Below are 256,181 nucleotides of genomic sequence, written 5' to 3'. Positions count from 1 at the left end.
AAATTATATTTCCTCTAGAGAAAGATTTCTCAACAACTAAATACACCCAAGATGCTAATATTCTATTTATATTTTATAATTATTTAACACTAATCTCAAACAGGAGATGAGTAGAGAAAACAAACAGTTGTTAATTACTGAAGAAAAAATGAAAGCATAGCTTTTACCGGATATTCTTTTGCCTGAAGCTCAATCTGAAATCTTACCATTCATTGGTAAAACATCTGTCCAGTGTAACAGGTAAACCGCTAATTGGTAAGTGGCCACTCTAGGGCCCCCTCCATCATCATCATCCCCAACTCCCCAGAAATCTCTCTCAAATCTTCCCCATTGCTTTTGCCTCCCTGTTCTAACTAATTTGCTACCCAAATTTCTGATTTTAGTACCAACTTCAGTGACTGTCCCCTTGGCTGTGATAGCATGACTTGCCACTCCTTGCTTCTATAATTTATCAAAAATAAGATCCCCATAATAAAAAAAAAAAAAAAAAAAAAGCAAAAATATCCCTCACATTTTTGACTGGTAGCCTTTCCACGTTGACTGGTATTTAAGCACTGAGTCAGTTATGACTTAATAGCTAATGAGCATGTGATTACTACCTGTTCCTATGGGTCTGAATTAAAGAATGCTTTGGCAAAGACATTGACTCACTTTCAAATGGTAGTGAGAAATCAAAGGAGCAAGAGCTTGGTTTGATTCCTTCAGGAAGAGACCAGTTTAACCCAGCACCAAAATTCATGGTGCGTGTAACTATTGACACCTCCACTTGCAGTCACCTGAAGACAGGGAGTCGCCTAAGCAGAATATCAGGTGTTTCTTGTGCCTAGAACAACGTCTATGGTTGGGACAATAATAACAGCCATAGTAGCTAACATTTAATGAACATTTACTGTTTTCTTGGAACTTTACAGATAATTTTATATACAGTCTCATTGAGACCTTCCAATGCTCTGCTCTGGAAGGTCCTATTCCTACCGTTTTACCGGGTGTGGGCCTTGATCATCTGAAGGCTAGTCAGTGAAGGTAGCATTGCTGGGAACCAGGGCTGTGTGCTTTCAGTGCTGCAATGGCCGGAGACCATCACATGTGGTTGACTAGTGGAAGGAGCTGGCCCCTCCTACCTTTTCCTATTTCTACTCCATGACCCCTGCCTTGGGGCTCTCACTCTTGCCTATTCTTAACATATATGCCTTTATTTCATCTTGTTTTGTTTTACATTAGGAACATTTTCTATAATTCAGCTAAATTTTCTACTTAATGCATTCAGATAGTGAGTACTTCCAAACAAAGTTACTCTCTCTGTATCTATGTAGTTAAGTTTGGCTAAAGAAGGACAAATTAAGCAAGTGATTTACTAGAAATGGGGTGGATGAGGGAAACGTCTCTTGATTTAAAGGTGACAAATAAGCAGAATTGTAAGCATGGAGGAAGACAGCGCATGCTGAACATGTTTGCATTTCTCCAGTGTCAATTGTGGAAAGGGGGTCGGAGCAATAGGGAACGTAGCTATCAGCTCCTTCAGGGGAAGAGATGTGTGGTTTAAGGAGACATGTTCTCTCCTTAATTCATGGTCCCAGGAATCAGTTGACGGCTGGTTAGTGGGAAATTAAGCCTTTGGGAGACAATAGACACTGAAGATTTTGGTATCCTCCTCCTCCACCCTGTATAATTAAAAACCAATACAACACCAGTCCATAGAACATAAATCTTATACATGTGCTAGAATTAATATAGTTTCTTTTCTAACTGGAAAATCTCTCTCTCTCTCATGTGCATGCATGCGTATTTTTCTGTGTGTGCATTTTGTTGGACTGAGCATTGCTTAGTTTTGCCTGCTGAGTAATCCAATACCGAGCAGTCAAAATGTAAGGTTCTAGAAGGCCAATGAACTGCAACAAGGAAAAAGTGGAGTTAGTCTAAAGTTCATCAGCTTCTAAATAGAACGACTAGCAATATTTCATTGAGACTAATCAAGCAATACATTCTACCAGAGGTCTTCAAACTGTTCTAGGAAAGGCTGAGGTCCCACACAGAGGCTCCTGGGAGCACCGGGGTGTGGGGAGCACAGGAATCGTGATGGGGAGGCCAAGTGTTCCTCATCCTCTTCCCACTCTAGAGTAGTTCCACTTGCATCTGTTTTATGTATTAAAGGCCTACATTAGATTTTGTTTGGAAGTGGGGTTCTGCTGCTAAAAAAAGTACAACATTGTACAATTGTCGTTTTACTGTGGTTACTGGTCTGGAAAACTTTTTTTTTTCCCCCTGATACTGGAACTAAACCCCATGAATCAATCTAATTTACAGCCCCCATGAGGACAGAGACTAGCTTCATCCTCTGTCTTCAGATGCCCAGGCAGCTAGCAGAGTCCTTCACATGACAGGGACGAGCAAAGTGTTGGCCGAGTACAGTTTGTTCCCAAATGTTTTATTAATACTACAAGTTATCAACTGCTTCCCAGGAAGTTCATGGCAGAAAACTAAACAGACTATTTTCACTGGAGTTGATAAAACTTGTGGTACATTTAGTCCAACACTTTCCTGGCTCTCTAAGCGTTTTATTTTATTAATTGATATGGGTTGAAAGTCTGAAATGACTAAGGTGAAATCAAATCTCTGGAGTTTTACTGAATTTAATTTCTTGGGCTGCTTTGATGCCTGACACAGCAAAGGTGTTAAGTATACCAGGCACACTACTGCAGTTTCCCAGAGAAACCCTCCGTGACTGATTTGGGGATAATGGCAGCTTTGTTCTCATAATTGACAATTTAAATAAACACTTTTTGCATCACAAATAACAGAAAAAGGAAAAAGAAAGGAAGAGCAGTTGAATTTCTCTCAGAGAGAACCTTGAATGATGGACTCCGCTGGAAGCCCTTGACCGCAGGTAAATGAGGTTTGCCCTGGGCCCCTGAAGTCTCCTCCCTTCAGTCTGTTCACCCCTCCGTGTCACCCTCCACAACCCCTCCGGCCTCTCTTTCCCTCTTGCTCCTGAAAAGAGAATTTGATAAACTCAGTCACGCTAAGATGTCGCAGGTGGGTGCAACTTAATGTGTCCTTCTCTCCTTGCAAAAAGGCTGGCAAGTAAGAAATCCCAGTCAATAGTGTCAATTAGTGACCTGGATATATATGAAAAGTTTTTTTTTTTTCCTGAAAATTTTTTATAAAGTTGGGAAAGCCTCGATCCTCTCAGCCTTAAAAAATGGTCCCTGCCCTCCGAGAGCTTAATACATAGTGGTGGCATGTCAGGCTGCTTTTATTCTTCTTCTAGTGACAATTTAATAATGAGCATGATCCCAGCACTATTTGTGGCTACCTCTGCCCTTACTAATCTAATAGAGAATCAGGCAAAGATGTGATCTGTATGTACTAAAGCATCTGCACGGCAGATTTCTTCAGGCTACCAAACTAAAGGCCAACACTAGCCTGACATTCAAGGCCTTCTGTGATCTGACCCAACTTGCCTAGTCAACCTTATTTCTCACTAATCCCTAACCATGGGTCTGTCCCAGGACTGTTTAAGTGTAGCTGCTGGCTTTCCCCAAAGTGAGCAATACAAGAGAGGGGACGGCAATGTGGGAGTTACCTTTGCACGACCTAGCCTCATGAGTCATGTGGTATCACTTCCACCATGTTCTATTTGTTAGAAGTGAATCACTAAGTCCAGCCCATATTCAAGGGTAGGGGAATCAGGCTCCATCTTTGAGGGGGGGAATCAAAGAATTTGTGGACATATTTTAAGCCACCATGATGTTCCTGCTGCTTTGCTCTCTCTTCCTTCTGCTCAGAATGCCCTTTCCCATGTCAGCATAGCCCAATCCCCCCCACACCTTTCAAGACCCGGTTCAATGGTTAATTCCTCCAAAAAGCCATCCCAAATGCCTTCTAGTAGCTTTCCTTTCTTTGTGTTCCCATTATGTTTTCTACAATTTTTACCACATTTGTTGCTTTTTATCGTAGGTGATAAGTATCCATGTATCCCAAACCGGGGCTTTCTCGGCACTACTGATGTTTTGGCTGGATAATTCTTTGCTGTGGGGAAGCGGTGCTGTGCATTGCAGGTTTGGCAGCGTCCAGATGCTAGTAGCACCTTCCACCCCCAGTTTTAACAATCAAAAATGTCTCCAGACATTATCAAATGTTCTGTGGTGGGCAAAAGTCACCCCTGGCTGAGATCCAAAATTGTAGGCAACAAAGTTCTGTGATTTGTTTTGTATTCCCAAGTCACTATTCTAAAAGACTATCCTAACAAACTAGAACAGACTTTATTATTTCAATCTTTCTGTTGCTGAGGACCCCTGAGTTGTTCCGTCAAACCTTTCCTAGGCATCTTTCAGTCCTCTGAGTGTTTCCAATAGTCTTTCAATAAATTATCCCCCCCTTTTTTTTCTTTTTGGCTTAGGTTAGCTTCTGTTGCTTTCTACCTAAAGAAATGTAATTGAGGGATAGGAAGACCAACTCATACTTCAAGGTGTGGCTCAACCACCACTTCTTCAAGTTTCCCCAGATGTCCTTGAGGGGAATTTATCTTTTCTTCCTCTCATGTTTCTGTTAAGGCTTTCCACAGCCTAGTAGTAGAGTCCGATTTACATATGCACAAATGTCCTTCAACCTAGGACCAGGCATCATGCCCATGATAGTGCAGGCCGGATCTAATTGTGAATGAAATGGATTTTCATTTGGGGCTTTAATGCAAAGGGATATACCAAGTGACCACATTAAGAAAGAGTTTGGGAAAAGAGAGTTTGGAAGTAGTCTGTCAAAACTTGCTCTCAAAGTTTTTTTGCTATTGCACATTTATTGGACGCTGTTAGTATATTTAGGAGGATGAGAACACTCACTCTGGATAATGACTGATTAGGTTCCAATCCTGTCTTTATCACTTACCATGAGACTTCAGGCAAGCTACTTAATTGTTCTGCGCTTCTAACTGCTCATTTTAAAAATGGGGATTATTATACCTCATGGGGCTAAAACATACAACAGATAAACTTAGAGCTGCTCTGGGTGAATTAGGAGAGGCCCGGGGGCTCACTCACTGGCATCACACCACTGGTTGCCACCTCCAAGGGCATCAACTCAGGAGCCTAGGGCTCTCTGAATCAGTTGGAAACAAACACCAAAGCCATCCCAGTTGTTTTACTGATAAGCAAGTTGAACAGGTGAATAAATAACTTGTGCAAGGCAACATGACTATTTAATGGTAACCAAGGACTAGAATCCAATTCCCTGAACTCAGAAGTTGAGTGCTCTTTGCATTAACTCTGCCAACTCTAGTTCTGATGTCAACTCTTCCTACTTAGTTGTAACCTGTCTTATTTTCCTGAACTGGCATTCAAGGTCCTGGATGTGGTCCGACCCCTATCGCCTCGTTTTCTTCAGTCACACCAACTCGTTTTAGCTACATCTTTATCCTTGCTTTAATGACATGCTCATTCCATTTCTGCCCAGCCAACTGCCCTACTCAACCCATTCCTTTCCACAGCTTCCATGTCTCCTAATCAAACGTCTCCAGGAACCCACTGGATGAACTGTTTTCTCTTTTACTTATCTCTCCCAGATTTGAAAAATCCTCTTATAACTAGTCCTCAAATCATTGCAAGATATAGCATATAATTTTGCACTGCTAAACTCATTATTTTACACTTATTGAAAACTTGCTTTTTAAAAGTTCTCATATCACTGATCTCTTATAGCACTAAAAATTAGATGCTTAATTGTATTATACTAACTACTCTTTTATATTGCCTATGTTGTTTTACATATTCTTTAATCTTTACAACTTGTTTCCTAAAAGTAGGTATTGTTTTACATGTCTGTATCCAGATATTTATACTAAATATGTGGGAGGCAGTTCAAACAGTAATGCTAATATTCTCTAATATAGTTGGTCCCACCCACTAGAATGTAAGCCTCTCAAAAATAGGTATTCTTTTAATTTATAAGTCCGAATAGTGCCAAATATAGGGTCAAAGACAGAATGGAGAATAAGTATTTGGACGTATTTTTAGGTATATCCTAAATTTTTATGCACTGTAAGCCCAATCTGTTCACATCAACGTGGGACAGGGTTTATAAGTAACTATGTCATTGTGTGTGCATGTATATCAACTGTATCCTCTCCCTTTTTTATGCTTGCTGCATACTATATGCCATGCTATAGAAATGAGGGAAGAACTTAAGTACCAGGCCCTGGGCTATTTGTTACATACATTACCTTATTTAGTAATCACAACTATCCTATGAGGTAAGTACTATTTATATCTTTAAGATTAAAAAACCAACCATACGAGGGAAAATAAACAAACAAACAAAAATCCGTCCCCAAATCACATGGCTAGGTCATGACAAGGATAGAATCTAGCCTCAGTTTAATTCCAGAATGCACATTCAACTACCATGCAGTATTACCCAGGGCAAGTCTTCTGCTCTTCTATATTTAAGGGGGCTAATAGGAGGCTATGCTAACAAAGAAGTTAATCCATGTAAAATATTTGGCACAATATCTTATATATAACAAACATCCAATGATCTGTACTCTCATTACAGTCTACTATGACAGGGTTGAGTTAAAAGGTCAATAAGACATGCTCCTTGCCCTTGAAAAATCTAATAGCGTGTGGTGAGCAGACTTCTAAAATGGCACCCCAAGATTTTCTGCCCCATGAATATGAGATATCACACCCATGATTACATTACATGCAAAAGGGATTTTCCAGATGTAATTAAGGTTACTAATCAGTGGACCTTGAATTAATCAAAGAGGAGATTATCCTGGTGGGCATCTCTCCTTTAATAAGGAGTCCTTTAAAAGTGAAGCATTTTCTCCAACTGGTGGCAGATGGTAAAGTCAGAGATTTGAAGCATGACCATTTGATGTACTGTTGCTGACTTGGAAGACTGAAGGGGCCACAGCAGGACTGAAGAGTGGCCTCTAGGAGCTAAGAGTGACCCCTAGCCAATAGCTGATTTCATAAGCATAAGGAACTGAATTCTGCCAACAACCTGAATAAGCACCTTGATTTTGGCTGGCCTTGTGAGATCCTAAGCTGAGAACCCATCTGAGCTCACCCTGATTTCTGATCTACAGACATTTGGCGTAACAAGTGGGTGTTGTTTTAAGTGACTAAGTTTATGGTAATTTGTTATGTAGGGACAAATCCGTAAAACTAATATATATGGGGGAATACAAAAATATAAACAAGGGCTTAAGAAATTAATAGAAGCATATGTAAAGTACAAAAGAAGGAATGCACCTCTTCCTAGGTGGAGGAGGGTGTGAAGTTTTGTGAATTTAGAGGTGCTACCATTTTGAAGAAGCACCAAAGTCAGCTGACTGTGGGTGAGGGGAAGTTGCGTGAAGACGGAAGAAAGGTATCCTAGACATACAGAGTTTAGCATAAGAAAACGATGAACATGCAAAAACTATAAAGATTGTGGAGGCCATGTCTAAAACATGAGAGCCCCACAAGTATGAAGTGCCTACTAGGGTGTGGCAGGTTGGAACTGAGTTGTAAGTTTCTGCAAACCGTGGAGAGTGGTCTGGACTTTTACCCTGCTACCACTGGCAGCACATTTTAAAAGAATCTTTTAAAACTAATTGGAAATACCTGGATTGAAGAATCTAACTGAGCATGTGTATAAGTATATATGTAATATCAATATTTTTATATATTTTATATATATATATATATATAACATAGATAAGGGGTCTTCAAAAAGTTCATGGAAAGATTTGTATTATCCTTCGATTCTATTTTCCACTTCAAACTTTTTGTAGTGCCCTTGTATGTTTTAGTATTTCAGGTAAGTGGATAATTCCTCTTAATACTTTTTCTCCTCTTTAAAATTGTAAAATTGCTACTATTAAGTTAAAATATACATTTATTAAAATAGTTAAGTTCAACAAAAATGTATCCATTCATAAAAACAAAAAGAAAATGTTTTCTTCTGAATAAAAAATATTTTGATACAAGACACAGAAAAGTACCTATTTTCAATAAAACAATTTATTTTGATATCTTGAAGCATGCTTATGACACAGCATAATTATGTACATACAAGATCCTTTCAATCTATCTTTCCTTTAGTAGTTACGTTAAGAGATTATCATGTCACTCAAAAGCAAACTGCTGCAATTTAAAACACGATTTTCAATAAGATTAGAAATGATCTTGCCTAATTACCAAACATGTCAAGATTGGTACATTTTCCTATACTCAGAAAAAGAAAAATGATTTTTAATATTTCTATAATAGTTAATTTTTTGGTTAACTGAAACTTCAGGTGCTTTGTTTAAGCACAATGATTAGTAGTCCTTTCTCCTTAAGAGTAATTTTTTCTTAAAAAAAAAAATTAAATACTTTTGATCACACTACAGATTTAGAAATAAAATGTTGAAATAATATAGTTGAGCTGGGCTTGGTCATTTCTCTCCCTCCCTGAGGTACCCATGGAGATAATTTAAGTACTGAGGGAGAAGCATTAAAATAAGGAGTCTCCTTGTGGCCCTCAGAGACTGAATATCCTAGCACCTAATATATTATCAGTGTCTCAAGCTCTGAGAAAATTCCAGATCACTAAAATAAAAGTAAGGTTATATCAATAGGTTTTTAAAAGAGTACACTATAAAAAGGATTATATGTAAACATCTTAATAAATGTTAATTATACCAAGCCTATCAGAATATTAGTCATAATAATTAGTACCAGCTACTGGGTACTTCTTCCTCTGATTAAACTGATTCCACCACACTGTCTGCTCCTATCAGTCTATCCCAGATGGAGGACCTAAGGAAAAAAGTTAGAAAATGTCTTCATGAATCAGTTCTTTTAATGTACAGAAATTTTAATCACAAACTTAGGCTTCTTTACCAAAATACCTTTGGTACTTAAAGAAATATATGTCCATGATATAATACTTTTTAATCCAGAAGTTTGCCTCATATTTAAGAAAAAAAATAAACAAACAATGCCAATTACACCAGCATGTCAGAAAATAACACGCCCTAGTATATTTTCAAACGAAATCTTGTCTTTTAAAAACTCAAAGTTAACATCTTCCTCAGGGTTAACCATGAATATGCATGATCCAGAATAAACAGTTTTCATATAACTAGCATTAGTGATGAAGCAGTTACATATAAACACGTAAACATTTAAAAAGTAGTAATGCCTTTGAAATATAAGTGCAAAATGTCAACTCTACTATATTATAGTTTAAGACTAATAGAACAGTGGGGACAATTACTAGAATTTAAATGGTCATCACTTAAAGTTTAATTACTGTTCAATAATTCACTCTTTAAAAAGACAATGAGTTTTTGTAAATTCTGACCACAAGGACAGATATTTTTTCCTGCAAAAGCATTTCTTTTCTTGGTCATGGTGCAGTAATTTACCTCTATCTAGTACGGTTGTTCTTCATTCATGGTTAACATAGGTGATTACATTCAAATGGCATTTAACATAAATTGCACCAAAATGCCCTATAATTTCATTTTGGACTGAATTAATTAACTTCTCAGTAGGTGGTTGAGGTGCTGAACATAAGCCTAAAGAAATACTTGACTGCTTAACCTACCTTACATGAGTTTTCTCTAAATCAAGGCAGCTTCCATTTTTAATAAACAGTACTAGGTAAAATACATTTAGTAGGATCTTAAAGGGTAAAGATAAGGCATTTATAATAAATGGATTTGGTTTTCCATATACATTCTTGTCCCTTTAATAGAAGTCACGGGCACTGCAAACAGTTAAGGAGGATTTAACAAGACTCAGCAAGAGTTGGCATGTCCTGATGTTTCTGAAAGACTTTACCTTAGGAGGTATGCATTTATAATTCAAAAAATGCCTTCTTTGTCCTTGCAAGATGTTAAAATAAAAAGCTTACCACTTTGTAGCAATTAAAAATAATACTATCTTAATGCTGTTGTAAGAAATTTATATCCCAGAGCTTGAAATATAAATGTAATTGTCTAAGACATTATCTTCAGATCATCAGAATCATATTATCATAAAATATCTATTTTTTCTATTATGTTTCTCCAATTACAATATTATCAAGATCTGACAGCTAACTCTTTGTTTCAAGTTTATAGTCTTTATATATCAAGAAACAAATTAAAAAGACAAACAAGGAATGTGAAAAGCTAGCTCATAAAAAGCTGAAACATCTTTCATATTACATAGCATATTTCCCTGTCATAAATTTCCAGTTTAGGAAATGAGAAAACAAATACTTCTGACGAACTCCTTGACATAGCTTCTAACTCAGTAATTTTAGATTTTTAAAAAATTGTTGAGGAAGGAAGGAAGGAAAGAAGGAGAAAAGAAATAAAGGGTGAGGAAGGGAAGCGGGAGGGGGGGTGAGAAAGATATAAAATATTAAAAAAACCCACAACTGCGTATTACAACCACCCTTTTTGGGGAGCGTGAACTAGCATTTCACGAGCACCATGGTCAAAGGAAGGCAGTGCAACTGAAGACTCCAGACCTATTTCAAAGGCTGGGAAACCTAACAGTCAGATGGGCCCCCAGAAACAGACTGAATAATTTTGGAGGGCTGATCCTTGGTCAGGCTTCACTTAAATGGTTCTAGGAAGAAGGGCTTCAGACCTGTTTCAAAGTTCCCCTCACAAGAGGGCACAACTGCTAGGTAATTTCTCTGTGAATAAATTCTCTTTCCTTTACAACTTAATTCTTGCCTGCTATAATTTGCATGAGGATATAATGGCAAGAATATAATTTGGAAGTTTTAATACTGGTTTGTAATAAAGGAAAGCATTAACTAGGAAAGAAAAAGTACACTTAGATGCCGGTTTCAGAAACAATTTGGCCTGCGGCATCTTCTAGCTCAATAATTTAGTGGCAATGATAGTCACAAATGCTGTCAAAAACAGCAGTGAGGTCTTTAAAATAAACAAAAAATTCAAACAATAATATCCTTTAGATTTTTAATGTGTCATTTACTGAAATGGCAATCACAACAGAAATTTATGAATGCCTTCTAGTTAGAAAAAATAAATTAATCTACGTTTTTTCAGGTTTTCATACATGTGATTGTCTCTAAATTCCATCAGGCAAGCATACAGCATTTTCTTCTCACCAAATACTACATCTTCTCACCAAATACTACATCTGTCGCCAGTCACAAGAGACCTTTTGTATCATTACTCCCTCGAGTTCCAATTCTTACTAGGAGTTGTGGGCAAACACAAAAGTAACCCGGGAGTTACATCATTCTCTATAAATGAGAAAAGACTCTGCTATCTAAAAATAATGAAAGGCTCCATTTAAATTAATGGTTTTTTGGGTCAAGTGTTCATTTTATTTTATAATAATGTAATTCTGATCCAAATAGAGTTCTAACTAACTTTAAAAAGATCTCTGGAGATTATATGCAGGGTAGTAATTTAATTCTTATATTTTTATTTCTTGCAATGACATTTAGGGTTCAGTGTGATTTGAGATTTTTAGTGCTGCTGCTGACACCTTATGGAAACTTTTATTTGGAAATTCTGATTAGATTTTTAAAACCATTCAGCTCTTGTTTGCAAGAAGCATTATTATAAAAAATGGATTTTTTGTTCCTTTAAGATGTTCATTCTCTTGCTATTTATTCCTCACTTGATTTCATAATCCTGTTTGGGTCACTATTATTAGTTGCTATGGAAATTACCTCCTATGGAAATGATTCCAATGTCATTACTTTAAGAGTATGACTTTTAATGAATAATATCAATAGCAGACATCAACCCTTACTAGAAAAAGGAAATCTAATTAAAAACTTTAAAAGGGATTAATTCTGAAAATTATTTCCATGGCCAACTTTTCTGATATTTTTAAATCTGCCATCTGCTTTTTAAATAAGTATTAAATGAATTTTAAGGTGTTAATCAGCTACTCACTTCCCCAAATTCTAAAGTCACAATGGAAATTAGCACCACACACAGAAAAGTAGATATAAAGAACATTTCATCTACCATTTCTATAAACTAATAAATGTTATGCTTCACTTATGAGAGCTAATGTCAACAGGATTCCACTGCTCATCAAGGAAACAACTTTGAATGCACATTACAAATTCCTTTTAAAGATGAAGAATTTAATATTCCAAAATTTATCCCAGGAATTTAAAAGGTCAGGCCTATAAACTGGTGAGTTAAACAATAGATGAGAGCCAGTGAACCATTAGATGAGAATTCCAGAATGCTAAGAAGAAAATTTTCTTGGGTGGATTCTATAATTTGTGGTTTGAATAAAACCTTTGAAACATTCCATTAGTATTAAAATTCTCACAATGAGAATATGGCTCATATATAACACATTTTAAATTACTAGACAGTCTCTCCCCAAAAGAAATTTTAATGCTTTCTTCTGCCTAGTTCTTATTCACTGCCCGGTACTCATTTAAGAATAAATTAACCCTTCCAACAATTAGGATATTGTCTAGAAACTGCTTCTTGTACTCTGCTAGGAAAATCACTTATATTCTAAAAATCAGAAATAAAAGAGAAACCCATTTCATTATAAAATGTTTTTCTACACCTAATAGCTTAATTATTTATGTAAATCACTATCATATTTACCTATATAATTACATATTACTACATTTATAATGCCTCTGAATTAAATCTCACCGTTACAGATTTTGTTAAATGTTTTCACAAAACATTTAAGGGTTTTCTATACTTGTGCCTGCAACCATGATCTAGGGTCCAAAATGTCTTTGATGGATTTCTGCCTTTGAGCTGGCACTGGCTTTGCTTCAAGATTGGTTTTAGTGTCTGTATGCTCACTATCAGTTAAACCATTTTTCCTGGCAGGGAGAAGTTTTCGAGGAGCAGCCATTGGTTTCTGTAAGTGATGCATTAAGGTTGAAAGTTTGGAATCCAAAGGCGAGGTCCGAGATCTGCTTGTTCTTCCCCAGTTGTCCTTAACCAATTGATCTGAGTTGCTCTGTGTTTTTAAGCTGAATGGAGTTTTATCAGAAGGAGGAAGGGGAGCTCGTCTCTTTTTCCTTTTCCCATCATGTAACTGTTCACTTGCAGGAGACAATACCTTTTTCTGGATGACCATTTGATGATTACAATCAAAAAATGTGGCCCAAGGAGGTGGTGAGGATTCTTCATGTTGACCAATAAGGAACTGTCCATTGGTCTCTTCAATTTTTTTTTGTATTATATCAGTTAAACTTTCAAGTTTCAAAGGTGAATCAATGCCTGTAATAATTTTAAAATATATATATAAGAAAAAATTCAAAAGCAGTATGCACTTTATCTGAATAAGTTATTATTTTCCAAACTAATATTCTGTTTATAATGGTTATCAAAACCTTAGACTAGGATAAGCAATAAAACATTTACTGTAAAAATAACCATACCAATACAACCAAAACATAAGGAGATTATGTACTGCACTACACAAACATATTATATATATGTATATACACATATATAAAATACATAGTGTATATATATATACATATAATACATAATACCCACACATACATGTATATTATTCCTAACTAAATCAGTAAAAGCCAATTTTCAAAAAAGTAAAGTTACATGAGCATGTTTCTAATTCTACAGATTGAGATTTTATTAGATAACTTTTCTTGGATTTAAAACCTTATTCTTACTATAAGAGTGGATTCCTTTTCTACAAAAGCTTAAAATAAAAAACAGGGGTGACTATAACTGGATTAGTATTCTTTCTCTGTTAAAAGGGAAAAAGCCCAAACCCCAAACCCCAGGGAAATAGAGTGAAGCCCTTGTACCACTTTGGTCATAAGGGTGCTGGGTGAAATTTACCTTGGAAGAAATAAGAGAACAGAGATAAATGTCTACTAAATTAACTACTGGTATTTCCAAATGTGTAAACCCAAATGTATCATTTTTAATATAACATTTTAAAGTATATGTAAGTGCAGGTACATTAGTGGCAAGTTAGAATAGAATTTAGCACTGACTTGTGCTTATTCACAGCACTGATTACTAAGGAAATCCCACAAGGATAAATAAACACCCTTTAAAGTTCGGAAAAATGGAATATTAATAAAACTAGAAATTTAAAATTTTCCAAAGTATTTAACGTTTTTTTTTTTTTTTTTTTTTGGCCAGAGATGAAAGCGTCCATTCATTAATATTCACTTATCAACATTACTTAAAAACAAATTTAATAAAATACAGAAAAAATTACTGAACATGATTATATTTCAGAATTTGCAGGTTTATGTTTTCATGATTTTCATCAGCTGCTTAGCTAATATTTACTTTCAGGGCACCTTTATTCATTCAAGCCTTAAAATTTTTGTTTGCTCTTAAGCATTCAAACTATAAAAAAATAAGTATTCATTAATTTTGTATTAATTCATCTATTAAACATGAATTCCTTAGTCTATATTCACATCCTTTTTCCACTCATTTTGATTGTGCCCTGAAGATTTTAGCATTTTAATGTCAATAGAATAAGCTGCTTGAGCATGGACAATGTTGTTTTTGTTACTCTGCAGCTTAGAAAAGACAAACCCCACTTACTCATATCATGGTAGACTGAGGTCGCCTCTTTTGTCAAGAACAAAGGTGGTTTCCGTGGTGACATAATCTCAATTTTCATAATTTCTTCACAACAATGCTTCCATTGGCCTAAGAAAGACAGAAAAAGGCAGGCTAGTTTAAAATATAAATGTGAAGATATATATTTCATTTTCAATAGAAATCAATACATTTCTTGCTTTGAAAAATAAGTGAATTTATAAATGAAGCATTGCCTTAAGGAAGCCTGCACGAAAACCTAGGACTATCCATAATTCCAAAGTCCAATTCTGTGTATAAAAGTAATCTATTGAAAAACTAAAGTTCTGTTCAGATATTACACTAAGCTCTCTAGGCGATTAAATACTACACTATTTCACTAAATGGTCAGTAACTACTTTAAAAGTTCTATTCATGGCAAAAGTTTGTACAGACTCTCTTTTCTTTTAAATATTAAAACAGTATTCAAGAAAATTGAAGGGTAAAAATCAATCAAAATATAGTTAGCTAGAAGGAAGTAGAAAAAAAATGTAAGGAGTAGTGATTCTCAAAAATAGTTTTAACTTTGAAAATTTTAATTAAGAAATAAGAATTGTTCATTTAACAATTCTCTCTTTATGATGATTATTATGCTTTTCAAATCATCCGATCTGGAAAAACACTGTATTTTCATTTAAGTAAAAGGTATATAAAAACCTATTACTATAAAGACATATCACTTGACAAAATACTAGTTGAGTCTAATTTGTTTTAGGAAGGACACATTAAATAAAGCTATTAGGCATAATAAGAAAAAAATACTCTTGAATAAGTTATTTCAACTATTAGGCTACAATTTAAAAGAGTGAACATTATTAATTTTTCTTTTAATTATTTTTCACAATTTTAATATTAAAATAGAATTTTCATATTTATTTCTCCTAAGTAGATATCAAAAAATTTAATCTTTTCATATTTATTGTACATCTGCATACCGGCTAGCAACTGTGTTAGAAAATGTGTCTATATATTAATATTATAAAAGTAAGTTATTGAGGTTCACCATTCTTACATCCTATCTCGCACCAGCAGAAAAGTAAAAGTAACACATCTAAGTGCTTTTTTAGACTGATTTATGATTTACATTTGTTTTTATTATATTCTTAATATCCATTTTCAATATCCAGCTTGTTTATTTTCCATGGCTTAAAAATGAAGATACTTGATGTTTAGTCAAATTATCTATTCATTTTTGTTGTATCTAGTTGAATATACCATCATGGTAATAAGGTACTATATGCCTGAATTTTAAATCCATCACCTTAAATAGTTAAGAAACATAAAAAAGCCTTTTAGTATGTTTTATTATGATATTAAGTATAGAATATGGTAAGAATTTCAAAATAATCCACATAGTAACTGATAAAGGGAATAACCTGCTGAGTACAAGTCTTCAAGGGTTGCTCTCCAGAATTTAAATCCAGCAGGATCTGACATCAGATAACTTATTCCTCCCTTCCACTTCCTTTTTTAGATAAATACATAAAAGCTAGCATTTTCTTCTTGGGAGCAGGAAAAAAAAGCCCTTATCTAATAGAAAAATGATGAAACACTTTAAAATGGCAAAGATTTCTGTCACATTCTTAAAAAAATTATTATAAACTACAGTATTTTCTCTTTGTTGACAGATGAAAGCATTTCCTTGTTAAACTAGTAGCAGAATACTAATCATGTTGAAAATTGGAATATAATGCCACATTATTCCATGTGTTACTGAAATCAGAAGTACAAATATGGTATGTTCACTGGTCAAGATTACAACTGAAACATTTATTTTACTAGTGAATACATCTGTATGCATAGTTATAAATGACAGTCAATAATGCTAACATGAAAACAAAGGCCCAATATGAAATATTAAATGGATATTTTTGTTCACATAACAATAACATATTGAAGATGATCCCCACAATACTATTTAATGTTATAATGTTCCCATCAAAATGATCTATTATGCTAAGCTGCTAATGTAACTCAATATTTATATTAGATATTTGAAAAAAAAACCCTAGTTCCAAATCTATTCTAACTTTCTGTATCTACAACCCACCATTCCTAGCTCCACCCTTATTGACCACCCAGAACAAGTGACATTCCTCTTTTACATGTTTGTTAGCTCTCAAATATTAAAAATAGCTATTACACACATCTTTGCCTCCCAACCTTCACCCCCACACTGTTCTTCTCCTGGCTAAACAGACCTACTTCCATCAATGTTTTCTCATAAATTCTAATTATCTTACCCTCCTAGTTTTCCACTCTGAAGTGAGGCCAAATAATTTACATTTGTTCCAAATATTAAACGATTCTTACTCTTTTCTGCTCTGAATATCTATTCTTTACTTTGTTATACATACCATACTTTAACCAAGATCACGATAGGCTATTCCTATCACTAGGAAAGTAAACATTTTAAAGTATAAGTCAATTTTTAGGATAGTATAAACACTTCTGTCTTTGCTTCATATCTCCATATACAATGACTTCTAAAATATAAATGCAATAGAATTTGTACTTTAAAAATTACATAGATTGGCAGTTTTTATCCAAAGAAAGCATTAAACACTAAAGAGGTAGCCAAACCTGAGGACCAAGTTGTCATCACTTTCTTATTACTTTGAAAGTACAAAAATGTTATGAGATTCTTATCCCTCCAACTCCCCATTTTAACATGATAAATTATTTCATATAATCTAGAGAATGAAAACATGAGATCATCATCTAATAGAAGCTGATATCCCGACTATAATATTCTGGCATTATTACCTTCATTTACTTTTCCTTCCTTTTTTATTCATGTAAAAATTACAAAATACTAAAATCATTTCTAAAAATAACACAGTCTTTGTTTGGTTAGACTCTCTAAATTGGAGCATCAAGAAATCAGTTAAAATTTTAGCTATGATCAGTGAAAGAAAGGAAATTGTTGTCTTTCAAGTTACATACCTAAGATCCGAAATTTTAAACTAAGGAAATGTAGTATAGTCAGTCGTCCCTTGGAATCTGCAGGGGAATGGTTTCAGGACCCTTTCCCCCCACCCACAGATACTAAAATCCACAGATACTCAAGTTTCTTATGTAAAATGGTATAATATTTGTATATAACCTACACACATCCTCCTTCAGATTATCTTTAGATTACTTATAATACCTACTACAATGTAAATGCTATGTAAATAGTTGCTATATTGTATTGTTTAGGAAATAATATTCCTAAACAATACAAAGGAAAAAAAAAAGTCTGTAAATGTTCAGTATAGATGCAGTGATTCATTTTTTTTTCCCCCTGAATATTTTCCATCTGCAGTTGGTTGAATCCCCGGATGTGGAATCCATGGATATGGTAGACTGACCAGACTTGCTGATAAGCATGAAACAAATATTTAAACATTTATTGAGTGTCTAGGGATTGTATTTAATAACAAGTTCTAAAGAATCCAAGAAGGCCATGGAGGGAATGCTCTAGTTCAATGCTGTGACTCAGAAACCTCTTCAGATCTTGGTTTTCTCATCTTTAGAGCAGAGAGAAGTAACTTCTACCTCACGGTAGTGTTACAAGAAATAAATGAAGCCATCTGGTTTATAGGAGGTAATCATTAAATTTAGTTCCTTCTCTTGCCTCCTCCTCACCAGCACTATAGTACTTGATGAGGCCATGGATCAGAGTAGGACTATAAAAATTAACCCGAGGACTGCAGGTATTAACTTTGTATAGTGTTCCAGAAAATACAATTCTTAAAATGTGTCTAATAGTACTTCTACCAGTTGCAGAAATAACTTTCCGTTGTTTGGAAATAGCTCTACTTTGTAATTCTATAGAATAGCATTCTACAGACACATATTACTGGCTGAATCTAACCGTAGGCTTAGTTTAATCAAAAATAGCCATCATCAACATTCTACATTATCATTATAAAATTGTAAATTATAAATATGCTATTAATTTAGTCAGTAAAAACAAAGAACTGCTACAATTTCAATATTTTTCTGTTGGTAAAATTCCTCCTTAAATTGAGAAATATTAAAACCCCCTATATTTTACACACTAGAACCCTATTATATTACTATCACATAATTTTTATAATCCATGCCATCGGACTGTTTTGTTAAGATGGAAAAACCGTATGTGTGGTTTTAAAAAAAAAAACCTCTCAGGAAGATGTCCAAGATGATGATACAACAAATCTGGAGTTAACAGAAGGTTATAAAAATGAGGCTCCTTCTGGACATTTCAATATTTTAGGATCATCATTATCCTGGAAAAACTTTTGCTCCTCAAATGGCTTCTTATCCCTCACATCAAACATATTGCCTTAAGGAGCTGAAATCTAATGTGTTGAGAAAATGTGGTACGGTTGTTTTAGGGACCAAAGGAACTTAATAGTATCAGGTAGGGATGCTAGGAATTCAAAGGTATACTATATGGTAGTCAAGTACTGGAAAGAGATTGAGAGAAAAAAGCATCAGTGCATTGATGATATATTACAATTTTTTTCAAGAGTATAAAAAATTCTTGCTACAAACTAAGATTATAATTTTAATATTTAAATTGCCATATGCATACTTTCAGTCTATATAAATTTACTGCTAGAAAATCCAAATATCTACTTACTAAAATCAAAAAAATGCTGCCAGAAGGCTTCCATCCACTTCTGAAGATCTTCTCTACTGTCAACTGAAAAAATCTGAGTAATAGCTTGTCCAGCAACAGGGTTAATGACAGAGAAATTATGGATTCTTTTCTTGGCATCTTTATCCATTGCCCGAATTCTGGTTTCCTGAAAATTAAGACAAAATTGGTGCTTTAAGAGAATATGTTTGTAACAAATAAACAAATGTTTTATTGCTTAGCTACTATATTTATACCAGATGTAATTATAATCTTATTGCTGATCATATGAAATTTAAAATATGTAATTTTGAGAATTTTCAACATTCAAACTCAAATTTAGGTTTTTTAAAAGGATGCTTTATATTAAAAAAAGTTTCAAAATATGCTATATATAGCACTTATGCTAAATAAAATAAGATTAAAACATAACCTCTGTTTTTTTTTTTCCTTTTATCGTGACTGGCACTCAGCCAGTGAGTGCACCGGCCATTCCTATATAGGATCCGAACCCGCGGCCGCTGGGAGCGTCACCGCGCTCCCAGCGCCGCACCCTCCCGAGTGCGCCACAGGCTCGGCCCCATAACCTCTGTTTTGATCTATCTCGGTTTGTGGGAATTTGCTGTCTTTTATATACATCTTAAAATTTGCAATAAAACAGGTACAGCATGTCATAACTGTAAAGTGATTATATGCTAACTGTATTTCTAACAGTAACAAAAGAATCAATAAAATATGTTTCTTATTCTAATATTCATGCATAATATATAATATTATCAGTTAACGCAGTAAAACCATAACTTAGTGTTTACTGCTGCAAAAGTTAGGTTTTCCTCATTAACATTTATTTCTACGTAACATTCATTTACAAAGCTCATAGCTAAAGATCCATAAAGTAATATAATGCTTATAATGCAACAAAGGCAATGGTTTCATTCATGTTGATGGTTTAAACCTTTTTTCTGAGTGGTACTAGGTATGACATTGGATGACATGCTAGCAACTACATATAGTCTAGACCAAGGAATCTTCGGGAATAAAGTCTGGGACAGAACTATCTACTATACAAAAATAGGAATTTGGCTGTCTGCATAATGAGTAGCTTTACATTATTCTAAGGCAGTGCCACCCAGTAGAAATACAATGTGAACCATATGTGTAATTTAAAAATTTCTAAAAACAACATTTTAAAAAGTTTTAAAAAGTAAAAAACTGGTGAAAAAGTTTTAATCATGTATTTTATATAACCTCACAGATCAGAAATATTATCATTTTAACATGTAATCAATGTAAAAAATCATTGAGACATTTTATTCTTTTTTCATTCAAAATCTTCAAAATCCTTTCACACTTACAGCACATCTCAATTTGGACCAGCCACATTTTAACTGCTGCACAGCCAATGGGGGCTTTTATGTACAGAGCAGTTCTAGAAGAACATGGTTAAACCTACTGTAATGTGTGCTGAAGAATATGTTGGCTGGCAGTTACAAAAACTGATTAAGAGTGGGAAGAAAATCTTCACTACATTAAGTCCAGGGTGAAGAGAGACTGTATATTCAATCATACGCCAAAATCTACATACACATACAATGATGTTTAAGTGAGTATTAGAGAAGTAGAACTATTTAGGAAAAAGCTATCCATTCCTGAAGAATGGGTAAATACAGTCGGGTAAATACCACATAATCTACACAAGGAGGCCCTTTCTGAAGGAATAAATTCTTATTAAAAAATCATACAGGGAAAAAAATGTATGATGTATAAAGTAGCAACATAACTTTGAACCTTTAGAGTATCACAAAATATAAGGATTGGTAACCATCTTAGAGATAGTCTATCCTGTCATCGTAGAAATCTAGGAATCTGAGTGTCTTTAGAGGACTGTAATGGGATTTATGGCCACCATCTTAATTTCATCATAAAAGGGTCTTCTGACACTCCTTATGCCTTCGTAATAAACTTTTTAAATTAATTTAATTTTTATACAATATTAAAAATGCTGCCCTAAAATGGCATCCTTGGAGCTAAAAGATGCATCTAATGACTTCTTGAAATATAAAGCTTATTATCACTAGCACAGAATGATTTAAGCTCTAGGAAGAATCTTTGATATGCTACTCTATCACTAATTGAAGGCTGAATCACAGCAGGGGAAAAAATCCTCCTGTATTGTCGTTAGTATTAAAAATAAATAAATAAAATAAAAAGTCTTCTTGCTACTAAAATTATACTTCCCTCCACCCAATTTTATTTTAATACAAATTTCTGACTGCTTTTTGTATATAGGATTAAGATGGATTCAACTTTTAAGTTAAGAAAAGTGTGATTTTTATAGGTAAATATGTACATTTTTACCAGAGAATGATTTCAAATAAAACTGCTATGTTGAAAATCTGGATGAACTAGATCATTTATATCCAAGAGAACATAACGCAATAATATATAGATAAATAGTATACACTCCATTAACTCTGATAACCATAAATACTACATTTTTAAAACATGAAAAGTTTACAAAGGTGCAAATAAAATGTATAATTTGAATTTACTTCTATATATTATCATCTTAAATAATTTAATGGGAAACTTTTTCAACTAAAAAATTGCATGTCAGAAAAAATGGTTAGCACAAGTAAAGTTTCTCAGCATCAGGAAAGTTCATGCAAGTTGTTTTTCAGTGTGGGCAAATTTCAAAAATAGTGCTCAGGTCTTCACTTCTCAGCAAAGGAAGCCATTAGAAACAATAAAGTGAATTTTAGGACTGCTTTCATTATGGGTTTACATAACGTATAGATGAGGGAAGTATCTCCTCTTAGCAGGGCATAAAAGCGAGGAACTTGGGAATTATCCCCCATTATTTTTACCACCTAAAATATAGCCTAGCACCCCAATCAGTGGCTGAAAAATATCTGATGAATAAACAAATGAGATAAGAAAAGAACAGCTCAGGTGATGATAAAAAGTCATGCATTGATAGATCAGATCCTAGAAATAAACTCTAATCCAATTCTTTAATTTATAGATAAGAAAACACATGTTCTGAGAGAGAAGTGTTCTATCCAAGGCCAGAGTACCCATTGTGCCTTTGCTAACTCCAAACTTTCTAGTTTATTTCGGAGACTTTATAGCTAAATTTTACTGATTTGTGGATGGATTTCAGATTATTCATAGTGAAATTTTAATCTGTAGCTGACGTTGCTTTTGTCAGTCAGCACACACTGAACTGCAACCTTACACTGCATGAGATGCTGGGCGTACCCAGAGAAGATGAGCAAAGTTAAAACAAACGAAAAAACAGTCTGAGAAGTCAATTTTGTAACAAAACATAATACACTCGGAAGTAAAAGGAAAATTTTTCTTTTAGGCTTTTCATTATTTTGAATTAAAACTGTACTTCAACCTCTCCATTTCTATGTAAACGGAAAATTACTAAATCAGTACTAGATTTGTAAATTGTTTATTTTACTTGTGACTATACGACCTTTAAAAAGTCTACTACTGGGCTGAGCCTGTGGCGCACTCGGGAGGGTGCGGCGCTGGGAGCGCCGCGACGCTCCCAGCGGCCGCGGGTTCGGATCCTATGTAGGAATGGCCAGTGCACTCACTGGCTGAGTGCCGGTCACGAAAAAGGAAAAAAAAAAAGTCTACTACTGTACCCAGATTATGATCCCTAAATACTCTTTTCTACAAAAAAAAGAGAGCTCTTTAGAGAAATGGCTGATTTCCTGTCTGGGTCAGGAAATGTATAAGATGATTCTGGAATGTCTTATTCTACCAAAAATCAAAGATTGCTAGGGTTGTGTTAAAAGGACTCAAGAGCCAACTTAATGAGGTTTCTACTAGTCAAATGTGTCAATTAGAACATTAAGAAGAAAAGATGGCAATAAATTGATATATAACATGTCTTTAAATCCATAAATTCATAATGATATTTAAAAACTAAATCACTGGTCCCCTATGAAGGATGCTATGCTAGGGAACCACCTCATTGTTTTGGTAGCTGATAAAACTAAAAAATCAAGCACTTATCTGTCTTCCCGATAAGAATTGTGCCTCAGGGTAACCAGATAGCTAATAAAGTAGAGGTATTCCAGCTAGTAAATGAGAAAGAATGTTAAAATATTACCAGTTTGCAACCCCTAATAAAATAAAGGATCTAAGTAATGCTCCTTAGTGGATATTATATGAACTGAAGACCTATACATATTATATGCCTCCTGATAAAAGTACACAACACTTTCTAAAATGTATTCTTACTAACCAGCGAACAAACCTGAATATGATCCAAAGTATAAGAAAAAAGACAACCCAAAGATGTAATCAGCAAAATCCAGACTATGGAAAAACTCAGTAGGAGAGAGAGAGAGAGAAAGAGAGAGAATAGAAAGCAACTGATTAAAAGAGACTTAAAAGACCTAATCAATCAACTACAATGCAGGCCCTTATATTATTGTAAAAACTGTTACAAAAATTATGAGATTAAGAAATTTGAACACTGCCTGGATTTTTGAGGGCATATTAGCTATTTATGACAATGACTACATACATATAAAACTAAATGTTCTTACATGTGACAACAGGAATATTTACAAGTAAAATAATATGGTCTCTAGGATTGCTACAAAATAATTCTAGGGTGGGGGGAATGTGTGAGGGTACAAACAGGTTCATTTATGCTATTTTCTGTATAAATTATCTTGAAACTTTCCCCCAAAAAACTTAAAAAAGAAAATACAAATACAAAAAACAAAGTAAGTCTATTAGTGACGCCTTCTTATCTGTAATGTAGATAATATTTCACCTTTCTCACAAACATGTAAGGATAAATGAGTTCTTTGAAAGGTGCTTGGTCTAACGGCCTGTTAGACAGGGATGAAGACAAATAAAATGTCGCTGCTAAAAATTAACTTTAGACCTTACACATAATCTAATTATCAAAAAAATCACAAAAAACAAAAAAATACCTTTGCAGTATGTGACAAAGAATGTTTGAAATGTGTAAAGCATAACCACAAACAAAACAAGTATTACGTATGATTAGCATCAGTTTGATATAATTATTTTCGGTGTATGCTAATAAAATCAGACGTAAACTACTAAAAACAGCCTATTTTAAAAGTTATTTTTGCTGAATTTAATAAAGGACAATCTGAATAGTTGATAGAGTTCAGTTATTAAGACTAACATAAAAAAATCCCATGTACTTCACAATAATTTTGCTTTCTAGGGTCCATGATAAATATAATAGTTAAAAGTAATTTTAAGAATTTAACAAAGGTCTATCACACCAAGTAGTGTTATTGACTTGTTTAACACAGATTTTATTATTAAAGTGAAGGATGTATAGTATTTAAATCAAGAAAAGACTATTGATCTTAAAGACCCACACATCTTTTCCATCCCACTCCCCACCTCATTGGCAATGGATAAAGCTTTGGTTAATAAATTGCTTTTCAGTTAAGTACCCGTTATTGAGAATGTCTTGCTCAACAACATTCATAGTGAAGTTTTTTTGAAGTAGAAGCAATGACTTTGAAGTAAATCACCCTTTCAAATTTGGATTGAAAAGGGGAGTGGAATAGCTTTTAGGCTTTTCTTCCCTTAATGTGACTACTTCCACAGATGGCTCTCTATGAAAATTAATGAACTGACTTAGCCTTACAGGAAATGCCATTTAGAAGGACAGGAATTATAGTTAGAGAACAGATCTTGTGATCAAAATAACAGAACTATTATTTATATACCTTAGCAGCTGCAAAATTTATGTTTTCACATAATTTTTAAAATAGCATTAAGCAAAATTACTATTTTCTAAATCATAAGAGAAGACAACAACCAATAGAGGAGAAACTCTGATTTGTACTTAATGTTTAACATCGTTAAGCTTAAAAAGATCTTAGAGATCTGGCATTAGAAATATAATAAAAACTAAAACAGAAACACTATTCTTAAAAGTTTTATTTGTTCCTTACCTGCTATACCAGAAAATATCAAAATGGCATTTATTAAAAATCCTTTGTTTATTTAAGAACACACTAATAGCATATGTCCCTTAGAAGTTTCCAATGTAAGAAAAACAATGAAAACATCTATCCTATATTTAAAAACCAAGTAATTTAAAATTGAATAGATAAAAACCTATAAGTTTATCATGATATGAGAGAGAGTGGGGGAGGTACGGTGAGAACTCTCCTGCTACCCCTGGAGCAGGTAATACTATCAACTCCAATACATATTACCAATACCAATACAATACCAATACATAGCACCAACACCTTACTCTGAAAACTGGTAATTAAGATATTAAATATTTACCCTGCCTTTTCAGGAAGGACTGTAATTCATCCCCAGGTGATAAGAAAAAGTGTTTCTTTACAAAAGAATGCCAGCCTAATATATGTAGAAGGAAGGACAGTATGAGCAAATCATGCAGAATCTCCAATGTAATCACCAGTTCAGGAAAAGGTAATCACAGGTTGCTAAAACCATTATAAGAAAAATTGTTAGACAACAAAGATAACCACACAGTGCCGAAGTATCACTTCACTGACTATTTGCTAACTGTACAGATTACTTTCATGCTGGAAGGATGGCATTACTAGTAGTGAGACAATCTGACATATGTGCCTCCTAACAGAATGCTTTATAAAGTATTTGTCATCATCCATAAAATATTCTAGTAAAAAATATTTAGACCTCATTTACAGTTTAGAAAAACTACAGAGGATGAATAGTCCTAGACTGAAAACACAAACTGAAAGGACGTTTTGGGGGCAACGAGGAAACTTAAATATAGACCATATATTTAATGATATAAGGGGATTATTGTTAATTTTCTTGGCTGTGATATATATATATGAGGGTACTTCAAAAAATTCATGGAGAGATCTGCATTATCTTTTAGCTATATTTTTCCACAAACTTTTTGAAGTACCCTTGTGTGTGTATACGGGTACTTCAGAAAGTTCGTGGAAAAATCTCTGTTATCTTTTGTATCTCTCTCTCTCTAAATATATATATATATACATATGTCCCCTATTTTTAAGATTTGCATGTTTAAGTATTTAGGGATGAAGTGTCATAATGTTGGAGTCTCATATTCAAAGGGGTCAGGAAAAGAAATATATATAAAGAAATAAGGCAAATATGACAAAATGTTAACTGTTGAATATAGGTAGTAGGTATATCAGTGATCAATATAGTACTTTTTAAACTTTTCTATACATCTGAGTCATCTTATTTATTTATTTATTTATTTTAAAGTTTTATTTTGTCGATGTACATTTTGGCTGATTATTGCTCCCCATCACCAAAACCTCCCTCCCTTCTCCCTCCCCCCTCCCCCCAACAATGTCCATTCTGTTTGCTTGTCGTTTTATAAGTTGAGAAAAAATAAAAATTACTTTTTAATTGAAGAAATAATTATACAATGGTTATGTTTTAAGAAGTAACAAATACATTTCTTAACTGGGATAAGCGTTTGATATATTTGAATAATGAGATCAGTGACATTTATTACTAAGTGGAACGTTTCCAAGAAAATGGAAGGGCTCAAAGGAAACCTGAGGTAGAAGCAGACACACTGCAAAGAAAAAAATTTCTGTGGAGAAAAGGACAGGAATTAGTGATGAAGAAAATTAAGATGGCAATACCACAAAGGTGGGAAATGCAAGGCTTTGTCATCGGTTTCATCTTTGAGATTGGCAATTAAATTATATTGATCTTCTCAACCTTAACTCCTCATGTATTAATTTTAAAATTCTCTTTTGTACTTTAGACAAAAGAAGATACTTAAGTCATCAGTCCTCAGGGTCAAATAGAGCCCATGTTCCCCTCAAGTCTATACAAATTACTAGATTAATAATTTTCCTGTGAATATGTAATGGTCAACTGTGAAACAACCACTGGAATTTGTGTTAAGTATGCTGATTTCAGTCATGTTAATAATGGCATTGATGGACTACAGAATCCCCTCAGCTGGCTAGCTAGCAGCCTTTATTACCACAAGGACAAATAAATCAATGAGAAAAGGTCAATTCAGTCAGGCCACGTAAACACTGTCACTACTTTTCTGGAATTATATACTTGTCATCAGACAGGAAATACAGATGCACTGGGTACAATAACAGGAGTTTTATTACAAATGCCCTCTTAAGTTTAAATGGTAAAGATTTGACACATGCCTAAGCATAGCCTATAGGTCTATTGTGGCTTCAAGCTCAGAACCTCATTTCAGAGCCTCTTTTTACTTTCAAAACTGATTCAAAGTGGGTATGGAGATAGGAAAAAGTCTAATTTTGCCTTTTAAATCTAGTGTAGCAGGAGGTCTGTGAGAAAAGAGAAACAGTCCATGAATTTTTACCTATTTTTTCCTACCCATTAGGAAAAGAGTAATCCATATAATTCTCCTTAGTAGTTTAGCATGTTCTACCTGATATCTGAGTCCATTTCTTCACTTGTAAACAGAAATAATGTACCTGTAAAACAGGGATAGCATACTAGCTCTACCTACCTTAAGGGGCTGAGATAAGGTGAGTTGAATAGCTTGAAGACTATCTTCAAATAAAACAAATGGCTTTACAATGACTTAAACATTTCAAAATAAAATATAAAAATATCACAGCTAGATAGAAGGATAAGTTCCATCTAGTGTTCTATAGTACTGTAGAGTGACTAAAGTTAACAGCAATTTATTGTATAATTTCAAATAGCTAGTAGAGAGGATTCTGAATGTTCCCAACACAAAGAAATGACAAATGTTTCCAATGACAAATGTTTCCAACAATGGATATACTATTTACCCTGATTTGATCATTACACACATTGTATACATGTATCCAAATACCACATTGTACTCCACAATTATGTCAATTAAATTTTTGTAATTAAAAACAAACAAAAAACCCCACACATTGCTTTAAAAATATCATGTTTAGAGTACATTTTAATTTGGTTTACGACTATCCATATTCTACAGAACAACATGTAAGAAAAGAAATTGGTAGGATTACATTCTTACTACCCAGCTATCTAGTAAAAACAAATTAGACATAATCACATATGTAGAACTCTTGCCAAAAATATTTAATCGAAGTCTAGTGAAATAATTTGTCATGTGCAGATTTGGGGACATTCTAAGAAAACTGTCCTGGACTTTCAAAAAATGTTAATGTAATGAAAGATGAACAAAGGCAGGAGGTGAAAGGCATAATTTATATGAAAGAAAACAAAAAGGCATGGTGACCAAATACAATTTGGATCCTTGAAGGGGTCCTGGATCAAATAATAAATAAAAATTAGAAAGAACACTTGAGGACATTTGGGGCAATCTGCTCTGCATATTAGACAATAGTGTATCAACAATAAATTTCTTGAGTGTGATAATAACAGTAAGGTTATGAAGAAAAATGTCCCTAGTTTTTGGAGAAATATGCTGAAATATTCAGGGAAGAAATGTTATAATGTTTGCAACTTATTTTCAAATGTTTCAGAAAAAATATTTAACTAGAGAAAGCAAATGTGGCAAAATGTTAACTATAGCTGAAGAATCTAGGTGAAGAGTATATAGGTTACCAACACCCTAGTTCAACTTTTCTGTACATTTGAAATTTTCAAAAGACTAAGGTGTGGAAGAGTGGCAGGAAAAATAACACTGCATAAACAAAACAAAAAGTTGGCAAGGAATAAAAAAATTATGTTAATTTTTCATTAATAAAGTTATACATTTCATAAACCTAATTTTCTAAACCAAACTAACTATATTATAATAGTGAGGAATTTAAAAAAAATATTATTTAAAAGTAGCACTAATCTTTCTAATAAACAAGACAGTTAAATTAGGTAGACTTAATCATATAAAAGGTCTTACTAAAAAATTTCCTTTAGGTAAAAAAGCAGTGTAATTTCTAAAAACAGGATAGTAATAGATAAAAATGTTAGTATTGGAAAAAATCATGAAAATAAACTCAAGTCCTTACAGATTAGCAGACTGGTACCCACATGTTTTCAAGAATACAACTATTATATAAAAGGACTTAACAACTTAACAATTTTCTTTAAGAGGAAATTTCAAAGACAAGTAGAACATGTGTAGTTAACAGATGTGATGGTTCATGTTTTATCACATACTTCAATTCAACCACTCCAAAGGCAAGCAAAAGTAAAACAACTAGAAATCATTAGATGCAGTCCATACGCAGATAACATGGTATTTTGTTCTAGAAATGCCATTAAAGTGTTCTAGAGCAGAAACGTTATAAAAGAGGGGAGGGGAGAGAAAAATCTTCTAAGAAACACTAGACTTGGACAATAGATGAAGATAAATTTAAGACAGTGAGGGAAAAGAAACTAAGGCTGCCTTATATCAAAAAGTTTTCCTACAGAATTTTAGGTGAAAAAATTGTAACTAAATTTTAAGTCTCCTTTGTATCAAACTAGTATATACATTCTTGATATATTCTCTAGATGGTGTAGTACTATTTTTTAAGTGCAGTATAAGCACTCAACTATTCTAAATGGACTATTAGGCTTTCCTATCTTCACAAAATGTTGGACAACTGCCCACTGATCCCACAAGAAATCAGAAATTATAATCGGAAATGTCTTTTTATGGGTTCATTTGAATATTAACTAGAAAGAGCACCACTGTAACATAACCTAATGATTTATATTTATATAATCTCAAATAAATTTGTAAAATTTTAAATATCCTATTAATGTAGAGTTACATGCTCTGCTTTAAAACCTATTTACTGGCATAGATCTCTATTACTATGTTTTCTTAGGAAATATACAGTATTTCTTTAAAAGATAAGCTCTGTAACGGAAAGGAAAATAAGAATAGATTAAGTTATCTATATGAACTAACCTGTTTTTAGTAGTCCTTCCCTTTTCTTGATAAGATGGCAACAATGTGAAATGCACAGACAAGAGCAAAATTCAAAAAATGTTGTATCTTTATTGCCAAAATACCACTTCATTTACCTTGTTAATGGGCACCACCAAAGTTGGTTCCACTTTCGCTTCAATTTCTTCTGGACTGTAAAAACAGTAGAGTTTACCCCCTCTCAAAACACAATACAGCCTTCTCCAGCTAATGAGTCCTTCTACCATCTGCTGGAGGGGGGGAAAAAGAAACTATCAACTTTTAAATCATTACCACCTTAACTCTAAATTCAACAAAATACTTAAATTAGTTTTTTAGAACTTCTAAAATGGGATAGGATTTGCCTATTAATTTGCTGTGCAGTAAGTCTAATTATCCAGAATTCAAGAGGAAGTTAATATCACAGAAGAAAAGTTTGGGATTCTAAAAAGCATTAAGCAAAATGGAGGTAACGATTATCACCATAACTTTTACACACATAAAATCATAAATCAATGCGGTTTTAGAAAAGCAAGTCAAATTAGTGCTTGGAATTCCACAGCAATTCATCAAATGACTCAGGGATATTGTAAAATTAACTCTCAATGTTCGAAATATAATTTCCCCTTACTGTTCTTAGAACATCAGAAAACGTTGACTATCCTGTAAGAATACAAATTTTCTTTCCTCCTAATGGAATCTTTTAGAAAAAGCTATTGATTCATTGAAGCCCACAATTAATTATTTACTGAATACAAATAACTATGTTTATAAATAAATCAGGAGTAGGTGGCACAGAGGCAGCTTTGGAAGCCCAGAGGCCTAAACTGTGCCAAAAGCTGTCTACCAGAAAGGCCATTATATGAAAGGTGCTGAGCAGCCCTCATCAGTTTCCACAGGAGTCCGCTGTTGCTGACTATCCTGTTACTGCTGTTAATGAAGCAGAGGAGCATGCAGAGGTAGCTCCTTAGCCATCAAAATGGCATTAGATCCCTCCCCTTGCCATCCTTCTCACCCCTCACCTCTCCATTCCCAGTTTATGTCTGATAAACATTTAGAAAATTAGCATTTACAAAAAGACTTAAAAAATACTTCTCAATATTAGAAGGCCAAACAACTGCTAGTATATTAAGATTTAAATTGGAGCTACAATTGTTGTAGGATATTTAACATCCTCTAACCTGCTGATTAAGGAATCCTGCAAATGCATCCTCAGTCATACAAGCTGGCTGGGCAACTAATCGGCAGCACATGTTGCCATATAGGGGAAGCCAAAATGAAGACTCCTCTATTTAAAGGAGAAAGAAAAAACATCAGGTTACAAATACACATTTATTTAAGATCATTATACATCTTGACTTTTTCTTTTACAATTTTTTTCCTTTAAATAAGAACATATTTTAAAATTCCTTTTATATAAAGATTCATCCTATTCAGAACCATATTTAATGACAAAATCAAATATGAGAAAATAGAAAGGACAATATGATATTAAACTCACAGTTTAAAGCATGCTATCACCTAGAATAAACATGAACCTTTTAGTCTCTCGATCTTGTTTGATCTTAAAGTAATTACTCAATGGAAGTTGTTCACAGAATATAAGTCACCTCATTTAATATAAAAAAATTCTAATAAGGTGATTTATGTTTGTCAAATTCTACTTTTCACTCTGATTTTCATTTTCATTATAATAATTAGCAAGGTGATCTGATGAATAAAACATTATTTCAGAGAACAACTTAAGATAATTTAATGAAATTTTTTGACCCTTCCTCTTCCCCTTTCCTTACTGAACAATTCAGTCATAAGCCATTACGTAGAGCCCCCAAGATGGGCCCCTGTGCCAGGGGCTGGGGAGGAAGCTGTGGTGTGCTCGAACTGCGTGAGAGAGCCAGGCAGGATGAGTATGGTGAGTGAGTAGGAAGGCTGCCCGCATGAGGTATCAGAGCCTGAATGAGCTGAGGTGATCACACAGGGGCACAGCCTAGATTGGGGAGTCTGTCCCAAGTAGGCAGGGTGAGGAGGGGGTGGAACACTAGAGCTTCATGGGGATCTCAACTCAGGGGATGGCCTGGTGTGGAGAGTCAGGGCCCAAGCAGAATGAGGGGGGCCTCTATGGGGTGGCTGCTTGATATGATGCTTCAGAACCAAAGCAGAAAAAGGAGAGTGTTTTGGGGGTACCCAGTCATGAAAGTCGGGGTCTGAGAGTAGTGAGGAAGGCATCCACACATGGAGTGACTCAGCACAGTGTGTAGGAGCCCTAAGTCAAGTGAGAAGGGCATCCACTGATCCTTGTAGAAAAGGCTAATTCCAGGGATGGCCCCATGGGAAATGCATATGATGAGCTGGAATATCTTGGTATGCCATAAAACAAGGAAGTCCTCAAAGAATGACAGGGACATGTCTGAAAGACACAGAAGCCATCTTGAATGGGCTCTCATTGGCCAAATGGGGACAATTTGAACCACAAAATAAATAATGATATTAACAGATTATGATACACTGAAAGAATAAAATAGAAAAAACATGAGTCCATACTGACATAAATAAAACAATGAATAAATTGAAAGTTCAATAAGAAATTGTATACATATATAGTTTCAAAGTACCCCCCCTTCCACTACAAAATAGGTATTAACCACAAAAAGGTAAACAGAAGAGTAACTTTACAATAGAGAAGCTTGGCAGACACTACCTTAATCAAGTGATCAAAGTGAACATCATTAGTAATGTGATGAATCAAAATTATATGCTACCTGACAGAATGCAATGAGAACGTAACATCACTTCTGTGACGGTTCTGCCAAAGATGCATATGCTGAATCTTATCCCAAGAAAACATCAGACAAACCCAAATTCAGAGACCCTTTAAAAAATAACTGACTATTATCTTTGAAGATATCAAGGTCATGAAAGTCAAAGAAAGACCGAGGAACTGGTCCAGATTGAAATAAAGAAGCATGATAACTGAATGCAATGCATGATTCTACACTCAATCCTTTTGCAATAAAGAACATTATTGGGAAAACGGGCAACACTTAAATGGAGTCTGAGGATTAGACGGTAGTAATGTTATTAATATTCATTTCCTGACTTTGATAGTTGTGGTGAGAGGCATCATGTAAGCAACTTGCTCTCATTATTTTTGTGGGGGAAAAAAGATCTTGGCATTCAACTTGAACTTTACTATAAGTTTGAGATTGTTTAAAATAGTTCTTTCAAAAAACACTAAGACACCCCTTTAATGTTGTGTGCAGGTATATAGCCTTCATATCTGTATAAAAAGAACACATTGAATAATTTATTCTGTTCATTAGGATATAAATAAAAACCTAGCACACAGCCCTTAGTCCACACTGGTCCAAACAAAAATGATTCTTAGGGTTTTTACTGCACCCCTATTTGCTAGTGCCTATAAAATGGCTAGCCATTGGCTGTTATATTATTTACCTAAAAGCCTTAGTAACTCTGGAAAAATTGTGTTTTTTTTGTTTTTTTTTGTTTTCTTTTTGGTAAAAATAGTTATTTAAGATACAGATGCAAGGTAGCCAACATTTGGTAAATCAGTTAAAGGCAAAAGAGCAGCCTAAATGAAGGGCACAAAGTAAAAAACAAAAAAGTTTGTAAGAATTTACTCAAGGGCCGGCCCGGTGGCGCACACGCGAGAGTGCAGCACTGGGAGCGCAGCACCGCTCCCGCAGCGGGTTCGGATCCTATATAGGGATGGCCCGTACGCTCACTGGCTGAGCGCGGTGTGGACGACACCACACCAAGGGTTGCGATCCCCTTACCGGTCACGAAAAAGACAAATAAAAAAAAAAAAAAAAGAAAGAAAGAATTTACTCAACATTCTACTATAGAATGGAACACAACAAATTTTCTGGGACTATTCAAATTTTTTTTATTAATACCTTGTTAAAGCTTCGATTTTTTAGAAATAAAGAACGTCACCTGGGAGAAATAAATGCATAGTAAAGACAGTACTTTGCAATGATTACAAAATGCAGACACAAATAAATAGTCTCCTTTCCTAAAATAGGTAGGAAATGAAATTCTACACAAGCATGCATCTGAGTAATACATCTGAAATCAGCTCTGTGATTTATAAATTTAAAGTAAGTTGGCTGTTTTTAAGTTACAATGCACTTCCTAAAGAAACAGAATCATAAACGATGATTACATTCTCAGACCAATCTGTACAGTCTGTGCAATCAGTAATGTATCTAGAACCTATATGCCACATTTAACAATGTGCTTGTCTGGTAAAATAAGTTCAGATTTCATGGCATGCCAAGAAAAGTAATTCTTTCCTGACTGCAGTCCTTGAAAAGGGATATTGGATGTAAAATTTCTTGCTCCACAGCCTCCTTGCCAAATACCCTGCAATTTACCTGTTACTTCTAACCTAGGTTTCTATACAGCTCAGGACCATTGTGGAAAAAAAATGTAGAGTCATAGCTTCTCTATATTCCTGAAGAAATATGACATCTAGGCTAATCACTTAACCTATCCAAGTATCAATTTCTCATCTTCAGAAATACCATTCTACCCTAAGCATGTGTGTGTGTGGGGGGGAGGATTATGAAAATCAAATAAGATGATGTGTATATGACATCTCTCATTGTGTCTAGCACATAATGTATGCTTCTTATAATTTCATATCCAGGACAGTCTCACTCCCTAAACCACACCCTTTCCATTTTTCAAATGTTGCCTCTCAGTCCCTGTGCAATAAATTAATCAAAATACTTACCTCCTCTTTTCTAATCAAGGGAGGTATTAGAACAAGATGAAATAAAACAGGACATAAAAGAGGAGTTTGACTTTTCATTACTTAAGGATTTTATCTAATTCATCCATAGTTTCAAATGTGGAACAAAAAGGAGTTTAAAAAAGATAATGAAAACAAAACATGGGCAGGAGAAAGAATCCATATGGATAACATTTCAGTTCTGTATGAGTCAACCTTCAAAAGGTAGTTTCATTATATTATAAAAAGTATAAAAATTTATTGATGACAAATATAAACATTAAGATACAATTTGTGCTGTTTCCTCCAACAAGCAAGAACAATAAAATTGAGTTATCATTTTCAAAAAGCTTCTATCTCTTCTTGATTTTAGAGTATTTGGTAGACATTGGCATAACCTTATTTAGGAAAACCACTATACTAACATATGGATTTATATTAATAAATAAGCTAGAGGGTGATTTTTTTCTATATAAAATTTTGTTTCTTTTTTAATAATAAGCGTGCTCCTTTTTCAAAACAATCAACTTACATAATTTTAATTTACATATACTTCCAGGAGTATACCTATTACATAAAAAGAGTTAGGCAAATAGTTTGGTGTTTCTTAAGATTTGTTCTGTGGAATCTACATGCTCCAATGTCAACAGTTTTGAGTTTTGCTGTTTTAAGTTTAGGTCTTTTCACAGTCTTGAATATTTATGTATTATGTTTCTCTAAGAGAAAGCTACACCACAGGGCTTCCATGCTTACTTGCCCATGAGTACTTTGGTTGAAGGAGAATCTAGTAACATCTTACAGAACCTTGAAGACAACTGAGGAGTCACTGCTAAAACTGATGCTCCCTTTGCGAACTTTATTCCTTTCCACTACTTTTCAGATGATTTGGTTAAAAGAATGGGGCCTTTCATCAATTCCGTTACCTTCACCATCATAATAATGTGGTCGCTGGGTACTTCAATGGTACCTATCAAGCCTGACAGTAAACCACAGAAGAAAGAGCACAGCCTGTTCTGATTGCTTGAAGTCTGGCTGGATCATATGCTAGCTACATGATCTAGCATGTTTCTTACATTCTCTAAGCTGTATTTTACTTATCTGTAAAATGTAATTGATAATAAAATGAGGAACTTGTGAAGGTCCCTGAGCTAGCCAGTGGTAGAACTAGAATATGAATCCATGACTGATGGCTCCAGAGTCTCTACTATTAAACAATTTATTGTAATGCTTCCTTATAACTACATCTCACAGAATTGGAGAGTAAAAACTGCTTTAAAAGTGTTTAGAACAGTTTCTAACACATTATAGGCATTCAACATATGGTGGCGATATTAAATAATTCTAGAGAACTGACAAATGAGACAACAACAAACTTTGTTTATCAGATTTTCTGATAAAATTGATAATGCAAATACCGTTGCAGACTTCAGATTTTAGGTGATGACAAGCTGGACTGTTCAGACCAATCCTCACACTAAAAACTACTAAAAATGCTGAATAAAATATATTGTAAAAAATTTTCCCAAAGCAACAAAGAGGTAACAAGACTATAAGAAATTATCAGAACAAACCTGAAGATAAATGAGAACCAGCAAGTTAAGTGAGCACAGAAGCTGTGTTTGTTCTTAGAACATTTACCAATCCCAGGAAATCTGAACTTATAATTTAAAGATCTTTCAAGATGAGGAAAGGAGAAGAGAAATCAAAGTCCTGAGCCTGGACAATGTAGGCAGTTTAATTAGAGATTCTTCTCATACTAAGCTGATATCCCAAAGGGATCACCAACAATACTGTGGTGAACTAGAACTAAACCAACCCTGCTACCCAGATTCCCACTGCCTGGGTCTGGGGATAGGGCTGGAAGGGGTCCAGAGAAACTCAGTGGGCCTGGACTGAGGGTCCCTCCAGGTGCCTGACAGAAGCATACACAAATACTAAGCATCAGTTTATTCCTGTATGTAAAATTGCAAATTGACAAGCACATAAAGATAACCAGACATGCAAAGAAGAAACATCATGAGTGAGAACTAGATAAAAAACAAAACAAAATAAAACAAACACCTAGAAAGACTTTAGATATATGGATTATTAGACAGACTATAAAACAACTATGCTTACTTACTCTTTTATTACAAACATAAAAGATAATATTAACAATGTATGCAGGGTACAAAAAGTAACAAAGAACATTTGAAAAAGTCAAATAGAACTACTAGAGCTAAAAAACACAACTGAAATGAAGAACCTGATATATGGGTTTAACAGCAAATCAGATTGAGCAGCAGAGAGAATAAGGGAAATGAAAGACGGGTCATAAAAACAACAAGAAAAACACCAAAGACAGACAAAAAGATGAAAAATACATCATAAAGGGTAAGAAACAGAATAAATGAAAAAGACTAATATGGGCTTAATAGACATGCTAGAAGGAGAAAAGCAAGGAAATGGAACAGAGGCCATCTGAATAAATAAGATTTTGTCTGAACGGATAAAACACAGTCAACAATTTAAAGAAGCTCAAGGAGTCCCAAGCAGCATAAATAAAAATAAATTCAATACCAAATTATATCACCATAAAACTTCAGAAAACCAAAGGCAAATAGAAAATAAAAAGAATGACTACATTCACAGAGGTGACATACTGACATGACATTCAACAAAGCCAGCCAGAACATAGTGAAATTATATCTTTAATATTAAAAAAAATTAAAACTGCCAAACTTCTATGTCCTGTTAAAAAAATCTTTCAAAAATGAAGCAAAATAAAGTCATCTTCAGATAAACAAAAAGAACCAAGAAGTCTGATACCAGCAGAACATGCTAAAATAAATTCTAAGGATTATAACTCAAGCAGAAGGAAAATGATCCCACATATAAGGCATAAAATACAAGTAGTGCATAAAATATGTAGGCAAATCTAAATAAATATTAAATGTATAAAACATCTTGTGAAACTTAAAAAAACAAATAGAATTTAATATATAATAGCACTGAGTTTAAAAAAATGGAGTTTATTCTAAAGTCTGAGTTTATTCATTGTCTGAGAAAAAGGTAAAACTATCTTTTAATTTTAGACTTTAATAAGTATAATTAATGAAATTTTAGGGGCAATTTCTAAAAGATGAGAAAAAGAATGTATAACTTTAATTAGAAAAAGGAAAAATTGGGCTGGCTGGTTACCTCAGTGGGTTAGAGCGCAGTGTTATAACACCAAGGTCAAGGGTTTGGATCCCCATACTGGCCAGCCACTGAAAAAATAAATAAATAAATAAATAAAGGAAGGGGGGAAAAACTAAAATAAAAGTAATCAATCCTTAAAACGGCAAGAGAAAAACATATAAATAACCATGGAATATGTTGGACAAATAGAAAACACAGGCTATTATGGTAGATTTAACCCCAAATATATAGCTATTTGATATTAAATACAAAAGGACTAAAAGCTCCATTAAAAAAACAAAACAACCCCCCCCAAAGACTGTAAAATCAAATAAAATATAATGTGGTTTGAAGCATGTTTATAACATATAAATAAGTAAAATTTGATGTAAAAGAATAAATGAAAATATACAATTTAAAAATTGTGTCCATCTGATATTAGAGGTAGGCTGTGAGGGGCCCGATAGTCAGCCTTAAACCATCCTGTCCTCTTACCAGGTTCTTGACTCCACTGCATGAAAGACTTCAAGAGCAAAGTCACAGTAAACAATCAGAACAGTTTAATATAATGAATACGAGATACAGATTTCACAGAGAGAGTATGGCATAGCTCCAGACACTGAGCAAGACCCTCACCAAATTTACTACAAAAGTAAGAAATACATAAAGTTCAGTACAGTGTGCAGGCTGGCTCAAGGGAACAAGCAGCTGCTTGCAGAGAGAAGTTTCATACAAAAAGAAAGAAATACGTACTCCATAGGCAGAGTGAAGGGTGGTTCCAGGAGAGTGAGCAACAACTTGCTGAAAATAAGTTTGATACAAAGTAAAGCCTACACATCTCAGCCCACAGTGCAGGCTGGCCTCAGGAAAACAAGTAGCAACCCCACCTACTACTGGGAATCGGCTTTCCTGGTTTTGCTATCTAACAAATATTCAATTAAGGGGGTGGTTCCCTGCTATGTAACATAGTCTTGCACATGCTCAGTTGGTCTCTTCCTGGATCATGTTCACTGGTCAAATTCTATTGAGGCACTGTATTTACCCAGTTGTGTCCCACCCAGCTGTGGCCGTTAGGCATCCATGCTGTGCCACGCTATGCTGTAACCAAGACCCCCACCCGGATATCATATAGACCCAGCTGCAGCTGCACCCCTGCCTTTTCTCACACTGCAATAACAGAATTTTCCCTTGTTCCTCCCCTGCTGTAATTTTCCACCCCGAGATAGAGTCATAACCACACAATCATAAGATCACCCTTCTTGCTCTGTTGCAAAAACCCGGAAATGTTATCATATAAATATAACAGCCCTGCTACATTTGGGGCTCAGACTTTGCAACTAGAGTCCACTGAGCCACTGCGGGCATCAATAAACTCTGTTTCCTGCCACAAGCCTCGGGTGTTTCCTGCCTCTCACTGTGAGTTCACAGTAGCCCACTGCAACACTATCACATGAACCAGACACATTCAAGAATATTCTGTGCTCCCTAACACCTCTAGTGGAAGATCATTCAAAGGATAAACTCTCTTTGAGCACGCTTGGCTTCCAGGGTTATGTAACCCCTCTCTACTGAGCATGCCCAGCCACTGGCTTTGCATAAGCCAGCCCCCTGTGGTCTCCATTTCCTCATGTTGGTGCTGAAAATAGGTCTAACTAGCAACAGTAATTTTCTTCTAGAGGAGAGGCTAGAGGAAGGGCCTGAGACTTTGGAGAATGGCTTGAAACCCAGAGGTGTAACCTGTAATCCAAGCCTAGGAAACTGAGCACCTCCTATCTCACATCAAATAACAAAGGCTCAAATTATATAAAGGAAAAGTAGACATAACTATGAGTACTAGAAAAATTCACAATCATAGCAGATTTTATCATATCTCTTGTAATAAAACAGAATGTGTAGACCATAATAATTATTCCTAACAAATAGCATATATAGAACACATCAGTGAATAATAAGACTGACAAACCTATTGGAAGAATGAGAATAAAAAACCCCAGATGGTACAAAAAGCCATATCAGGAATGAAAAGAGGAGGACAATGCTAAAGATGCTGCAAAAATTCAATAGACATAACAATATTATGGAGGATTTAACACTTATAAACCTCAAATTTTAGATCAAATGAATATATATTTATGAAAACATTCCTAAAACTGACTCAAGAAACAGAAAAGCTGAAGAACCCTGTAACTATTAAAAAATAACTGAATCATTATAAAAGATAACTACACAGTGATATAATCATGCAATGAAATGCTATAAGCAGTGAATGCATGTATATGAAATGATGAACAAAAAGCAAATCACTAAGACAATATGATTCCATCCACATAAAGTTCAAACCCTGCAACACTAAACTATATTATTTAGGGAAGCATACACAGGTGCTAAAAGCATAAAGAAAAGCAAGGAAACAAATACCATAAAAGTTGGGAAATATTTACACCTAGTGTAATTGAGGGAAAGTAGTGTTGGTAACGTTCTATTTCTTGACATGGAGGGGGTTATGCAGATATTTATCTCGTAATTATTTGTTAAATTGTACATTTACATTTCATGAACTTTCCTCTATTTTTCATGTAATTCTTTATTGTGAAACTTAAAAAAATATTATTGTAAGATCATCAATTTCATCAGTACAGAGCCAGCAATCTTTACAACAAGACAGTACATTTACCACATAATTTTGCTTCAGAAAATGCACAAAGTAAATAATCCATATCATATTTCCAAACTATTTTACCAACTCTGCTCTGTATTTTTCATCACAGGTAAAATAATCTGGGAGGGTAGAGAGTGCTCATGCTAAATTTTACAAACCTTCCTAAACTCTAACCCCCTTTCTTCACTTTGCTATATATTTCTTTTGAATACGCTGCAAATATCACTAAAAACCACTATCACCCAGAGAGAAAAGGGTTAAGATTAATTTAGCCCTACCTTATCTTTCTTATTTCCTCTGTTTCCTACCAACAGAAGGGTTGGCTTCCTTGATTTCAAATTTAAAAATAAGATAGGTCTCTGATTTACAGCTAGAAGACTGGTAAAGCTATCAATTTCAAGTCAAAGACAAAGATTCAGAATACTCAAAGTCTTTCTGTTCTCACTAAGTTAGCCTCACAAACAAATCTCAAGATAGAGAAAAAAAAAATTTTTTTTCTCCTTTAGGGAAAGGTGATAGACATATTTAAAAAAAATCAACAAAATCACTTGTGCCTACATCATTTAAGCCAATGTCCACTTCAGGAGAACATATTAAAATTAGAAATTATCACTGTCACCACATATGTATAAACAATATATGTAATAAATAAAATACATGATATACGTACCATTTCCATTAATAGACAGATTATGGGTCTTGAAACTATCTTCAGCACTTTCCAACGTTAGGGTAGTGTGAGCTAGCAAATTATACTTCACACCACTAATATTGAGAAAGAAGACAAGTTTTAAGTATTTTCATGTTTTCTATTACATAAAATATTTAAATGTTATATTTAAACATATATAAATTCTTATATAACATATAAATTATTAAACATCTATAAATTATTAAATCATTAACAACCTGATTAAATAATAGGCAAAGAACTCAGATAGACATTTCTGCAAAGAAGGCACACCAATGGATGATAAAAATATGAAAAGATGTTCAACATCACTAGTCATTAGGGAAATGCAAATCAAAACCTTAATGAATTACCACTTCACATCCATTAGCATGACTATAAGTAAACAAACCAAACCAAACAAAACCAAACAAAAGCAAACAAAAAATAATGACTACTGGCTAGGATGTGAAGAAAGTGAAACCTGTGCATTGCTGGTGGGAAAGTAAAATGGTGCAATCAGTATGGAAAACAGCATGGTAGTTCCTCAAAAAATTAAAAATAAAATTACCATATTACCCAGCAATTCTATTTATGGGCATATACACAATAAAACTAAAAGCAGGGGCTTGAATAGATATTTACACATCCAAATTCATAGCAGTATTACTCAAAAAAGCCAAAAGGTGAAAGAAACTGAAACATCCATCCAGGGACGATGGATAAACAAACTTGTGTGTGTGTGTGTGTGTGTGTGTGTAATGGAATATTATTTAGCCCTAAAAGGAAGGAAATTCTGATATGTGCTACAACTTAGATGAACATTGAAGACATTATACTAAGTGAAATAAGATAGTCACAAAAGGACAAATACTGTACAATTTTATTTATAGGAGGTACCTAGTGTAGACAAATTCTCAGAAATAGAAAATGGAATGGTGGTTGCCAGGAGCAAGGGGGAAGGGAGGATAGGGAATTAGTGTTTAATGGGTACAGAATTTCAGTTTGGAAGATGAAAAAGTTCTGGAGATGGATGGTGGTGAAGGATACAAAACAATGTGAACATACTTAATGCACACTCATAAATGGTTAAAATTGTAAATTTTGTTATGTATATTCTACCACAATAAAGAAATATAAATAATATAGATCGCAGGTCTATAGTCGATACAAATTATTAATCAATTTAGCATGCTTATCACATCATGATATTTTGTCAATAAAATCTGCCAATTTTTTTTTTTTAAACTCATACAAATGTTTTCCTGAAGGGGCTCCAGTCATTAAGTTTACTGAACACCTAAAATGTGTCAAGTCCTATGGTAGGTGAGGGGCATTTAATGGTAAACAAGATCCAGCATTGCTGATGCAGGCAGGAGAGAAATAAAAAATATACACAGGAACAAATCAAATATTGGCATTGCAAGTCGTAATGCAACTTTTTCTGAGAACAAAACAAGGGATGATAAAACTGAGGACTTATATTAGGTAGGTAAATTGGGGAAGGTTTCTCTGAAGAGGTAACAGCTATGTACTCATAAAAGGATGTAGACAAGCAAAGAATGCAGAAAAACATTCCAAGCAGAGAGACAGCACGTACAAAGAGAGCACAGACCTGAATGGCAGAAATGAGCCACGAGAAGAACAAAAGAAAGAGCGTTTCGGGCAGAGGACACTAAGTGTAAAGGCTAAGATAACCATATGCTAGCATGTTTCAAAAACAACAGGGAAGCCATGTGACTGGAGTACAGCAACGGACAGAAAGTAAAATATGAGATGTCCAAAAGGTAAGTAGGTGGCAGACGCTATACACTGTAGTCCTTGTAGGGCATAAGGACACTGGATTTTATTCTGAGTGAGATATGAAGCAAATGGTGGGTTCTGATTAGAAGCATGTGCTATGATCTGACCTGTATCATAATTAAATCATCCCTCCGGTTGCTATGTGGAGAACAGACAGCACGGCCCAAGTGTGAAAATGGAGACACCAACTTGGGAGCTGCTGCTACTGACCAGGCAAGAGCTGATGCAGGCCTTCAATAGGTTGGTAGAGGTGGGGTGGTGAAAAGTGATAAGATTCCTGATATATTCTTAAAGTTGACTCATTGTGAACATGGGATGTGAAAGAAAGGAAAGAGTCAAGGACATCTCCAAAGCTTTTGGCCCGGGCAACCAAATAAATGGAATTATTAACTGAAATGAGGCAGACTGAGAGAGAAATAGATATGGGAAGTAAAAATTAAGTTTTGGGCAAGTTTTAGATTGTTTTAGAAATATAGATGCATTAAAGGGTAGATACATGAGGCTGGAGTTCAGAGAGGAATAGGTATTAATGAGGAGTTACCAGCATATAGATGAAATTTAATAAAAGAAAGTTAAATGAAATCCAAGGACCAAATACTGGGACACAAGCACACCATAATTTCAGACCAAGTTGAAGATCAATGAACAAAGGAGACAGGCAAGGAAAAGTCACTGAGGTAGAAGAAAAGCCAAGAAAGTGGTATCCTAGAAGGCAAGTAAGATAAGTATTTCAAGGGGAGTGATCAACTGTGCTAATGCTGAAAGGTCAAGAATGAGGAACACCAATAAATGACCATCGGATGTTGACCTTGACAAGAGCAGTTTTTGTAGGATGGGATGGAGATAACAAGATGAAGCCAACTGAAATGGCCCAAGAGAGAATGGGAGACAGAAATATAAAAAATTATTTTCTGTAAAGAATAGCTATAAAATGGGAAGTCTTTCAGCATGTTCATATGTTTGTGGGAATGATAAATGCAGAAGAAAAGTTGATGATGTAGGAAACAGGGGAAATGTGCAGGAGCCTACCTCTGAGTACTTGAGAAGATGGGATCTAGTATACACACAGATGGGCCTTAGATGTGGCAATGGAAGGAAACAGCAAACAAACACAGATGCAGGTAGGCTGGTAAATTTGGTGGATGGAGGATATTCAAGTTCTCTTCTGATTACTTCAGCAATATCAATGATATATTAAACGAAGTCATCAACTACGAATGAGGAGTGTAAAGGGGATATTGAAGGTTAGAGAAGAGAGGATAACATGTGAAATACTCTGAAGAGAAGTAAAGTCGAAAGCTATGGAAACAGTAGAATTTCTCAGTCATACTGAGAACCCACATGAGGTTAGTAATCATGTCTCAAGGGAGACCAGAAAGTATGACTGTTGATCTCCAGCTTCTCCATCTATTCCTCATGAGTGTAGGTACAAAGCAGCTAAAAGGATTTAACCAAAGTTTTTCCAAGGTAAATATGACAAAAGGAGAGAGAAGCTAGGAAAGAATAAAATGGTCAACCATGGAGTCTAAGCCAATTTGGACTAAGAATACTGAAGGGAAGAACCTGGAAATGTGGGAGGTGGCAGAGAGTGGATACCTATTATAAAGATTTCAGAGGGTGTGCAATTACTAGTAATGACATGACCTAGGTACAGTCATGGGGCAGATGGCTGAAATGGATGAGAGGACAAGATTACTAGAGAGGCAAGGAGGTCATGAAACTGAGAAGTCAAGGTATTAGGTTGTCTACATGTATGTTAAGTCCATCAAGAAAAATATCTGGAATGATGGGAGAAGAGAGAGAAAGAATGAAGAAACTTTGGGGTTTTATTTTTAGGTGTGACATTGTAATTTATTCTCACTGACCACCAAAAACACATTAGTAGTCTTCACTTCAGAAATGGTCATTTCAATACAGTCGAATATGAAACATTGCTATTAGTGTGCAGAGGAAGAAACTATAATACAGACTGCATTTGTACTGGGTACACTGGAGAGGTGACGTTTAGAAAGCAATTTGTATGGCAGAATTTGACTAAAATTTTATTATAATCAAATTACATGCTTAATTTTTTTCTTAGGCGTTAAGAAATGATTGTGACTAAGACACCTTTTTCTTAACCATTTTAAGGTAAATATATAAGACATTTACCTCTATTTCCAATAAATGAATAATCTGAAAATAACAGAGAAAAGTTATCAATAACCTCCTCTAATAATGGTTAAATAGACTACAATACAGCCAACTAATAGATAACATAACATAGCCCTTAAAATAATTATGTAAAGACTCTGTAATAACTTCTGAGAAAAGCTGAACGTACAAAGTATAATTATGAATATCTAAATATCCCCCAAAGCTAGGTATTTAAAAACCTGGAAGGAAAATGTCAGCTCAAAGTGATACAAAGTATTTCGTTTAGAGTGGTTAAACTATGAGTAACATTTTTCCCCTTCTAGATTCTATTTCCCAAGTTTATACAATTTTTCTAATGAAATAATTAATGTGGTTAAGTGGTATTAGGATGAAAACCATCTCTAAAAATCAATTACACGCATTATAATACTACATCTACCTATGTGCAGTTTAAGGCACTTTGACAAGCAATGTCTTTTTAGAGGTTCAAACAACTACTTCAGATACGTAGGGCAGATATTTTGGTCCACGTTTTTACACAAAGAAACTTAAGTTCAGAGAATGTAACTGACTTGCCTGTAGCTAATAAGAGGTATATTAGAAAGAGAATTCCACTACACCATACTAAACAGGTACATAGTGACCACATTCTACTATACTGCAAAAATTTTGAGTGTAGTGACCATGACTTATTAACCTTGGGATCCAATGTACTACATGACATATAATCATTTCTAAGATGATTTAATTAGTTGATTAATTATACGTAGTAGTTGAGTAATTCCTTAGTTATGTTTAAAAATGTCTTTATCTTTCACAACACTAAATCTTTAACAACATTGTTCCTAAAAACATAAATAATCCATTTATTCTGGACAAGTGTTAGGATACTTGTTTTATAACTTTAAACTAATTTAAAATTTAGTGTGGTGGCTTATTTTTTAAAAAAAATTTTTGGCAGATGGATGATACAGTGATCCGAACTCTTGACCTTGGTTTTACATGGCCACGCTCTAACCAACTGAGTTATCTGGCCAGCCCTGTTTTTTCTTTTAATTTAATACATCTTTTTGTCAAGTAGATAATCACTCTCAATTTTACCAGTTTTCACAAGATGATTGTTTAGGATGATGTATGTTTATACAATGAAGAATAATGCTCTAAATAGTTCTCAAGGAGCATAAAATAGAATTCAGCTATTAGAGACACTGGGAAAATCTGGCCACAGGAATTTCAGTAAGCTAAAATGAATAAATGAATCATATCAGAGAGCATTAAATGAATCATATCAGAGAGCACACTGAAAATTACCAAAAATGTTCACTGTCTTCTTTCAGATCAAACAATACTTTATGATGATATTTCATGTTACTTCATTTTTAAACCATGACTAATTACAATGCCAATGCTTCCAAAACCAACAATGACCTCACTTTTAAAACATTCTTGTCAGGATAACATTTTCTTTCTAAAACATTACACTCATTCCTTTTAGCCAACCCTAATATTGAGTTCCCAAAAGTTTAATCAGCTACATTTTTCCTATCCAATAGGCCAACTGTTATAACATTTTTTGAGGGGGCAAAAATGTTATAAAAAATAAATGACTGCTTTAAATGGTAGTCTGAAAAAAATGCACTCTTGTCAGGAAGAACAGCTATATTTGGTCACATGTCATATTACTAGGGAAGATACATATTGTTTTATATGTGCCCATTTGGTTAAAAACTAAAAGCTCTATTAGAAATCTTCACATTGAACTATGACACTATTAAAGAAACAAAATTGACCCCCTTATGCATTCTGATTACTAATGCTATCCTCAAACTTATGACAATACTGAAGTGGTCAGTTAATGAAGTGGTCAGGTAAGAGTAGGTCCTGTGCTGTGAATTTAACTTAAGTATACTTTGGATTCACACCATACATCAATAGAATGATGGTATTGGGAGAACATAATTTGGTTAAATGTTACAAAAGGTTTTATCATATCTTTTGATAAACTTTAATGGTATAAAACAAGCAAAGATCATGCAAGTTTCATGGGAAATGTTCATGAAAAAAATTAAGTGTTTGGATTCAAGGATAAACCAAGTAGAATGACAAATCTGAATAGGAGAAGGAACATTTTAAGACAAATATGTACACCCTTTTAAAAAGAACTTAGTACACAATAATGTTATTCTCAAAAATTCCTTCAGGCTTCAAAGAGAAATATAGGTTAAATATAGGTTAAATATAACATCATTTAGATTATCTTATCCTATGAAATTATAAGCCTGGTTTTGAATGAAAAAATAATGTGGCTACATTTTGTAATCTTATGTCATGTTTCTAAACTGCAATGCTTCAGCATGAGTTTAAAAAAAGGCTTAGAAAAAGCACTGGTCTGGGAACAGTGATGGTAAGAGCTACATTTATTAAATGTTTACTCTATATCAAGTTCATGACTTATCTTATTGAATCTCATAATGATCCTACAGAGTTAAATATTATTCTATTATTATTATTATTTCCATTATACAGAGGGAAAAACAAAAACCCAGAGAGTTTTGTTTCACTGCCAAACAATGCTGTTTTAAACTGTTTGAGAAGTCCCTTCATTGTTTTTACATGCTTTAAAGGTATATGAAACCCTACCAATGTCTCTAAGGAGCTTTCTAAAAAGAAATGGTTTTGTCTAAGCATCTTTAACTTTCATATGAGAAAACTAAGTCCCAGGGAAAAATGTAACTTGTCCAACATATATTGTGTTTGGATAAGAGATGCTCTGTCATTTTTTTTAAATAAGGAATTTTGCTGCTTAATTAATTGGGGATTCATATCCATAATATACAAGGAACTCAAGCAATTACACAGTAAAAAACCAAATAACCCAATTTAAAAAATGGGCAAAGGAGCTGAATAGACATTTTTCAAAGGAAGACATATAAATGGCCAACAGGTACATGAAAAAATGCTCAACATCACTAGTCATCAGGGAAATGAAAATTACAACCACATTGAAATATCACCTCACCTCAGTTACAATGGCGATTATCAAAGATGGTGAATAACAAATGCTGGTGAGAGTGGAGAGAAGGGAACGTTCTTGCACTGTTGGTGGGACTGTAAGTTAGTGCGACCACTATAGAAAACAGTATGGTGGTTTCTCAAACAACTACAGATAGATCTTCCACATGATCCAGCAATCCCACTTCTGGGTATATACCCAGAGGAATGGAAATCATCATGTCCATGGGATACTTGCACTCCCATCTTCATTGCAGCTCTGCTTAGAATAGGCAAGATATGGAACCAACCTAAATGTCCATTGATCGGTGATTGGATAAAGAAACTGTGGTATATATCCATCATGGAGTACTACTCTGCCATAAAAAAGAATGAAATTTTCCCATTTGCAACAACATGGATGAGCTTGGAGAAACTTATGTTGAGTGAAATAAGAAAAGCACAGAGGGATAAATACCTCATGTACTCACTCATAAGTGGGATCTAAGAGAGAAAGAAGTAAGGAAAGAAAGACCACATTGGTGTGCTGGACATGCAGAGGGAAAGAACATACCTAGGACACAAAGTAGAGTGGGGGAAAGAGGGCGGGGGAGGAAGGTTGGGGATAACTGGGTGGGGAACATGGGGTACAATTGCAATTTGTGGTAATGGGCATGCTGCCAGTATGGAACTGGCCTTCATATCTAGGTCATGGTGGGGGACAACCAGCTCTGTATCTCATGAATATTCATAACCAAAGAAAAAAAATTAAAATTACTGAACTGGGTGATTATTTCTAAGGTCCCTTTCAGTTCTAAAATCTATTTTTCAACCCCGAAATAGAATTATCTAATCGTCAAAAGAATAGTTTCACTACTTTATGGTTAAATTAAAGCACCTTCCAGCAAATCTTTGACATAGTCTCAATGTAGAAAAGTTTTTAAGATGGTCTTAGGTCTAAAGAAAATTAAAGGTCTCCTGCCCCCTCTGAAATGACATTTATACTGGAGAGACTTACATCTTCTATGACTGTTTTTCAGACTGTGGATTGGTATCCATTCATGGATCATGAAATCAATTTAATAATTCAAAAACAGCATTGTTATAAAACTGAAAGTAGCTAGGACAAGGAAATGCCTGATAACTATATTGTAAACAGTAAGGGTTGTGTATTTCTTCATGACATCTATCTGCTTCTGTATCTGTGCACTCTCAGTCATGGTGTAAAATGTATTTCTTAGCATAAGCTCCAATCAAAATAGATTGAAAGCCATTATGCTAGAGTGCCAAGGCATATTTCACACGTAATATATCTGACATGAAAAGATTTATTTAATTATACTTTGATGATTGATATTTCTAGGATCTATACCTAAAATATTCACTTTTTGTAATTATAGTAAAATTATTGACAAGCTCAAGAGCCAACTCTACTAGACACATGAAGAAATTCTAGGAATGCAGCCTGATCAATGATTTTACAAAGAAACATAAACGCAAAACTATTTGTAAAGAAAGAAACACAACGTTTAAAGTAGGTTATCTGAAAGAAACCAGGGCTCCTTGAAGAAATGGTGATTCCACCAAGTTTGGGCAGAAAAATACAAAATGTACTGGGAACATCTTATTGTGTCAGAAAGCAAAGAAGCTATCAAAGATAAGATTGTGTCAAAAAGATACAAGAGTCACCTTGAAGCTTTCTGACCACAGATGGAAAAATTTGGGCATCAAAGAGACTAATAGCTATAATAGATTGAAACACAAATATATAAAAATTCAAGATTCAAATAAAATAACATTGACCACTCCATAGTTGTTAGGGTATCAACTTATTATTCTAAAATTTGGTAAATATAAAATCAAGTATTTTTTATTCCCTTTCCTCCACCAATTTTATTACAGTTGTATCCAGAGAGTTCATAAGGAAAAGTTCTTCTTTGTGAGAATTCCAGTTTAGAAGAAAACTGCAGGACAAATTTAGAAAGTCACCAAATTATAATCCCTGATGAAATAATGAATGATCAGCAATGGCTGCTAAACCCTTTAGATAAAAGATTGATAATGATCTTTACAACAGATAGATCTCGCTAGCAACACTGAATTCACTGATCAATTTTAACATTAGCAAAAGTGGGACAAGGCCTCCTAATGAGAGATAGGAGGTACATCCAATAATATAAAGTATTATTGCCCTAAAAAATAACCTAAATCTAATCAGGTTCTATCTACTAGGTTATAAGAAATACGAGGGCCAGAACAAAGAAAAGACCACAAAGATGAAACCAGCTAAATTCAAAATATGGGAAACTCTACAAGACCTGGTTTTTCAATAAATAATGGCCAAAAAAAAAAAAAAAAAAAAAAAAAAAAAGGTAGGGGGGGATGACAGGAAATTGTAATAGATTAAAAGAAACTTATGACTCACTTAAATGTAATGTTGTAGACCTTGTTTGGATTTTGATTTGAACAAACAAATCACAAGAGTACTTTTTCAGAATTGGGGCAATTTGAATATCAGATGATATTACGGACTTACTTTTTACTTTTTTAGTGATAATATGGTTTTGTTAGAGAAAAAATATTTTTAAAAATCTATTAACAATAAAGCATGACATACATGCAGAAATCCAATCAGTAGACTGATATGTAGTAAGTACTTTGACATATACATAGTCCCTTTCCAAGAAAAACATTTCATCTTTCTGGTACATATTGGAATTCCAAATCACTAAAAACACTGTCACCCAACTTCCTACCTTCAAAGAAAGGTATTAAAGACACCTCCACTGGATAAATGTTAGACAACCAAGTTCTGTTTCTGCCTCAGGATGTTTTCCCATTTAAAATATAAACATATACTCCCTAACACTTTAAAATATCACAAATGTTTAATTATATTATGTCACTTACTAAATAGAGGAACTGAAGAACAAGCACGTCTCATGATCCTCTTCTTGAATCACTGGATTTATTTTCTTTCCTGTAGCCTTGCTTATGGATGTCTTAAGTTTTTTAGCTAGCTTTTTTGGTGTATTGGTTATCGAAGAGTCTTCTGTACAGCAACTATATACTTCCACCTTTATCTGAAAGTCTGGCCCTGCTTCATTACTAAAAACGAGGGTATTCACAAAGTTAGGAATCTAACTCCACAGAAAATAAAACCATAACATCCTTTGATGTTTTCATAACATTTAAAATCAGCATTTGAAATAGGTTTATGTCAATTAATGTTAATAAAATAGAATCTCCCTATGTTTAGTATCTAAAAGGCCTGAGAAAGTTACTGCAACTTTTGGAGCTACGGGCTTCTAAACTAGGGCAATCTTAACTCAATTCAACTAATATATGCAGGCATATTACTTAAAGAAAAATAAAATACCCAGGTCATTTTGTTGCCAATGCTATTTCTCCTTGTCATTCCTTTAATACGGCTATTTTTAAGGTATTTACATGTGTAATTTCCTCCAAAGCAAAATCTCTTGAACCTTTAAATAAGACTCACTTATAGTCCACTCGCCACTGCACCCCCTCCCCACTTTACCTTTATACCTAATAACTATAAACATTTCACTATTTGGTTATATAGGGGAAAAAACAAAACAAAACAAAACACAAAAATGATACAAAGGCATATACTTCAAAGCATGAACTCCTTGAGGACTGGTATATCTTTGTATTCTTTATCTTTTTGTATTCATAACCTAGCATTGTGCCAGCAGTGTAGAAGTTACTCTGTACATATTTATTAAACCAATATGCAGAAATTCTGCAACTTTAGCAAATTCTGCGATTGGCTTTACCCCTTTTCAGACACAATGAAAGGTAGTTACCTTTAGCATAAAAGAATGTGGTGATATTACTAACAATGATATATACTAAGACTGCGAAAGAGATCTATCACCAGCAGATGTTGCCTGCAGATGGAAGATCCATCAGCCTCAGAGATTTTACAAATGCAGCATAGACTTTTTAAGATTTAAATGGCCAATCTACAGTTTGGATAAATCCAAGGAATAACTTCCAGATATTTTTATAGTTTATTATTTGGCAACTTGTAAATATACAGTATTCCTGGTAATGACTAACAAATGTCAATGTTTAGAGGAAAATCAGAGATTCATAAATATTGAATACTTATTAAAAACAATCATAACAAAAAAACATTTTTAAACATTTAGAACATTTGTCAACAGTTATTTTTAGAAGAATTTAAAATATTTACAGAATTATAAAAAAGTTATAAATCATATGTTGTTTTCCCAAGCAACTTGTTTTGTTCTTTCCCTGAAAAACTCTGATTTTTGTCTTTGCAAAAATAGCAAAGTGATATGAAGAAAAGAGCCCACTGACAAGATAATTTTGGCAGAAAAAAATTCACTAGCAATAGTTGACAATGGAAATAAATGTATTCAGATAACTAAGAAAAAATTAATTTTAAGCTTTAGTTATAAAAGCATTTGGGGATATTTTGTACCCTAAAACAGTTCCTTCAGTTCAATACAGCTTGTAAGAAAGCCTGCATTACTGCTAATAAGTCAGAACGCGTTTTATTTTTCCACACTGTATAGTTACTATGGGATACTCGAGCAGAAGCCACAAAATATGGTTTACTGTAGTTTCTTTTAACATTAGGATAGTGGAAAACTAGTCCTCTGAAATTTCAACAGGATAGCTCCATAGGTGAAAATGGCAAAAAACATATACATTGATTCTACCTTAATATCTAATTAACATTTAGATATGAAAACAGTGTCTTTGAAAGTTTGAAAGAAATACAAATCCCACACAGATTTAGGCCTATAGACCCTTTGAAAGAGGCCAGGAAAAACTTATGTTAGTTAAAAATGATTTCTGTGGCTACCTGAGGAGTTCTTTCTGGTTCTATATTATGACCACAATAAAATGAGCCTTTAAAAAGCCAGGAACAATAAAAACAACCCCGAGGATCACCTATTTTGTTTTTTTTTTTAATTGTTCTGGAGTACATGAAAGAAGTGCACCATAAGAAAAAGAACACCCCAAAATTTTACCAAAGTGCTTTTTCCATGGTACATACTTCAGAACTATCCTATAAATAAAATCATTACACTATTTTACTACTTCTGTAACTAAACCTCCTATATGAGCTAGAAGAACCTGTTTTATGCCCAAATTCACTTTACATCAAATAATGTTAATAGAAATTCTATTAGATCCATGGCTTAGTTAATGGAACTATAAATATTTTTTAAAAATTTTAAATTTATCATATCCAATGAGTCAAATATTTACTGCTAATTTTTATTAGATTTCCTTTTTATTTTACATCAGAAAATTGTAGAAATGAGATTCTTTTGGCCAAAGTAACTTTCAAAATCATTTTAAACAATGAAAGATCTTAATACTTCACAATTCCAAAGACTCAATAATTAGGTCTTCCTTTAATAAAAAAAAAAAAGTAGAATTTTAGATTATTTTCATTCTCTGAAGATTAAAAAAAATACTTACAATATGGTTACATTTTCAAAACATATATCTGTTATTGTTTTATCCACAAGTACCATGTCAGTATCAAAAACTTTAGCTCCCATTTTGAATAAACAAAAAATGGCATAGCGCTGTGATCCTAGAAAGAAAAAAAAAAAAAAACATTTTAAGCAGCAATCCATGTAACAAATTATGCCTTCATTATGTTAAAGTCTACTTGAAAATTAAAATTATTAGTTTAAATATTTGTTAATATATTCTTATTTAATATGTTGGATATTGTAACCCTTAATATCTCGTAGTGACTGTTCTGTCAGTATATAGTAACAGCTTACCCAACTAGAACACAATTAAACCAGGGAGTATCAAAAATAAATATATAGGCCTCTCAACAGCCTAAACTACCAAATTCACAAAATTTATTCCTAGAAAACTCTTTAAGCTTTAATTAATACCAAATTTATTATTTTATATATGTACCATTACCTCTGTTGTTTTGGTTTCCAAGTCTATTTAAGAAAGAGACGTTTTTTATTAGAAGTTAAGAGCAGGCACATTAGCAACAGCAAAACATTTCCCACCAAATTAACAGCAAGGGAGGAAACCGCACACACACAAAAATAATAAAGAGTAGACATGGGAACACAAAAAACATAGCTGCTGGGCCCTTCAATTTGGTGATGTTTTAAAAAGCATTAGGTGATTAAAGGGCTAAATCCTCATTACTGAGAAAATGTAGCTCTTCAGAAAAACTTATTCTCTGTAGTAATCAGAAAGATTTACTTAATTCCCACACATATTCCTCTGTAAAGTAAATTATATTTCCTAATTGAATAACAAACACTAAACTGATATTAAATTCTTCATATAAAACTAATTATGCTCAGTATGATTCAGTTTTTAAAGCATGAGGAATAAAGCTATCACAGTGACAAGAAAGATAAAGGATTATCGTATCTTTTCTGCTTTGCCTCTAACAACTAGAAATCATTTGAGGTTTAACTTCCATGACCTAAGCAATATATGGATTTGTGAAGACTACATATAAAGCCATAAAATGCTAAAGGAAAAAAAAAAATCTTCCCTTATTATATGCTGTTAAATAATCTGAAGTAACAAAATAAGGCAGAAAAGATCTCCCAGATTCTGGTCAAATAAAAGAAATGTTGCCTTTATCTTTAGTCTGTAAACACTTTCTTTTGTTCCATACTTCCCTCTTCCACTCTGCACCCTGAACCCGTTAGAAACTCCGTAAAACAACTAAAAGTACACTAGGTATACATTATCTTAATTAGTATCAAGCAATTGCAACATATTTATACTAAAAATCAGAAAACAGTTCAGCAAAATTCTGCTTATTCTGTCAAATGACATCAATTTATTTCAGTGTGGAAGATGTCCTTTTCCCTGAATAATCACAAACTTACTATAAAGAAAACATTTTGATTACAAATTAAAATCATACATACGTTCTTTATTGCTGAAGTGATCAGAGTCTTTCCACATTAGTGGTATACGAATATCTATAAAGGAAGGAAAAAGAAATGACAAGTAATCTGGTAAGTTTTACTTCCTACTCTAACATGAAACTCTAAATTCCATAATAGATTCTGACCATTAAAGCCAAAATAAAATTTATTATTTAACAGCACATTTTCTAGACATTATTCACAGTTTTTACTTTCAAGAGTTATTTAATCTACATGAAATTTTGGGGTATGTGAGGTGAAGATATAAATACTCTTCTTATAAAAATAATTGTTCTATCTGCATGTATATATCATTCTCTTCCTCAGTGATTTATGATGCCATCTTTATCATATTCACTATTCAGAGTAAATATCTGTTCCTTGGCTATATATTTTATAGATCTAATTCAATCATTTATCAGTTACTGTCTATCCTAATGCCTACACCATGCTATACAACTACTGTAGCTTTATAATACACTTTATTATCTATTAGAAACGGTTCCTTTTAAAAACATATTATACTTTTAGAATTATTTTGTTAAAATCCCCCCTCCCAAATGTTTTATTAGTATTCTATTATCCAAATTAATTTGGGAATAGATAACTTTAAAATATCTGTCTTTTTACAGAGTAGCATAATATATTTACCCTTACATTTTATTAAAGTTATTCTTGGGTATTTAATGTTTTGATTTTTTTGTTATTTTTATTGTGAAGGAGATCTTTTTGCCATTATATTTTCTAACTAGTTATTGCTGGTTTTGAGAGAAATGACCACTTTTGTATATTTATCTTGAATCCAGCCACTTTTACTAAATTTTTTTTATTAATTCATATACTATTTTAGTAAATTTCCTTAGGTTTTACAGATCTGCAATCTATTGTCTCCAAATAGTATTGAATTTGTGTATTCCTTTTCAATAGTGTCATCTTTTATTCTTATTATTTTAGCTAGAATTTCTAAAACAGTGTTAAATTAAACTGACATTATAGACATTATTATCTTGTTCTTATTTTAATGGGAATGCCTTTATTGTTTTATAATTATGACTTGGCTGATGTCCTGTCAAAGAGCCCATTTCTTCTTGCTTGACCACAGTTGCTGATTCATTTCATTCCACAACTGTTCTTGCTCACAGCTGTTCTGGCTTTGTTAGGGTGGCATTAACTATTTACACTATCATAGAAAGAAAGAACATGGACCCTGACTTCCTTTGCTGTACACCCACAGCCTGTGTGTCAGTCTTACTCCTTCCCATGCTTAGCTATCTCAGCTCCCCAAGAGGAGAAGGTGGATATTTCTTATATATTTCCCAGTTGGTCTGTACTGTTCAGATAGAAAAGGATGTGTAACCCATCAACTATGTTTCTTAATTCAGCTTCAAACGACAGAAGTTCCTTCCAGACTCTTGAAAACGGTTGACTCAGTTTTAGTTTACAGTACTCTTACTTTGTCTTTTTTTTATGTCTTTATTAACATTTTAATGGTAAACTGAGAGAGTCATAATAGGACAGCTAACGATGTTATCAAGTCCTAGAAGTGTATCATTCTCAAAAGTGAAAACTGAGGCACTTGGTGAAGTGGTTTGATTTGGTCATTGAATTAGGAGTCAGTGAATAAGCTAAGACAATTATTACAATGTATTATTTGGTGTTCAGCAGAAATAATCAGGATAAATCTCCATTATTCTTTTTACTTTTATAAATATCTGGCCAGTGAGTGGTAAAGCTAGAAATGGAAAACTTGGGTATGTCCTGGCTATCAATGTAATCTGGGAAATATTATGAAACTTCGTTGCAAATACTCATTTTTGTCTAAACATATGTCACATTTTCATACAAATGTCAAAAGAAAATGGATTTATAAAGGTGAATTTGTTTATTTATTTTCTCTGTTTTTACAGCTACATAGGCAAGATATAATTAAGTCTACGCAAAGCTGAAAAGACATTACATATGTGTCCCATCTTCTGAGAGTTTCAATTCCTCAATTTAATTTAAAATTATCTTTTGGAAAGAAGAAACACATGCAGAAATAAGTTCAATTTTTACACTTGAGTATTTGTGGTCAGGAAGATTCTTTTTATTTTACTTTAAAAGCTTTTACTTAAGGCCCTTTCTAAATATACAGTTAATTTTTAATACCATGTACTGCTGTAGTCTATAAACTGATTACTATGAAATAACAATAGATGTTGACTCTATCATGGCATTTGAGTCTTCAATAGCAATTTAACATCTCATTTGTATACTGAGAGGCACAGTATTAGAATGAAGAAATGGAGGATTATGTTTAAGTATTTTTAGAAAATCCTCTTTAAAGACCTATAATATTTTATTTATTCAAGTTAAGGAGTATTAAACTTAGTGAACAACTACTATGTGAAAGTACTATGTTTGGCAGCAAAAGGATACAAGGAGTGATAAAACATGTTTTATTTTAGTCATATAATTGGAAAGATGAAAACATGAATATAACTATGAAACAAGCAATGGATTTTTTATATAGTTCAGTTATTTTTCTGAAGAATTTTTTGTTTAGCTGAGGGCAATTTCTCTGATTTTGACCAATTATGCCCTATGTAAAATGCAGGTTTACTCTTCCTGTATGATCATTTTTGTTTATCCATAAAGACATTACTGAAAACAGTTCCTTGGGTGATGACCTGAAATGCAGCAGCAAGCTCCCTAGTACAAGGCTCTTGGCCAATGTAATAACCTAGCTATTACTTAAGGACTAATGGAGGTACATACTATTGTTTCCAAAATGTACTGATGAGACACTAATTGTAAAAGTGTACTACCTAGCTAATGTACCCACGAATCAGCTATGTATTCACTTTTCTCTGTGGCATCGCCAAGCTGTTGCCTTTAGCTTCCTTAACACTTTGGAGAAACTGAGACTACACAGCATAAGTGCCATCTAGTGGTAAACGGTCTCCTAACTGCATTAGGAATTCAGAGAAAGGAAATATCACTTCCAGCTGGGAAGATGACAGGGAAGGTTTTATAGATGAGCAAATAGATCTCAAATAAAATAGTTATTTTCTGAGCTAACTGGGTGCCAGAAGCATGGGATGTGTTGACAGGACAAAGAGAGAAATGTCTGCCTAAAGCAGACAGCTTATGTATAGGAGTAGTGGGAGATATGGCTAGAAAAAGAATTGGGTCAGAATGGAAAACTGGGGGGAAAAGGTTTGATCTTTATCCTACAGGCAGCAAAGAGAAGTCATCCATCTAGCAAATATTCACTGAGCAATTACTACGTGCCAAGCACTGTGCAAGCTTCTAGGTACAAAGTGATGAACAAAATAAACATGGTTCCAACCCTCATGGAACTTCTGGCCTAGTCAAACATTAAAAACATTATTAAAACTTCAGAGTGGAAAAGGAACGGAGAGCCAAAAGGCCTGGGTTTGCAGCCCAGCTCAGCCATTTACAAGTCACTAAACATCTGAGTCTGTAGAAAATGAGAACTATCCTACCTAATTTACCAGTATGCACTGAGGAGAAAACTGCATAATATGTGCAATGCATGAAATAGTTTCTCAAACTGTAAAGAGCTACACAAATATAGAGCACTATAATGAAAAGAAGGATACAGGTATGAAAAATAAAGAGAATGGAAGCAGGGAGAAAAACAAAACCTACCAACTCTAGTTACTTCATGGAATTTATTCAGCAATATAAAATGATCCATCTATAGTATACCTGATATGGCAATCTTTCCTTTACACGCTGTTCGTTCTTTACTTTCAAAATTCACATCACTGTCAAAAAACCAAAACAAAAAAACACCTTATTAAAAAAATAGATCTTACCTCATAAGCAATTATTTTAAGTCTTTCACAAATGCCTAAACATTAAAAACAAACATATACCTATGAATAATAATGACTTGCAATTAATGTAAACAGTTTGACTCAAACTTTAAGATGGTTAGTCAACAGCTAGCTAACTTTAGTAGAAACATACAGAGGCATTCTCTGATTTTTCATATAAACTTCATATTACCTGATGATTGTATACCAGTTACTCTACAATAAAAGCCTTTTGTGATCACTTGCATTTATAAATAAGATGTACAATATTTGCCAGGTCCCCAGAAGTATAATACCTTGGTTCACTATTTCATAAATTACATTTCTAGCTTACTATAGTAGCCTGAAAAAGTTAATAAACTTCCCAATCATGCAACTTGCTGTTCAGGAATACCTTATCCTTATAGAATCTGACAGATATCCAAAGAATTACTCTCTGCTATATATTTATATGCAGTTAATATCATATTTCATTTCCCCAAAATTCCAAAGAACTAAGCATATACTAAAACAATAAATTAACTAATTATGGTGGGAAAGGAAAGGAATGGCTCTGTAGAGAGAATAAAATGTGGAAAGGAAAATATTATTATGACAATAGGAAAAAGTTTCAAAGGAAATTCTGGGGATATAAGGCACTTCCAAGTCTGACTTTAGAATACACTGTTACCATTTAAAAAACTTTCAAAGTTATATCCTACTAGATCAAAACAATTCCATCCTTTAATATTTCCCCAGTATCCTATTTCCTAATAACCTGCATTTAGAGATTAGCATTCCATTTCTAGGGCAGTATTTTCAAGAATATTCTTTTTTGTATGTTTTTCATCCCTATTTAATTTGATTAACTAGTTAATTGCCACCAAATTTAATTAGGTGCTTCAAATATGTGAAAGATGTAAACTTTCCATTTGAATACTATTTAACTCTAAGAGGGCTTCTGGAGAAAGACTGGGTGGGAGTTTAAAGTGGGAAGTTATATAAATTAATTTTCAGAAGATAGCACCAACTCACTGCTTTCAGTAGGCTTGTTAAAAAGACTACCTATATATTCATTATCATGTGTCCAAATTTGAAAACAAAATATATCATCTTTTTTACCCCCTTACTGGAATAAATACATACATTTATAGGTGAAGTATATTCCAAATGAGCTAAAATAATTTACTGACATACTTAAGTTGGTAAGTTTATATGGGACATTTATGTGGTACTTATAGAATCACACGCTAGGTCTGAATAAAATAATGTAGTAGATTTAAAGACATATATTCTCAGAATCTTATCTAATTACTTTATGGTCATACCTGGTATTTAAGTAGGAAATTCACCAGTGAAAAATACAAGAACTAATTAATTATTTCAAAGTGTTTCATCAAATCATAAATTCAAAAAAGTCAAGTTCAACACTTTATATTCAGAACATTATCATGCTTTTTATTGTATCACAGAAAAGTTCAATTGAATAGTCATATATTTTGGTGAAAATACATATTGAAAGGACCACTAGAAATCAAACACAAATCTCAGTTTCTTCAAACTGGTACAAGAAATGCCATATAAATACAGTTGGTTGGCATTTGCAATATTTTAAAAGACACCTTCTACATGAGCAACACATAAATTCTTAAAATACTTACTTCAGTGAAAAAACACAAGGAAGTTCCTATATCACGAGTAACTTAAGTATCCTGGAATAGGTCATAGATTATAGTAAAGTTGAAATTCATTAGGTATTATTAAATCAGATTAAATTTGAAGCTTTGGCAGGCAAATGAAATTCTGAAATACTAGAACCACTAAAAGCAAACCTACTGAATATGTACCAAAACAGAACAAAAAATATCTTCTCCCTTCCAAACTATTCAATTGCTTGGCAAAGTACAGCTTTCCTCCCTGCAGTTTTAAACTATATGCATAGACATTTCCAAGACCAGGCAGCAAACTTATTACATATATACAAATATTATAAAGCTATAATAAAAATCCAATTAACAATGTAATCTTACAGAATAATTAAGTCTGTCTTTTAAAAAATGAGAGAAATAGAACTGAAGTCATTCAGCCTCAATTTTCTGAAGCCTGAATTATTTTCAATTTGAATAACTCCCAAAATTGTTATTTAGGGTGCTAAAATGTGATATTTTTCTAATTAATCCAAATTGACAATAAAATTGTTAAACATTATCTGTTTAATAATGTGCTACTGTAGCTAATAGTTTGCTACAGTTAAATAAATGCTTGTTTAAAAATCTGCAATGTTAATGCCAATTCTGAATGCTACAATTAGAAAGCCAGCCTGAGGAAAAAGCAAATAACCACAAAATTACCTAAACAAAACACAGCTAAAATAATAGTGCACCTTATTCTATGAACCTGGTTTAGAGCATTATTTTGGTGAGACTTATAAATGCTAATTTAAAAGACAGAGATAAACAAATAAAAGACAAACTTTTTACTACTTATATTTCTGCCTGTAGGTAAATAAACTGACCAACAGAGGGTGCCAATCTGCCACTCTGATGCTTAAAAATCAGTATTAAAATCGACTGCATAAATATAAATTATCCTTTTTATTATTCATATGGAAATTTAAAGTAGCACTTCTTTGCCAAAATTAACAAGTTATAATGAAAGTAGTACAATGATAAAAGTATTTTACATTTTCTTTATGAAGTACAAAAAAAAAATTCTAAATGGGATTCTATCATTTGAAAGCAGATTATAAAATCCTTCACCTCTTAAGCAAATAAGTGAAAACTAAGATACTCAGAAATGCTTAGCATGGAATTTTAAGCCATCATAAAACTATGTGGTATAAAATTATTAGCTTCATAAATATCTTATATTGGGAAGATGAGCTTTCTATTCCAAATGTGACATACTCTTTTCAACAGATACCAAACTATATGAAATTTAAGAAATAAAATCAGCAGTGTCTTTAAATACATGTTTTATTATATAATTACTAAAAGTACACAATTTTCACTTCCAACCTACACTTTTTCTTTTTTTAAGTTATGGTACATAAGCAATAAACTAGGAAACTGGAGTATAAGAAACTAGTATAGTAATCACATAAAACTCACAGTTATTTTGGCACTATTAAAAGTCACAATTATGTTGAATGGCATGCATAATTAAGTCCTATAAAATGGCTGTGACTAGTACTATTTCTACAAAGCTAAATTAAACATTTCAGAAGTTAAGTCAAGAAGAAATGGATTGGGTGGGGCACACAAGGGGAGGGATGGATGGAAGAAATCAAGAAAGCCCTTTTAGCAACCTCCCATACCCACTCCTAATCACTTGGCCCAGGAAAATCCCGCATATCTCATTAGGGACAAAAAAGGACCCCAATATCCATAGAAAGCTACTATAAATAGAGAATCAAAACTCTTCAGTTGATAAAATAATCTACCAATCCCACTTTCAAAACCATAAAGTAACAAAAAACTAACACAACACTCCAAAATGAATTGTCAGTTAGACAATTTATCGCAAATATGAAAGAAACCTGGAATCTGAAATCTAAAATCTAAAAGATAAACAATAGGGAGAGATATAAAGAGGGACAGAAAGAGAGGAAAGAATAAGTAAAGAAATTGGAAAAATATAAAACCATTTCTGAAATGTCAATTAAAATATAAGGTACCCAAAGATGAATAGGTAGAAATGAAAGTACACTAAGGGACAGAGTGGATGGAAATGAAAAGAACCAGCAGAACAAAAATGAAATAAAGTGCTAAAAAATATCAGAAGTGGTAGGCGTAGAAGACAGTCAAAGAAGATCCAATTTATGTGTAACTGGAATTCTTAAATAAGAAAAACAAATTAATGAGATAGAATTAATACTTTATAACCCAGGAAACTTTCTGAAAATAAAGAATGGAATCTAGATATTGATAGGACTCTAAATGAGCCAAATGGTCAGCCTTACACATATTCCAGTACAATGATCAGAGTTTAAGATAAAAAAAAAAAAAACCAAAAGCCACACACACACAAAAAAAAACCAAAAACACACACACACACACACACACAAAAAACCCCATCATAAAAACTTCTAATTTCTGTCAACTTGGCAGCCCTCAACCCATTAGTCAACTTAGAAACTTTTTTTCTTTTTTATTGTTATCTGGAATCTATTGAAACTTTTCTGTGCCATCAATTAGCAAATTAAAAAAAATATATATTTTCTTTGTAAATTGCAAAATGATGCAATTGTTATATACTGAGGTAGGTTGGCAAAAGACCAAGTTATTTACAAAGGAAAGAAAATTAAACATTTCTTGATAACAAGATTTCTTGATAACAAGACAACAATGGAGCAAAGTTTTCAAGAAACTCAAGGAAAGAAAGTGTTGGCTAAGGATTTTATAACTAGCCAAGCAGCCCTTTAAGTAGCAGCACTAAAGAAAAAAAACACTTGAAACATGGAAGAACATGAAGAAAACTGTACTCATGTTGGGCGATCTACTAGCTGATGAGCTTCTTCCAAAAGAGATGATTTTGGAAAGTACAACAAAAGGACAGGTAGTTAATATTATACATATTTAACTGCAGATCAAAGACTAATATATAGGTGAAGATATGAGTACACACTGGCCTGTAAATACTGTCCACTCCACCAAGGCAGTAATAACACACTTAAAAAAAAAAAAAGTAGAGAAGGGAGAAACAGGAAAATAGAATAAGGTCATTGATCTCAAGATAGATAAAAAGTAGAAATGAAATGATATCATTTAAAGCAGAAAAACAAAATAGTAGAAGTCTAAGAAAGGAAAGAACTGAGGGTATTATATAAACTTGTCAGTATGTGAAGTTTTAATATAAAGTTATAGTAACTATGATGACTTATAAAACTGTCCCCAAATTTAGAAAAACAGTAACAAAATAGATCACATAGTAAAAAACAGATTGTAATTATAATATACATAATTAACATAAAAGAATATGACTGGCTAAAATCAAATATATATCATACCAATAAATATAAATGGGCTTAATTTCTCCATTCAAAGGATTTTCAGATTGGCTGATAATTAAAAACCCGATTCTAGGATGAATACAAAAAACGTATCTTCAAAGGTGATTCTGAAAGGCTGAAAATAAAGAGATGAGCAAAGATACATTGATTAAATGCAAACAAGAAAGCAGGGGATGTGATCTGGTTATCAGGAAAGGTAGGATAAGGTCAAAAAGCATTACCTGAGACAACAATAACAACAAAAGGATACTTTTTAATGCTAAAGGCTGCAACTGACAATGCCTATATGACAAGTACCTAATGTACCAAATGTTACACAGCATCTTCATAAAGCAGAATGTACAGGAGATAAGGATAAAGACAGCAAAACCTTAATAACAAAAAATCTTAACCTATTTCTTTCAGTACAAGACAGTTTAAGTGGTCAAAAAATAACGATGGCTATCGAAGACCTTAAAAGACCTTTAAAACAAAAACAGTTATTAACACAGATCTTTTGAACACACATAGCAAACTTTGTATAACCATGTTTTAGCCAATGAAAATGATGAAAATGGACCATATTAAGTCATAAGGACATGCTCAAGATATTCCATAAAGCTGAATAAATAAAAATTTGTCTGATCAAGATGGAACTAAATGAATTCCTCTTTTGGTAATGGCAGAGTAATTCACGTTAGAGAAATTCTCCCACAGAAAACAATAGAAAATCTAGAAAAACTTTTTAAAAAACAACTACCTAAAGGGACTAGCAAGCAACCAAAAGTAGGCAGAAATTGGAAGAGTCAACAATGGAAAAAGGGAATGGCAACATGGTATTTGGCAGCATGGTATTTTCATACAGTTGAAAACTACAAAGAGGAAAAAATATCTGACACGTTATCACATAAAAAATCTCAAAAGTATTATGCTGAAAGAAAGAAACCTCTATCATACAATTCCATTAGTATTAGAGCCTAGAAACAGGCAAAATTAACCTATTGTGGAAAAAAATCAGAACAGTGGCTGCCTCTTGGGGTGGGGACAGAGACAAGAACTAATTGCGAATTGGGAAGGGGCACAAGGAAACATGATATATCCAAAAATGCGATTAATTCAAAGAGAAAAAAGTAAACACAGAAACAACCCTGTTTATGAAATTAATAACATAACAATTCAGAGAGAAAAAGATCATTTTAAGTAACTTTTGAACATGGTTCTCTGCTCTATATCCACTGAAATGTATGCATACGTGCATGTTTGTATACACACACACACACAGAACTGCATAACTTATTCTGAATTACATCATAAAAAATGAGTTGTTTATCATCACATTGTATATATGTATTAAAATATAACTCTGTACCCCATAAATACACACAATTAATACATGTCAATTGAAATAAATTTTTAAAAAACAAAAAAACCCGAATTAATGGGTAAACAGAAGTACAGATATAAGATAAAGCAAATACAATAAAACATAAATTGTAGAATCTAGGTGGTGGATATATGGGTCTTCACTGTACAATTCTTTCACCTTTTTTGTATGTTGGAAAATATGTTTCCATATGTTGGAATTTATTTTCATATGTTGGAAAAGAACTGCAAAGAAATCCTGAAATTGCCTAGGTAGGTTTACTGTTGGTAATAATATAGGTACTATAATTATAAAACTATTTTACATAATCATAGCATAAAACATAAGAAAACACATATACTACTATTATTTGAAATTAAGATTTTTTGTGTAAAAGAGATACAAATGTAAAATAAGAAAACAAAAATCCATAAATATCAATATAAACTCATTTTAAAAAAAGTCTTTTATAGCTATGTCCATTGAAAAGGCCTAAAAGCAGAGATACCCCAGTAACAATGAGCACACATAGGGCCCACTTGCTTTCAAAATACCACATTCACCATTTAAGGGAACCAGGACTCTGAGAAATGACCAACTCTAGGCCTGGGGCAGGGAAAATACAAGGCAAACCCAGGCTATCTTTTCATGTCAGAAAACAAGGAAGTTTTTAAAGACTTCAATAGAGGCATGTCAAAAGAATAAAGAAGCAAGATTGATAAAACTCCCACTGAACAAATTTGGGACAACTTGACAATCAGAAAGATTAATGACTGTAATTGATAAAAATACACTGATTAAATAAAAATCCATGAATACATGGAGAGAGGAAAGAGAGGAATGCTCTAACAGAACAATACCATCCAATAAATATAGAAAGAATAAAAGAATTAGATAATCACTGTTTTGCAAACTCCATTATAATAACTGATTTAGACAAGGATCATAAATGGATGATAAAGCCATTAAGTTAAAGTTTGCTAGATAACAGACAATTCACCCAGTCCCAGCACCCCCCAGATTACTTATGAACTGCAAAAGGAAAAATATTCTGTCACAAAGGAGAAAAGTAGCAAATGAAATCTAAACCAGGTATCAAACAGCATCACTTAGAGTGGTAAAACCAGATATCACATCGCATCAATGGGAAGAATACACAGCACCCAAACTCACCTAGAAAAATTCTTGTAAAAAATGCTTAAGCCAAGCCTGATCAAACCTTTAAACCTAACTTCTAGTTATAGCAAAAACAGAGAATACGAAAAAAAGTTTAATGATACCATAAGGAAATAAATGATCAGGCAAATGTAAAATGCGGGTTATTTTTAAAGGATGTCTTTTAAAAGTCTAGACTTTCAAAGCATTAATAACAAGGGGTTTTTAGAAAAGGTACAAATTAAAAGAAACTACACAAGTATAACCAAATGTATTGCATAAATCTTGACTGAATTCTGTTTTGGGAAAAAACTAGAAAGAATTTTCTTTTGATAACTGGGTAAAATTGAACATGGGCTGAGTATTAGATGATTCTTATGGGATTATCAAAAATATTTGGCATATGATAATATTTTGATTATTTAGAAGAATATTCTTGCTTTTAGAAGATACACATTGAGGTGTACATGCCATGTTGTTTATAACTTATTTTCAAATGGTTCAACAAAAAATGTGTATGTGTTATATGCATATATGTGTGTGCACACGTGTGTGTGTACGTAGAAAAAAGGGAGAGTGGATAAACATATGTGGATGAACTATTAGCTAGTCAATCCAGGTGGAATATAAATGATGGTCATTGTACTATTCTTACAACTATTTACATGAAAATTTCATAATAAAAAGTTGGTTAAAAAAAAGAGAGAGAGAGAATGAAATAGGGCGTAAATGCCAGTTTGGAAAATGAAAAGCACAGCGGCTTGGGCTAACAAGGAACAGTTAAGAACATGGAAGGAATTGACAAAAAAAAAAAAGAGTAATGACATATAAATAACTATTATTAAATTCTATGCCCTATTTGCTCATCATATACATGGAGGGGAGATGGGCAAACTTTATTTATAAAGCACACGTTAAACTTTTCTTAAGTATGCAGCACTGTTAGTTGTGCGGGGGATATGAAGGAGAGAGAGGAAAAGAAACAACATTAACTGAGTTGCCTCTGCTATGAGCTGCCTCTAAGCTCCAGGAACTAACTCCTCACAACATGAAGTCAGTGGTGAAATAATCTCTATCTCACTAAGAACCAGACATTGTACCTGTTTCCAAAAGTTTATAATTTAACTTTTAAACTATGTCTATAAATAGCTCTATTAGAATATAGTATGTTACAGTGAGATATTCACAGTTCAGATACTACTAAAACTCAGAGGAGGCAAATAATCACTGAGTCCTGACTATGGGCATAAAGAAAAGAACAATCATTTTCTGAACAGAATTACCAAGGAAACTTTGATGATGCAGATATGCTGTTGCAGAGCAAAGGGGTTTTGCCAAGTGGGAATGGAAAAGAGGGCACTTCAGTAAAAGCAAAGGCACTGGAGATTAGAACATCAAGAACTGTTTTGGAGATACAGATCAAGCATTTGATGCAATAAATTTGTAAAGTAGAAACTGAGAGAGAAGATTGCGAAAGTAGTCTGGGATCAGACCACAAAGGTCCTGGGTGCCCATCTAAGGAATTTTAGTAAAAAGAAACCTTTAACTGTTTTTCAAGAAGTGGACAGTTATAAGCAGTCTTTTAAGTAGATATTACTGGCTATTGCAAGCAGGAAAATGTGGGGAGATAGTCTAGTTTACTAGTCAAACACAACTAGCAAATTGACAGATTGCTGTAACCAAGCTATCCTACGCTCTAAACTAAGGCAGTAAGCAATCTGTGCCCCTTGCCCTGACTACCTACTGTCTACTCAACTTAGAAAATTTTCTGCATCCCACTTTTTTGGATCATCCTGACTCCATTGTGAATTGTATACAATCTGGTTATCTTTTGCTTATTTAAGCATAAAAAACAGACAGTGTACTAGAAGGTGTTTCATACATAAACACAATTTAGAAAAAAGTTTTTGTTACAAGAACATAATAATGGAACATTTAGCCAGTTACTGATATTCTCAGAAGAGTATGTGGTTTAAAGGGAAAAAATGACATCACTTATTTCTCAACTAGAATTCCTCATCTAAACCACAGAGTGACTATTTTCTCAATTCTTCCAAGGATGGCACAAAACTAGCACTATTCTAATATACATAAGTTAAAGGAGTCTGTTCAGCATCACATCACCAAGATGGTGGAACAGATGATCCTGGTGTTGCTTCCCCCCACCACCAGTCAACTTACAACTATTAAATCACAAAAACTGACATCTTCTAATCACTGGAACTTGGAGGAAGGGGAACAATCTGCTGAGTCCCTTAAGGCACAGAAATCTGTGGTGAGCGGGAGGAGAAATTACCCCATCAGATCCAGCTCCAGCTTCTCACAGAGCAGCTACCAGCCTACAGAGCAGCTGCCAAAAGACAGTAAAGCTGCAGTAGTGCCCTTTGGTGAAACTACTTGGAGAATGCAAGGGAGAAGGGTGCCCTGACCACTGGCAAAAAAAAAAAAAAAAGCACTTTAGAGTGCACCTATCCCATTTCCCAGGCCACCTAAGCTGCTTGCAAACATCTCCTGTGCCCACGTAGGAGGGAGGGGGCTTCAGCCAACAGGAGGAAGAAACCACCCAGAAGCCAGTGGGTCTTCTCAGAAGACTTATGCGGGGACTGCCCCACAGAAAATGTTTGCAGTGCGAAGAGGGGGAGGGCTGATCCACCAGAGGTCCCTCAGGGAGCAACATAATTAGCTGATCTGCCTTCTTATTGTCATGGTGCCAGACAGTGGAGACCAGGCAATGTAATAGAACTGCTAGGGGCACAATTTTCAGGAAAGACTCAGTCCATGGCCATAATTTCCACACAGCCCAGTGGTCTTTGTGGTAACCCTACAGGACCCAGAAGTGAATAAAAGGCCAACATATGAATTCAGCAAAGTGGAAGGAAACAAAATCAACACACACAAAAACAATAGCATTCCTATATGCCAATAACAAAATATCTGAAGAAGAAATACAGTAATCCCATTCACAATAGCTATGAAAAAAAAAAAAAAGAAAGACCTGGGAGTAAATTTAACAAAGGAGCTGAAAGACATCTACAATGAAAACTATAAAACATTGGTGAAAAAAACTGGAGAAGACATAAATAAATGGATATCCCATGTTCATGGGTTAGAAAAATTAATGTCATCAAAATGTTCATATTACTCAAAGCAATGTACAGATTCAGTGCAATCCCTATCAAAACACCAATGACATTCTTCACAGAAATAGAAAAAACCACTCGTTTCATCTAAAGAAAAGAAAAAAAGATTAATCTTCATAGAAGTAGAGAGCAGAATAATGATTACTAGAGGCTGGGATGGGAGGGGATTGGGGGTCATAGAGAAGTAGAGGACTAATGAGTACAAAACTATTCTACCTGCGCTAAGTGAATCATTGTGCAGTATATGTATGTATTAAAACAACACAGTGTATATTCCAAATATGAACAAGTAAATATTAAAATAAGAAAAAAAAAAGAAAGACAGCCTTAAAGTTTGTATGGAACCACAAAAGACTCCATATAGTAAAAGCAATCTTTAGCAAAAAGAACAATGTTGGAGGCATCACACTTCAAAATATACTATAAAGCTATAGTAAGCAAAACAGCGTGGTACTAGCATAAAAACAGATAAATTGACCAATGAAACAGAATAGAAAACCCAGAAATAAACCTGCGCATCTATAGCCAACTGATTTTCGACAAAGGGGCCAACAATATATGTCGGGTCCGCCGCCGGCCGACAACAGCCCTAGCCTCGTTCCTTTTGGTGGGCAAGCGAATGGCCCAGGATTACTCTTTCCCTTCTGTCCCCTTTGGAAGGAGGCAGGAGAAGAGAGCCATGAAGAGAGGTGAGCACAACCGCCGGCCCCAAACAGCCCCGTTTACAGGACACTCAGACACGGCGGGGGTTCTGTCGAGCAGTTCCGTTTATTATCAAACAAGCACTTGCTTTTAAAGGCAAATGGGGAAGGGAGGTTTTTTTACATAATCTTATCAGCCTAAAGGTCAAGAGAGCATGCATCCTGTCTCAATGCCTAGCTATTGCAACCTCAAGCGCGGAAGCACGTATTTGGCCAATAAGGGCTAAGGCAAGGTTCCCGCAGATACCCCAACCCTACTTCCTCCTGGCGCCGTCTTAGGCTGCCACATTAATACGCCTTTGTGGGCCCATAACGGCGCCGCTTGTAATGTCACTTAAGGTGGCATTAGTTTTTAAAGCCCAACAAATATACACTGGGGAAAAAGCCTCTTCAATAGGTGGTGCTGGGTAAACCAGATATCCACAAGCAGAAGATTGAAACTAGACCCCTATCTCTCACCATAAATAAAAATCAAATCAAAATGGATTAAAGATCTAAATTTATGACCTAAAACTATGAAACAACTAGAAGAAAACATAGGGGAAACACTACACGACGTGGGAGTTGGCAGCGCTTCTTTGAACAAGACTACAAAGGCATAGTAACTAAAGCAAAGATAGACAAATGCAACTACGACAAACTAAAAAGTTTCTGCACAGCAAAGGACACAATGAACAAAGTGAAGAGACAACTTATAGAATGGGAGAAAGTGTTTGCAAATTACACATCAGAGAAGGGGCTAATGTCCAGAATATATAGGGAATTCAAACAACTCAACAGCAAAAAAAACCCCAAACAACCCAATTAAAAACTGGGCAAAGGACCTAAATAGAGATTTCTCAAAAGACGACATACAAATGGCCAAGAGGCACATGAAAAAATGCTCAACAACCCTAATCATCAGGGAAATGCAAACTAAAACCACAATGAGATATCATCTCACTCCAGTTACAATGGCTATTATCAAAAAGACAAAATAAATGCTGGTGAAGATGCAGGGAAAAGGAAACTCTTCTGCATTGTTGGTAGGAATGTAAATTGGTGTGGCCATTGTGGAGAACAGTAAGGAGGTTCCTCAGAGAACTAAAAATTGAACTACGTTATGACCCAGCAATCCCATACTGGACATATACCCAAAGGAAATGAAATCAGTATATTGAAGAGAAACCTGCAATCCCATGTTCATTGTACTATTCACAATAGTCAAGACATAGAATCAACCTAAATGCCCATTAACAGATGAATGGATTTAAAAAACTGTAGCATATACATAATAGAATACTAACCAGCTATTAAAAAAAAAAGAAATCCTGTCATTTGCAGCAACTTAAGAAGAACTGGACACCATCATTTTAAGTGAAGTAACCAGGCACAGAAAGACAAATATCGCATGATCTCACTCACATGTGGAATCTAAAAAAAATAAAGTGGTTCTCATAGCAGTGAAGAATATAATAATGGTTACCAGGAAGAGAGAGAGAGGAAGTGGTGAATTAATGGGTACAAAGTTATGCTATCTACCCTAAGTGAATCGATGTTCATGTGTTGAAACAATACACATTAACCCACAAATACGTACAAATAAACATTAAAAAAAAAAAAAAAGTTCAGTCAATGCATATAATGAATGTCTTGGGGCATTAAGGCTTAATTCTTCCCTGTAATCCAAGTTTCTAAAGGCTGTAAAATGAAGTAAGATTATTTGATTGTGTTAATAAATTCATCAGATTGAGAAATAACTGAAAACTGTTTAAAGAACTGCTATATATGGAGAGCACCTTGAGTGAATATCAATCAGAAAAGCCCTAAATAAATGCATGCATTAGTTTTGATTACTTCTTTCTCTAAACAAAAGTTATTTTTATTATTATTTCACTTCTATGTCTGCCTATTCTTATTTTCCCTACAAATTGGTGTTTTTAATTATTTTGTCTCATCACCCTTTTAATACTCTGCTGCCAGAAAGCCTTTCTAAAACACCCATTTTACCATGTGTCTTTCTTGCTTAAAAGAGAATGATAAAGGATAAAAAATAAATAGAAAAAATAAATGTAAAGCCCTGTAATAACTCACCACGGCAGCTTGAAGTGCTAGAAAGCACATGAACTATATCTTGGAGCTGAGAGGGGGTACAGGGGCTTTTAAGTCATCGGGGTTCATGTCCCAGCCATATAAACATTGTGTGCCCTCGCACACATTTCTAAAATTTCTAAGTCCCAGTTTCCAGGTCTTTAATAAAGAGGTTTACACCTTTTTTTTTTTTTTTTAAATTTTATTTTGTCGATATACATTGTGGCTGATTATTGCTCCCCATCACCAAAACCTCCCTCCCTTCTCCCTCCCCCCCTCCCCCCCAACAATGTCCTTTCTGTTTGCTTGTCATATCAACTTCAAGTAATTGTAGTTGTTATATCTTCTTCCCGCCCCCCCGGTTGTGTGTGTGAATTTATATATTAATTTTTAGCTCCCACCAATAAGTGAGAACATGTGGTATTTCTCTTTCTGTGCCTGACTTGTTTCACTTAATATAGGTCCATCCATGTTGTTGCAAATGGCAGTATTTCATTCGTTTTTATAGCTGAGTAGTATTCCATTGTGTAGATGTACCACATTTTCCGTATCCACTCATCTGATGATGGGCATTTGGGCTGGTTCCAACTCTTGGCTATTGTAAAGAGTGCTGCGATGAACATTGGGGAACAGGTATACCTTCGACTTGATGATTTCCATTCCTCTGGGTATATTCCCAACAGTGGGATGGCTGGGTCGTATGGTAGATCTATTTGCAATTGTTTAAGGAACCTCCATACCATTTTCCATAGAGGCTGCACCATTTTGCAGTCCCACCAACAATGTATGAGAGTTCCTTTTTCTCCGCAGCCTCGCCAGCATTTATCGTTCATAGTCTTTTGGATTTTAGCCATCCTAACTGGGGTTAGATGGTATCTCAATGTGGTTTTGATTTGCATTTCCCGGATGCTGAGTGATGTTGAGCATTTTTTCATATGTCTGTTGGCCATTTGGATATCTTCCTTAGAGAAATGCCTACTTAGCTCTTTTGCCCATTTTTTAATTGGGTTGCTTGTTTTCTTCTTGTAAAGTTGTTTGAGTTCCTTATATATTCTGGATATTAATCCTTTGTCAGATGTATATTTTGCAAATATTTTCTCCCACTCTGTTGGTTGTCTTTTAACTCTTTTAATTGTTTCTTTTGCTGTGCAGAAGCTTTTTAGTTTGATATAATCCCATTTGTTTATTTCTCCTTTGGTTGCCCGTGCTTTTGGGGTCATATTCATGAAGTCTGTGTCCAGTCCTATTTCCTGAAGTGTTTCTCCTATGTTTTCTTTAAGAAGTTTTATTGTTTCAGGGGTATATTTAAATCCTTAATCCATTTTGAGTTGATTTTAGTATATGGTGAGAGGTATGGATCTAGTTTCATTCTCCTGCATATCGATATCCAGTTATCCCAGCACCACTTGCTGAAGAGGCAGTCCCTTCCCCAGTGAATAGGCTTGGTGCCTTTGTCAAAGATCAGATGGAAGTAAGTGTGTGGGTGGATTTCTGGATTCTCTATTCTATTCCATTGGTCAGTGTGTCTGTTTTTATGCCAGTACCATACTGTTTTGGTTATTATAGCTTTGTAGTATAGCTTAAAGTCAGGTAGTATTATGCCTCCAGCTTTATTTTTTTTGCTCAGCATTGCTTTGGCTATGCGTGGTCTTTTATTGTTCCATATAAATGACTGGATAGTTTTTTCCATTTCTGAGAAAAATGTCTTTGGAATTTTGATGGGGATTGTATTGAATTTGTATATCACTTTGGGTAGTATGGACATTTTCACTATGTTGATTCTTCCAATCCAAGAGCATGGGATATCTTTCCATCTTCTTGTATCCTCTCTAATTTCTCCCAGCAGTGGTTTGTAGTTCTCATTATAGAGATTTTTCACATCCTTGGTTAACTCAATTCCTAAGTATTTTATTTTTTTGGTGGCTATTGTAAATGGGCAGGCTTTCTTGATTTCTCGTTCTGCAGGTTCACTATTGGAGAAAAGAAATGCTACTGATTTTTGTGTGTTGATTTTGTATCCTGCTACTGTGCTGAAATCATTTATCAATTCCAGCAGTTTTTTTGTAGAGGTTTTAGGCTGTTCGATATATAAGATCATGTCATCTGCAAACAGGGACAGTTTGACTTCATCTTTTCCAATCTGGATGCCCTTTATTTCCTTCTCTTCTCTGATTGCTCTGGCTAGTACTTCCAACACTATGTTAAATAGGAGTGGTGAGAGTGGGCATCCTTGTCTAGTTCCGGTTCGTAAAGGAAAAGCTTTCAGCTTTTCCCCATTCAGGATGATACTGGCAGTGGGTTTGGCATATATGGCTTTAATTATGTTGAGATACTAGAGGTTTACACCTTTTAAGTGACACATAATAATTGCATATATTTATGGGTACACAGTGATATTTTGGTACATGTATACAATGCGTGATGTTCAAATCAAGGCAATTGGAATATCCATCATTACAAACATTTACTATTTCTTTGGATTGAGAACATCTGAACTCCTCTCTTCTGGCCATCTGAAAATATACCACAAATTATTAGCACTCCTATAGAACTAGAACTTTCTTTAATCTTGCGTTCCCCTTCCTTTTCAACTTTGGCTTAGTTTCAGCCTCAACTAAACACATCTCTTTACTGCTCTTGAATAACTCATAACTCATCTTTCAGCCTAAATTTTTTTTCCTATTTCTTTTTCTTAGAATGCTGCTTTCCTCCTACTCGCCCAAACGAACTCTATTCATCCTTCATGATCTAGAAGACCCAGACCCAATTCATCCATTAGACCTTCCTCAATTCAACCATTTCATACTGATTTAATTCTTCTTTGAAAAAGCCTAGATTTAATGTCATTTTTTGACATTTTTTTCATAAAATTTTTGAGTAGACTGGTGTTCTCATTGGCTATTTATTTTAACTCTGGCAGCAATATAAATAAAGCACTTTTCTACCTTAAAGACTATATCAAAACCAAACTAAGAAACAGACTGCTGAGTTTCTAAAGGCTAAATATACTTATATTCTCATATTCTGGCAATTTTTTTTTGATATGAACATGCTAGCAAAGTGCTTACTAAGTGTTCTGCAAATAGAAGATAATTGATAATATTTGACTGACAAACCAAATGGCATGACTTTCTTCAAGGAACTCAAAAAGCTATCCTAAGACTCTCAATTTTCAAATCATTTTTATGTAATAAGGCAAGTATTATAATTTCCAGTTATATTTGATCAGTGACCTCTGGTTGTATCTGCACACAGAAAATAAAGTTGTAAACGAAAAAATCCATACAGGATAGTCAAGATTTTTTTTAATTCCAGAAATAATTCAATAATTGAAGGAAACAATATTTTTATATGAATGATGAATATAAGTATGTGTATATAGCAGCAAAGATATTTTCATCTATCAAAGATAATCAGTAAAGAATCTGAAAATCATATACACTTTCAGTTAACAGTCCCAGATATGTTTCCCATCTTTGCTATATAAATGCAACAGGGATTAGAGTTATTTAAAATTTTTATATATCAGCAACTTCAGAAAAGTCATACTGCCAAATTAAGAAAATGGCCAATTCACAGTTCATCATAAATATTTAAAGAACATTAAATATGGAGACAGATTTGGGTACAGAATATTCCAGATAGTATGAGAGATAATATAATATTGGATGCTTAGTACCACACTTTTTAAACCAGTGTTCTCAAACACCTACGCTGAAGCAGCCTCCCCCTCCCCTGCACCCTCAGCATTGACAAAAGACCTTAAAGGCTGATGAGAAGAAACATATCTCCAGAAGTAAGAGATCATAACCCAAAACTATACCACAATTTTAACGTTCTTGTAAAAATGCACGCTCTCAGGGGACATGCCACATTTATTCTATAAATTTGCACATCTCTTGACACATAATTAGGTACTCTCAGTGATATGTGTGACCCAGTTTGAGAAGCATTGACTTAAAACAATATGACTATCTGAAAAATATTTTCCTAGATTAGATACCGCCAGAATTTCATTTTATAATGTCTAGGGCATGTAATAATAAAAACTATTTGACATTTGTTGAGTACTAAGTATGCAAAAGGCAATACATTTTTATATCTATAAAATCTCAATTTTCAAAATACAAATATCATACCTGTTGTAATGAAGGAACTGAGGTACAGAGAGATTAAAATAGCTATCCCATGGCCATACAGCTAATATATTTGGTTACTTTGTACCCAGGTGTCTATTACATTACAATCTCTTCAATATTTTATTTTTTACAAAGACCTCCTCTGACCTGTTTTTACCTTACTTTTCAAGAATTTAATGGAGGTACACTGTGACCAGTCAACAGCCACTAATGTCTAAAAAGAAACTTTTCACTTGTGCCAGAACTATAAGACCAATCAACAATGAAGGATGTAGGACTATTTATATTTTAAACAGACAGCAAGATCTAGTCACTAAATCGAGCCAATTCTTAGATCCAAGTAAGACTTGGCACTGTAAATATGATAAGATGTTAATTTCATACTCAAATCGTAGATCTAATGCAAAAGGGCAGCATGGGATGACGGAGAGAACACAGGACCAGAATTTACTTAGCTAGTACCTGTCCTTGAGTAAGTCACTTGCCTTTCTAGGACTTATGTTCAACACATGAAGGAGATGAGTTAGCCAACTTTTAAGTTCCCTTCTATTCATAGGTTTTATATCTTTATAATTTTGCTGCCCACTCATTTCAATTTCTATAGCTAAGTTTCTATTATTCCCAGCTAGTACTTTTTTATTAGCACATCTCTAAGCAATTAATTTTTTTAAATCTACATTTCTGTATACTCAACTTTCAGTCCTTTCTTCTTACCAACTTTCATTTTATAATTACAAATTGAACACATTAAAATTGCTTAAAGAAATGCTGCCTAATAGTAAGTTCACTCTGAGCTCTACTATCAAATGTTTATGATGTCAGCTGCCACTTCAGTATATTTTTCTTTTAAAGATTTGGTGATTTGACATTTGTACTTAAGCTTAAATTATACTGTGTTTTTAATTCAAATATTTAAGTACATTAAAAGCCATAAGTAAAATATGCTACTAACCATTTTCCAGTTTGATTTGCAATCTGCTCTTCTAATTTCTGTAGCTCCAATGTGTACGCCACTATTCGAGCATTGCACACCATGAGATTCTTAACTGCATGTAAAACCTGATCTTTTTGAGTGCTCAGAGAAAGGAGTTTCCATATTCCTTCTCGCATTCGAATTTCTAAGTCTATTTTTTCTTGAATGCTGCAGTCCTAAAAAAAAAAAAAAAAAAAAAAAGAGAAAAACATTTTTTAAAAAGTAGTAGAAATCCAAAATTGTAACATTTCTCTTTACCCCTATTAGATGGAAAAATGTACGAGATATCATTATACTTTTATACATTGGGAAAGAAATGAAGTTGTAATATATGATAGCATAAAAATATAGCTATTTTAAAATGCTTTTTGCAAGACCTTAATTTCTTAGAAATTAAGATAGTCTTTACAATCTAGTGGATGAATAGAACAGAAACAAAGGTGACAAACATTACATGTTCTTAATACAACTGTACTTAGTTCAGTAGTGTCCTCCTAAAATTCAGGTCCCTCTAGAATCTAAGAATGTTTATGTAAAGAAAAATATAACTTTAATATACGCAATTTGCTACTGTAACAAATGCTTGCTGAAAACATTTTAAGTAAAGCAGCTTCTAAGGGGCCATGTAGAGCTCAGGCAGGCCTGGGCACACTAAAAATTCCAAGAAGGGACTGACCCCCACCCGGTTCCAGGAACTGACTAGTTCCTTATCTAAAGGCCACCTGGCCAGACCCCAGGGAAGATAAACGATTGAGAAAGGCGCTGTTTCTTATCAGGGTACCAGCCTGTTAAAGCCTACCCATAAATCTAAAGGCGCCACAGATAACCAACAACTCATCCTGTCACAAAAATCTGTCTAGAAAAACTGTATAAAGAGTACTTGTGTTATGAGCTCAGGGTTGCTTTTGTCCAGGAGACTAAGTGACACCAGCATGCTGGAATAAACTCCTCTCGCTTGATTGCAACGGTCTCTGTCTCATGGTCTTTGTGAAGTGAGCCATTCTGGTGTGTGTGGGATTTGTGCATGGTGCACGGGTCTTACATTTAACCTTATTTGGATATAGGACTATGCAGACGTAATTAGCTAAAATGAGATGATACTGGATTAGAGTAGGCCCTAAATCCAGTAACATGTGTCCTTAGAAGAAGGCCATGTAAAGACAGAGACTGGAGAAGGAACACCAAGAACTGATGGCAACCACCAGAAGCTGTGTGCAAGGAAGTTTTCTTTCCTAAGACCTTCAGAGGGAGCACGGCCCTGCCAATACCTTGATTTCAGACTTCTGGTCCCTAGAACTATAAGAGAATAAATTTCTATTATTTTAAGCTACCCAGACTTAGTCATTTGTTATGGTAGCTTTGGAAAATATACAATAACTAATGTAAATATACCTCACATACATATTACATAAGTTGTATTATGGAATGGCAACATGTGGTTAGTAACACTGAATTAACCAAGGAAAAAGTTTCTGAAAGATCAGATGCTGAATAAAGAAGCCAAGGATTAGCAGCAGGGAGGTAACAAGCTGTTTGTCATGGTAAGCAGTGTAGATAAAATCTCAGAAGCAACAGAGTGAAATGAAAGCACTGTGCTTAGAAAATGTCAGAAAGCTTAGCTACCTGTAAAAGAGATTTAGAATATAGTTCTGGACATATTTATTTTAGTTTTAAGAATCACCATGAAACTACTTAACATTTTAGTTCTGAAAGTCTTATTCCATACAATTATCTTTTAATGGCTTGATTCTACATACAAGTTTCACATGTAATATTAAAATTCTACAAATTGAATGTACAGTTCTGATTTAATTTAGTCACTTTGCAAAAATTACAAATCCTCTTTATTACAAACATGTAATAATGCTTCCAATATGTCTATTTCTAAAATAAAGTAGGGCTGGCCAGTTTCTCAGTTGATTAGAGCTCAGCCTTATAACACCAAAGTCACAGGTTCAGATCCCCATACTGGCCAGCTGCCAAAAACAAAACAAAAAAAGTAAAGTGATCATCCTGGCTTCTGTGGCTAAAAAAAGAAAGAAAAAAACTCCAAAAAACCAAAAAAACAGAACACCATAATTTACCTTCTAGTGGGATCAAAAGATAAATCAAAAAATGTCAATGGAATCTAATAACAAAAGTTTCAAATATTAAAAAGACAGTCTTTTCAAAAAGAAAAAAATCTAAAAGGAGAGCAGATAGTCTATTAAGATTACCTTAAAAAAGAAACTTTAGTAGATGATTTAACTTGACTATCCAAATCCAACTGTACTGCAGAAAATAGGTCTATTTAATTACCTTCTGTAGTTACCACATAAGAACCTTTTCTTGCAGTGTTGTAACTCAAAACTGGTGTACTATATAAATGTAGTCATATGCTGGTTTTCTTTCTTTACACATGACTGAACAACAACTCCATTTCATCATTTTATGACTTAGCCCCAAAGTAAATTCTTCTTTAATATAATTAGCAATTACTTATAAGAATTATCTATGTAACCCATATGTCTATAGAAATAAACTCTGCCAGACTGGTTAGTATTGGAGAGTGCACATAGGGAGCAACTTGAAGCTGGGATGAATAGCTTTACTCTACTACTCAAATATAAACAAATACCATCTGGTGTCACTAAATTCAATTTTGCTTTTTAGATGCTATGATGAGGCAGCCAGTTGAACTAGCACAGTGGTTCTCAAAGCTAGCTGCATATTAGAATCATCTAAAGCAGAGAGGAAAAGCCTTATAAAAGACCTGTGACTTAACCCAAACCAATTAGGGTCTCTGGAGGTGGAGCCTGGGCATTTTTTTTTTTTTTTTCAAGTTCCTCTAGTGATTTAATACCCGGGGTAGAGAACCACTGCTGGACTATTTGAATTCTACAGCAATCTTGAAAGTTGCAACAACCTTAAGGAACCAGCAGGTGGCCACAGCCACATGAAGGAATTAGTTTGTGCTTCTGGGGTTTTTCATCCTGCAAATGAAGACTCTTCTCTCCATCATTTACCGATGAAGACCCCATTAAATTATAGTTTGGGAAATAGTGGAGAAAGGAAATGTAAAGTTGGGTTTTTAAAAAAAACTTCTGTGTAAGACTGAGTTAATATTAATTAAGGAAATGAGGTATATTTCTATTACTATTAGAATTTTATCCTTTAGAGCAGAGGTCAGCAAATTATGGCCTAGCTGGCACCTGCTTTTGTATGTAAAGTTGTACTGGAGCATAGCCATGCCCATTCCTATTGTCTATGGCTATTTTCAAGCACAATGGCAGAACTGAATAATTTCAATAGAGACTGTGTGTCCTGCAAAGCTGAAAATATTTACTCTCCGGCCCTCTTCAGAAATAGTGGCTGACCCCTACCCCAGCCCAATTAACATACATAGTAAACTATGACCCTGCCTCCCTTGCTGAGGCACATCTCTGTTAAATGGATCTGGGAGGGCTGACACAAGTGGGATGAATTGGTAAGTATATGTGTGCCGTTTTGAATGTATCCAGAGTTTTTTGTTTTTGTTTTTTTAAAGGCTATTGTTTTTGCCAGTTTTGTGCTTTCTATGCAACTTCTTTTTTAGTACACATCTACACTGTATTTAAAGAAAAAAACCTCTCTGGTCCAGCAATACTAACTCTAGCCAAGAAAACATTTATGGAACCAAAGGACTTATCTTGAGTTAATAAGGGTACAAAGTGCTGCTCAGGTAGAATTGATGTGTAGTGCTAACCACAGTGAGAATAATGATTATGTAATAAGGGCACCCTTTGAGTATTAAATGGTGATCTTTTACTGATTTCACAGACGAAGAGTAGAAAGCTAAAACCATCACTGTTGCTGCCTCAGCCAAATAGTATGACCAGGTAGAGTGAAGATTGATTAGGACCAATGACAAAAGCATGTTTCCCCGGACCCATCCCTCTTAGAAGTGTTTGATTCCAAGTCTCCAGGGAGAGCAAGTATGGGGTAGAGCCATCTCTTGTTATTTCTTCCTCAATTTTCTGAATAAAGACTTGCTTCTAAGCAAGTCAAACAGAAGCCTATGTCAAGGTCCTGATCTTGTAAGGACCTGAAGACAGGCTGATAAAAATAAATACACAGGAAACCTTAAAAGTAGAAATCTAGGTTATGTAAAAAAACATATCTACTAGGTTTTAAGAATTAGAATGGCACAAAGGAAGTGAAAAAAATAGACCTTGTTGGTATTAAGAACTGACTAAAAAAAAAATTGAAATTGAAAATTTAAAATTGGGTTGCTGTTAAGTTAGAAACTATCCAGATAGTAATGCAGATAGAAACTATCACCCACCTAGTGGATGTAGTTAAGCCATGTTACCTAAGAGATCAAAGTGGAGATGAAGAAAAAGAAGATTGCAAAAGAATATATACAGTATGATCACATTTTTCTAAAAGAAACCGTGTCTATTTTAAGAATTGTTTATGTACAGAAAAAAGTATGGAAATTGTTAATGGCCATTCTGGGGGAGGGAATTGAGAGACTTCTTCAATTCATACGTGTCTGTATATGTCGACTTTCTTGCAGTGAAGTAGTATTACTTCTCAAATTTTATTTTTATGAGATTTCAAAAGATTAAACATTTGTTATAAAAGGTAGGTGACTTCTGAATGAATGAGTGGAACAAAAGATAATAACAAGAACAGTCATCTCTCAAGAATGCCTCAGTTCTAGGTGCTGTGCTCAAGTACTTTAGAGTGGTTCTCAAATTCCAACAACCTTCTAAGATAGGAATTAAACCTATTCTACAATTGAAGAAACTGAGACTTAGAAAAGAAAGACTGAGAAAAGATAAGTAACCTATTCAAGGATGCACAACAGGCAGAGTTGGATTTGACCTGAATCTGACTCCAAAACCAGTATTCTGTGCTGAGAGGAGTAACAGATGACTCCACAGTTTGAGCATGTTTGACTAGTGTGTGAGCACCTCAAAATCTTTGGTCTTGTCCCTATCAGATGGCAGCTTCATTCATATCAAAGAAAATATACCAAATAAAAATTCGGTGTTAGGTATAAAATTCTCTTACTGACTTTCAATATTCCTGTTAGACTGGAACCTACTATTATTTTGTGATTTTTCTCCAAGATCCAAACAAAAGAATTAATTCCATATTTCAATTATTGTGATTTTCTACCGTCTAAGAAATCACAAACTATTGTACTTTACCATATGTAAATAACTCAGCCATTATGAATATTTAATATTTAAACATTCATTCCGTGCAGCTAAAGTTCTTTCGTGACCTTAGCCTCTTGTCTCTACTGTACCATTCCCAAATATTACTGCAGCACCCAGCTGAATAAATACACTGGGACAGATAAACCAACACCTATATTATACCTGCAAGAGATCTCCAATTCATTAAAAACCAAAATTTTGTCAACAATCAGGACATCCAAAGTGCATAACAGAATAGAAAGAAGTATTTTACATCAAAATCTTTGAAATTTTTGAAAATGTTGGCAGAAAACAGCATAAAGTACTAATAAAGATACTGGACTTTTTGGCATAATGACTTTTAATGTCTTGCTTTAGTTTTCACACTATTATTAAGGACTGCCTAATAATTTTGTATCTGCTGAGGAAATTTCAGGTTTCTAAACAAAGACATTAGATTGCACCATACGACACTGCAAATATTCTACAAATTTTGATTTACAAAACTGGCAGTTTCATATGGTTTAACAACTTCAGAAGTAAGTAAAAGGAAATGGAGATTTAAATGAAAGTGAAGATCCAGTTAAAGCAATCGAAGTTTTCTTTGAAGACCCCTTAAGTTATGGTTAAGAGTGGAAAGTATAACAGTTTAATAACTGCCAAGAAATAATGTTGATCTACGTCAGGTGAAAGCTTTCTAACACATTTTACGTGGCTAAAAAAGCAAACATCAAATTTCCACGCAATTCAAACCGTCCTCCTCCTTTCCTTTCTAATTATTTGTGGAAAGAACTTTTTTTAAAGTTCAGAGGTTGCAGTTTGCTCCTGCACCCGTCCCCTCTCCCGCAACAGCTTATGTTCTCTGGAGATATCGCTCCAGTAACTGTGAATTTCATTCAATCCAGTAAGAAGCCAACTGTCCTCCATCGGCCTCCTTGGCTTTCCTGGAGATCCCGGAGCACCTACCTCCCCTGCGTCACCTACACTTGCAAAAACACCAATGTCCAAACCGTGGGGAGGGCGGCGGACAGGTGTGCCCGGAAATGCTCGGGGGGACCCCAGCGTCGCTTCCCCATTCCGGGCCTCCGTTACCTCCCTAAGAAATCTGAGGAGGTGAGAGCGGGGACAGGTCCAAGCCCTCTGAAGCCTCAAGAGTACAGCGTCCTAGTTCGTCCCTTTGTTTGTGGCCACGGCTGAGTGCGAGACGCACAGTGGGGCTTTCCCGCCGGCGAGACAGAGCTGAAGCCGGTTCCCCCTCCGTCCCGCCGCTCCCCACTCACCTGCTGGGCGGGAAGCCCCGCCAGGCCCAGCTCGGGCCCCTTCGGCGTCTGCCCCTCCATCTCCAGCGCAAACAGCCGGGGCCGTCACAGCTCCGTCAAAGGGAAAATTTGAAAAGCCCGCCCCCGGCTGGAGCCGCCGAGGACACCAACCGCCGGCCGTACCACGTCCCGGCCGCCGGGGAGGGGGCGCAGGGGACCCGGAGACGGCGCGCACGCGCAGTGTGCGCGGCCGCCGCTCCCGCCGCCGGAAGTTTGCGGAGACCCGAGATCTCCGTGCGGGCCAGGCAGGGAAGAGGGGAGCTGCGGGCTGACTTAAGGCCCTGGCTGGGATGGAGGCGGGCCTGAGACAAGAGCGGGCGGGGCCTCAGGGAAAGAGTCGGCGACTGAGCGCACCTGACCCAGCGCCGGCGTTTGGCTGCTGGTTTTCGTGGCACGCCCTTTGCGCTGGGAGCCTTGTGCTGGCATTCCACCGAAGGTCCGCCCAAGTCCTGGGGAGTGGGAGGGGGGCAGGACAGACTCGAGGCTGCAGTGCCCGGACCTCCACAGACAACTTAGGGACATAGGGTGTCAACTAGGAGCCCACGATCTCACTCCCAGAGAACGAGGTGACATTGATCGCAAACACGGTGCTAACTCTCCTCTCACATTGCACAGCGTGGTCACCCAGAGTCACTCAGAAATCATGGCCTTATTAATCGGGCTCGTGAGACACCACCTCAGGCATTCACAAGATCTTGTGTTTTACCCCCAGTGTTTCTTTACAAACCCAGGTGCTCCCCACCCAGGTTCTCTGTTCTTTCTTGCCAACAAAAAGAAAGAAAGAAAAGCCATTATTCTTTTTCTGGAGTTCCCCTACCAACATCCAAGGAGACAGCAAAATGGAATGGTATTTCCCAAGAATCCCACTTCTTGCTGCCCCTAAAGATGAGCACAAAGACACCTTCTAATTAAAGGGTTTCATTTATTGTAATGGGAAGTATGGAACTTTAAAAAATCAAAATCGAAGTGGCAAAGACTTCAGACCCTTGTCAAGTCCTTGAGTTTATTCTTCCTATCTTATTTTGATTTCCCCTTGAAAAGGCAACAGGAAGCCTCTTCAGACGTTTTCCTCCTAAAGGAGAACCTGATAAACCCTCCTATCCTCACCTCATAGATGGCCTTGAGCACTTTTTCTCCATAAATAAGATGACCATATTTTTTATTTGCCTGGGACAGTCCCTGATTGGGTTTGTTGTCCCAATATCCCACCAATCTTGCATTTGTCCCAGTCAGAGTAGATATTAAATTATATGGTCATCTTATCCACAAGGCCCTTTTTAAAGCAGTTGTTTTGAAGATGTACTTTAAAATATTATAGATGCCCTTCCTCTCAAAGGGATAATTTGCCTCTTTAAGGACTTTTGGACTAAACGATACTAGAAGCTGCTCAGTTAAGAATGATTCTCCCCTTATATCAGGAATGTTTGGGTCATTAAGAATGAGCCATATCCTTACACACAACTATAAAATATGTGGAGCTCAAAATTACCAACACAGAGCTCACCTTGCTCCCTTCAAACACAGATCTGAATTTCGGAGTCATTAGGTGCCCCTTTCCTGAGAGCACACCTCTCTCTTATGCTACCACTTTGTGGTGTAATTACCACCTTTTGAATGTGAGCTGCATGAGCCTAGTACATTACCTGACTCATAAAAGAAATACACACAGAGAACTCATCCTCAGATATACAGTATTTGTCATACAACACACACAGCTCTCAAACTCAGATCGAAATACACATAGAAGGCAGCATTTCATGAAAACAGGCAAGCCAAGCAATTTGAAATTGAAGACTGATGGACTATTTGATGAAGGAATACTAGTTATATAGTTGGGGATCTATTTATTTATAATACTCAAAGAAAGATCTAGGAAAGGCCATATTTATAAGTTATTTATAGAATATACACAGTTGCTATTAAAGACCTTTCTCTTTGGAGAAGATAGGATGTGGTCTTATCTCTTAATTACTCACCAAGGGATGTGCCCAGGAAGTGCTTAAGTGCTTAACTATTATGTGGTGATTAAAATTCCTCGGAGTAGGACTTCTGTATCCTTATTTATCCCCAGGTCCTTTCTTGTTACTGTTAGTTTCATCAAACATAATTTTCTCTGTCGCGTGTAATGTAAATAAAAAATAGAATCATCCGTGGGAACTATTAGAAGGTTAAAAGTTCTCGTGCAGTAGTTTGATTAGCCTGAGAACTTATCTATTTATTTTACACTTTGCAGAAAGAAGTACTACTTTTCAGCATCTAAAATATTCAAGTGATAATTTTTGGGCATCTCTTGACTCATCCTCCTTGCGCTTTCACAAAAGGTTGATAGCCACCCAGCTGTGCAGGTAGTAACTTCAGCTGGAGGCTGAGTGATGGAATTACTGCCCTACAAATATTACTCCTTATTATAAGGTCAATATTTAATGCTATTTGTAATATAGTTATTAATTATATTTAATATAACAAATAGATAGTATTTAATAATTAATACTACAGAAAATCAGTATTTGACATAGACCAGCCAATTTAGATAATACTTAAAAAAGTTCCAGTGTATTTTTCTTCTTTCTTCGCTTTATTTCTCTTTTTAACTCTTTAAGAGGCTAAAGGAAAAGAAAACATTAAATTCTTTTTTACATAACAGATCCATAATTTTAAAATATGTAGTTTGATGCAGAACAGGTAACTGTTGTGATTTTGAATACCCACCTAGCCTCTCAAAAATTTTTTTTATTAAAAAATTCTCTTGGTTCTTCCTTTACTTATCTGTTCACCTTGTAGATAATGGGTTTAGAATGAACTTGACAGACTCGAGCTGTATTTTGAGTTATATACAAAAAGAGAGAGAGAAGGAACTGAGGTAAGATGCTAAACAGAGGTGCAGCATTTTCTAAAATGAACAGGTCATAATCTACAACAGCTGAAACATCATGTAATCATGAGGAGGATATGAAATGCAGAGTCTGAGGACTTATTAGCCCTATAACCTTGGGCGAGCCACTCAGTTTCCTTATCTATAAAATAAGAATGATAATACCCATCTTATTTTTAAAGGTTGTTGGGAAACTCGGATAAGATTTGAGAGAGTGCTTTGTAAACTGGTTATCCCACAAAACCATGAGTTATTACCACCGTAGGAAGAAAACATCCTTACCAAAAGGCAACTTATAGGACCTGCAGAACTCTGAGAACTGAACGTGAAAAACTTATGTGAACCGGATATATTCAAGATAAATCACCTACTGACAAAAAATACCTACATCATATATAAAGAACTCCTGTAAATCAATAAAAGTCCAATTGGTGAATGTTCAAAAGGTATGGTAGGCATATTATAGAAGAATAAACCCAAATGACAAATAAAAAATGTGAAAGGTTGCTCAACCTTATTATTAGTCTGTAAACAGCAGATTAAGACCCCAAAGAGCTATTTTATAGTCACTAGATTGAGAAATGTTAAGAAGTCTGATAATACTACAGGTTGGTAAAGATGCACATCCAAGGGATATTACACACTGGTGGAAGAGATGTAAATGTGTTCAACACTTTGAGGAAAATGTTAGAACTGTCTTGTAAAGTTGAAAATGTGTATACCTAGCAATTTCACTCCTAGGTAAAAAATTGGGGAAATTCTTGCAAATTTGTACCAGCAATGTTGTTTTTAAGAGCAAAAATATTAAAACAATCCAAATGTTCATTTCAGAAGCATGGATAAATAAATCGTTGTATTTTACCCAATGGAATATCATATGTCTTTAAAAACAAATAAACCATGGTTATATGTTATAACATGGCTAAATCTTAGAAATACTAAATGGATAAAGCTAGTTGCAGAAGAGTACATAGAATATATATCTCATGTAAACCCGAATAACAATAGAATCTAAACAATATATTGTTAACAAGGAAGGGAATGCTAAAAACAAAATTCAGGCTAGTGGCCATCTCTGGGAGGAAGGCAGAAGAATAGAGAAGGATAGAGACAGCCCACAAATAGAAAGTTACTTACTGCTCATGTTTTAAATCTTAAGTTGGGAGGTCGGTTCACAGGTATTCATTTTAATGTTTACCTGGTAACTTACAAATATATTACATATATTATTTGGTATGTGTCACACATTTTATAATAAGAAATAATTTTAAATATATAAAATGTCCTTGTCAAAGTTAAACAATAGTGATAATGTGTATATTTAAAAAAAATTTTTACTTGGCAAAATAATACTACATTTTTTGACTTACGAAATTTGAGTTGAAATTGGATCCATTTCCAGTAGATTTTTACTGTGGGAAAGAATAGGAAGCCCAGCTGTACTGCATGGGTGCCTATGACCAGAAAGAGGTGCTGAAGAATTGGCTATGTGTACTTACCTGTGAATATTTAAGAACCACTGCATGGGAGTACCGGGGGTCTGGTGAAATTTGCAAGGAATGAAAAGTGTTGCCAGCAGGTGGGGACAAAATTAAGTACTATTTAAGTTATTACTACTAATGTGACCTACATATTACACGCAGGCCTGAAGAAATTCAAGTGACATTATAATCAAAGGGCTCGTTACTGACCAAGCAAATCAGGCAGAGGAATTAGTTGTATGACTTGTATCAGTGGTCCTCAAATTGGAGCACACAAAGACTTACTAAGGCCTGAGCACATATAAATGCCTGGACAGTTACAGGGCACTATTTGTCCAGATCTTCAACTTATGTTCCCAGTCCTGAAATGATCTGCCTAACAACTTGCCTGCTGTCTAGGCCCCTGTTGATTCCCCTTTCACAGTCACCTTTTCCCATTTGACAAAAGAAAGGCATCACTTTCACCCATCCCTACTGCATTGCCCCCGGGGTATAAAAACCATCTGGTGGCAAAAAGGACAATTAAAATCACTGGTGTTGATGTTGCTGTAATAAAGCAGGACCTTACTGCTTACATTCTAAAAATGAAAACCAGATGTGGAGTTAATGTTGAACCCTGTCTCATTCTGGCATTAATTAATTAATTCTCCCGTGGAGACATGAACTAATTGGAGGAAAAAAGGGCTCATCCATCCCATGAAATATGAAAATGTATAAAATTTCAATTTATGTAATACTGTGGATTAGATGTCTTACCAAAGCTCATGGAAACTTAATCTTCACTGTGACAGTGTTAAGAGAGTAGGAAATCCTACTATGGTAATTGAGAGGTGGGGCCTTGAGAACGTGATTAGATTGTGAGGACTGTGCCCCAGTGAATGGATTAATTCATTGATAGTTTATAGTTTAACAGGTGGTAATGGTTGTGGTTCTGATGGCTTTAAAAGGAGAGGAGTGAGAAGTTAGCTCTCTTTCTTGCTGCTGCCATATTCACCATGTGGCACCCTGCATTGCTGTGAAGAGTCAACACCCACCAACAAGGCTCTCACCAGATGTGTTCCCAGGAATAAAATTTATTTCTTTATAAATTACCCAGTTTCAGGTATTCCGTTATAAGCAGCAGAAAACAAACATATACATGTTTGTTGCCGAGAAATATGATAAAGTGAACAGTAAAGACTTCTCACTTCTCATGCATGAAAGTATTTTATATTAGCATAAAATTCTGTGGGGGAAGTAGACTAAAAATATAAGTTCAAGTAGGAAAAGAAACAATGTAAAATTTACACCTTGTGCATATATTTTTTAAATGGTTGATAGTGGATAGGTATCAACTCTTTAACATGTTAGATTCCATTGCATACACTTACAAAATACAATATTTTACATGTTAAATTGTAATTATTTTCAATATATCACAAATTATATCCTTTGTAATTATTGAAATGTATGCTAAAATATGACATATGCCACCTTAAAAATATGTAAGGGGTAAAAAGTTTTAAAAAATTCCTTTCGGGGTACTTGCACAAACACTTTTGAAAACTGCTGATTTAAATTTCTAATAGCATCACACTGCAATAACTGGCTGCATCCCTATGTAACAAGGCACATTTGCACATGGAACCAGATCCACTTCCTCCAATTCTTCCCTCATTCTGCTCCTTGAATTTCCCACCACCTTTCATACTCTCTCATATGCACTTCTAGTTTCTAGGACAGCCTCACCTCCTTCCCTAGGTAATTTTTTTTCTTCAGGTGCATTGATACCATGAATTACGCTAAGGACAGACTCTTCTCTTCCTGCTTTGGTTCTGGAAGTCTCCTCTCTATAGATGATATTCACCACCTTTTTCTCTTTCTCGAGTATCTGGGCTACTAGTGGGCCTTTGCTCTTTCATGTAAAATTTTGACTCTGCTTCTCCAGTTCTGAAGGAACAAAAAAGAAACCTGTTGAAATTTTTATCAGAATTGCTTGAATTTATAGGGAGATTATGCATTTAGGATACAGATAGTCCTTGACTTACACTGGTTTGACTTAATTTTTTGATTTCTGAAGGGTTTATTTGGGCATAACCCCATAGTATGTCAAGAAGCATCTGTATTGGGTATTCCTATCCATGAACATCATATATGTTGAAAATTCAGATCTTTAATGACTTCCACTAAAGTTTTACAGTTTTTTCCCACATAAGCCTATGCATATCTTCTGTTCAATGTATTACTGAATTCCTCATGTATCTTCTTGCTATTGCAAATAATACTTTAAAACCGTGTCTTCTGTTTGTGGCTGGTGTACAGATATAGATGATTTTACCTACTGCTTTTATATCTAGGCACCTTGCTAAATTCGCTTATTATTTCTAATACATTGTCTGTAGGTTTTTAGGAGTATTCCATATACAACCAAATGTAAATAACAATTTTGATTTTTCATTTTTAATTCTTGTAGTTTTTTTTTTTTACTTGGAGCTCTTTTTACTGCACTAGCTAAGGCACTCATCGCAATGTTAAATGGAAGTGGAATTTTTGTTTTCTTCCTGGTTTTAAAGGAAATATTTCTAATGTTTAAACATTTCTTTATCTTACTAAGCCCTTATTGTTTATGCTGTAGTTTTGAATTTATGTTCTTCATTCTTAACCATTAACTCTTTATAGATTGCCTCTACTTCATTCCTTCTATTCTCCCATTGTGGGACTCTAATTAGGCGTAGGTTAAATCTTCCTGTTCTATCATCTTTATCTCCTAGTGTCTCTTTGATATTCTGTACTTTATTGCCTCTTTTTGCTGAATTTTGAGTGGTTTTTATCTTCCCATTTTTTATCTTTTCTTTACTTGTGTCTAATTTCCTCTTAAATCTAACCAAGCTTTTTATTTCAACAATTACATTTTTCACTTATAACTTATATTTTAGTTAGTTTTTAAAGTTTCCCTGGTCATTTTGGGATTGCCTTTTGCTTCCTGCTCATTTCTGTGATTCTCTTTTATTTCCTTAAATCTTTTTCATAATTATTCTGCATTCTATATCTATTCATTCTAATATTTGTAGTTCTTGAGGATATTAATTTGATGTTCTTTTCATTAACATTTACTCATGATGACTTGTTTCCTTGTGTTTTGTAACCATTGACTGCGTGTTCACATTTAGCTTATCAAAATTTTCTTACAGAGAGGATTTGCATATGCTTCTGCTGGGAGCTATAAGGCTCTAGATGCCTAAGACCAGTCAACTAGGTTCCTAGGCTTAATATGAAAAATCTCAGGTTCTGGTCCTTCCACTTGCCACTGGCAGAGCAAAACCATTTGTGTGTGTGCACTTGTAGCTTACAGCTCTGGTTTCTTGTTTTGTCATTACTATATTTTTAGTTCCTTAGAGGTTTGTATTCTTTCCTGACATCCCAGCAATGCTATAAAAGTTATATTTTATGCAAAAATTTATATTTCATGCAAAATTATTCATTAGTGAGAGGAATCATTATTTATGAAGTCCACCATACTGCTGATATAGTGCACAAGAAAGGACAGAAATTTTAACACCAAAAAATAAGAAGTGCATTATTATACATAAAATATAAAAATAAAGAACAGTCTTTTAAATTGCATATATTTGCTTTAAAGGGAAACTTGCCACATTATCTTTGTTTTTATCTTTTCTGCCAATGTAGCCACCTGAAAAAGCTGCTCAGTGTACCATCAGGGTCATATTCCCTGATGTTCATTTTAAATGTGTTCCACTTTGAGAAAAAGGAAGAAGTTTTCAGAGGACAGAACAAAGTGCCGTGAAGAATAATGGACTTAGAGAGTCCCCTTCAGGGTCCCATCAAGGAACATTTCTCTCCCCTTGGGATAGAAGATCCTTACAACATTGCCCAGTGGGATTTCACAGCTAACACAGAGCAGTTACTGCTCTGTGTCTTTCATTTTTCTCCTTTTTAAATGGAAATAGTTATTGAGGTCATCCTGGACATGATTCACCAGTGTATGCTGGAAGTATAGGGAGCAGATAGCTTGCCTTTTAAGTTCACAGAGTTGGGGTTCAAGAGGAGCCACATCCAGACATGATGCACATGATGCAGGAACTACCATGTATCACTTAAGATCCTGCTCTTTGAGCTTGATATCTTTACTGCATGGGACTTTGGGTTTCCTCCTTCAGGGGAAATGCATACTGCCTATAGGATGTAGGGTGAACTAAATATGCAGTGCCTGGGAAGACCAACTGTTGTAATTAGTGACATTCACAAAATATTTCTGTTTTGTTTTATTTCCTTATGGGTTTGCCCATTTGAAGTTAGCCATGACTGTGAGACCTGCTTTGGCTCATAAACCATGAGCAGGAGGGTCTGTGCAGCAGTTTTAAGAGCAAGTGTGTAATTTGCTATAATTTCCTTTCCCTCTGTCCCAGTGACAGGCAACTTTCCAGACTGTGGATTGTATAATATCCTGGGTTTAAGAGTGAGAAAGCTAAAGAGAACCCCCAGCCATCTTGTGATGGACATGTACTAAAACCAAGAAACATACCTTTATTTTGAGCCTCTGGATCTGGGGATTGTTTGATGCTACAGCATTGCCTAGCCCATCCCGATTGATACAAGTACCAAACAGGGAGACAGAGGATTTCAATTATAATCCTAGCCCTGCCACCCAATATTCTCCTGGCAAGACACTTGACATTTCTAAAACTGAGTTTCTTAATCTGCAATGTAGAGCTAATAATTCTTCCCCCTGCCTGCTTCACAGGCTTGCTTTGGGTACCCAGTGTATGCGAAAGTGTCTGAAAAATGCAAAGCATGTGCAAATATATGCCAGCAGTATCATGCACAACATTGAATTGGTTTATCCCCATCTATGTAGTGCCAATCTAAGAAGAAAACATTAGAGAAGTTATGAAAACTCAAGATTTAAATCAGATAACAGTGGAATGAAAGACCTGATAATTTCAGCATGAAGTAGAGATACTGCCATCTAAAATATCTCAGTGACTGTGCAGAACCCTCTTTTATAACCACAGACTTCTTTAAAAAGTCTTAAATGCTTTTGAAATTCTATCATAAGAGTTCTTACTAACAAAAACAAAACCTTAGGTAATTTTAGAAGGAAAAAAGCTTATTTTGGCCTTAGAAAATATTATATTTTTATTTCATGTGATATCAAAGTGAACATTGAGTTGGCTTACCACAAATTCCAGGGTCAAGCTTATCAAACTGCTCTGTCTTCAAACTCCATCTGCCTTTCCCTCTCCCCCAAATTCTGAGCCCGTGAGGGTTGATCCTTGTTTTCCAGTGAGGTCACCACATTAGAAAGAACAAATCATAGAGTCCTGTAATATGTGCTTCCTATTATTTTCTGAAAACCTAAAGGCAAGAAAACATAGTGTGACCACTTTCCAGAGTGTATGAGCCAGTTTAGCAATTCTGTGTTGATTAACAAAGGATATAAACTGAACATTTAAGCTGTCAGTGAGAAGGAACACTGGGCCTTATGAGATTGTTGTTTTTGGCTTGACATTTGTTGTTGTGTTGTGAATGTCCAGGCAGGTACGGCAGGTAATTCTATGAAATTCTATGTTAACTGGTGCTATCACAGTAATGATGATGTGTAATAAATAATTACACATGAAACTCTGAGTTCCTTCTCTTATTACACACCTAGAATGGATTACTTACCTCTCTCCTTTCTAGTTTCGTATTGGGAATTCCAAAATATTCAGGTTTCATTTTGAGCTGTGTAAGCTTTACTGATTAGCTATGCTCAAAGTAGGTGTTGAATAATTTCTAATGCTAAGTGAAAACTTCTTATGGTCACTGTTCTAATATTTTTCTACTTACTAACTCTAGCATGAATTTAATTTTATTTCTTCAAGCCATTTCTCTATTATTTATAGAAAAGCAATCATTCATTTCTAAACTATGCACTAAATTACTTAGTTGAAGTAAGTAAACATAGTGTGAAATAGCGTTGTAATATCAACAAGAATTTTTTTGTTACTTCTAACCCAAATAGTGTGGCTCTGACTTTTTGAAAAAACATTTTTGCATACTAGAGAATATAGTCATCTGATATACACTTTTATTTTTTGCATCCTATGTCTTCATCTTTTGGAGTTTCATTTCTTTGCTTTGTGGAAATTGGTATAACAATGTCATTCTCTCTAGCATGGTATCAATAAAAGGTAAGATTTTACCTGCAGGTTTAATGTGTGTTTCTTAGTGTGTAGCTCTAAGTAGTTTGAAGAATTCTGTATACACTTGATTCATATTTGAAAAGTGTTGAACCAAACATGCTTTTAAAATGTTGCTGTTCCCAGAAACAAATGATGTATAAATATTGAATGGAAAAGACCAGGAAATCTCCCTGCTAAAAGGATTTTCCTCCCAATGTCTAATATCTTATTTTTCTATATAGTTTTTATTTAACTGAATTCTATTTGGTACTTCTTCGCTTAATAGTTTTTATGTTCAAGCTAGTTATAGAAACTACATACAAAATGATGTATATTTTATTATTTAAGGTAAAATTAGTTTCCCCTTTTTGAGTATTACTACTTATTTATTGAAACTAAATTTGCTTCCATTACTGGTGTTTCAAATAAATAAAATAAAAAGAATGGTTAAAGAAATCGGGAGTATCATAAGTTGCTTCTTAACATAATACAGTTTTAACAAAAATGAATTTTATAAATTGAAAATACCTGTAAAAAGGAATAAAAAAAATTCTTAAGAGACTTTAGTGTATCTTATTGATTTTTTTTTTCTATTTCTTAATTCATCAGTAGGGGTAACAAAAGGAGAAACTAAGCATATTTATCACCTTTTATTATTTCAACAGAATATTTTCCCCTGAAAATTTTTAGGAAAAATTGCTAATTTAGGTTGTCCCAGAAAAATCATTTTGATATAATTACTAAGATTTGTTAAATAAACACAGGACTTGCCATATGTATTTTGAATATGAGAATGGTTTAGCAATTATCACCAAATGTAAAGGTGAATGCTATGCTATGTTTTTCTAAGGTACAGGATAAATCTATTGTGTAACAATTTTAGCAGAAAAGATCTCGGTAGATGTCATTTCTTTATGGCTTGATTAGGTTAAAATTTTTAGGACTCTTGGCAAAATGTATTACACAACTTTCAGAGCAAAAAATTTAATTGCAGAATTTTAGAAATTTGAACAAATCTTAAGGAGTGTCTACCTTACATGACTTTCAGAGCAAAGATTTAATCATAGAATTTTAGAAATTTGAAAAAATCTTACAGAGTATCTATCTAATTCTATTCCACAGTTTTCAGGAAGATGTTAAATATAATAAAATCATTATAAAATGTAATAAAAATAACAAAAGAATTTACTGCTTATTAAATACTTTTAATATGCTACAGGGGCATATTGACAATCTTTTCCTAAAGATCTTTAGTAATATGATAAATTGCTAGCTTTCATTTATTATATATTTGTATAAATATTGGTATATACTATATGGCACCTTGAGGTTCAATTCCTGTGTGCAATTTACAAAGTGGTTTTCTGGTGTGTCCTTTCTGATGACAACATTTACTAAAGGACATGAATTGGTTGTTAATGGTGGACTACCACAATATTTTTCCATCGTTTTAAAACGTCTACTTACAGTATTGGCCCATGTACATTATTTCCCTAGGGGCCATCGCCTTATGTTTATTCAACAGCAATATATGAAAGTCTCTGACTGCAGTTTTGTCTTTCCAGCTGTGAACCTAAAAGTTATAAATGGAGGTGTAGACAGTTAAAATGAGAAGAAAAGAGAATGAGAAAGAAAAGATGCCCAGTGCTGAAAATCCTGCTGGGCTACTTGTTTTTCTGCTGTCCACACCAATTGTCATAGTTTGTATGAGATTCATTAATCAACTGGGAGCTCAGTGGTCGTGACAGATACAATGTCTTTTAAATAAAATGCTTCCTTAGAGATGCCATGACTGTAGCATGGCACAGCTGCACTCGCCAGAGAACAAATATATTCATTCATCCACTGAAAAAGTCATTTTTTTTCTTCCTTGCAACAACAGCAATTTTTCTCCTCAAAAATAAAGTTTCGCTTTTAAGATAGAGCTCTTGAACAACAGTCACCTCTATCTCTCTAAAGCCACAAGTCAGCAGCAACGTTGCTGAATTCATTTTCAGTATAAACAAATATAAGATTTCATCTGCTAAATTTTCAGTCTTTAATTTTTCACATGAAAAGTTCAATGAAAAGCCTTACTACCTCCTCCCTCAACCTCAGAACTTGCACATACTTTGTAAAATTCTACATGTTGAATTAAGCGATTTTCAGGGTCACTAGTATTTATTTCTGTTACTGCATTGCAAACCTCAAATGAACATGATTAATACACATCACTAGGAGAAATGTCTAATGCCATAGTAGTCAATTTAAAAAATGAGCCTTCATATCTGAATCTGTTATAATGATCATCATATTTATGCTTGTATGAATAAAGTTATTCTTTCCAGAATGTTAACAAGATGTCTTTCATGTATCATTAAAATAACTTATGTCAAATACTTGGCTAAATTATTGAAGTACTTTCAATATTAATAATTTCATATAAATGTCTAGCAATAATAACCAGTCAAAATTAATTAATGATCAATTAGGATAGATTATGTCTCTTGGCTCTCATTTGCTTTCCTAATAATCAACTTGCTTTTTTCTAAAACAGGTCAATACGAAATGAGTCCTAGTCATTTCTCACTTCTGTTTTCTATTAAACTAAAACTGTTTAAAGAAATTAGTTATTCTCTTAGAAGTTATTAATCATTGTGATATATAAATCATGTTTTCATTCCTTAAATTTCAGATGCTCATTTTCTCTTTAATTATTGTGTATTAATATGATAGTATTGTAGTAATTTTATTAGTTCTACTTCTAATGCATTTTAAAAAATGGATTTATTCTAAAATTAATTATATTTATCTTCATAATACAAGTATCCCTCTCATTATTACACTATTTGCTAGGGGAAACTCACTCTCAAGATGTTTAGCTATGTGGGGAAAATAGGATAATTTAGTCAGGCTCCCTCGGTTCAGGTCTGGTTGGGGGTCGAACAGCACATTTCTTTCAAACAAGTTGTGTCAGTGGAGTTAGCGCACATGTGCACTAGTGTATCTTTTTAGTTTTTTGCTATTGTGTGTTCTTCAGTTTGTGAAGCAGGCTGGCTGGCAGAGAGCTCACGTCTAAAACTAGAGCATGTCTACTCTGCTGGCAGCTGCTCAGTTTCTCTTTGGACTTTGCTGGTAGCAGTTGAGTTTCTGAGTTTCTCTGTGGACTGCTTGGCTCATAGTGTTGTTTGTGCTGAAAAAAGACTATTCCTACTTTAGCCAAGGCTCCACGGACCTTTTTGCTGGTTACCTAGCTCATAGACCTGCATGTGAAGTGTTTGTGAATGGGCTTGAGGGATCTGTGAGCTCCAGACCCTAGCCCTAGCTCTACAAGCTAAAATAAAAGGGGGGACATTAGCATCTTTAACTTTTAAATTATTTTGGTCCCTGATTTGGATTTTTGTGAATCAATGGTTAACACACAAATCTCCCATTATTCAAATCAAACTCCTTGATTTTTCTTTAGCAAAGGATGTAATATCAGCAAGAGTCATATTATTTACCAAGCTATGGTAAAGAATACAGATTTGAAATGTCGAATAAGAATTAAACCTTTGAATCTTAGGCATGTTGAAAGGATGCTGGGTTCCCCGACAAAGGGTTAAGCTTCTTCCATGGTTACTATATGTATTTGAGAAAGGTCATTCCTTTTATGTATTTGTAGAATTTACCACTTCATACAGCAATTGCTAAGTTACAGATGACTGTTAAAATGGAAAATAAAAGTGACAATAACTTCAGAACAAGATAAGCAGAATCATTGTCCCCAAAACACAATTATTTTTGGAAAATTCAACTAACCAATTATTCTTAATGTAAACTTTATTATTTAACTTAATTGGGGCCAATTCTTTTTTCACCTACATTACTGAAAAATAGTATATTTTTTCCTAATGGTTTTAATTTCATAGCTTATGCACCTATTCTTAAATTACTAAAAGCATGCCATATTTCTAAGTGCTTTTTCATCTTTTAAATATTCTCCCAGTCTAAAAATGGAACTGAAATATGTTTGCTTAGATAATAACCTTTTCAGTAGACTTATGACATAAAATATAAATTAGAGATTTCGAATGTAACAGTAGTAGCAGAAGCAGCTAATATTTACTCGGTATTGCTGCTTTGCAGTCATGGTGCTTGGTGCATTATATACTCTGCCTCATTTAATCTCACAACCCTGAGACAGGTTGTTCGGAAAATATAAGGAAAATGGTCAGGGCCCCTCAGACGGTCAGAGTCTTGGCTGAGCATCTGAGGCGGGTATGCGCGTGCGCACGGGTGTTCCTTGTTATTGTCTAATGTGATTGTGCATGTGCATCCAGGTTTTTTCTTTTGGATTATGGACTTGAGTATAAAGGACTAATGGCGCAGGTGCACGAAACTTTTAGAAGATGTTCCAGGAAGCCATTTTAGGTCGACTGCTCCTAGCTCTGAATAAAGCCTGTTATTTCTTCCCCCACGGCTCCCAGGACCTTTTCCTATTACCCAGTTCGTAGACCTGCGTGTGAAGGGTTTGTGACCCAGTCTGGACAACGGGCTCAAGGGGTCTGTGAGCCCTAGCCCTAGCTTTACACAGGTAAATGCAGAAAAGAAAACTACAAAGACTCTGAGTTAAAAACAAAGCAAAACAAAACAAACCTTAACTGTCTGGTACTTAAATGAAATCTGTTCGATTCTAGAGCTTACTAAACTGCATTTCCAATTAGACTAGACTGAAATAGAATAGGATAGATTTCTTCCAGCAAGTTCTGCCTTTCACAAAATACTAGGACACAAACACAATTCAGCTAAGATTTTTGCCACTTTATAACAAAGAAACAAAGATCACCTTTCCTCCAGTTTCCAATAACATGTTTCTCATTTCCATCTGAGACCTCAAAGAAAGGCATTTACCATCCATATTTTTACCAACTTCTGATTATAACCACTTAGGTAATCTCTAAGAAGACTGAGGCTTTTGCTATAGCTCTTTTCTTCCGAGCCCTCACCAGAATTGACCTCCTCAATCTGTTCACAGCAACATGGACTTTTTCTAGCATACACCTCCACGTTCTTTCAGTCTTTACCTATTACCCAGTTTCAAAGCTGCTTTCACATTTTTATGTATTTGTTACAGCAACACCCCACTTCTTGATACCAATTTCTGTCTTAGTTTGTTTTGGCTACTATAACAAAACACCTCAGAATGGATCATTTAGAAATAACAGGAATTTATCTTTCATAATTCTGGAGGCTGGAAAGTCTAAGATCAAGGTGGTCACAGATTTGGTGTCTGGTCAGGGCCTGTTTTGCATAGATGGTGCTTTCTGTGTGTTCTCACCTGGCGGAAAGGGCGAGGCAGCTCCCTTCAACCTCTTTTATAAGGGCACTAATCCCATTCATGAGGGTGGAACCTTCATGACTTAATCACTTCCCACAAGGCCTCAGTTCTTAATATTATCACACTGGGTATTAAGTTCCAGTATATGAACTTTGGGGGGACACTGATCATAGCAATTACTTTAATCAAAGATAACAATAAACCAAAAATTAATATTTGGATATTATGATTGCAAATTGCAGTCATAAAGCACATTAAACATTCACACTTTTTGGATGGTATAAAATGCTGAGAAAATTCAGATTCACACAAACTAATAATGCAAATTGTACTCCTTTTTAGTCACTTATCTTGCAATCTCAGGAAGTTCTTTATTCATTAAATAGTGATGGCAGAAGTAACTTCACTCCTTAGTTTTAGGAAAACTGAGTTAATCTACATACATGGTAACTGGTAGGTAGTTCTCCAAGGTGGGTTTTTAAATGAAAGTTTTAAAAAAAAACTGGAAAATATTTAAAAAGTGAGATTTAAATCAAATATCTGTAGAAGCACTTCTGTGGAAGCCCAGGGTTCATGGAAGGCACTGCTTGAAAACCACTGAACTGGGCATCATGCCAGATTTTGCTCTTTCCATTTGATGTAAGATAGTGTTTCAGCAATACTTTTGTTAGTTGATCAATATTGCCAGCCAATTTAGATGAAAGCAAATACATTGTGTTTTTCTCTGGGCAATTAACTTAATAATTAATTGCTTAAATCACTCTTTCTAGAAGATTAAGCTGTTAATATAGGGAGAGTGCATGAGCCTTAAACTATTAAAGACATGTCTAAATAGTTTCAAGTATTTTATTATGGCAAATATGAGAGTACTTCAAAAAGTTCATGGAAAAATAAAATAAAAAGTTAATATACAAATCTTTCCATAAACTTTTTGAAGTACCATTTTATTAAACACAATTCAAAGTAAATAGAATAATTCAATGAATTTTCATGAACTCACTATCTGATTTTAACACTATCAACTCATAGCCAATCTTGTTTTATGTAAGTTTTTCCCCTTCACCCAGCCCCAGCCCTGGATCAATTTGAAGCAAATCCCAAATAGCATATCATTTCTTCTGAAAGTATTTCAGTAAGTTCTCTAAAAGCAAAATCTTTTTTAAAAGAATATAACTGCAATCCCATAATTCCAATAATTTTTTACTATCATTAAATATCCAGTCAGTGTTGTCATAGTTCTCTCATTGTCGCATCATATTTTTATACTTTGTTAGTATGAGCCAGGGTCAAAATATGTTCTATACACTGCAATTGGATGATATACCTCTTAAGTTTCTTTTAACCCTGTTCCCCCTCTCTTTCAACCATTTCCCCCCGCCTCTCTTTCCTGTAATTTATTTGTAGGAAAAAAGCAGGTCATTTGATCTGTAGCATTTCCCACAGTCAGGATTTTGATGACTGCATCTCTTGTTCCTCTGTCTTCTGGATTTCTTGTAGGTCGGTGGTTAAATCTAGTGCAGTGATTCTCAATCAAGGGCAATTTTGTCCCCCAGGAGACATTTGTCAATGTCCGGAGACATTTTTGGTTGTCCCAGTGGAGGGAGATACTACAGGCACCTAGTGAGAAGAGGATAAGGAGGCTACTAAACATGCTGCAATGCACAGGACAGGCCCCACAACAAAGAATATTTGGCCCAAAGCATCAAGAGTGCCAAGATTGAGAAATTCTAGAGGCATGGTCAATTTCAGTTTTTGATTTTTTTCCCAATCTTTTCTAGTTTGTTTAAATATTTTTATCCTCTTCATATTTTAGTCATTAATTGCATTAAATCAAGTTTTTTTATTTCCTTAATTAAAAAAAAAAAACTCTTTCCTATGTGTATGTCAATACTTTTTAATGTTCTCTTCCTCAAACTCTTTCATGAGCCAATCAAACTTTTACTACTTTATATAAATATTTATCACCTCTCTTGAAATTATTTATTATTTAATCTTGTAAGACGCTAAGCACATCCGGGAAGCATGCTTTGATACATTCATCTAGAGAACTCCATAATTTCTCATACAATTTTTAAATTATGTTAAAAATATGATTTGAAATATACCATAGGTTAAAAAATATTTGAATGACTTTAGAGAAAGCTCAAAACTGCAATTAGGCTTAGCATCACTTTAGTTTCCTAATCAGATTATATTTGTATTCACTAATCTATAAATACACTCAGAAAGTTTGACATTCTCAATATAATTGCAATTGTGATACAAGCCTCACTTTTTATACCACTCATTCCAAATTAGTCCATCTGCCCTGTTGATTTCTATTTTCTGAACCCATTATGAAAGTTGAGAAAATTTAGCAGTTATGAAATTATCTGCAAAATTTTGAGAAAATTCACACTCAAGTCAATAATAAGTGTGCTTCTCATATGTATAGCTATAATTAAATTTGAAAATAAAAAAGCCATCTGTCCTGCTTTTGAAAAAAATAAAGGAACATCATCTAGAAAAAATGGAAAGAATATCTAATTTACAAATTGTTCAAGCCTTTAAAACTAAGACACTAAAAAGGCACTAAAAAATTTTATTTTACTGGAAGTAGCCTAGTTTTTTTCTTTTAAAAAGAAAGCTTCTGAGTCCCAATTATGCCAGTCAACTGAGTGCAATTTTTGTATCTTTATGCTCTATGCTCTTTCTCTGTAAATTATCTTTATTTTAAAACAGCAAGCAACAGAATGACATGCATTTGGAGAATGTGTGGTGGATAAAAGAGCATATTAACCTTAAAATCAAAAAATATTTTTATCTCAAAGATTGAAAACAAGATAAAGATAAAGATAATAAAATGTTAACTAATTTTATGTTGAAATTGTACCAAAGCCCTATTTGTAAGACAACAGCTCAATTTTCATTTCAGTAAGCACATGAATGCTCTATTTACTGCATCTGAATGTCTGGGTCAACTTTATGAAAATATGGAAAACAACCCATATTTTAAGAATGAATAACCTTTCTCATTTTTTATTTCTTTTGTAATAATACACTAATTTATAAGAAATTCAAGATATTTTAAAATCTATAATAAAAAGATACACTTTTGAAAAAAATATTTTATTATTATACATGATTTGTAGCAAGGATCAGAAACCTGACTCAAACTGTCTTAAATAAGTGAACTATTTTTCTCCACATCCCTGAAAAATCTATTGAAAATCATCAGACCCTGCTAATAGTGTACCTCCCCCTACTACCACTTTTTTCTTTGCTGAAAGAGCCTGCCTCTCATTGTGGAGGTGGAAAATGACAGATCTGTACTTACTAGCCTACCTTGCAGCTATGACATGAACATGTGACCCAATCCTGGCCAGCAGGACATAAGGAGAAGTCAACCAGGGATCCTTATAGAAGATTTTCCTCTTTGATTAAAAGAGAGAGACCTTGAACAGAATCTACTTTTCTTTCCTGTCTTTGGACATGGTTGCATGTGGATATGATGCTGCAGTGGCTAGACAAGAGATATGGGCCAAGAGCCCTGATTTGTCCCACTGCATCAGTATTGAACCAATTTATCCCTGAACTCTTGGTTACATGTGGAAAATAAATGCTCAATTTTAATGGAATGTTTTGCTATTTGTAGCCAAATGCATTCTAACTGCTCTTGCTGACTTGAGGCATGGCTAGGTTCAGAAGCTTAAAGGATATTATCACATCTTTGTCTCTTTCTATCAACTGTTTTCCTTTGTGCTGGATTTATTACCAGGCTCCAGGTAGTGGCCCCAGGCAGGCGCAAACTAACATCATGTTAAGCTATACACTGTTTTCAGCCAGAACTTTTCCTCCAAAAGAGTTCCTAAAGCAGTCCTGGGATTTAGTCAGATTCATCTGACTTGAGTTCCATATCCTTTCCTGGAACTAGCCCTTTGCCAGGGGCACAAAACATAATGGTCAGGTCTCCTGACCATTCCCTGAGCAGGCAATGCAGAGACAAACAAGTCAAATAAACAAGCAGCTAACAGAAACCCCAGGTGTTCAGTGCCATAGTAAAAATAAATAAGTAAATGTTTACCTTGCCTAAGTATAGGATGTATAGTGAATAAAGCAGAGTCTTGGAAGAAGGAATACTTTGGCTCTACTGATGGCATCTTATAAAATCATTGACCATTAAATGCCTAATATATTCTAGGTGTTATGTAGGTGCTGAGATACAGAAATTAAGACATATAGTACCTGCTTTTCCAGCTTCATGAGGAAGATGCGTGGTTTCAGTAATTACAACACAGGAGATATATGTCATGTGTACCATCTGTCACAGTTTTGCATAAGAAAGACAAAGAGGGGCATCTAACTCAGTTTAAGGGTGTGGTGAAAGTTTCCACAAAACCTTTCGAGAGTGGGTGAGATGACAACTGAGTTTTGCAAAGTTGAGACAGTGAGAACACATGAACAAAATCAGAGGGACAGGTGAACTCTTGGAGCATTTGGCTCATTCTAGGCTAACTCCAATTCAGCTGGTGGCTTTGGACATGTTTTTTAGCTTCAATTTTCTCATCATTAATAAATAAGGGATAGGTTGGGAAGTGTAGATAGGGTTGGACTTTTAAATGCTTTCCAAGGTTCTTTACAGATTTAGAATCTGAGTATTCTATTACAACTTCTTGGTAAAAATATCTCCAATTGATATGGCAAAGCCTAAAGACAAAGAGTTTTTAATTTTGATCCATCATGAAATTAATTGACAACTGATTCACTTTTCTAATTATTGCTAAAACAACACTTCACTGAATAAAGTCATCATGCTTAGAAAATGTTCCTCTAAAATTAACTGCCTTAGAGTTAACAACCCATTTTCTAGGGATAACATTTTACTATTTTTCTCTGGGTGAGTTCACCAGGAAGCTACATTGTTAAAGTTAAAAGTTCAATTGGTACTTTCTGAATTGTTTTGTTTTGTTTTGCTGAGATACACTTTGATAACAAGTCACTTCAAAGCTAAAATTATCTTGGATTGCCTTTGAAGCTTGGGCCTTTGAGGCATCAAGGACCCATTCACACTTATTTACCTATATGCTGGAACATTTTTACTATAATTACTGTGCAAATTTGAATTACTAAGCACCCATTGCAGATCACTATATACTAAAGTTCAGAAAGTGAAGAAGAAAAAGTAAGGGAACAGAAATTACCCAGGGAGGTTAAAGTTGGTGAGAGAAAATTTTTCCTGAGACAGATCCGATGGTGAAAGATGAAGAACTGGACTTTGCACTTACCTTAAAAAAAAAAAAAAAAAAAAAAAAAAGATGCATCACCTTTTAATATCTTTTGCTTAATAAATACTGACTTATTTTTTATCTTGGTCTTTGATTTTCTCCATGCTATAAAAGTGCTTTCAAAATAACCTCCCCTTTTTTAAAGGTTATATTTTTCTAAAGTTTGTCCTAATGTTAACATTAACTTGGAGCAGACCTATCTCAATAGACATCTTAAATTTCATCTCAGAAAACCTCTTCCTCTATAGAAATAAAGGAGATTCTAATCTTTTTCCCACACCTCTCTTTTAATTACCCTAAAATAATATCAACAGATATGGAAAATTCTTATATTTGTTAAAGTCAACATCTGAACATGAAGAGAAGCTAATATTTTTCAGATAAACATTGAAAGATTTCAGTTTTAAGGCTTAGAATTTTTAGTTTCTTGTATTTCTCATTAGATTCAAGAAATTATACTCAAGAAAAAAGGCATTTATTATGCTTCTGTTATTCTTTCAGAAATTAGGATAAAAGGAAAAGAATAAGCTTTAAAAATATTTGAAACTGTATGGATCTATTCTGCTGTAATGGGCCTGTTTATTTTAAAGTTTGACAGCAAATTTACAAGAAAACAACAATGTCATACATATTAATTACGTGATATATTAATATGAACATATTCATTATGACTAGTCATGAAAGGAACAGACTGCTCTATTTGTTTAAGTGATCAGAAAACTCATTTGGAGGAATAATGGGCTTTCTCTGGGAATCTGACCTAGGAAACTATGAGAGGGTGCACACAGCTTATTTAAAGTGTGTCTTTGTATTTGCTTCTACTGGAAAGTTTCAATCTTTTGTAGATAAACCCAAGCAATTATTTTGGCAGACAGAGTTCTTAGGTTACACCGAGCTAACTGGATATTCAACTTGCTGTAGTCAGTGAAGTGGAACACCCAGGATAGGAATAAGAGAAATCACTACAATTTAATGTATATCAGGACAAAAAGAGCTCACCTTAATTTACCACTCTGAATAGAAGTGTTCTTTTCCTCCTCTGAATTCCACATCAAGGGAACTTCTGTTAAGAGTTGTTGCTCCAGGGCTGACCCCGTGGCTCACTCGGGAGAGTGCGGTGCTGGGAACGCCGAGGCCTCGGGTTCGGATCCTATATTGGGATGGCCGGTGTGCTCACTGGCTGGGCGCGGTGCGAGCGACACCAAGCCGAGGGTTGTGATCCCCTTACCGGTCACAAAAAAATAAAACAACCAACAAAGAGTTGTTGCTCCATAAACCCCAGACAGTGTTGTTCCCATCTGTTCTTCACAGACTGTCTTGGCTACTGCTATTTGACATTGTTGAGCTTGGGCTGCACTTGGCAGCTTTGGGGTGACCACTTATCATCCTGCAGGCCTCCCTCTGCTGACGCCCTGCAACCACAGACACCACCAGCACTACAATCCCGAGACTCTCGGGGACTTTCTGGAGCTTTTCCCAGGACCACTGCTGCAGTCATCTTCGGCAGCACCACTGGTGTCAAAGTTCTGTCTGGGGTGAATCAAAACCTCTCACTTGCTTTTCTGCTTTTGACTAAAAAGCAACAATGAAAACAAACAAACATCATTTGTCTTGAGGACTCAGCCAACTGTCTTCTTGTTTGGAGAATCGAGAGAGCAAGATATGGAAGGGATAAACACCACAAACAGGCTTCAATAGCCTGTGATTATAAAATGAACAGGCTTCAATAGCACTGTAGCTTTTAAAAATTAATTCCTTTTTTCAAACAGGCAATATATGCATGTGACTCAAAATTCAAAATTCGCTAAAAGTTATGCAGTGAAAATTTTCCTTCCATTCATTTCCCAGAGAGTCAATTCTCTACCTCAGAGAAAACCAATTTGTCCTTTCACAGGTATCTTATTGTGAATAATTTTGTATATATATTTCTTCTTTTACCACCTTCTCTTCTTGCTCCTCTTCCTCCTCATCTTCCACTATTTATAATGACTCCATAGTATTCTATTTTGTGGTGGCACCATAATTTACTTAGTGGTCTCCTATTGATTGGTATCTAGGTAGGTAAAATAAAATTTTTGACAAAAGTGTAAAAGAAATTCATTGGTGAAAGGATAGTCTTTTCAACAAAGGGGACTGGAGCAAAAGAACAGCCATAGACAAAAACGACAACAAAAACATAGACAAAAAATTTCAACCTAAGCCTCATACCTTATTCAAAAATTAATCCAAAATGAGTCACTTAATTCATTTTACTTAAATGTAAAACATAACACTATAAAACTTTTATAAAAAGAAAACATAGGTAAAAATCTTCATGACTTGGGATTAATCAAAGACATAACATCAGAAGCATGATACATAAAGAAAAAATTCATAGATCATACTTCATCAAAATCAACAAAAAACTTTTGTTCTGTGAAAGACACAAGAGAATGCAAAGAGAAGTTACGGAGTAGGAAAATATATTTTCAGATCACACGTCCGACAAAAAAAGACTGTATCCAATATACATGAAGAACTCTTAAAACCCAACAATGAGAAAACAAACTCCCAAATAAGAAATGGGCAAAAGACTTGAATAGACACTTCACCAAAGAGAATGTACAGAAGACAAATATGCACATGAAAAGAGGTTTGACATGATGGGTCACATGGGAAATGCCAACTAAAACCACAATGAGATACCACTTCAAAACTATTGGAATGGCTAAAAAAAGAGTATCAAGTGCTCTGCCACTGGAACTCTCAAACATTGCTGATGACAATACAACATGGCTCAACCACTCTGGAAAACAGTTTGGCAGTTTCTTATAGAGTTAGTTAAACATACACTTATGATTCAGAGTTTCCCCAAATGAAACGAGAACTTATGTTCACAGGACATAAAACAAATGTTTATAGCAGCTCTCTTCATAATCTCTAAAAACTGGAAAAACCCAGAGGGTGAATGTGTAAACAAAACCATGGTATGACCACCCAGTTGAATACTACTCAGTAATAGAAAGGAACAAACTATTGATGCATATGACCACTTGGATAAATATTAAAGATATTGTGCTGAGTGAAACATGCCAGTTTCAAAAGGTTATATGAGACATGATTCCATTTATATGACTTTTTAAAAGGAAGAAACTCTAGCAATGAAGAACAGATTAGTGTTTGCCAAGACAGCAGTAGAGCAGAATGGGAATACAGACAGATAGCATGAAAAAGTTTTCGGGGTGGTGAAGCTGTCTATATTCTGACTTTGGTGGTGGTTACATGAATCTATCCTTGTGTTAAAATTCATAGAACTGTACTCCTCCCCCAAAATTAATATTATCAAATGTTTACTTAAAAATAAAATTAAAAACAAAACAGAAAAACCATCCTAGCATATCTCATTCCCCTAAAAATAATAAATAAAAGAATAGCCAAGGCAATTTTGAAAAGGAAGAACTACTTTACTAGAAAAGAACTACTTTACTCTACTAGATATCAAGATTTATTATAAAGTTTCACTAATTAAAATAATATGGTATTATCACAAAAATAGACCAATGAAACAGACTAAAGCTCAGAAATAGGTCTATGCATATATGGACATCTGATTTATGAAAAAGCTGGCACTGCAAGGCAATGGAGAAAGGATATTGCTTAAACAAATGGTGCTGGAGTGACTTGAGTGTCCAGATGAAAAAAGATATATATATATATAAGAATATAGGAGAATATGCATACAACCACAGTGTAGGGAAATATCTTTTTAAATGGAATATTTAGGAATCTAGATAAGGACTTTCATCACAGTTACTTACATAATGGCAAGAAACTGAAATAATCCAAGTGTTCAATAATCATTAAAGGCTTAAGCCATGAATGAAATAAATAATACCATGCAAGTAATATTTTTAAATAATATTTAATAACATGGGAAAATGTTTACAATAATATTAAGTGATAAAGGCATGAACCAAACTATATGTTTTTATTACTAGACATACAACGGAAATTAACATACAAAATATTATCTCTGGTCTGTCAGTCAGGTTCCTGACACAATATGGTTAGCACACTCAGACTAGTTTAAAAGAACTGTTTACAAAGGTGTGGCAGGGATTTAAAGACAGCGATTGTCAGAACCCAGAGAGGGTGGCAGTATGGACAGGGCGGTCTGAAAGAAGCATTTTATAGAGAGATGCAGGCACCCAAGGAGATCCAGCAGGAGAGTAAATGCCCCAATCCTCCCCTTCCACCCCTCCAATTTCATGCTAGTGCCTCCCATTGGCCAAACCCAACAGGGAGCCACAAGGCAAGGGAGCTGGTTAATGCAGCCCACACAGATCAGGCTCCCAGCGCACAAAGCAGGGTGAAGAGGAGTGGAGAGTGGATTTGCAGACAGTGGAAGGTGTCCAGTACATCTACGTGATAGGATTATTGGTGAGGATGATTTTCTTCTTTACAGGTTTTTTTCCTGGAAATTTTAAGAAAGAACTTGTATTACTTTCTAAATGGAACAAAAAGTGTTATCAAACCCTATGTGTATATTTTCTTATTATTCAAACATAGTCTATGTTGAGATTGGAGCGGTATGTGCGTGCACGGGAGTTAGGGAGGTGTAGACACACCCCTTCATCCTAGCACTGGAAGCAACTCGGTGTCCACCATCAACCAAATGCAGAAATAAAATGAAAACACACTCCTGAAATGAACTCTATATGGCAATGAGTAGACTAAAATCCAAACCCCTTATCGCAGCTCACAAAGTCCTGGCGCCGCCCACCTCACCAGCATTATCTCCCTCTTCCATTGTGCTTTAGCCAATTGACCTTTCTGTTTTTCAGAGAGGTCACTTATTCTACCTTAGTGCCTTTGATCTAAGTGTTGCCTCTTCCTGAATTAAAGAGCTCCCAGATCTTTCTGTGGTTGGCTACTTCTTGTCATTTAGGTCTCATCATTTTTTTTTTTTTTTTTTTTTTTTTGTCTTTTTCGTGACCGGCACTCAGCCAGTGAGTGCACCGGCCAGTCCTATATAGGATCCGAACCCGCGGAGGGAGCGTCGCTGCGCTCCCAGCGCCGCACTCTCCGGAGTGCGCCACGGGCACGGCCCTTAGGTCTCATCTTAAATGACATCTCTTTAGAGATGGCTTCCTTGACTACCCAGTCCAAAGTAGCTCTCAACTCAAGCTGTTTTAATTCTCTAATACAGTACATAGCATTCATCTACATGTGATATTTTTCTGCTTATGTATTTATTGTGTGATAGTTATTTATTGTCACTGCCCACCAGAAAGTAAGCTCCGTGAAAGCAGGGACCTCACTGGGCTTGAACACCATCATCTCCACCTACAGTGCACACTTGTAATTGGCACACAATTCCTATCAGTTTAATGAGTATTTGTCATACATACATATGTACAACCTGGGAATGGAGCAGGGAGTAAGGAGGAGAGACCATCTCCGCATTTACTACCTTAAGATCAAATGAATACAAAATACCTTTAGGTCTGTTTTGAAATCCAATGTCGAAATGGTGAGAAGAGGTTACTTAATCTTACATAAAATTTCAAAAGTAAAGTTCCACTTGCCAAGAGAAAATTGTCTGTTTTTGCAGAGCATACTATTTTATTCGAACATTAACTACCCAATTATACCTTAGAAATTGTTTTATCGTGCTGTGGTGAGCCTGATCTTCCATTTAATAGAAAGGAGTAGATGTTCCATGCACGCCAAGGACGAGGGAAATACATCCTCTTTTCTCTCGCCTCCTACCCACACCCTCTGACTGTTCTCCACATTGCTGGTAAATCCACTGTCCAAATCGTACAGCACAGAATCAGGCAGTATGCTACCAATTTCCTGACATTTGATCATTACCTTGTTTTAAAAAAAATTTAGGTAAAAAATGGAGGCGAATGCAAATTTGTAACAACCCAGGAGGAGTGTAGGCTGAGGGATGAAGATTAGAGGCATAAGATAATTTGTGAGAGTTAAAAGACAAATTTAGAATGTGTTATTTAGAATCTAATTGCATTTAATGGTGATTGCTGACCAAGGACTAAACTCTTGATTCCAATCAGTAAGTAGAGTGAGAATTTATCTTTTAAAAATTCTACTTAAGTAATTTTGAAATGATTTCACTCTTAAATGTTTTCTTGTGTGTGCCTTCTAGTATATGTTCTTTCAAAGGCCTGACATAGGCATTAGGATTTATTAAGTTTGCTTTTTGGGAATTTATGTTTAAGACCTGTAGGAGAGTGTTTTGTTGGTTTTGCTCCTGTTTTCCACAGTGGGCGGGATTGGGGTGTGGGAAGAGGAGGTTCTGAGGGAGTCAACGTGGAGAAGGCTGACAACTAAGAAGTGATCAGGCACGTGGAAGGGCCATCCAATTCACGGGGTGAGAGGACTAAGGTCCCTAGCCCTGTTGAAGGCGGTAGGGCACAGATGAAAAGACAGGGAGGCAATAATGTTGGTGGCCAGGAAGGTTTCTACACACTACAATTTTGGTTTTTATTTTTTAAAAATTGGGTGAACCAACAGATGGTTTCTAATGTTTTAAATTCTTGAGTAGGAACATTGTGGCAGACATTGCCTGTTATCTACTTTGTGGCTATTTCCTCCTCTTCTTCTCTGATAACTTGTCCAGTTTGAGAGGAAAGATCCTTGATCTTAGGAAAGACAGGCCTCTACTTCAGGCCTAGGGGTGAATCATGAGACTTTCAACTACTGTGGTAATTTATTCATTCATTTGTTCATTCATTCATCAATTGTTAATTGAGCACCTACTATGAATAACGCATAGTTCTAAGCATTAGAGATACAGCAGTGAGAAAAACAGACAAAGCTCCTGCCCTCAAGAAGCTTATATTCTAGTGGGAGGAGACAAAAATAATTAAATACATAAGCAAATAGAGGATGCCAGAAGGTGGGCTAGGGAGAACAAATAAGCAAGAGGGTTGAGAGGCCAGGCGTGGTGGTGATTTTACACGTGATCGTTAGAGACGGCCTCCATGAGAAGGCAGTGAGTCACGCTGCTGTCTGGAGGCTGCAAGTACAGAGGTCTTGAGAAGGCAGGCTGGGTGTGTTCAAAGAACAGCAAGAGGTTTGGAACAGCGAGGGAGAGAACAGAAGAAATAAAATCCCACAAGGAATACAGAAGTGAAGTGGGAAGAGGTCAGATTATGTAGGACCTAGTAGGCTTTGGCTTTTACCCTGAGCATAATGGGAAACAAGTGGAGGGTTTGAGCAGAGGCATGGCATGATTTGGAATTTGCCTTAAAAAGAACTTTCTAGTTGTCATGATGTCCTCTGGTCAGTGATTGCTCTAAAGACTGTCATGTGACCCTGTTCTGTCTAAAGAAATGTAAAGGGACATCTACTGTGGAAGGCTTCTATGGCCAAATCTTAAAACTAAACATTTTAAATCCAAGGCCCTCACCTTCCTCACTTCTTCCTATCTGGAACTTGAATGGGATGCTTAAAATTATAGCAGCTGTCTTGCTACCATGAGGTGAGGAGGCATCAGGCTGTGGATGGCAGAGGAGAAATACAGAAGTAGCCTGGGAATTTGATGACATCACTGAACGTTTACAGCAGCCTTTGACCATCTACTTTTTGTTAGACCTATTTTAGTGGGTTATTGTCCCTTGTAATTGAATACATTCCAAAGTGGAACTGACATTAAAAAAGAAAAAAAAGAAAAGAAAAGAAAAGAAATTAACACTGCACATTTGAAATGACATTTAAGTACCAAAAAGAGTGGGAAAGACATAATCTCAGAATAAAAAATACAAATCTTTAAATGCAAAATCAGTTTAGCTTTATAAAAATTTATTAATTGGATCTTAAGACTTCTTATTTCCTCAAGGAGCAGTAAAAAGCTTTATCTCAGATTAAACTCTAAAGCATATGCATTGAGCAGCTGGACAGTACAGCAAACCAGGTCTTTAAACAATGGTCCTGATCTTGTTGCACTCTACTAGAGTTTGGGTGACATTTCAAGGCTGGATGAATATATGTTAAGGTTTTCTCAGGACAGCCCTTGTTTACACTTGAAGTCTCTACATAGCTCTTACTCATGTACCTTCTTTCACACTCAGAAGTGTCTTGACTTGGATAATAAATTATATAACCTTACATAAAGGTATTACTGCACAATTTTTGGTTTTTGTTATTTAAGCTTTTTTTTAAAGGATTGTTGGAATGGATTTACATTTCAAAATCTTAGGAAGAGCTACACGGAATTGGTGGTCCTCAGCAAAATTGGCAGGATGTACTTAGGGTCTTTGTAAATGCTTAGGGCAGTACACTTTACCAAAAAAGGTGTGTGAATTCTAAGACACTTTGCATGCACCCCTTCCCAAATGTCACTTTGTTAGGGATACCAGCATGAACTTATGAATGCTGGAACCAAAGAGCTCATAAGCTAGTCTTGAAAATGTATTGAATACATGTTATATATTCTGAGCACAAATACTGCATTGTCTGATTTCATTTCCACGATATCTCATGCATGTAGAGCAGAAATTCCTATTTTCATTTTATAGACAAGAACATGAAAGTGGGAAGTTCGATGACTTGCCCAAGAGAATGTTACCAGTAAGTGCTTAATCCTGGTTTGGGATCGGCTCTTGGGACCTGACTTTTACTCTTCTTTCTAGGACATCCCTTAGATTTTATGTTTGTAGATATTTTAAAGAACTTTTTATTCAAATGAGTGGAAACAGCTATAATGAATGGAAGGTGATTACAAGTGAGTCAAAAGAAAAACATTTTTAGTAATGCTTCTGGATTTTTTATATTAAGAAAATAGAAGTTTTTGTTTAGGAGGAGCACAGGAGTTCTCTTACTAAAGTAATTGAGGGAAAAGCTTGGAGGTGGTATCTCATAACAACCTCTTAAATTTATCTCATATTTTGTAGCTATATTCTAAAAACTGATGTTTAAAGGATACATACCTACATTACACTTTTAAAGCACTTACCTTGAAAACGCATGCACACACACATGTGCACACATAAAGTAGTAAACGAATAAAACCTATCTGAAAGGATATGCCAGAAAACTGAAAAAATACTTGCTTTGGAAATGGGACCATGTTTAGAGAAGAACTATATTTCATATATTATTTGTTTGAGTTTGGTATGAACTATATGTTTTACTTTCCAAATTTTAAAAAAGGTTTAAAACAATTAAAGGAAGCATCTACCAAGTAACGAGAAGGATTCTAAACTTTATTTTTCCTATGTAGGAAGTCAGTTGCAAAAGAAATGTCAGATTCTATTGGAAACAACATCTGAATGAGATAAAATGCTAATATTTGACAATAGATGTCAGTTACTTGGCTGTGAGAATGTGGTCAATACATGAAGATAGGATCCTCGGGGCTCAGTTCTGTGCCACTCACTCGATGCCACTCCTCCAGAGGGTAGACGTGCTTCCTAATATCATTGTAGCTCAGGGAAGGAGGACAGAATGTCTGTAGCATTCCTCGAATGCTCAGCCAATGTTTATTGAACGCCCACTCTGCAGGGGGTGCTGGGCTGGGCTCTGGATATCACATACTGGTAGCTAAACTGACCTGCTCCCTGTCATTGTGAACTTACAGTCTAGTAGGAAAGGCAGACAACAAACAAATACACACATATGTATAGAATTATAAACTGCGAAGCAATGAAAAAGGCACGGTGCTAGAGAATAAATAAATGAATGAATGAACTAATATACTCCAACACACATTTATTTTGTCAGAATAACAACAACAAAAACCTCCTTGAAAGCTTTTATTTTCTGCTTCTGTGAGAGGAGGTAGGATCCAGAAGTGGGAAGCAGACAGGATTTGGTCAGAGGAGTCCAGTCCTCTTTGTCCCCATAATATTATGGCTGTAAAAGTGACAAATATTCTAAGCCTCCATTTTTTAGTCAACTTTCCTCATTCATAAGGTTGTTGTGAAAAACAAAATAGAGCTAATCAATATAAGGGAAATGCTATAAAGTGCTATTTATTAGCTGTTCTCTCAATGAACATTTATAGAGTACTGTCTTGGGTTGGGATCCTGTGCTAGGAGCTTGATACATAGAGCTTGAAGATACAAAGCTTCAGTCCATAGTCACAAAGAGTTCATCTCAGATTTGGGGAGATAGATAAGCATATGTAACTATGTGTGTGTGTTTGTGTGTATGTGTTGTTGTTGTTTCTTTTTGAGGATGCGTTTTAGACAAATGGAAGTAAAAAACTCCCATAAAACATTGACTTTAAAACATTTTTGAAGTTTTACCAATGTATTAGAGAGACTCAGCTCAATATTTGTCATCATTTATATCTATTATTGCAGACAATGAGAATAAATGTTTATAAAAGTGATGCTGTCATGCCATGTGAATCACTGGAGATTAAATAATCATTAGTATAGATTTATGTGAAATATTTTTGCTTGTACTTTATAGATGTTAAAACCAATAGTTTGCATACAATAAAAATTATCACTCTGTCTAGAATTTTAGGTTGCCATAACACACTATTTCATGATGACAATGTCAGATAAATAAGCTTTCTCTATTAAAAAGTAAAAACACTTTCTGGTTTAAATTACGGATCATGAAAATTAAAGCGTTTGTGGATGAATTGATGATTTTGCAAAAACTAGAGTCTTTTAAAGAAGAGAATGAGTTGGAAAGATTGTTCCTACAGCCAGGATTTCTCAAGAGTTGAAGCAGAGCCTTTATTTAAATTAAAATAGAAATAGAAAGTTTAAAATATCCCTTTGCACCTTTAAAAAGAAAGACTCCTCTGTGTTAATTCAGTCATTAATAGTTCTTTGGCTCACAAGTTCTACAATTGATTTTTCTGAAGGGATTGAATTTTTATGACTGAATTGATGAGCTATTTTGATATATCTCTATACGTGTAGATGCTCAGAAATTACCCACATCCACATGCCCTCCTCTCAAGTGGCCTATTTCTTTTTCAAAACCTATGTCTTCCTACTTGTGTTTAGTTTGATCTATAAACAGAATGTTATATAAAATGCTTCCTGAAAAGTGTGATACTTGAAAAAACGTGTGGAATAATTAAGGCAATATGGTCAAACAAAATTGAATAAACAACACAAAGAATTGGGTAAACTCCTTTAAAATTCATTTTGGTAATTGTATAGCAATTTTAAAACTCTATATTGCCTTTTACTCTTACAGGAATGACTCTCCTCTACTTAAATGGGACCTGATTATTCATGTTTCTGAATTATTATAGTTGCCTGCTTCCTTCCTTTTCCCCTTTTACAACTTGACATGTGTCCTTAGCAAAAGACTAAATGATATGACTTTTAACATTTTTCTCCATTGATGGCTCTTGTTAGGAATAAGATGGGGACACAAGCTAAGCTACTTACAGAAAGGAAACTCATGGGTCATCACTTGATAATTATTTCCTGTGGAGTTATAACCCTGATGAGAACAGCGACACTTCTGTCATGTTCAACACCACATCCCCAACTATGGAGAGTGGCACCTGGGAGGTATTCAGGAAACATTAGATGGATAAGTTAACTCACCTCAGTCTTAGGTCTTGCTGACAGGCATGACACAGGCTAATTGTATAAATATGGCAAAATCACTGGAATAGGAATCATGGAACCAACTTTGGCTGACACGTGGATATAATACTGGACAAGATGCTTTGTTTATCAGGTCCTGGACTTTTAATTTTAAAATGAGGATCTTGGACTAGATCACTACTTTGAACACCTTTTTGTTTGTTAGTTTTTGTTTTAATAATGGAACATTTTTTTCAAAAGGTATCTTGAGTGGAATATCAGCATTTCTTATACAACTACAAAAAAAAGAACAAATTTGTTTGAAACAGGGCCAGAAACCTCCTGCACCCTTTCCTTGGCTGTCCTCCCACACTGCTTCCCTTCCCAGGGTGAGCCTTCAATCACTGTTTTTGGAACGCTCAGGCTCCAGAGAACACCATTTGAAGCCAATGAATTTAGTCACTGTTAAGATCCTAGTTTGAAAATTTTATAGCCAACATGAAAAGATGTTGTAGTGAACAAAGAACGTTCAGTTCTTAATAATAGCTGGAGTCAGGCATTATCGTGTGGCTTCGTGGTGCAGTTTCCCGTCTGTGTAATAGAACTGTCCTGCCTAATAGTGGCATGCTGATCAATGACTACATAACTTAGAAGGTAATTGTTCTAATTATCTATGGTTATAAAACAAACTTCCTAAAACTTGTTGGTTGAAACAGCATCTTGTGATTCTGTGGGTCAAGATTTAAGCAGGATTTTTCTTGGGGAATTTTCTGCTTGCTCGATGGTATTCAGCTGGAAAATGGTCTGGTCAGGAAGGTCCAAATCCGCTTTACTCCCATCTCTGTCTCCTTGACAGGAATGAATGACTGAAAGCCTGGACTCAGCTGTGACAATCAACTGGAGTGCCTACCCCAGGCCTTTCAAATATGGCAGGTTCAGAGCAGGCAGATTCTTACATGGTGGCTCAAGGCTCCAAGAAGAACATTCCAGCAAATAAGGCAGAAGCTATGTGACCTTAACCCAGCCTTGGAAGTCACTTAGCATCCCTTCTGCCACATTCTATTAGTCTAAGCTGCCACAAGCTTGTCAAGGTTCAAGGGCAGGAACAGAGACCCCACCCTTTGATGAGAGGTGTGTCATAGAATTTGCAGCCACATTTTAAAACTGCCACAATTATTCTACTCTGCAGTATCTGTCTTATCACTGCATAAGTCAAGGAAAATTGATAGGACTAAGTAATACATTTCTGTGCATGTTCACAGAAATAGAATATTGCAAGAGGTTCTGCAGTTTCTTGGAAATTTTATGTTGGTATAATAACTCAAAATGAATTAAAGATTTAAAGATAAGACCTGAAACTATAAAACGCGTAAAAGAAATCATAGGGGAAGGACTTCAGGAAGTAGGACTGGGGAAAGACTTTATCAATAAGAACCCAAAAGCACAGGCAACAAAATAAAAGATAAACAAATGGGATTATATCAAACTAAAAAGCTCTGCAAAGCTAAAGGAAACAATTAATAGAGTGAGAAGACAACCTACAGAGTGGAAGAACATATTTGCAAACTATGCATCTGACAAGGTATTACTATCCAGAATGTACAAGGAACTTAAACAACTTAACAGTAAAAAAACAGGTAACCCAATTAAAAAATAGGCAAAGGAGCTGAATAGGCATTTCTCAAAGTAAGATGTACAAATGGCCAACAGACATGTGAAAAATACTCAACATCACTAAGCATCAAGGAAATGCAAATCAAAACCACACTGAGGTATCATCTCACCCCAGTTAGATGGGCTATTATCACAAAGAGAATAACAAATGCTGGTGAGGATGCGGAGAAAGGGGAAACCTCCTACGCTGTTGGTGGGACTGTAAATTAATGCAGCCATTATGGAAAACAGGATGGGGGTTGATCAAACAACTACAGATAGAACTATCATATGATCCAGCAATCCCACTGCTGGGTGTATATTCAAAGGAATGGAAATCATATGTTGAAGAGATACCTGCACCCCCATGTTTATTGCGGCTCTATTTACAATAGCCAAGATTTGGAACCAACCTAAATGTCCATTGACAGATGACTGTGGTATATACACAATGGAATACTACTCTGCCATAAAAAAAGAATGAAATTCTGCCATTTGCAGCAACATGGATGAACTTAGAGAAAATTAGCTAAGTGAAATAAGCCAGGCACAGAAAGAGAAATAGTGCATGTCCTCTCTCATATGTGGGAGCTAAAATAATAAACAAATAAATAAAAAAGAAAGAAAGAAAGATACAGCAATTACAATAACACATTGGACTTTCAAAAGGAGAGAATAGAACAGAGGTTACCAGAGATGGGAAAGGGGTAGGGGGGAAGGTTAATGAGAAACTGGTAAAGGGCCACAAAAAATGATAACATTGTTTAATGCTGCATATACTAATTATCCTAATTTGATTACCATATAATGTATACAGGTATTGATATTCAGCTCTGTACCCTACAAATATGTATAATCAATTATGTTTCAATAAAAAAGAGAAGAAATTTTATGTTGGGGTTAAATGTACCAACCTGAACCCAATGACTACTGGGTCTCTTGAGTTCTATGCTTCAGGCAAGCCTTGTACCTGTGCTACAGAATATTTTTGGCAGAATTGTTTGTCATCAGTAACATTCAATATAAGCAACACTTTTCCAGTAAGAACGTGCTAAACCAAAGTGTGATTTGGATAACGCAAACAGGGCATGTATATCGGGAGGGCTGCTTTTGGAACTGTGACTCTAACTGTTCCTAGCATGTAGGCTTTGTTATGCAACTAGAACTATTTGGATATTTTTTTCTTGCCTCCCAGTGATACCAGAAACAAGTTAAAATTCTAGAACGTTAGTTGTGTGGGGAAACATACTGAACGCACTTTTGGACCTAGCTGACTCTTTTTTAAAAATGTACTATTATGAGGAAAGAGAATTTGAAAGTGTTTAGGCAGCTAAATAATGTATTGACCTTAATAATGATAGATGGACTTGGCCTGGCTTTTTCTACACAAATGCAATGTAACAGGGAGTCCTATTCCACCACCAAAAATGATTTTCTTTTTTACTTTTGCTAGTTCCACACATCGCCTGGAGAATTCCGTTCCTAGTGTGGAATGTATAATTCAGAATTTTTAAAGACATGTAAGGAAAAACAATGTCAGGAATCAGATTACTTTGGTGAAGAATTGCTACAGAATTTTTTTTTTACAAGACTAAATATAACAGATTTTTCTAGTGTTTTGCACAAGCCTACCATACACCAACTGGGTCTGAGGTCAGGGAGGACATAACCACCAAAATGTCTCCTTTAATCATCACAGCAATCTCTAAAACTATGAGTACAAGGGCTGGCCAGTTAGCTAAGTTGATCAGAGCATGGTTCTGCTTAACACCAAAGTCCAGGTTCAATCCCTACACCAGCCAGCTGCCAAAACCAAAAACAAATGAATGGCCACAACAAAAACAAATACCAGGACAGGTCAGCTCTTTATTTAAATTAGGGTAATGAGCCCATCGAGTTCTTGCTACCCCTCAGAGAGGTAGTAATTTATAAATATCAGCAAGTGCTGCAGAGCTCAGTATCATTATCCAGGTATTCCTGAAGGGCAGGGAGGGCAGTGTTCTGAGAGCTTGTGGCACAGGGAGGATAACTGTGGCTGGAGCAAGGAGCACTGCTGGAAGGACAGACCACAGGAGGACAACTTGAACCCCAAGGCACCGCACCAGGACACTGAGCAAGAGGTACAGAAAGGAAAGCTGGGATGGGGAGCAAGGAGGCGGGTACGCCCATGCGTGCTGGTTCTACTGTCTTGTGTAAGGGGGAGCCTGTCTCTGTAAGTTCCCAGGTTAGCAAAATAAAAGGACCCAGTTAAGGCCTTGGTTACAGTTAACTTCTGTCTATTCTTCAGCCTTAATTGGTAAAATGTGGACAAGTTTGTAAGGATTCAGTGAAATGATAACACCTAGCAGTGCCTGTCATAAAAGAACTTTATTATTCTTCAGTTTTCCAGAAAAAAACAGATGGCACATTTCAAAGGATTAATTTGAGGAGTGTTTTGAAAAGGGACTATTTATAAAGGCATGGGAAGGGTGTAGCTTACATGCTGGGCACTATGACTATCCTTCGGTAAAGGGACGAAGCCAGTTTATAGCAAACCTGCAGGGACGGTGCTGGGGGAGTAAATTCTCCAAACTCACTCTCTCTTCTCCTTCTTGCTCCTGACTGTATTCCTCACTGGCTGAATCCAACTAGAGCCAAAGAGTAAGGAAGCCCGTACTTTGAGAGTAAGGGATGACATCCATGTGGGTCAACCTCCTGGGACACATGCTGGGTGTGTGGACAGTGAATATGGAGAGACAAGTGAAAAAAGAATGCAGCACAGTATCCATAATAATAATAATATTTACTATTTTCATTATTCCAGTACCTTGTACTGGAATACTCAGTTGTTAGTGTAGTGCCTAGAACCTGGATGTTCAGTGATAAGTTATTGAATGAATGAATAAGTGAATGAACAAATTCCTATCCATGATTGTAACAGTTAGGCATTAAGCCAAGTTGATATTAAAAGAGGCCCAACTACAGTGGCTTAAAAACACATAAGTTACCTCCCCACACCTGTTTCCTAGACTGAGTCCGAACTTGCTGAATAAATGAGTGACCTGAGACAATTAACTGATAGTGGGGGGGGGGGGGGAGAAACAATGACTGGGCTATTGAGGGGCTGAGGGGGGCTTATCTCGCATTTTTAATTTTCTAAACCCCTCCCCACCTCACTTTTTTTGCAGCCCTCAAACCAATCATGATGTCAAATCAAATCCCAGCTTGTCCCCCCCAAAATAGTTCTACAAATGGTCATGGAATGTCATTACACACTAGGGCTGAATTGAATTTTTTGTCTTTAAATATTTTAAAAATAAAAGTTAAGAACAGATATTCAGAAAAGTACAAAATACAACACATCAAACTCCCATGCTCCCACCTGTCATAACAGAAAAGTAACATTTATTTGCTCCTTCTAAAAATAAAAATTATGAAACAAAATCCCTCCTTTCTGGGCCAAAACCGAGTGTGTCAGAAAAGGTGGGGAGGGATCCTAAGGGCAGGGTCTTTTGCCCAGGTTCACATTTAGACCTCGGGGAGGGTGGGGGCTGGAGAAGTCTTGCAAGTGCCCACATACCATCCTAGGGATTGCCCAGGGTAGTGAACCTGGAGGTTCTGTCCATGACAGACATAGGGAGGATACAGGTTTAGTTTTCCAAGGCTCTTCTAATTTCCATATGCCAGAGATTGGGTTCACGGGTTCCACAAAGCAGGGCTAGGGAGAGCGGGGGGTTGTGGAGGTGAGGATCAAATCAGAAGATTGCTCATCAGTACATCAGTTGTGAACTTCACCTGCAGATGCCAGCAGGGAAAGCATGACCAGGCAGAAAAGAGAGATCACTAGAGGGGATCTGAGTTCCCCCATCCACTGCCATGAGGTGACTTACTCTATTCCTAAACAGCTGCTGTGTAGGGAGACTTAGGGTAAATTTGAAGGACTGATCATTTTACCCAGTCACGTAAAAGATACTATTTAAACCACTCTCAGAGGGGGTTGAATGTTACTGCTCTTAAAAACATGTTTAGTTTTTATAGCAATATATTCACATGGTTCACAAATTGAAACAATATACAGAGATTGACAGGAAAAAGTCTTACTTCTCATTCACCTCATTCCTAGTCCTCCAGTAGCATGCCACCCTACGGATTCCATTTTAATTGGTTTCTTGTGTATCTTTTCAGAGTATTTTAATGCTATTACTAGCAAATGTGAATATATAGTCTTAATCTTATTTTTTCCTTTTCTTGAATAAAAGGTAGCATAATGCTTTTTAACCTTTTTTCCCATTTAAAATATGCCATTGGGATTTCCATATCCGTACAATATATAGCATACTCATTCTTTTGTTTGTTTTTTGGAGAGTACGCCATTGTAAAGATGCTTCATAATTTATTTAACTCTTTCCTTATTGATGAGCATACGACGGTATTTCAAAAAGTTTGTGGACACAAGGTCCCCCCTTTCTGGCTGCTGAGTTGTGGCTGGGGTGTGATCAGGGAAGAAACTAACATTTCCAATATACAGAATTATGATAACCTTTTCCCATGTCATTTAATCTCCTAATATGATTATTAAAAAATGCATAGCCATCTATCATATCTGTAATTTATATCATAAATTTCTATTACTAAACACTTCGATTGTCAAAAATTATTTTGCTAATACAAGTAATACTCTGATAAAAGTCAAGGAAACATATGTTTAAAGGGTTAGAGACAGGGATGGCTTCGTGGGTGTGGGACACAGGGCCACAGTGTTCAAAAGGGCTCCATGCTTGCTTTAACGCTCTGCCATAGCCATTTTGGAATTCATAAAAATTTTTGAACAAGAGGACTCACATTTTTATTTTGCAGTAGGCCTCTCAACTTATGCAGCTTCAGGGTATGAGTGTACGATGATCCCTTGCATTATGGACCATAAAGCCAGTCCTGGTTAGAGAAGATATTCAACAAGAAGAAAGGAATGAAACAGTGATGAACTTTGAAGGCAGGTCAAGGAATCAATTAGAACCCAGTCAATATGTATGTATAGAAAGATACAGTATTGATGTATTAACTGATGTGCTTTCCCCCCATCCTCCTTTGTGACTCTTCTTCCTGGGACAGCTTCTGGGAAGAGATGACATAAGAGAAAGGAAAAACAAACAGGCAATTTCCTGCACTTGAGTTTAAAAACAGTCCTCTGTAAACAATTGTGTTGAGAAAGAGTTGCTTTGAGTTGCAAGATCCTAGATTCTGACAGCTTCAAAACAGAATAATAGTTTTGGAAGGAAATGTTCTCAGTTCAAGAAAGTTTTCTCACGCCCTTGACTAGAGTCTCCTTAAGAAAGAAGAGTCGGAGTAACACTTAGATGTGGGTGTTTTCCAGAGAGGCACCCCATCATGCCTTGGTCCCCACTGATGGGGCAGATCCTGGAGAAAGCTATGGAGATCCAGCAGCAGAGAAGAGGTGTGCCTCACTTCCAGTGTGAAGCCAGGAGGGGCAGCGCTTCATGGGTCCGCACTTGGCAGGGTGGTGGGGAAGCAATAGAGTGGAAATGGTGGAAGTGGTGTCTGGACAGAGGAGCCTTGGACACCCTCACATGGTCCCTGAAACCCAGGAGAGTTGGGGAGAGAGCAGCAGAATGCCTTCCTGAGAGACCAAGCAATGGGCCAAGGCCTTTGATAGAAAGCTGGACCTAAGAGGCCTTCTGATCAGGAATGAAAGGAATCTGCATGTACGCATACCCTGAGGCTGGGTGTATCTCAGAAAACCTCTCAGAAGGAGGTGTCTCAGAAGATGCTGAAGAGGACAGACAAGCACCAGGGACAAAAGCGCCTCCCTGAATTCTTACAGCTGTTTAAATTCCCCAGACTAGGCACAACCATGGGTGGGGTCAGGGTACCCTTAATATTAGATACTGGGGTAATGGGAAATAAAGTAGAAATTGTCAGTAGCAGAAAAATTTTCAAAACTTGCCCTTGTGACCCGAGATCCTTACCTGCTACACATATTTTTCATAGTTGTGAATATTTGAGCTCACATATCTCTTTAGGGCTTATCAAGCACCTGAAAAAAAATGTGACAAGAATAAACACTCCTCTGTTCTTTCAAGTGTTTTCACATTTCATTAATGGTTGAACTGGTGTCTGGCTCCTAAGATACTTTGATAAACATCTCAGACATTTTTCACATCATGTTCACATTTTTAGAGGAGTGATTTCTCAGACTTGGCATACTTTAGCAGTGGAACCCTGTTTTCAAACAAAATATGAAGAACCTCAGTATACAGACAGACAAGAGTGGTGCTGTGGTGGAAGATCAGACTCTTCCCCTCCCTCACTGTCTCCTTTCAACCCCTGAGGAGACCTTGGAGACATCCCTTGTGCTGTGGTTTAAATGTGTCCTCCTAAAAGCATGTGTTGAAAACTTAATCCCCAATGCAACAGTGTTGAGAGGTGGGGCCTTTAAGAGGTGATTAAGTCATGAGGGCTCAGAATGGATTAATGTCATGAATGGATTAATGTCATTATCTTGGGAGTGGGTTTCCTTATCTCAAGAATGGATTTGTTGCAAAAGTGAGTTTGGTCCTCTCTTGCTCTCTCTCTCCATGTGATGCCTTCTGCCATCACCTCATCAGAAGAGGCCCCTCAATCTTGGACTTCCCAGCCTCCAGAACTGTAAAAAATAAATCTGTTTTTATATTAAATTACCCAGTCTCAGATACTTTGTTATAGCAACGTGAAATGGATTAAGACAACTTGTAACCCTTGTGACTCATTGTATTAGTCCGTTTCTGTTGCTTATAGCAAAATACTCAGAACTGGGTAATTTATGAAGAAAATGAAATTTATTCCTTATGTTTCAGAGGCTGGGAAGTCTATAGTGCAGGGAACACATCTGGTGAGGATCTTGGTAGTGGTGACACTGACCCAGGGGTCCCATGTGGCAGAAGTGTTGGAGCAGAGAGCGATTAATCTCTCATGTCCTCTTCTTTTAAAGCCCTATGAACCATGCCCATGACCAACATTTATAATCCATTCATGACAGTATGGTCCTGCAATCTAATCACCTCTTTAAGGCTCCCACCTTTCAATTACCATAATAGGGTTTCCCACCGTCTTATCACTGTCACAGTAAGGGTCAAGTTTTGGGATGACACTCATTCAAAGGCACTCATACACAAGCTGGTAACTCACCACCTCTTCAGACTGCTCCAGTCCTGATGGTCTCACGAAGAAACGAAACAGCAACAGCTCACTTTGTTGACTGGTCCTCAGTTTCCATATTTGTAAAGTGAGCAGGATGGACTAGCTCAGCACTGTCATCATCACTGGAATCTCCCAAGTGGCCTCAAAGATGTCTATGCCTGGCCCTCCCTGCCCTCCTCCCACAGAGATTAGTCTGAGGTGAGGCCCAGGAATCTGCATTTTAAAAGCCCCTTCCCCAACCACCACCACCAGTTATTCTAACACGCATTCAGGATGAGCACTTGAAGGAAGATGATCTTTGAGGGCTGCTATCAACAATAAAATTTTTTGAACAGAAATTTGGGAGAAGAGACATCTCACATTTCAACCAAATTTTTAAATGATTGAAATAATTCACCGGTTTACCTTCGTTTGATTATCCCATTGAAACAGACACTGGAGGATAGGAGAGTCTTTTGAGGACTCATAGGAAGTAGAAATAATACATTTTCAATTTCAGTGGTGTTAAATTAGACAGTGAAGCAGAACAAATTCTGTTCTCCTAAGAAAGAAAGAATTTCTCTCCAGCAAAAGGAGTCCTTGAAATAGTTAGTTGTCCTTGGCTGTTTGGAAATTCATGCCTCATTGCCAGGTGGGTACAGAGAAACGATGATTTTATTCATGTAAATGTCAATATTACCTTCAGGAAGCAGGAATGTTAGAAACAGTGTTTGAAAATTTTAAAGCCTAGTTACCATATAATTAAATAAAATCTCAGCTACAATCTTTCCTTCTCTGAGAAGAGTATTATTCTATTTTTGTTAAATATTTAAAAATTAACCTATAAGGAAATGAAAATCATCATTTTAATCTTGCCTCATATTTGTTTAATAATCTCAAATGAATAATTTTCTAATTAAGGAAATGGGATTGATTTTGGAAAGTTATAGTAATCATGGTTGAAATGCTCAATATTTCATTATGGCACTTAGCCCAGTTTAATAAAAATTCTTCTGCAGATTTCTAAAAAAGCATTTCCAAAATGTGTCCTATTGCTGCTGCAAGAGGTTAATAAAGGTCACATAGACAAAACACTTCTATATGAAAGAAATTTGAAAGGAGTTTCTGTATGAAAGAAGAACATAGCATATGTATGTATAAGTTTGGGTTTGAATTTCAAATACTCTAAAGTTCATAGAAGTTCTCTTTTTAATAGGTGCTTTTACTTCAAGACAAGTAGTCTCAGGTATTTCTGTTACAGCAACACAAAAATGGACTAATACAGAAAATTGGTACCAAGGAGTGGGATGTTGCTATACAGACACCTGAAAATACGGACGCAGCTTTGGAACTGGGTGTTAGGCAAAGGTTGGAGGAGTTTGGAGGACTTAGAATAAGACAAAAAGATGAGGGAAAGTTTGGAACATTTTAGAGATGGGTTAAATTGTGACCAGAATGCTGATAGAAATGTGGACAGTAAAGGCCATGTGGATGATGAAGTCTCAGATAGAAATGAGGAACTTATTGGGAATAGGACAAAAGATTACCCTTGATACACCATAGCAAGGAATTTGGTTGCCTTGTGTCCATGCCCTTGGACTTTTTGGAAGGTGGGACTTAAGAGTTGTGAACCAGAATGTTTGGCAGAAGAAATTTCCAAGCAGCAGAACATTAAGGAAGCTGCATGGCTACTTTCAAGAGCCTACGCTGAGTTATGGTGGCAAAATCTTGACATGAAGCCAGAATTTAAAAGGGAAGCAGAGTGTAAAGATTTAGAAAATTTGCAGCTTGACCATGTGGTAGAAAAGCAGAGAGCATGCAGTGGTGCAGCCCAGCGACCATTAGCTAAGAATATTTACACAAAAGAATAGTATTATCAAGAGAAAGGGGAAAAGGCCCTGAAGGCATTGCAGAAGCCTTCCATTTCAAGCCCAAAGGCCAAGGGAGACAGAAAGGTCTTAGAGAATAGGCCTGAGGTGCCCTCCATAGGCTTGCTGCTCAAGACCACCTTTGGGAAGCTGCTTCAAGCACCAGCACCCTAGCTGCTTTGGCTGCTCCAACCATGGCTAAATTTGCCCTACATGTGGCTAGACATGCAGCTTTGGAAAATACAAGCCAGAAACCTTGGTGGCATCCATGTGGTGTTAGGTCTGCAGGCTTGAAGAATGTCAGAGCTGTGGAGGCTTGAGAGCCTCCACCCAGATTTCAGAGGATGTATGGAAAAGTCTGGGGGCCCAGGAAGAGACCTGTCACAGGGGTGGAGTCAGCACATACAATCTTCACTGGAGCAATGCCGCATGGAAACGAGGGGTCAGAGTTTCAGCAGAGAAACCCCACCAGTGCCATTTCTAGCAGAGCCATGAGAGCGGGACCACCATGAAGATCCCAGACCTGTGGAGTTACCAGTGTGCAATGCCAGCCTGTGAGAGCTGAAATCAGGAAAGCTATAGGAGCAGAGCTGCCAAGGGCTTGGGGAACCAATCCCCATACCAGGGTGCAGAAGACATTAAACATGGAGTCAAGGTACCTGATTTGCCAACCTTGAGATTTAATGCCTGCCCTGCTGGGTTTCAGACTTGTTAGGGACCTGTTACCCCTTTCTTTTGGCCTATTTCTCCCTTTTGGAACAGGAATATGTACCTTCTGTTTGTCCCACCATTGTATCTTGGAAGTAGATAACTTGTATTGATTTCACAGATGGGACTTTGAACTTTGGACTCAAGTTGAAACAAGTTAAGACCTTGGGGATGAAATGAATGTATTTGCATGTGAAAAGGACATGAGTTTTGGGGGGCCAGGGGCAGAATGTAGTGGATTGAATTATGTCCCCTCAAAACTCCCTGAAGCTTGAATTGTGTCCAAGTATTACATATTAGGAACTTAGCCCCCACTCTGACTGTTAAGAGGGTGGGAAATCCTATTTTGGTAATTGTAAGGTGGGGCCTTGAAGACGTGATTGGGCTGTAGGACCATGCAGTAGTGAATGGATTAAAAATGGTGGTCAGGTTGTGGTTCTGAGGACTTTAAAAGAAGAGAAGAGTCTGTCTTTCTCGCTCTCTCTGCTCTCTCTGCTTCCACCATCTTGCAATGTGAGACCCCGGGGTCATTGTCACTACCACCAGATGGACTTTGGACTTCCCAGCCTCAGAAACTGTAAGCAAATAAATTTCATTTTCTTGACAAAATACCCAGTTCCATGTATTTTGTTACAGCAACATAAACGGACTAATACAACTATCTATAGACTTAGAATAAAGGTGGAGACAGATTTTTTTTTTTATTTCCAGCCCCATGTCTATTTACTCAGAGATTGCATGGGGGGGACCTACTCCTTCTGATTCTTGGGTCTGTGTGTAGAGACTTTACTAGATTATACGTGATATGGGTTGAATGTTTGCCCCTTCCAACACTCATGTTGAAGCTCAATCCCCAATATGGTATTTGAAAGGTGGGGCCTTTAAGAGGTGATTGGACCATGAGTGCTGTGCTCTCATGACTTGATTGGTCTGTTCATGGATTAATGGGTTAATGGATGAATGGATTATCACATGAGTGGCACTAAGGGCTTTAGAAGGGAAGGAGAAGCACTTTAACGCATTCTTTCCCCCCTTGCCATGTGATACCCTGTGCTGCAGAGAGTCCCCACCAAGAAGAAGGCTCTCACCAGATGTGCCCCCTGGACCATGGATGTCTCCAAACCATAGAAATAAATTCTGTTTCTTTATAAACTATTCAGTTTCACGTTTCTGTTATAAGCAAGAGAAAACTAACTAATACAATATGGTATTTCTAAACAGCACTCTGGGACTCGAGTAGATGAAGTTTTAAGTAGTAAGTTTCTCTCAGAATTCTGAGGGGATTCACATGGAAAGACACAATTTGGGGGCAAGTAGTTTCATATTTTTTATCCTTTCATCAGGATAAAGTTTGACATGTGATGTAGCAGCTACACTATCCAATAGCGTAGTCATTAGCCACATGTAGTTACTTAAATTTAAATGTAAATTAAAATTAAATAAAATTAAAAATTCATCTTCACAGATACACTAGTCACATTTCAAGTGCTCAGTAGCCACATATGACATTTCCATCACCACAGAAAGTTTTATTGGGAACACAGGTCTAGAATACTGGTGCCAGCTATTGAACCCTTACTCAAGAGGAGAGTTTTACTCTCCCGTTGGTGTGGGGCCTCTCCCATTTATCTACACTGAGCTCCTTTGTCTTAACAATTGGTTTTTATTTAACATTTCACATGATTCTGCCTCCAGATGCTATTTTAGACCCCACCTTAGTGTTTAGGTACTGATAGAGTTCCTACCTTAGCTATCTATGGAATTTTCCATGATTCCGCAGGTTAGCTAGGCTCAGTTGGAGGTTCTTTCTCTTCACATGGTACTGACTAGGACCCTTGTGTGACTGTGGGAGGCTGTGAGCTTGAGTTCCAGCTTGGAATGTCCAAGATGGCTTCATCTACATGGTGGGCACATCAGCTAGGGTGGCTGCAAGCTGGCTAGGTGCTCTCTCTTACATTATGGCTGCATCCTGGTTTCACCCCATAAAGAGGTAAAAGCAGAAGGTGCCAGACCTTTTAAAGGCCAGGCCTGGAACTTGCTCAGCATCAATTCCATCACATTCTATAGGTCACACAAGGTAACTGGAGTCGAGGGGAGGAGAAAGGGTCTTCAATGCTCGATGAGAGGGGCAGCTTGCCTGTGCAGGGAGGGGATGAATTTTTGGCAGTCATCTTTGCGGTTTGCTATACTGTTTACTATTTTTTCTAACCCCCTTTTTTTGTCATCACCTAAGACAGTTTCTAATAATAAATACATAGCACAACTGTATAATATATTTATCAACAAATAACCTTTTACTTCACAATTTTTACACACAGTAATATATACTCATAAATAACATTTTCCAGAGCATCTAGGAACCAGAGGTAGAGTCATCATAAGCTGTTGTGGAAAGAAAGGTGGGGGAAGAGGAGTACGAAATGAAGATTTACTTTTAAACCTCTCTTTCCAACCCTCTTTTGGAAAATCATAATGCACATAAGTGTAGTAAAAAATAATAGCAGTTCTGCAGAAAAGATACTTTTTTTCTTCCTTTATATATACCCATCATAAGATGATTTCCCCACTTTGTTTTAAGATGCTTAAAATAAATTTTTAAGCAGGTAGTTCATAAGTAAAATAAATGTGTGAGCTAAAACATTCATAATTTAAGAATGCAATTGAAAACCAAGATACCATATTTTACAAATGATATTTTCCACAATTAGAACATCAGTATTTTCCAGGATGAGTGTGTGTGTGTGTGTGTGTGTGTGTGTGTGTGTGTGTTGGGGGTACACAAGCATGTGAGAATATAAATTTAAAGAACTTTTTAGAGGGCATTTTGACAATACGCATCAAAATTTAAAAAGCTTGTCATTTAAGTTAGCATTTTCACTTTTGGGAATTCACCCTCATTACAATAAATCCTTAGTCAAATCCCCCTTTTGAACACATTCTACATATTTAGTGATTTATTTTTTGTCTCTCGAGGGAAAAGAGACATATCAAATTGTGATATAACAATTGTTCTCAAGTAAGTCATATCAGCACGTGTGTGCTCCTTTTTTAGAAAGAACAACTTCACATTATTGCCACAACTTGAACAGGTAAAAATTGCAGAGTTTATGAAAAATCTCTGTTCAAAAAAGTGTTCTCTCATGCTGTTTAACAAATTAGCAAGAGTGTACCGGATTGAATTATGTCCCCCCCAAATTCACTGAAGCTGGAATTGTGTCCCCCAAATTTTATTTACTAGAAACTTGGCCCCATTGTGACTGTTAAGAGGGTGGGAAATCCTATTATGGTTATTGAAAAGGTGGGGCTTTGAAGAGGTGATTAGATTGTGGGACCGTGCTGTAGTGACTGGATTAAAAATGGTGGTCATGTGCGTAGTTGAGATGACTTTAAAAGGAGAGTGAATGAGGTGGTTTGTCTCTCTCTGCTTGGCCATTTTTGAAATGTGATCCCTGCTGTTTCTGAAGTCACCTCCAAAGAAAGCCTTCATCAGGTATGTTCCCTGGACTTTGGACTTCCTAGCCTCTGAATCTGTAAGCAATAAATTTCGTTTTCTTAAAATCACTCAGTTCTGTGTATTTTGTTATAAGCAACAGAAACGGACTAATACTAAGAGAAACTTTTCCTTGGAACGATTCTCAAAGGGACACCCCACAATGATTTCTACCTTAAATAAAAGAGCTGAAACCTACTCCACCCTACTTCCCCCCACCTGTAGGCTAACCCGCCCATGGTCATCTTGGTAAAACATACTGAGTGCAGGGACCTCATATATTTGAGAGAATTCTGTTCACCAGCAGCCAATATGATAATATTTGAATATTATATAATGTTGCTCTGAACAGAGAATAAAGAGGTTGCACAATAACACTCTTTAATTGTCTCTTAGGTACCTGAAATTTCTGCCCCATTACTTACTGTAACCAAAATTAGGACTTGCTTAGAGGGTTAGTCCTTGATTTTGCAAGCACCTAATTTGATTTGACATACAAGACTGATCATTGTAGTATTGTTTGCAATTTAAAAAAGGAAATAATCCTAGTAGATAGGGATTGGTTACATAGATGTGTACATCCATATAAAGGAATACAAATATATGTACCCCTTACAATGAAAACGTAGTACTATATATACTTGTATGAAAAGATGTATAAGACATGTTAAGTGATAAAAAGAAAGGTGCAGAACAGTATGCAAAATATGTATTCATCTGAGTAAAAAAAAAATGTGTGTTTGAATATAGACAGAAAATTTCAGAAAAGGCCTGTGTAAGAAATTTAACAGTTATCATTTCTGGGAAAGGTGTGAGATGGAGATAGGGGAAGTTTTAACTATACCTTTCTTATTATTCGGCCTTTTTTAAAAAACAAAAACCCACAAGCAAGCATTACTTTTATACATTTTAAAAACTAATTAAATGACAAAGAAATAAAACAATTGGCAAAGAAAAGTAAAAAGAAAAATTTAAAGGTAATGTGTTTTAAAGCAATCCCATATGAATGTCGTTAAAAGATCATTTTAATCTGAAACACATGGCAGTTAATGGCTTTATAATGTGCGGGAAAGAACACAAGGTTTGGAGCCAGACAGATCCAGGATTAAATTGCAGCTGCACAGCACTTAGAGTAGAGCTTTGGGCAGGTCACTTAGGCTTTATGAAACTCAATTTTCACATCTGTCAAATGGATGTAACCATACTTTCCTTACAGACTCATCATGAGGGTGATTATGTTGGCAAAATGCTTGGCTTACTGTCTGCCTTATAGTAAATGCTCAATAAAAGGTTCCTGCTGTCATTACAGTATACACAAGCTATATGGACTTGGGGAAGTCTCAATATCTCTCCATTTCAGTTTCTACATCTGAAAACAGGAAAAATCAGTTCCCATTATGTTGGCTTTAAAGAGCTGAGTTTAGGCAATTGGAAAATGGTATTTTTACAATTATGCAATGAGATTGCTTTAGAACACTTTAACTTTAAATTTTTCTTTTCTTTGCCAATTACTTTATTTCACAAATTTTCTAAAAGCCATATGTGGGGGTGGTTTCAAACTCATGGAATAGAGAAGAAATGGTTGTTTCCATTAAATCTCCTCCATGATCAGCCTGCAAAAGTCAATTCTAGTTAAGTGCCCTCCCAATGGCATTTTCTTTCTATGTCTTGTTGCTTACAATCTTGTTAGTTGATATCTATGTAGAAGACTGCTGGCTCATATCCCCAGGCAGTAATGACAGTTTACATCCTAGCAAATTTATTGTGATCAGAAATTCTCCTTCAGTCAAACTGTTATTTAAAAAAAAAAAAATCAAATAAAATTTTTTCTTACAGGTTTTCTGGTTTCACTCTAAAAATATAACCACCCATCCACAACTGAATATATTAGATGATTTTGTCCCAAAATATTTGTTGGCTCAAATATTTCTGTATAGAAATAGACAGAAAGGAAAACCAACTGTTAGCAGTAAAAAAGAAAAAAAATGTTGTCTTTGTCAATGTTTGACTAAGGCCTCTGACAAATACCAGACCAGCTTTCCATGTGGAGCCAATTGGCTTGATTTATTATCATGTATTTCTTCGTGAGTAGGAAAAGCTATTTGGTATAAAAAAAATCTTAAAGGACATATATTTCTCAGTCTTCTCAATTTATTCTACAACTAATTTCTATAAAATATCATAAAATTTAAGCACTTATCCCTTTAGTCTGTATCTCTAGTAGATATTATTACCACATCCAACAAATTTAATGATTCTTAATATTATTTAATACATAGCCTATGTTCAAGTGTATCTGCTGTCTTAAAATATATTTTTGAATAGGAGTCCAAACAAGATCTACATCATATTTGGCTACATGTCTCAAATATAACAAACAAAACCCACAGACCTAAAAAGAGAAACAGCCAAGTCCATAGCAATAGTGGGAGAATTCAAATGGCTCTTTCACAAAGTGATAAAACAAGCTGTTGAAAATCATTAAACGTGTAGAAAACTTGAATAAAACGATTAACAGATTTGACTTAAATGAAACATACAGAACACTTCACCCAACAGTGACAGAATTCACATTTTTTCAAGTGCTCCTGAAACAAACCTTAACTGATCACATCCTGGCCCTTAAAGAAAGTCTGTACAAATTTGACGGGATTAAAACATACAGAATAAGGGCCGACCCCGTGGTGCACTCGGGAAAGTGCGGGGCTGGGAGTGCAGAGGCGCTCCTGCTGCGGATTCGGATCCTATATAGGGATGGCCGGTGTGCTCACTGGCTGAGCGCGGTGCGGCCGGTCTCAAAAAAGACAAAAAAACAACAAAACAAAACAAAAAAACCCAAAAAAACCATACAGAATATATTCTTTGATTGTGGTGGAATTAAACTAGAAATCAATAGTAAAAAGAAAACTAGAAAATACCCCAAATGCTTGAAGATTAAGCAAATGCATTTACATAACTTATGAGTCAAAGACTTAGTCAAAATAGAAGCATCTGGAATGTAATAAGATGAAGCTATACCATAATAAACTTTGTTGATTAGGGGAGATTTCTTAAACTGGACACAAAAAGACTGATCACAAAGAAACATTTTAATGTTTCTTACAAGCAATAGTAGAAGTCAAAAGAGTGGTTTCTTTTGGGGAGAGGGTGGGAATAGTGACTTGGAAGAAATACAAGGAAAACTTGGGTGGGTGGGGGCTGGTAATGTTCTGTTTCTTGATTTGATTAGTACTTCCATAAGTATACTCACCTGTGTTAATTCATCAAGCCATGCATTTATTACTTGTACTTTTTTTCTGTCAGTACATGAAATTTTACAAAAAATGATTGCAAACTACAATGTACCTAGAAATAAACCTAACAAAAATAAGCAATTTCTTTAGAGAGAGAAAAAATCAAAACTCTAATGAAAAGTGTAAAGAAGACTTAGAGAGAGCTACACCATGTCAATAATTGAAAGATTCAATACTGTGGAAATATCAAGGTTACTTACATGTCCACCTAAAAATTTTATATGGAGGGTTGATGACCTAAGATGAGCCCAGACACTATTTTTTCACTTATTTTTTTATTGTGATAAAATACACACAACATAAAATTTACCATTCTAATAATTTTAAAGTGTACAATTTAGTGACATTTATTACACTCACAGTGTTGAGCAACCATTATCATCATCTATTCCAGAACATTTTTATCACCTCAAAAGGAAACCCCATACCCACTAAGTAGTCAATCCCATTGTCATCTCTCTCCAACCTGGCAACCACTAACCTGCTTTCTGTCTCTATAAATTTAACTATTTTGGATATTTAATATAAATGGAATTACACAATATGTAGTCTTTTGTGTCTGGTTTCTTTCACCTAGCATAATGTTTTCAAGGTTCTTCCATGTTGCAGCATGTACCAGTACTTTATTACTTCTTGTGCCTAAATAATACAAGGGCACTTCAAAAGTTCATGGAAAGATTTGTATTAACATTTAATTCTATTTTCCATGAACTTTTCGAAGTACCCTCATATTTCACTGTAGGAATATACATTTCTTTTTTTTTTTTTTGCCCATTCATCATTTTCTGGGTTGTTTTTACTTTTTTGTATTGCAAACAGTGCTGCTATGAACATTCTTTTACAAACTCTTGTTTTGAACACATGTTTTCAATTCTTCCGGGTGTAATACCTAGGAGTGGAATTTCTCAATCATGTGGTAAGCCTATATTTAACATATTAAAGAGCTGCCAAACTATTTCCACAGAGTCTATACTATTTTACATTCTGATCACCAATGTATGAGACTTCCAATTTCTCTACATCCTCACTAACACTTACTCTTACTTTTCTTTTTTAAATTATAGTCATCCTAGTGGGTGTAAAGTGGTATCACATTACCTTATTGTGGTTTTGATTTGCATTTTCCCAGTGACAAGTTATGTTAAAATTTTTTTCAAGTAATTTATTTTTTAATTAGCATGTATTGCTTGTACATACTTTTGGGGTACAGAGTTACATTTCAATATATGTATATAATGTGTGGTAATCAAATCAGGGTAATTGGCGTATTCATCATCCCAAAACTTTACCATTTCTTTGTGATAAGAACATTTGAATTCCTCTCTTCTAGCCACTTGAGAACATAAAATAAATTACTGTTAATTATAGACACGTAGCACTAGATCTTATTTTTCATATCTAGATGTAATTCTGTGTCCATTAACCAATCTCTCCCAGCCTCTCATAACCACAATTCTACTCTCGACTTCTAAAAGTTCAACTTATTTTTTTTCTGTTAGCTGCCACATATAAGTGAGAACATGCAATATTTATCTTTCTGTGCCTGATTTATATCACTTAACAATGTCTTCCTGGCTTATCTGTGTTGCTGCAAATGACAGGATTTCATTCTTTTCCATGGCTGAGTAGTAGTATTTCATTGTGTATATATACCACATTTTCTTTATTCGTTCATCTGTCAAGGGACATCTAGATTGACTCCATATCTTAACTATTGTGAATAGCGCTGCAATAAATGTGGGGGTGCAGATATCTCTTTGATATGCTGAGTTCCTTTCCTTTGGATAAATGCTCAGCAGTGGAATTGCTGGGTCATGTGGTAGTTCAAAATTTAGTTTTTTGAGGAAGCTCCATACTGTTTTTGATAATGGCTGTACTAATTTACAGTCCCACCAACAGTGTATAAGAGTTCTCATCTCTCCACATCCTCACCAGCATTTGTTATTTTTTGTCTTTTTGATAATAGTCATTCTAACTGGGGTGAATCTCATTGTGGTTTTGATTTGAATTTCCTTGATGATTGGTAATGTTGAGCATTTTTTTGTAAATTTGTTGTCCATTTGTATGTCTTCTTTGAGGAATGTCTATTCAGCTCATTTGTCCATTTTTAAGTCGAATTATTTGTGGGGTTTTTGGTTTTGTTTTCATTTGTTTATTTTATTTTTTTGCCGTTGAGTTATCTAAGCACTTTGTGTAGTCTGAATATTAATCCCTTGTCGGATAAATAGTTTGCACATATTTTTTCCAGTTCTGCTTGTTGCCTCTTCTCTCTGTTGATTATTTCTCGTGCTGTGCAGAAACTTTAGTTTGATGTAATCCCATATTTCTATTTTTACTTCTGTGGCCTGAGCTTAGCAGTCTCTATAAAATTTTTGCCTAGACCAATGCCTTGGAGTGTTTCCCTATATTTACTATTGTCCATTCATCAATTTCTGGATTGTTTTCACCTAGTTTCAGGTCTTACATTTAAGTCTTTAACCCATTTTGAGTTGATTTTCGTATATTGTGAGAGATAGGAATGTAGCTTCTTTCTTCCGCACGTGGATTTCCAGTTTTCTCAGCACCATTTACTGAAGAGGCTGTTCTTTCCCCAATGTATGTTCTTGGAGCCTTTGTTAAAAATCAGTTGGCTGTAGATACATGGATTTATTTCTGGATCTTCACTCTGTTCCATTGGTCCATGTGTCTGTTTTTATGCCAGTACTGGGCTGTTTTGATTGCTATAGCTCTATAGTGTATTTTGAAGTCAGGTATAGTAATGCCTCCAGCTTTGTTTGTTTTGCTCAGGATTGCTTTGGCTGTTCAGGGTCTTTTGTGGTTCCATATGAATTTGGGGATTTTATTCTATTTCTGTGAATTATGTCATTGGTATTTTGATAGGGATTGCATTGAATCTGTAGATTGCTTTGGGTAGTATGGTCATTTTAACAATATTAATTCTTCCAATCCATTAACTTGAAATGTCTTTTCATTTTATTTTTTTTGTGTGTCCTCTTTAATTTCTTTCATCACTTCATTGTGGTGTATAATCTTTTTGATGTGCTGCTGAATTAGGTTTGCTTGTATTTTGTTGAGAATGTTCACATCTATGATCATCAGGGATCTTGGCCTCTAGTTTTCTATTTTTATTGTGTCCTCATCTGATTTTGGTATCAGGGTGATGCTGGCCTCATAGAATGAGCTTGGAAGAATAACATCTGCCTCTACTTTTTGAAATAGTTTAGGAAAAATTGGTATTAATTCTTCTTGAAAAGTTTGCTAGAATTCAGTAGTGAAGCCATGCTATCCTGGGCTTTTCTTTGTTGGCAGACTGCTGATCACTGATTTAATCTCATTACTCATTATTGGTCTGTTCAGACTTTCTATTTCTTCTTGGCTCAGTCTTGGTAGGTTATATGTGTCTGGAAATTTATCAATTACCTCTAGGTTTTCCAATTTGATGACGTACAGTTCACAATAACTGCTAATGATTCTTTGTATTTCTGTGGTATCAATTGTAATGTCTCCTTTTTCATTTCTTATTTTATTTATTTGGATCTTCTCTCTTTTTCCCCTTAGACTAGCTAATGGTTTGTCAATTTGTTTATCCTTTAAAAACCAACTTTTCATTTTGTCAATCTTTTGGAGCTTTTTTGGGGGAGGGGGGCTCTATTTCATTTTGTTTTGTTCTGATCTTTACTATTTTTTTCATCTATTAATTTGGGGTTGGATTGTTCTTGCTTTTCTTGTTCCTTGAGTTGTAACATTAGGTTGTTTATTTGATCTTTCTTCTTTTTTGATTTAAGCACTTATTGTAATAAACTTTCCTCTTAGTACTGCTTTTGTAGTATCCCATAGGTCTTGGTATGTTGTACTTCTATTTTCATTCAGTTAAAGGAAGTTTTTGACTTCCTGCTTAATTTTTTCTTGAACCCATTTGTTTTTCAGGAGCGTGTTATTTAGTTTCCATGTATTTGCATAGTTTCCAAAGTTTCTCTTGTTACTGATTTCTAGTTTTATTTCAGCATGGTCTGAAAAGATACTTGATATGATTTCAATTTTTGAAAATTTGTTGAGACTTGACTTGTGGCTAACATGTGCTCAATCCTGGAGAATGATCCATGTGCCAATAAGAAGAATGTGTATTCTGGAGTTGTTGAATGAAATGTTCTGTAAATGTTTGTCAGGTCCATTTAGTTTATAGTGCGGTTTAAATCCAATGTTTCTATGTTGGTATTTTCCTTACATGATCTGTCTAATGCTGACAAAGGGGTGTTGAAGTCCCCATCTATAATAGTATTGGGCTTTATCTCTCCCTTTAGATCCAGTAATATTTGCTTTACATATCTGGGTGCTCCAATATTGGGAGCTTATATATTTGCAATTGTTATTGTATCTTCTAGCTTCAAGTACACTGACAACCCTTGGCATTCCTTGGCTTGTAGATACATCACTGTCGTCACATAGCCGTCTTCTTTCTATGTGTGTTCACATCATCTTCCCTCTGTGCATGTCTGCCTTTGTGTCCATATTTCCCTGTCATATATGATTAAGTGACCCTAAAGACCTCATTTTAAATTGATTTCCTCTGTAAAAATTCTACTTCTAAGTAAGGTCTTATTCTGAGACAATTGTGGTTAGGAAATCAAGATATCTTTTATGGGGGGTATAATTCAACTCTTAACTCTCATAAGAGTTTTATAGTTTTAGCTCTTATATTTAGATCTTTGATCCACTTTTAGTTAATTTTCATGTGTGGTGCAAGATGAGGGTCCAACTTCCCAGCACCCTTTGCTAAAGTTACTATTCCTTCCCTATTGAATGGTATTGACATCCTTGTTAAAAATCCATTGACCACAGACTTATGAGTTTATTTCTAAATTTTCAGTCTATTCCAGTGATCTATATATCTATCCTTATGCTGTACCACCTTTCTTAATAACTGTAGCTTTGTAGTAATTTTTTTTTTTTTTTTGGTGGATAACCCGCACAGGGATCTGAACCCATGACTTTGGTGTTATAAGCATGTGCTCTAACCAAGTGAGGTAACTGGCCTGTAGTAAGTTTTGAAATTGGAAAGTGTGAATCCTCCTCCAACTTTGTTGTTTCCCCAAAATTGTTTTGACTATTTACTATGCTTTGCAATACCATGTTGATTTCAGGATTAACTTTTTTACATCTGCAAAAAAGTTTACTGGAATTTTGATAGTGATTGAATTGACTCTATAGGTCACTTTGGGGAGATTTGCCATCTTAAAATATTGTCTTCCAGTCCCAAATGTTGGATGCCTTTCCATTTACTTAGGTCTTCTTAATTTCTTTCAATAATGTTTTGTAATATTCAGTGTACAGGTCTTACACCTTCTTGGTTGAATTTGTTCCTAAGAATTTTATATTCTTTTTAGTGTTATTGTAAGGTAATGCTAACCTGATAGAATGAGCTAGGGGTGTTACCACTTCTATTCTGTCAGAGAGTCTGAGAATGTTAATATTAGTTTAAAAAAAAAAATGTTTGATAGAATTCATCAGAGAAGCCATCTGGTTCAGAGTTTTCTTCAGAAGTTTTTTGTTTTTGTTTTCCAATTCAATCTCTTTACTTGTAAGTCTGTTCACACTTTTTCTCTCTGCTTGAGTCAGATTAGACAATTTGTGCATTTCTATGAATTTGTCCACTTCATCTAAGTTACATAATTTTTTGCCATGTAATTTTTTGTAATATTTCTCTTATAATCATGTTTATTTCTGTAAGGTCAATAATAATTGTTATGGGCTGAGTTGTGTCTTCCCAAAATTTTTATGTGGAAGCCTTAACACCCAGTATCTCATAATGTGACTTTATTTGCAGATAAGGTTATTAAAGAAGTGATTAAGTTAAAATGAGGCTTTCAGGGTGTGCCCTAATCCAATCTGACTAATGTCTTTATAAGAAGAGGAGATTAAGACACACAGAGAGAAGTCAGGAATGCCCATGCACAGAGAGACAATCATATGAGGAGACAGCAAGAGGGCAGCCATCTGCAAGCCAAAGAAAGAGGCCTCAGGAGAAACCAAATCTGCTGACACCTTGATCTTGGACTTCTAGTTTTCAGAACTGTGAGAAAATAATTCTGTTGTTTAAGCCACCCAGTCTGTATGTTATGGCAGTCATAGCCACCTAACACAGGAATACTCCAATTTCATGTCTGATTTTACTAATTTGGGTTTTGTTCTTTTTTTCCTTAGTCAATCTAGCTAAAAGTTTGTCAGTTTTATTGACCTTTTTATAGGCCAACTTTTGGTTTTGTTGATTCTTTTTTTTTTTTTTTTCTATTCTCTATTTCTTCTTCTCCCCTCTGACCTTTATTATCTCCTTTCTGCTACCCTTGGGCTTAGTTTGCTCTTTTTTACTAGTTCTTTAAGGTATAAAGGTTACTTATTGATAAATTTTTTTTTTATTTTCTAATGTGGTTATTTACAGCTGTAAATCTCCCTCTAAGAGCTGCTTTCTCTTTATTCTAAAATTATGAAAACTGTTCATTTTCATTTGTCTTAAAGTATTCTCTAATTTTCCCTTATAATTCTTTTTTAACCAGTCAGTTATTAAAGAGAGTTGCTTAATTTCACAAATAAATATGTTGAAATTAAGCAGCACACTCTTTAACAATCAATGGGATAGAGAAGAAATCATAAGGGAAAATTAGAAAAAAACACTTTAAGATAATGTAAATTTTCTTCTGTTACTGATTTCTGGTTGTACTCTATTGTGGTTGGAGAACATAGTTTGTGTAATTTTAATCTTTTTAAATTTAGTGAGACTTGTTTTGTAACCTAACATATGGTCTATCCTGGAGAATGTTCCATGTGCAGTTGAGAAGAATGTATATTTTGCTTTTGTTGAGGGGAATGTTCTGTATATCTCAGATCTATCTAATTTATACTGTTGTTCAAATTAACTATTTCATTATTCATCTTTTTCTAGTTGTTCTATTCATTATCAAAAGTGGGATATATAAATCTTTGACTATTTTTGTAGAGCTATTTCTCCATTTAATTCTATCACTTTTGCCTTCATGTATTTTGTGGTTCTGCCTTTAGGTGTGTGTATGATTTATTTATTAAAAACAAAATATATATTTATAAAAATAAAAACATAAATAACATATTTATAATTGTTATATCTTCTTAATGGAGTGACCCATTCTTTAATGTACAGTGTCCTTCCATGTCTCTAGTTACAATTTTTGTCTTAAAGCCTATTTTGCCTGATATAACTACCCCAGTTCTCTTTTTGTTATTATTTGCAGGGAATGTCTTTTTCTATCTCTTAATTTTCAATCTATTTGTGTCTTTGATGTAAGATGAGTCTCTTATATGAAGGTACTTCAAGAAAATTTGTAGAAAAATAGAATTAAAAGATAATATGAATCTTTGTGTGAACTTTTTGAAGACCCCTCATAGACAGAATATAGTTGGATTATGTGTTTTTTTAATCCATTCTGCCAATATCTTCCTCTTAATCAGGGAGTTCAATCCATTTACATTTAAAGTCATCAATGATAAGTTAGGACATACTTCTGCCTTTTCTCTATTGGTTTTCTATATATCATATCTTTTTTGTTCTTTATTTCCTTTATTACAGCCTTCTTTTATAGTTGATTTTTTTTCTAGTATACTATTGTGATTCTCTTCTCATTTTCTTTTCTAAATATTTTTTAGTGGTTATCTTAGTGTTTAAGCTGGGGATTGGAATTAACATCTTAAATTTATGAGTCCAGTTGGAAGTAAAACAAATTTAATTTCAATAGTATACGAAAACTCTATTGTTGTATAACTCCATTTCTCCCCTTGTTTTGCTGTTGTCATAAAGTATATCTTTAGATATCATGTGCCCACTGACATAGAATTATAATTATTGTTTTATTCAATTGTCTTTTAAATCATATAAGAAAAGTAAAGGAGGAGAGATATAACCAAAAGTAAAATAATACTAGCTTTTATATTTACCTAAGTAGTTATCTTCAACAGTGTTCTTTATTTCTTTGTATGTCTTCAATTTTCTGTCTAGTGGGTTTTTATTTCAGCCTGAAGGACTCCCATTAACATTTCATGTAGAGCAGACCTACTAGCAACAAATGCCATCAGCTTTTGTTTATATGGAAGGTCATAATTTCTTCTTCAATTTTGAAGGATAGTGTTGCCAAATATAGAATTCTTGATTGACCATGTTTGGTTTTTTTTTTTTTTTTTTTTTGAGTACTTTAAATATGTTGTCCCATTGCCTTTTGGTTCCCAGGGTTTCTGACAAGAAATCAGCTATTAATGTTATTGTGAATCCCTTTGGTATATGACAAGTTGCTTTTCTCTTGCTGCTTTCAAGATTCTTTCTTTGTCTTTGTCTTTTAACAGGTTGATTATAGCATATGTTGGTGTGGAACTCTTTGAATTCATCCTACTTGTAGTTTGTTGACCTTCCATGTGTAGATTTATGTCTTTCATCAGATTTGGAAAGTTTTTGACCATTATTTCTTTCAACATTCTTTCTGCCCTTTTCTCTCTCTCCTTTTCTTCTGAAACTTCCATAATGTGTATGTTAGTATCCTTGATGATGTCCCACAAGACTCTTAGGCTCTGTTTATTTATTCTGTATTCTTTTTTCTTTCTGCTTCTCATACTTGATAATTTAAATTGACTTATTTTCAAGTTTGCTAACTTGTTCTATTGCCTACTCAAATCTGCTATTGAACCATCTCAACTGAATTTTTCATTTTAGTTATTGTGTTTTGCAATCCCAGAATTTCTATGTGGTTCCTTTTTATAACTTCTATCTCTTTATTAATATTCTCTGTTTTGTGGTTTCCTTTATTTCTTTGCCCATGATTTTCTTTAGCTCTTTGTATATTTTTAAGACAGCTGATTTAAGGCATTTTTTCTAGTAAGTCTAATATACAGTTTTCTTCAGGGACAGTTTCTGTTCATTTACTTTGCTCCCCATGGGAATGGCTATGATTCTTGTGTTTTTCTTTTTCTTTTCCTTTTTTTTTTTTTTTGTTTTGCATGTCTAAAAATTTTTGGTGGAAATTATGCATTTTGAATATTGTAATATGGTAACTCTAGAAATCTTGTTTTTCCTCCTCCCTAGGATTTTTTGTTGGCACTTTTTGTGGTTTTTAGTTGTTTGTATAGTTTCTTTCCTAAACAATTTTTATGAGGTCTGTATTCTTTGTTGTGTGTGGCATCTGAAGTCTCTGTTCCACTAGCTTATTAGTCAGCTAGTGATTTCACAGAGATTTCCTTAAATGCCTAGAACCAAAAAAATCTTCCAGTCTTTGCATCCAGGCTCTGTCACTCAACTGGGCAGTTTAAAACTCTTCCTTTACCTCACTTCCTGCTTGTGCAGCACTAGGAGGCTAGACAGAGGGCCTCCTCAGGTCTTTTCTGAGCATCCGCACTGGAAATGGATGTAGACTTCTACATTCCCAGGTATATGTACATTTTCAAAGCACTTATTCCCCAAACCCAGCCTTTCTCTAAGGCTTTTCAGATTGTCTATTGTTTTCCTTAATTGATATTCTTAGTCCCAGGTGGCAGCAAGCAATTCATTTGTCTTTACATGTTTTTGGAAAATCCTTTTACACAGCAGTTTTTTGTCCCAAGAGATTTCCAAACTAGGTGAAAAAAAGAGACAAGATCTTTGCATTAGTTTCTCAGTGAGTTACAAGATAGATCAAACTAGACCACCACTATTCTTTGAGAACAAGGTCAGCTTTGCTCCCTCTGTGGGCTGCCATCTTCCAAACCATCATCAACCTGGGAAGAGAGCAATGGGGTAAGGGTAAGCTAAAATGCTGTAAAGCTTTCCTACCAGGTTTCAGTTGCTTTTTTCTTGATTGTATTTGCTTTGTTGCTCTAAACCACTGACTGCTTTCCAGAATTCTGATAAAAATTTATTCTTTCTTTTTTTTTTTTACTAGTTTTTTCAGTGTTTTTGTGGACAAACAGGCTCTTGAAATTTCCTACCATGCCATTTTCTCTGACATTCCTCAGACACTTTTTAAGAAATATAATAACTTGGTAGACTTGATGTAACAATTATTAAAAGTTATAAAGCTAGTGTTATGAGATAGTGTGGTTTTTAGTGTTAGCCAACTTGATGAATATAAAGAAAAAAAGAGAAAGCATACAGGTGGGCTTCAGTGATGTTAATGTTACAATTTTTAGTTTGGTTGATGGGTGCCAATTCTTACCTATAGTCTTATTGTATTAGTCTGTTTCTGTAGCTTATAACAGAATACCTGAAACTGGGTAATTTCTGAAGAAATAAAATGTATTTCTTACAGATTTGGATACTGGGAAGACTATGGTCCAGGGATCACATCTGGTGAAGTCCTTCTTCTACAATGACACAAGTTATCACATGGCAAGAGTGGGTTGAGCAAGAGTGAGTTCACCTTTTCACTCATGCTCCTTATTAAAGCCTTTAGAACCACACCCATCACTCCATAAATGTACAGACCTATTCATGAGAATACAGTTCTCACAATCTAATCACCTCTTAAAGGTCCTATCTTTCAACTACCGTAATAGTATTTCCCTACTTTTGAACACTGTTACAATGGAGATCAGGTTTCCAATACATGAACTTTTGGGGAGCACACTTAACCCATAGCACTTATGAATGTATCAAATATTACATAATGAAATTGTTTACAGTCTAACTACTTGGACAGTGAGAAATATATTTCTAGATAGCCATTGGATTAAGGATAAATTCAAAACAAATTACAAACTATCTAGAAAGTAATACAAGGAAATCACTTTACATCGAAACCTATGGGATACTGTTGCAAAAGTTTAAATGTTAGTCTTAAATATTCATTATTAAAGAAGAAATAATAAAAAGGAGGGGGTTCTTAGTATAAATATTAACAACATTGAAAAAGTCAACCAAATAAACCAAAAGAAGTAGAAAGATAGAATTTTAAGATAGAAAAGTAAAAATTACTAATTGTAAAGCTAAAAATAAAAGATAAGTAAATTCAAAATGAAAAATATCAATAAAATTAAACTTCTGGTGAGTCTAAAAAAATGCAAAGAAAAAGAAAAAAAAGAAAAGAGTAGACAATGACTGATTTTACTCAGTTCTAAGAAGGAAGCAAACAGGATTCTGTCATGAATAACAGGTGAATGAATAAAGAAAGCCTGGTGGGGGAAAGGTTTTCCTGATCTATGGATCAAAAAGACCCAGTCTAGATCTAGAACATTTGAGGGTGGTATGAAAATATTCCTAGGATGTTCTTGTGGTCAGAAAGAGCATGAAGTGTTTTTAAAAAATAAATGTTTATGTCTTGGACTCAGCAAACAAGGAGGTCCAAATTACATGGGATAAGTACAATGCCTGAATTAAAAAAATGATGTCACAGAATCTGTCTGTCTTTGCCAATAGCCACAAGGTAGAAACAAGAGAAAAATAAGAAACATATCAGATAAACCATAAAGTTGATAGTCAAGCCCTGGATAATATCTGAATACCCATTCCAAAGAGAGGTTTTGTTTTTCTCTCTTGTATGTTTTCAACTCAGGGAATTGTGCTTGCTTTGCTTATTTTACCAAGCAATTTAACACATGTGTTAGTCATTTCCTGTGTCCTCAATCTACTATGTGGATAAATTGGATCCCTGGTAACCAGGAAGCACATGAACAATCCCTGTGATATTCTTATTCACCATGAAAAGGTGATTTGAATACTAATTACTATTTGTAAAGTAGGAGGAAAAACAGGAGTGAAACGGTGGTTGATTTTCATTACCTTGTAGAAATGAACTATCACAATATTATTGTAAAGAATAATAAATAACTTACTGTCCTTTCATCTTGCCAAGTTAATGAAAATCAATCATTACCTCACTCTGTGGGGAAATATTTTGAATAGGTAAAGACAATTAATAAAATAGTGTCTTCAAAGGGAATAGGAATAATAATGAAACCCATATCTGCAGTTATAACATCTGTCCTGATCTTCAGATCCACATATGCAAGGACTTATTTAATATGTTCAGATGAATATCCACAACTCCAGCATATTCAAAATGTTAGAGATATCTTACTCCCAATCTTAACAGTATGGGACACTACGGAACACTCCATCTTTCTCCCCAAATCTATTCTTCTATATTTCTTATTTCCATATTCAGCACAATCATCTACCTACTTTCCCGACAGAGATATTGGGAACCATCTTATCCCTGCAACACCTGCCACATCCCTGACAAATGCATCTCTATGTCCTATTGATTCTACCTCCTACATTACACTTTAATCCTACATATTCTCATCTCCACTGCCATCACTTCAGTTCAGGCCTTCATTACAACTTTTAGAATCCTGTAATAGCCTCTCAATTTTCTCCTGACTTAACTTTTGCTCTTCTCCAATTTATTTGCTATGTATTGGTCCCAATTGATCCTTGAAGAATGCAAATCTCATTGCCTTTCTTCCCATCTGAAAATTTATCATTGTGTCTTATGATATTTTGGATTAAATCCAAATTTTTTAGTTTGGTATCTACAGTTTTTCATGACATTTGCCTCCCTTCCACATGTTCCTGACACAAGATCCATGCTGAGCTACTTACATTTACTTACATATCACACTGTTTCATTCCAGTGGACTTTGCACATGTTGCTATTCCTTCACTCTGAAGAATTTTCCTTCTTTTTAGAATTCTCTTATTTCCACAACACTCCCCAAATCTGGCTACATTGTATTCAACTATCCATACTCAGATCAAGTGTTACTTTTTCCAGGAATGTGTTCTTGATTTCTCACCTCCATCAATTTGGGTTAGATGGACTTCTTTTTACACTGCTCTATAGCAAAGCTTTGGAAAACTTCTTCTATAGAGCCAAATGATAAATATTTAAGGCTTTGAGTGTAGTGGGCTGATGGTGGCCCCTAAAAATATGTGTTCACATCCTAATGCCAGGAACCTGTGAGTGTATTGAAAAAGGGGCCCAACACAAAGAGCTGGCAAATGTTTGAGGTGATGGATATGCTAAATACATTGCATACTGTATAAATGTACCCAAACATCACATTGTACTCCATAACTATATACAATTGTTGTGGGTCAGTTAAGACAAAATAAACTAAAAAGAAAAAAATTCAGAGACAGAAGTAGATTTGAGGTTACCAGAAATGAGGGGTTTGGGAATGAGGAGAGGGAAGATGAGGAATAATAGAAAGTTATTGCTTAATGGTTACAGCATTTATGTTTGGGATGACAAAAAATTTTAGAAATAGAGGTAATGTTTACACAGCATTGTGAATGTAATTAATTGTACACAATTGTATGCTTAAAAATGCTTAAAATGGCAATCCTTATGTTATATACCTTTTATCACAACACACAAAAAAAGAGAGAGAACAAAAAAGTTTCCTTGCACATGTAATTAAGTGTAATTAAGTTAAAGACCTTGAGATGAGGAAATAATTCTGAATTATTTGAGTACAGCCTACGTGCAATAACAAGTGTCCTTATAAATAAAAGAAACACAGCAAAGAAGACAGATAGAAGAGAAGCAAGCAATGTGACCACAGAGTCAGAGAGTGGAGTGATGCAGCCATTAATCAAGGAATGCCCACAGCCACCAGAAGCTGGATGAGGTAAAAGATTCATTCTTCCCTAAAGCCCCCAGAGGAAGTGTGTCCCTGTGGACAACTTGATTTTGGACCTTTGGCCTTCAGAAATGTAAGAGAATCAATTTCTCTTATTTTAGACACCCACTTTCTGACAATTTGTTATAGCAGATGCAAAAGTGATGCAGGGAACCATATAATCTCAGACCCAACTACTCAACTCTGCCACAGTAGTGTGAAAGCTGCCACATGTAAGCAGATAGGCATGACTGTGTTCTCACAATAACTTTATTTACAAAAATAGATCATGGGACAGATTTGGCCCACAGGCTGTAGTTTGCCAAACCATATTATAGTCCAGTGATTGTCATACCTGTTTATCACTCTTCTAAAATATAAGCATATTGAAAGCAAGAAGTATGTCATATCTTAGTAGCTCTAATGGAAAAGTCTCATACTTTAATTCCAATAGTGATCAGGTAAATAAATGAATGAAGCAGGCTGGATGAAAAAGAGAAAGTGTCATCTAACAGGGACAACTTCTACTTGGCTCCTGGTAATTATTCCAGAGTAGCTTTAAAAAAAGAAAAAATTAGGCCAGAGAGAGCACTCCTGAGGCCCTAGGCAAGGAGCCAAGGGCCACACCCCCTCTGCCTGGAAGCAGGCAGAAGAGCACAGCCAGGGTCCTAGGCAAGGAGCTGAGGGCAGTATCCCCATCAAAAAGCAGGCAAGAGAGCACACCAAAAACACCACTTCAACATGGGTGGCCCAACACAGCCAACACCACAGCCACAGCTGCTGAAAAAAACAGCTCAATGCCATAGAAGCAGCCACTGCCACCATGCAGGCAGCCTACCAGACACTCAACTGTACCAACACAAGGAGAGTCATCAGTGGAGACTGGAAAAGGAAGAGATCATCTCTCTCCTCAAAGCCCACTCCAGAGTAATAGAAGAAGCAACGGCTCTATGAGATGACCTGATATCAACATAGAGATACCAGAAGTACAAAAAACCAAGAAAATAAGACACCACCAAAAGAATACAGTAATTCTCAAATAGCAGACCCTATAGAGAAGAAAACCCTTTGAATGACTGAAAAAGAATGCCAAACAACAATCTTAAGGAAACGCACTGAGACCCAAGAAGACCCAGACAACATAATGAAATAAGGAGAAAAAAAAAAATCCAGGATATGAAGGAAGAAATTTACAAAGAAATTCATATCTTATAAAAGAATATAGTGGAACTCATGGAACTGAAAGATTCACTAAATGAAGTAAAAACCACAACCAATAGCTCAAGCAGAAGAAAGAATTTCTGAACTTGAAGATAGTCTTCTTGAAATAACCCAGGTGGACCAAAAAAAAAAAAAAAAAAGGAAAAAAGAATTTTAAAAAATGAAGAAAATCTAAGAGAGCTAGCAGACAACCTTAAGCACACAAACATTTGAATCATGGTTGTTCCAGAAGAGGAGAAGAAAGGAGAAGGCATGGAAAACCTATTCAATGAAATAATAATGAAAAACTTCCCAGGTATAGGGAGAGACATGGACCTTCAGATTCAGGAGGTTCAAAGATCCCCAACAAGATTCAACCCAAGAAGTTCCTCTCCCAGACACATTATAGTCAAATCTGGCAAAGCTCAAAGACGAAGAGGGAATCTTAAAAGAAGCAAGAGAAAAGTGTCAAATCACTTATAAGGGAACCTCTATCAGACTAACAGCAGACTTCTCAACAAAAACTCTATATGCCAGAAGAAAATGGAATGATATATTCAAAATGCTAAAAGAAAGAAAAAAAAAAAACCTGCCAGCCAAGAATAATATATCCAGAAAGACTATTCTTCAGAAAAGAGAGAAAAGTGGTATATTTTCCAGATAAACAAAAGCTGCGGGAGTTCATCACCACATGACCAGCCCTACAAGAAATCCTCAAGGGAGTCCTGCATCTAGAATCTGAAAAATGATAATCACTACCATGAATACACAAGAAAGAACAAAACAGACAGACAGAACAAAAATGTAAATGAGAAATGGAAACTAAATCTTACCACTGCAAAAAGCCATATGATAATGCAATAATGCCCCTACTTTATTTCTAATTTTAGTAATTTCAGTCTTTACTCTTTTTTCTTGCTCAGTCTTCATAAAAGTTTGCAAATTTTGTTGATCATTTTAAAGAATTAACTTTTGGTTTTGTTGATTTTCTCTACTGTTTTTTAATTCCCTATTTCATATATTTCTGTTGTAATCCTTGTTATTTCCTACTTATATTTGCTTTTGGTTTAGATTGCTCTACTTTTTCTATTTTCTTAAGATAGACGTTTACATTACTGATTTGAGATTTTTTCTTATTTTTAATATAGGTGTTTAGAAGTATAGATTTTCCTCTAAGCACTGCATGAGCCCTGTATCCTATAAATATTGATACATTGCACTTTGATCTTTGTCTCAAAGTACTCTCTAATTTCCCTGTGATTTTTCTTTTAGCCCATTGTTTATTTAGGAGAATGTTGCTTAATTTCAACACATTTGTGAATTTCCTAAATTTCCTTCTGTTATTGTGGTCAGAGAACAAATTTTCTAAGATCTTTGTCTTTTTTTTTAAAAAAAAGGAAAATTTAAGCAAAAAAAGTTCGTGGAAAGATTTCCATTGTCTTTCAATTCTCTTTTGCCAGAAACTTTCTGAAGCTGCCTTGTGTTTATATTCTGTTTTACTGATTTTTTAAGCAATTTATGTTGCTAAACTTAGATATTTAATTTCTGTTCTTGATTACTTTTCATTAAGAGGACTTGTTGATTTGCTTAGAAATTAATTTGCCTTTGAAAAGTTTATTCATCTTCCTCTGTTGAAATTAGTTTGATACTTGCATGCTTTTGGAAGACTTTAGAGAACTATTTTAAATAACTGTAAAGATCATAAAATGAAATATGTATATTTTAATAAGTTTTACATCTCCTGTTTTTGTGAAAATGAGAAACCCTACTTTCTACAGAGTATTTTGTTACTCGTCTCTTACTCACTTTATGTATTTGTTATTTGAACAAATAAATGTGCATATCCTTGTTAAAAAAATAAATAAACAAATATATACCTTATTAATGTTAAAAAAAAGAACTCAGTTCGAAAAAAAATTAAGCCAAATAAAACATATCTGGGGTTCAAATTTATTCTCTGGGCCACAAGCTTGCAAGTTTGCATAATCAGTGCCTGGCACAACGCATAGTAAGTACTTAGCCAAATAAATTAACATACTCACAAACATTCTAACTCTAATGAAGATATTGTAAAGGAATTAACTGGGATATAAATTTAGCTGCATATGACAGAGGCAAAAAGCATTGATGTTTTAAACCATAAAAAATAAAGTAGATTTTTTTTCTCAAGTAAAAGTCTGAGCTGGTATGTGGCTCTGCTTCCTTAAAATGTGGGACCAGGCTCCTTTTGTACTCCCCTTTTCCTAAGCCACCTTTGTCCACATAGCACCAGATGGTATACCACCACATGTTTATTCCAACTAGTGGGAAGAAGGAAAGGGGAGGGAAGAGCAGATCCCTTTGAAGACTCAACCAGGATGTCATCCACAACTTTTTGCTCACATCCAATGGTTAAAATATCCATACCTAGCTGCAAAGGATACTGGAGAATGTAGTCTTTATTCTGGGCAGCCATTTACCCAGTTAGAGGGTAGCATTTTTTTAGTATGGGAGAAGGGGAGAATGGATATTGGGGGATAGTAGTAAGTATGTAGCGAAACCAATGAAATAATTGTATATTGAGAGCAATATAGAAATCTTGTTTAAAAAGTTCAACACATCAGTCAAGCCCATGTTCCTACTGCAACAACTAGAAAAGGCCAAATGAATTGCAAGAGTCATATTTTTAAAAGCATCAGAGAACTGTGGAAGCAATGAGGACTGTCTTAGTCTGCTCAGGATGTCATAACAAAATATCATAGACTGGGTGGCCTACACAACAGAAATTTATTTTCTCACAGTTCTGGAGGCTGGAAGTCTGAGATCAGGGTGCCAGCCTGGACTGGTTCCCATGAGGGCTCTCTTCCTCACTTGCAGATGGCTGCCTTCTTGCTGTGTTCTCCCTTAGCCTTTCCTTAGTGTGTGTACATAGTTAGAGAGAGAGAGTGGAAGTTTCTGATGTCTCTTCTTATAAGGGCACTAATGCCAACATGAGGGTCCCACCCTGATGACCTCATCTAACCCTAATCACCTTCCACATGTCCCATCTCCAAATACTACCATATTGGAGATTAGGGCTTTGATAAATGAATTGGGAGAACACATTCAGTCCATAACAAGGACTAAATGAATGAAATAAATTCACAGAGAGTGAAGCTCTTTTTCAGATGAACTCTCCATCAGTAGCCGTTCTTTCCTTGAAGGCATTTGCTGATCCTGGGTGCCGGAGGAAGGTCTGGATTAGCCAAGGCAGAAAGGCTCTGAAAAAATAAAAAGAGAAGACAGTAAGCCTTCAGTGACCACATGAGCTGGAGCGAAAAATTAGAGACTTGAGGAGCCCCAAATGTACAGTGAATTCTGGAACTAAGTGGGAGGATTGGGAATTAGGCTAAAGCCTTCTAAAAAGCAAGGTGAAATCTCCTGCAATTTCACGTACTTAGGAATAACGACCAGCCCGGGGAAGGGTCCTGTTTCAAGCACATAGTTGGTCCCCACATCAAGATATCTGCCAGATTTGGAGCTGTGTTTCAGTGAGGTTGGGGTGAGTGGGGAGGTCGGAAACCTGAGCTATGAGTATCTGAATGGCAGAGTTCAATCTCCTACAGGTATTTTCCTTTTGAAAGAATTTTCTTAAGGTGTAATTGACATACTATAAACTGCACCCATTTTAAGTGCACAGTTCAAACAATGCATTTTGACACATGCAACGACCACCAAATTTAAGATACAATTCCATCACCTCCCCAAATTCTCTTCTGTCTCTTTGCAGTCATTGTGTCTGCTACCTACCCCTAGACCCGGGAAACTATTAATCTGTTTTCTGGCAGTATAAATTAGTTGTGCTTAGTTGTGCCTTCCTAGAATTTCATATAAATGAAATTTCATGAAATATGTACTCTTTCATGCCTGGCTTCTTTCATTCCCATAATGCTTTTGAGATTCATCCACGTTTTGCAGGTATAAGTTTTTTGTTCCATTCGTTGCTGAATACATGTGTGTGCTGTGCATTTTCCTGTTGAACATTTGGACTGCTTCAAGTTTTGACCATAATGAATAGAGAAATTTTGAACATTTACGTATAAGTGTTTTATCAACATAAGTTTTCATTTTTGGGGAGTGAATACCAAGAAGTGAAATTGCTGGGTTATATAGTAAGTATATTTTTAACATAATGAAAAACAATCAAATTATTCTCCAGAGTGTTTGTATTCATTTTACATTCTCACCAGCCATTGGTAAGAGTTCCATTTGCTCCACATATCCTCCAGCATTCAATATTCTGACTTCCTAATCTGAGCCATTCTAGTGGATGTGTTAATGGTATCTCCTTATGGTTCTAATTTGCATTTACCTGTTGATAAAAGATGATTTTCTATGTGTCCATTGCCCAATCATATATCTTCTTTTGTAAAGTATCTATTTCAATCTTTTCCTCATTTTTAAGATACTTTACATGTATAATATGTATATATTGCATATATGTATACGTTATATATACACACACACATTCTGGACACAAACCTTTTGTCAGATATATGCATTGCTAATACCTTCTCTTTTGGTATAGTTTGTCTTTGCACTTTCTTAATGTTGTCTTTCAAATATTAGAAGTTTAAAATTTTGATGAAGATTATCAATTTTTTCATATTTAGTGCTTTTTATGTTCTAATAAATCGTTACCTACCTCAAGGTTATAAATATTTTATCTGATGTATTCTAGAAGTTTTATAGTTTTAGTTTATCTATTTAGTCCATAATTCATTGAGTTAATTTTTTGTGTATGGCATGAGGCAAGGGTCAAATTTCATTTTTTATTGTGGGAATACAATTCCTATAGTAACATTTGTGAAAAAAAAACCCTATTCTTTCCTAACTAAACTGTGTTGCCACCTTTGTCGATAATCTATTAATAATATATATGTTCTATTTTTGAACTCTACATTCTGTTTCATTCTTATGTCAATACCATACCATATGTAGCTGTATTGGGGTTCTCTGGAGAAACAAAACCATAGGCAATACACACATGCACGCAATATATATATATATATATATATATACATATGCATATATATGTAAATGTATGTGTGTATATACATACATGCACATATATGAAGAGATTTATTATAAGGAATTGGTTGACGTGAGTATGAGGGCTGACACGTCCCAAGAGCTGCAGTTGGCAAGCAGGAGACCCAGGAGAGCTGATTGCGTAGTTCTGATCCAAAGGTCAGAAGGCTTGAGACCCAAGAAGAGCCAATGTTTCAGTTCTATTCTGAAGGCATGGGGGAAAAAATGATGTCCCAGCTCAAAGGCAGTTAGGCTAGAGGAATCCCCTCTGGTCCATTATGAGATAGTTTTTGTGTATGCCATGAGATAAGGGTCAGATTTTATTTTTTTTATTTGGGAATACAGTTGCTAAAGAACCATTTTTGAAAAAAAAACACCATTTTATAGTAAATTACTTTGCCACTTTTGTTGACAGTTAATTCTACATTAACTATTTTTGAACTCTATATTATGATATTATGTCTATTTTTGAACTCTACATTATGTTTCATTGATCTTTATACCAATATCACACCATATGTAGCTTTATAGCAAATCTTGAAATCAGTTAAAGTCTTCCAAGTGAATACTTTTTCTAAATTATTTGACTATTCTAGGCCCATTGCCTTTTCATATAAATTTTTCAGTCTGTCAACTTTATATTTAATCTACAAATCCATTTGCAGAGAAAAACTATCTTGACAATATTGAACATTCAAGTCCATGAACATACATATTTCTCCATTTATTTAGGTGTTTCTTAATTTTTTTCAGCAATGCATTTTTAGTTTTTATTTTATGCACAAGTCTTACTCAAATTTATTAAATTTATCCTTAAGCATTCCATGTTTTTGATGCTATTGGAAATGGTTCTTTAAAAAAAAGTTAGGATCTACTTCTGAAATGGCAGAACAAGGGCCTCTGAAAATCTGCTTCTCCATAAAAGCAATGAGAACACTGGCCAAAACTTTCAAAATCAATTTTTTCATAACTCTGAAAATTAAATGAAGTCTTGCAACAATCTGAGGAGTGTTTATTTAAGAAAAACAGCTGAATTTTTGTAGAACAGTGAGTTTTGTGGCACTTTAACTTGCCTTACTCCGATCACCCTCTCCCCAGCTTCATGGTAATCTTGAAAACCAACAGTCTGACAACTATGGTATCAGCCACTGGAGGGTCAGTATGAGTTTGGAGCTCCCCAAAATCCCATCCCTAGAGAATTTTCACTATTTGACCTGTATAGCAACTTGCTGAATAAGCTTAATATTCAGGGCTTGTCCTTATTTGATCTGATTCAGAGGTCACTCTGCAAAAAGCCCTACCATCAGGCATTTGTTACGAACACTGACAATTTTTAACATCACATATGCCTAAGGCAGCATTACAAACTGAAGGTTACAATAAGCTGAACAAAAACTTAGATAAAACTAAGGAATGAGATGTCCATAGCGGCCTTTGAAAACCAACTAGGAATGTAGTATGTCATGCACATGCCTAGGGCTATGAGCATGTCCAAGGCTGTGTGCATTCCCAGTGCAGGCCTGAGAAGGATCTAAGCTTTTATCTCTGGCTAATATTGAGGCTCTGTGCAAGTAGGAAATGAAGGCTATGGCAGGGTTGTATACTCTGCTGGAGCAGTGAAGGCATGATCCAATATGCTGAGCACATCAGCAAAGGCTGGAAGTCTTACAGACTCAAGGCATTTAAGGAAATCTCTGTCTAATCATTAGCGGACCACTAAGCTAACTGAGCAAAGACTTCAGTGACTGCACATGACAAAACATACAGATGTTACAGAATTGTACTGGAAAGTCACTCAACAAAGAAACAGCAATAAAGCAACAGCAACAACAATGATCATTGTGGGAGAGGGTTCTGATTTCCAGAACTGACACATAATGTTACTTAAAATGACCAGCTTTCAACAAAAAATTACAGAACATGCAAAGAAACAAGAAAGTTGGCCCATATTTAGATAAAAAAGTGGTCAATAAAAATTATACTTCAACTGAGATGTTGAGCTTACTACACAAATACTTATGTTATCTATTACATGCTGAAACAACTAAATGAAATTATGTCTACATAATAGAGGAAAACAGGAGAATAATGTTTCACCAAATAGAATATATTAAGAGGTGGAAATCATTTAAAGAAAACAAGTAAGTAGAAATTCTGGAGTTGAAAAATGCAATAACTAAAATAAAAAATTCACTAGAAGGACTCAATAACAGGTTGGAACTGGCAGAAGAAAGAATTAGCAAACTTGATGATAGGCCAATTAAAATTATGAGAAATCAAAGGATAAAATAAAGTAGAAAAATAAATAGAGTCTCAGAAAACTATGGGACACCATCAAGCATATCAACATACACATAGCAGAAATCCCAGGAGTGGGAAGTGATAGAAGGCATGTTTGAAGAAATAATGATGAACATCTTCTCAAACCTAATTAAAAACATTAATCTGCACATGCAAGAAGCTCAACAAACTCCCAGCAGGATAAATTTAAAGAATTCCACACCTAGATGCATCATAGTCAAACTGTCATAAGACAGAGACAAAGAGACAACCTTAAAATCAGTAAGGGAAAATGGACTCATCACATAAAGAGAACTTGGAAGAATCTTCTAGGACTGAGGGGGAGTGCCCATTGAAGAATAAATTTTCCTATCATAGAGGCGAGCATTCAATCCTCATTGAAGAATTTTGCCCACTGAATGGCAGAGAAGTTCACTGAGTTATCTGGACCAGACTTGGTTCACAATCTCTGGAAAGCAACAAACAACCTTCTGGGATTCAGATGAGCAGAGTCTGGTGGACAGGCAATGCAGAGGGACCTGGGGTGCCACTTCCAGCATAACTCCATAAATGCATTGTGTATATTGGAGGACCCCAGTGAGGTGGTCACTAGACCCAGGACAGAGGTGCAAGTCACTGAGAGATTGTATGCTCTCCTTTGCAGGAGGGGCAGAGCTCGGCTAAGACGTTTCCATGCATATTTAGCTGACAGGCTATGCAGCAGGAGTAAGAAGAAACAAAACAGCAGCAAACCGGACCAGGAAGAGAAGCCTCCTTTTTACCTGCAATCTTCCTCTTTTACCTGCAGTCTACCTTCAGTACCTGCTACTGACAGAGCTTAATATTGTGCTCACTGCATAGGAGAAATGCTAATAAAGAGTCCAGCCCATTATTACACAGCACATACTGAAGGATGAATTTGTTTTTGAGAGGCAACAAATTGATAACTTGTGTAATTATGATATATCTTGGCTTGATTTTCTTTGTGTTTCTCTCACTTGAGTTTATTGTCTTTATTTAATCTGATTGCAAGATCACTGTGAAAACAGTTTTTGGTTCTGTCGATTTATAGTTTTTATCAAATTTTGAAAAATCTCAACCATTACTTTTTCAAGTTTTTTTTTTTCAAAATTATAATTAGGTATCACCAAATAAAGTAAATAAATATACTAATTATCATGATTTGAGCATTACATATTGCACACAGGTATTGATATTCAACACTGTATCCCACAGATATGTACAATCATGTTCCAATAAATAAAGAAATTTAAAATAAATAATTAGTTAAATGGAAGAAAAATTCAAGTTAGATCGCAAAATGAAAACACCTTATTTTTTCTTGCAAAAGCAAGAAAATATAACAAACACATCTACATTTAAATAGTTGTTTGTATGGTGGGCAAATGCCATTTAGAAACATTTTCAATAGAAAACTGATTTATAAATCAACTTACAGAAGATCAAAAAATCAAGGCTTATACCAACTTTAACTATAAATAACTAAAAAGGGAAAAATTATCCTCTATCCTTCTGTTTTTGCTTCTACATCTATCTCTTCTGCTCTTTGCCTTTTGGAGAAAGGCTGCCATCTTTTTGGATGAGGGAAAAGATCAAGATCTCCTTTAATGTAACCTCCTTCCATACACGTCTGAGTGGAAGGAAAACCAACTTCCCAGAAGTTCTCTGGTGTGTTGGGTGGATTGCAGAGGAATCGGTGTCTTGAGAAGAAAGCCAACTTCTTTTCTCTTTTTTCTGCAGGCATATCTGCATGTTAAATTTCACATTCCTTACATGTGTGCTTAAGCAATTTTCTTCTTTTTTCTGAACCACTTCAATATGACAGAAATTTTATAAGCTAGTTTCTCTTTCATCATCTTTAAACTATGGCTCCAAAAATGCTTTTTGCTTGACTTTTATCTTGTTTATCTCCATGTGTGTTTGGTTTCTTTGTGGCAGCAGACAGTTCCTCCTCTTCATCTGCTTCTTGGGGGAAACTATCTGCCAAACAGGTTTCATATTCTTCACACATTGTCTAATCACATATCTTCCGAGCTGTCATTCATTTGTCTTTCCCCACTTGGACTTTTCTCTCTTCTGTTCTTGCTTCTTCATTTTTAAAAGCACAGTTTCAGTAACCACTGTACAGTCTGTGTCCACTCTCTCTCCTGCTAATCTTGACTGACCATATATTACAGTAATATCCATCTCATACTGAGAAAGGTCTGCTGCTAGATCCACACTCCACTGGATGTTTTCAAAGGATACCTCTTGGCTGTTTTGCAGAGACTTTGTTTTAGCAACTCTATATGGATTTCACCGACAACTGCTGCGAGTATGCATCCTCTGTGGACTGACCTGGTTTTTATTTTTACTGGCTCATGAGAACGAGCACCCTTCATGTCATCAAAAAGATTCTCTGTCTCCAAACTTTCATGTGGACATAGAGGGATTTTGAAGACAGAATTTTCTTCTTTTATTTGTAATGGTGTCTTATTGTCTGGAGAGAATTTACTCGAGGGCTGGAGGAGGATGTACTTCTGTAAACAGAGTTGTTCTGGGGAATCACTGGGTAACATGAAGCTCCCACCCAAAGCTTTACAGCTTGAGGAGGAGCCCTTTGAATGGGCTTCAGACCTTCATAAAGAGTCACTTGCCAGGGCTGGCCTGTGGCTCACTTGGGAAAGTGTGGTGCTGACAACACCAAGTCAAGGGTTAAGACTCTCTTACCGGTCATCTTTTAAGACAAAAAAAAAAAAAAAAAAAAAAAAAAAGAGTCACTTGCCTAAACCTGTTTTTAGAGGTCTCACTTCCTTGGCTTTTCTTTTCTTTTCTTTTTTTAAAGATGACCGGTAAGGGGATCTTAACCCTTGACTTGGTGTCATCAGCACCACGCTCTCCCAAGTGAGCCATGGGCTGGCCCTCTTGGCTTTTCTCTTGATGCTGAATAGCTGCAAACTGATCAGACAGATCCAGAGGTTTATCCATTGTTCAGTCCCCATTCATGGAATATTGACCATCTATTGGAAAGGGAAAAGCATTTTCTTTATCAAAGGAGGTTTGGGGGCAGCTTACTTCATGTTCACTTTCTTCCTCCATTTTCTTCCCTTTGGATGTTCTGTCTCCCAATAATTTTAGGGGCACCAAATGTTTATCAGTAATAGTATCTTTAATGTGATCAGTACTATCCTGTTCACTTGTGGATTCACTTATATTTTTATTTAAGTATCTGCTTATTAGAAGATGACAGGCTAATAATCTTATTCACTTCAGACCCAAGACTACAATGTATGAAAAGTGCACTATTCAAATTTTGATCTCGTTTTCTCTGATCTAGAAATAGAAGTGTTGCTAAAAGGGGCTGTTTTCAGACTGTTTTTTCTGTCTCTAAAAGAGAAGGTGGCAAACTTGTACTCAAACCTAAACTACTTTTCACACCAGAGGTGGCTCCAAATACAGGAGATGACCCCCGAGTAGTTGATTCTTCTTGAGGAGGAGTTGTAGAAGTAGAATCTGCAAATCTTCACTATTTCTTGGAGATTCCTCAGAAGACTGTTTCTTGTGATCTCCTTCCAGACAGTGGTTGAGCTCATCACCAAAAGGGCTCATGGGGGCTTGAGATTCAGATTTGTCTTGAACACTAAGTCCAAGTGTTTCAGCAACAACTGTAGCTAAATTAAAAGACGACTTATCAGTGGGATAACTGCTTGTTCCATGTGTTTTAGCCCTTGGTAATTAATTGACTTTGGTCACAAGTGTCAGCTACTAGAATTTCATTTGCATTAGAGTTATGTTGTGGATGAGTGGAAGCCTTGGAAATGTTTCTCAATTCATTTGCACACACAGAGTGCTCCAATTTAGTATGTGTTTATTCTGTGTATCGGACATGGAAATTCTCCTTTCTTCATAGCTGGTTCATGCCAGAAAATGAAAAAGCTGTTATTGGTGAATCTGGAAAAACATTTCCCCCCTATTCAAGCTCAGTTGCTTGATGCTGTTAATTATTCTCAATTTTCTGGGGCAGTTGCTCAGAAAGCTTTTTATTGTCTTCCTGTAGAGTATTTTTTTTTTTCATTCATAAGCTCTGGAATAAGTTTAAGATTCTGCTGTCAGATATTTTCAAACTCTTGCTGTTTTTTCTGAATATATTCTTCAGTTAGTGCACAGTAATCTTAATCCTGCTCAGAACCGATTTTCTAAAACTTTAATGGTTTCATGGAGGACTTTCCCTTGATCTCTTAGCTGTTGATTTTCAATGAAGAACTCTTCTAGTCTTTGCGCATCTCTTGTACTTCTTTATCATGATACTCTTTGTTTTGTCCAAAATTCCTTAAAGTCACTATATATATATGCAGAACCAGGGCTTCCACAGCGGCTTCCAGAGATATCCATCTTACTTAGCACATCCCACACTTCGATTCGTTTAATGTTTTCTGACTTTTTCCGTTACATTATATAGCTATGAAGTTGTCTTTAGACAGCTGAAATACAACTTCTAAGATAGGCTCCATTTTCTCAAAAGGCCCCGTGGGGCAACCTCCAGGGCAGTGAAGGGATGGTCCTCGAATATTTTGTTTGTTTGTTTGTTTCCTTTCTCTTCTAATGAGGCTTCAATTACATAAATGTTTGCCTGGTTGATATTGTCCCACAGGTCACTGATATTCTGTTCATTTTCCCATACTTCTTTCTCTTCTATATATTTGTATATTTTTGACTGACGTGTTCAAGTTCGCTGATATCTTTGTACTGCAGTGTATAATCAGCTAAGTTCATTCAGTGAGGTTTTATTTCACATATTGCATCTTCCAGGTCTAAAAGTTAAATTTGGTTCATTTTAAAAACCACTGTTCTCTCCTCATTATGTTTATATTTTAAGTCCTTAAGCATATTTTTAAAGGTATTTTAAAGTTCTCAATCTGCTAATCCCATCTTTTTTTCTTTATTTCTAAATCTGTTTCTACTGGCTGAATATTCTTTTGCTTATACACATCTTTTCTGTTTTGTAAATATGCCTAATAACTGTTAAATTAATTCTGGATACTGTGACGTTAAATTCTCAAACGTATGGATTTTCTTACCTTTCTTTAAAGTGTGTTAAATTTTGTTTTGGCAGTTGGTTAAATTATTTGCAGGTCATCTTGGTCATTTTAATCTTTATTTAAAAAATTTGTTACAGTGGGCTAAAGGGGCTAGTTTAGATCTACTATTAAAACACAATTATTTTGGGTCTCCACTGAATTCTCTTTGTGTTCAGCTGGGTTTTTCCACTCTGGATGATTGGAATAAAAATATCTTCCAGCCTTATATGAGCTCTGAGGTTGTTTAATTTGTAACAACCAAGTTTGTTCATTTTTGTGGCGTTTTACCATACATATATTTAGCTAAGTATTCACCTAAAGTCTTACAGGAATCTCTTTGCAGATTTTTGGACTTATTTTTGTGATTTGTCAGCTTCTTTCCGGAGCTCTGCTCTGAAAATGCCAGCAGCCTCAGCCTCCCCAAACTCCAATTTCTTGTCTCCTCAATTCAGTAATAGTGACATGTTCTACTTGGACTTCTCTGCCATGTTCCACAGTCCTGAAAGTCCTTCTAGGCAGAAAGTTGGCAAATATTAGGAATTATATTATTTATTTTCTCTCAGGGGTCATAGCCCTGCACAGCCTGTTTACAATATCTAGAAACAATGGTTATATCCATTTTGTCTAGTTTCTTTGTCCTAGCCAGAAGCAGAAGTTCCCTTTCCATAGTCTTCTGTGGCTAAGGAGACTGATGCTTGCCATACAGATTCACAGCCAAGAATCAGGATCACACAGGTCAGCTTTAATTCATATGGGATGGTATTAACCAACGGCATGAATAATAGGGGGCCCTAGTCTGCCCTCTGACTCCTAATGACTCACGTCCTTTTCACATGAAAAATAAACTCATTCAAGGACCAAAACCTCATCACATAACAGCATTCGTGGAAGCCCAGAATCTCATCATCTAAACTGTTTCCAGATGCAGGTTGCTATTCCTCAAGTATAGCTTCTAGAGTAGTTTCCCTTGATCTGAATAACTGTGAACTTAAGAGACAAGTTTTATATTCCCCAAATACCCAACTTGCAATGGTGAGGCAGGCATAAGAAAGCCACCCTGTACCCTCCCATTTAAAAAGAGGAAAATAGGAAGTAGAAAGGTATCATTGGTACATGGAAATTCTGAAATCCACCTAGGCACATTTTTCCAGTTGATTTTTTAAGACTCAATCCTATTACCACATGGAAATGATTCTTTATGGCATTTGGGTCCACTCTCTGGACTCTTAATTCCACCTCTAGATCATCCTTTCTCTTTCACAAATGGTAGCCCGTATTTGCAGCTCAGTAATTTATCTCAGCCTTCTTTCTGACTCTAGAAATTTTGGGGTCCAAAGATGTCTTGTCATTTTGTATTGTCTTGGTCCCTTTCAGTCCATGTACTATTGTCATTAGTACAATACTTTTAAACATTTTCTGGGTTTCCTATAAATCTTATTGACGTTTACTCCATTAGATAAAAGCCACACCCACAAATGTTTCTATTAGAAGCTCTTCTCAACTTTAGGCTTCTTCTGGGGCTGTCGGAGAACAACATTTCATTGTTTAACAGAGAGAATCGATGAAGCACATCCTTCGAATTCTTAAAATTTTTTTTTTCTCTCACTGAAAAGTTCCCTGAGACACTGCCTTAGATTTTTATGCACTCTAAACAAAAAATTTTACAGTTACACCATCTGCTTCATCTTTAGATTTTGTTTTTTCCTTAGAGTGCCCTAGATCGATATATGCCTGGAAGCCATTTCTTAATTTTAGCATTGTTTGCCATCTGTAAAATCTTGGAATAAGAAATAATTTTAATTTCAAATCTAGCACATACGGGCTTTTTTATCCTTCATAGTTCTTCCTTTAGCTTATTTATCTCTCTGCTCTTGTATTTTACTATGAGCAGTAAGTAGAAGCCAGGTGATACATTTAACACTCTGCCTTGAAATCCACTTAATGATTTCTTCTGATTCATTAGGCATATTTTATATTTTCCATGCTACCTCAGGCAGTGATACTGATGAGTTTCCCATCACTCCATAATAAACGTCTTCTTTTTTCTAGCCTCCAATAACATTTTCTTCACTTTTCTTTAATTTCTTATCTCATATTCTCATTGAGCGCCATCTAATTTTCATTAACTTTCTCAAATGGCTTTAGGTTTCACTAATAACCTCCTCAAGGTCCTTCTACCTCTTTCCACTGACTTGTTCCGACACTATCATCATATTTTTAGGTTTTTGTTATGGCAGGACTGCATTTTCAGTTATCAAAATCTAAATTTATTTAGTATTTATTGGTGCCGTGTAAAAAATATCACCCTGAAGCCCACAGTATTAAAACAACAAAAATAACTTCTTTCTAATGGTTTCTGTGGGTCAGGAATTCATTTTCTGCTTGATTGGTACAATCTGGCTCAGGTTCTCTCATGAGACTTTAGTCAGATGTTGGCTAGGGCTGCAGTCGTCTGAAGGTTTGACTGAGGTTGAGGACTTACAGAGATGGCAAGTTGATGCTGGCTGTTTTTTCCTTCCCATGCATGGGGCTGTTTGAGTGTTCTCACTATTTGGGGACTCATTTCTCCCATGGTGAGAAATCCTAGAGAAAAAGGTGAAGCTGCAACACCTTTTATGAGCTAGCTTCAGATTAAATTATACATCACCACTTCCCTAGTAAACTATTGTTTACACAAGTTCACTATGATTCAGTGTGAAAGGGACAACACAAGGTCATGAATACCAGGGGATGAAGATCACTAAAGACAATCGTGGGGACTCTGAAACACAGAGACTTGTATGCAGGAAATGTGTTTGAACATTGCCACAATGCCTGTGAGGGAAAGAAGAAACCAGCATTAATTAGGCTAAGGGAAAACTTGAAGTTTAATGCATTTTCAACAGTAGTCCCAGCCAAACCCCTGGGGAACCATGGAGCTGCAAAAGCCTTTCAGATGTGTCCTGAATTGAGGGCAGACTTTATACACCCACATTAAGTGATCATTAGATGTCGATTCTCCATGCAGAGGTGCATTAACCTTGAGCAAGCCATTGTCTTCATCCAAGGGTGATTCTTAGGGAGAGACCAAGCTATGACCTATCAGCATGCAATATTCCTGGCAAGAGGGGTAGGTACTTTGGTCTTGAAGGAGAGTCCTGGTGATGCACCACAGTAGCTACCGTACAATGAAAGCTAGAAGAAAACTGATAAAATCTTTAGAGAGCTAAAATAAAATAGCTGCTAGTGTCTATGTATTCAGTGAAAATATCTTTTAACGGTGACTGCAAAATAAGCATATTTTCAGACAAACAAAATTTAAAAAATGTTTAATATAAGGTCTTCCCTAAAAGTAATTTTAAAAAATATCTTCAGGCAAAGGAAAAATGATCCCAAAGAGAAATGTGAAAATGCAGGAGGAAATAAAGACCACCATAAAGAGAAACTAAATTGGTAAATATAAATGAGTAATAATTATACAAAATGATAGTCACACATCATCTGAAGTTTAAATTATATGTAGAGCATTATCACAAAAGTGGGAGACAGGTAACAGCAAAAGTAATAATTTGTATTAGTCTATTATAAGTCAAGGTTGTATGTTGTATATCTAGGAGAACTACTACATGAATAGCTAATGATATATAATTACAAGATAATAGAAGGGGTAATGGAATAATCACTTAAAAAGTTTGATTAGTCCTAACGAGGAAAAGGAAAATAGAAAAAGGAACATAAAGCAGGTGATGCTAATAGAAAAATGAATAGCAACATGGTATATATAAATCCAACTATGTCAGTAATTACATTAATAGTAAATTAACTCAATACACCAAGTAAAGATTTATGGTTGTCAGATTGAATTAAACAACCATATTGTGCCTATGAGAGTCACACTTTAAATATAAAAACACAGAAAGGTGACAGCAAAAGAAAAAAAAGGCCATCTAAACAAAAGAAAGGTGGTATACCAATACTAAAATCAGACGAAGTAGATTTAATTCAAAAAGAATTATAACAAAGATGGAGATTTCATAATCATAAAAAAGCCAATCCAGTAGGAAGCTATCACATCTTAAATTTGCATGAACTTCATAACAGAACTTCAAATATTGCTATGGTCTGAATGTTTGTGTCCACCCAAAATTCATATGTTGAAACCTAATCACAAATGTGATGGTATTGAGAAGTGGGGCCTTTGGGAGGTGACGAGATCAAAGAACAAAGTCTTCATGAATGGGATTAGTGCCATTATAAAAGAGGTCTTAGAAAGCTGCTTTGGCCCTTTCACCACATGAAGACACAGTGAAAAGGCGTCGTCTATAAGAAAATGGGCCCTCACCAGACACTACCTTTGCAACCACCTAGATCTTGGACTTCCCACCCTCCAGAACTGAGGGAAATAAATTTCTGTTGTTTATAAGCTTCCCGGATTATAATGTTTTGTTATAGCAGCCCTAACTGACTGAGATAAATATTAAATTAAAAACTGACAGAATTAAAAGAAACAATGGACAAATCCACACTCATAACGAAAAACTTCAGCATACTTCATTTAATAGTTCACAAAATAGCCTAGCAAAAAATCTGTAAAAACATAACACAATTGACCAACTTGACCTAACTGGCTTATGTAGAATACTGCATCAAACAATGATCAAATTCACCTTCTTTTCAACTGCAAAATTGTCTTTTACCAAAATCACAGTCTCAATAAATTTGAAAAAATTGGAATCATTCACGTGTGCTCTCTTTCCACAACAGAATCAAGGTAGAAATAACAAAAATATAACTAAAATAATGCCAACTGCTAAGTAATTAAACAATAAATTTTCAAATAAACTATCAATAAATAAAGACATCAAAATGCAAATTAGAAAATTTATGACTAAATCCTAATGAAGATACAACATATCAAAACTTATGCCACTCAGCTAAAGAAGTACGAAAAGCAGTGCATAAAAGGAACTATACTGTTTTAAATGCATATGAGTATATTAGAAAAGAAGAAAGACTAAAATTAACCATTTAACCTTCATTCTCAAGCAGCTAAAAAAAAGAAGCAAATTTATTTAAGGATGGTAAAAGAAAGAAAAATAAAGATAAAAGAAGAAATCAATGAAAGACAAAACACTATATATATTATATATCTATAACTAATATATAATAATATATAATTAATAATAATATAATATAATTAATAATATCAACAATTGGTTATTTGTAAAGATTAATAAAATGTATAGTCCCACAGCAAGACTGTTCAAGAAAAGGAGATATGGCACAAATTACTATTATCAGGAATAAAAAAAGGGAACATTAATATAAGAAGAATGATAAGATAACATTACAAACAATTTAATGCCAATTAATTTGACAATTTGGGTGAAATGAAAAAATTCCTAGAAAAATACAAGTTACCCAAACTGAGAGAAGTAGAAAATCTGAATAGCTCAATATCTATCAAAGATATTCAATCCATTAAAAAAAAATCTTCCCCAAAGAAAACTCTAGGCTCATATGGATTTACTGGTAAATTCTTGCAAAAATTTAAGGAAGCAATAACAGAAATCTTGCACAAATTCTCCCAGAAAACAGAGACAACTGTTTTTCTCATGCATCTTTAATGAGACTAATAACACAACTCCAAACATGACAAGGACATTATAAGAAAGAATTACAAACCAATCTCTCGTGAACATAAATGTAAAAATACTCAACAAAATATTGGACAATTCAATCTAGTGATATATAAACTGATCTTATTCATAAGAATGCAAGATTAATTTAACATTTAATTTTAACAAAACCACGTTAATATAAAAAAGGGGAGATAGGTCATATGAACATCTTGATGCAGAGAAATAATTTGACAAAATTTGTCTCTGTCCACTTCTTCAGCAAACTAAGAAGATTACAAAAAGTCAACAGTAAACATCGTGCCCAATGGTGATACATTGAAAATTTTCTTTCTAAAATTGCAAATGAAACAAAGATGCTAGCTATTACTACTTATAGTCAACATTTTACTGGAGGTCCTATCCATTGCAATATTTTTTAAAAAAGATAATAGAATTTGAAAGGAATAAATAAAACTGTCATTATGTGTAGACATCATGATTACATGCCAAGAAAATCCAAAAGAATCTATAAACTATTTGAGCTAATAATTGAATTTACAATGTTGCTGGGTACAAGGTCATTATTGAAAAATCATTTGTATTTCTATATATTATCCACAAATAGAAAATTATATTTTAAAACAAACTACAACAATATTGAAATATAAACTACACAGGAATAATTCCAACAAAATATTTGCAACACACCGATACTGACAACTATAAAGATCCTTGGAAAAAACTAGATAAATTTAATATTTGGAAAGCTCAATATTGTAAAGATATCAACACTTTGCAAATTAATATATAAATTTGACACTCTCCCAATCAAAATCCTATCAGGGTTTGTTTTATTTTTTTATTTATTTTTTATCTTTTTATGGAAGTTGACAGACTAATTGTAAAATTCAGATGGAAATGCAAAGGGCCAAGGATATTCAAGGTAATTGAAGAAGAAAAGCAAAACTGAATGATTCATTCTACCTGAGAACAAAACCCATAATAAAGCTACAGCAATGAAGGCCTTATACCGGTGGCACAAGGACTGATAAACTAACCAATGAACTAGAGTACAGAGCCTACACATGAATGGCCACCTAATTCATGACAAAGGCAACAATGCAGTGGGTGAAAAAATGGTATTTTCTGTATATTTTTTTAAAATTCAATTTTATTATTATTTATTTTCATGGGGTACAGTGTATTGTTTCAATACATGCATATCTCACACAACGACGCACTTAACGTTAGCTAGCATAGTTTTGTCCCCATTAGCTTACCCCTTACCTTTCTCTCACCCCCAACTCTCCCAGCCTCTGATAACCATTATTCTATTCTCTATTTTGGTTTTTTCAAAATACACAAAGATTAATATCCTTATTGCAAAAAGAACTCTTAAAAATGAATTAGAAAAATCTAAACTGAAATTTGGTGAAAGACATGAGCAGATAAGTCACATACCTAAAGAAATACATGTGGTTAATAAGTATCTTCTAGGATCTGGTAGCAGGTGGGGGCGGGGCTGTCCAGCCCCCCAACTCTCAGAATCCTGGGCATCGGGCTGTCTTTGTTGCTGGTCTGGATGTGTGGTGGCAGCAGCAGTGGCAGGGGCGGGGCTAGGGCCCAAAGCCCCACCTCCCAGGACCCCCCAGGTGTTGGGCTGGCTTCCCTGGCTGGCCTGGATGTCAAGAATGGTATTTTCAATAACTGTTGTTGGATTAATTGGATATGTGAAAAAAATTATATCTGGACCCCTTCGTATTTCATTGCTCAAAAATTAATTCCAGATGAATTACAGATCTAAATGTGAAAAATAAAACAATAAAGCTTTTAGTGGAGAATTTAGGAAGACAATTTCATGATCTTGGACTAGGTAAAGATTTCTTAAACAAGACATAAAAAGAACTAATCATAAAAGAAAAATCTCCATATGTATATCTGACAAAGGACTCATATATAGAATAGGTACAAACTTTTATTAATCAATGGGGAATAAGACAACCCAAGAGAAAAATAAACAAGAGATTTGAACAGACACTTTATAAGAGGATATCTAAATAATCAAAACACATGCTTCAACCTCATCAGCCAGCAGGGACATGTAAATTAAACCACAGTGAGATATTACTACTCACCTACCAGAATGCTAAGTTAAAGTCAAAAAATTCCTAGAGTTGGAGATATTGTGCAGCATTTGCAATTCTTATACATTGCTGGTAGGTTTGTAAATCGGCATAACATTTTCGAATACTATTAGGTGGTATCTACCAAAACTAAATACATGCATATTCTGTGACCCAACAATTTTGCTCCTAGGTGAATACACCACAGAAATACATATTCTCACTATAAGCATATATTAGTGTGGGAATAAAATGAAGTTCACCCAAATGAGAACAAGCAAAGGTTGTTTATTCAGAGCTTGCTCTAGCAAGGGAGTCAGCCACCATCACTTGCATTTTGTAAAGACTCAAAGGCAGCCAGAGGAGTGGAAAAGATTTATTATGGAAAAAGGGGAAGGCTTCAGATATGCCCTGATAGGTTCCTGGCATGGGGAAGTTGAAGGTTGGCTAAGTAGAAACAGGCATCCTAATTTGTTGGTTACAGGAGGATATTTGGCTTTCTCTGGTTGGTCCTAAGTTAGAAGTTGGGCCAAAAATTAGGGAAACTGGAAGTTATGATCAAGTTCTGGCCATTTTGGGCCAACTGCTACAAGGTTGTAGTTTGGTTCCCCAGAATGGTTGCTACAGAGGTCATAGGTCAGAGTTCTGTTTTCATAGATAGTCTGGCCATTCTCTTGTTTGTATATTCACTGTCTCACTAGAATGTCCATAGCACCTTTTCACAATAACTCCAAAGTGAAAACTATCATCATCAGGAGGATGTATAAGTAAATGTGCGTATTTACACAATGAAGTACTACACAGCAATGAGAATGAACAAACTACAACTACACATAGCCATGTAGATGAATCTCACAAACACAATGTTGAACAAAAGCCAGACCCAAAAGAGTACTCACAGTAGTATTTTGGTTATATGAAGCACACAGAGCCATGCTTAGTCCATGATGTTAGAGGTCAGGATGATGGTACCCTTAGGGGAGGGGGTTTAAATATTTGATAGGAATATTATAAAAGGAGTGTTTTAGGAAGCAGGGAATTGCTCTGTTTCTTGATCTGGATGCTGACCATATGGGTATATCTAGTTGTGAACATTCATTAGGATTTACACTAATGATATGAAATTTTTTTATATCAGGGTACTTCAAAAAGTTCATGGAAAGATTTGTATTATCTTTTAATTCTATTTTTCCATGAATTTTTAGAAGTGCCCTCAAATGTATATTACACTCTAATAAGTTTAAAATAACCTAAAAACCCATTTTTAGAGAGGAATTAAACTAGAAAGTAGAAACGGAAGACCACTATTTATTTTCATCTTGTAATAGTAATGTTCCAGAGAAGTTATCTTTTTAACTCACTTTATAGTCTTAGCCATGAGCCACCTAGTCAAATATATCTTTTGGCATACCCTAGGAAGCCCCTCTTGTATTGATGGGGGCTTGGGAGGAGATTCTTTTTTCTCCCCAGTCAGAAGAATTATTTTCATAGTCAATAAAGGGTAAAATTGGCTCCAATTAAACATTCAAATGTCTGCATTAGGGTATAATGGTAAAAAATGATTCACATTGTATTACTGGGTTATGAGATTAACCAAGTTTTAGTGTATACCATGTGTTTTGGTATATACAGGAGAAAAGGGTATATTTTATTTTCAATTCAATTCTCTCTTGCCTATAGTTACAAGTGCTCTCTTTTTCCTCTCTGCTTCTAAAAAAAATGTAATTTTCCCTAAAATAGTAGAATATAATTGCCTATGTATTTTAGGTCCTAGAAAACAGGCTCTATTTTGACAGAACATTGGTTCCATAATTCATTCTTCACATAATCACGATTCAAACTCATTATTTAACAATTCTTATATTTTAGCTGTACCTTTTCCTGTATATTTTATTCCATAGCAACATGCTTTCTAGCTCTCTCACCACCGTTTTGCTTAGGGAAGATGTCTCAAAGATTTCTCTTCACATTTAAAATACCAAAACAAGAAAGGGTTTGAAGATTTGTGAATAATAGGCACTGAGACCTTTCTAGCATAGCAGTCATTCATTAAACACTCAAAAATTAATTCTGGAGGGCACTCAGGGTGCGAAGCAAGGACCTGGGCAGTGGAATAATGGTCAAGCATGTAGGTTCTGAATTTAGGTAGCCTGGGTTCAACTCCTAGCTATATAATTTACTATCTCTGTAAAAATAATTTATTTACTTTATTTCTCTATAACTCAATTTACTCATTTATGAAATAGGGATACCAGTAATACCTTGTTAGGAAGGTTAAATGGCATATTCCATGAAAACCACTCAGAACTATCCTTGGCAGGTGAAAACTCAATATGTGTCAGCTATTATTACAAGCAATGACACCTAGTGATTTTTGCTAAATCGCCTCTTGACAAACTTCTCCACTACCACCACCATGACCACCTGTCATGTCCTCTCCTCTAGCCACCCCATTCATGCTAAGAAGGAAATGACAAATGCATTATCTAAACTAGTAACTAGGACTGTGGCACTGGAAAGTCCATGCCAATGAAGCCCAGAAATGTTGCACAGCTTGAATCAAAACTAGCACAACTAATTAGGGGTGAAATTGGAATGAGACATTAGGTTTTCAATTCCTAGTCCCGGCACTGGGCTGGAGAAGCCTTCAAAGTGGAAATTCAGCCTGTCCTCTCATCTGGCTCACGTCTGACCCCACCAAAGGGAGCACGTAAGTCACACTGCTCCTCCTGGGTGGGGGGGCCTCACCCTGCTGTAAGTGATCTATTTCAACCTCTACAGATGGCCCACTCCCTGTAGATTCACTGCGGCGGGATTGAAGGCACTCTCCATGATTTTGTGTGGTGGTTGCCATGCCAACAAAATTTAATGGAAATAGAGGTTTCTAGTAGATTATCCTGGTGAAGGCTTTAAATTCAGATTACAGCTCACACTCTGAAGTTTAAATGATGCGAGTAATTTGTATTGGCACATAGTAGGCATACCATGATACTTGTTGAAAGACAGAACGAATGCAGTATAGGAATGCACTGAAACAAACACTGTACCCAACAAACATTTACAAATAAATGTTAAAAAATAAAAAAGAATGAATACATATACGCAATTAGTTGCATCAGGGAGCTGGAAGAGGTACCAGCAGAGAACTTATCTGCTACTCAAAATCAGTGTGGAGCAAGTTTACCTATATCCTCCTTGGGAAGCACTGGATTTTCATAATTACCTGCCACTCAGTGTGTGAAATGATTTGTCTGATCACAAAGGACTGCTTCTAATCTTTAGGCCACTTATGAGCCCTGCAACCCAGGGGTTTCTGACTGCACACAGATGTTTGCTGCAGACAAGGAAAGAGTAGCAGGAATCTGACCCTGGGTTCCTCTTGCAGGCCTTTCATCTGGGATCCTTCTTTACATCTTAGAAGGTCTGAGTTCAGTCTCTGTAAGACTGCTTTTGGTCAAATGTAATCAAAATATTTAATAAATGAATTTAAAAATTTAAACAGCCCCTCTGATTCAAGAAACCTGTTTGAAAGGCAGCCCTTCTGGCCACAAGAAGTGAACATTATTCAATAAACAGAGAGGAAAGGGAGCTCGTGAATCTCCACTCAATTCCTAGGTCTTTCGGTAAGGATTCTCTGAGAACCCCAGCCTCGAAAGTCTCTTTCCGTTCTCGATGAAATCTATTTTCTGCATCAATCATCTGGCCTTCTATCCCTCCTTCTTCCCTTCCTCTCTCCTTCCTTTCTTTCCTGTTCTTCCATTCTGCTCGCCCTCTTTTTCTCTCTTCGTCCTCCCTTCCTTCCACAGTGGCAGTAGAAAAATCCCAGGCTTTTGGAGTCAGAATTAGCTTCAAATCCTTACTACCTCTGATCCTTATTAGTGTTGTGACCTTCAGCAACATTCATTACACCTCCAGCAGCATTTTCTCTTGTGCACAAGGGGCTACCAATGTCTGCCTTTCATGGTCGTTGTAACGATGGAGTGTTTCTCAAACTTCAGTGGTTATGAGTCACCTGGGGAGATATGTGAAAATGCAGATTTTCAAGACCCATACCCACAGATTCCAATCTATTAAGTCAAGGTCCCAGACAAGTACATTTTGGCAAGCTCCCTAGGTACCACAGTTCTCACTTTGAGAAATACTGGATATGTGCATAAATGCTTAGTAGAGTAAGACAAGTTGAAAATACTCTATAGCTGGGAGTTATGATCACTATTCATTTAGCAACATTTATTGAAGATCTACTATGTACCAGGCCCTGTAGATACTTCCCACTGAATTTCTTTTACTATAAATTTAATTTGTCCTTTATATATGCCTTCTTACCATAGTACTGGATGTAAGCTCCCAGTGGGCAAGATAAAACAGTATAATGTGGCATAGAAGAACATAAATGTTAGAAGACATGAATTCTAATCTTGATTCTATTATTTATAAGCTATTTGACTTTAGGCAAGTGCCTTGGCTTGAGTCTCCCCAAAACTTGACCCCCCATTGTAACAGTGTTAAGAGGGTGGGAAATCCTATTATGGTAATGGGGCCTTGAAGAGTTGATTAGATTGTAGGACCATGCTGTAGTGAATGGGTTAAAAAGGGCGGTCATGGGCATGGTTTTGAAGGGCTTTAAAAGGAGAGTGAATGAGGAGGTTAGTCTCTCTCTACTCCACCATTTCACAATGTGATACCCTGCTGTTACTGAAGTCACCACCACAGAAAGCCCTTCACCAGATGTGTTCCTGGACTTTGGACTTCCAGCCTCTGTAACTATAAGCAATAAATTTCGTTTTTTAAATAAAATACCCAGTTTCGTATATTTTGTTATAAGCAACAGAAATGGACTAATACAGCAAGTCACTCTACCTCTCAGAACTTATTTTCTCCATCAAAAACTGGAAAGGCAATAAATATACTGATTAAAAGCCTAAAGTTTGGAGTCCTGGCTTTAATGCTTTCTAGCTATGTGATCTTATGAAAGTTACCAACTTCTCTGTGCTGCCTATGTAGAATGGGGATTCATTTATTCAATATTCATTTCTTCAAAAAATATTTATTGAGCACTTTCTATGTGACCAACACTGTGCTAGGGACTGGAAATACATTGGTGAGTAAGACAAGGCCCCTGACTCAGGTAACTTACAATTTAATAGTGAACCCAAATATTAAATAAAGAACTACACAAATAACCAATTCTATTGTGATAAATTCTGTTGTGATAAATTTTACTAGTGAGAGCTAATCTAGTTAGGGAGTGTTGTCAGGGAAGACCTTGTTGGAGAGGGGCTACTTAAGCTGAGCCCTGAAGGTCGAGCAGGCATTACTGGGTAAAGAAGCACTGGAGGCTGGAAGAAGCTGGACTCTTAAAGAAGTAAAGGAACGCCATGTGGCTGACACTGAGAGCTCAAGATCTCCCTATGTCGCAGGTGTCGAAAGGATTAAGTGAGATAATAAAGTGCTTAGCACAGTGCCCAGCACAGAGAAACATAGTGATCACAGAGATAACACATCTTGCTGGTTTGTTGTGAGGCAACGTTATGAAGTACTGTGTAAACCAGTGGTTCACAAACTGTAGCATTCCACCTCCAGAGTTTCTGATTCAGTAGGTCTGGCATGAGGCTGATAATGTGCATTTCTAACAAGTTACCAGCTGATGCTCATGCTATCGGGGGTGCGAGGGTGTGCAAGTGACACTTTAAAGAATCATTGGGGTAAATTGTAAGGTCCTAAATGCCTGCTGGTCAAAATTGAATCTCTTACAATGCTCAGCTGTAGACCTTCCACAGAGCAACCTCTCCATAATTACTTAGTAATGTTCATGGTACTTTTAGGGTGAAAAAAAGGCCCTCGAAAAGCTCCATCCTTTCATTTTATTGGGGAAGAACTCAAGGATCAGAAAAGGTGAAGAAGCTGCCTGAGAAATGGGAGGAACCTGATCCCAAGAGCTTGCCCTCTCTTAGACATACTTTTGTTGTATCCTGCCACCAAGGCAGCCAGTGTGAGGCCACATGCTCTCCCCAACTACTAGGCGACCGAGATAATGTACCTTCCAGACTCAAAACATTTTTACTAAATGGATTGATTGTTGGAATAAACATACTTTTGAGAGAGTTAAGAAATAACTTCTATGAGATATAATCTTCTCAAAGAGAACATACCCTAGCGCAATGGCCCATCTCAATTTATGAGGAAGTGAATACATAATAGTTCCCTTTCTCTTTTTTGTTTTTTTAGAGATGTAGGCCCCTCTCTTATGGAACTAATAATAGTGAGTGAAATAATAACATCAATAACAGCTGACCTTTTCAGTGCAGGCCTGGGTCAGAGAATGAGCTTTACTCTCATTGCCTTCTTTTCTTTTTTTTCTTGGCAGGTGGCTGGTTAGGGGAACCAAACCCTTGACCTTGGTGTTACAAGGCTGCACCTTAACCAATTGAGCTAACTGGTCAGCACTCATTACCTCATGGGCTATTCACCACAATGTTAAGAGGTAGGTCCCAATTATCTCTATCTTTTAGAGGAGGAATTCAAGGCACAGAAAAGTCTGGTTACTTAACCCAGGTTCTAAAACCAGGTTTTAAATCCTACAGGTAGGATTTAAATCAAGTGTGATTCTAGAGCTTGGGATCTTAATTACATTGACGTGATGATTCATTTGTCAAGAGAAAATTCTAGCTAAGATAATTATTGAGCTATTTACAGTTAAAATGAAATCAGTGTTGAAATGAATAATAGTAAGCCTCTGAGGACAGACACCCCGAGGACTCAAGAATATGCATTAAATAACTGTCTACAGATGAAGAGAATCTCTCCTTTTGACAAGAAAACCCAACAGTAACTTTTATCCTGTTTTCATATTTCAGGAGTCAGATTAGCAGTATCCCAAAGCAGGTTTGAAAAAAAGAACACAACCAACAAGCTGAGACATCAGCGTCTTTCAGAAGGAAAGCAGCCTTTCCTTAGGATGACAGAGCTTTGCTTTTCCCAGGAAAGGGGGCGTCTCCCTCAGAAATGAGCGTGCGGGTGGGGGATCTTGGTACTCTGAATGTTTATTAACAAGCCCTATACTTTACTAAACTTAGTTCTGCCTGTTAACCTAGCTCCAGGACACTCGGCTAGGAGGGCTGCAGTAGACACTCTAGGTTAATTATTTTGGGACCTTCTTGCCCAATTGCCTAAGATGACAAGGTCTTAATATAAATACCGGATCTTCCTGCTGGCAGATTTTCAAAGATACCCAGCCATGCCTCCTGGTCATCCACTCTCCCGGTCCCCAATAACTGTGAAGTCCGAAAAAACTAGCCAGGGCCTGCAGAAAGCGCAGCGTCTCCCCTTCCCTACCCCGGGGAAATGATCCAGCATCTCTTCCCGTGATGTCAGTGGAATCCTGAGCCATCCCGGTCCCTGTCGGGGGGAGGGCAGACGGGGCTCCCGCCAGCTGGGCCGAGCCAGGGTGTCACGGCGTGGGTGGCAGCCCCGGGGCCGCGGCGCTGCCGGACGCGGCCCGCCCAGTGCTGCCGCGAGCGCCGCCCCCGCCGGCCGGCCCGCGCCACGCTCCGCCCTGGACGCCGCGGGTCCCGGCGCGGGGGAGCGGCGTGGGGGAAGTGGGGGAGGAGCGCGCCCCGGCTCAGCCTGATTTACGGCTCTGCTGAAAACCGCTTCGCTCCCGCAGCATCAGCACCGGCGGCGGCGGCGGCGGCGGCGGCTGCAGCAGCAACAAGTCGGGTGAGTGGCGGCCGGTGTGCATCCGCGTCCGCCGCCCGGCCCGGGGCCAGTGGCGGAGGGGGCCGGCCGGGACTGGGGAGGGCGTCTCGGTGGCCGCGGCAAGGCGGGGAGTTGGGACAACTGGCTTCTCGGCCCCCTCCTGCAGGAAGTCGTGTGCGCACGAATCCACGCCGGCACCCGCGGGCTGGTACGAGCGGAGCGGGGGCGGGGACAGCTGGGACCCCCGAGCAGGGTCATTGCCAGCCTGCCCTGCTCTGGCAGAGTAAAGTAGGGCTTTTCCGCTTAGCCGGTGCACTGGGGCTTCCGCTGGGCCCGTGCGAGCCCGTGCTTACCCATTTCCCGGCTGGGGATGCCACCCCTTTCTTTTGCCTCCCTAGAATCCCGAAGTCCCCTTCCTTCACCTCTTGCCAGCATCTTCGGCCCTGCGCTGGGCCAACGTTTGCATCTCATCCCCGTAAAACCAGCGGCTGAACATCCCGCTGTAGCACTGGTAGAGGTTCCCGTCTCTGGGGGCCAGAGGCTTATTAACCTGGACGCTTTGCCCGCCTAGCTTGCTGTCTGGGGACCGTTTGCACCTCTGCTTTTGAAGAGGCTGAGGACCCAATAATAATAACAATAATAAAGTGAGGACACTTTTCACTCTAAAACCCTAGCTGGGCTCCCTCATTTGGGGGCCCAATGCTTGTTCCATTGAAGTAGAAACCGTTCCTGGAGGGAATCGTTATGCACTGCTTACAGAATTGGGTTGCCAGCAGTCATCTGTTGCTAGGGCGAAGATGATAGATTCCTACAAAGAAAGAACTTCCTGTTATTAAAAGAGTTATGCTGATACTTACCTGGTGCAGGCATTGGCTATCTCTAGAGGTTGCCATGTTAAAACAGGACCAGAGACAAGACAAATCCATCCAGAACACTCTATTATAATAAATCCTTGGCCATGGCCGCACTTACCTCAAAAGATATTTGACATATTGGGTCCCCAGATTGCAATAAAGCTGGAGCATGGGGATCATATTATGATAACACTTTGATCTATGTCATCACAGCAGTAATTAAAGGAAAAACAATAATGGCGAAAATCTAAGGTTGACAATTTTTCAGCTGATTGCTTTTTGCCCCCGTGCCTAGCTTCGGTAATCTCTTGTATATTTTGGGGAAGATTGCTGAGCTTGCTCTCTTAGAACCTATTTTGACAATTTATGTGAGTTTTCCTCTTTTTTTCTTTTGGTATTCTTGCTTATCAGGATTGTATTAATAAAATAGGGCATGGTTTTGCATTCAGTGTACTAAATTCAGGAGGGCGAGAAACTTGAATTCCACTTCTGGATCTGCCACTTTCCATCTGACTTGGATTAACTGCTGTACTTCCTTGCCTTAATTTTCTCATCTGTGAAGAGGGAACGTTACCCACCTTTTTTATTCTAGGCAGGGATTGGCAAACTTTTTCTAAGGTAGTAAATATTTTTGGCTTTTCAGGCCATAGAGTCTCTTTCTCAACTGCTCATTCATTCTGCAAAGCAGCAGTAGACAATACAGAAATGGATGTCGCTGGATTTGGCCCATGGGCTGTAAGTTTTAATTGCAATATAAATTATTATATGCAGAAGTCACTTAAAACAAAAAAGCCTCTGCCCTCATGGAGGTGAGCAGCAATTATTTCAGTAGCATTTTTTTCAACGGACATGTAAACTACCTCTTTTTGTTATTGTTTTTTTTCCTGCCACCCAGGACTTTTAGAGTAATGCAACAGAAGGCTTTTGAGGAAAGCAGATATCCCTGGCAGGAATCCTTTGAGAATGTTGCTGTGTGCCTGCCATTCTGCTGCCCGAGGTGTGGAGACCATACCAGATTTAGAAGCTTGTCATCCTTGAGGGCCCATCTGGAATTCAGTCACAGCTACGAAGAAAGAACCCTCTTGACAAAATGCAGCCTCTTTCCATCTCTCAAAGACACAGACCTTGTCACTTCCTCAGAACTCCTGAAACAGGGAAAATTGCAGAGCGGTGGCAACGTGATCAAGCAGAAACCGAGCTATGTTAACTTGTATAGCATCTCACATGAACACTCCAAGGACAGGAAGCCATTTGAGGTGGTGGCAGAGAGGCCTGTGTCCTACATGCAGACCTACACTGCAATGGACTTACGTGCAGACTCGCTGGATGGGCCACGGGCAAGTCCCGGACTTCCCACCTCAGACACCAAAGCTGCTTTTGAAGCACATATCAGAGAAAAATTCAATCGGATGGTCGAGGCTGTGGATAGAACCATCGAGAAGAGAATTGATAAACTCACCAAAGAGTTGGCCCAGAAAACTGCCGAACTATTGGAAGTCCGGGCAGCTTTTGTGCAGCTGACTCAGAAAAAGCAGGAAGTTCAGAGACGAGAGCGGGCCCTGAATCGACAGGTGGACGTGGCCGTGGAAATGATAGCGGCACTGAGGCAGCGCCTGACAGAGTCGGAGGAGGAGCTTCTTAGGAAAGAGGAGTAAGTGGTGCGGAGCAGGATGCTGACCCCAGGGGCTTTTTCCCTCCTCCCCCAAAGTAAAAGCAAATGTGAAACAAGATTTGGTTTTTATTATTTGCAAGTGCTGTGGCTGCATTTCTCATTGATGTAGTCGAATCAGGAGGCATGAGGCTTTGATATTATTACCTTCTGCAACCAGCAGCATTAAAGTCAAAATATCTCATTCCTTCTCACCTTGGAAGCTGTAAATCACATATAATGTTTTTAGAGAGGAGTAGTACAGCCTACCCACGTGGGATCCACTCCCAGCCCTGAGTGGTGCACAAGGGCGAGTTGAAAGGGAAGGCAGAGAGGACCTGATGGGCGAGCCATTCCTTTCAGATAGCCTCCACGTAATAAAGTAAAGAATGTGAGATGCTGTCCTATTCAGTAGAAAAATGTGCTCCAAATACAAATAATTTTGGCTTATTTGCCATTTTTGATTATACACCCATGTTAATTAAATGTCTGTAGCTGAGAATCCATTTAATGGTAAGTTATATTTGGAAGAAGCAGGCATTAGGAAACCCAGAGGAAAGACTTTTCTGATTTTGCTGTACTTCTCTGATTTAAGTGTGAGGATTTTCTTTTAGTCAAATGATGTGTGATGTTAGAATAAGTCTTGCTCACTTGCAAAGACTTGACACTGGTTTTCACAAGTTATAGGTGATCATAGAAGCTATTACTTGAAAAGTCATCATACTTGGGGAAGCATTTTCTTATCAATAAATATGGATTTAACCCAAACCAGAAAAATCTACATAACAATTCAGTGTATTTCCCAAATGCAGGATGTTGGATTTCATTTTAAATGGATGTTCAGAATCCATGGAACCAAGGGACGTAAAAATTGATAGACTAAAACATGCTAGAAGGTAGGTTTCCAAATAGTTTGAGTTATTCTATAGAGATTGATTTAATTTCATTGTTTCTTTGCCCTCTGGAAATCTTCTATTGTCTCTTAAAGTGTAATAATTAAAACTTCTTGAAAAACCCTGGGCGTTAAAGAGATCATTATTTGCTTACCTTCTACCTTTAGGGGAAGTCTGTATATATTTTCTGTTGAGACTAGACATTTTTAAATTACATAGTTAGGATGGATTTAAATCAGCCACTGATTTACTTTGCCCCTAGGAAAATGATCTCTCTAGAACGAAAAATGTTTCTCTTTTGGCTTCTGGTGTTTCTCGGTGGGAAGTTAGTGTCTTGGCTAGTTAACAGCCACCAGGATGACCTACACTGCACTGCAGGAAAAATGGCAGATGGGGTTGCTGTATGTGCAGAGAAAAGCCTAGAATTAAATTTGCAATATTGTATTTGACTCAAGAGCAGGGAGTTTAAAAGGCAACCAAATCAATTTTTTGCATTCATTTATTTGTTGTATTTTATTTATTAATTACCCAAGTAATAATGAGGGATTTGGAGTGGTGGTTGCCTAGAGTGTGAGAGGACAAGACAATGGAAGTGGGGGGTCTTATAGTTGGATGTAAATTATTATTAAGGATCTAGCTTTTGTTTGGGATGATAGGTTGTAGGGTGCTTTATTATTAAAAATAGCTGGTTAATTAGTTATATGGAGGTGGGCCATGTATGGATGAGTTATGCTAATGTGTTTTGGTTAATCTAAGGCGTCACACGGGCATCAATTGAAAAACTAATACATACTAGTAGGAAAAACAAGTTTAACAGGATAGAATTGTATGTACTAAAAATTCCCCCTCTTCTCCACACATACCCCATCCCATCCTCCAGAGACAGACACTGTTAAATTCAGTAAATGTCTTTCCAGACCTTTCCTTTGTGTACATAATCATGTGAAATGTATGCACACAGAGTTTCTATGTTTTTCCAAATGGAATCATGATACATACTACCTGCTGCCTGGGTGTGGAGTTGTTTTTGATTTAACATAATAAGTCTCAGGCATCTTTTGTGCACTTAATACAGAATTATGCCATTCCTTTTGATTGTTGCGTGGTATTTCATGGCTTGGATGTATCATGGTTGATTTTACTAGTTTGCTATTGATGAATACATAGTTCCACTTTCCTAATATTACACATAGTGCCTCAGTTAATATCCTTGTATACCTTTGTTCACGTTTTTGTGAGTATACTTGAGGCAACTACAAGTTGATTTTTAAGTGTACCATTTTTGGACTAACAAAACAGCCATGATATTCAAAAAAAACATTTTGAATAAAAATACAGAGAAATTGCCTTAAACTTTCAGGCATAAAGTCTTCATTTTTTAAGCCTTCATTTGGGTCCTTCCCATTAGTTTCTGTATTCAGGCCTCAAATAATCACTCTTTTTGTACATAAAGTATAGGACTAAAGAGTCTTGTTTCCAGGAAGGACACTGCAGCTCTTGGTCTGAGAGAGCAACTGTGCATCCTCCATGTCTATGTATAGTGTCTGGTCCCCCAGCCCCCACTCCGCCATCTGAATGGGGATGCAGAGCCAGCTGCCCATCTGCTGCTCCTGTTGATACTGGGGTGATGTGACTGGATCTGCCTGGCTGGACCATGCCCCTTCTCTCCTCTCTGCTCCCTCAGAGAGCTATGCCTTCCACCAAAGAAGTGGCCTTTCCAATAGGGGAAGACCCTATTTGGCCATGGAACATACCAGGAGCTGTGGTCCCCTGCCAGATACCTCCATATGAGCTCTTGAGGCCTGTATGTGAGAGAAAGTAGGTTGTTACCATCCCATTAAAAATTGACTTAAACTTGGGACCCTTTGAAACACAGATGGAAGATTTGGTTTAAAAAAGTGCAGACATCTAATATTCATATAAGGCTCTCCGGCTTAGGGGTTTTTCTCTCAACTATAAAAATCCTTTCTTTCAAGCTGAAATATAAGACTCCAGGGCTGCTTCTGGCTATCTAGGCTGAATTAACTTGGTTTATAGAAGTCATATGCTCGTATATTCTCTGTAACAGAGGAGGTTGTTTGAATTGGCAATATTTTGTACCGGTGAGTCTCATCGTACCTCGATAGAGAGGTATGTGTGTGTTTTGGAGTGCAAATCCAAGAAAGAAGTTGCTCGGTGTCTTCTCAAAGTCAGTATAACTTTAAAAGTCCTACTGAAACAGGTATTTACTTATTGAAGAGTATTCAGAGCGGTTGGGTAGTACTGCCCCTAATCAGGTAAATCAATCCTGGCAACCTTACAGTAAGGTATCCCTTAACAAGAGAGGATGGACTTAGTAGCTGAATTGCTGGCTCAGTTGGTCTCTTGGGGTTTGGTGAATTTGAGTGTAATAACAGTGATCTCAAATTTACTTATACACTCTTGTGCAGGAAGGTTAGAAAGTCCTAAGTGAGTACCTGTGATGGGCTAGATAGAGACCTAGGAAGAGTAAAGCACACCCATGAGCATGCCCCGTCCAAACCCAGGGTCATTTTAATAAATGCTTAAACACAAGCCACAGTTTCAAGCTGATAACACATTAGACAACAGATTTTTCTATGTGGAGAGGCCACACTGGGGGAATGAGGAGGAAGGTCAAGATTTGTACTGGTGGCTGGAGGAGAGTGACATTGAAGAGGTAGCCGGGAGGGCTGTCAGAGATTGTCCCTGAGTGGACAGTGTGATCTTTGATTTTAGAACTAGGAGGTACCCCCGTCTCCTTCAGGATAACATTCTCCTTTTACAGATGCAGAAAGTAAGGCCCAGGGCAGTGGAATGATTTGCTCAAGGACAAAGATACAGTAGCAAAGCTGCAACTGGAATCCAATTTCCCTGTCTCTGTGCTGAGTGCTTTTTCCATTAGTTCACTGTGTCCCAGCCAGACTTCTGAAAATGTGATTTTTGCCCAAAGCATCAAGGCTTATGTAATACTGAATGTGGCCCATTTTGGAACAGGCTTGCTTTTTTGCTATTTTGAGATGTCTGCCATGGTGACATCATTTATTTTTCTGATGTGATTAAAGAAAATGTCAGCTGGCATCAAAGGTGTATGGAAGTGGGGAGATGGAGGCATCACAAATGTGTTCATGGTATTCAGCTCCTGGAGCACTCAGCCCAGGGCTTTAACTTGACTCTGAATGACGGTGCCCAGCCAGGGTGGGACCTGTGCTACGAACAGCCTCTGATGTCAGTGGGGGCCTCTTTATGATTCTGTCTCTAATTTCCATCCTACTGTCTTGTGAGACACAGTAGATTTAATGTGTTTCCCCTCTTTCTTCATCACTTGCCCAGTTCCCAGCCCGGAGCCATGCAGAAGAAGATCTTCACTGAGCACCTGCTGAGTGCCAGGTATCGTTCCAGGTTCTGGTCCAACAGTGGTAAACCGAACGAGTCCAGTTCCTGCCTTCATGGAGCTTCTGGACCAGAAGGGAAAATAAACATAGAACAAATCATTAGGGGTGTGATAAAAGGGACATAGAGGGGCGGCCTGAGTCATGTAATCCCCTGTTTAGTTTTTTTTTTTTTTAGGGGATCTTAACCCATGACTTGGGTTAAGATCATCATGCTCACCCATTGAGCTAACCAGCCATCCCTGTATAGGGATCCGAACCCACGGCCTTGGTGTTATCAGCACCACACTCTCCTGAGTGAGCCATGGCCCCCTGTCCTCCCCCCCGCCCCGTTTAGGTTTCTATCCAAAGCTGGCTGTGGAATGCTGCCTTCAAAAGGCAAGTTTTTTGTTTGTTTGTTTGTTTTTAATTGAAGCATAATTGATTATACATATTTGTAGGATATAGAGTTGAATATCAGTACTTGTGTACAATGTGTGATGATCCAATCAGGATAATTAGCACATTCATCATTATGAAACGTAATCATTTCATTGTGTTAAGGACAATTGATCTAGCCATTTGATAACACATGCAGTGTTAGTTATAGCTGCCTAGCTCAACTGTAAATTGATAGGACTTATTTTTCCTAGCTAGCTATTTTGTGTCTATTAATCAATTTCTCGCTTTCCCCTTTCCCTTCTCCTGCCTCTAGTAATCACAATTCTGTTCTCTCCTGAAAGTTCAACATATTATTGTGATTGTTCTTTACTCCTTCCTTCCTCCCTCTCCCTCTTATTTATTTATTTATTTAGCTCCCACTTGTGAGTGAGGATGTGGTATTTCTTTCAATGCCTGGCTAATTTCACTTAACATAATTTTCTCCAAGCTCATCCTTGTTGCTGCAAATGGCAGAATTTCATTCTTTTTTATGGCTGAGTAGTATTCCATTGTGTTTATATACCACATTTTACTTATCCAGTTGTTGGTCAATGGACATTTTGCTTGGGTCCATATCTTGGCTATTGTAAACAGAGCTGTGATAAACATGGGGGTTCAGGTATCCCTTCAACATGATGATTTCCATTCCTTTGGGTATATACCCAGAAGTGGCATTGTTGGATCATGTGATGGTTCTATCTGTAGTTGTTTGAGAAACCTCCATACTGTTTTCCTTAATGACTACAAATTTACAGTCCCACCAACAATGTATAAAGGTTCCCCTTTCTCTGTATCCTTGCCAGCATTTGTTATTTTCTGTCTTTCTGATAATAGCCAATCCAACTGGAGTGAGGTGATGTCTCAATGTGGTTTTGATTTGTATTTCCTGAAGATTAGTGATGCTGAGCATTTTTTCATATACTTGTTGACCATTTGTATTTATTTCTATGAGATAAGTCTATTCAGCTCATTTGCCCATTTTTTTAATTGGATTATTTGTTTTTTTACTATTAAGATGTTTGAGTTCCTTGTATATTCTAGGTATTAATCCCTTGTCAGATGCATAGTTTGCAAATATTTTCTCCCATTCTGTAGGTTGTCTTTTCACTCAAAAAAATAAAAATAAAAAAATGAAAGGCAAGTTTGACTTGACAGCTTGCTTTGCACAACTAAACCCTCTTGCAGTTTAGTTAAGTCATTCCCATTTTTTGACCAGCTAAAGTAGTGAGTAGACAGCTTGGTGACTAGACAGAACCATAGCTAGGAAGCAGGCCAAGAAAAATCACATTAGAGGTAGAGGTCGGTGGGGCAGACAGGGACATGTTTGCTCCACACTGTTGGTTCGTGGGGTACTCTCCTTTCATGCTGCGTTCTGTGCAGACTTATAAACTAATATAGAATAAACTAGATGTCAAACATGCCCTCTTAGAGTTGGTACATGGTAAAATTTGGAAACCCAGGAAAATTTTCTATTTTTCTGTTGCTGTCTCTCCATATCTATCCTCTTTTTTCCATCACCCCTGCCATCCTTCTCTCTAGGCCTGAGGGGCTTAGAATGTCGTGTTGATGTACTTAGAACCGATGAAAATAATTTTATTTTCTCATTAGACTTAAGGGCCAACAAGAGTGAGATGGGCCATGGCTCCAGATGTGTGAGTGGTGCAGATTCGGGGCTGTGGGGCCCTGTGGGAAGCACAGAGCTGACTGCAGCCTCCGAGTTTGCAGCCAGCTCCTGTGCTCAGAGGGGGTTGACTCCTGCCTCCAGATTTGCCTTGTGGCTGACGTTATGGTCTGTCTGAGGTGCTCTGTGATCAATAGCTAGACTATTTTTAGCCGGAGGTATTTTTACCATTTCATATACCTCTGAAGAGGCCCATAAATCAGTAATGTAAAAATTAAATTTAAATAACTTTGTAGAGCTTTGCCTTTGGGAGGAGAAGCCAATGTTAATATGTTTAAGAATGGAAAAGAGTGCTTCAATTTCAGATCCCACTCACACTCCTGTAGAAGGCACCTGTAGGTTACTCGTTGGTTTTATGCCCCAGTACTTGACTGGAAGAAGGAAAAAGGGAACCCAAAGATTTTTTTTTGTTGGTTCATGATTTTCAGCTTGACATGTAGTAGCATATTTCATACATTCAGAAGAAATTCATCGAACCCCTCTTGTGTGCTGGGCTCATATTAGGTGCTGGAGGTATCATGAGAAGGAGGAGGCAAGGTCTCCGAACTCCCCGATTTTACAATCTAATGGGGTAAATGGCACAACTGGTGCACTGTATGCAGTGATAGGATACAAGGTTCTGGGAATCACAAAGCAGACCATTTGCATCTACACCTGGGTGTGTGTCCAGGAGTGCTTCCTAACAGGACAGCCTGAGGTTCGAGGGATCTTTAAGAGTCTGGGTTTGAGAAGGTTAGGGGAAGTGACCCTGGCAGAGAGAACAGCGTGTCCACAGTAAGAATCTGGCTTGGTGCAGGAATGAAGGGTGTTCAAATAGATGAAACAAATGGCTTATGGCTAGTAGATTATAGTGTGTGATAGGATCAGTGTGTTGTCTCTCAATCATCATTCAATGCCTATGCAGAATTGCAGCGAATGCCACGGTGCATCCGTGCCCATTTTCGCCAATCTCTATACATGCTTCTAGGGTGTGTTGTTTATATGATAGTATGTCTTTGGTTTCTCTGAATTAACTTGTCTTTAACTCACCTCAGAAAAAGTAATTGAGGGAGTTTAACTTGTAAAAAATGAAATAATATTATGTTTCAGACCTTATAGTCATCCTGTAGATGAAACATTGTGTGAGTGAATGGATATTTTTTCTGACTAAAGCTTTGACTATATGGAAAGGGCATTTTTATTGCCCCTTCTAACTGAGGTGGTTTCTGAATGCCTATGAATCTTAGGACACTGACAGATTTCTGGATCTGCAAATCATTCTGCATAATAATGAACTTCAAGGTCAGTTTCTTATTCTATACTGATATTTTTTCTCTTTAATGTCAAATATTGCTTTAAAAAAGCATATTTTCTGCTAAAATGTAAAGCCTTGGATTTAATAATATTTAACCTTTTTATCTCTCTCTAAATAAATAAGAAGTCAAAGCTGGGGCCAGAAGTGGCCCAGAGCCATTTAGGGCTAATTTCTCCACAGCTGGTCTGTCCCTACACCTGGATAGAGTTTCACTCAGGTTTGCCCTTATCTTCTCATCTCGTCCTCCAGCTTTCACACCGTGTTCTGAGTCACAGGGTTGAGAACCGAAAATAAAACCACACAAGTCTTTTACTGTTATGTCTGATAGCATCAGAGTCCTGTTCTTAGTCCCATTTAGCTCAGCTTTGTAATTACATATTTATTTCAATATTTGCTTCTTATTATGTCTGCCTCTCCCACTACATGCATCCATTATATGTTAACATAAATGTCATTTTATGAAAATAACTATTTTCCCCAAAAACAATTTATTGAAAAGAGTAGTATTGTTTAAAAAGTTTTGCAAAGATTTTTAATGTCTGGCTTTATAGAAGGCTGGACTTAGTAGTTCTACATTCAGTCTGTTGCGAATTCGTTTTCGTTGTAGTGGATGAAGAAAATCTAGTCTTCCACAGATATATAGTTGGAAAATGGAGGGATATTTTAATAGCCTTTTCAGATAATAGTGGATATTCTTCTTTGCGACTATGCCAAAATGCAACAATTGGTAGTTTCTTAAAGATTAATTGCAATGTGGGATCTGAAACTGTATCAGTGAACATTTTGTTCTATCTCATGTTGAAATCCATTGGTCTGTCTTGCACTTTTGAATGGATATTTTAATATTTGGAGTGTAATTATTAAAGAGGTTATAAAAGCAATGTGGTTAAACCTTTTTCTTTCCCATTCAGAAAATTCCCAAGATCCCTTGGGGATTAAGAGGTGGTTTTGGATATTGTTCATGATGTGAAAGAAGGGTCTGAGATGCACACACATGCTGTTCCACAATTTGTCACTTGGTTTTGACACAGTTTTTATCTAATAAAGATACCCTGCACAATCTTGGTGTGTGGAATATCTCCAGCTCTTGTCTTGTGTGTTTAACTTCTCTTTTAAAACAAAATCATAGTAAATCATCCGACTTGTTTTAACTGTCTTTTTTTTTTTTTTCTTAGTTAATGTGATACTGAAATTCGGTTGTTAGCATCATTGCCAGGTTGATTGAAAAATACAAAGAGCATTAACTTCTCAGCTTCAGGGCACAAGATAATTGAAGGAAGAAGGTTAGAAAAAGATCCTTGTCTTGTACAATGTGGCATAACACTCCATGATTGGCTAGGAGCATTAATGTTAATTTTTATGTTTTATGTGGAACCAGCAGCAAAACATTACGTGACTTAAAAATATAGCCAGAGTCATAAGCAGTGTTGCTTTTGTGGTATTAATCCTGTGAGATTAAGCCATTAAATGTTGCTGTCTTCTCATATGTTGGACTGTACAGCCCAAGATCCCAAGAATAGTAAATATGCGTAGTGGAAAAAACATTCCAGGATGTTGACAGTAGTTACCTCTGAGTGATGGGATAATGGGTTGTTTTTGGTTTCTTTCTTGTCCTTTGTAAACATTAATTACAACAAATATTTATTGAATATTATGTGTCAAACACTGTGTTGAGCTCTGGGCTTAGAGCAGGGAATAAGAAGCTGATTCAGTCCCTGCTCAGATGGACCTTCCAGTAGGTCAATTGTCATATTTCCCACAATAAATGTGAAATATTTATATAGTAAGATAAATATAGTAAACATTACAAGCCAAAATGAACTGGAAAAGAAAGATTGGCTTTTTTTTTTGATGTTTGCTTTGTTTTTGGTTGGTTTTCCTCTAAGTACAACTTGAAGACTGTTTCGTGTTTCAGTTCTCCTAAATATTGCCCAGGAAATCTCTACAATGGACTCGACTCCAAATGAATTGAAGACTGAATGTCAGAAAGAGGAAGTAGTGGTCATTTTTCTGGGCTGTGTTTCCAGTGGCTTTTGAGCTGTGATAAAATTCCATCCATGGGATGTAAATCATAAGTAGGAACCAAGAAAGGAGTGGGGTAGCACCTGCGCAGACCTTCCACTTTTTTGCTGCTAGTTAGAGTTTGTGGCTCACCTAGGAGGCAGATCAGAGTGCATGACAATAGAGCTTGAAAATTGGCTTGTGTTCATGGCCTGAATAACTAGGACTTTGGAAAGTGCATGTCTTCAGGAAACATCTGGAAATAAATTTGAAACTTGATGGTGAAAGAAAACTCTTTTCCAAAAAGACTCTTATTTTTATTATGTGGATATTTCTTAGCTACTGAAAGATGATGGAATTTTTATGGGATTAGGGTTTAGGTTTGATCCTGGATAGGAAACTAGAAAAAAGGGAACTGGTATCACAGGCATTTCTTTGAGTGAATCATTGTTAGAGCCAGTCCATTTTCTGTTTTTGTAAATATATAGTTTTCAAGGTTTTGTAGAGATTTGTGACTCTATAGAAAGTGTCAGAAAAGTAGCAGTATGGCCAAGTGTGACAATATATTTATGAGAGAAAAATCATGACAAATTGTAAAAGTGACTAATAGTACAGGATAAAGAAGCAGGAAACCACTACCAGCTACTGAGCAAAGATCCTATGTGAAACTGTGACCTCCTGAGCCAGACTTCCCTGAAGTTCTCCTCTTAAGAAGTTCTGGAGGGCCGGCCCGTGGCTCACTCGGTAGAGTGCGGTGCTGATAACACCAAGGCCCCGGGTTCAGATCCCACATACGGATGGCCGGTTTGCTCACTGGCTGAGTGTGGTGCTGACAACACCAAGTCAAGGGTTAAGATCCCCTTACCGGTCATCTTTGGAAAAAAAAAAAAAAAAAAAAAAAGTTCTGGAGGTTAGTGGAAAATAAAGATCAAGTAGAGGTTGAGAAGGTGTGGAGAAGATAACGAATTTAATTATCTGTCTAGAACAACTGAATGAGGTCAGATATGTAAGAATTAGGGTTTATTAACCTAAATTGAAAGAGGCTTGAAGGGACAGTGATCAAAGTCTTTAGCATCTTGACTTTGCATAAGTTGAACATGACCAGAAAAATGAAGGGCCACTCCTCGAAGGTTGAGAGTTTGAAGACACGTAAATACCATATCCAAGAGGTAGTGAAATGATAGAATTCATTGGCGCTGTTTGGGATGGCAGAACATACAAGGGGGATGACCAAAAGGACATTCATGATTTTTTACTAAGTGAAGACAGTAAAGTGAAGAGAACTGTGATAATATGCACCCGTTGGTAGTGCTGATTACCTGGTGGTTTGCCCGGAAAAGAGGAGAGAGTAGAATTGGGAGCAGAAGGGAAGGGAAGGAAAAGGACAAAAATGTGTGTGTGTGTGTGTGTGTGTGTATTCCTAAAGAGATGCTCATAAGGATGGCTACTAAAATGTTAATGGTGGTGGTCTCAAGATAATGGAGTTTCAGGTGATGTTTCCTTCTTTTTATTTTTATTTTATTTATTTGTTTGTTTGTTTATTTATTTATTTATTTATTTATTTGAACTTTTCAATATACATTGTAGTCGATTTTCATGACCCTTTACCTGGATGGCTCTTCCCAGATATCTGCATGGCTTATTCCTCAGGCTTCCTGCAGGTCTCTGTTCACATGTTACCCCATCCAAAAGGCTGTCCCTGACTTTGCTTTCTAAGGTATTATCCACTCCTCCCTTTCTTTGTCACTCTGTCCCCTTGCACCCCATTTCAATTTTCTTAGCACTTACTACCACCTGACATATGCATTTACTTGTGTATTTCATAGTGACCACCTCTCTCTTCCCCCCTCCCTCTCTCCCCTCCCCCCCACATCATATCTGTTCACTTGTCTTTAAAATTTCAAGGAATTGTTGTGATTGTTGTATTTTCTGTATATTTTTAATGTTTGAATTTTTAAAGAAAGAGCTTATATTGTTTTTAAACCAGAAAAATGTTATTTTCATTCTTTCATTAAGAATATAAAGAAAACAAAATGGTAATAAAGTTATTAGAGATTTTATGGATTTGTGAATCTATAACAAATTATGTAGTAAAAGTACTCATATTGTTTGAAGTATTTGGCTCAGCTTTTTATGGGAGAGCAACCTGTCATTTACTCTCCTGTGTCAGGGCTAGAATGGTTTTCCCAGTGAACCTTGGGTTGACCTCAAGGTAGCTGTTTAGGCTGTTTCATTCTTAGTTCAGAGATACTATTGGACAAGATGACTCATCTTATGTACTGCTTTGGTGCTCAGCCTGGCCTCTGGCCTACATACCTTTCTTCTCTGTAGACTTTTCTCCCCAACAGACAGACTTTTAAAAATCTTTAAAAAATATATTTATTAAGAATATTCATGTGATACAAAGCTAATTGTCACCCCTCGTGCCCATGATGTGAGGGCCAGATTCATACTGGGGGCATACCATTACCAGAAAGGAAGGAAGGAAAGACCACAGTAGTGCTGTGGTCTTACAAAGGGAGGGAACATTCCTAGGGCTACAAAGTGGAATGTGGGGGGGGACGAGGGAGGAGGAGAGAGGCTGGGGGATAATTGGATGGGGACATGGGGTACAGACTTTTAAAAATCTAAGTTAGAACTTGTCTTAAAGCATCCAGTTGTTTTCCATCTCATTTATAAAAATATCTGGAATCCTTGCAGTGACCTCTGAGGCCCTACCTGGCTCCCTCTTCCATGCAGACCTCCTTGCTGTACCTCAGACCCATCTGCATATCCCTAGTTTGCCTGGCTTTCTCTTCCCAGATATCCACATGGCTTATTCCTCAGGCTTCCTGCAGGTCTCTGTTCACATGTTACCCCATCCAAAAGGCTATCCCTGACTTTGCTTTCCAAGGTATTATCCACTCCTTCCCTTTCTTTGTCGCTCTGTCCCCTTGCACCCAATTTCAATTTTCTTAGCACTTATTACCACCTGACATATATATTTACTTGTGTATTTCAGTGACCACCTCTCTCTATTAAAATGTAGTCTCTAAATGTAATCACTGAGGTGTAATTTTATCTCTTTCACCATTGCCATGGCGGTACTGCCTAGGATGGTAAGTGATACATAGTTGGCACCCAAGAAATATGCATTGAATGAATTAATTCCTGTCTCATTTCTTCATTGTGTGCTCTGACGTTTTTGCCTTGCAGAGAAGTTGTTACATTCAACCATTTCCTGGAAGCAGCAGCTGAGAAGGAAGTTCAAGGGAAAGCTCGGCTCCAGGACTTTATTGAGAATCTGTTGCAACGGGTAGAACTGGCGGAAAAGCAGTTAGAGTACTATCAACGCCAGCAGGTTTCCCGTTTCTGCCATGACATCAGTGAGCACGTGGTGAGTCATGCTGGTCCATCCATCAGGTGTGAGGTCCCTATGTATGGTGCAAATGGGTCGAGGACAGAGGAAGGGGGGAGCTGGGTGACTTGCAGGGACCCTCTAGACATCATTTGAAAGCCCTGCCCGGGCCATGCCTATGTTGTGGAGGCAATGCTGGTGAATCCAAGAAGCACCTGCAAGTCAGCTCAATCCTGGATGCAGAGTTTCCAGTACTTCTTCACCCTCCTACTCCACGCCATGCTCAATTGGTAGAAATATTTTTATATTTGTAACATAATAGAGTTTGAAGTATCCAAAGGAATCATTCGTTCCTACCTTGGTGTTCAAGTAGATTGGAAGTTATTATCTTGTTTCAGAGGTCTTCAAGGGAATCTTATGAAAGCTTTGGCTCTTCTCAGTAAAGCAAGATCCAGCCATCATTTTTTCCTTACTAGGGAGGAAAACACCATTCAGCAGTCTCTATAAGTTAAACATCTTTAAGTAGGTTTTCAAAAAGACCGAAAAATTCACAGGTGATAGTTCTATAATAGATTTCTGCATACAATTTTGCATATTTTTTCAGGGGCTTAAGAAACCCCCAGATCCCAGATGAGAGCCCTAGATAGGGATAGTGATCCAGGTTCTCATAGGTGGCTTGATCAAGACTCCCTAGTCTTTTTGGAGGACAGGGGACAGTGCAAATGGTTATGCTCCAGGTGAGGGGATGAGTTGTCACCTCTGCCCTGTATACAGTTTCTTTGGTGGTATAAACAACAAAACGAAAGAATTTTTGATACACCAAAGTTATTTATTTATAACATTTTCATTACTTGTTGAACTTTATTTATGCTTACCTCCTTCATAGAAGATTTAAAAATGATTCTTTTACTTCTCAAATGGACTGTACCATAAAGAAAAGAAAAATAGGAAACATTTATGCTAACCAAAAAATTAGCAAGGTTACTATTGGTTGATTAAAAAGTTTAGTTTGAACTTTCTGGAAGCCAAGATGAAAATGAAACATGATTAAATAATAAGATCAATTATCCAAAAGAAGGAATGAGGTGAAAGTTAGGTGAATAAAGATGGAGGTCAGGGGAGGGAGAGAGACATCAGGGAGGAAAGGAGAGAGGGAGGAAGGGAAAAAATGAAGAAATCTTACATGGTGCTTACTGTAATGATGTACACCTAGCCTTAGAGCAGTACAGTGATGCAAGCCCCAGAACTTTCCAGAACAAAAGCAGACTGGAAGGAAGGAAATTTTTATATCTCTGAGGTTTCAGCCACTGTATTCAAAGCAGTCTCATCTGTATGACATATTTATTATTTTCTGGGTGGTGTCTGTGGTCTTCTGCATGTAACACTCCTGCAGGGAACCATCGCGCCCTGACTTGATTCATGTCTCCTCCTTGGGAAATTGTGCTAGTGTCTGGTCTAGACTAACTGTAGCTGGAGGGACACTGTCTGATCTCCTTCCTGCCTTCTTCCATCTGGCCTTCTCTCAAGAGAGGGTTGTGGCAGGAGGCCATGGAGCCCAGATGTGAGGTGAAAAGGCTTAGCTTCTGGAACATTCTTACCCTACTCTGCCTGGGAAAGACAGTTTGTCTTCCTGGGCCTATTATTGTTCTGTAAAACGAAGGGGTTGAATTCAGTGCTCTCTAAGGTCTTTTGGCCTCTTAAGTTAATTGATCATCCCTTAAAAGTTAAGATGTAGCATTAAAATTTTCAGTATTTAGGCTTATAATTCACCCATAGCTAAGAGAAGTGTGAAATCCTCCTGTACTAAGCTAGGAGGAATCTTCTTTTTTTTTTTTTTTTATCGAATCATAATTGATTATACGTATTTTGGGGATTCAATGTTGACATATGTTGATCAAATCAATATTATTCGTATGTATATTGTTACAAATCATACTTATTCTTTATGCCCCTTGTCCAACCTCTCCCATCCCCCTCTCCCTCCCACATCGCACCACTGATAACCCTAGATTTCTTCTCTCCTTCTGAAAGAGTAATGGTTACTCTGTTGATTTGTTGTCTAGATGATCTGTCCAATGCTGAAAGGTGTGTTCAGGTCCCCCAATATAATCATAGAGCAGATGCTTCTGTCACTCTGGTATGGGCTTTGTGGAGAGAGACATCCTATTCTTTTCTTTGGTCTCTATTGGTGACTCTCCTTGTGTCATTGCACTCCAGTGGCTGGCGGACCATCTGTGTGGTGGCTGTGACATCTAGCCACTTTCACGGCAGCTGTCGTTACTGTGGTGGCTGTGGTGGGCCACCCACATGGAGGTGATGTTTTTAGCATGCTACTTGGCACTGGCAGTGTACCTGGTTGTGGTGGGGGATCTGGTCCCCAGCTCCAAGCCCTGGGACCCCAAGGTGCTGGCTATGTGCCTGGGAGTAGGTGGGGTGGGTGGGGTGTCTGGTCCCAGCTTGATGTTCCGGGCCCCTGGGTGGGCCTTGAGGCGCTGTCTGTGTGCCTGGGTGTAGGAGAGGGGTCTGATCCCCACTCCATACCCCCGGTCCTCTGGTGGGCCTGAGGCGCTGGTGGTGTGCTTGGGCCGGAACAAATTTTTTGTCCTTTGCTTCTAAAAGAGGGAACTTCCTGTGGGAACCAGTACTTGAGCTGTGTGGTTGAGCTAAATTGCTGCTTTGCTGCTGTTTCCCTAGGGAAGACTTTTTGTGCAGCTCAGGATTTAATGGCTGACTTTATAGGTACTTCTGGCCCCTGGGTTGTGTAGAAACTCTGATCTGGGCCTGAATCTTTTCATCAAACTGCATCCTGTGCAATTCTGCATTTCCGACCAGTCTCCTCTGAGTGGTCCTGTGCTAATTGGAGGAAAGATCGGCTGTCCCTGCTGTGCCCCAGCGTTCTCCCAGTGGGCCCGTCTCCCCCACCGCCCATGGTCCAAACACCACCCCATGGGATGGGCTCTGTGCCGGTCCCTTGCAATGACTCACCAGCCTCTGAGTTGCCTCCCTTTTTTCACCTTTCTGGTTCCTCACTCCTGCGTGGGTTCACGGGAACCCTATTAGTGGTCTTGCTGTTCTGGGGGCCACCAAGGCCCTCTTTTCCCCTTCCGCCTCCAAGTAACTCCATCCAAAGAGCACAGCTGTGGCTTCTGCCGGCTCCTGCTCCATGTGCTCAGCAGCTCCAGCATTAAAGCGGCCACGGCCGGAAATGCTCCGAGCAGTTTTTTCTTTCTCTCATCGTGGCTTCTCCCCCATCATGAACTCCGTAGGTCTCTCCTCCTCTTCCCCTGAGCTCCAGCAGCCCCAGCTTGGCTGTTGTTACATTTTTATAGTTGTAAATTGGTTGATTTGTGGGAGAGAGTGATGCTGGAGACGGTCTTTTCTGCCATCTTGACTGGAACCTAAGAGGAATCTTAAAGAGAGAAAACAGTGGACGACAAGAAGAAAGAAAGGAAGCCCATTAGTTCCCTCTTTTTAAAAATGTTTCTTTACTCATTTCCTCTGCTCAGTTTATTTTTCCTGCTTGAAACTTGAATACCAAGAGACTTAGCCAGCCATTATTTTTCATTAAACTCTGTCATGTAATCAAAAGTTGAGTAGCATCTCAGCTCTTCTTGTGAGATATGTATATACAAAACTGTGTGTGTACACACAACATGTATATACATATGCATGCATATATACACGTAAATACATATACACATACACATAATATATATCCATGCACATACAAATGTGGTAGGAAATTAGCAAATACTTATATTTATACCTTCTGTGTCCCAACCATGACATGATCTGCCTTTAACAGCCTTGCTCTTCCTAAGGAAGAATTGACTAATTCAAATAAAACAAAGTATTGTTAAGATTGTTGTAAGGAATTTAGAAGCAAGAGCTGTGCACCAGCCATAGTGAGGGAACCTGTCTGATGGTTGGAGGGAGGATACGCCACCCTGGAGGACCAAGAATGAGGTGTGTGATTTCTGAGATAATTGGGCAGACACCTAGTTTCCTCTCATTTCCATATGTAGTCCTCTAAACTCTACTTTGGACCATAATGTGCTACATTATGAGGCAGTCTACAGACCCTGCAGGCCATTTCTCCTTTTTACTTAGTCTATTCCGTTGTTATAGTATATGCCAACCTATAAAATGAGGAGCCATGTCTTTGATGTAATCAGAGTGCTAAGTCTGACCTCCTTGAGTATCTGTGGCTACAGATACACAGTAGAACTCGGATGCTTTTAACATGGAGAGCTTTGAATCATATCTCTGATAATCTGTTTGGTCCAGCTTAGTGAAGGTGTAGAGCACCCAGAAACCCAGGCATCTGGAGCCTCAGCCCCACCAAGGATAGCTTCTTGCCCCTGTATACCCCAGGTGAGCAGAACGTTCTGACCCGACTCCCTCTGTCCCCCTCCCTGCTTGCACACCTGAGCTTCTTCCTCCCGAACAGTCAGGAACACCACCCCAGTCCCCCTCTCACCATCTCCACAGAGGCTGCACTGCAGGAACAGAGTTGATCCTCTGATGTCTACCTCAGTCCCCTCCCCTCTTCCCTCTTTATCTCATTACCACCTCTAGAAATTCCAGTGAAATTCCCAGATTGATATGTAAGTTGCTTCTTTCTAAGGTGACTCTAGCCTTAAGGTTCTTCTGTGCTATGGAAAAATGTCCTTCCCCTCACATTTAGTGCCTTTTCTGAAATACCATTTTGGCATCTGTAGCTTTCCCTTAATCCCCTTGAGCATCTATGTTCTTATTCACCTGGCTGATTTCTAAAAATATAATCTGCTTACTCAGAAATTTTATCTTTATGCTCTGAAAAATGCTTCCAAATTAGACACAAAGTGACCTAATATCCCATCTGCCCAAATCACTCACAGAACTGCTCCAATGGAAGGTCACAAAACAGCTTGGATAATCATATTTTAAATGTTGCATTTATTGCCTGCAGGTTGCTAAATTAGCACTAGCAGTAATTCATGTAGCACATATTTACTGGGGGCACAGTGCTTGCTGGGTGCTGAAGAAACTGCTGTGAGCGAGATAGGTGAAGTCCCTGCCCTCAGTGAGGAGGGGGACATGATAAATGAGGAAGCAAATAAAGATAATTTCCCATAGTGATAACTACTATAAAGAGAAGACGTAAGATGATATGTTTGAGATGCCTAGGGTGGGGACTCTTAGATTTAGTGGTTAGGACAAGCCTTGCTAAGTAGGCAACATTTGCATCATGACCTGAATCGCAAGGAAGAAGCAGCTCTGGGGAAACTTGGAAGTGAAATGTTCTAGGCAAGGAATAGGCAGTGCACCTGCCTCAGGAGGGAACAGGCTTGGCATGGTCGAGTGGTAGGAGGTGAAGTCAGAGAGTTGGGAAGAATCCAGATCATGCTGGGCCTCACAGGTTATATAAGGAGTTTGGATCAATTTCAAGGCTCACAGGGAAGCCGTTAGAAGGTTTTAGGCAGAAGTTGATCTATGTTTTAGCAAAATCACTCTGGCTGCTCTGTGGGGAATGGACTGGAGGGCTGCAAGAATGAGAGAGGGGTTAGGAGGTTATTATTGTAAGAGGCGAGAGGGGACAGCAACTGGGAAACAGTAGAAGTAAAGAGATGTGATGGGCAGAGGGTGTATTCTGGGGGTGGAATTGACATGACTAGTAGACCTTGCTGAAGGACTAGGTTTAGTTGGTGAGGGAAAGGGAGGCATCAAAAATGAATCTAAGGTTTGGGCCTGAACAGCTTGGTGTCTGGTGCTGACGTTCACTCAGAGGGGAAGTCGGAGGACGGCCACATGTCCAGTTCCCCCAAGCCTGTGGTCACCTGAAAAACCATGTTTGTATTTTAGAAATATTAGGTTGGCTATCAATATATTATTTATATTTTCCCAATCTTTATCAAGAATTCTCTTGATCTCTCTCTTAACATCCTCCTCTCCCTAAATAGAAAGAAGACAAAGTAGTTGGACCAGGAGAAAATGGAGGTGGGTAGACAAGACTTAGTGGGAAGAGCTTTTCCACCTGCCTGCAGCTGTAGGGGCCAGGAGCAACAGTGGCCTCTTGTGTTCACAGCGAGAAGAGCACGGCGACTTCTGTGGTGGTTGTGAAAACAGGCCCTGCCTCCACCCCACCCCTCATAAGTCAGAGTTATCGTCGGGGAAATTCTAATCCAGTCATCCATTCCACCGAGTTACTGTGTGCACTCCTCCTTGCTCTTAGGTTTACATACACAGACACTGTCTTTTTAGGGAGACCGTACAGAGTGAGGACTTGCTCAGGCTGGAGTCGGCTAACTTGGATTTGAAGCCCAGCCCTAACACTAGTGAAAACATTGAGGCTTTGAGCTAGTTACTAAATTTTGCTGTGTTAGTTTCCATGTCTGTAAAATGGGAATGATGATGCTTACCTCATAAGGTTATTCTGAGGGTTAGTTGTGCTTGGTATGGTCAGTATTTAACCCAGTGTGTGATATGTAGACGTGCACTGTTGGTGGTACCTGTATACATGTGAGGTTCATGGCCTATCTGTCTTTATTCATGCAATTCACTTTCTGTAGACACAGTGAATTCCTCTCATTTTGTGAGGTCCCAGCAGGGTCTGTTAGTGACATTCATAGGTGCTGAGGTTGTAGTTCTTAAAATATTCTGAGCATTTGATAACACTTTTGGCCTTTCCCCAGGGAGGGAAGCACATGAGGGTACTTCAAAAAGATTCGTATTATCTTTTAATTCTATTTTCCCATGAACTTTTTGAAGTACCCTTGTATACAGTATACACACACACACACACACATACACTCTCTATCTCTTAATTTTGCATAAAATTCCAAAGGGTATTTTGTATACAAATGCAACAAATCATTAAACTATTGCTTACATACGTACATATGTACATACAGTAAACAAATTTTGTTACGCCTCAATAATTAAGAAAAAAAAAAGAAAGATTTAAAAGAAGAAAAACCCTGTACATTTTTTACAGTTTACACGTGAACTGAAGTCCATTCAGAGAGGCTAGCTGAGAAAGCCTTACTGGTGATGGTGGGGTGGAGACAAGAATGGGGTAATGCTGATGCCTTAGGGTCCCCAGAAGCTGCCAGCCTGCCATTTGCTGGATCCGTCTGGCTCACCTTCTTTGTGTATTACATAATCTCAGGAGCCTCATGTCAGGATGGTGCCTTTTTTGTTGTTCACAGTTTACTTTTCTCATATCAAACCCAGCCAGAATAAACACAGTCAAGATGCTGCTGACTTTTGATTGTGTCAAAAGACAGAAGGCCAAGAATCCCATCTTGCCTCCTTGGGGACATGGCCCTCAAAAGTCTTATAAAACCTTCTTTGTGGTTTGCTTCTGAATAAAAGCTTAAGCTGCAGGCAGTGATCCTGTTATGCTGAGCTTGGTTTTTTGTGATGATTTTAGTGTAGCAGGGGCACATGTCTTAGCCACACTGGCCCAAACACCAAGGTGGCCCTTTCTCCACATTTCTTTGTCCTTCTGTTCTGTCGGTCTGCCTGCTGATGTGACGGCACTTCTACGTGTGGGGGATCAGGAACTGAAGGCTGGGAATATGCTGGGTTTGCCTATAAACTGGGTGGTAATATCTGGATTACAAAATGATAATTATCAATTCTGCAAATGAGGGCATTCTCAGCCACAAAAGTGCATGCAGTATTTTATTGCATGAGTTATTAGGCGTGGAAAATGATCTCAGTGATAGATGGCCTCAGCGACAGTTGTGGGGTTGGTCTTCACATGCTCTCATTTTGGAAATGATGTATTTTAGGCAATAAACATTTTGTGCCACTTATCCCCTTAGTTGATACATTGTGACCAGCAACCGCTGTAGTAGATTAGCTGCAAATAAAGCCTGAATCAATAAAGAAACAAATGGCACATCATTCCTGTTTTTAAAAACATGTTTCTTTAAACGTTGCTCTATCAGGGGTCTCTTGACTTCTTGAAATTTTTGAGACCTGCTGTAATAGGCTTGTCAGAAATCTCAGAACAGGTGCCCAGAGGTTCCCTGAGTAGGCAGAGGCTGAGGCTGGAACGTTCTTGTTTGCTGATGTGATATAGCTTGTAAGAAAGCCCCTCCTCCCATTTCTTTCCCTTAAACCCCATTTAAATGACAGATCTAGGTAATTAAGGTTGTGAATTTTTATTTTTGCTTTGTTTTTAATGAACACTTGTCTTTCAGAATAGGATTGTGTGATAGTGTTTAAATGGCAAAACCAAACATGATTTTGTGCAATTAACAAAGCTACTGCAAGAAAAATAAAACATTTCTTGGTAACACACACACACCCACACACACACTCTCTCTCTCTCTCTCTCACTCTCTTTCTCTCTCTCTATTTCTCTCTATTTCTCTCTCTCTCTCTCTCTTTCTCTCTATTTCTATTTCTCTCTCTCTCTCTCTCTCTCTGCCATGGTTGGAGCCATGGGCAACGTACCAATAAGTTACTGACTTCCTTAATGTGAATTTAGTTTCTCTAAAATACAAGAAAAATTTTAAAAACAAGTCCAATCTTCAAGTGAAATAATGTTTTTTTCTTATTTGTTTTCCTTCAGCTTGCAGATATCTCCACAAATAGGAAACCCAAATGCCTGTATGTATATCTTTTTGTACTTGGGCCATTTGATAATGTTTGCATAGTATGTTTTCCTATGTATGCTATAAATGGATTTGAAAGGCTTAAGTGAAAATTTACCTGCAGGTATATAACTTTGTAAAATGATGATGAGACTTTCAAATATGCTAATAGTCTGTTAGTCTGTGGCACTATGGATAGTACATGAAGAATATTTTTACAGTAGTATGTAGTATAACTTTCTCTTATTGAACTGTAGTGTGGTCATAATAGCTCTATAGTACTATTTGAAAATTTATGCTATGAATCATATACTTTATAATGTCTGCACAACAGATTTGTCTGAGTCCCCCTAGTAGTCACTTAAAGAGTCAAGAGATAGGGCTTGTGGTCCCATCTTCTCCATTAGCCAACTGTCTGTATTATTCTGAGTAGTCATTTAAATTTTCTGTACCTCAGTTTTATCACTGGTAGACAGGACTAGTAATATATCCCTGGGAACTTAGTATCATGTGATCATTTCATGGAGACCACCGGAATTTTTGGAAGAAAAATACCAATATATATATATTATTTGTCTTGATGTAGCATTATCACCACTGCAACATGCAGGAGTGACTGTGCCATGAATAGTTATTATTCTTTAAGGTTTTAAGGAAATCTTTCTTTCTGCTCATCTCCCCTTCAACCCTACCCAACCATCTGCAGAGGCCGAGGGCACCCACATTCCGTGTGTAACCACCCTGATCTCAAGGCCCATTTCCATCCAAAGGGAAGGAGCTACCTGAAAAAAGCCAAGGATGACAGAGCCAGCATGCAGCCTGCCAAGTCCATTCTCGAACAGGCCGAGTCATCAAGAGATCTCTGCAGACCGCCCAAGAAAGGGGAGGTCCTGGGGTTTAGTCGGAAAGGCAACCTCAGGCCCAGAATGGCTAAAAAAAAGCCAACAGCGATTGTGAACATCATCTAAGCTGGTGGGTGGCTCTGGACCATCGTCACTGGGCTTTGGGGAACGTTATTTCAAGAGCCAACAATGATGTCCTTTTGGACACATCCAGTATAAGACACATTGGAAAAGCAAAGAGCATAACATATACATACAAGTACCTCGATTAACCAGAATTTAACAAACAGGAATCTCAGCAAACCAGAATTTTATTATAACCCCCCTTTAGAAGCAAGAGGCACATTACAGACAGAATAAAATTATTAAAGCAATCTTATCCCAAAGTTTTAGTAAAACAAACTCCAGTTTCTAGAATAATTGGCCCAGGCACCAGTAGTTTTGGCATCTGTGCTTGTGTCATGGTCATTAATTCTCAGAGTCAAGGCCACACAAGATGTCAGGCACTGAGAAGAAATTCATCCGTGCCCACTGCTGTCTGAATTGTGTGGCAAGGAATGGGAGTGTAATATTCTATTAGTGGCAGTGATGTACACATATTTTTGTTTATTTTTAACCTTTCTCTCAGTTAGTTTGATAGCCTCCAAAATAAGGATTCCCATCCCCTCGAGTATTCTGGTTAATCAAGATTTCAGTGTTTGGGTTGCTTAAGGCACTTGTTCAGTCAGACATCAGTTCTCATTTCGACAGACTGTTTTTGGTTTGTTTGTTGGATTTAGGGTTTTGTTTCCCTTGATGCATGTTTATTCCAGTTGTGGGACTCCTCTGCTGTCTTCTTTGCCTGAGCCTTCAGCACCCGCAGACCAGGCTGCCAGCCTCTGTCTTAATAGCTGCTTTTGTTGCTGTGGTCGGGGAGGACGGGTACACCCTTTGGGTCCTCACCCTTTTGGTCATTGGTGCAGTGCGTGAGTAGTTGGAGTTCCAGTGGTTTGCCTATTTGGTGCGTTGTGGCCATCCTGGGAGCACTGCAGTTGTCACCACCCCTTCCAGAGACCCACTTCCCTGGTGGTGTCAGCAGCCCCCTCTGTTAGCCGTGGGTGTGACTTTTTCTTCACGGGCTTCACTTTTCCACCCAGCAGCTCACTTTGCCTCCTGCTGCTTCTATGTCCTCTAATGACAAAAACACACATTCTTAACTTTCAACCACATACCTGGAGTGTTCACTATGGTTTGCATTCTAAATAATTTCTGAAATAAACAGTGCATGTAGGATCCAGAATCTGACGCTGTCCTCTCCTCCCTTCTTCCATAAAATGGCTTGTTTCCACAAAGAACTATCTTTTAAGAACCTCCTGATTTGTGATTTTCTTCAAAAATGAATTTCATGTTGTTTTTTTCCCTTAAATTTAGCAATATCATCAAATCTCATGCAGATTTTACAAGTGCTGACATCCTTGTGGAAACAAGAATAATTTTGTGCACAAAAATGTACATATATATATAACACAAAAATATATATGTCAATTATATTAATAATTTATTTTTAAATACTCATAAAGTGTGTGTGTGGTGGGTGGTTTTTAAACTATATATGGTTTGTTCATGTAAATTGAATTCTCTTTAAAAATTAAAACTGTAACCTAATTAACATTAGTGGAATTATTGTTATTGCAATAAGCATCAGATTAGCAGCGCTTTAAACATAGGTCGTAAAGCAGTTACTTAAAATGCCAGTAAATTTAAAAGTGTAATTTATCATTAGGTAAACATTTTGAACCTATTGATAGTGCAAATGTTGATTTTTTAATATTCACTTTGATGTTTGGCTTATGGTGGTGGACCATTCATGTGGGGTATAGGCAGCTATCAAGTGGGAAAAAGCATTGCTGAGAATATCTTTTTAGGTTAACATTGTAAGAATTGTAAAGTTGTAATTATTATTTGAAGAATTAACCTCCTCTAAGTTTATTATTGATGCTTATACCATGATTGCACTTGAGCATTTTACTTACTTAAAAAATGACGTGTTGTTTGGCATGCTCCTTGTCCCGTAACATGTGTGCGATGACAACTTGTGTTTAATGATGGTACAGCCAGATTTCTTTTTCCGTTTTATTCAAAGTAATTTACATTTTCTATTTTCATTTAACATGCCTAGAGGGAATGGCCACCCTTCTTGACAGTGGTACCCAGTGGACTTCAGAAAGCACTATCATGTCACATCTACTCTATATACATTACATAAGACAAATGATTTGGAGATTAATTTATTATATTAAAATTTTTTTCAAGTTCTGACTAAATTCTAACCTTCATACAAGGAAATGTGTTATGTATGTTGTGCTCCCTTCAAGACATGAATTTACTGTTGAAATACTGGAGCCGGCTCACTCAGAGGGATAATTCACTTACATGCTATATGGCCTGAGCCATGTGCCATGTCCCATTTGTGTCTTATTTTTAAATATTTCCTTTGTCCATGTGTCCTTAGAGATGAGGTAGATGCTTTTTTGAAGAAATCACCAAAGTTTCTGGGAAAACATGTTCAAGGTTAAACTGAAGAATAGATGTAATTTTATTATTTCTTTTATAGGGAAGAAATTTTCATTTGAATTGTTTCATTTGAATTTCATTTTTTTTTTCCCTTACTAGGTTACAGACTTTTATCTGCAATGTTCAGGTTGCTTAGACACTGTTTTCTAGTATTCTGCAGGGCCAGTCAGTTGTACAGAAGTTGGAATATTCAGTTCCCAGAATTAAAGAAGTTTTTAGATGATGAAATGTTATAATAATAAAGCTATATTTCTGAATAATGTGTTGGTATGTTTTGTCTAGTTGAACTGTTTTTGGGGAGCCAAGTATGTGCGTCCATTAACAGTGAACAAAATGATTCATCATGAATAAGCTGTTCATTGTATATATAATTGCCATGATCTTGTAGACCTACAAGTTTTCTTGAAAACTTAGCTCAATCATTTTTATTCATCATAATGACTATTTCTAAAAGTTCTTTTTACATATGTTCACACTGAGACGTCCTCATTAAAAGCCCATTTGGCACTTTTCCCCCATCTTCCTCCACAACTGTGAGTAATTTTCCTATACCGTATTTTTAAACTTGTCAACGCTTAGCAAAAACCAAGAACAGATTTCACAGTATACATCCCAGCCTGTATGTGCTCTACATCCTAGTCATTGCAAGGCCCAGAGAGAGATATAGATAGATAACAGAGAGAAGTATATCACTGGTAGGATCACCCAGCCATTGATCTCTTGGGAACCATGGAATTAGGAAACTGTAGGGGACTCCATTCATCAAGAGCTGTTAGGGTTATTTTGGAGGTGATCTTAGTCTGCTCTTATGCTTATTTAGTGTTGAGATTAATGGGTTCACCAGGTTACAGTGTTCTTTTGAGAATAGCTATAACATTTTTTATTATGTCTGGGCGTTAGACAACATAAATCCCAGTAGCCTGATTCTGCTCAATGTGGATCCTTGAAAAAATGAATTCCAGGATGGCATGTCAATATGACCCCAAACACAAGCCCTGGAGCAATTTCAAATATTTAAATGAAGGAAGCTTTAGACATTAAATTCCTTTCTGTGGAATTAAGGTAATAGAATTTTTTTCTTTTTGTTTTTGTTTGTTTTGTATGAGTAAAATGGATACATCTGAAATTTTCATTTAAAGGAAATGTAGCCCCATGATAAATTTACTATGTATTTGCAGCTATTGTTCCAGGACAGAACAGTTTTTTCAGTAGAGGAACATCTCAGACAGGAAGGCTGGTTTCTCCTGCCCACCCTGCAGTGGGGACACTGGTAAATTTTGCATATATGTAGGCAGATACCTAGGGTGGTAAATGAGGACTTTGGTACCCATGTTTTGTGAGAAGACACGTGACTGCTGAATATCTGAAGTGCTGTCAGGTAGGAACATAACTATTTTGTGTGGCTGTAAAAAGCATCACCAAAATCAGTGAGAAAACGTTCTAAAGAAGCAAATATCAAACAGGAACAAAAAGTTTCTAAGTGCATCATGGAATAGGTCACATTGTTGAAAAGTGAGCTACTCTTTCTATTCTGGCGGATGGCATTCTACTTTGGGTAGGGAATTGTACTGGATTCTTCTAGCCCTGGGAGTCTTATCATTATATGTACTGATGCCACATAAAATTTAATATTAATGTGGCAAATTGATTTGGGAGATTTTATTTCACTGACCTGGACTTTGTCAAGTTTTCTGTAACATGTATCCACATTAATCCTCATGGAATCTTTTTGAGGCAGGTAGGGATGAGGAGGTACAAGTTTCTTCTCTTTGTGGATGGAGAAACAGTCGGGGAGATGGGGGACATCCATCTGGCACTGTTACCTCGGCATGACGTGCTACTTGGAACAGAAGCATCTCACCTGACTGAATGTGGCTGGAGTGTTTGAAGAGAAGGTACACTTTTTGTTAGGACATGGCTCCTGAATGCAGGCCAACCACTTCCTCTGTTGTTCAGTTGTATGAACAGCGACCCTTTCCAGCCCTGGGGGAGAAACTGGCAGTGTTGCACTTAGCAGGAGATGGTGTGTGGTTTGTCAGGCTTCAATATCATGCCTTCCTCGGGCATTTTCCAGGTAGTTTTCATTATACTTCAATTTTTGCCTTTCTCATGAATATTCTTAAAAAGGGGACTTCATCATACTTACAATAAAGGTGAGGCTTATGGTGGTTTGAAAGAGTTTCTACGGCCCAGGAGCTCCTTCATGACAGAGCCAGAGAGAGAACCAGAACATTGTCTTTCTGAATCTCAGCCAATGCCCTTTCACAACATGTGCCTCCTCACTGACAAAAGTCCAGAAAATGATCCTAAATATATTCAGTTGTGGATTACACAAAATTCTCAATGTCCTAAAATTCAGTTTAATATTGATTTTCAATTATTGCACCTATTTTATATAAGCCAGTGTGGGAGATATTAATGTTACCACTCTGTAATCGCTAGACCTTGGCTATGCCTTGTAACAGAGCCACCCCCAACTTGCCAGAGAATTCCGAAGTCTCAAAGTCTGTTGGGGTTTAGTGCACGCACTGCTGGTCACTTCACACTGTACTGTGCTGATTGACAAGAGTGGCTCTGCTTTCCAAATTGGTTGGTCCCTCATAGAGAAGCAGAAAGCTGATTTGATATCTCACTCTCTCCTCCTTCCAATTCCTGACTCTGTTCCAGGAGGCAACTTGGCTTATTCCATTCTCAGGAACGTACCACTTCATTTCTGTCCTTAAGTTTGCCTCTCACTTGACACCAGCACTAACACTTCAAGGAACCCTAAACACAGAGGGCTGGTGGAGGGAACTAAGGTTCATAAAAGGTAAGGGATACTGTTACCTGTCCTTTATCACCTCCCTCCCCCTGGGTGAGGGAGAAACAATGGATTACTCAAAACCCATTTCTTCTGAGCAGTGAGAAACCCCAAAGGGGTTAATTTCCAGGAACCCTCAAAAGAGAGGCATTCCTCCTTGGGGGCTTCATGAATCAGAGACGGACCTGCCAAGCCTTGGAGAGGAGAAGGACGTCCAACATTTGCATTTACTAATCCCTGGAAGGGACCACTCATCCCAGTAAGGGGATCACAGGCAGTTCTCGATTAGGGGTCCACGCCTGTGGCAGGTCAAGTTAGATCTTTTCAACCCCGAAAGTATTTTTTCCTTTTTCTTTTTTTTTTTACTTTTAAAATATGGATAATTCTTTAACAAACAGGGAGATTCAACATACATTACAACTCCAATGTCTCCTTAAAGCAGCAGGCTGTCAAGTAACTGAACAGCAGCTTGTAAAACTGTTAGTGGATATTAAACAACCGTGTCCTTGGTACCTCAAGGAAGGAAGCCTTAATATAAGAATTTGGGAACAAATTGGTCACTGGTTAATTATGCAATGAGTCTTGTTAAGGCTTCCCACCTAACAACTTGGAATCTATGTCAAGTCACTCTGAGACTTATTCAAGACCTTAAAAAACAAAGACATGTTTATGTCACTGAAAAAGGATAAAACTTAATCTTTGCCAGTAACTGGAAAAACTTTTAAATTGGACAATCTAAAGTTAAAAAAGTTAATATTTCTTTGCAATGTTGGTATTGTTTGAGCATGTTTTTCTTTCTTATCTGCGCAATGTTTCTCTTCTCTCTTTAAAGCAGTGGATCCTTTCTTATCAGCATGTGCTTCTTTTCTTTGCCAAAGACTCTAAGGTTTTATGAAAAAAAAGCAGCCATGGCACCAACCAGACCTCCTTTTGGGTCTACTGCTTTTCTCCTGAAAACCTCAACAGTCAAATAGCTTTCATTAGCTCAGCTCTTAAGCTCAGTAACCCATTTGAGAAACAAAAACTAGACTAAAATCTCCCTGTTTAACTAGATGGTCTCAGATTTTCTGGCATCCAGCTAGTTATCTTAAACAGACTTCTAAATTTTCTTCTAGGCTCATCTATGTATTTCTTCACAAAATCCTATGGTAGAGTTCTATGCCATTTTCTTAAAAAGAAGAAAAGTTTCTCTGCATCTCCTTGAAAAAGTTTTACATACTTTGCTTTACAATGTAAATTTGTTACCTTGCTTTCTCTAAAATAGGGTGAGGCCTCACAGATAAACTTTAACATTCTTTAGAAACACAATTTAAACCTGACTGTCCTTTTACTCGTGAGTTTTCTATTTTATCTGTCTCCTTATTATATTTTAAACAAAACCTATAAAATCCTTATTGTTTCTGTTTATGTCTACATATATGTGTATGTAAATGTATGTTATGTCTACATGTTCATGTTTACATGTGTTTGTATTGTCTGCATGGTACCAAATTGGCTTATAATTAATGCACACTGAATAAATAAGTATACTTTTCAAGTTCACGTGACTTTAATTTTCTCAAGTTTTGATAAAATAAATATATCTTCAAAATTTGATTTAAACCTTTTACCTAAATTTATCTCTAGGTCAATACGCTGCTTCCTTATCTCAGCTCTGCCTCCCAGCCATGGTAGGAGAAACAATATCTTTTAGACATTATCTTTGTGAATGCTTCCCTCTGTCTTAAGCTCCACATGGCCCTAAATACCACATGCGTACTTTGAAACCAAAATGGCTAGTGAAAGGGGACCTATGTCCAATATCTCGTAGGCCCTAGTTAACATTAACTGATAAGGGTATAGATTTAATACATCAAGTTTTTGACTGGGAAACCAAATATGTTTATTTGGTAAAATAGCTGAGGCTCAAACTTGGCTTTATGTAATCTGCTCTGACAAATGGACACCTATTTACTAACTTAAATGTATAAAAATGTTCTTATCAGCGCACATCATTGCCTGGGTTTACTAATCAAACAGGGTTACATTTGTCTTTGCTAGAGGTCTTTTAAGTAGTGCATGATAATTTCTTGTGCTTTCTACCTTTGAAATCCTTTGTCACTTTGGTTTTTGTAGTGATTTATGATCTTATTCAACTCAGTGTTTTAAGCCTTTGTTATCTGATAAAACTTTCCAAAACTAAACTCTGAAAGCTCAACCTTTTGACTTTAAATTAACTTTGAGGGGTTCCAAGGGCCCTGGAGCTTCTCAGAGGATATTTCAGAGATATACCAAAATTAATTGGCTTATTTGATAAGTTAGACTATCTGGAAAAGCATTGTCAGTACTGAGATGTTATGAATATGTGTTCCCAAAGCTTGTAAGTTCCTTGAATATCTGTGTCTTGATATAAATGCTACCAGGCATAATCTTGGTTTATTAATAATTTTAAAATGTTATGTCTTCAAATATTTCATGAAAAAACTCTGATAGGTACAGTTTCCTGACAAAGTTTGAGTTTATACCTTTGAACTGAATTTCCAAAAATTTAATAAATAAACTGATGGGTTTATGAAATAACTCACCAAGATCAAAACAACAAAAGATAATTAATGAACTGATAAAAAAGGAATTGTGCATTTTTACAACTTCCTTATTTTAAAACACTGCTGGTTCTCTTAATGTTTTGTTTTCCAGATTTAAGAAAACGCTCTCTCTTAAGCTATCTATAACTGACAACAGTTTGGTAAAATAGCATTTAAAACAAAAATAAAAGCATTTGTTTTCTCTCTGTTTGATACCCCCAAATTTAATAACTTTGAGTATCTTTATAATTATTATGACAATGTGGCTATTTTCATAAAGTTCAATACAAATTGACTCTCTCTTTATAACAGGATATAATTTAAAACTTTGATTATAAAATAGCATGTCTCTTCCAAGTTCCTGACCCCTCTTCATGTTGCCCTAATTTGGCCTACCTGCTGTTTCATCTTTCCCCCCGACATGGGACATGACAACCTGGGAATGAGCCTTCCCAGTGCCAAGGGATCTATACAAAGAAAAGTAAAACCTTTTCTATCAAAAAATTGATCATCAATGCTTTTATGAGGAATGCTTTGATCATAAAGAGGGAAATAATATCTTGTCTACAAAAGCAGTTCTCTAAATTTTCTCAGCTTTAAAGAGGGTGCCTATGACTTGGATGAGACATCCTGTTCTTCAACAAAAGGTTTATAATTGATCAAAAATTTTACAAAGATTAGATGCTTTGGAAGCAGTGATGTCCTGGATGGGTGAACATCAACAAATTCTCTAGACTAGAAATCAACTATTACATGGAACAGAACCCCCTTCTGGAGTTTCAACAGCTGGCAGTTACACCCCAATTCACACCACCAGGAATGATGCTGATGCAACCGCCCTGAGACAATGACATCACCTGGGATAAGTTAAAAAGGACTTGCCATGCTAAATGATACTAACATTGCTTTAAATGTTTTTGTCTTAACTGTAAAGCCTTGATCTATAGCTTTTGCTCTTTCATTTTTTATTAAATAAATAAAAGGGGGGAAATGTAGAGAGCACTAACGTTAATAAAGCAAATGTATTTCACAGGGCCTAGCCTCCAAAGCCCTGAAGTTTCAGGTTTAGCCTAACTTTTAAAAATCACACATAGAAATATTTAGCTTGCAAAAGATAGGAAAATTCCTCAGGCTAAAGTCTCTATTATAGATAAAGAATTGTAACAGAGCAAAATTGCTGGCTCAAGGACAGATGTCCTTGGTGCAGGTTAACCTACTGGTTGATATGTTAAAAAAGCTAGTTGATTGTTATGTAAATATGCTAAGGAAATTGCTGTAGGGAAAGGAAGTGTTTGTTAAGAACAAGCTTTTGTTGGTGGACCGATTTAACTTTTTACTAATTGCATTATGGAATGTCACTTTGTTATTTCACTGATGTTACCAGCTTCTATTGTTAAACTATACTTAGCCATAACTCCACCTATGTTCCTTTTCTGTAACTTTCTGGCCTGGAGAATAAATACTGAGAAAGAACCCAAGTTCGGTGTTAATTTTCCAAGGAGGAATGCTTCTCTCTTGAGGGTTTGTGGAAAATTAACCCCTTCAGGGTTTCTCACTGCTCAGAAGAAATGGGCTTTGAGTAATCCTTTGGAGAGGTGACAGGATACCCGAGCATAAACACGAAGCAGCTGAAAGTGGGGTGATGGCAACTGCATGGACACACAGCTGCCGGGGTGAGGATCAAAGCCCTTCACTTGCCCTCCATGCTCCGTCTCTGGCCTCCCCACCCCATCAGCTCCACTCCTCTGACTCGTCCCCTCCAGCCACAGGTCACCTTTCAGAGCATCACGATCACCCTTCTGTTTCCCTGCACCACTTCATGTGCTGTGCCTTCTGTCTGGAATGACTTTCTGTTGGGAAAAAAACAGGAAAATGGTCAGGGCCCCTCAGATGTTCAGAATCTTGCTGAGTATTTGCTGTAAATATCCTCAGGTGTTCCCTGTTACTACTTAATGTAAGTTGTGTATGGGCACCCAGGTCTCCAGGGTTGTGGACTTAAGTATAAAAGACTAACAGCTCTGATCCACAGTGCTTCTCAGAACTCTCAGAGAAGACACTAGGATAGTTGCTCCTAGATCAGAATAAAAACCCATTCATTTTTCTATACCCACAGCTCCCAGGACCTTTTTTTCCCTGTTACCTAGCACACAGACCTGCATGTGGAGGGTTTGTGACCCAATCTGTGCAACAGACTCTAGGGGTCTGTAAGCCCTAGCTTTACACCTTCTCTTCTTCACCTGGTTCTGTCCACTCAGCTTTCATATTTCAGGTCCATTGTCACTTCTCCCAAGCAGCCTCATAACTCAGAACACCATGTACCTGTTCCCTGTAGGACGGACCCCAGGTACCTCTTTATATTTACTGGTGCGATTACTTGACTCAGATTTGCCTCCCCCACTAGTCTGTCATTTGCATGAACTGGGGGCCAAGTCCATATCTTTTATTGCTTGTAGGTCCCCAGTACCAGGTATAGAGTGGGGCCTCGATAAGTATTTGTGGGGTACGTGAGCATCAGTGGTCTCAGACACATTTAAAAACAAAAAGTACAATCAGAAAGTGGAGTTTATTCCAGCTGGGGAGGATCAAAGAGGGAGTGGTTTTTGAAGAATGAGTAAGATTGGGGGCAGCAGAAGAGAGAAGAAACTTTAGACAGTCTGAACACAGTCATGGAGGTAGAATGCTCAGGAGCAGGGAGGCCTGGAAAGTAACATTATTTATCTTGTATGGCCATTCACTTGCCTGTCTGTCTCCCTGTCTAGAGGGTGAGCTCCTCACATCTGCTAGGGCTGTAGCACAAGGACTGGCTGGCCATCCCTCTTGATAGGTATTTTAAAACTCTTCTTCTTTTAGCCTGCATCTATGGTAGAATGGAAAATACATGGCATTTCCTTCTTCTGAATCCATGGTAAACATTGCTAATCTGCCATAGTTATCTTTCCTGAAGAATACAGACATGGCCTCAGAATCCTTCTTAACACAGCCATGACCAGTTGTGGTAGGGAGAATGATATCCCCAGCGTAATCTCCCAAATCTGTCAGTGTGTTAGGTTATATGGTGTATTAGTCCATTTCTATTGCTTATAATAAAATACCTGAAACTGGGTGATTTTATAAAGAAAAACAAAATTTATTGCTTACAGTTTCTGAGGCTGAGAAGTCCAAAGTACATCTGGTGGTGGCAACAGTGACCCAGGGGTCTCACATTGCAAGATGGCAGAAGCAGAGAGAGCAGAGAGAGAGACAGACAGTTTCTCCTCTTCTTTTAAAGCCCTCAGAACCATGCCCCTGACCACCATTATTAATCCATTCACTACTGCATGGTCCTACAATCTAATCACTTCTTCAAGGCTCCACCTTTCAATTACCATAATAGGATTTCCCACCTTCTTAACAGTCACAGTGGGGGCTAAGTTCCTAATATGTAAAACTTGGACACAACTCAAGCTTCAGTGAATTTGGGGGGACATTTCAATCCACTACATATGGAAAAGGGTTGCACAGAGTGTTTCTAATCAGCCGACCTTAAAATAAGGAAATTTTCCTGGATTATCCAGGTGGGCCCAATGTAAGGATAAGAGTCCTTAAATGTGGAAGAGAGAGGCAGAAGTGTCAGAATAATTTGATGTGAGAACGACTCCACCTGTCATTGCTGGCTTTGAAGATGAGGAAAGGGCCACAAGCAAAGGAATGTGGGTAGCTTCCTGAAGCTAGAACAGACAAGAAAACTATTCTCCCTGGAGTCTCCAGAAAAATATGCAGACCTGCCAACACCTTGATTTTAGCTAAGGAAAACCTATTTTTAACTTTGGAACTGAAGAATTGTAAGATAATAACTATATGTTGATTCAAGCCACTCCATGGAAAAGGAACATGCCAGCTAATCAGATATGCCACACACATTGCAACCTATTCACCATTCCTCAACAGTGGTGCAGCTGAGAGAACACTGGCGTCAGCATCCTGCTTTATGGCTTACATCTGCTGTCACTGTGAGTCCAGTTTCCTCACCTGGCAAATGATCAGAATGAGGCCTTGGCCCTATAGGAAGTACACAGGACAACCATGAAGTCTTCCCTCATCCCTACCAACTCCCTACCCAAGAACTGAAAAACAGAAAAATAAGATTCTTCCCTGTGCACTTAGATAAAGAGCAAAATAAAATGAACCAGGGCAGAAAATTATAAAGTTACAATAAACAGTCCAAATGGCAAAGAACTGACTAGAACCTGTCTGAAGATATTAACTCACCTAATAGAAAGTGATAGGTGTTAACATATCTAAAGAAAGACATCAGGCTCCAGCACTTACTAGTTTTATTATCTTGGACAATATGTTAATCAATGAGAATCCTATTAATTCAATGAGAATCCTCATCATAATCCTGATTACAAAGAGAGAAAATCCATGTAAAGTTTTTAGCATAATACCTGGCACAGAAGCAATACTTAACATATTTGTTTATTTAACAGATAGTTGGTTAAACATGGAGGCTTAAAAAATGGAGTGTCAGAGAAACAAATGCCAACAGCATCTATTGGGGATATATGAGCCAGTAAGTAAGATATATGGGCCTCCCAAGTTCTGAACCAACCAGTAATTAGGACACACGAGCCCAATGCCTGGAGACGAAAATATCAGTGCTTCTGGTAAAGCTGGATTGCAGAACACTCTTTTGTACTCATAGCTCTAGGTATTGAATTTGAACCTTAATGCAATTACTTTGCTTTGGTTCTTGAGGGTCCTACCACTTCATTCCCCAACAGGGTCAAGGTTGTGTCCATGGTCTTCTTTCCTTGGGAGACTCTACCCCAGCTGTGGTCAACATCTGTCCTTTTTGGCTACCCAGAATTTCAACCCCCTTTCTATACCTAATGGGGTGGAGCCATCTCCTGATGAAGCTGAAAATGCCACATATCCATTTTCTTAGCCTTTCCTGAAGCTCTGTGTCTTAGACTCTGCCAATCAGACACGTCCACACCATCATTGATCAGGAGGAATCCACACAAAGAGACGGGGTGTATAGAATCCAATCTGGTGGTGGAAGAGAGTGAAGCTGCTGCCACCAGTTCCTTGAGGCATCAGGAGTGACAGTTCTGACAGCAGAATCCAGTGTGCTTGAGGCATGTTGTGGTGTTTGTGCTCACTGGCAATGATCCTAGTGGGCTGGACGAGTTCAGTGGAATCATTTTAGTGTTGCTCCACACCTGGTTCTCCATCCTTCCCAGAGATATTGTGAGCTAACAATGCTATTTCAATAAACTCCTTTCTAATAAATCAGCCAGAATCAGTTTCTGTTGCTTGCCAGTAAGATCCCTGATGAATATAGCACATCTGCTTCAAGTAATCTGGGCAGTGAGGAACCACTTCCTTTTAAGTGGGTCTGAGTGAATTTCACGTGGGCTGCAATGAAGTGGCTATTGACTCTGTAGCACAAAAGGGTTTTTGTGTATTCTTACTCAGCTCATTTCCTTCTTGTGCTTCAAGGTCTCATAGAGGGTACCCTATAATTTGTTTAATAGGAGGGAGGTATTCAGCAAAGTGAATACTCAGTTTGGCCCAGTTGCTTAAACAAGTGCTAGTTTAATATCTCACCAGCTGGATCTTGTCAGTATCACTAGAATTAACTATACACTATCCATCCATCCAACCAATCAACCAACCATTCACCAATATTCATTTGTACCAGTCACTGTAGTAGGTACAGGGGATATACCCTGCCTCATGACCAGATGTATTTGGGGTAGCTGGTTTTTCTGAACTATCAAGGCCAATCCCTGTCATGGTTGATCTTCCTGTAATGGTGTCCACATTACCCTGACTGGCCCTGATGGTTTTGCAGACTTCCAGGACCACAATGTCTCAACAGAATCTTTGGTTTGGTCATTCTGTCCCATGACACTGTATTTTCTTCACAGCACTGATAACTATGTGAGATTATCTTACTTAGTGCTTTACTTGTTTATTATCTGTCCCCTCCCCCTGCCTCAGGGGAGTGCCTTGTTGGTCTTGTTCATCAAATACTGCCAAAATCCTGATTGATGAAGATGTGTTCAATGAACCCATGAACTGGTTCTAGTGAGAAAATCCTTCTCTTGATCTTTGATTTGGAATAGGACTAAAGGATGGCCACTGTTGACTGGGAGGTTACAATGAAATGACTTGAAAGAATTCCTGCAATATGTAGTATGTATAGGGGAGTCTTTGGGGTGCCCCGTCTGTTCTGAATGCTCTTCCTTACATGCTAGAAGTTCATAGCTAAATGCTGGTCTTCCCAGGGATAGCATGAGCTTTTGCAAAGGGTGTTGGGAAGAGGGAAGCTTGGTTAACAGGCAACTCTGTCTCACCAGATGGTAACAGAAACTCCTCTGAGATTACTCTTTAGCAGTGGTTCTCAAACCCTGGTGGGTATTGCAATTGACTGTGGAATTTCATGAAATACAAAGGCATCTTGTGTTCTGTATTACCTTTCCAACTACTTCTGATACACACCAAAGCTGGAAAACTACTGCTGTATAATATGAGTGTATTTCCCAAAGGTTGTTCCATGGAACACTAGTTTCTCAGACTATTCCTAGTTAAATAAATGAATTGTTAGGTTAAACATGTTTCCTATTGTAGAAAGTTCAGCATTATGAAAATGCAAATGTACATTGTGAATCTTCTAGAGGGGGGAAATGGATGCAAATGGATCCAAAACTTATTTGACTTCGGAACTGTTTTTTCTACATGCATTAACATCTTCTGCAACCACGGTAGTTAGTGTTCGGAATGTCCTTTAGCAAACCCTTCAAAAGTGCAATTGCTGGACACCCCTCTGTTTTCTCAGGAAAACTTCTGCCCCTCCATTTTAAGGCAACTCTCAGTTAATAGCCAGACTAGCCAAATTTTAGGTGAATTACAGTCTACCTAAAACTCTGCATCTCAAAGTCGTCTGTGGACCAGCAGTATCTGGCATCACTTGGGAGTTTGTTACAAATGCAGAATCCCAGGTTCCACCCCAGATCTATCGAATTGAAATTTCCATTTTAATAAGATCTCTGGGTGGTTCATCTGCACCCATCCAAAGAAGAGGTTTTTAACCAGTGGTCCAGAAATACAGGGGGGAGCCATTCAATATTCAATATTGACCCTCTTCTCACTATCCTTTATCAGAATTTCTGAGTACCTCTTGTAGAGGGAGAAAAGGGGAACATGTGTCCCTAGGTAATACTGATACACTCTCTAGATCTTTCCTTATTTAGCTTAGTTTTTCAAAGGCTGGGCTCCTGGCTGAGGGAGTCAGGGATAGCAGTCCTCACAGATTCAGGATACCCAGCAAGAAGCAAACTTGAAACTTGTACTGTTTTTCAACTAATAAATTACAAAAATTAATTTATTGGGATATAATTAAAAAATTGCTTTGTGACAAAAATTAATTAGTGCAAAAATGCTTAGAATTTTATCATTGTTTTTAGGCTTATTAGCACATGTGAACTAAAAGTAAAGCTCAAGGTTGTCCTATACAGCTCTTTATTCTTAAGAGCTTTCATCTTCATCTCTGACATACTCACCAAGTGTACCACACAGTGGATCATCCAGATAATTCATCCTCTTTTCTTCTGTTCATATGGCCTTTCCTCAGTTTCTACCCTTTTGCTACATACCTGAATTCTCTTCCTTGCCCTGCCTGAGGTTTTCATCAGTTTTATCATGATGTGTCTAAATGTGATTTGAAAAATATTTATGTTGCTTATGGTTGCTTTTTGAATCTGTGGCCATTATGTCTTCAAATATTTCTTCTGCCTCATTCTCTTCTATCCCTCTGGGGTTCATAGTATTCGTATGTTATACCTTTTCACTGTGTTGCACATGTCTCTTGTGCTGTTTTCTATATTTTTGGTTCTCTTTCTCTCTCTGCTTCATTTTGGATATTTTCTACTAACCATTCTTCCATTTTATTAATTCTGTCTTCTCCTGTGTCTGATCACTATTAAACTAATAATTTCAGATATTATATTTTTAAATTCTAAAATTTCCATTTGAGTCTTTTGTAGACATTGCAGTCCTCTGAGAAATTCTCCATTTAAAAATGAACTTTCTCTATTTTCTTGAACATATGAATTGTAGTTATTTTAAAGTCCTTGTCTGCTAAGTCCAATGTCTAGGTCACCTGTGGTTCTATTTCTATTGCATGTATTTTCTCTTGGTTTTCAGTAATATTGTCCTGACTCACAGCATGTCTAGAAATTTTTGTATTAAATGCTGGTCATTGCTTATAAGAATTATATAGGCTCCAAATGACTTTGTTTTCTCTCTCTTTTTTTCTTTTTCTTTCACCTTTTCGTCTAGTAGGCAGATAAAATTGGGACTGATCATCTTAAAGCATCAGGAATTGAACTGAGTTGAGGCTGATGTTTAGTTTTGTTAAGGCTCAGTCTCCCTTTGACGTGTTCCTATTACTAAGGTGTTGTCTCTTGGGGTTTTAAACTGAATGCCTTATTTGTCCATTGGGTGCCCTCCTTCAGGCAGGATCTAATCTTTATCTCATCAGCATTATAAAACAGTGAAAAACTACTCTGATTTACAGATTTTGGACTTAGCTTACAAGTTCTCAAGGCTACTTTTGTTTCTTCAGTACCGTAAGTATATAAACGGCATGGTACTTTTTGTTTCAGATATTTTCTGCTTAATTATTCAATTTCCTGCCCTCCCAGCTTCAGAAATTGGCAAATATCTTGATAGGTTATGTGTCTTGGACCCCTCAAGTCTTCAGTACATCTTTCTATTCCCCACAAGACCATTAAAATCTTTGCCAGTTTTTCTTTCCAACAGCAGTTTAGAAGAATCTTAAATTGCTAATCTCTTAGAATTTCCAAGTACTCCTTGGGAAAAAGTGCTGCATATTGTCAACTCATCTCTCTGAATTTCCCTCTTTTTGAGAAACTTAGTGCTCTTGCTCTCTTTTATACAATAGCTATCTGATGTCTTTAAACAGGTTAATTTATACTTTATCCAGTGTTTGTAGTTGTTCTTGAAGGAAGCATTGTTCAGCCACAAATTACTTTATTCTACCCAGAACTGGATGTTCTTATCTTGCTTTTTGAATTGCCACTTCAATCATATAATTTCCCTGATTTTTTATTTTGGTTTCACCTCTGGATTCTATACCTTGGGTCACCCTCACCTCTGATCTGTACAAATCTCTCAATCTCTCCATTAGCACAGGTCCTAACACAGGTCAAGTATCTTAGGCTTCCACCTGATCAGATGGAGTATTATCAGAAAAAAATCTATGAAACTAAAATAGTGCTAAACACAGAGAGAGCCAAATGCAAGAAATTACTTTTGGTGGAGGAGAGATTATTTGTACCCAAGTTAATGTTCTCCTAACAAAAGAAAGAAAAGTGCTTTCTCTATGTATCCATTCTCTGAAGAATGCTTTTCATTTGTAATATTCCCATGTTTTCCTAATAATGAATCCCAAAATTAAATGTCTGATATCTTGAAGGGGGAACATATTACTTCCAATTTCTTGATGACAGAAAATAGGAAAAAGAATGGATAGATTAAAGATGTTTGAAAAGTCATGGACCCTGAGATATTAAATGATATTTTGCATGTCAAAATAAACTCTTTCTGTTCACATTGAAATCTTATGGAGGTAGGGAGAGTTGAGCAGACATGTAATCACAAAACATGAGGTTATTACTATAATATTATGTGCTTCTCCAGACCAAGAGCCCGTGAGGGTAAGTCCTTCTGTAACTAATAGATTCTAATAGACCTATTTGGTGAGCATAAGAATTACTGGAAATAATATTAGAATATGTATTCTTATTCAAAAGAATCAATCTCAGTAAGTGTACTTACTTTGCTTACCAAAAGACCACTTACATTTTTCCTGAAAATTTCCATCATTGGTCCTCAACTCCCTGAGTCTACTTGAGTTAAATATACTTTTCTTTCTCCTTATTTTGAGTCACTGTAATGTTTCCTCATGCATCAGCCTAATAATAATTATTATTGTGCATCCTGTCTGAAGTGTTTGGAGTAGACTATTTTAGTACTCTGTGCCCTAGCAGTGATTTTAAAAAATACTAGTAATGATCCCAGCAGATAAAATGTTCAATGGTCTTTCATAAATAGAACCGGCTATAAACATGAACAAAATGTCCATTCTCATTTCTTTGCTAATGCCATGTTCGACTCAGCTAAAGTTCTTTCCTGCAGCCTTTACCTCTAAAGGGTTGGCGTAGAAAATGAGAAAAAATGAACTTCAGCTCATCATAACAAAAACATTTGGACACTTGCTAACATTCCTCAGATCTGTTTATCTAACTCAGGCTAGATGTGCTTCTACACCCACAACTCAGACTTCGTTATTTCATTTTTGCCTTGGAGATGAATAGGACTTACCGACCTTTAGTCTCCTTCCTTTTTTATACTTGGAAAAATTGAAACATGTTTGATAGGGAGGAATTCCAAGAATTACCTACAGAGTCAGTAGCAGAGAAAGAACTACAGTCAGAATCACTTAATTTTCTTAAACTTGAAGCTCCCAGACAGCAAGCAACATATTTACTTTTCTTTCAAAATTTGCCTTTCTCTTACAATGCACCTATGTATAAAAAAATGCATAAATCAGAATCAGTGTGTATATTGTGTACATTATGCTGCCTTTTGTGTGAAAAGGGAAAGGGAAGAATGAGAAATAAATATATATGTGCATATATATATGCAAAAGGAAGCAGTGGAAAGATAAACTAAAAGCTAATAAAAATGGTTACTTCTAAGGGAAGGGAGAGAACAGGGAGGAGGGAACAGGGATGGAACTAAGATTTCTCTGAATTACTTTGTTTAATAATTTTCATTTTGGAAGCATGTGTTTTACATAATAACTAACCAATTTAAATGCAGAAAAATTGAAAACATAGACAAAAATGCACAAGTAACTAAAAGAATAAAAAAATAGAATCTAGCACGATTACAGTCAGGAATGATTTTAAGCGGTCTACCTTACAGTAGTGATATTTGAACATTGCAATGAAAGACTCAACTCTGGAGAGCATGTCTAGGGTTGTGGGGTGGAGAGTAGGAGGCAGAGGGGGAGGGAGGTTGGGGATTAATTGAGTTTGGGTAGGGACCACAGGGAATAATCACAATTTTTGGTAATGGGTATGCTGATAGTGTTGACCTGGCCGTCACATCTTGGGCACAGGTGATGATGGTCAACTTTGTACTCCTTGAATATGCATCATCAATAATTTTAAAAAAGACTCCACTCTGGTCAGTATTTCTAGTGAAAGGAAAGCCAGCAGCAGAAGTGTGCTTTCTGCTTAAAGTCTACTCACATGGCCAGTCTCAGGATTGTGTCATTCTTAAAGATGGTACTGTGTACTGGCTCTGACTTGAGCATATAATCAGATCAATCTCATGATTTTTGTGACCTTGAACAAGTTACTTAACTTCTCTGAGCTTCCACTCGCATATGTAAAAAGTGTACATAGTAATAGTTCTTCCCTCATGACTTGCTGTGAAAATTAATATGGATGATACACACAAAGAGTTTAGCACCGTCTCAGGTACACAGTGAGAGCTCCATAAATTTTAGCTGTGATTTATAGAAAAGCTGCTTCAACAAGTAAAAATAATTAAAAAGTAAAAGTAAATAAATCCATTTTTACACTAAAAAATGTGAACTACATTTCATATTCCTAAGAGTACATATAATATATGGGTTCATTTTTAAAAAGTAATAAAATGAACATTCAGGTATCCACTCTGTAGCTTAAAATACAGAACATTTCTAAGGAATTTTGAGGTCCTGCAAATAATACATTTTTTAGTTCTGTTTGTTTTAGAAATTTTTAAAAATTAGCTTTTACTGTATATATCTCCTGACATTGAGTTTTGAAATTTTTTTCTTAATGTTTTCTTATTTAGGATTCATAATTATTAGCTGTAGTTCAATTTCATTATTGTGAGGTGTTCTATTATATGCATGGACCACAACTATTTTAAAAATCCATTCTACTGTTGATGAATATTTGAATTTATTTCAGTTTTTGCTCTTACTAGCAATGTTGATATGAACATTCTCATGCAAATGTACAAGAATTTCTCTAGCATATATTCCTAGGAATGAAATTGCTACTGTGAAATGCACATTTAACTTTGCTGGGTAATTACTAATTGTTTTCTGAAGTGGTTGTACTGATGTATCAACACACCAGCTGTGTATGAGGGTTGCTGATATTCTACTCCCTCACCAGCACTGTGTATTGTCAGTCTTTTTAATTTTGATGGGTGTGTACTGATAGCTCATTTTTGTTTGAAGTTGTAGTCCGTCATTACAAATTAAGTTGAGACTTATGTTCGTTGGCTATTTGTATTTCCTCTTTTCTAAGGGCCCATTTAAGGCTTTTTTCCATTTTTCTACTGGGTTAGGTTTCTTTTTCTTTATCCCTTTTCTTTTTAAAAATTAATCTGTAGAAACTCTTTATCTTCTCCCACTCTCTGTTTTCTTTGTATTTTTTTATGTTGTCTCTGGATGAACAGAAGGTTAAAATGTTAATGTAGTCAAGTTTATCAGTAGTCTTTCCCCCTATGCTTAGTGCTCTTTTTCTTTCCCTACCCAAGGTCATGGAGATATCCTCATCTATTAATTACTGTTTTGCCACTGAGTATGATAATTGCTATAGGTCTCTGGTATGTACTCTCTTCAGGTTATTATAGTTCCTTTTGATTCCTAGTTTGCTAAGAGATTTTTTTAAAAAACTGCATATATCACAAAATGGATATAAATTTTAAAGGATGTTTTCTTCTTTATCCAATGAGATTTTGTTTTGTTTTGTTTTTTTCCTTTAGTCTCTTAATGTAATGGATTAAATTCAACCTGAATTTTTGGAATAACTCATACTTGGTATTAAATATTATTTTTATATACATTACTACATTTAGATTGAGGTTAATTGGCCTGTAATTTTCTTTTCTTATACTGACCTTGTCTTATTTGGGTATCAAAATAGGATTTAGTGTTTCTGAATTAGTTTGTGCAAATTTGAAATTACCTCAATAAATATTTATTAGAATGTGCTTATAAAACCTGAGGCTTTGTTTTCTTTGTGAGAAGATTTTAACATGCTGATTCAATTTTTCATCATTCATAGTGTTATTCAGGTCCTTTATTTTCTAACTTTGGTCAATTTTGGTATGCTGCATTTTTTTCTACTAATTTATCCATTTAATTAAATTTTCAAGTTTCTTGATAGTTGTTCACAACATTCTCTTATCTTTTATTTTTTCTTATTGAAAAATAATTGATTAAACATATTTGTGGCATACAGAGTTGAATATCAATATCAAGTACAGTGTGTGATGATCAAATCAGGATAATTAGCATATTCATCATTACAAAACAATCATCCCTTGTATCCATTAGCCAATTTCTCAGTAGCCTCCATCATCACTAGCCCCTCTCCATCTCTTCCTTTCCTGCCTCTGATAACCACAGCTGTGTTCTCTCCTTCTGAAAGTTTGACACATTGTTGTGATTTTAGTTTGTTTGTTTCTTTTTTTTGCTCTCACTTTGGGGTTATTTCTCTTTCTGGCCTGGCTTATTTCACTTGGCATAATTTTCTCCAAGCTTACCCATGTAGCTGTGAATGGCAGAATTTCATTCTTTTTTATGTCTGAGTAGTATTCCATTGTGTATATATTCCACATTTTCCTTATCCAGTCATCCATCGATGGACATTTAGGTTGGTTCCATATCTTAGGTATTGTAAATACAGCTGTGAAAGACATGGGAGTACAGGTATCCCTTCAACATGATGATTTCTATTCCTTTGGGTATGTACCCAGCAGTGGGATTGCTGGATCGTATGGCAGTTCTATCTGTAGTTGTTTGAGAAATCTCCACACTGTTTTCCATAATGGCTGTGCTAATTTACAGTTCCATCAACAGTGGAGAAGTTTACTCTTCTTCCAAATCATTGTCAGCATTTGTTATTATCTGTCTTTTCGATAGTGGACAATCTAACTGAGGTGAGATGATATCTCACTGTGGTTTTAATTTTCATTTCCCAGATGATTAGTGGTATTGAGCTTCTCATCTATTTTTAATCTCTAGCAAATATGTTCTTATTTCTTCCTTTTCATTCCCAGGATTGTTTATTTTTGTATTTTCTCATTTGTCCTTGGTTAACACAATAAATCCAGAATTTCTGAGAAGTCCCTCATGAGAAAATGTTGGCCTATTTTTAACTGGTGTAGCATAACAAAGCTAATGGGAGTGGCTTTACCATCTATTTAGTTGATTGAAACTGGAATCGATAATGTCATACATTAAATAAACTTGAGTTGCTAGAACATTATTGATATAACATAGAGGAAGAAATTCAAAGGCTTAGGAGGATAGGAATATTGTAGTGGATCTATCATGTCTGTCCTGCTTTCTGTTCTTTTGCTGTGTCCTCTCAGATAGGCCAACTGGACACTTTCACAATCAAGGCATTGAGAAAAACATAGGTAAGTGAATGTTAAGGATCCTTGGAAAGCTCTGCAGTAGCTGTCTTCTGCAGCTCAAGGATGACTGTGGGAAATGCTATCACTGAAAAGGGCTATTTAATTTTAGTGTAGATGGTGGATGCTGAAGTGGTAGCAGGTAACGGAAGCACTTAACTCCCAGAGACAAAGAAGGTGTGGTGGTTACTGTGATGGGTGATGGGGCTGGAGAGTAATCAGAATGACTTTTACCCATGGACATCTTGGGTAGCACCTCATTGATTGTGATGTCCCTAACAAATAAAGAAGTAGCCATTTGGTTTGATAACAGAGACCTAAGTCATTGACAGTTATATTGTCACACCCAGTTTCCAACATGAGCCAGTTCACAGTCCTATTGAGTGGAGAGTCCCATCAACTTGGTGAAGAACCGTATAAAATTGGCACAATTATGTACTGTAAATCTGTCACCTAGCCTTTCCCAAAGGAATCTGTGGCCACTTATGAGGACACATGCACAGTAGATGAAGTGAAATACCCAAACTTTTCAGGGATTACGTCTCACTGGCCTTGAGCTGATGCAAGTCTCTAAGGACCCAGAATGTACCAATGATCGCCTAGTTAGAGTGGGGACTTCAGAGTTTAGGTGGTGTTTCAGTTTGTTTCGTGTTGCTATAAAAGAATACCACAGACTGGGTCACTTAAAAAGAATAGAGATTTATTTCCTACAGTTCTGTAGGCTGGGAAGTTCAAGGTTGAGGGGTCTGCATCTGGTGAGGGTCTTCTTGCTGCATCATCCCATAGTGAAAGGCAAAAGGGCAAGAGAGCATGTGAAAGAGAAAGAGGAGGGAGGCTGAATACACTTTTATAACAAACCCACTCTTGTGATAACTAATCAACTCTAGAGATAATGACATCAATCCTTTCATGAGGACAGAGCTCTCACAACCTAATCATCTCTTATTAGGTTCCACCTCTCAACACTGTTGCATTGAAGATTAAGTTTTCAACATATGAACATATGGGGACACACTCAAACCATAGCTAGTAGTAAATGGAATTTTAACATAAGTCTGCAACACAGTGGGCCTAGGAGGTCTACAAAACCCACACTGGGATAATCCCTGAAATCATGATTGAAACAGATTTGATTAGATACTGACAACCTCCCAACACTGGCATCCTCACCACTGGCATAAAGGCTTTTATGATAGGAACAGCCAAATGGAAGTCCTTGGAATTGATTCTCCAAATAGTAAACAATAATTAATACTATGTCCCTGCGGTAATTGCAAAGATCAGTGCCACCATCAAAATCTTAAACCTTCAGGACAATTGATTCCCTTAATGTCAACATTAACTCATCTGTTTAGTCTATGCAGAATACAGGTGAGTCTGGAATAATGATAGCAGATTACTGCAACTATAGGTGTAACAGATGTGGGCTCCTTGCTGGAACTCAGCTATTGATGTGGATAATATGTGAATAATATCCTCTACTCTTTTTTTCTTTTTTATCAAAACATAATTGATTGTACACATTTGCGGGGTAAAGAGTTGAGTATTGGTTATTTGTAAATAATATGTGATGATCAAATCAGGATAATTAGCATATTCCTCATTGCAAAGCAATATCAGAAGCAGTTTGCTTGTCTCTGCCAGGGACAGCAGTATACCTTTATCCTCTTAGTTCAGAGCTATGTCAGCACTCTGGTTTGCAGCAAAAATTGTCTCATCGTTCCACAGGACAGCATGTTAGCCCATTATATGGATGACTCTTGCTGATTGGACTAGGTGAGGAGGAAGAAACTATTATTTCAGATGCCGTGGTAAAATAAATGCATTCTAGGGGTGGGAGAAATGCCCCAGGAAAATTCAAGGCATGTGATCCTGGTGATCTTGGTGAAATATCTAGTGTCGAGTGGACTGGGAAATGTGATAGCCCATAAAGAATGGAATAAAGTTGCTACACTCTACACCCTTATCACTAGGAAGGCACAACATTTTGTGGATTTCTTTGGATGTTAAAGGCAACACACACCACATTTGAGTGTACTCTTCTGACCCATTTACCAGAAAATAACCTGTAACTTTGCCAGTTTTGAATGGGCCTAAAATGAAAGAAGCTCTGCAGCTGTTCCAGACTGCTGTGCCAGATGCTGTGCTATTTACGCCTTATGACCAGCAGATCTAATGATGCTCAATAGTTCTATGGCAGCTAGAAGTGCTGTATGGAGCTTTGAGAAAGCCTAGTAGGGGAATCACAGTGCAGATCCCTAGGATTTTAGTGCAAATACCCTCTTCTGAAAATAGTTCTTAGCTTTGTACTGGGTCCTAGGAGAGACCAAATGCCTGCAAGTCTCTAATGCCATGTCACCTAAGTATTCCATCATGAGTTAGGAGTTATCTCGTCCACCAAACCATAAAATTCGGTGTTCATAGAGCACTCCGGGATCACACACAGAAAGAGAGTGGTATATGAGATTGAAGTTAGCAGCTCTTGAAGACTAAACTAAGTGGCACAAGTACTACACCAGCTCCCATGGTGCCCATTCCTGCTATGCTGCCGTCTCTCTCTCTCAGCTCACACCTCTGGAATATCCCTGTGATTAGTTGTCTGAGGAAGGAAATATTTGGGCCTGGTTTATGGTTGGTTTCACACAATGTATTGGCACTAGCTAGAAAGAGACTTATTGCAATGTTAAATGAATGTATGGAGAGCTAACATATATAATGGATACCCCATAAATGTTAGTCTGTCTCACCAGTTTTCAAACTGTGGTCTGTAGCATGACACTAAATAAAATATTTTAAAAAAAATTCCTGGTGTAATAAGTTTAAAACATTTTGAATAGAAACTTCCAGAAAAAAAAAATCTGCAGGCATTCTAAAGGAATTGATATACTAAGATAAATTTTGAATTTCAATGTTTCTCAAACTTATTTGACCCTAAGACCCCTTCTTCATTGAGCATTTTGCAACATTAGTGCTTTTCAGAATTTACTTTGGGAATTTTCAGTGATTCAGGCTTTGACAGAATATTAGTTTTGATAGCCAGGAATGAAAGCATTAAATTTTTACTAACTCTGACTAGGATGTAAGATGTGCTCGTTTCGGTTATTCTAAATGACTGGAATTCTTAGTTCAAAAAGAGCTTTTAATAGAAAATTCTTGCCATGAGGGTAATGTAGGTGACACTATCCAAAATGAGTGTGTAAATCAAATTTAATGACGATTTTTCCATTTTATAATAGGGATTAGGGTTACAAGGAAATCACAGCTCTGTGAATCCAATTAGAATATAATGAAATGCATGCTTTGAGCATACGAACCAGTTGATTTAGAGAGGGAAATAATTATAATAATAAGCATGATATTTAGCACTATGATTATACATTAGGTTATTCAGATTATTAAAATCATTCTTATTTTCAAAATGGAATGTACTTAGTTTTGCGAAATGCATTTGAAGTTTATGGAGTCTGAAGTATACTGTACTTTCTTTTGAGACATTGGTGAGATGAAAAAATTATAAACAAGATAAGAGCATAAGGTTAGGATAAAGAAAAAAAATACATCTCATCACAAATGAATTTGTGTTATTAATGAGTTTTTATAACAGACCAACCATAGCAAATATTATCAGTGGAAAGAACAAAAAATGATTGATCAGACCAAATTTCAGAGAACTCTATTAATTTGAGAAGCCCATAGGTGAGTGTACTTGTCCAATGAAGCTCAGTTGAATTTTGATTCCATTACCCATCCTTGTGCCACTAAATTGAGCACTTAATATTCTGTTTGCAAGGTATGTGAGATAAAGAGGTGGAAAGGTTTAAGGAGGTAGATTATTGTTATTATTTTTGAAACCACTATGTCTAGGCCTATTGCAGCTATTCCATCATACTGTGGGGCAGATCTCAATCAGGGTTTTGGGAGAGAATTAATGAAATGCCAAGTCAAAACAATCACGTTATAACAGGTTTCCATTTTGACCCTATAAATGGTAACTCATCAATAATCAGTCAAAATGTATGATTCCCTTCTTATGTGTTAAAGCCTATGCTAGAGGTTATATTCTTGTAACTCCAGAACCAAACTCTTCATCTTTGTCACCAAAGCTGATTATACGGTTCGTCTACTAGATGAATGATGTCATTGTCTTTCTAATCCTTGACTACTCTTTCTCTCTTTTGATTCCCCCACCTCCAGCCTTGATCAGTGTCACACTAACCTGAAACATAACCTGAAACATAACTGCACCTGCCTCTCCCCTGTCCAGAAGCCTCCGTGGTCTATTCTAGCAGTCTAGGTCCTCCATGATCTGTTAAAGCTCCTTGTAGCCTCCCCTCCTAGACATACACAGCCCACAATCCAGCATACTAATATACTCAGAACTTTCTTCCTTTGTAGTTGTTCTGTGTTCTTTTATCCGATGGTCAGTTAGGTGCATCCACAGGACAGCCTCAGGAAAACAAAGTTTATTATAGTCCCAGGTCCTAAAAACAGGTCCACGTGAGGAACTCCAGGTTCTGGTCAGGAGGCAGAAGACAGGGGAAAGGGGAAAGTCAAGGCTGGGGCCTTTATTGGGATTTCCATGGGAAAGGCAAGGCTGACAGGGTAAACAGTTTAGGATTGGATAGTTTGAATAATTTCATGGGGCTCTAAGCCATACGGGTGGTCCTTAGGTGCCTGGTACCTAGCCCTGGGATGATTAAGGCAGAGGAATATTGCCTCCTGTGGTGTATGGGCCAGGTAGAGGAGGGGTGGCTCTTAGTTTGCGTACCAAAGGCAAACTCCAACTCCCCGATGACCCCTTTGCTATCTCTAAGAATTGGCTAGTCCTTGGAGGGGCAGTCTCTCTGCAGCCAGAAAGGTTTTTAAGATGTCAAAACATCATAATATATGGAAAATAAAAATATCTAACCGATATGGTAGTTCTGCCTATGCTGGAGTACCTTTGCCTTCCTCCACATCTGTTATTGAATGCCTACTACCCATCAAGTCCCAGTTCAAATATTACTTCCCCCTTGGGAAGTTCCTGATTTCTCCTAGCAAGAAACTATTTCCCTGTGTGCTCGCATAGCACTTGGTCATTTCCTTTTTTCATCCTCCTTGGTTAGTTGTGTACTTGCAATACTTCACAGTGGTACCCTAGAGGGTGCTGGCCCCTGATAATCACCCCTCATGTTGCTAATGTCCTGGATCTATGAAAGGAGGAGGGGAAATGGCTATTCCTCTGTGTTAACATTTTTCTAGAAGCTAGAAGGCAACTCCTGTGTTGAGTATCTTCTTTGGTTCTCTTGCTATGGTAGGTGCCAGTGCTACAGATCAGAACTGCCTGCCTCTTGCAGATCAGTCTCAAGAGTTGCTGAGAAATCAGCCATGGGACACTTAAACATATGGGAAAATTCCAAACTCACTTTATTTGAACATCACGGAGGCCAATGTTATGAAAACCAAGAGTGGTCTAGGAACTTTGTAGCCTCAACCACAGTTTTAGTCAGAGAACCAGTTTTTATGTCATCCCTCATCTTGCTTGCTATGTGTTTGATCCTATGTGATTGATCCCCTGCTTGGTCATTCTGGACACAAACTTAGGAAAAAACATGTCAGGACATGAATATTATGGTATTTACCTTATATAGCCTCTCCTGCTGCGGCTCCTCAATGAGAATACTAATAGCACTATTACGTGAGGGTGGAAACATTAGATTTTTTAAGGCTTATGGGATGTAGGAGTACACTCAAAGACACATACTGGCCCTCATGCCCCATCTTTCCAGCCTAGCATTAGACAAGGATCTCCTCCAGGGCACACCATGGCATCCAGGTTTGTTGGGGGCAAAATGCATTCAAATAACAGCCCCACATTGAGTAACAGCCCATGCATGTGGCTGAATGTGGCTTGTCACTCAGACTTCTCCCTCCCCTAGACATGTTGTCTACAGGGGCTGTCCCAGTGGTGTACTAGGAAATGTTTAACCACTGGCTTGGCAGGTGTATGGAGGTGGAGAAGACCCTCATCTAAAGCATTTGCTATTTTTCATGGTGTGAATGCTCACACCACGGTCAACTTCAAGCTATCAATATGCAGTTACTGAACAGGGAATTGGAAAGAGAGGCACATGGTAGGCTCTCTAGCTGGTAGGAACTGGTTCTAGCACACACCTCTGTGTTCTCCATCTCCTTGTGCACTTGTCTTCTGTCTCCAACCAGACATGCCTGTGTACGTCAGCCCTAGTTATCAACACAGTTTAAGTCCTCCCAGAAAGCTTCCCAGCATCTATTTAAACCAGTGGATGCAGAAAGAAAGAACAGGGAGTGGTTGTCATATCATATTGTGCATGTCTAATAGTGAATGTCCCAATCTCAGCTCTGGCCTGTCTGAGACATCCTGTTTCACATATTGTTGGTGGTGACTGTATAATTACTGATTGCTGTTTAGCACTTAGCCTTGAGGATCTCGAAATGTTTTTTGTTTATATTAAAAAACTAAATTATTATAAGCATATTTGCCATTTAAAGAGATTGCTCACAATAAACTTCCTTAGGGATTACTGAGACCTTTTGGTGTTATCTTCACACAATGCTTAATTGATGAACTGCTCCCAAACTGTTGGTAATGAGTTGGGATTGACCTATTACTCCTAAACTCTGCATGAGTGTGTGTGGGAGGGGGTGCAGTGGACCACCTTTGCAATAATTGAGAGAGGGTGTGTGTGTGTGTGTGTGTGTGTGTGTGTGTGTGTGTGTGTGTGTGTGTGTGTGTGTGTGTGTGTGTGTGTGTGTGTGTGTGTGTGTGTGTGTGTTGTGTTGCTGGGTGGTGAAACTCCCTGGATATCCATATCTTTGTTTTTCAGAGTACATAGTACCATCAAATGTGTGAGTTGTTTTTCTAAATTCTCGGGAAGTTTCAATAATTGGCTTACAATGTCAGGGGGAGAAATGAACTTCTTTCCTACTGATGGGGATGAGGTTATAGCCTGTCTTTTGCCTACCAGAACTAAGACAGACTGAAGCTAGATGTTTTGCCTACTTCTAGGTGTCATAATTGGAGCTGGGGAAAAGGAAAATTTCTGATGGTCTTGCCCCAGCATTGCTTGCCAAAGTAGCTTACTCAGGTTCAATCTCAGTATAAAATCATCCCAGCGACAGTTGACATATAAATAACAAAATTAGAATGATAGTATTTATATATGCATAGTTTATATGAATCTTGTCATTAAATTCTTAATGACACTGTACTATTCTATCATATGAATGTACTGTAATTGATTTAACTCTTATAATTCAACATAAGCATGATTCCACTATGATAATAATTCGAAGAACATCCTTGTACCTAAATCTACCTCTTTAATTTTTGCTTAGGTTGGAATTAAAGATGTAAAATGGTTACATCAAAAAGTAAAGACATTTTTAAAGGTTGTTGTTTTGTAAACCTGAAATTGCTTTTGAGAAAGGTTTTACCAGTTTGGATTTCTGTGAGAGTCCCATCTTTCTAAAAGGAGGAGAGTGAAAACCCTCCTCATTTGAAATTTAATAATAGAATATAAATGGAATGGAATAGGCCCTTTGAGGTTTTTAACTTAAGCTTTATCTGCCATAAAGCTAAAAACCTGGAGAAAACAGGAAATGCTAGTTTGGTTACAACTTTATCAACAATCATTCATCACCCATCACCAAACAGCAAGCTGCCAAAATAGGAAGGAGAAAGAGACGGGCAATGCCTTCTAGCCTATGCAAATACTCAGCTAACCTGGATAGCTTGTTGGGTGGGATTTCTTTGGTTGTTTTTCTTTCTGCTGTAACACCCAGCATAAGTATCTGACAAATAAGATGTAATGTGACAAACAAGGTGTGGCCTTAGGTGTATTCCTGAATGACTGGCTGTCACACCCGTCTTCATCTTCTTTGAAGGAGGTGATAACAAGGATTAAGAGTCTAATCCTGTCATTTTGCTGCTCTTTCTATTTGTCATTGCAGGGTGTAATTATAGCATTTCCCTTTTAAATAACTCTTAATGTGTTTGGCCAAAGGGGAAAACCAAAGCAGTCGGTAAAAGTCAAGTGCTCCGCCATCTGTCTCTGTCACATTTCCCCGACTACAGCTCTAGCAGCCCTGCCTGGGAGGACTAAATTCTTTTTACAAATAGGTCAAATCTATTGATTTTGGCCAACAGCCCTAGACTTAGAAAAACACAATGGCTTTCCTCCACCTGTTCTTTCTCATTATTTGAAATTATTATCAAGTAATAATATTGATAGTAAAAACAATACTTCTCTTGGGGATCCTTCCAGAATTTTCTATGCAGAAACAAAGATGTATGTATGTATGTAAACACTTAAAAACAAACTCACATGGAGTCATTCTATAAACATATATACTTTTCTTGTTTCACTTTACAATATACCCTGAATATCTCTTTACATCAATAAGTAGAGTTCTTTGTCTTTTTTTAACAGCATCGTAGTCTATGCATGTCTCTAATGTAATTTTTTAATCCATCCTACTGATGGATGATGGTTCTAATCAATGCTATCGTGTCAATCCCAGTGTATTTGGAATACATGTTTATGATGGATCTGTAGGTCACAGGATATGTGCAATGAAACAGTCTTTAAATAAGGACAGAGCAAAACAGAGGATGAACTTCTGGATATAAGAATGGGATAAAAATGGGTATTATTTTGAAAAGGATTTTTTAAAAAGGACTATCTGATAAGATTTTATTTGCCACCTTAACTAGAGGGGCTTAATAGCAGTTGTTCTTTTTTGTTTGTTTGTTTGTTTCTTTTTCTTTTTTTAAGTACCCAGTGCATATAGAAACTCCAATAATGATAATGAGATACAAAAATGACCCTTAAAAACAAGGTTTGGTGTAGAGAGAAGAATGAGAATATATATATATTATATATATAATATATAAAAATATATATAATGAGATATATATATATTATATGGTTGGTCACAAATATACACTGATTTTGGGCATAGCACTGCTTGGGATCTCAGCTTTCCCATCTGTAAAAAGAAAGTTTTGGAAAATCTTTGCCTTGATAAGCCCTGCTGGGAGCTGAGGGGCAAATAAGATATTTCAGGAAAACGTCTTTCATGTCATCTATATTGTCTCTGTCATTTGGCCCCAGACATTTTCTCATGTGCTCCAGGAGGAATTTTAGCCAATACTCCATTGGCCCAATCCTCAGAATCTTCCACATCAGGAGCAATCTTAGGGATGACAGGATGTCAGTGTTGTTTCTGTGGTTTCAGTGACTTCAGTCTTTCCTGTCTTGGAGTCTAATTTCCAGAGAGCATTTCACTAAAATGGGCACCTTGATATTTACAGACCTAGTGCGGATAGATTGACCACTTACATTTTCTGGGTTCTCTTTCCAAGTCCCTCACTGAAACAAACGACTAATATTTAAAAATCTCTTTAAAAACCACTTTTTAACACCATTGTGAGTAAATTAGTATCTCCATATTTTCATGTAGCCCAGTGTTGGGTAAAACGTAAATGCTCAATAAATGAGAGAGTAACTATTACCATTATTTTAATGACAGAAGGTGATCAATTTTGCAAGAGACAATTAAGATAAGGTTCACATCCTAAAAGACTTTCAAATATGTCAGTAAGACTGAATAGAATTGGGATAGGAAACTTCTTTATCTCAAATAATACGAAAAGGTTTTAGTCTCCAAAATATTCTAAGTCCTAAGATTTACATTGAACTGTCTCCCAATCAACCCAAATTAAGTATTTATTCCTACTCGTTTTTCATTTACCATGAAGCTTAGCAAAACTAAGGATCTGTTCACAGCAAAACCACTCCACAGTTTGGGTTTCCCCTGACAGCCCAGATTACTAGGGAAATCAAACCAAAGGAAGTACAAGTTCACCGTAGATGGTGGGCCCTTCCTTGTGTGACCTACTGCTTGATACCTCCAAGCTCAACTTGAATTTCTGTAAAGAGGGAACCTGAAGGTGAGGGTGAAAGAAAAGGCTAGGATAACTCAAATAGAACTAAAGAGTTGCTAACAAGTTTGGTGAGCTTTTGGAAGCCCCTGGAATTTGGATTCCTAAAGTGAATTCCCTCAGACAGTAGACATGTGACTCACCAACTTTGGCCATCGAGACAGGCTGAGTCATCTAAAGTCAGCTGAATCACCTGCTTTCAGCTCTGATTTATAAGAACTGGGGCTGGCTGGATATTTCTGTCTTTCTGATTGCAAGTATTAAGCACTTAAATATATGGAGAATATGATGTCTTTCTTAGGAAAAACCACACAAATTGCTCATGCACAGATGGACTACACTAGTGAAAACAGATTAGTAATTGTTTTTAGTTCCTGATGATGAAAAGGCTGCTCTAAACACCTACCTCACTGGATTCTTTACTCACCAGATAAACCAAGTGATACTTGATCAGGATCCAGATGAGAATTTAAGAGGCTGAAGGCCAGTTCCACAGAGCATTAGACAGGGCCAGAGAGAATCCTGAGATGTCATCTGAGGGCTCGCCTTGAAAGTCTGAATATCAGTCCAGGTCACACACACATTGTGAAGAGAGTTTTGAAAATAATTTTTAAAAAGTTTCACAATGAGGGAATATTGAAGGAAGTTAGCTCACATTTTCATTGGAAATACTGAGGAAGTTAAGGCATTTTTTGGTGCTCAGTTCCCTTGTATGAGTTTTTATAGTTTTTTAGTGAGATGGAGATTTAGTGAAGGAACCATAAGCAAAAGAATCCAGGTGAAGGCGCTGAAGATTCTCAGTGAGCTGTCTGACCCAGAAGTACACCCAGGCCTTTCTAAGCCTCAGTTTCTTGGTCTGTTAAATGAATGGATCTTGTTAAATTGGTGTTTCCCAAATTTGCTTGAACATATGGATCACCTAGGGCACTTGTTAAAAATACAAATACAACTGGCCCCACCCAAGCCTGTTGAATCCAAATCAGCAGGGTGAGGCCTGAGAATTAATATTTTAACTAGCACCTTGGGTGATTCCTATGTTAAGACAAGTTTGGGAAACACTTAATTAGATAATCACTAAGATATCTTTCAGTCCAAGATTGCTCGATGATCCTTCAAACACACCAAGCCTTTTTTTTTCCTCCCTTCGAATTGGGGAAGAATGATATGGAAAACAAGTCAAGTTAGGTTATGAGTGGAGAGATATTGGTGGGGTGGTCTGCAACTAAATCATAATTCATATGAAGATTGTCTTGGGTATACCCAACCTTGGATACTCAAGGACTACATGTTGTCCCTCCTCTTAGTTAATATCTCCGCTCAGCAAGGGCCTGATTGATTCATTCATCCTGCAGTTTAAATAGCTCAGAATCCTCCTTGTATTTTCTCTTGGGCATATTAACAGGTTTGGAAGTCAATGGGACTGAGTACCAAGAATGTTAACGAGCACTGAAATCAGGCCAAAATGACCTTACCTTCTCAGAAAACTGCACTGAACTGGTCCCAGGTGATGTAGGAGAGACTGCATTAGTTCAAGGACAGTGAAATAGGACATTCACCCCTAAGCAAGAAAAAATGCCAGAAATCAGAAGAAAATTAGTGTTGCCATTGCAGAGCATAAGCTCTGGGTAGCCTCCTTGAGCAGTTTTAATAAACTCTTCTCATAAACCCATCTGCTAACAAGGGACATTGGGGCAACCTTGTTCAGAAGAGTGAAAACTCATAAATAAAAAATTTATTCTTTATAGTAATCAAGGTTATTTATTGAATAAATTCATTTATTCATGTGTTCAACATTACTTCTAGAGTCCTCCCCATGCACCAGGCACTGTTCCAGGCCCTTTGGATGACACTGTGAATAAGACAGGTTCCTGAATGTATGGAGCTTGTATTCTAGAAGGGCAAAAAGACAATAAAATAAGCGAACAGATAAATAAGAACATTTCAGAGGGTGTGGTAAGTAGTATGATGGAAACAAAACAGAGAAATCAGTCCCAGTTCTCATCCATCTGTTAACTACCAGGAAAGGTATTTTTCCTATGAATCTTTACAGCAATATTTCCATTGACTCCTGGTAACGCCTAAATTCTTTCACAGCAAGCAAACAAAGAAGCTTATTTTTTAAAATATATTGACTCAATCTATTTTGTCTTATTTCCCATAACGAAGTGGATGAATGGCATACTCGAATATGATGCCATTTCTGGAATATTTAACAAAAGATTATTTGTGTCAAAAATGATTTTTCAGCATTGGTACAAAACAAGCTACCCATTCTGACAATTCTATGGTATTTTGTCCTTTTTCCTTATGCTTGGAAGGTAGGATTTCACAACTGAAGTTCCTCAAAATTTTTACCTCTTTAGTGTTTGTTTTTTATATTGTACTACTTTGTTACTTTCCTTTCTTCAACAGCCTTACTGATGCATTAGTCTGAGCGTTTTTATGATGTTTGCTTATGTATATATGAAGGAGGTACTACCATCTGGTGTATTATAGAAGATACTACAATTAGCATGTAAATGGCAATCCCACCAGGCAAGCGGCCAATTTTCCAAACCATGGGAATTTTCTTCTAGACAGATGGGAAAATTGTAATGGCCATACAAATTTAGCAGAACAATTGGTTAACTGGTGCTAAAGTAACTAAAATCCTTAATTAAACTATTGTTTTTTGGTGGTTGAAAGAGGGTACAAGGCACTATTCTTTGTATTTAGAAGAAAAAAGCAATTGGCAAAAAAAAAAAAAGTCATAATTAAGATTTAGTTACATAAGAAAATCATAGAACACGTCCAGATTATCTGTAAGAGCATGTAAAAAAATGTAATATTAAGAAGGATAATTTTGGTACCCTACAAGTCATTAGTCATTAATCAGGTTTACTACTTCTTCAAGGCAGAAAAGATTTTTGCTAAGTTTTTATTCAGTAGTTGATAAATGTCTCCTGAAGCATGTTGAATCTTGCCAGCACCCTTGCTGACCAACGTCATTGCACTTACTAAGTTCCTGCTTGTTAAGTAGAACCAATTAACTGAAGAAGCCAGTGCTGAAAGGATAGCAAATTAGAATCCAATAAGATCTAGTGAATTTAATACACCTGAACAGGATCATCCATAAGATGGTGGTGATAATAGTATGTATTTCCTATGTTGGTTAGGAGGGTTAAATATCCACTCATTGTAGGTATATAACTGGTACTCAAAAAATGTTGCTATAACACACACACACCAAGCATTTCAAAACAAGCCCTGTAAGCAGATGGACTCTGCACTGTAAACTCTCTTACAAACTGACTATGAACTCTCTAAATGCATGTATGAGAAAATGTGCTCTTTGGTCTCAGTGATTTCAGAATTAGAGACCATTTTGGATGGTTTATTTTAAAAAAGCCTTCCACAATCTATACCCACTGATACAAATATATTTTCTGTGGGTGTTTGGGGGGATAGGATTGGGTGGAGGCAGGGAAATGTGGTTGAATTGAGTTAAGCAACTGGCTGTTTTGAAACTAATAATTTGTAAGTAGCAGTTTGGCTGAATTTACTTTTTTTTTAAATGTAGTTTTCTGAAATTTATCTTAAAAAGTTGATCTATATCAAGCTTTAGGGGAACTTCATGATGGTTTTCTTGCTTTCTGGAAGTTCTATGCATGTCATAGAGTAAATATCAAATTTTAAATAGGAAATCAATATTCTTCTCTGAGAGGCTTTGAGAATAAATAGTTATTTTAATTCTTTCTTAGGAAGAGATTCCACGAGCAAGTGTAATGATGGAAGCAGTAAAGGTTTAAAGGGAGTTTTAAGCAAGTTATTTTCATCTCTATGTTTTCCAGTAAGATAACAAACAGCCAGGTTGACAAGGCAAGGTGTAACTCAAACTTTTTTCCTTCTAAATTTACATATATGTGTTTGTGTGTGTGTTTGTAATGTACGTAATTAAAAGGTTGTAAGATTGGTAGCAAAAACACTTTTCTGACAAAGCCTCTGGCTTCTTTTGAAACTGACCAGAAATGTGGAACTCTGATAAGTATATTCTTTACCACTAGGGGGTGACAGCTGATAATGAACTAGCTTCCCTTGAACGGAGACAAACGACAGGCTTGATTTTGTAGGTACTGGAGTAATGTTGCTTCTTTTACTGATTGCCTGGTGATGTTTGGTTTGATGCATTTTATTTACGGGACATGCATCATTCCTGTGTTGATCTGCACCCTGGGCCTGATGGAAGGACAGTTAGTGCTGGATGACTTCATAGATTTCAAGTAATTATGTCAGAAAATTAGTCACCAGCCAGTGACATTTATTCATTCATGCATTCTTTCCATAAATATTGAGAGTCCACGGTCCTGTGACAGGCACGAAGGATACAATGGGGGAAAAGAATATAATATTCTTTCCTCATGGAGTTTTTATTGTTGGGGGAAAGATTACAAAAACCAGATAAACAAATAAATAAATAAAATAATTTTGTTAGTTAACAAAGGAAAAAAACATGAGGGTGAGATATAGGATAACTGGAATTAGAGAAGACATAATACCTTAGGCCAAGTAGGTACCTTATTCTCTATCTAACCAGCAGATTTCAGAGACACATTGAGAACATTTTGGTTGTTTTCCACTTGCATAGAGTCTGGCAAAATCCTCATAACTCAGCATTTTGGTACCTTTGAAGTGTGGATGTCACTGATGGGTGGTATCTAGCACCAGCATCCCTCCTTGGCACACCTCTTCCAGGTACTTGGGAAGCTTCATTAAGAGATTCTTCAAACAGAAAGGTGTGCCTGGTCTCTTTCCATTCTTTATTGCAGCCTGGCTAACTTGACTCCATTTTGTCTGGAGTGCTTCCTGAGAAAAATCACACACATGCACCCATGTACATTTCAAATAAAAGGTATTATTCATATACAGTCATTTAGCATAGAAAATAAGAAAATTATCCTAATGTTGATATATATATTGGTAAGACTATAACCTTGCTTCTGTTGATATGGCACGTTTTCTAATCATTACAGATAATTTGATTCCATTTCCTGTTTTCTTAATATCTTTCTTTACCTAAAAGACTCTTCTCTTTTATTCTCCATCAATTTAAGTCCTCTTCATTTTCAGCTTCTAATGTTCCTCTCTTTCTCCTTTGTCTTTGACTGTTTTTCTCTGTCTCTCTTTAATTGTCCCTGCATGCCACATGTATTCCTTTTCATTCGTTTGATTTGTTTATTCTGAAAGCATTAACGTGGTTGAGCAACTGGTTAAGTAACGTTTGCTCAGGATTTTATAATCATTTCAACTCAAGCAAAAAAAAATATTGACTGGCTACCCAATAGTCCCTCCCTTTCCCAGCCTCCCTTGCAGCTAGGGATGGGACATATGACCTAGTTCTAGCCATTGAGATGTAAGGGAAACTATCCTGGTGTCTTCTGAGAAAGATAGAGTCTTCATAACGAATGGGAAAAACCATATGTGGGGAACTCTCATGGCCATGACTCTTCCCTTCCTCTGCCTTTGGGTGAGGTTATGAGGGATGTAATGTCTGGATCTGCAGAACTACCTTGTGAACAAAAACAGGGAACCCAGGAGACCCTTGGAGATGCCAACCCAGTGCCCTTGGCAAGGTAGAGGTGATGAATCAGTTCTGGAATGATCACCCTCCATCTTCTTATATCTTACATCATTTAATTTAATGTCTTTTCTAGTTAAGCTTCAGCTAACTTGGTATACTGTTGCTGGGAGTCAAATGTATCCTAATCAACACAATCTAAATATTAAAATCCCTCAAAAACATCATCTTACTTTTAATTGTGATATCTCTTAGAACTTGGCCCAGTGCTTGAGACAGAAGAGTGGCTAAATAAATATGTGCAATCGACATGTTTCATCTTTGTCTCCTTCCCACTTTCTCCCCCACCAAATGAACTTCTTGAAATTAATCTCATATGCTTATTTAAGAGACTACTGAATTAGGATAAGGAATTTCCTTATGTCAGTCTCTTATACAAAATGCATGTATGCAGAGGGTCGCTTATGCTCACTTTGCCATGCAAATGTTAATGAATATGAGCTTTGTAAACACATGCTTTTAGAGGGCAGAGATTTTTCTCTCTCATTTTTATATCTACTGAGGGAAAAAAGTTGGAAGCACAAAAATGCATTTAGCTCCTTGATGGGTATGAGATAAATAATTGTAAATTCCTTGAAGCAGAAGTATTGCCTTATTTGTTTTTGCATTTCTATACTAGAAAATGATACACTTTTCTAAAAGGGTAGTCTGATCTTTTAGAGTCAACTAGAACTTTGCTAAAATCAGACTCCTGGGCCTTACTCCCAAACTACAGAAATGAAATCTCTAAAAGTAGGCCCAGCAATCTGTGATTTTACTCACTTATGAATTACTGCCTCAATGCCTAGCAAAGTACTTCATATATACTGATATTAAGATAGATATTCAGTAAATAATAGAATGAATAAATGATCCAATCTCCAAAGTCATTCCTTTAAAACCCAATATATTTATTTGATGAGGCAATATATTTTATTTAAAAAAGAGAAAAGTTCCTTTTCCACGTGGGCAAAATATTTTCTTTGATAACCAAGAAGAAAAACTATTTAAATGATTCACTTGGTCTCAAAAGTAAATAAATTGAAATCAAGAATAAAGTTTCTTTTAAAACACTTGGGCACTTAGACCTTAAGGTAAAACATTCTAGGTCCCTAACCCCCTGGACTATCTCTGGATACTTCTTTTATTTCTCTTTTTCTTCCATACTTTCCCTCAGAACCTGGGCATAAGTAGATTTGGCCATAAGTTCACTGAAGATTGAACTCACTTTCTAGGCAGGGATAGAACATATTTACAGTGAACAAAATGGTGAGCACAGAGTCTTGTTGGAAGTGGTGATCTGGCTGTAACCCAGTTCTTCTGATCCAAGTGGAAGAACAGATCACCTCGTGCCAGCCATAGTCCCACTTCCTTTAAAGCTGTGGTTACGGACCTGTGCTTTCCTCCTCTGCTGGAATAGAGTTATGCTGTGTATGATCTACCCTGGCATAACCAGATCAACTGTGTAAGGAGACACCATCTGAATTCCTTCTGCGAAGGAAGAGAGAAAGCTCTCACTTAAATAATTGATCTTGTGAGATCTGTTCTAATAGTGTGATTTCAAAGAAGTGATCTGTTTGACAGGAAAGAGTGAAGAAGTCTTCTTTAGCCAAGTAGTTTGTACAACAAACTGGATAATCTAACCCCACCCCAGCTATCCAAACTTTTCTCTCTCTTCCGTACAGAGTCGAGCCAGTTTCTTCCCCTGAACCTAACATGCCACGTTCATTACAGCCTATATGCCTTTGCTCAAGATCTGTTGCTTAAGCTAGAGTTCCTATTCTTTACCAATAATAAGGAGGGGAATACTTACAACAATTACTGAGCAGTTACTGTGTGCTTTATCTGCATTGTCTCTTTGAATCCTCACAACAACTCCAGCAAGTAGCAGAGAGGTTAAATTACCTGGCTAAGGTCACTCAGCCAGTATGTTGCAGAACCGAGATTCAAATCCAGGGTGGCCTGATTCTAAAGTCCATGCTTAGAGTCATTCTACACCCATTGGATTTTTTTTTTTTTGCTCCTAAGTCCTATATAGCTCATGAAACCCTCTCTGACTTTTAACATTGGTTATTATCTAAACCATACATATTAGGACTTTAAATAACAAAGTCATAGAGTCTTAGAGAAAGAAGAACTTCAGAGGCCATCTAGACCATCTCCCTTACTTTACAGATGAAAAAATTGAGGATCAGAGATGTTATTGTCCGAGGGCATATGAATCTCAGTCATGCACATAATTTTGGGGTCCCACTACTAGAGTTTCTAGGTCAGGCGCTAGGGCCCGGGAACACGTGTTTTAGAAGAGCTCCATGGCAGCTAGATCACATCTGTGGTTGGTGTTTCAGCTGTGATGTCTTGTCTCTCATATCTTACTCTATTGGGACCTTGTTCTATACTGCATTATCCACTATTGCCGCTCTTGGCTAGACAAATTTTATGTGTAGTAAATGCTTGTGAATTGAATTGAAGAAAGTTTTAGATACTGTATATTTGACTAAGAGTGGCAGGAAAATGGATTATGACAATTTGGTTCAAGTCTATGTAACAGCAAATATTCCAGGTGGGAGGCAAAATAGATGGTGATTGTAAGATTTGGCCGGTGTCATTTGCTTCAGATCATAATGACTCAGGAGCCCAGCTGGCCAAAGATTTCAGAGAGTAGAGTCCTGATTTCTGATTTCTTTTGCCTTCCCAAGCTGGGTAGACATGGTTAGTAAACGTGATCCCCAGATGCTTGGGGCATGTCTTATAATGTTCTGAGCACATGGAACCAAGCCCCGTGACTCTTGCCTTGGAGTAGCACAACCTTTTATGGAAGCAGAGTGTACTTTTCGCTTTACTGGGGTATCTTTAAATAGCAGGGAACAGCAACTCAAAGCTTTCCAAAGAGCTACTTAAAGTTATTTTTCTCCATGACAACAGCCTACCAATAAGGATAGAATTTAAAGAGCTAAGACCTCAAGTAGAAAGAGAAAAGAAAATTTCCCTACTAAATTGAATGCTCATAGATGAATCAAAGCCAGAGTGTAAATTCCACACGTTGACTCACAACTATAGAACAGATGAGATGAGCAATCAAACTGCATTCTTTAATTAACTGTATGCAAAATCAAGACGGTATTTAAAGGTGTCCACTTGGTGGTGGATGGGGTGGAGGGAGATACTTGCAGGCAAATGCTGTGATTGCTTGTGCTGAGATGATGGATTTATATTTATTTTCTTATTTTTTACCTTTAGAAGTTTGGAGGGATTGATTTTGTTTGGGTCCTTAAAGATCAACTTCTAAAGAATCCCCTTGTCTTTCTTTTCATGCCTGCACCTTGCAGAAACACCTTTTGCCCTGCATCATGAAATCGGACTCCCAGGCACAGGCTGTGTAGACTTTAAATCCTGATTCCGTTCTTTCCACCAGGTGAAAATACTCAGATGCTTTCTCGGGGAGTGCTCACATTGGCTTTTGATTTCTCTCATTTGAGAGGCTACTTTTAACCCCCACATTGCAGGATTTATGAGATTTACCTTGAACTCCTAATTGTCCCCAGGAATGAGGATGGACTTGCCCTGATAACTTCCTTATCCTCCACCCCTAAGCCCTAGTCCAACTGATCAGCATTAGCTTTAGATTGACCAATCCCAGAAGCAGAGTAGATTCCATTTCTATCTGATACAGGGATGCCCTCCACAGTGTTTCCTACAAGTGCCCAGTTGGACTTTAAATTCTGCATCATGGGACACTCAGTGACAGGTAGCTCTCTAGCTTGATGGTGGCAAGTTTCACCCCTGACCAGTGCCAATGATTACCATTCATTTGACAAATATTATTGAGTGCCCATTATACGGCAAGCCCTGATCTGGGCACCAGGGCAGTGAATGAATCAGACAACTATGAACTTCTTCCTTCTGGAGTAAAAGTAGTTTTCCTATAATGACTGGTTCTAGTTTTGCCCTTTGAAGCCATATGATTAGCCATTCCATTCCTTTGGAAATTTGAAGACAACACTCAGATCCCCTCAAGTCCATTGTCATTTCCATCACCCCTTCCTTTGGATATGCTCCAATTGGTCACGGACCCTTTCAAAGAAGACTACTCAGAATTTCACCTCATTTCCTGGGCTCCTCTGCCTTGTGTTTGGATGCTCAGGTCTTATTACAGTTGCCTGATTTGTGAGTTACATTGCTTGACATGTTTCCAGAGCCTAGAGGTGCAAAGCTTGCATGTGTATATGTCTCTCAGGGAGAAGGAGTTAAAAACATTTACTTCAACCTGGGGAGTTGTTTTTCTTCTCCTGCTCTTTAACCAGAAAATAAATGTGATTGTAGCTTTGAAAACTGAAATGCTGGCTTTTAAACAGCTTGCAAATAATAGAGTTCAAGATTTCAATGGGAAAATGGGCTCCATAAAACTTTTGTGATCAGAACCCCTACATTGTCCTTTTAGTTAGTAAATTGAGAATACATGGTAGCAAGAAAGTAATCGCTTTTAACTGCATATCACTGAGAACTAATGTCCCTGTGATAAGTAAATAATGTTATCTTAAAAAAAAAAATTAAGCCAGGCTTCTCCACTGCAACAACTTAAATAGGCAATGATTACAGTCCTTGCATTTCTTCCCCATGGAGTACAGCTTGACTTTGAGGGAAGGGGTACATGCATCTGTTACACTAGGGCACATGCAATACTACCCAGGATAAGGGTTTGTGGCTGATATGACCAGCGTTTAGGCAATCCTTCTCATCTTAGACTAGAAGTAGCCCTACCCAGTTACTTCAAATTATAGCTCCTGCCAAGTGACCCTAATCTATGGTTCTCAGTAGACTCAAGTAGCTCTGCTGGCCCTAGGCCCTAGGGCTGGTAATGGCCTCCTATTGGTTCTAATTTCTGGATGCCTTGACCACCCTAACCTTTTCTTAACCCGCCTTTACCTCTGTCCTTACCAGCCTTTTCATTTGAATCATCTGGAATGAACTCTTTCCTGTCTGCGCCCTGAGAGATCAACCTCTGGACGTTTGAATCTCTTCTTGAAAGTCATGGAATGCCAGGGAAACTTTCATACCTCCTTCAGGAAGGCACGGTGCCCAGTTCCAGGACCAGAGGTAAGGCAGTCACAATCTGGAAGCTCTTCAGAATCACGTGGAGAGCTTTGACTAAGATACAGATTCTGGAACTCCACCTATTAAATGAGACTCTCCCAGGGTGGGGTTCTACAATTTTTACTTTTAAAAAGACCCAAGCAAAAATGTCAAAACAGTGATAATTGTTCAGGTTAGGTGCTGGGTACATTGGCTTTGTTATACTGTTTTCTCTACTTTTGTGTATGTTCAAAATTTTTTCATTATAAAAAAAGAATCAGATTTGTAAGGTTCTTAGTTGAGAACTGCTGATTCAACGTAAGGTCCAACATCTGTTTTGCTGATCTCATGTTCTCTGCCTCCCTTGGCCTCAGTCAGACCAAGGTGGGATCACCGTATGTGTAAACAATTGGAATAGGACAAAGAGATCCAGCATCTTCCATTTACCATAGTCTTAGCCACCAGAAACCTGGGAAGTCCAGTTCCTATCTTTCAAGATACCTTTATAGATTGGGGTTGAGCTGATTTGGCCAAATCTCTTCATCCTTTCTGAATAGTTGTTACTCACATAGACACATTTGTGAACTTTAGCCAAATTCTGTCACTGTGGGGTTAGAAAACCCAAGTTTAAACTCTGGTGTGGCTCTCTCTTCTATCCCTTTTTTGTAGGAAATTCCTCAGAAATTTTTGATGTGATTCACATTTTTTATTTGATTTGATTCATCCTGGTTCTATTTGTTTTGTACCAGAAAAGGACCCAGCATTTCAAGCAGCAAATCCAGGTTTCTATCCTGCTTCTGTGAGCTTAGGCTGACACTTACTGCTTCAATTTCTTCAAGTTCACAGCTTAGTAGTTAAAAGCACGGTCTCTGGGTTTGAATCACAGTTCTGCTACCTCTTAGCCATGTAACTTGGGGCAAATTGCTCAACTCTTGTGTGCCTCAATTTTTTCATCTATAAAATGGAAATATTAATAAAAACATCATTGAGTAGTTAAGAATATTAAATGAACTCCTATGTGTAAAGGGAGTAGCATCATGTCCGGTGTATAATAAGTTCTATCTAAGTGCTAGCGGATGTCATCATTATTGCTACTTAAATTTGTATTTATAAATTTGAAGGGCTAGGCAGAAGGCAACAGCAACAGTTTTAGATATAGAGCTCCCAGGAATTTTTTCTTCATGATAATAAAATTTGAGAACGGCTGCTGTAGATCTTGCAGAAATTAATGGGTATAAAATCTAAGGGAAAAATGCATTCAAAAAAGCCTGTGTGGCTAATTCTAGTTGCTGGTCATTTTGTATAGTTCTGTGCTTCGGCACCAGCCGGGGTGGAGGGGCTGGCTGGATCTGGAATGGCTGTTTCGCTGTTCTGGCCTGGAATTAACATGAGTAGCCCAAGTTACTGGTTTTGACGTGTGGGATGTTGGTAGAGAAGGAAAAGATGGAGGAGAATTGAGGATGTTCTTAAATCAAATAGAAAAGGACAAAAGGCCGAGATGGCCTTGGCTTACGTGTGTCAATTCTCAGCCAACTTGAGGACACGCGGCTTCATTTAGCAAACCTGACCTCATGTTCTGTCAATTAAAAACTATGCAAATATGTTTTGAATTTTCTAGGCAAGGGTGTATTACCTCCTAATGCTGACTATTAAAATTCCCGATAAAATCCAATCTCCAAAAAGCTGGACAGCAAAAGAGAGAGAGAGAGAGTCAGAAAAAAAAAAATGGGGGGCCATTTAATAATTTAGTACAAAAATATATACGTTAATACATAATCGTACACTAAAGAACAGTTGCTTACTGGAAGGAAAAGGCGAGCCCCTCCCCCTCTTTTCTTCACACATAAGCAAACTTAACCTACTAACCTAACCTAACCTAGTCAATACCCGTAGACCCCAGTTTAAGAACCTTTGTTTAGATGGGTTTTTTTTAAGTGTAGGATCTGGGCTTTACAGGAGCCAGATGCCAAATGACATAAACTGATTCACTGTTAAGCCAAAATCCAGCAAATGGTTGAAAGCTAGCCATCCTTAGACAAGTATGTCTTTACTCTGAAATACTGGCCACTTATAGTCTGGCATATTTTGCTAATTTTCCCAACTCCTTGTGACATGTACTTAAAAGTCACCAGGTAAGAAAAATAAGATTCTATTGCTAGTTTTGATTTGTGAATGACAAGGAAAGATACCATCCTAGTGCAAGGACCCAATTATAAGGTATCATCTATGCTGTTCTGAAGACTGTTGGGGAGTCACATTAGGGTGGCTGCCTGCCTCGTGACAATATGCTCCAGTAGCTGTGTCTGTGCTTTGCCTTTTCCTTTGCGTGGACTCACTCTGCCCTGCAAGATCTTATCTTTCCACTCCCTGCTCTCACATGTGTCCTGAACAGGAGCTGTGTGGCAAGCTTCACTGGTCACAATGGGTGGGCGAATGGCAGGCAACTGACGTTGGTGAAGGGGCCAGTGTCTTAACTCACATTGGGTCACAGCTGGTAGGAGACCCAAGATAGTTTAAGTAGACTTTCCTCAAGATTGATTCCCACCCCGCAAACTTGGTTAGGAAAACTTCAAACAATCAACAAAACTGAAAGAATTAGTTAGTGAACATCCACTTGCTAAACTCTGCCATTAGCCATTAACATTTTACTACTTTTGGTTTATCACATATCTACCCATCTCACCAGCTATTAGTTCAAATTATTTTTGGTGCATTTCAAAGTAGATTGCAGTCATTAGTACTCCGCTCCATAAATATTTCAACTTGCATTCATTAGGTAGGTTTCAATATTTGTGTATAGTGGGCTTTCCTTTCAGTATAAAAATTACATACAATGCACATATCTTAAGTGCACATTTTCAGAGTTTTGGCAATTGTACACACTCAGGATTCATTTTCATCCAGAGTAGAGAGAGAGCCCCTTTTCCATTAGGAAGGTGAGGCTCAAAAATGTGAGCCCAGAGTTGGGGGCAGCTATGACTACAGCCTTTGGATTCTGAAAGCCAACTTGGGGTAGGAAAGCTAACATATCAATGTGGAGGCAGAGCTAAGACAAAAAACTATATATATTTTGAAAGTATTGTAGTCACTTCTGTCCCTTTTTTATTTTTTATTTTTTTTGCAGTTTGGTTAGATATGCCTGTAAATTCCCATATTTGCCTAAACTAGTTCGAGGGTTTTTTTACTTGCAACCAGAGTCCTGACTAATATATAAACTGCCTCCTTTAATTTTAAGTAATGTATTATGTGTCCATTGTAGGTATCAAGTGAAGACCAAGTGGGGAGAGGTTAAAAAAGTCTTAGGTTTCTTTCAAATCTAAGAGACTGTGGATCAAATAAAATGCAAGCATTGAACTTACGTGGGTCTTGGCTGTGTGTGCATCATACATATGGGATGAGAAATAATTTTGCAGATACTACCAACTTTAAAAGCAGAATCTTTTAAAAATAAAAATAAAAGCAAAAACATGACATGATTATCTTGATATCAAAAGTATAGTTATTGACATTAGAAGCAAGACCTTAATAGACTTGCTAATTATTCTTTCCAACTTTGAACATTACCCAATTTTTGTGGTTTCAGCTAAATAATTACAGAAACAGAGGCAGTGTATTTTCACTGTTAGAGGTTGAATAGGTTGCAAAATGCCAAAGTGGGTCTAATTTGGAAAATGCTGAGTCCATGTGTGAGAGAAGGGAAAAGAGAGGAAGGCTCTCCATCATTTGAGGGGGAGTAAAGGAAGTCTTTTATTGCCCAAGAGAAATTTCTACTTTTTTTGGATTTTGGTTCTTACATATGATACTATTTATCAATTGTGTTATTGTGGTATTATATGGCCAGAATTGATTTCTTTTTCTCTCTTTGTCTCAAACTACAATAAAAGTTCCTTCTTGGTGATTTCTATAAAAGTCAGAATAATGGTTACTTTTGGGGGAAGAGAGGGCTTGTGAATAGACTGGGCCCATGGAGGGCTTCCAGGGTGGGTGTTCAAGGTTTGTTTCTTGATCTAATGGTAGTTACAAGGGTGTCCACCTTATATTAAGCTATGCATTTATTTTGTGGAGTTTCTATTTTTGTTTTATATCTTACAATAAAAGTCTTAAAATCTGAAGCATATATGTAAAGATGTTAAGATTTGTTAAAGCTATAGGATTGAGTACACTGTTAGTGTTTATTTCATTATACTCTATATTTTTCTGTATTATTGGACCATTTTATAATATAATCTTTTAATCTAAGAAGTTCTCTCTTAATCACCAGCTTCTTTTTAAAAGGAAAGAATTTGTATAGAGGCTTTCACTGAGATTGTTTAAACCAGCAGTAAGTGACAGTCATTTCAAAATGGTTACCAGCACTTTTGCACTGTCCCCTCAAATTAGTTCTTCATTCTTCAAACTTTTTAGTTCTTCAACTCTTCTGTGTAAATCTTAGCTTGATTTATGTTCTATGGAACATCTGACCTTTACTATACATTTTTACAACTTCATATTAAGTTTTATTTGACCAGATCTACTCATTGCCAAACTAAGTGATGATAATTAAAGTAATTATTTGGGTCATTTATGTTAAAGCTTTCTAGTTCAGGTAATTCAAAGATAAGAAAAGAAAAGAAAAGAAAAGAAAAGAAAAGGTGACTGTCCTGCATTCCCTAGTTATTGTCCCAATTCCTCATTTTGCACGGATATCGAGGTTCTTAATAGTATTATAAATAAGCAGGTAATTGGTAATAGCAATAGCTAATAATGTTTAAGCACTTGTATGTGACAGGCACTGTGCAAAGTATTTTACAGATATCATCTCACTTAATCATTCCACAACTCTGCAAGATAAGAACTATTATTGTCCTTAATTTAAAGATAAGAAGGCTGAGGCTTGTGAGGTAGACTTTCATGTCACATGTTAGCATGGGGAGGCAGGGCTGGCTTCATGGATGTGTGACCTGGGCTGTCAAATACAGCCCTGTGTCCAGAAGGGCCGGGCACCTGGTTTAATGCTCTGAGGTCACTGACTTGAAATTGTTAATAATTTTTGCACCAAGAACCCCGCATGTTCACTTTACACTAGACCCAGCGATCTATGCCCTGTGGGGTAGAGTTGGGCCTCAGATTGCAGAGGCTGTGCTGGTAACCACTCTTATTTTCTGCTGCTATTTGTCTGTCTAATTGAAGCTAGGAAAAGGAAGAAAACAACCAAACCAAAACAAACAAACAGAAACACCCGAAACAAACAAACAAAAAAGCTAGTAACTAATCACCAGCTGAAATGACACACGCATGCAACTAAAGACAGTAAGAAACCAATCTGGGAAGAATAACTTAAAAATGTGTGGCTTGTGCTTAGACGATCATTTCCTGAATATTATTCTTGGTAAATGAAATTAACATCTGAGACTTCTCCCTTAGGAAATGCATGCACTCCTGTGACATAAAGTTCATTTTACTATATTCATCTCATGTAGTCAAAGCAAGAGTATCTTTTCTGAAACAAACCATTATTTGGAGAGCAAGAGGGATGAAGTCATGGTATGATCTGTGGATTTGGTTTTTGTTTTCCCCAACTGGGGACAATTTTTCATTGCCCAGCTTTTAGACATAAATGCATCTACCCTTGTTCCAGATGAAGAAATACCCAGAAACCAATGGCTGCAGACTAAAGAAAGCCAAACTGCAAGCAGCCCATACAGGGGAGCTTTATGGAGGGGTTTGGTCACTTCGTTTTCTGTGATCCTTTTATGTCCCACTTTTTCTGATTTGGAGCTTGGAGCTCCTTTTACCTCTGGTTGCTTTGGCGGCTCCCGTTTCTGTCCTATTGCAGTTTTTGCCCTTGCCTTGCTGTCGCCCGGCCTGTGCTTGCTGGCTTGCTCCCGTTGCTCAATTTGAGCTGCTCATTAACAGCTTGTCTAATTTGGCCTCAAGGGCTATTGCCTGGCATCAAGATAAAGCTTGGCTTTTTCTCTTCTCTGGTACAACTTGTTCAGTGGAGGGGGAGGGTTAGTGCTGGGGGCAGGACAAAGGTGGACACCGGTGCAGAGGTGCCAGGCTCCACTCTGTGACCCACTGAGGCACTCACCACCTGCCTCTGGGGAGCACTGAGGCTTAGATGCCCCGGGAGTTTTAAATCTTTAAGCTATGTGTTACTTCCTAATCAGAAAATTGAGTCACAGGAGAAAGAGCTTTTCTTGCCACGTAGGGGCTTGGCTAAGGTTCACTGCAAGTTACCGACTCTCCCCTTCTTGCCCCACCCAGCTCAAACAATGCCCTTCATTGTCTCCAAAAGGGCTTCACCTGTGTCTGGTGAGAACTTGTACAGGCAGCTCCACGGCAGCATCCAGCTGAGTGTTCAGCCTTCTCGGACCCAGAACACACTTCCCAACGGCCAACATTCCAAACTGAAGGATTATCATAGGTAATGTGATAAGTGATCTTTTCTTCATTCTGGATTGAGGATGGATGTTAAATAATAAAAATAATACTTACCCTTAACCCCATCGTTTGTTTATGTGATTCTTTCCATACACCTGCTAGTTAGGCAAAATAAGAACCATTGTTATTCCTCTTTTGCCAAAGCAAAAACTGAGTTTCAAGGAAGCTGTGATTTGCACAAGGTCTATCTAGGCATTTAGCCTAAATCTTCCTGGACTGAGAACAGCATTTCTTATTACTGCATCACATTTTCTTTACCATGAAACAAAATCAGAGTAGAAAGAAGTAAGTTATTTAAGAAAGCTGGGTGCTGCTTTCAGAGTGAAGGTGAAATAGTTTTACTACTAGTGATTTTAGCATGTGCATCTAAATTGTCAGCCTTTTCAGTGGTGGTCAGGCATGGTCAGGGCAGACTGGAAGGGCTGTCTCTAATCAGGAATCAAGGAAATTGATGGGGAGGAAAAATGTTGACCCCTTTAGGAAAATTGACCACTTCCCAGATAATGACCCCACATTTTATGATTAACTGAAGAGCAGATCTTGTTCTCTAGAATCTTCCACTGAACAAGGTTGAAAGAATCTTGGAGAGAATTCTTTCTCAAAGTGGAGTACCAGGCAGTATGTATTGGTCCTTAACCTACTTATTCAATTATTGTACATATCCCTGGAATAACAATTCTAATTGAGAAAAGTGAAAAAAAAATGAACAAACAAAACTTAATTTATTAAAAACACGGACATCTTGTGAAGAAGAAGGCAGTTTGGGCCTGAATTTTAAAGAAGAGAAAAACTGCACATCCTCAGTGGGTCTCTTTGGGTCAATACTTCCCAGGTTTCTAACCCTAGGAATAAGTTAGCATTCTCTTATACCTTTTGACTATCTCTGTTAAACATTTGAGAAGCATTGGTCGTTTTACACACAAGCTGAAACTAAGAGATGTTAAGTGATTCTCCTACGGTCACTGCAGAACTCGGACCAAGATCCCCTGAGTCCTTGTCTACTGTCCTTTCTATTATTTCATAAATATATTCTTTGTTGGAGAAAGTTTTCTGAACTGAGAAATATTTTCCTGCCTTAGGAACACTAGGATACAGAAATCAGAGTGTGTTGGATATGTAGACTGTCTTACAATGAGCATCGGTTCTCATTGCCAAAGCACCATGGGACATGGATAGCTTGAGTTGAACGTGAATGGAACTTCCACAGGGGCAGCACGGGGTTGTCCCAACCATGTCTCAGCCATCATCTTGCTTCTAAGGCTTTGCCTCTCTCTTCTAAAGTAAAAGAATAAATTCTGGTTATTAAGATAAAAATGCTCAACCTCATTAAACATCAAGCAGTGAAAACTAACATAGCAATAAGCTACAGTGTTTTTTCCTTGACTTATTGATAATTATTTCTTTAGATAATGAAAATACTCAATATTAGTGAGGATAAGGAAAAACAAAGAGTGGAATAGAAATTTATCCAATCTATCTGGTAGAATAACTTGATAAAATGTGCCCCAAACCTAGGAGTTTACACATCTTACCCCTTGACAAAGTATTTCTACTTCTAGAAAATTTTCCCCAAGGAAATAAACATGAAAGCATGCAGCTTAAAAGGTATTCATCTCAAGGTTGTTGAGAATAGTGAAAACTTGGAAATAATTTAAATATTTATTTAATCTAATGTTTGGGATTTGGTTGAATACATTCTAATATATCTTTCCAATAGAATGCCATTGTGTTCTGACCTGCCTATTGAAACTATGTTGTGGATATTAAAAGGCATTAGAGTGAGGTAGTTAAGAGTAGGGATTCTAGAACCTGGTTTCTTGAGTTCATAGCTTGCTTGTGCCACTTACTATCTGTGGGACATTGGTAAAGTTTCTTAAATTCTCAGTGCCTTGGTTTCCTCATAAAGATAATGGTATAATACTATACCTTCCTCATAAACAACACATTAGCAACTCCTCAAATATTAGCTGCTGTTAGATAAGTAGCTACCAAGAAGGGTAATTATTCATTACTTATTACTAAATAGAAATAACAGTTTAACAAAACAGTCTGTACAGTGTAACAGTATATTTTCTTTCAAAAGATCCTTTTAGAAGGTGTAGACCACTGGTTCTCGATGCTGAGGGTCTCGTATGCTAAGGCATCCTGGAGCACTGCAGTGAACTCACAGACCCCCCCACCCCCTCCACCAGGAGAGTCTAAAATCCCCACAGAAACACCTACGGACACTGTGAACTTGTACTATTAAGTTGTTTGGACCAAGCTGTGTAGTAAACATAATTTATTTTGCTTTAAAGTACCAGAAAAAATTACTGGAACACTAAGGGTGCCATAAAGCAAGAAAGTTTGAGAACCTCGAATCTAATCTATGGACAAATACCAAGGTGTTAAATGTTACTGAGAGGTAGATTATAGGTGCTTTACATTTTCTGCTTTTGATTTATCTGAACTTTCCAATTTTTTCTTCGGTAAACATTTATTGTTTTAATAAGACAAATAAAAGTCATTTTAAAATAATTTCTTCCTGAACCTATCTGTGCAACAACGATTCATTGAGCATTATTTGGAGTCAATTTCTGGGCTGGACACTGGAAGGCAAAGATGCCACACCCTCAGGAACATGTAATTGAGAGTGAGTCAGGAACGTACACAAATAACTGCTGTTCCATAGAACAGGCTCTGAGACAGAGGTACCAGGTGGAGTGGGAGCTCTGAGCTCTGATTGGGGAGACTAGGGCACTGTTAGATGGGTCTTGCAGAATAAATGGGACTTCCAGTTGAAAACGGAGAAGGGATTGATAGAGACTTGGGAACATTTAAGAGCTGTTAAGAAAATGGAAAAGCAGGCAAGGTTAGAATGGGTAGGCTTTGGTGGGTCATGCCATAGACTGGGCACTGAACTTGTAAAGGATGAAAAAATGTTGATAGGTTTTCAGCAGGGGAGTGTTATAAATGCTGTGCTGAGGAAGGATCACTCTGGCAGCACTGTGGACACAGCACTGGGAGGCTGGGGGAGAGCTGGACTGGGGGAGGGGGCCAGCCAGGAGGATTTTGTAATAGTCTAGGAAAGAGGTCACGATGCCCTGATTAGCTAATAATGCAGATTCTCTAATGGGCCCCTGTGGACCAAATCAACAAAAGCAAGTGATTCAGATGTAGCACATTATTCATCTCAAAATATGTTGGTGTCTTTAAAAATAAAAGTTTTTTTTCCTGATGATAAAGACAATACATAATCAGTATAAAAATTTGGGAAATAAGGAAATGTATAAAGAAGAAAATAAAAGCATTTATAATCCCATGAACTGGAGCTAAGTGTGCATGTACATATATGTGACATGTAAAATATTACATATATATAAATGCTCATATATAAATTTCTCGTATATATATATAGTTTATTTAAACTATGTACATATAGTAAAATAAAGTCTAATTTACAGAAAGATGCAAAATAAAAAAAATTAATGGTTACCATATGCTAGGCACTCTTAGAAGCTCAAAATATGTAATAACTTATATCTACTAGCTTATTTAATCCCCACAGCAACCCTATTAGACAGGTCTGCATGTAGTTTGCCATTTTATAGATAAGCAAGTTGAAAAATCAATGACTTGCGCAAGGTTCCGTAACTCAGAAGTCTCAGAGCTGGGATCTGAACCTAAGCAGTTTGCCTCCAGGGTCTCTACCTGTAAACGACTATCACACAATTTTGAACAATATATTTCAACTTCTGTTGTTTGATTCATTGACTTTACACAGTGACACTCTAGTACACTTGACACTCCAACTGAACTTTCTGCAACAATGGAAATATTCTGTATCTACTCTGTCCAGGATGGTAGCCACTAGCCACATGTAGCTGGCTATTGAGCACTACAAATGTTGCTACTGTGAACAAGAGGCTGCGTTTTAAATTTTAATTAATTTAAATTTGAATGGCCAACTGTGGCTCATGGCTGCCCATTGGACAGCACAGATCTATCTAAGATTAAAAAATACGGGTGCCTCATCATTTTGTCTTATCCCCTGTCCTTGTAATCACAGGTAACCAGCCGCTTTTATTTCTGATTTCAGTTCTTTCACATGGTCATCTCTATTAAGTCCACAAAACATGCCTATACTTACATTTCTTGATTTACCTACTTTAAACAGTAGCTAGTCTGTGCCACGCAAGATGAGGAATTAGTCTGTGTGCACCTCCTCCACCTCTCTCTCCCCTTCTAATTTTTATTAATTTAGTTCTCCCATTGGTTACCTATATATTCTGGTATCAGTTGGGATTCTTCTGATTGTAAGCAGGAATAAAAAGTCAAATTACTCTGATTTGAGCAACAATATGGGAATTTATTGGCTCATAAAAACAAGATCAGAGGTGGAACTGACATTA

The 256,181-nt window shown here is 36.7% G+C and overlaps 2 protein-coding genes and 1 pseudogene across 2 annotated transcripts; 1 reads left to right on the top strand and 2 right to left on the bottom strand.

Moving 5' to 3' along the window:
- Window positions 1-12,683: 12,683 nt before the first annotated feature.
- On the bottom strand, window positions 12,684-83,996 carry RTKN2 (rhotekin 2). The gene is made up of 12 exons (XM_063103504.1): window positions 83,937-83,996; window positions 77,468-77,664; window positions 58,869-58,927; window positions 55,155-55,208; window positions 53,707-53,824; window positions 51,130-51,327; window positions 41,290-41,384; window positions 31,230-31,336; window positions 30,168-30,299; window positions 19,185-19,350; window positions 14,537-14,644; window positions 12,684-13,219 (listed from the first exon to the last, which is right to left on the bottom strand). The coding sequence occupies exons 1-12, from the start codon at window positions 83,994-83,996 to the stop codon at window positions 12,684-12,686; spliced, it is 1,830 nt and encodes a 609-aa protein (XP_062959574.1).
- Window positions 83,997-84,031: 35 nt separating this feature from the next.
- Window positions 84,032-161,264, bottom strand: LOC134381705 (DNA endonuclease RBBP8-like; annotated as a pseudogene).
- A 16,084-nt stretch (window positions 161,265-177,348) lies between these two features.
- On the top strand, window positions 177,349-202,494 carry ZNF365 (zinc finger protein 365). Its single transcript, XM_063103548.1, has 5 exons — window positions 177,349-177,392; window positions 179,121-179,876; window positions 192,747-192,927; window positions 201,455-201,492; window positions 202,183-202,494. The coding sequence occupies exons 2-5, from the start codon at window positions 179,134-179,136 to the stop codon at window positions 202,442-202,444; spliced, it is 1,224 nt and encodes a 407-aa protein (XP_062959618.1). The 5' UTR covers window positions 177,349-177,392; window positions 179,121-179,133; the 3' UTR covers window positions 202,445-202,494.
- The last annotated feature ends 53,687 nt before the right edge of the window (window positions 202,495-256,181 follow it).

This window comes from Cynocephalus volans, chromosome 7 (genome assembly GCF_027409185.1).
Source record: "Cynocephalus volans isolate mCynVol1 chromosome 7, mCynVol1.pri, whole genome shotgun sequence".
Lineage (NCBI taxonomy): Eukaryota > Metazoa > Chordata > Mammalia > Dermoptera > Cynocephalidae > Cynocephalus > Cynocephalus volans.
Note: the sequence above shows the minus strand (reverse complement) of the source record. Positions and strands in the feature narration are given on the sequence as shown.

What these genes read in the sequence shown, in the direction of transcription:
- ZNF365 (XM_063103548.1), top strand. Translation starts at nt 179,134, where the DNA reads ATGCAACAGAAGGCTTTTGAGGAAAGCAGATATCCCTGGCAGGAATCC. An exon ending in GAGCTTCTTAGGAAAGAGGA is followed by an intron (nt 179,877 to 192,746) that starts GTAAGTGGTGCG and finishes TTTGCCTTGCAG; the next exon opens with AGAAGTTGTTACATTCAACC. An exon ending in ATGACATCAGTGAGCACGTG is followed by an intron (nt 192,928 to 201,454) that starts GTGAGTCATGCT and finishes GTTTTCCTTCAG; the next exon opens with CTTGCAGATATCTCCACAAA.
- RTKN2 (XM_063103504.1), bottom strand. Translation starts at nt 83,996, where the DNA reads ATGGAGGGGCAGACGCCGAAGGGGCCCGAGCTGGGCCTGGCGGGGCTT. An exon ending in CGGGGCTTCCCGCCCAGCAG is followed by an intron (nt 77,665 to 83,936) that starts GTGAGTGGGGAG and finishes TTTTTTTTTTAG; the next exon opens with GACTGCAGCATTCAAGAAAA. An exon ending in TTTGAAAATGTAACCATATT is followed by an intron (nt 51,328 to 53,706) that starts GTAAGTATTTTT and finishes CCTCGTTTTTAG; the next exon opens with TAATGAAGCAGGGCCAGACT.